The sequence below is a fragment of the Arvicanthis niloticus genome, chromosome 10 (assembly GCF_011762505.2).
Source record: "Arvicanthis niloticus isolate mArvNil1 chromosome 10, mArvNil1.pat.X, whole genome shotgun sequence".
Lineage (NCBI taxonomy): Eukaryota > Metazoa > Chordata > Mammalia > Rodentia > Muridae > Arvicanthis > Arvicanthis niloticus.
Genome location: NC_047667.1, coordinates 27,908,453 through 28,196,810, shown reverse-complemented (window position 1 = coordinate 28,196,810; position 288,358 = coordinate 27,908,453). Strand labels below are relative to the sequence as shown.

Genomic DNA, 288,358 nt, shown 5'->3' with positions numbered 1-288,358 from the left:
TGTTGATTTATTAGAAAAGCAGCTGCAGTCCCAGCTATAGTGAGCTCCTTCCCAGCCTTAAATTTACTGCCACCCCATGGCATAGATCTTATCTCATGCACAAAAGCTGTGGAGAACAGAAGATGAATGACCATGCTGGTTGTGGTGGGCTCCAACAGGAGCTCTTTGCTGAAGAACATGGTGTTTGTGCAATGCAGAAAAATTCAGCATTAATTGTTCCTCAGCCTCAGAGTTAATTAGCCTAACATTGACAACATATATGAACTTCTCAAAACGATTTTTTTTTCTTGAACGGAATGAACAAGATAAACAGCTGTGGCCATTACTTTTATCTCTCTAGACACAGCAGATTACCCTCAACAGTCTGTGGGAATGAGAAGACAAACTTCACTTGCTACAATGGGGGCAGCTGCTCCATGTTCCGGGAGGACTGGAAATGTATGTGCCAGCCAGGTTTCACTGGAGAGCGGTGAGTGACACTGGAACGTTATGGATAAAAGTTCTGAGCTAAAGAACAGAGGGATTGCCCAGAGTTCATTTTCTCCTCCAATTTTTCATCTCAGTTCCCACAGGAAAAAAAATCTATGTTGAAATATAGGTCCAGACAGAATCAAGCAATAAAAAAGAAGAAAAATTACAGTGTAGGTCAAAGTATAGAATATTTTACCAGCCAAGACTTCAAATAAGAAAATACAATTTTTAAAATATATAATGTCTTATTTATTCTTTCCTGTAAGTACTTCTGGATTCATGGAGTCCTCCCTTCACCACACTAACTCTAATATATGATTTTAATATGGTTGCTTTTGAAGTAAAATAAAACACACCTAAAAGTTACCTTACATGATTAACTTAAACCCAAAGTGTATGTACTCCTTACCCAGGGAATTATTTCTTTCACAGGGAATCCCTCTAACTATTCACCTAGTCAGAGCTGGTCACTGAGCTCAGACAATCTGTGACCAGCTATAGATACAGGTAAAGTTGTGTATGCATTTGACTGGCTGGGGTGTAGTCAAGGGGAAGAAAGAATATTAGTCCCTGCTTTGATCAGATCTCCCAAGAGATCTCCATTCCCAAACAGGTAAAAACCAGGACTCTATGAACACAGGCAGATAAAAAGTAACCATTTGTTTAGCACTAATCCATCCACATAACCTTACAATATTATCCCTACATCTCAGAGCTTTGTAAGAAGATTTTATTGTTTTTATTGTGTGTGTACGTGTCTGTGTGTGTGTGTGTGTGTGTGTGTGTGTGTATGAAGGTGAATGCAGGTTAAGCGACAGATTGATGCTCAGTTGAATGTATGCAACAACGAAGCTTGGGCCGCCATCAAAGCTGGTACCGCTCTACTGGGAAAGCTGCCATGAATTCGTGAGTAAGAGTTTGCTCAGCACAATTAAAACAAAACACAGAATGTGTTTCTCCGTGACCTAGAATAAGGTACAGGCAGTTGCGGTACATGTGTGCAGAAGGAATGAGAGGAGTCATGTCCATGTTCCAGTCTATTACCCTATGGCATGCCTCCGATTTCACATCTTCAAAAATACTACAAATAGATCTTTGTCCTAAACATAGATAACTCTTTACTATCTTTAAATACTGGTTGCCTCTTGGCTTAATATTATCTCCCATTAATAGCACAATAAACAGTATCCATCCAACACCTTCAATTATTTTTCTTTGCAGTAAATATCTCCATTTCCTTTCATATACATCAGTTTTGAAAGTCATACTTGCCATTTAAATTACTGAGTAAGATGAGGGTGGGATTACTAATTTTCTCTTCTTCCCAGAGAGGAAGATTTTCTCCAAATCGACTTCACTGATACAAAAGTATTTCCAACAGTGAATGTGTATTTAATATATTCTGGTTTTGCAAACACATTAGGCATCATTAATATTAATTCAGGAGAGCCTAATGGCTTCACTTTAACTTTCCATATATTAATTATCATCTTTTTTGTTTGTTTTTACCTTGGTTTTTTTTTTCCCCCCCTTTGGGGAAAAGATCCCATGTGTAGCCCTGGCTTGTCTAGAACTTGCTACTAACAGAGTAGACTGGCCTCGAACTTGCTGCCATTCTCCTGCCTGTCTTGTCTCACTGCTGGAATTTGGGGAATGAGGTACCACATTCAGTCCTATTATTTTCTAATAAGAGCTCTCCTGCTGTGTACCATGCATATGGAGTATTCACTGCTTTGCTCAAAATAGAGATTGGTATGGAAATAAAAGTAGCCAGGAGGAAGGGCTGGGAATGTGCAGTCTCCCAAGGCCTAGAGCATCGAGATTTCCACAGTGGAGGATTCTGAGAAGCTATTGCGCCTGCTTAAGCTTCCAGCTTCACGCTGTCAGTCCAGCAAGTTCAGGTGATGGATGGTGTGAATGCTGGCCACCCAGGACACAGAATGCTTGGCAAGCTCCTGAGAGTTGTCAAGTTTGGCTGGGATCTAATCAGAGAAGCCTCCTTTCCAGCCCAGAAGCCAGGGCCATACAAGGAAAACAGTGTCTCAGCTATGCTCGGTATCCCTTGGATAAAGAGCTGTTTTCCTTGGAATGAGTCTCCCTTTCCCATCGCAGCACAGATCTCACAGCTCGTCCACCTCAGCCCTTGCATGAGAGCCTGGTGAGAAATCTCTGCACACACAGAAGTTCTACTTTGGCGAAAGTAGAGATTAAAAACAGTTTATTTCATAAATGGTTCTGCAGAGAGTTTCCTAAAGTAGTACGAATGCCTTTACCACTGTTCTGTTCCTGAGGCCTTAGCAGAGTATCAGTCATATGGTATATAAAACTACTGAACTAATCCATAGAGGGCCAGAACAAGAAGCCACGACTATATATAATAATATTCCAAAAACCTAGAACTGATTTGAAAACATTGATAGAAGGATGTCCCATTTGAGTGATCCAACCTTAATTGAACATTACACCATTGTATACAAAAATAGCAACATCACACACATACACACTCACTCACATACTTTCTTTACACATGTTTGCCATTTTTGTGTTTATAAATTAATTTTTTTTTAAATAAAAAAAAATGTTGGTAGGAAAGGAGGCAGGCAATACTTAAAGTACCTTAGAGTAGATGTTGCTTTTTTCATAAAAGTCATATAGGAAAACATTTAGAATGTTTAAAGTTCCTTGTCACTACTAGATTACAGATTTATTAACTGCTTTCTTACTTACTCTCATTCATGTTTAAACAAATGAATTTCAAAGGAAAATAATTCAACATCTCCTAGAATTAACCAACATCTTCTAGAACCTTCACAGCCTGTGCTTTCTCTGCCCCGTAGACTCCAGGCTGGCAAAGTCACACCACCAGTGTCTAACAAAGAAAGCTGGCATTTATAAGGTGTCAAACTAACCCATGCTCCTCAGGGAGGATTAGGACTTCTAAATATTTGCAGTTATTTCCTTATTCGAATTAATTCAATGTGTGCATTTGTGTAGAGAGAAATTTCCACAAAACCCAAAATGTATTAAAGGGCTCTTAAGGACTCTCTGAAATTATCCATTAATTTATGGATAATTCTCTGAAATTATGTGTTCAGTTGGACAGACTTGGTGATAACTCTGTGCCATGTTAGGAAGAGAGACAAACCATCACTCCATCTAACAGAACACTTACTCACCCAGCCTGGGGCGTCTGCTTTTGTATTCATTTTCAAGGTGTGAAGAAGACATCAATGAGTGTGCCTCTGATCCCTGTTTCAATGGAGGCCTGTGCAGGGACTTGGTCAACAGATTCCTGTGCATCTGTGACGTGGCCTTCGCTGGCGAACGCTGTGAGCTGGACGTAAGCGGCCTTTCCTTTTACGTGTCCCTCTTACTGTGGCAAAACCTCTTTCAGCTCCTGTCCTACCTTGTTCTTCACATGAATGATGAGCCCGTTGTAGAGTGGGGTGCACAGGAAAATGATTAAGAAGCATGTGAGCATTCCCAAGTGTAAGACACTGACTTGCAAGAAATACCTTGTCTCAGTGTAGGTCTCCAAGAAAGACAAGGGAAAATTAAGGAATCCATCTAGAGAGGTGGTTCTTAACCTTCCTAATGCTGTAATCCTTTAGTACAGTTCTTCCTGTTGTAGGGACCCAAACCATAACATTATTTTTGTTGCTACTTCATAACTGTAATCTCTCTACTGTTACGAATTATAATGTAAATATTCGTATTTACTGATGGTATTAAGTGACACCTGTGAAAAGGTCATTGACCCAAAAGGGGTCATGACTCACAGGTTGAGAAATGCTAATCTGGAGGCTGAAAAATGCATTTAAGCATACCACATGTAGTTTGGGTCTACAGAAGATATTTTCTTATTCTACCTTTTTAGATGCATCAGAAGAGGGCATCAGATTCCATTAAATATGGTTGTGAGCTACCATATGGTTTCTGAGAATTGACCTCAGAACCTTTGGAAGAGCAGTCAGTGCTTTTTCCAGCCCCTAAGAATGTTCTTAATACAGCCAGAAAGATCTCGCTGCCCAGTATACTGAGCCCTAAGGCATTGTCATCCTTAAAGCTTCTACACTGAATGGTTCTCATTACATTTAGAAAACCTTTTCTCTCCACTCCATATTAATTTGGTGTGTGGTCCTTCTTCTCATCAGTTATCTGTAACATGAACATTTAAAAAAAATCTCTATGAACATTTTTATAGTTGTGTGTGTCTTTCTACATGAAGAAGAGACGAGTTTATCTCCAGTAACATGGGGAAAAGATGAGTTAGGGACAGTGCTCACAATATTCTTCACCAGCATCATTTCTGATTCCATGGACCATCCTTTCCACCAGCAAATAGCAGAGAGCCTTTTCTTTATTTGTTTCTCTCATGTTTCCCCCTTTTCCATTACAACTGAAAACTTTGTTAGGTACTAACACATTTGTAGGAGGGTTGACTTTTCCATCAAGTTTTCCCTGGTTCACTATTTATGCTAAGTATCTGTGTAGGTGGGTATATCAATCCCACAGAAGTGTCATTAGTGTTCACTGAGGAGGAAATACTTTGCATGAATTCACGACACCACTGAAGTAACAGTGAGATGCCCTTCTGCGAACATGTTTGTGTCTTCAGGAGCCACCCTGGTTTGAAGGCATATGGGTAACTTTTCCTTTGTGTGTTATCAATGCTCACTGAGTCATGATTGCTTTAAGACAGAGCTTTTGCTGTGGCAATGACCAAGGTGAATCCAGATATGACAATCAGACAAAGGACAAGATGATGTACTTTCAAAGTAAGACCCTGCATTGATTAATTCTTCAGTACTTATAGATTTTACATAGCAACGTCCACCCGGTGGCAACCCTTTCACACAAGTAACAATGCTGAGCTCTTTCCTTCCTTCTCAGCATCTTCCTCCCATGCAAAGCATTGTGTCTACACCACTATTTCAGACAACCGCTTCTAAAGTCAGACTGTTGTAGCCAGAAAGGTAGGGAAAATGTTTCCAAAAATATTTGCATTCCTAAGTATCTGCAGTAAGTAGATTATAGTCAGAGACAATATGTAAGGTTTCAGGTTCACTCTCTTCTACACATAGCTTCAACTGTGTGCTTACAGACTATTCTGAATGTGATATACTCCCTACAGGATATATTTAAGGAGTATTTAACCACAATATCGTCCTCTGTATAGTTCTAATGCTTCTATTGTCACTGAAATTGTCAGTTGTTTTTCTGTTTTCCAACTGTCTTATTATCATTTGATAGCTTCTTGATAAATGCCCTCTCTATATTCTCCGTGTTTCTCTATAGTTCAAGTGTGTCTGTGTGACTAAGGATTCTCCTCACTTTCACAGAAAAATAAAATCTTTTCTTCTTTATGTTCTGTTTGACATTCTCTGGTGACACACGCCTTTGCTTACTTGGACTGAGAGATGTACAGTAAGTGATCCACAAGCAGGCACACTCACACAGACAAAGACACAGACACACCACCAGCAGCAGCAGCACCACCACCAATACCACCAGAAATAAGTATGAGTATTCATCTCTTGATTACTCCTTCCCCATACATGTCATTGCAAGTAAACACCATGACACCAAGGGCCAGGTTCCATGGACTTCCTTTGTTAGGCAATTGATTCTGTAGCTGCCCATTGAGAACAGACTCCAACAACCTCACTTGTTTTTACTGTTGACTTACATCATCTCTGACAAAGCTGGTCTTAGTTTGACCTAGTTATTAGGAAAGACCATCACACCTAAGGGACAAAAATTCACAAACTTGGTTTTTCATAATTCACATACATTCTTATGTATCAAATCTCTGTAATAGACTACTACATTTACTTGAAAAAACTCATTTCCCTTTGCTGATGTTTCATCTTTAACATCTGTATCACACCGGATTGTGATCAGGGTTGACTGTTTTCCTCCTTTGTGAGTATACACACAAGAGTGGATTTAAGCACTTTCTCTGTCTGCTGAAGGAAAAAGAATTAGAGGAAACAGGGAAACTTGGAGAAATGCCATGCTTTGATTGTAAAGAGAAAAGTAAATTCAGTTAGTTCTGGTACAGAAATCTGGGTCAGGATTGTGAGAAACCATTTTCAGTACATCATTTTTTTTCAACTACACTTTTTCAATACTACATCAATAAAAGTCCCTCCCATCCCAACTTTTTTTTTTTTACTAAGTTTTTCTGGAAGATCACTAAAAGAGAAGTTACTTAGTTCAATACTTCCAAATTAAGCTCTTTCTAAAAGTAAGACCATATACTATTTGAGTTCAGTAAGTTAAGAGAAGAATCCTGTTTCAACTACTAATGTCCTTTTCAATATATATTGTTTACTGCTCAGCATGGCCTTTAACACATACTCAACAAATGATGTAATAAGTACTTATGATATCCTTGCTAATTCCTGGGCCAACAGCCATGAATTAAACATGATGCTTACCCATATAAAGCCAAAAGGAACAGCAGGTGAGGAAGGCAGATAAATCAAGACAGGCAATTCTTCAGTCACTATTGTGATAGAAGTAAGTGTCCACTCTGTGACCTGGGAAGCAAGGAGGTTTTGTCCAAAATTAAAACTAGTCATGGAGAGTCAAGAAGACAAGCTTCACAAAGACTCTGCTGAGATTTGAAGGTAAGTAGAACCCTGGTTGGAAAGGAGAGGTGGGGAAGACAACAATATTCCAGGCAGGAAGAGCTGTGAAGATTGGATGGTGTGGCTGGAAAACAGAGGGGGAGCACAGTGAGCCTACACTGTACAAGACTGGGAGAATGAGTAGAAGTCATGGAAAGACTGGCTTTCCATCCTAAGAACACTGGGAGCCTATAAATACTTCAACACAAAAGTGACAATTAACACTTAAATTCTCAAAGATCACTTGAACTTCTTCTATATAGAAACTGATTAAGCCTGCACTAATGAATTCTTAACTAAGAGACTACTACAGTAACACAGACAAAGGAAAGGAGATTTTTGGACTACCAAAGTGTAGCACTAAATTCAGAGAAGGATCTCCATGAGCAAAGTCTGAAGTTGTATGACCTAATGACCATTTGCGACATGGTGTCATTCTAGAGTGATGGTTAGTTCAATATGGTGAAAGCTATTTGAAAGATTGATCCACTGAATAAATGAATGACTATAAAGCCCTGGAAGACAACTGCAATGTGATTTATATGTGTCGCTATTTTAGACTTGATATCAAGAAATAAGTCTGGGCTTAATATATAAACTTGAGAGTCATACATTAAATTTTATGGTTTTGTGGATACCCTGTACGAGGCATGTGTAGTATTTGTCTGTTGTTCTACAATGGTGCTACCTTAAAGTAAAAGCAGTACACACTCGTCACCTGGATGCTGTGCTTAGGGTCTCATTCTCTGACCTTTGCTATATTCCATGGATTAGAAGCCTGAGAACTCTCATCTTCACACAGAGAATGTATGCAAGGGCTAGAGCACTGGGTGTATCTCAAAAGTTTATCTGCCATGCCCTCACTGGTCACCATATCTTCATTCTGAGCTACAGTCTGCATATTTTTTAATTAATTTTTTAAAAATTAATCATCCATTTGTTTATGTATCAAATGATATACCCCTTCCCATTTACCTCTCCACAACCTTCCCATCCCATCCCCCCTTTCCTCACTCCTCTTTGCCTCTATGAGGGTGCTCCCCCACCCACCCAGTCCATCCCAACACTCCAGCATCTCCCTATGCTGGGGCATAAGACTCTACAGGATGGAGGGCCTCCCCACCCAATGATGTCAGATAAGGCCATCCTCTGCTACATATGTATCTGGAGCTATGAATCCTCCCTGTACACTCCTTGATTGGTGGTCTAGTCCCAGGGAGCACTGGGTGGTCCAGCCAGCTGACATTGTTCTTCCTATGAAGTTGCAGTCCCCCTCTGCTCTTCCAGTCCTTCTGCCAGCTCCCCCACCAGGGTCTCTTGAGCTCAGTTTGATGGTTGACTGCGAGCGTTCACATCTGCATTGGTCAGATCTTTGTACACTGATAATCCATTTGTAATGAAACACTGGTGGTTTGCCATATTTTCGTTACCTTTGCAATTTCTATACATTTTACTTTCTTCCAAATCAACAGTTTCATCTGTCAATGTTTTAATGTTTTCACTGTATTACTACCTTTTTATTGGATATTTTGTTGATTTACATTTCAGATGTCACCCCTTTCCCCATTTCCCCTCCCTTTTATTTTACTTTAAAATGATTACGAATCTGCAGGTTCGTCCGTTACAGGCTGTTCTAACATTGTAAGTTCTTCAAGTGTTCATCCACTTGTTTTTGTTTTTGTTGAATTTTACACGTGACAGAATTTGTCTTCCAGTGGTTTGTAATTGTCATTGATGACCACAGCTCATGAAGGTTCCCTTCACTCCTCGCCGAGAGTGAGTCTTTGTATAGCAAGTCATATACAGGCCTTCTTAATCTGGACCTTTTGCTGAGAACTTGAGTTTCATATCTCTAATCTAGCTTACTTTCATATCTTCCATTTAGCTAGTCTTACAGCATCAGGGTTGTGAATATGGCTTCCACAACTGATTTTGGTGGGAACTCTTTATACATCATTACTCAGCTGCCTCTCGAGCCTCAGTTCTTTGCCACCATCTCATAACTACTTCATAGCTAGGCAGAGGTCTTCATCTTCAGCTTTCTAGCATTTGAATAGGTTTCTCTTTACACTCTTAGTTCCTTCTTTCTCTGACAAATTCCTAGACTTCCTGCAAACTGGGGTGTAATAAAACTTCTCTAGGACCCTGCCCTAGCAGAAGTTCTGGTATTCTTCACATCTTTGTTACTTCACTTTGGGCTTCTTTTTATTGACCATAATGTGATCCTCTAAACATATGCTCCCCCCAACACACACACACACCACTCAACAATAGACTTCTCTAGGTCAAGGACTATCTAACACATCTGCCACAATGATAAGAGAATTGTCACTTTACAGTAACCATGGATCTTGAGAAGTAAAACTACTTTCTTTTCTTGATAGTTTGACTTTTAATGTGGATAAATGCTTTTTCTGAAATGAACCTTGCCGTGATATCATAGCAAGTGAGAGCACGTGAAGCTTTGATAATGCAAATAAGGAGCTTTGCTTAAAGGTTTAACAATGTCACAAGGGCAGGAATTGTGTCAGTTTGTGCTTGCTTATCCTTTAGTTGTATATTATAATAGCTGCCCTAAAGCTTGGCTAATTCCTGTACCTGAGTCATATTGAACTTGGTCTCCCTCAGTTAAATGTCCTCCTCCACGTGGCAATAGTTTTTTTCTCTTTCTTTCTTTCTTTCTTTCTTTCTTTCTTTCTTTCTTTCGCAGTTTTTTTTTTGTCTTTGCCTTGTAATTTTGGGTTACATCTTGAGTATTCTAACCTTGCATATTCTAACTCATGGTATAAGAGACTAAGAATTGTTTTATACTCCTCCAAAACAAACGTTTTGATTTAGCAAGCAGTCAACTAGCTAAATTAAAACCTCAATACTGGAGTAGTGCTGTCTTTGGGATGCACAGTACACGTCTTTGCTCATCTCTCCCTGTAGCAGGAGAGTTTGTAGTCTGCATGCACACACACTTTTCATGGTCTATCTGGCAATGTGAGAGGAAGCAACTTTTTCCAGAATTACAATGTATCTCCATAGCTCTACTCTTTCTAGAATTTTCTGATTCAATTTTCAGTTTCTGTCATAAACCTTTTTAATCTTATTCTCTAAGCCTTTAAGACTGCAAAATTCACTTCAGTTTTAGTGAACCGAGGACTGTATTCAGAAAACAAGCTGAACAAAATGAAACTCACCAGTGTCCTCTGCCCTTTGAGCTCAGCTCCTCTATAGCCCATACATACTTCTGTTAACAGTGTTCTACAGGTTGCTCTTTGCCATCCTGTCCACATCTTAATAGTTAGTAACCAAAGACTGGTATCACAAAAATCACCTGAAGGGGAAACTAAGATTTTGAGTAGGTCATGTTGATTCCCCTCTTGTCTGTGCTGTCAGGTCATCTCTGAAGTCCAGGTTTTCCTTTGGGGCATCACATTCAAAGGGAAGCATCAGGGATGTCTAGGACTGTGCAAAGGGCATCTTAGAAATAATAGGAGGATAAAGGAATGGTTTCTCCAGAAAGCACAGGCTGAAAGGAAGCACAAACATCACTTTCAGCTTCTAGCCGTTACCATTAGAGTGTAAACAATAGGCTTGCTTTTATCAAAACCAAGAGAAGAAATAAGACACGGGGATATCATTTACATGAAGATTTGGAGTCGGCATGAACAAAAATGAATGAGCATTAGAATTCTTTAGCAACGTTCCGAATTGATTTGCAGCAATGTGAACTCCCAGCCTAGAAACCGTCAAATAGAAACTGAGTAACGAGGCCAGGGGTCTTGTCGAGAATACTTGCACACTGACTGGGAGAGCTGCATAGACTTGGCAGGTTTATAAGCACCAACCACAAACTAATTCAGCACAATTAGTGCGTTTGCATCTTAAAAATCTTGTTAAGGTTGCATTGTGTGTTATCTATGACAGCAGAATGGTGGAGTTGGATGAGAACAGAACTTTTCACTCAACTAAAACTTGAGGGAGAGTGTAGCTTGTCGGGCCAAACAGCTGACCCAAATCTCCTGACCCTTGGGGGAAAGGGAGGGTTGGGAAAGATACATCTGTGAATTTCAGATCATTGACAGGTTATAGTGAAGAAATGTTTGAGAATGAGGAATCTCCTTTAGAATGTATTTCTAGGCACACTGATGATTTATTATGCTGGTTTCTTTGAAATCGAAACCCACCCGCTTTGTCTATTTAATACCCCAAAGGCACCTTTATTCAGAAGAAAACCAGACTGAGCTATAATACTTCATATACACAGAGGAGGTTTTTCTGAGCAACACTTGGGGTCTGCACTGTTCCACAATCGATCACTTTCAGGCAGGATCTGCATAAGACCAGAGCCCAGGTCCAGGAAAGTATAGCACCATTGGGAATGTTTAGTTGAATGTTCTTTCTTTCTTAAATCAGTAGGTAAAATAATGGTATTGGAAAAATATTCTATTGTAAAGTGTAGGAGAGTTCCTGTTGGAAGATTAAGTTAATGTTCATTCAATCATTATTGAAATACATATCTCTAAAATATTGACATTATAAATATAGTACATGAGCATTTCATGTGGCGCAGTCCACTGCATGTGTTTCTGATATCTGCTAGGATGCTGTTTCTCCTGAATTCCGAGTTAATAATGAGGAAGATTGTATTAAAGGGTTTTAAAGGGTTTTAGCAACTGTCAAATCCAACTCATTTTAATATTAAAGAAAAAGAAGCTAAGTAAGGAGAGGGAGTGCCTGGATTAAGTTATAAAATATCAAATAGTAAGGTTGAGGAGTTGGCACAGTGGTTAGAAACAGTTTCTGCTCCTTCAGGGGACAAGAGCTCTGTCCCATGTCCTACATCTGATGGCTCATAACTAACTACAGCTCCAGGTCAGCAGGTGGTTCTTTCTGGTCTCTACCAGCACCCCAACACATGTGAGCATATGTACACATACATACACACACACACAAATCTTTATAATATCTGGTCTCCCAACCCACTATTCAATATTCTTTCCTTCTCTATGCTGACACAATAAATCATTTCTTTCAGGCAGGCTACAAATGGGGTTCTTTTTGGAGCCTAGAACACTGCACTGCCTCTACATACTGAACTAAACTTAAAAGAATAAAAATGCATAAAACCCAATCAACATTAAATCTATGTCCACAGGAATAATCTATGTCAGTCTAAAGATACCAAAAACACCCTGAAGGTTGATATAATGAAAATTGTCAATCATTATTATTTAATGATTTTATTACTTAATGAGGGTGATTTTAACATTTTATCTATGTACATAAAACTGAACAGTGTACATTTAACCCAGTTTACTGGGGAGTTATTTGGCCTCTGGCTTTTCCAACATGACAATGCGAGTCACGGATTTTGGCCCAGGACATTCACTCTCCAGTGGTGGCAGACCTCATCCTTTCTGTCATTGTAATTGGTCTTCTTAGCTTCCACATGCTTAACCAGAGCTCCTTTGTCTTCAGAGTTAACCTGTGTGAGTGGTACAAGTCTGTGGACTAGCAGCTGAGCCTGGCTTTCCCCTTGATGACTGGAATGTATTAGGAAAGATATATTACATGGCCCCCATCGTGTGACACAGGGTAGGCAGGAAGACCATCACCTCATCCTGAAGAAACAACACAAGCTGAACCTTCTTGTTCTTCAGCAAGGTGGAGTCTGTATTGACCTCTACTCCAGGGACAGGTCTCTCTTCGTGGGGATGACCTCTTTTGCCATCATCTTTCATCTCAGTATGGGCCAGAAGCCTTTGCTTCTTCTTCTTTGCCTCTGGCCTATACTTGTGGGCAAGCTTAAGCTGCTGGGTAGCTGTTTGCTTGTCCAGGGCCTGAGTGAACAAGTTAACAGCAGGAGGTACTTTGAACAACTCTTGGAGAATGCCCCTTTGCTGGCTGCAGACTGACTTAACGGGGTCATTTGCAAAATGAATGGGGTCTCTGGGGCTAGATGGTTCTGTCCAATACTGAAGTTGTTAGGCCCTTTCTCAAACAGGATTCACCAACTTTTTAGCCTCCTGTTTCTTCATGGCTGCAGGGTCTAGAGCCACCTTCTTCCCCAGGTCCTTACTTTCTTTGGTCATTTTGTTTAGCTGGATGAGAGAGCTTGTTTTTTGTTTGTTTGTTTTGTTTTGTTTTTTTTTTAAATCTTAAGATCCTAGAAAGTGAAAAAATAAAGCTTAATCTAGCCTGATGTTATAATAGAAGGTTAGGAAACACAAAAGGTGCAGGAAACCCTCATACTATTCCTTTAATAAATATTCACAACTTCATGAGACACATATTATAATATCCATCTTAAAGATGAGGAAAATGAAATTCAGAAGGGTGTAGCATCTGGTCTAAGGTTACACTGCAAACAGATATTAAAGCAAGGCTTAACATCTGGGAATATTTGATACCAAGCCACAAATCTCCCTACTGTGCACCATTACATACTTACAGTCTGTGGTATTGAGCCTAAGGTCCCACACAAGCTACGCAAGTACTCAACCTCTAAAATATATCCCACAGGCATTTTTAGTTTTTATTTCTTTTAAAAGAGGCTAAGTTTTCCAAATTGGCCTTTAATTCACTCTGTAGCTCAGACATATCTTGAACTTACGATCCTGCCAATCAATTTGTGATCTTCTTGCCTGTTAGTGTCTGAAACACCAAACCTAAACCACTAGGCTGGCTTTGCTGCACAATCCTATAGATTGATTTCTAGGTAATTTACTTCCATAAACTTGTTTGTTTACCATTAATTTGTATCAAATAACTGAAGCATAAAAGAAGAAAATGTAGTTTTTTTTTTATAATTTAAAACTTTATAATTTGGAATTTAGAATGTGTAAATAGGGCTTGTATAAAGAAAATTTTGAAATATTCCACTTTCTTCCACTAAAACATTCTTCAAAAATGTAGAAATGGGAGAGAGTCTGCTGCAATTTGAAATAATCAATATATGCATCTACACAAACTATTTTCAATTTAAGAAAGATTGAATTTGTAACTTACCAAATTTCTCTGTCTTACAATAATCCTGAGAGTGGTTTGTATCCTCATTTTACAGTGAACAAATGGAATATAAGGGGAATATTATGCCTGTGGGGTTAGCAAACTTTTCATTTCCAAATTTCATACTCAAGAAAGAACTGTGATCTGTGAGCCAAGACCCAGGAAACGGAGCATGGGGGGATGAATATAGATTTCCCTGACACTGTGAACCAGACAGTGTGGCAATGCTCAGCCCTTTTCAGTTCAGCCCCAAAACTTTGTCCCTTTGGTATCTGTTGCCATATTTCCAGAAGGCACAAGTAATATATATATATATATATATATATATATATATATATATATATATGGGAGAGGGGGTGCCAAGGAAAACAAATGGAAGAGACGTGAGAAGGGAACAGATGCATCTAGTGGTGAGGTCCGTCTTTATCCTAGCTGCACAAAGAACAAGACATACATAGAAATTAATGGACGTGTTAATCTGAGGAAACTTTGGAAGCCTCAGAATTTGAGGATGTGAGCATTCATGGAGGCCTAGGAAGCACAGCAAGTGGTAAGAAAATCTCCCTCACATAGTGAAAATAAGCTTATAGAAAACATTAACCCACTAGAATGAGGCCGAAAATAAAAATAAATGCAGCAAGGGCACGGAACCATTTATGAGTGACAGAATCATAAATCGTTTCTGAAAGGGTAGAGTTGTGTTTAATTGCTGAGGCTGATGTCAAGGGCAATGCTGACTGGCCCACATCCTCAGGCTCTTCCTGCAAACGGAGCCCTGGCCAGTGGCACTGCCATCTGAGGCTGTGTGGCGATGTCTTGCACTCTAAATTTGGCCTGCAGAAAGAAACACCCAGAATGACATTCTTTTCAAATTATAATTTAAAAGAAACACTGTCACTCATCCCAGAATCTTCACTAATTAGTGTTTTGTTTTGTTTTGTTTTGTTTTGTTTTTGAGACAGGGTTTCTCTATGTAGCCCTGGCTGTCCTGGAACTCACTCTGTAGAGTAGGCTGGCCTCAAACTCAGCAATCTGCCTATCTTTGCCTCCCAAGTGCTGGGATTAAAGGTGTGCGCCACCACTGCCCAGCTCACTAATTAGTATTTTGGGAGCAAGTAATATAGCACTATATATTTGTCCAAAGAGGATAAAGGACCAGCAGGTATATCACAAGATGTTTAGCATCACTAACCATACGAGGACTATAAATCAGTACCACAGTGGGACACCTTATACATGTTAAGATGGCTATTACTAACCAAAGAAAGGCTAGCATGTGCTATTTAGAATGAAAAGAAACCAGAACCTTTGAACCTGTACTTCTGAGAATGTAAAATGATACAGCTACCACAAAACATTAAAAACATAATTATCATTATTAACTAAATTATTAAAGGAACACTTCCTTATAATTCTGCCTTTATCTCCACCAACACTTTTCCCTCACAACTTCAGGCAATTGTGTTTCAGACCCAGTGAATTCATTGAGTGCAACCTGTCTGTGCATGGTCAAAAGACAACTGACCCAGGTATGGTTGGTCAGTCTCTCAAGGCCTGCATCTTTTAAGAAATCTAACTTTTCTTCCCCAAGCAGCCAGTAGCTCCTCAGGTGGGGACGGAACATCATATGCCCCTCTTCTGTTCAAACTGGTGGCTTGACTTTGTGCAGGTCTTGTGCATACAGTGTCAATCACGATGAGTTCATTACAGCAGCGTTGTCATATCTGGCGATGTCTACTACCTCTGGCCCTTGCAATCTTTCTGTCTGCTCTTCCTCAATCATCTCTGAGCCTTATGGAAAGATGGCATAACATAATGTCCCATTTAGAGCTAAATACTCCATAATCTTTTATTCTCTGTATATTGACAGATGTCAGTATCTGTATTAATCAACATCTACTGCAAAAATAAGCTTTGATGAAGATTAAGGGATGCACTAATATATGGGTATACATATAATAACTTAGGATAGAGTTTATTTCTATGCCCATTTAGGAGACTAAAATTATTATGCTCTCTCCCATTGTCTGTGACCTAGACAGGTGGAGGTTTGGTGCCCAGTTAACAATACCAGACATGAGTTTACATGTGAAGGTCAAAAGACTACTAGCAGGAGACTGTTCTTTCAATTCATCATGTGGATTCCAGGGATTGAACACAGGATGTCAGAATACGTAGCAAGTGTCTTTACCTGCTCACCGTCTTTCCAACTCTACTTCCCTTATTTTTGCTTTATGAGAAATGTTGGCATTGGTATTATCACTCAAACATAGAGTTGCGACCACTCAACCTGCGACCTTACTAGTATGCAACAGATTAATGCCATGGTCTTATACAGTGGAGTGCAGAATGGCCTTCGCTTATCTTAATTTTAAGTTTCAAAAAGGAGCATATAATTTTTTATCTTATTTTTTGATGGTTTTATACATGTATATAGTGAATTCTAGTCTTTTTTTCAGACTTCTTTCCCTCTCTTACACTGTTTTTCTCTCCTGATGAAACCCTTCTACTTCCCATTCTATGACGGTTATCTTTTCCACTCAACTGTTAGATACAGATTAGTATCATTTGAATTGCTTTAATCTATTTAAAATTAATTCAAGTTCTATTTATGCTTTATAATTGCAGCACTAGAGACCAATACAGAAGAATCACAAGCTTAAGACCATATTGACCTATAGGCTGTTCAGTGTCAGCTCAGGTTGTATAGCAAGACCATTCAGAGAGAAAGAAAAAAAGAGTAAAAAATAGTAAGAGAAAAAAGACCAAAGGAAAAATAAAAAAGCCATTAAAAGATGAAATTTATGCAAAGAAGCAATATACAGAAGTATAGCATCTAAAAACAGAGGAGACTTTTGTATTAAATTCTGTTCTTATTGTTTTTGTAAGAATGTATTGGGTTGTTCTTACAGAAATTGCATTCGACGTGTTGATTTGAGAAGTCTACTCATAACAGTTCCATTGTCTAGTTTCAGAATCATGAGTACAGCTACTTCCATGTACATCTAACATTTTCTTTATTGTTATATTTGACTAAATTACAAAGGAAAATAGAAAATATATATATATATATTATATATATATATATATATATATGTGTGTGTGTGTGTGTGTGTGTGTGTGTGTGTGTGTGTGTGTCTTTTTTCAATTTGACAAAGCTCATATTGGTGCCTAATGGGTGAATAAAATCAATTCTAGTTGATACCTAACATTTGAGGAAATGTATTTTGGAACTAGGGCTAGTGAGATGGCTCAGTGACTGAATTCCTTGGCATGCAAGCAGAGATCAGGGGTTTGGATCCCTAGTACTCTCATAAATACCTGACTGGCTTGGCCACCTGCCTGTAACTCTGGCCTCAGAAGGACAGGGGACCCATGGAACAAACTAGCAAGACTAGCCATATATATTTAACAAGCTCTGGGTTTGGCGGAGTGATGTTGCCTCAAAGAACAAGGCCATAAGGAAATGAGGAAGATTCCAGCACCAACTTTTGGCCTGAACACTCACACGCACATACATGTGCCCACATAACATACACAGGCACACACATATTCATGCTCACATCACACACATTCACTTGAGGCGAAGTAAAAGAACAAACAAACAAACAAAAAATCCCAATATGTCCCTTTGAAGTTTCAACAGCCAACCTCAGATTGGGAACATAGTAAATACTAACAAATAATTAGCTAATTGATAAAATGAGTGCTTTTATAGCTCAGACGTCAACTATAGGGATGTTTCTAGCCTTAACACCCCTGTCTTTGTGTTGAGATCCCTTACTGTTATTAAATTAAGGTGGAAATAATAATATATAAGTGCAGAACGGTGATCCACTTTTCTTTTCTAAAAAAGGGCAAGGCTTGATCAGGAGTGACCTCTGTACTATGACTGTGCCTTGGGAATCAATGAAGCAACACTGCCCACCAGAGTATCATTACCACCAAAGATTTAAGTTCTTGGAAATTACATTGTTCATGTGGAATTGAAATTTCTTATAGATTTTTTTCCAGAACCAATCCTAAAGAACGTTTAGATCATAAGACATAGCTTCTGACATAATTACAGATACCCAAGGTCCTTTCAGACATTTGACTCAATTTTCTCTACATTTATATGAGCATTTCATTATATCAGTGGATGAGGTTGCGTGAAATCTTGGGGATTTGAAAAGAGAAAGGTAATTTCTCATATACATACATACATATATATATATATGTATGTATACATATATACACATACATATGTGTATATATGTATATATATATATATACATATATACACACATACACCACACTACTTGTCTCTTACTGGTTTACAGCAGGTGGATTAAAGGATTACATATGTATATTAATGATCATATATATACATATACATATACATACACATACATATATGTGTATATATATATATATATATACATATATACATATATACATATATACATACATACATATATACACATACATATATGTGTATATATTATATATACATATATGATCATTAATATACACATGTAGCCCTTTAATCCACCTGCTGTAAACCAGTAAGAGCCAAGTAGCATGGTGCCCATTACTGTTCATAAAACCTTGTTTTATTCTTCTCTGCCTAGTGAAACATATTTTTCTTCAAAACCTTCCAATAAAGAATTCTTTGCTCAGTTCCCGCCATCCCAGTTTGTAGTGTCTGTTCCTTGAGCAACACTCCGCTGTTGTGCATTTTATGATCAGAGATGCCTCAAATTTGAGGAGTGTTTACTCTGAATCGTTATGTACATTTATTTTATTATCTTCAAAAGTCTTAGGAATTAGCCATCCCCTTCTACTAATGGGAACCCATAGACACGATGAAATGTTTTCCTTATCCTTGCAAACTCAGAGCAGTCAGTCATGCCTGCAAAACAGCGTATCAGTGTGTGTTGCAGGAATGAATAGAGGGATGAGGGGAATGTGATGTGGTATCTTGGAAGAAGAGCATGTAACCTTGCTAGGGTAGGAGGGCAGAAAACCCTCACACGGAGGATATTTAGTCCAGGACTTCAATAATGAAGAGGCATTTTCTTTACAGAATAAAAGCACATTTTCCCTTGATATGCACTTTTTGTCTTGTATGATTCTCTGTTTTTAAAGTGTGAATTTAAATTGTTTTTCACTGGAAAAATTAAGTTGAAAATAAAATCCTGCTTCTGTTTTTGGAGAGAACTCAGAATTGCCTACAGTATTGGAGCCTCATAATGTTTATAATGGGGCTTTGCCTTGATTGATGGTTTAGTTCTCTCCATAACTGTGTTTTATTTCCAAGTTTAGGGAAGGGAAAGCCTGGGAGACAACCATTAAAGCCATTGACTTCCTTAGGGATCGTGGAACAGGCTTTATACAGTGGAGCGAAGGACTGAACTTTACAGCTCTAGGCTGAACTCCCCTAGCAACAGGACAGAGCGACATGCCAAGGAAAGGCAAGTGGCTGTGAGACAAAACCAGAAAAAGCTGGTTGTGTTCATGGACAGAAAGAGCACCACAGTCACAAGATCTGGGGGCTGTAGCTGGGGACTTCTGCCTTGGCAGCAAATGTGCCTTAGTAAGTCCAATGCTGACTATGTTTCACAAATCTTATGGTCAGGAAAGACTCACATAACCTTTCCCAAGTGCTCTCTCCTTTCAGTTCAGCATATCTGCAAGGCACTGTGCCACTCTCTCCATCTCCTCCCTGCCAAGCCATCCTCATTCTTAGCTGCCTTTGTCCATATTTACTGTTCCCTGGGGCCTTGCTGACATTCTGGGCTGCAAGGCAGGAAGTCCAATGCCCTGTCCTTTCATATGGCCCGTGACAATGCTGGGAGCGGCTGGAGTCTGTGCCTTCTCTGTTTCCCCTACAACCTAGAGAATGAAGTATCTTCCCAAGGTAACCATTCCAGCATGTTTGTCTCTTCAGTCCCTCTGGTAATGGGAATCACATGGGGAGAGAGGAAAGAAGACAGAAAGAGTCAGTGAAATATAATACACATTTTTATTACAGTAGTTTCAGGGAAAGTATAATCTCTCTTTAGAGGAAAAAGTAACTACACAATATGACTCCAAACAATCCCTAATCTGTGTTTCTGAGCTGAAGTACAACATAAATTCGCAAAAGCTCAACCAATGAGAGTAGCTGTATGGGGAGACATTTTCATAGAGGATCTGGGAATTAAGTTAGAATATGAACTACAAAATGGAATTTTATAGGACAGAAAGTAGGATCACATTCAAGAGAGGGGAAAATATCCTCGATGAAGAAATCTCGGGGAAAGTGTGAGGAACAGGGGTGGACAGGCATGAGTGGAACAGCAATGTTGGGAAATAAGATGTAAACTTAAATAAATGAAGGGTCAGACCAGATCAAGGCTGTAACTGATCAAGCTTCTGTGACCATCAGATCCCCAAAGGAGGATCTTCTCATACCCTGCCATTTAGGCTGGGGCCATGTCTTCCTATAAATATTCCTTCAACTTGTATATATATATATATATATATATATATATATATATATATATATATACTGCTGGCTGCCAATCCGTTTTTTAATTAGAAGGGATTCCTCTGTGCTGGAGAGATAGCTCATCAGTTAAGAGCACAGGCTGTTCTTGCAGAATACCTACCTGGGTTGGATTCCCAGCACCCACAGGGCAATCTGACTCCTTCTAGCTTCCACTGGCACCAGAACATGCATGGTGAACAGATATATAGCAAGCAAAACACCCATGTGTACTAGATAGATAGATAGATAGATAGATAGATAGATAGATAGATAGATAGATACTTTATAAGGCATCTCTCTTGGTCTCTGCTATATTGTGGGTTACTACTATGAAGAGACATTACCTTAGAGTTCTCACAGTATAAAGTCCAAGGTCAGGGCATCGGAAACTTCAGTGTCTGATGAAGTCCTGCTTTCTTGTCATACCTGACAGTGTCATCCCTTGTGACATCACATCATGAAAGGAGCCTCCAGGCAGTCTGAACACCAAAGTGTAAGTGTCTTCCAAAGGGACGCCATCTAATACCATAACCTTAGGCTTTGTTCAGGTTTCAGCACATAAGCTTTAAGGAGAAGTGAACACATATCACAGCAGGACCTTCCCAGCCCAAATTTTAATTTTGCTGATGAAAAATTTTCTTGCTATAGTCTTTCTACTAAGTCTTGCTTTAAACCTTCTTTTAAAAGTTTCACTTGAACACTTGGTAAAGTTATTACTCGTTAAAGTTTTAGGACATGATGCTGTCTATTTTTCTCAAAGGACCCAAACCAGTTTTGGCTTGGGAAATTTTAAATATAATCAGATTAAGTCTTCAGGAAAAAAAAATGAAAGCCAATTTCCTGTATCCAACCACTAGAAAGAGTCTCAAGTGTAATGGACTAATACACTTTTTACCCATCACCCTAAAGGGCACCACAGTGAGAAACAATGTTTATTCGCTTGAGAAAATGGCCCTGTTGAGTACTGAGCAGAGGGTGGTTTGCACGTATCTATTTTCAGAGTCTGGAGAACCAGAGATTACGAAGCTGAACCCTGGCTGCCCTAGGAGAGTTAGCCCAGGCACAGGAGACCTTGCTGGCTCCAGAACCAGGGGCCTAGGGTTCTTCTGGGTGTCTTTTTCCTTCAAAGAGATGTACATGATTCTTTTTGGGTTCCAAGAGAAGTCCACCATTCGGTTTCTCCTTTAATACTAGCCATGGGGTGCCTGTGTGCTTTATATAATACTTGAACACAAGGCTCAAAACCTTGAGTAATTTTCTCCAATTCGTATAGCACGTCTAACCCTAAAGTTGCTTATATTTTCCCCAGTATGTAGTTCTGGGCTTCTAATTTATACAACAAAACATTTAGAAGTTGTTTCAAGTAAAGGGTTGTAGTAGAAAGTTATCGAAGACTTGACAACATTTCTTAAGTGCAAAGTGAGTTTTTAAGTATATGTTCATATATATACATATATGTATGTATATATATACATATATGGGTATATATATGGGTATATGTATACATACATATACACACACACACACACACACACACACACACACATATATATATATATACCAATGTATATTTCTTGAGGCCAACAATGTGTAGGGAAGTCTATGGGATCTTTTGAGAGCTCAAGAGGCAAATAAGCAATATAAATGTGAAAGAGATTTCGGAGTTTGCTCTATGCCCTAATGGGATCTGGTATCTATTTATTTTTACCATTAAGTCCTGTGTATGCAAAAGCTAATTACCACTGGCAGTATGTAAATTACCCTAATTTGCAGTTCCTTAGGGTTGAAGGTTGTGTTTGTTTGTCTGCTTTAACTGCTTTACCACTTAGTTACAAATATAAAAACTTTCAACTTGTAGAAACTAATATAGGCACCTCACTTTAAAATTTTATTTTCAGAATCCTTAGAAAGGACACTGCATCAGACTCACCTTGGGAGGTGAGCTGAAGAAATGTGTGTGATTTTTTAACTGGTAACCTGATTGGAAGCGGAAGTGGAACATTTCACAGGTTCCTACCATGGCTAGGGAGGACAGTCAGCCTCCTTCTGATGGAAAAACTATTTGAAGGAAGAGGCATTGTGACCTGGGAGTGTCACATGGTGCTGCTTACACGTATACATTCTGTGAGCGAACAATTGGCCCACATCTGGGTATCGGTATACACAGTACTGTTGGTAACCTAGTATAACAAAGACACTGTCATCCATCCTGCTCCATCTTCCAGATTTGCTCACCACAGGACTGCAGATTTTAGTCCTAGTCAGTCTTGGTTCAGAGGCAGTAATAGATCAGGTCCTATACAGAGATCAGACAAGCCCTCTCCTCTACGTGGCCAGCACAGAGAGCTTCTCCTCATGTATCAGGGACTGCTCTTTGTTTATGCTGGGAAGTTCCACCTGAGTTTACAAAGCCATCTCCTTTGTCAGTTCACTTCAAAGTAACTTGAATGACTGCAAAGCAGCACAAGAGGCACAAAGAGGCATGACTCCTGTGGGAGCTGAGGAGAAGGAGTTAAACAGGACAGTCAAGCACAGCGCATGTCTGCAGCCTCAGCATAGGGAGGGTCAAGAATTCAAGGCCAGCCTGAGTGTTATGACAAAAGTAAAGAATTAAGGAGTATGTTGTTTGCTATACGTTTCCAAATATAGCTGCATATGGATCTTGAAAACATATTGTCTCGAGTGTTCTGTGGTAGGAATGGTAGAAGCTCAAAGATAGAATTCAAAATTTTTGCTACAGAAATATAAGTGTTTTCTTCCATATTAAACATACCTTTACATATTTTATGCATCTGATACTGTCTTCCTTGATTCTGTAAAGGACAACATAGAATAACCTTATTTTATCTTTCCATGGCAACAACGTTACTAATGCAGTGAGGTCGTTTACGTGTATGGTAGGGAGCCCTGTGCCAGCATCTTTATCAAATGAATTCACCATTTTTACATACTTTATATACTCGATGGATAACAATGCTTCTAGACCTTATATACTTAATAACACTGGTACACTTTACATACTTCATAAATAATAAGACATTTTTTTACATGTAATGAAACGGGTTCATGTTTTCCCATAAATAATATTCCAGTCTCCTTTTTAACGCTCCAGTTATAAGAAACTGGGAGCGCCTATCTAATGGTTTTGAAACTCCACTGAGTGTCTCAAAGGGACTAGAACAGCATTGCCCTTCTCCCATGATCTTGGAAACCTTAAATCTTTTCCACATTGGGTCAAGTGTCAAAGGCATTCTTAGTTTGCCTTAAATGTGCTTCTTTGTCCTAAAACCATAGTAAAGCACTGTAGTCAGTCAGAGGCAAAGGAACCATGTGTTTTGAGGAATCAGATATAAATGCTGTGACATCCAAGAGGATTAATTGCCTTTCTCGGGAACATTAGGAAATGAATGTATAATTTTTAATTATGCATAAATTTCAAACTTTCCATCAAAGTCAAATTATGCTGATGTTAGTCAAACCTACTATCGGCATTGATTCAGGAACCTGCTGATGGAGTGAAAATACACAGAAACTTGTTAACAAGAGGTACAATTATCTGCAGCTCAGCAAATAGTGCCAGAGTGGCATGTAATATGCTGAGCTCAGACAGCCATGGCGAATGGAGATCTCTTTCTTTGCTTCCCTGTTAGTATTTACAGTTGGAAGCAATACATGGCTGCAATCTAAGTGCTGCACCCAAAAAGCAAGCTGATGACTTGATACTTTGTTTCCTGACACTGTGAACAGCTACCTTCTTAACCACCGCCTGCTATGCTGTGTTAAGACTGCAAGCAGCACAGAGCTGTTGCCTGTGAGCAGCAACCCTGGAAGATTTTCCCCATTGTTTACTTGTTTTGTTTCTTGATAGACATGCTGGGTGTTAAAAACAGAGGTCTGAAAGTTGTAAATTATGGGTCTCTTTCTTTGTTCTTCTGCTGAGTATTTCAGTGTACAACACACACACACACACACACACACACACACACACTAGACACCTTCCTTCCCAGTCACCAACTGTAGACTAGGCACCTTCCTACTTCCTAGAACTCATAAAGAAAACCTTCCCACCCACCAGCTTGTTCTATTGAAGCTTGTTCTCATATATAAAACCCTAAAAGAATTAAGGAAACATCGACAAGCCGGGAAACATGACTAACTATGAAAGTATGCCACATAAGAAGAAACCTGAACAACTGTGCCACCGTGTAAATATGCCACGTGCTGCTAACAACTGAAATTACGGGATAGATTGGGGCTTATATTTATTTGGTTTCCTACAGAGGATGCAGCTGTGTGTGATTGAACACACTCTGTAATTTGAATACCAAGTTTTCAGATTGCCAGCTGTGTGACTCTGGATAAACTGTTTAAATAACCTTTAAACAGAGTCTACATTATTAAATTGTGAAAATTTAGATGCGATGGCATGCAAAAATGCCAGAACATATTAAATCCTTAGTGTATCATTAATGTTCCCTTTTCCATATACCACCCTTTAGTTCTGAAGTACTTCATGGGTAACTCCAAAAACGAGCTGTATGGTGGAAAGACGAATCACCTGGACCGAATGCACTAGCAACCAAAGATGTAGATGTCCTTTTTGTAGTAGAAATAACACACGTATTCTAGGCTCCAGAAACTAGGGAAATGACCCTTGAAATAGTAACAATCAAATATTAGTAAAAGTAGGCAATGAAACTGAGTGACTGGGGACCAGCAAGTAAAATTCACCGGAGTATAAAAAACTTCTTTCTACATCATGGTGGTTTCATCATGTGGACCACACAAAGACGAGGACCTGAGCTGAGTTATGCTGTGGCTCACTTTCTCCTGTGGAGATTGCAGCTATCCCATCCCTTCGTTGTTCAATCACAGCAGATGGTTTCCTTTTACACCCAGTGCTGTCAGTGGAATGTAAATGTGTCTCCTCGCAACACTGAAAATACCGAGGCTGTGTGTTTAATCTGTGCTGTGCAGGCAGAGTGACCCTGAAAAGAACACGAGCTCCCAGCACATTTGGAGAGTTGCCCGGGATCCTAGTAAACAGAATTGGGGAGGATTTTTCAAGGTGGTGACTAATCACGGATTTCTTCCTGGGGTTTCCAGGCCATCCACATCCCTGAGATGAACAATCTAAATGGTGACTGAACTGAAGAATTACAGGACCCAGGGAAACTCGTTCTAAAGGGGTAATTGAGTGTGATCTAAGGTATGGAAATCATTCAGAGCATGAATTAATTCTAAGTCCCTTTGGGAGACTTAAGAAAACAAAAGCCTTCCCCCTTCCCCCCCCCCACCCCCCCGCCAGATTTCAGATCATTTAACATAGGAAAGGTAATATTCTTTTTTTAACAATCATTTCAAAATCCTGGGAGTGGGGGATAGAGGGAGAGTGTCAAACATTGGCATGCTGCAGATGGGAGAAAATGTGCAATAAAGTCTGGAAAGAAAATCCTGTTTTGAGAATATTACTAGCTAACTTAACAAGCAAAATATGATGACGTGCTTTAGGCATATTATTTAATTCCCTTAAATAGGTCTCAGCTGAGTAGAAAGTAACTGCTCTGATCTTCATTTTATTAAATCAGCCCTTGAAAATTGACCAGTGGTGAAGAGGTGTTTTTGGTAACTTGTCCTTGACACTTTGTCACAAAGGGACAGGGGTCTTATGCTCCCCACCTTCTATGACCAAGTGTCAGATATATTACTTCAAAAGATGATGATGATGATATTTTGAATACTCTAATCCTTGTATGTACCACATAGACTTAGAGACTCAGAAATGTCAAATGTAATTTCAGCTACATTATTGGATCTAATTTTTAGTAGGCTATTATATTTTGTTTTAAGTTTATAGATAAAGAAAGATCTATTGTAATTTGACAATATTTTTAAGTTCATAGGAAATGCTGTTAGATTTTGCATTTGCTCTCCTCCAAGAAGAAATGCCTAAGACTCCTCAGTACTGATATAAACAAATTATTTACCCAATTGGGCATTTGGACATTGAGGTAAACTGTTAGTAAAGTCAAAGATAATTTTTTTCCAATTTTGCTGATTTTAGATTTTTACCAATTTGAAACATCTACTTGGGGACGGACTCTTTAATTCTAAAACTAAGTGCAACTTAAAGAAGTCCTCCCAATGTGAAGATTTCTATCTTTGCTGGCTGGAAATGCCGGCCTGCCCTACCTTCTGCAGCACAGTGCCCTCTGTTCAAATGTACCAACTCTCAAACTTGGAAAAGCAATGTCTGTGTTGAGGAAAGCTCCCCATTATAGCATCATGCACATCCTTCATCTTCCACAAGGCAGAGCTTAAACCCAGAAGTCTGATAATTTGATGGAAGTCAACAGTGACAATAGAAATAGACACTCCCAAGATTATTTAAAGGAAGGTGCAATGTACAGACATCCATCAAGAAAACACTAGCAGAACGGGTTTTTGTTTCTATGTCTTCTCTTTAAAATAAGAATAGACTAAATGGCACAATAGATTATATAAACAAGGACTTCAATGACAGGTTGTCAAAGTTAAAGTTATACATTTTACATGGGTGACTTGACACCATACTTTATCACCTACACAAGGGGAAGCCAATTTGATTCTGGTCAATAAAATACAACCCCTAGAACTGAGTTGGGGCCAAGCTGACACAGAGTGGCAGATTCTGACTATCTGACATCCAGTTATTCCGGGAAGGGACACAACAGGAATTGGCACTTGCTACCATCTGGGGTGTGTCCCATAGTTAAGTCCAATTTGATTAATAAACACTTAGCTATGTCAAGGGGACAAGGCAGCTGCCTGTGCACCAATGCCATTCATGGTCTGGTAATTTAGTGCAGGTCTGAGTATAAGCGGGACTAGTGATTCAAAAGCTGAATTTACTGCAGTCTCACAACTGTTGAAAATTAAACTACATGTGCTGCAAGTTAGGGGTTACCAGGCTATCTCATTATAGGAGGCTTTCACCCCCCAACCCAAAGGTTGGAATCTTTGCTGAATTACTGAGCGACTTATTTGAATGTAGACTTGGACCAAATAATTTTCTGATAAGTTGGCCATAAATCCTCAGTAAAATAAGCTTGGTGTTCTCAGCATATCTATTGGCTTTTTGATCATTTTTATGGCTTTCTTTTTACTGGTTAAATTATCCTTATATGCTCCTACAACTCCTCTGACAGGGATTAAGTCAACACAAACCAATAGACCTTCATTACTTTTACAACTGGTTTTGATTTGGGGGCAATAAATACAATGACACAGACTAGATTACCTTTGCGGAAGGAATACGTGATAAGCCACAGGGATGCCAGAGATTGGTTCCACAGCAGCTTTCAGCCTGCTGAAGAAAGTTGGAAGAAAGAAAGAAAGAAAGATGTACGAGAAAGGAATAAGGTACAGGTTTTATTCTAAGAAGGGCAACTGACATGCAAGGTGACCCACACTTGACTGCCCGGAGGAGGATTGTCCATCAGTGGGAACAGCATTTGCTGTGGAATGAAAGCACAGACAGAGGGTGAGCAAGCAAGAACAAGGTCTAGAACAGTGAGGGGCAGGGCAATGGGAGAAACATGGACTCAAGTTGGAGATACGCTCTCCATTTTAAAATTAATTTTTAAAATATTACATTTCCAGTTTGAGGGTGTGTGTAGAATATGGAGCTTAAAGAAAATCAGAAAGAAATGGGGGAGCAGGGAGGGCAAAATAGCCTTCGCTGAGATCAACTAAGTTTATGGGATTCTGTTACCTGTATTTAGCTTTCTCTGCATCCATCCATTTTTTTATTTCAAACAGTGTAGCTTGTAGGCTTCACACTTTCCACCTGGAATTTCAGCAAGCATCTTCTATGATGGAGGGTTTCCTTCTTCAACTACAACACTGGTATTTCACCCAAGAAATTTAAGTTTTCATACACTCTTCATACTTTGATTTCTACAGTTGCCTAGTAATGAATTTTTTAAGTCTCCTCGCCTCCCCTCCCCACCCCCACCCCCACCCCCGCCCAATAATCCAGGGTAAACTTAACAGCACTTAGCTGTCAGTTGTCATGCACTTCAGTATTACTTAATTTCAAAGAGTCTCCTTGCCCTTTAAATTTATTTGCCACTGAATATGTCCTAACTCTTGAGCTTATGCATAAAATAAATTGGCATAATTATTGATCACTTCCTAAAATGTATATACTATGGGAGAAGTTTATAAAGAAGATAAATTTTAAGAGAAGACTTCTTGGCATACACAGACACACACACATACACACACACACACACACACACACACACACACACACACACAACCAACCAGAGTAATGAAGCCAGTGTTTCAAACAACTGGAATAGACAAGTTGTTCTATGCCTAGGATGGGTAAAATTGTCTTTCTCTCCATTCCGCTTTTGTGGCTCTGCAGAGGGACTTACCTAACAGTAGCATGTTTTCACCAACAAGAAAGAAATGTTCCGGTACTATAGCCATGTTTCTTGTTCTCCTTGAAGGAATAGGATCATGGTATTTCTTTCTACTTAAGGGGCTTTACCTCATTCTCTCAGCATCTGCCTCTGAGAAAGCAAAGCCATGCCTTGAGCTCAACCTTCCTCCTCAACATCCTTTATACCTACCTCCAGCCTAGCATTTGCTGTGCAGAACACTGCTTGCGGATTTGTCTCCTAGTCCACCCAATACACACACTACTATTGAACAGTGAGGACCTTTTTAAGACAATGGTTATCACAACTTCATTCTCTGCCTCCAATATCTTACATGATCTCTGCAGCTTATGAGACATTCGGTAAAAATGCAAAAGAGTGACTGCATGACCAGATGAGTAAGTGACCCCACCCTGAAACATTCTGAGCGCTGTGGAACTCTTCTTACACATAAAAACAATTTAATAATGCATCAGGCAGAGCGACGGGCATTACAGCTGTGAGTCAATATTGAGTAATCAACCGCTTTTGTGCAAAGCTCTGCGTTTTGTATTATTGGAAAGTTCTAGAGTAAATAGATACCCTTTCCTCATAGTCGTCTGGGGTAGAATTTTGCCTGTGAGCAGTAGAACAAATGAGTCATGTTCTACAAGTGGGAAAGGCTGGTTGAAATCATGTCATGCTGTGCTCTCTGGTAAACTGGAAATGGCACCAGCAGATGACTCCTGATTCTGAGGTGACAAATAGAGGATAGCTAGATAGGCTGTATCCAGAGACAGTAATCCCCCAAAACAAAACAAAACAAAAGACTCACACGAACTAGATTTAAAAATTAACAATTTAGATTTGCTATGCTACGGTGTGATGTGGGTTAATTCTCACAGGCACCTGAGTCTGGTAAGGTCTGATTTTGGTTTTATTTTCTGTGTTTTGTTTTCTTTCTTTCTTTCTTTCTTTCTTTCTTTCTTTCTTTCTTTCTTTCTTTCGGCTATCGGGATGGCAATTTGAGTGGAAGAGAAAGTGGGTGGAGGATAAATTACTCAGCTAGGTTAAAAATAGCATATACAAAGCCAGGTCTGTGATATGGGAATGAAGAAGAGAGACAAGTGGAGTGGCAGAGGAGTTGGCTATGGATGGATCTGACCACAGAGAACTGAAGAGAATCGGGGTGGAAACCTCTAAGTGTTAGCAGCTAATAGTGCTGCATCTTTCACATACTGGATCACTCATTAGCAGACACTGGTTTCTAAAAGGAAGCACAGAGGAGAAACAAGAGGAAGCTTTTTCCAAGATCAACATGGACCATTGTAATGGTTTCAGAGACTGCCTAATGGAGATGAAAAGAAATATCCAAATCTCAGAAACTGTTGCTGGTGGCAGCTTCCTTATTTTTTAATCTTCAGTAGCCATTCCTACTTGGGTCAGCTGGAATGGGAGGGGCAGGAACAAACAAAGGTAGATAGAAAGTTCATGCCTGCTTTCACAAAGACAACAGTCTTCATGTCCGTTCAATGACTTAGCCATTGTAATCATCTTCTTTTTTGCCACTCCTCTGCCACCAGCACCCCAGGAATTAATTACCTGAAATATTCCCCGAGACCCAAAGCAAACTGTCTCCTCCTTCTGTGGAGCTCATTCTGAGGTTTTGGTTAGATATAAATCTCAAGAGAAAGAGGCTCTGTGTTTGGGAAGTAACTCAAGATGTGCTGCTGGATAGGTACTTGGTTCCCTCCTGTCACGTGACTATCATCAAGAGTGTGGGGTAGACAGCATTCGAAGTACATAATGGACATAAGGGAACATGGAAGAGGAGGAGAGCGAAGTAAGAAAGCACCTCAGCAGAGTTCCTGAGGCAGCAGGAAATGTAGACAGTGGATAGATGTCACAGCACCATGCACTTAAAAGGTTAAAGCTAACTTCAAGTAAAGATGGGGGACCCCAGGAAAGGCCTCCCTGGAAGGGTGACAGAAAATAGTCACACCTCCATTATCCATTGGTATATTGGGAGAATTAAAGCAGTTTTTGTGTAGGAAACATCTGGCAAGCCCCCAACCCAAGGTCAAAAGAAATGATGAGCTATTTATTTCTGGCCAGTAAATTTGTAAAGCATATTGCAAGCTAAGTGAGTTTGGAGGGCTGGAACTTAGTTTTTGCATGAGAGAAGAAGAGATAATTTTTATTCATGAGGTCTTGTGTTCCAAGGCAAACAATGATACTGCTCATACCACCTGTTTCCAAAAAGTAAAATATGAAAGCCATGTTCTTCAGAGTTCTAGCTGCTTTTAGCTTTTGCCTAATTTCTGTGTCTAAAGTGGAAGAGAGGCAGGAGACAATACAAGAACTTCAGTCATTGTGATTAGCCCTGAAACTCCAGACGGTCTTGTGCATACAGGGAGCTCATGTATCATCTCAGTTTGCTGAATTCAGGAAGAGTTGTGTCCCTTTCTGGTCACTGTCACAGCACATCTCAAATCAACAAGTGTGAGCTTTTTTTCCCCCCGAAAGTCCACAAGACTAAACAGGCCACAGTTGGATTATAGAGCATGTAAGTTAACTTTGTGCTGGATCAGTTCATATTTTTCTCACTGATTCCCAATGTTTCCATACAGCCTCCAGTATAGACCCATTGGTTAATGCCTGGCATGGACACCCATGAAAAAGTCCCTACCGTCCAGCTTATATCTCTCTACACTGTTCTATCTCAGCCTTGTATTTCCCACACGCCTGTCCCCAGAGTAATCTTGATTCCAAACAACAGAGCTGTAAAGACTTGCAACTGTGTGGTGAGAGTTTATAAGTCAGACTTTATATTCTGGTGAGGGACTTTGAAGGCAGCCAGTTTCATTCTTACAGTTCTGTGGGGAAAGGAGGGGAATGTCACTGTTTAGATGTTCTCAACAATCCTAGGGATAGCTCTGTTTTGGGAAGCAGCAGAGCCAGCTGATGAAGAGGTGGGTACAGTTTAAGTGTCATCCCTCCTCAGCTGCCTACTGTCTTACCATGGCCGCTCCTAGGGAGAGGTGTATGAACTCTCTGGGGCTACTGGTTTTTCTCTTTTCTAAGTCTTACATTCTATAGAAGGAACATCTGGCTAAACCCCCTCCTTGCTGTTTAAGGACAGTTTCCAAGTCTCTTCCTTTAAATTTTCAGTACCTTATTCCCCCCCACCCCCAAACTGTAAAGTGAACAGTATATTTAGGGTTGAAAATTGGCAGCTGTCACAATAATAATTTTAAAATACAAAGCTCTGGCACAGTCAGCATTGCTATGGAAACGCCTGCTTATAGCAACTCACTGATAAGCTATAGTTCAAGGATTCAGGCCTGCGTGGGAGTGTTTTACCATCTATAAAGTGAGGATCTAATTGTTACAGTAGGGATTCCCAGGAGATGCTCTCTCAAGTCTTAAAGCTGGATTCTTATCATGTCCTTTAATTTGGCAGGAGAGTTGGAAGTGATGCCTTTATATTGCTTTTGATATGCAGATAGGAATAAATATTCTAAGTGGTGTTGGAAAACACTTGTTGAAAGCAATTTTTCCATTAATCACCGATTCACATAGTAAGTTTTTATGGTTATTTATGTAACATTTAAACATTTAAACACACACCAAAACTCACAGGAAGAAGCTGTATCCTAGACTGCCATCAAGTGACACAGTTACTGTTTTAACACACAAAACCCACACCTCATTCACCTGTCTCTGCATGTTCCTACTTACCTGACATGTATCTGAGTTTCAAGAACAATTTGAGTGAATTAAATGTGTTATAGCCGTTTCCAGAAGCCAAATAGCATCACTATTTTTAACCACAAATGCTTATTTTTAAAAAATAACATCATCATCACTCAGTGGCAGTACATGACATTGGGGACAAATTCACAAGCAGTCCCTGTTCCATGTGGCAGATGTCAGGTTAGAGGTGACTGTAAAGGAGGCCGGGAAGAAGGTGGAACTCGTGATTTCTTTTTTAAGTTCCACATTTGGAACTTAAAATGACCTACATGGCAACAGAATTCATTTGTGACTCTCTTCACTGTAAATAAATGCAAGTTTTTACTTCCAGCGCCTTGAAAGTGTGAGTCTTCACATAAATCCTTATGGCTTCATAGTTTTTTAAGGCTGCTTCAAATATATTTATTGTTTCACGTTCTCCCAAATGCTTTGCCTACAACTAAGCCAAAACATTCAGAATCAAAGCAAAACATTTCTTCACTTTGTTCTGAAGGTGGAGAGTTAAAGATAATCACACTTTAGTTATAAATAACATACACACATACATCTTAAAGATTCCAACATGAGAATGGACTATAGATTGATGAAAATCTTTTAGAAAAGTAATCTTCATTATATAGTCTTTTAGAAAAAGATTATTAACTTGAACATATCATTTCAAGGAACTATTGACAAGCCCAGTGTTAGAATATGCCCTGTCCCAGCCATTCCAGTTCTATCCTTTGATGACTCTATCATGAGTCCCTGTGTCATCACAGTTCGAGTTATCATAAGATCCATCTGGGTTCTATATTTGTAAAAAATTGTTGAAGAATAACGGAGCAAAACGTAGTCCTTCAGTCATGGAAACTAAAAAGTAAAAAGTCTTCAAAGCAATTTGAAAATGCCATTTACTTTAGCCCCATGCTTAATGCCATGATTTGAGAGAATCAGGGGGATTTTTCATCAAAAATTTACAGGAGGCCTAGAGTGGCAGCTCAGGTTCATAAACAGTCTTCATAGTCAAGTGGCAAGGTGCTCCTTTACAGATCAATAGAACTGGAGATCATAGCCAATAATATGTTCTGTCTACTGATGACTATTGAGAATGCAGCCATGCTTTGTATAGTTTAGGCTTGTTGTATGATGTTTAATCTCATCCTTTTAAGTCATTAGCAATACCCACCTTGAGAGGTGAATAAGTGACTCTCCAACTGTGAAATAAGTTGCTGATATTCACATAAATAAGAGACAAAGCCAGGAATCCAAGGCTAGTCTCTTTCTCTTAACCATGTCAGTGGTCAACCTAGAGTGAAAGAAGTGTAACCAGAGTTCAGCAGTTGACATCACTACCTCTTTCCTCAGGCTGGTGAGATAGTGACAAACAAGGTCCCGATTTCTCACAGGTCACAAAATAAGGGAAGCAGGTCTGTTCTCTGTTCTCACTGTGAAGTGTGGGCACCATCAGGGTCTCAGCCCATGTTCCTTGCTGCCCTCTCCAGCTATACTGTGCAAGGGTGTAGGGTTCCACTTCTCCAGTATAATCAGCCTCAGTAGTGACACACAAAAAAAGTCTAGAAACATTCAAAAACCAGAAGAAAACAAGATGATTTGTCTCCTGCCTGTGAGTGTCCTATCTCAGTCATCCAGGACAATAGCTATTTCCTCCCAAAAGGACATAACTGAGTGGAGACAGTAACAGCAACACCTTTGAAGAAGAATGCTTTGTCTTAATGTCCCAGGGAATACTGCAATGGTATGCCTCCCTTGGTCTTCAGGTGCTTCTGATTTTGTCTAGCCTCCTCCACCCTCTACCTCCCACCCCCATCCCTCTCTCTCAACCATCTTTATACCTTATTTTTTCCCTAAGTTTAGATCAAGGTCATTATGAATGCAATCTTTTTTCTTATGTTGTCTCTTCCCTAACTTTACTTTTTTTTTTCTCTCCAATCTCCCCTCCCCCATCACGGGAGTGAAACTAATAAGACACAGATCCAGACTGAAGTTTGTTAATCGGTGGCTCATTCAAACACTGACTTTGGGTAGCATTTGGGTTGCTTGAGACAATTTATCTCCTTGTAGTTTTATCATCTCTCCTGTTCAACATATACCTGCATGCGCAACCTTTGCTCTCCCTGGAGTCCCCTCAATTCCAATTTTTTTACTTAGAATAGTTGAATATTCCCTTGTCCTTCAAAGAACAGTCATAGCTTCATTTCAAGTTTAAAAAAAAAACCCAGGTAGGCTACGCTTAGTATTCATGACACTCTTAATACACATTTGTAATGTACTATAATTATATGTACATATGAGTGAGTGTGGTTCTTAATTCCTATCCTCAAACATGAAGATCTAGATTCAGCTTTAATATATTTGTATTTTTATATTCTAGCTTATAGATGCCTACATAAACTGATATATACTGATGAGTGGATGAAAAGCTAGTAAACCACATGTCAGCAAGGTTTATAGTAACTAGATCAAAAATAACATTATGGAGACTTTACTGTATGGTATTACTTGTATGATTATTTGAACCAAACTCTGAAGAAACGATAAAAATGGTTAAAGATAGTGAGAATATTAAATTTCCCAGAATGTTAAAACAATGTTTGCATATGTAACATTCTGTTGACTTGGAAATGAACCGAGGATCATACAGATAACTAAGTGAGAAGTGAAAAGGCAAAACAGCTTATTCCTGCTTTTGTACTGCCAGAAATAGTACTCTGAACACATCAGACATTAGGCTAGAACAAAGAAGTAATTTCAGGCAGGAATCTGACATTAGGCTAGAACAAAGAAGTAATTTCAGGCAGGAATCTTGTAGGGCCATAAAAGGGGTCTTGGTTTTTGGTAGAAGCTCTGGTTTGAAGTAGCCCGGAGACCCTCCAAGGGTCTGGCATCTATTCCACCATGCTCCCAGAATCCAGGCTCCTAACACATGGTGTGGAACTCCATTAACCTGTGCCGTTCAGTCACATAGGAACCAGCCCCTCCCAAAGAGCACAGGTAGAGGGCGTGACTACAGGCTTCAGCCTCAAGAGATTTCCATATTAATGCTTTACCCAAAGGCCAGAGGGCGTAGCCAATTACGTATTCCTTTTCCCAGACCCTCCTTTCTTCCCTCCCTATTTAAGTCAGGCCCACCCTGGCTTAAGTGGGGGAAGCACATCCAGACCATCTACCATCCACCATGTCAATAAAGCCGTTTTGGAACCCTGGACTTCCTCGTGTCATTGGAGCCTGCCATTGTACTGCTGTCCTGGAGGACTTCCCTGTGTTCCAGCCACAGTACCCAAAGAATCTGACATTAGGCTAGAACAAAGAAGTAGGCTTCAGGCATGAAAATGACTTTGGCCTAGGACAGGGAAGTAGGATCAGATAATTTGGTCATTCTGATAAGCCCTTAAAAATAGTGATCACAGGAGTGATCACGGGACTCTGTTTGTTGCCTTGCTTGTTCTTTGACTATTTGCATCTATTGTATTGCTAGTTCCTCAATCTAGAACCAAGCTTAATACTTGCATGAAATTAAAATAGTATAAAAGCAAAAGAGGAGGAGGAGAGATGGGATAGGGGTTTATGGGGGGGGGGGGATGGGGAAAGAGTATCTGAAACGTAAATAAGTAAAATATCCAAAAACAAACAAACAAGCAAAAACCATAGATCTTGAAAAAAAAAAAAAGAATCCACACAGCACTGCCTTTGTCTTTAATATTTCTATGCACCTCAATCACATCTAACCTATTGCTAAACCAAAAGGTTGCTGCCTTGCTACAGAGACAAACACACTGCAATGGACATCATAGGAGCCTCTGTGTACTAGGAAAGCCCCATTGCTTTCCCAGAGCGCTCTTCCTGGTGTTTGCTGCTGCTTAGCTTCTGGGCTCAGCATGAAACACAGTTGCTTTTCCAAACATCAGTTGTTCCATCACATCCAAATCAAAATGATGGCCCCAAAACTGACTTTGAAAGTAGCCCATCAGTCTTCCTTCTCTAGGGATGTGTTTTTCAAGACACAGCTAATTTAGTCTTTCTCCCTGAGGCTTTAAGGCAATCATATTGTTGGTTCAAAATCATAAATTTGAAGGAAGAAAACAAATCATGAATGTCACAGTCCAATAAATTGAGGATAATTTTGCAGATATGTGGGCCCATCTTTTTCTGTTTAAATGGAGGATCTTAGACAACAGCGTTGAGTCGATAATGTAAATATTTCACACACATTGTCTCACAGCAGACCTTAGAGGCTAGGTAGGGCACCGTGAACACGTGACTTGCGAATCAGAAAAGTCTGGAACTCCTTGGTCTTTTACACTGCTGAAAGGTACCAGCTCCATCTCTTCGGTATCCATCCCAAAGTACCACCATCCTAGCATGTACCTTTGCTCTAGAACTCACATAAAAATCCCTTCAATCCTTGCAGTTGGCTGATGACAGGCTCACGGGTGTTTTCACTGCTGTTGGCTCCGGAACTTTGGCCGTGCTCTTCATCCTCTTGCTTGCTGCAGTTGCTTCTCTTATCGCCTCCAACAAAAGGGCGACTCAAGGAACCTACAGCCCCAGCGGTCAGGAGAAGGCTGGCCCTCGAGTGGAAATGTGGAGCAGGATGCCACCCCCGGCACTGGAAAGGCTCATCTAGGAGCCCGATGCTCCTCTCAGGACAGAGCTGAACATGATGAACACCATGGTCATGCCCGAGTGAAGATGGTTTTACGTCACTAGAGATACTTGCAGCTGGGACTGTGGAAAGGATTTCCATAGATAGACACCTCGTAGACCTTCATGAGGTTTCACCTTACATCTGTTTAGTTATGTCATCCTTTCACAGAAGGGTGTCCCTGTGTCATACCTGTCAGCCCCAGAATTAGCAAAACATCTTCCAGACAGAGAATGCAGTATTTTAGAAAAACTCCAGAGGCTTCCCCTTAAACTCTTTACTGAGTCATCCACATAAAATGCTTAGTAGCCAAGTGCCATTAATTATTCAGAACCAAGAAGAAAGATTAGAATACAACTTTAAATTCTTGTTTTGTAGGGAAGGTTTTATGTTTTGTTGTTGTTTTGTTATTGTTTGTTTCTTGACAGTGACTCATTATATAGACCGAGCTGGCCTCAAAAATCACATGGACCTTCCTCCTTCAGCCTCCTGAACTCTGGGATTACATATGTCCAACCATGGTCAGCTTTTCAATCTTGTATCATAAGTAAAAGAAGATTCCAGTGGGGCCTGCTGAGATGACTAACCAGGTAAAGCAAGAGCTGTGTACCTGTCAGAACTGGAGTTGTATCCTCATTACCCACAAAAGTGTCAGCTGAGTGTGGCCCCTGCCTGTCATCCTAGGCCTTAGGAAATAGAGATATCAGGGCTCACTGGAGTAAGCTGGTTAAACTGTTAGGGCAGTTGTGTTAGGGTGAGTTCTAACTTCAAGTGAGAGACCCTGACTCAATATGAAAGACAATTAGTGAGTCAAGATGACTCTGTATGTCAAACTCTTGTCTATACAAACATATACACACGTTTACATGTGTGCCCAAACATAAAAACATGCACACACCCACACACACATACACACACATGTCTAATCATGTTTAGCGATGAGAGGACACTTTCCTTCTTCAATCTCAGGTTTAGAGAAAGCCATGAGAAGTATATATGGTTTAAAATATGACCCAACCGTAACAAATAAAATTGAAATAGAGTTTTTCTCCTGTCCAAGTCTGCCTTTATTATTCTTCGTTCAGTAAGTTGGTTGGTGGATGGCTTATGTTTGTCTGTCTGTCTGTCTGTCTGTTTGTTTGTTTGTCTTCTTTTTTTTGCCTTGGATATTACATGTAAGAAAAGTAACTTGTAAGAACAATTGAAGAATCTGTTATGAATTACAACTTTTGCCTAAGTCATTTAGAGTCATTATTCTTTATGTAGATTTTCTTCCAGTCAGGACATTTTCTAGACAGAATTTAAGACAGTAAGAAACTTATTTGTCAAGCCTGAAAAAGGCTCTTTCCTTCCAGGGACTTTTGATAAAGCCCAACAGAGATGGCATCTAAATGCAAGGATCCCACAGTGAGATGTGCATTTGTGCATCCTCAAGGAGAGAATATTGTACCTGCTATTTGTACATTGTCTATTCTGTGATGGCTGTATCTTAAAAATGTTTGAAATGCATGTAACACAATTATCATGTAAAATAAATAAAATGAAAATATATGTATATATATTTTGGACATAAGCTAAAAAATGAAATGACATAAACTTTAAATCTAAAAGAAGAAATCTATCCTCTCCAACTACTCTCAGTGCAGACAATCACCGAGGTTGGTTTGGTTTGGTTTGGTTTTTTTGTATTAGTTTTTCCACAGTACAGGAAATTCTATAGCTTCAAATGTGGTCATAGAATTAATCATCAGATTCTCTCCCAAGAGCCATTGCTTCCTTTTAAAGCCTCCTGTTTCTCAGCTTCTTCTGTCAGCTGAGTTTCTACAGAAGATTTTCTGTTTCCTGTCTCTTACTTTCTTACTCCTCACACACAAACTCTTGCTTCTTCTTCCCACTGCCAGACACTTCATGCCACCAACACAGCAACAGGTTGACCTCTGGCTTCTGAGTTTTCAGATTAGAATTGGAAGCAACCACCTTGGACCACTCAGCATCTTGGCCTTCCTCTCACCTCTCTTCTCAGTATCTTTTCTGCTTTGTTTCAGTCAGCTCCAGCTCTGCTCTGTTTGTTTCCCCACAACATCTTTTCTCTGTTTCCTCTCATTAGAATGTAGTTGATTGGGGAAATACTTTTTGGTTTATGGGGTCTGTTGTCACAGCAAGATGCATCACCTTGAAGAGATTTAACGTGGTGAAAATGTGACCAGTGTTTTCTGAATATACGGACAGGTGACCATATCAATGCCATTAAGTTTGTAGTGTCATGAGCAAAGTCTCAGTGAACTCAAGATGTGTGCCTTCTAGCTCTATAGCTGATCTAGGGTCCTAATCTCTGAGTTCCCCTCAATATTCAAAATTGTGTTAAGCAAAGATTCCAGAAGACAGATGTCTGTGGATGTCTACATGAGAAGTATGAAAACAGACATATTTATTTTTGCATCTCACTAGGGCTATAACCTCTTAATTGAGGGATCATGGGGAAAAGACAAAAGGAGCTCTTACTTTTAAAAAAAAAATATCAAGTTTCTGAGTTTTTAAAAATACACGATATAAATTGGTCTGATTGGTATTAGGTCCAGTAGGGGAAAATAGAAGTAACTGCAAAGGTAATGAAATACATTTGGAAAAGATGTTAAATAACCCAGTTTTTAACTTTCCTTTAGAATAGCTTAATGTCAGCAGTGCCATGCCTACATACATACATACACACAAACACATGCAAATGACCATAAATTATGAATGGTTCAATATTGAAAATGTCCCAATACATAACACAGTAATTTATCACCCAAGCTGCCCTAGCTCAACAAATATTTGTATCTAACACAAGCAAAAAAAAAAAAAAAAAAAAAAAAAAAAATGGTTAAAATACTCAATGCTGGCTATTTGCCCCAAATGATCTTTAGAAGGCAGACCTCACCTTAAACCCAGAACTAACACTGACATCACAAATGGTGAAATGGTAGCCCTTCAGCTCACATTGCCTCTTTTACAATTCGTATTAGGACGATGGGTTCCCTTCACTCATCTGCTGCTCACCCTGAGGGGTGGAGCCTGCTGTCCTGAATTTACACTGGGTCTGTGATTTGGTCTACTGCTCTAGCCAACAGAATGCCTTGGAAATGATGCTGTGGTGCTGAACCACCTTCAGGTCAGGCACCAAAGCCTTGTGGCTCATAGATGTCCCAGAGACTGTCATGTGGCAAAGAAGTCTGGAGAGAGAGGGAAAGAAAAAGAGGGGGCGGTGGGGGTGGGGGACTGTGACATGCTGACTGAGCTTGCTGCCTTCTGTGTTCAGTCAGATAAAGAACCAGTCATTTCAGATTCCTAAGAAGCACCCACTGTTTAAAGCAACAATTTAAGGATTCCAGGGGTTTGTTATGCAGTAATAGATAGCTGAGACCCACCCACTCCTATCAATAAAGTAACCAAGACAAAGGTAAGTACTTCTGTGATTTATTTGTTTTGAGTAGTCTGTATTTATTTGCATAGTGACAACAGTTAGTATATTATTAAAGTACCACATAATTATACTCAACTTCCCTCTGAGTGATGAGTTTTCACTCAGGTCCAGGTGATGATAAGGGTCACAGAGGCTCCAGTACAGCTATGTGCAGGCATTGGTCTCTGGTATAAAGTGAACACCAGCCTACTTCCTGTCCAGAGGAACTGTGGCCCTGGGACAGCCCATGTGAAAGACACATCTGGTATGTGTTTACAAGGAATGACAGAAAAAAAAAAAAAAAAATCCTGCCAGTGGCCTGTCATGTGGCTTCTATAATCACCATGAGGACAAAGGGCATCCGGAAATGACAAGTGACTGTCACTTAAATCAGCTGTCAACCTTGCTCCTACTAAACTCCTTACATGACTACTGTTCGGCCAGTCCTCTTTCCGATTAAACAGACAGGGAAATGGTCCCAGAGGCCAACTCTGTTCAGTCATTGTTATCATTATTAGAATTAGTATCAGATGCAATAATTGAAGAGCAGCAGTCATGGTGCACAGAGGCAAAACTGGAAGGCATCAACATTGCGATGACGATTTTGAGGACAGGAAGAGGTCCTGGCTGGACTCGCTGTGATGCTAGTGACATTGAAAAAAAAAAAAAAAAAAAAAAAAAGCATTATGTTTCATCTAAGCAGGAACCAACATTGAAAAGAAGACTTTGACCTTTGTTTTGGACAGTTTAGGGGCTTTAAGAAACAGATTTCAATTGATGATTGGTCCGACCCGGGGGAATTGAACTAATCTGTACAATGAGAACACATCTCCATTGCACAGGCACATTGCAATGATTATAACTGAAATGTGCCTAACGACAGTAAGCACAGGCAGATCGAGTACCTGCTGAGTACCTGCTGTTCCCTGTGGCTAAGGATATTGAACACTCCTAAATACATTTCTCCGCCATTTCTCTTTCTTCTTTAGTGAACCTTCAGGTCAGTTCATTACTGTATTTGTTGGCTGTGGATTTTGGGGTTTAATTTTCATAGCCCTTTATACATTCTGGATATTAATGCATGTCTGGAATGTATTTGCTATATCTTTCCTATTCTGTAGGCTTTGAATGTACTATGCTGACAGTTTCCTTTACTGTACAGAAGCTTTTTAATTTTGTGTAAATCTCATTTGTCCACTGCTGGAGTTATTTCTTAAACCGTAAGAGTCCTTTTCAGAAAAGTCTTGTCTATCCTATGCTTTGAACTGGTTCCCTGAGAACATTAGGTGTGGTTGTTTTATAGCTGCGGTGCTGCTGTTGCTGGCAGTGACTATTGGGACTTTTGGGATTTCTATGAGCATCGACAACAAAAAAATATAACACTGATTCCTCTATCCTGCTTTCTTGATCTTCCTCGTGTTTATTCCATTTCTGGCTGGATTTATGCTCTGTAGTGTTTGATTCAAGCAACGACGCTCTCAATTCTGAAGTGAATATGACTTCTAATTTCAACTTACTTCCAGTAAACGTGAAATTTTCAATGCTTTGAACTGTATGGAGCAGTGACGACAAAGAATGCATGTTTTAAATTTGAGCCCATTCTTCTGTGATTTGATACCCAGGCTGGAACATTTTATGTGGCTCCAGAAGCCCGGGAACAACACCTGTCAAATGTACTTGGCAGGGCTCGCCGGAGTCGAGCTGCTTTGGGAACCAGACATGGGGACTCTCCTTATGTCGGGCAATGGCCTCCCTTCAAAAACTGCCTCTCAGTCTACAACTTCTGGTCCTAAATGAAAACGTCTTGGAGTTGTTCATGGTTTGTAGCTTGAAGCTCCTTGCTCGAAATAATTGAAATAAGGCAGACCCTAAGTAGAAACATTCATGTGGGGCTAGGAGTCTCCAAAAACATTTTCCAGAACTCTGTTTCAACACAGCCCTTTGGGTCACACATTTACATACAACATGGCTTCATTCACTCAGCTGCCTGCTCTCTGGCCACTGGAGAATGTCCAGGTTGGCTCTTTTTACAGCAGAGCTAGTAGATAATCCCAGCATTTGGATTATTGATGGATATTTAGTCTTTTAAGAAGAAGCCACAAGTTATATTAACCCCAGAATTCAGAACATTTTTGTTTGAATCATACACCTAAGAACATAAAACCATGTGAATGTGCTAATTATTTATTTCTATTTTTACTACTTTGTTTATTTTACCAGGTTACCTAAGGCCGTCTTTTTGCAAATGTATAACACTCTTTAAGCTTGTTCCCCGATGCCCTTGTACCTCCACTTGCCTTTCTGTCTTTTCTGTAAGTCCTCTTGGTCTCCCCGGACAGGCTCACTTCTAACTTCATACCCTCTGTATATGAAATCTAGGACCCGTAAATGACATAAAATATATGACGTTTATCTTTTTGAGACTGACATCATTCACTTCATGGGGTTCTCTCCAATTGTGTTCATTTTCTTGTAAATATCAAAACACTCCTCCTCTTTATAACTGAAAAAATGCATCTTATGCACAAGCCACATTTATTTTGTTAATTCCTCTGCAGATGGGTTAGTTTCATAACTTAGCTAGTGTGAGTAGTTCTCTAATATATATTGATATTTAATAAGTATCTCTGTGAAATGTTGACTGGAGTCTTTGGGGTAAACATTTAATAATGGTTCATGGTGCCATATATGGTAGGGCTCTTTTGTAAGCAACCTCCATGGTGGTTTGCATATGGATGACTAGTTTGAATTCCACTATCAGAATAAAGGCTCTCTTTTGCCTTCATCATTACCAGCATTTGTTGCTATTTTTCTTGATGATCACCATTCTGACTGGTGTGAGATGGTATTTCAATATAGCACAGATTTTCTTTTCTCTGATGGTTAATAACACTTAACATTTATTTTCACATGTCTGATGCCCATTTGTAGTTCATGTTTTGAGAACTATTTTTATCACTTCATTGACTGGTTGGGTAGTTTAATTTCTTGTTATTTGCCCTTCTGCCTGAATTTTTTAAATGGAAACGTCTCTACATTCAAATGTTGAGGATACATTTAAAACAACCAGGAGTAGGTTGGTTTAAAATTTTTTTATAAAGCTCCAGTTAAGTCTAACTTAACTTTAATTAAGGGATAAAACCTTAATGAATGATTTTTTAGGTAAAAAATATATCTATATCTATATCTATCTATCTATCTAGATAGATAGATATAGATATAAATGTCCCCATGTGGAGCCAGGCTCAATTTTTTCTAAAAGTATTTGACTTTTTTTTTTCAAATTCATTGATATTTACTTATGTGAAAGAGACAAATGGAAATCTGTATTGCTTGGTGTTTAGAACAATATATAAATTTTAATTCAGTGTCCTTACACTGACAAATACTAATTGAATAAGTTTTAAGTAATAGGATTTAAGTGTCTCAAATAGAACAGAGATAAGGATAACTACTTTACTATTTATGGATATTTAATCTCAAGAACGAAGCGGCCAGGCTCACTGATAGAAACTACAATTATGGTGTCTTACTTTAACACATATTCTTAGAATTAGAGAGGAGAAAGTCACCCAAACTAATAATATATGAAAAAGCCATAGGAAGTCTGATGATTCATAAACTAGCATTTTAAAAGGAAGTTTAAAAAGAGTTATCCTGTGAGGATGGATAAAGATGCTCCTAGAAGCTATAGGTTATTAAAAAAAATAAAAAATCCTAGTGCCAGGGATAGGATAGCTCCCTGTGGGTTTGTTGGCTAAGGAGGCCCTTTTGGTCACAGAAAATAATGCAGACATTGATGCAGCCATGGTTGCCAAATAAGATTAGTTGGTAAGACTTTATTAATGAAGGCATTACATAGTTCAGTTCCAGAACACAGAGAAATCAAACTAAAGCTGAGATGAGGACTCTCAACTACTGTTAGTCAACAAAAGGATGGACTGGGTATCAGGACTATCTTGTACCTCACTGGTACAAATTGGCATAATTATGCTCTAATTATATTTTGAGAGAAAAGTTTCATTTTAACAGGAAGGGTGATGTGTAGGAGGAGCTAAGGTAGGAGGAGTACTGAGAGGAAGAAAAGGAGTAAGAAGAGGAGAAGAAGAAAGAGAGGAGAAGCTACTGGTTCAATCTCCTGAATGCCAGAAGGTGTTCTGTAGGCTGCTGGAAGAGAGTTATCTCATTAGTCTTATTTAGCTGTGGACACAATACTGACTGGTCAGGTAAGATGAGCCCACTGATATAATAACCCGTTTTAATAAAAAAAAAAAAGGAGAATTTGGATTTGATGCCTCTTACACAGGAAGAAAATTGTAATCTGGAACTGTAAACTGGTCAAAAAACCATGACTTGGCAGGTCATAGATTCTGGTGGGGAAGCTGCTATTAGTATTTTAATAAATAAACATGATGAGATGGTCACATTCTAAATAATGATAGTGCTGTTGTAAGCTTTGGTAAGAGACCTTTTGTTGGTGGTGGTGGTGGTCTGTTTTTGTTTGTTTGTTTGTTTGTTTTGTTTTTTTAAACAGTGGTCAATGGTGACTGCTGAGATGCGTTAGTAGTCCAGGACAGAAAATAAATGAGCATTGAATGATCAGGCATAAGTGGGATAACTATAACACTTAACATTTAATAACAAAAACATTTTAAAATGAATCAGAGACCTTCTTATAGAAGGGAAACATGAAGAAAATTCTATTAACCAATTAGTAAATCATGGTGTGTCTGATTGATAGAGGCTAATTTAAATCACTTGACAAGAAATATAAATGATTTTACCATCTCTCCTTTGAAGAAATAAGAGAAAACACAGCAATGTATTAAAAAGATCACACTTATTTAGATTTACTGGAATGTCATTTGCTCTTTTTAAAGACTTGATATATTTAACACCTACATCAAGACATATGTCTTGAACCATTAAAAAAGAATCAGAGCTGTCATAATAAATAAACTTACTTTAAAGAGATGATTGTGTCTCTTCTTGTATCAATTATTTTATATTATTATTTGTTTTGTGGTTATAGTTAAGAAATGAAAAGCAGAAATAAAGCCCAGAAAAAAATAATTTCAAGATTGCAGACTGATGTGTAGTTTAAAGTTCAAGGTGGATTCCTTAATGTTATCAAAACAAATTTGGTCAAAATTAGTCACCTATCACAAAATTCTTTGCTTAGAAGAGACTAGATGGGATAGTTTGCATTAGTATGCCAACTGTTCCCATGAACAAGTGATATATAAAAAACTCAATTCTCACTATGGTTTGATGTGATTTGACTGTCTACCAAGGGTCACTGTTGAAGTTCTGCAGGGTGACAGTTTGGGAAGGTAGCAGACATCTGTGGAATAGAGAGGGCCTAGTGAGAGATTCTCCCCCTCCTCTTTTCTTCCTTCTGTAGCTCTTCTTTTTTTCTTGTTTTCTTTTTTATTATTAATTGGTTATTTTATTTATTTACATTTCAAATGTCCCCTTTCCCAGTCTTCTCTCTGAAAACCCCCCATTCCATCCCCCCTGCCCTTTGCCTCTAAGAGGGTACTCCCCCACCCACCCACAATGGATCACTCCCTAGAGAGGAAGGAAGCCCTGTCTCACTCACACACGTCTCGTTTGGTGATGGAAGTTCTTTCCCTACACAGTAAAACGTGCTGCTGTACACCTCTCTTGAGAGTCGGCTAAGCCCCAAGACTGTGAGCAAATTAAACAAAATTTTCAATTTTTATATAAAGTTAGCTGCTCAGGTATTTTATTACAGTAATGAAAAAGCTAATGCAGGTAACTAAGCTTCTTTACCCCAAACTCAAATATTTGTGATAATGAACTAATTAAAGCAATAATTGATGAGAGTATATAAGCATTAGTGTGAACTTTCTAAAAAAAAACTATATTTGATATTTGTGAAATGTAATCCAACTAGGTGTTATAATTTATGTGGTAAGAGAGATCCACCTGTCTCTGCCTTTCAAGTGTTGGCATTAAAGTAGTGTGATACCATGCCCAGCTAACTTGGTGAGCCAGGACAAGCAAGACCTTATAAAAGGCTTGTCTGAGCCTTGGATCCCTCAAGGGTTCATATCTGCTGACCTGATAGCTTCTGCTTGTGTTCCTACCATTTAAATACCATCAGCCATGAGTCTTCACCAAAGCCAAGATACTTGTGCCATACTCTTCACAAATTAAATAAACCTCTTTCCTAGATATATTGCCAATCTCTATGTATTTTCTGAGAGCAATAGAAAACGGGCTGACAAACTGGTATCAATGAATGAGACAGTTGCAACTATAATGAAAATGTGGAATCCGCGTTGGAGCAGGGTAAAGAGGCATCCCACAACTACAACAGAAAGTATTACAAAGTGCTGTTTGCTAAACCCCTTCATCACACTCACCTGACCTCAAATCCTCTTTGGTCCACAAGCCTTCCCCACTGACAGGCAAAGATGGGAAAGATTCCAGAAGAGTTCTCTACATGTTGCTAATGGGCACAATTCCAGACACACCCTGAGCTTGTTGCCCCAGGAGTCCCTGGGTAGGTAAGCACACATCACTGTAACTGGTGGCTTCCACAGTAAGTGAATAATGAATTGTGAGCAAAAACTGTGTCCTTTATATGCACACCTAGATGCATTTCAAGCTGTGTTTCCTGGATTGGGGTTAAGTGTCCCAGCTGATTGTCTCTAATTTTAACATGGTCACCATTTGTCATATAAAAAGAAGCATGTCCTAAATTTTTCTTATTATTTACTCTCCAGAGTGTTCTGTTTAAACTTTTTAGGGAGAGCAATAATACCAAGCAACCAGAGCTCTCAGGGACTAAACCGCCAGCCTGGGAGCACATAGGGAGGGGCCCATGGCTTCAGCTGTTTATATGTAGGGGAGGATGGCCTTGTCGTGCATAGGTGGGAGACAAGGTCCTGGGTCTTGTGAAGGCTGGATGCCCCAGTGTGGAGGAATTAGAGGGCGGAGAGGGGGGATTGAGCGGGGAGTAGGGGCACAACCTCATAGAAGCAGGAGGAGGGGATATGGGATAGGGGGCTTCTGGGTGGGGGAAAGGGGAAAGGGGAAAGGAGAAAGGGGAAAGGGGAAAGGGGATAACATCTGAAATGTAAATAAAATATCCAATAAAGAAGAAAAAATATTTTTACATATAATATAATCTGATCAGTCCCTTTCCCTAAGTTCTTCCAATCTTCCTACCTGTGGGTAGGGTGGCTGACAGCCCCTCTCACACCTACCCATACACCTCCCCTAATTTCTGTAACTGCCATGTTCTATGCATCAGATTACTGAAGCTACATTAACTGTGGGTCTTTGGTGATCTAGGAAAAAGTCCCCAAGTCACTCATTTAACAACATACAACTTCTACGATGCCCAGACCCTAAAGACTTAAAATACATACCTGTTCTAGACAGGGTTCAAAATGTACATTTAAAAGACACTCAGTCATTTTGGGAATATAAAAATACAGTTGTAAAAGAAACAAAGAACAGTAATGTTGCCCCACATTTATTTGCAATAGAACTGTTTATTTTACTCACTTACATGTATTTGCTAATCTCAAACACATTAGAATGAAAACCAATCACAACACGTCTTTCATTTTATCCTAAGCACAATACAATTGATTAAAATCAAATTTGGTAACATAATCTTGCCTTAGAGGAAAAGATTGCATAAGACATAGATGTTTCTGAATGAAGTTCAATAGTCAATTATCCAGAGAGGTTTTTCTCTTGTTTCTTACTGTCCAGAACAAAAGAAATGCTCTCGTGTTAAGGGAGGGTGTAATAAATTAAAAGAAAGTGAAGGGAAAAGCCAATTATATAAACACTAGCCTGTTGACATTTAAAGTGTGACAAGCAGAAAAACATTTTTAAAAAGTTCAATCTGGAAGATAGGGCACTCAAGACAAACAAGAAAATAAGATGCAAGTAATGAGGTTGAAATTTCAGCAACGCTGACGATACCACTTAGAATATCTACCTTATGAAGGCAATATTACAACCTGCATTACAATGTGCTTAGGGTCAAACTTGTAGAGAATTCTATCAAATAATTTAAATGTAAATAAGTTAAATGACCTCAAAACTCTTTCCTGCTGTTACCATTTTCAAAATCATTAAATAAATGTGTGAACAATCACTAGAACAAACCAAATGTCAGTTGCTCTCTACATATCATTCCAGTTAAAACCCAAAGTACATAATGATGTTCAGTGTTAGCACAACACTGCTTTGGCGGATGAACCTTGTATAAAAAGAGAGACTGATGAAACAAGCTCCTGAACCCTCCAAAGATGAATGGGAACTGGAAAAGACTGTGGACCCTCTTAAGCTGCGTCTGCATCATAGGCGCTGCTCTGAGTAAGAACACCAATCCCCATGCCCCTCATCAGCTTACCTGGCAAATTGTGGACCCAACTACTGGCACCGTTATAAACAACACACAACAGGTTGCCCCTCTGGGGAAAAAAAAAAGAGAGAGAGAGAGAGAGAGAGAGAGACTGAGACTGTACTTGGATAAAATGGTCTACATGTAGATGATTCAGACCATGGAAAAGGAGGGACCAAATACTGGTCCAATGCATAGGTTTTAGATCTTCTAAAACTACATGTAATAGAACCTTTCTGTTCTCTGAGAATTTTGCCCATGGTTATGTGCAGAAACGATTACAGGATTACCTTGCTCTGGAGTTTGCTTAAACATTAATTCCTGGCTTCCCACTTGAGCTTTCTCCTTCTGTTTCCACTGTAACTTCTGAGTTGAGATTTACTGATCTTTAGTAGCACAATCCCTTTTCTTTTATTTTTATTCTGCATCTCTAATGTAACATAAACATAATGTAACGTTGGCCTGTTCCAACAAAAGGGAAAGTTGGTTGATTGTACATATGGAGAGGTGACATAGAGGTCTAACAGCCTCCCAAAGTTTCGCCATCTTGAACTAATGATAATCTATTTAATTCCACTTAAGACCAAGCTATTACACATCTACCATAAGCCTGATCTATTAAAAGCTGGAAATTCGAAGATGAGTGAAACAAGATTTGTGTTTTCAAGGGAGTAAGGTGGACTGAGTATCAGTGCAGAAATAAAACTCATGTCTGTGAAAATTAGTCATTAACTCCCCTTCCCCCCTGATTGCTAACAGAAGCAATATGTAGTGTTTGACCCCCAGGGTCTAAAAAAGGAGTAAATAGAATAATCACAAACAATGGTAATTATGATAAATCTCTGGGGCTTTCTCATTAGTTAAAAGTAAATTCATTAGTTAAAGTGAAGTTACAATTACCTGAACCATAACCAGAAGGTATTTGTCAATGTTGTCTTCATGAGTTCTGTCTTGTCTAAACAGTATATTTTTTTTCAGTCTTTATATTTAATATTTAGTCAACAATCTCAAATTGCTTTGTTCCCTCCCCTAACCACACTAGTTCTTAAAGAGTAAACTTTCTTCAAATATTTTAATTCTTCTAAATAATTTCCTCTTGGATATTTTCAGTGCTAATCACATATCCTTGAAAAGTAAGCATAGAATGACTTTAGTTCTGAGGTTCCTCAAATCTCCACGTGTGAATCATGTTTTGTAATATTTATAAGTCTGGAGGTTTGTGCTATGTACAGACTATCCAAATCTACAGACGATAAGAAGCTCAGTTGATTACTTCCCAGCTCAGAGTAGATTTTTTTCTAGTCCCAGTGATTTTTGGGTTTTGTTGTTGTTTGTTTGTTTGTTTGTGGTTTTTTTTGTTTTCATTTTTTGAGCGTCTTGATACAAGGGCTTAGAGTTTTCACACAAAACTCTCGTTGACCAGTGCTGTACCTATGAGCTCAGGAATATTCCTGGTAAGATGTGATTCACATGAAGTCTGCCAATATGTTTTACCTGCACTCTACTAGCAGTGTCTCGATGAACTGCTTTAAGTCTATTTGTTTTCCTGTCTCAAACCTCAATGATTTATGTTGGAAGCATTAAAGAGATACTTAGGATTTTGTTTGTTGTTTTTAGACGGTGTTTTACACTGTAGTCCCAGCTGGCCTCAGACTTGTTATGTAGACCAAAGTGACCTTGAACTCACAAAGATCTACCTGCTGCTTTTTGTGTGTGTGTGTTAGGATTAAAATGTTTCATTTAATGTTCTTGGTTTTAGAAGTCAAGACTTATCCAGAAATAAGTAACTAAATGAGCAAATGATAAAATAAAAAGTAAATAAAATAATGATATATTGGTACCCTAAAGACTATAACTTTTAGGTTGTTTGAATGTACTAGAAGAAGAAATGTTGGTCCACAAGCACAAGCAGAAACATTGATGTCAGTGCGAGCCTTCATAGAAAACTGCCCACCAGCAGAATGCTGAGTATGAGCCTACATATAAACAGATACAAAAGACACTTTTTCTACAAAATCTAAAGCAAAATCACTTTTTAAAATATGGACATAAGATGTCTGTAGTGGTCTGAATTAAAATGGCCCCATAGACTCATAGGAAGTGGTATTATTGAAGGTGTAGCCTTGGAGTAGGTGTGGCTATTGTCAGAAGAAGTGTGTCACAGAGGGTGGGCTTTGAAGTTTCAGAAGCTCAAGCCCAGTATTACTGTCTCTTCCTGCTGCCTGCTGATCCAGATGTAGTGCTTTCAGCTACTTTTCCAGTACCATGTCTGCCTACATGCCACCATGCTTTCTTCCATGACAATAATGTAGTATACCTCTAAACATAAAGTTAAATTTTTTTATTATAAATACAGTTGGCATACTCATGGCATCTAGTCATAGCAATAAAACCCTAAGACATTATCTCAAAAAAAAGACTTATTACCTTTTTTACTATTATTATCATCAAGAAACTCAAACATAATACATAAAATATCAGTTTCAATTGTGAGATAGATAATGCAGCAAAAGACCCCAATCCACAACAGAAGAGAGCCACAACATGGTAGGCCACTGCCTGGAGCACACAGCAGCAACAAAACAGTCTAATCAACAAGTGGCATTTTCACTGAATTAATGAGAGATGGATAGGACTCGAAGAAGCCAAAGAATGAATCTATAATTGCAGAACAGAGCTATGGAGAGAAGAGAACTACAGAAAACTCTACTGAAGTTTTTGCTGCAGAACTGCATGTCTGTAAACTATATATTCAAATATTATGAACTACAAAAGAAAATTAAACAGAACAATTCCCACATAAAAGACCTTAGTGAGGAAGGCTTCAACCCAGAGACATGGGAGGATTATTCTATAGGAACTGACTCCAAAGAAAGCCTACATCATAGACACAATTATCACTGGACCCATAATAACACAGATGAACAGCAAATTTTAAAAGATCAAAATCTTTTGCAAGGACCTTAGCTGCATCCCAGAATAAAATCCAAAACTACTTGATAGAATATAATGAAACCTATGATTGAAGAATATTTGATATCTAATGTAGGACTGTGAAAGGACAGCATGGTTTCTGGTTGAGCATTGGCTAGAGATGACTGGAGACCCAGCAGATTGGAGGTTTCCCTGCAAGGGACGGCATGCATTTCGCCATGGTTGCAGACTCCAGGCTCCTGACATGAGGCGGAAGACCTCCATTGATCAATGTCTTTCAGGCACGTAGGATACCCTTTACAGCCCCTCCTAAAGAGAGTTTTGTGGCCATTGGTCACATAGCACAGATAGAGAGTGTGACTACAGGCCATAGAGCCTCAAGATATCTCCATATTCATGAGATACCCAAGGGCCAGAGGGTGTAGCCAATTAAGCACTCCTTCCCAAACCCTTCTCCTCCCCATAAAAGGTATTTAACTTCAGGCCTGCCCTGAGAACATGGGGTACAGCTTCATCCACTTTCTACCATGAATAAACATTTTTAAACCATGGACTACCTCTTGTCATTGGGGCCCACCATGGGGAACCATGGAGAAGGCCTTCAACTACCTAATCTCCCACCGAGGACCTCTCTGTGTTCCAGCCATGAAAACCACCCACTCAAGTGAGCTAGCTGAGCCAGCCATGACCCAGCCAAGAAAGTTGCTGTGACCAAGAGTCTCATTTCCCCAAGGGGCACTACTGGAGCCCATCTTCTCTCCCTCCCCCCCTTCAGCTAAGGGTTGATCCAGCTTTTACACCCTTCCTTGGCTTCTCAGTGGTGCCTGGGAGCCCAAGGGCTGAGATCAGTCTCCTGCTGCCTCCTGGCCCAGGGATCCCCAACCCAAGAGCTCCACCCCTGCAGGGTCTCAGACTGTTCTCTCCACCCCAGAGCAGAGTCACAGCTTCCCACAGCCTAGCATCCACCTGAAGTGGCTGGAGTAAACTCGGTCAACTTACTGTGCTTCTGACCCCTGAGCCACAGCTCTAGACGCCTGGGGTGGCAGACATGGGGGACCCACAATTCAGCCCAACAGGACCCATGCCCATGAGTGTGTGCTACAGCCCCACAATCTAACAAAACAGTACCAACTTTGTGGAAACAAGGAAAATTTACTCTATCATCAGACATAGTAATCAATAGAAAGAAGCCCTGAAAAGACAGAACTGATACAGTTTGTGGACAAAAACTTGACTACTCTAAATATTGAAAAACATAATGTAATGAAACAAATGGAAAATATAAAATACACAAATTGAACTTATGAACAAAAGTAGAATATCTGAAACTAAAAAAATATACTAGATACACTTACTCAAAAATCATGAGATAGCCTGGAATACACTCAGTGATAAAAGACTACAAAGTGTGAGAGGAGTACATGCCTTTTCTAAATTTATGTAGGGTTTAAGTTTATGAAATAACAAGATAAATACTAGAAAAAAGGTAACTGGTAATCTGTCATAAAAAGAGCCTTCAAAATGCATACAAAGGTAAGCGAGAGAACAATAAAGAAAAGGTGAATTTTTATAATAGAAGGTGAAATAATGTATTGTCATCAAACCTGAAGTCTAAAGAATAATGGACGTTTGTGAGGTTGAACTGTGTACGGTTGCAAATGGCCCGTAGAAAGGGTCTCAGAGTGCCAGAGATGGTGACAATGCATGCAATACAAAAACACTCTTTTGCTTTATTAATAAATTCATGGGCAACTGTTTGAAGCAAAAATAACAACGTTTTTAAAGTTTATGAAAGAATTAGATGAGTATCAAGGAACTGGATGACTATTACACTTACAATTTAAATAAGTTGTATATTTTTGAAGACAGACTGTGATACACTCATGATGAATATTTTAAACCATAGAGCTCCTACTTAATTTTTTAAAGGGACAGGAGTTATGCTGGAATAGCAAAGTGGTAGTAGCACATTCTTTCTAATGTTCATGACCTCACTATCCCCAAAAGGTTGGTTAGGTTTCTAGTAAGCCATGGTTTGCTCCTGTTGAGTGGGCATTAAATCCAATTAGACAGCTATTGGTTACCACTGGTATGAGGCCCTCTTACTCCACATAAATAGTCCTTGGCTTTCCTTACTACATTCTAAATCCTATACCCAGAGATAAGTGTTCCTTCTACCCATCATCAAAGAGGCCTCTTTTAAAGCAAAAGGAGACAATCACAGAAAACCACAACTGGGCACAATGCATAAAATCAATGGATCATGGGAAGCCCAGCGCCAGCAGATATATCTATACCACAGTTCCTGCATGAATGGCTCAGGAAACATTTTGGAAGAGGAAGCAGAAATATTTTAAGAGACAGAAAGTATTCTGTGAAACATCTCTCATAGAAATGGCTGCATAAACAAGGCCAGAACAGTGGACATGTTATGGTGGAAGGAGAAAAATTTCACAGAGTCCCACTTCTAGACAAAGACCTACAGGCAAGTAACGACTGTTGGGAAAAGGAAAGATTGTCTTTTCCAGGATGAGTCTTCTTATTGGTTTTTAAATGAAGAGTGGTAATCCTTGTGACGACACACATAAAAGAAACATCAGGTTACATTTATATATTTGTGCATATGCATATAAACGCATATATATATGTAACAATAATAAAAGAAAAAGAGACTATCAACTTGGGAATGAGGGGGACATGGGAGAGTGGAGGAAAAGTACCTAGGAGGGGCTGGAAGGAAGAAAAGAGAGAAGTGGTGTCATTCTATTTCAATTAAAATATTTTAAAGGAAGAAAAAAATGATCAAGCCATCAGTTATGGTAAAATGTAATCATGAAACAATCCAAATTTAGGTAAAATTTAAAAAAATAAATAATGGAGCCACTCTCGTACCCATTCACACAAGTAATTAAATTTTGACCACTAAATGGAAAGGCAAAGCCCACTTAGTTGGATCAGAATAGGTTAATAGATCAGTGAAATTTAGTAGTAATAAGAAATGAAAAAAATAGGGTCTGCCTTAGTCAGTGTTCTAGTGCTGTGAGGAGACACCATGACCACAGCAACTCTTATAAAAGAAAGCATCTGATTGGGACGTGCTTGCTGCTTCAGAGCTTTAACTCCATTGTCATCATGGTGGGGAGCATGGTGGCACACAGGCAGACATGGTGCCGAAGATGTAGCTGGGAGTTCTACATCTAGAGCTGCAGGCAGCGGGAAGAGAGCCACTGGGCCTGGCCTGGGCTTCTGACCCTCAAAGCCAACTCCTAGTGATACAAGACCACGCCTCCTAATCTTTTCAAATAGTGCCACTCCATGGTGACTAAGCATTCACATATATGAGCCTATGGGAGCCATTCTCATTTAAACCACCACGTGGTCAGGGGGCACTTGGCTGGGGAGAGAGGGAAGGTAATACTGAGGAAAAGGACAGGAGGGGGGATAAAAAAACACTAAAAATGTTTTTAGAAGACATAGGGAATTATTTTATTTTACTCTTACTTTAAATTATATATAAGCACACACACACACACACACACACACACACACACACACACACACACACACACCTGAAAAACAACATAGGCTATTGCCATTGCCTTTTGCTGCCTCCCAAAGTTAAAGGTAACACCATACTGCTGACGACTCTACCCAGTTGAACCCAGGAATGGAGCGACTGAGCTAGAACTAACCTGAAAGCCTCTCTAGATCTCATATATGGGAAGGAACTATGCAAACTAACAAGGAAGGAAAGCAATCCATAGTTCTACCAAGCTGGAAAGCCTACAAATACCAACAGCGCTCAGAACACCAAGCTGTCCCAAAAGGCGCAATTGTGGCATTTATATCCTGGGGGTAACCAACCACCAATGGGTATTTAATTGGACTTAGGGGTCAGAGGTGATTCATGTCTAACACTGTGAACCAGGCATACTACACATAGTGGGTGAGACCATGGATTCTAGAGAGCCTACTACTGCTACTTCCCTAAATTAGAACAATTCCTCACTTTATCCTCAATACTTGATTCCGTATGCACCTATGAATGGAGTTCTCAATCCTCATCAAAGAGGCTTCAGTAGATGGAGACTGCTATAGAAAGGTATAACTGGTTAACATACAGAGAACAACAGACTGTGGGTACCTACCCCAGTGGACATATCTGAAACAGAACCCTCACCCTCTTGAGCCTAAGAGAACACGGTGGAAGAGGTGGAAGAAACGCTGTAACAGGCAGAAGACCAGGCCTTCTGCTGTACAACACTGCCTTTTTGCCTATCACGGGAAAACTTTTACCCATGAAATCTCAGCAATACGACTGCCTTAAACATGTACCAAAAAAATGACATGCCAACAGGGATGAGGGAAATCTCACAAGGCACCACCCTCAAATGAAGGACTATAGGCAATTAATGGATGGTAGGGGAGGGAAAGAGGAATTTCTCCAGAGACAGGGCCCCTTGGTCAGTTATCCAGTCCCATTTTGTCAGCCTTAAACACATATACATATGAGCAAAACTAAACATACTTAACAGGTTATGTTTATTAACTTTTATCTGTATATAAATGTGTTATGTATGGATTTGTGTATATGGATGTATGCATATATGTATGGATAATATTAAAGAATAAGAGGCCATGAGTTTGAAAAGGAAGGGATGGGGGCACACCGGGGTAGTTGGAAATGGGAGAAATGATATAAACACAGCACCCATACATGATATTCTTAGTAAATAAATAAATTTATAAAAATTTTAAGATTTTAAATAGAAAGACATAAATAATTTGAACACAAAAGCTCAGATTATACACTGTTTCAACAAGACGCAAACTAAGGGTGAATGCTGTGTATGAATATATTGTATAAATATATTTTCAGAAGAAGGAATATTAACCCACATATTCAGAGAAATTTCATGGTGGTGTAAAATAGGGCAATTTGTCAAGAAGACATAAAACCTCAAGCATAAGGGAATTATTAACAGTTTTGTGATTCATGAGGTAAAAATTGAAAGAGCTCAAAGGAAAGATTAAACAGTCTATAAGATTCACTCGGACATTGCTTTCAATGACTAACAGACCAAATAAGACACAAAATGAAAAGAATATAATAGATTTGAAGCTGGGTGTGTTGTTGTGTGTCGGTAGCCCCAGCTGTTCAGAAAGCTGAGAGGAAGTGTGTGTAGGCTCAGGAGCTCCAGAAGAGCCTGGCCAACACAGCACGATCAATAAACAAACCAACTTCAACACCATTGTCAACCAAATCGACTTCACAAGACTTGTAGAACACAAAAGATACACATTTTCAACAGCATACAAAACATCCACTATGAAACAAGTCAAGATACATAAAAGTGCCTAAATTATGTAGAATATTTTGTTTTATAGAAAACAAGTCAATAACAAAGATGTTTGGAATAACCTTCAAATAATAAGAAAGTCACACATTTGAAAACCAGCTGTAAGTTTTTTTAAAAAAACCATTTAAAAGTAGTGTATTATTAACTAAAAAACAAGGCAGTGCCAAACATCTTTGGCCAAATTCTAGTTTAAGAAAAAAAAAATATTAAGCTGAAAATAGGCAAAGGTAAAGATATCAGGATTATAGGTCTCTGGGAAAGGGAGTGAGTGACAGTGCCTAAGGCTTCCTATGGGATAATAAACATATTCTGAAAAACACAACGATTACTTGAGGCCATAGCACCCCGAAGGTATGTAGCTCTGTCTGATCTCAGAAGCTAAGCAGGGTTGGGTCTGGCTGACTGAACCAATGAGGCTGAGTTGGACATTTAAAATGGTTACATTCATGTGTTATGTGAACCTTGCCTTAAACAAAATAAGAATAAATAAGTGACATAGAAGCAGATTTAAATATTGAAAAAATAAAATCCATAGTTAGTTCCTTAAAACAATTAAAGCAAAAAAAAATAAATAAATAAAAATAAAAATAAAAATAAAAACCCTAGCCAGAGTGACGAAGATCAGAGGAAAAGACTCAAATCACTAGTATCAAAGATGAGAGGAGTCCTGGGTGAGCAAACTGGCTTGGAAGATAAAGACACCTGTTCCTAAGCGTTCCGTGGTGGATGCTTTCTGCAAGCTGTCCTGACTTCCAAATGTGTGCTACGTCACACACCCACTCATACACACAGGCACACTCACACACACAAACAAAGAAATGTACAGAACAAGACTGAAAAATAAGACTATTATCATAGATTCTATAGGCATTAAAAGAATAGTGAGCATATATTTTTAGTAGTCTGATGTAAATCTGTTTAAAAGGAGGCATGTTGCTTGAGAGGCACAAGTTATCAACGCCCACGGAAAACCACACAATCTGAAGAGCTGGGTGTCTAAGGAAACTGAATTCAGTTTTAATCATTTCTTTACAACTCCACACTTAGATGACTTTGCTCCTATGCCTGCTGAGCCAAACCAAACATTTACTAAAGAAATGCAACTCATTCCATTCAACACATTTCAGAACCTAGGAATGGAGAAAAACAAAACAAAACAGCAACAACAAGAAAACATCTCCAACTCACTCTAGGATTCCTAGGCTAAGGCTGACACTGGAACTATGCAGATGCCGATAACAGATAACAAAGATGTTTCTTACAGATATCAGCAGCTAAAATCTTAAACAGATACACTAGTACACTGAATCCAGCGAAGTGTGTTCGAAGACAATGGGTTAAGCTCAGTTTAATTAAGGGATTCAAGGTTACATTAACTTTGAAAAAAAGAAGCATGTGCTTAATCATATTAATGGGCTAAAAGAGAACAGGATTCTCTCAACCAATATGAATAAAAACAGTTGCCGGACAGTGGTGGCACACGCCTTTAATCCCAGCACTTGGGAGGCAGAGGCAGGTGGATTTCTGAGTTTGAGGCCAGCCTGGTCTACAGAGTGAGTTCCAGGACAGCCAGGGCTACACAGAGGAACCCTGTTTCCAATAAACCAAACCAAACCAAACCAAACCAAACCAAGCCAAGCCAAGCCAAGCCAAGCCAAGCCAAGCCAAGCCAAGCCAAGCCAAGCCAAGCCAAACCAAACCAACCTTGCTGCCAACCTTGTAGAGGGTACTTTCTGCACACTACTGGAAAGGCAAAGTAATCAGCTGTCACTCTCACCCAGGTACAAATGCTGTGACTAAAACAGTGATCTGCCTGTAAGAGACACTGCAGCAATAGAGAGAGGTGAGAGTCACAAGTTAAAGTGAGAAACCACTATGCACCTAATAGGGTTGCTAAAACCACAATAAGCATGGGGTGGTGGTCCATACTTGTAAGCCCAGCATTCAAGAGACTGAGGCAGAAGGATCACAAGCTTGAGAATCTGTCCCAAAAAAACCAAAAAGGAAAGAAAAAGCTATCATTTTGCCATCAAATGACATCCTTAAAGAGCAAAAGGAGAGTGGAAACAAATGAGTAGTCTTGGGCTAACTTAGGTCCCAGAGAATCTTCTAATCAAAATACCCAGGGAGTCCTGGCTCACGTTATATGCCCAAATGCTCACTTTTGATATCAGAAAACCATCCCCGAGAACAGCACTCTGATTTTTGTGAAGAGTGAGTTTTTGTAGTGTGTGTATGACTATCAACCTTAAGTTAATTTTTCACAATAGCTTCTGAACATTTTTTAGTAAGATTTTTAAAAACACACCAATTCCAAGTGTCAGTTGTCATTTACTAGGAAATGCAAATGATTTTCTAACAGTTTGTTAACAAGCACATCTCATCTGCAGGAAGTTTGCAAGATAAAGAACAGCATTTCTCTAACATCTGTTTCTAATGTTGGGAATTGCCTAATGGTTGCAATTTGGATACTTACCAAGTCTCAGAAAGCTTAACTTGTCCTTTATTTAAGTATATGTTAAGTATTAGGTTTGGGGGGAAATGCTGAAATATGAAATAAATATTATTACTTTATTTAAATATTTCAAATGTTAAGACTTTAAGTATTTCAAAACTAATTAAATTATAAGCTAGTTATTAAGAATAACTGCAAATCACAATGTTTACATGGTGATACTTCAACATCACCAGAAATATGAAACACTCTTTGTAGTCAAAGGGGCACGATCACAAAATAACAAAAGAGAAGAGTAGGGCTTGTTTTGAGAGCTTGTCCTTGAATTTATAAAAATTCCACGTGATAGGTAACATCTGTGGGTATTCTGGAAGGATGGCTCAGACGTTCTCAACAGCTGTAAGTGTCAGTAACTAGCTCTGCTTTACAAAACTCACAAGGTGTACCTGTGCTGTTCATCAAAATGATGCCAGGAAACCTGCTCCAGCAGGTATCCTGTCCATTCTAGGTAGGGCTTCTCTCTTTCACTCTTCAAATAAAATCAAGCTTTTAGGGGAACAGAGAAAGATAGGAGAGCATGCCGAATTAAGGTAAAATTAGGCACCCAGCCAGGGAGTGTGAGAAAAAGGAAAAAAGAATAAAAGCCAAACAATACAGTTTCAAAAAAAGAAAAAGAAAAAAGAAAAAAAAAAACCCTATCAGAAGATTCAATACTGATTTGTTAAAATGTGCCGGGTTTCTGTCATGAAGGGTTGTCCAACACTTAAGGGGGAATGAATGTTGAGACAGGAAAAGAAGTTTTTCAGCAAAGTCCCTGAGACAGTGTGTTCTGTCCAACACTGTGATATAATAGTCTTGTTTCCGGTGCCTGTGATAAAATATACTGACAAAAGTAACTTAAGGGAGAAAAGGTTGTTTTAAGCTCACAGTTACAGGTTATTGTCCACTATGGCAGTGACGTCAGAGCAGCAGGAGCTGACAGGATCTGGTCATGTTATGTCAGAGTCAGGAGGAAAGAACAATGAATGCATGCACACCAAGGCTCAGCTGGCTTTCTTGACTCATACACAGTTCAAGACCCTCTGACCTGGGAAGGATGCCCCACCCCATAGAAGGTGGGTCTTCCCTGCTGTAATCATGATGACATCCCTACATGCTCAAAGGCCTTCTCCCAAGAGAGTCTAGGTTTTGAAAGTTGACAGCTCTGACCGACCATCAGAGGACTGAAACCACAGTGGGGTCCCATTCTAGCTTGGTCACTTAGTGCTGTGGTACTTCAAGGATGATGTTGATGTATGTGTCGTGGTTACCTCATCTCTATAGTGCACCACCTATGGTGTCTACTCCATAGATTGTAGATCCATCTGTACTTTGCTTTAAAGTCTGAATTTGATAAAATCTATGATTTTATAATTATATTTTATACTTGAATACTCCAAACGACCAGAAATTTAGACTTAAGTGGATATGTAGGAATATGTTTAATCTCCTAAACCATACACATTAGTAACTATATACATGGAGGTTTCCAAGAAATATTCAATAATTCTAAAAACAGCTACTTCTGTGCTAAATAAAAGGTTTACTGTATGTAGCTCATGATTGCAGGGATATTAGCCTGTAGACCTGTGTGACAAGGCAGAGTCATGATGGTAGGATCTTAGCCTGGAGGCTGCTCACCCAGGGCAAAGAGATGAATAGGCCCAAATAAAAGGCTACACCAAGAGGTTTCTATTTGCCTTGGGTGGCGTCACTTTCCGTGCGTGTACTTTTGATGGCCTGTAAATCATGGTATTACTGGGCTCTGAGATGCTCAGGCCCATTATTTAGTACTTTAAGAGATTCTTTTATTTATACACAATGACAAGTTAGAGCTTTTAGTTTCTGAATCTATCGATTATATGACCGTCTTCCATATAAAGGCATCATTAAATACTGAGACTCATCTTGCCAAGGTAACCAAAGTCACCAAAAGGTGGATGAACTCCAGGCTTGCCAGGTATGTATTTCCCCTCTCAGAACTTCCACATCGAAATAAAAGTTCTACATATTGTTCCTATAAACTCAGAGCCCAAAGGGAAACATGCTTATTTTGACACAAATCTCACCTCTGCTCACTTCACACAGCTCGCAGATGAGAAATTCACCTTTCCTGTCCTGGAGCTCAGCCCACAGTGGCCTGAGAACCTTTAACCTGTAAAAGTCTCCATGATGGCTAACGTAGTGGGAAATGCCCAGGCCTGCACGGTATATAAAAGTGAGTCTGTGAGAGTGTTTCCACAAATGATTTCATCATAATGGCTCTAGCCTAGTGGGTAGTATAATCCTTTGAATTCAAACTTCGAATAGATTATTGGGAGAACAGAGAACCTCATGCCAACTGCCATGTAGGGAGGAAGTGGGTGGCAGGGGCTGCATTTTGGGGGTATATTCAGGTTTTTTCTCTTCCTGCATTTACTACGCTGTGCTCTTTGCCCTGGGTGAGCAGCCCCCAGCCTATGATCCCACCGCCATGACTCTGCCTTATCACCTAGGACTTCCGACTAATATCCCTGCAACCATGAGCTACAGTAAACCTTTTGTCTCCTCCTTTCAAGTTACTGTGTCAGCCATTTTGCCACAGCAACAAGAAGACGTTCCAAACTGAACAGGTACCGCCCACACAGGGCAACCAGAAAAAAATGAGGCTGAAGTTTACACTGCATCGTCATTCTCCGGTAGCGGGACAAGGGACAACTGGTTAGTTAGAAGAGCCATCACCACCACACAATGTTTGATTGTGACCAGTTTTATTTTCAACGACATTGTTGGGTACTTTATGGCAAAGCAAAGTTCATTCGACATTTTCTTTTGCATATTAAAAAACTCCCAAGCAGTACTTTTATACAGAACATCTTCCCAATAGTAACCAAGCTCAGAGATGATAAAGTGTAGCTGCAAGGCAAGAACAACGAAGCACAGCCCACTGTCTTGCTGCTCATGGTTTTTGTTTTGTTTTACTTAGTTTTCATTTTTGAACTACTGGTTATATGTTGAGGAAACAACTCTTCAGCTAAAGGAATGAACACAAACTGCAGAAACATTCAATCCTGAGTCCCTCATGTGGCCTTTATGTCTAAGAGATTTTAGGCACAGCTACTGATTTTAAAAATTTAGCTTCCGGTTTTTGGTATATGATTATTAAAGAGTTCTCAAAAGTATAAAAGCTACTCCATCTAAAACACAGTGACTTCACACAGCCACTGCATCTGATATGCACAATGTAGTTGTTCTGTCCTAGACATCACGTGGTCTGAGGAGGAAGGATGGATGGTCCTCAACAAGGCTCATCTAAGGACTGATACAGAAGTTAAAAAGGACACACACCTTTGACATATTGAAGAGGTAATCATTTAAGATTATACAGTCTAGATAAAAGATTGTATATCTTCAATTACTTCATTTCACTAAAATGTGGCTTGAAAAAACACGGACTCCTGGATTATATAGCATTCCGTTAGCGTGGCTGTTCAGTACCTTGTTTTATTTTTGGTATATCTGCATATTGCATCCGGAGTTACAAATTGCCCACAGTGCTTTCTGCCTCATTCAAGTATAATAAAAGTAGAAATTTATAGAAGCTCTAAGGCTAAACAAACTATACATCATACAAACAATTAATTTACAGTCAAAAAGTATTGGCAATGCCCTTTATAAGCCTCAACAAAGACTCATCACAAAGGATATCATAATCTACATACATGGTTATCACATAAATATACCGTTTAGATTCATGTGCTGCACAGTAGCTGTTAAACGAACACAGATAGAACCAGCACTCTGTACCGCAAACACTTCTGTGAAAGTAACAGTATTGTCAATACTAATCAAATGAACATGATTTTTCTTATTGCATATTTATTGTGGCTGAGGCAGTTAGTTATGATACAATAATGCAATCTCCACAATTATTTTAAATAAACAAGAACACTTCTGCTAACAACAGAGAGAGAGAGAGAGAGTAATTTTTTTCTCTGAAGTCACATAGAACATTGCTACATACAGTTTTAGGCAAATACTGAAAGACATGACCTTAAGGCATCTGCGAGAAAAGCAGATGTGCATATTTATATAAACTAAACAATGCAAGAAAAATATTGCACAGAATCCTATGTTTCAAAATAAAATATTTCTGTCTCAATATACATAATTCCCTATTTTATAAACAAATCATAACATCCACTGGCTACTGGAAAGCCTTTCCAGTCCTTGAAGCTTTTAAAACAGACACTAATAGAACTCTGGGCTCAAGGTGGGAAAAGGCTCGAGAGAACAGGCTTGCTTAAGAAATGACTACCTACATTAAGAGACGCTTGGGGAGGTCCTCCATTTAGGGCTTCCTTTTCCATTTTGAATTTTTATTCTGATGTTCAAGTATCTTCTCAGATTGAAGACCCATTGACACCCAAGAGTGGAGTTCTCAGAAGACAGTTTACTCATAAAAGTGATGAACTTGTTCTGGGAATCTGAGCAGAGAATGGATGGCTGTTGATCGCAAGAATGTCCAGTCGGTTGCTGTTGACCAGGAATCTTCCCTTTAACCAACAGCTACTTCCTGGGCATTTCTGGGTCACACCATTAGATATCAGCATAGGAGCTTAAGAACAGTCACACCTTTAGCTAAGAAGGATAAAGCTACCTAGAAAATGTTGTTACCAATTTTTTTTTTAATGTAAAATCTGGACTCCCATCAACACGACTAGGTTCTTCCTTTATATACCCTAAGTTACTCCTGAACTGGGGGAAGTGGCCATCAATACTACGGAGGGAAGATGTCATGTCGTGTGGATGGTCAAAGCAAGGACTCAGCCAAGCAGTGCCTCTAAATCTGTCCTTTAAGGTGGGATCTTAGCAGCCTTCTAGTGGCTCACATAATTACTAAAAGAGTTAATGATTCTGTAGTTAGAGCATACTTTAATACAGCAGCTGTTCTTAAAAAGCATCTCTTGGTGTTGACTCCTGAGTGAGTACCATCTAAGCAAATACATCCTTACTGTATTTAATTATTATTATCATTATTAATTATTATTTTAACACCTGCAGTTCCCTTTTCCCTTTTAATGGAGTCCTCAGAGCTGGGTAACTGTCTCTTCCCATACTCTTACATCCTTAATTATTATACCTTGCTCCTGACTGGTACAGAAAGTCAATAAATATTTCCTCAGTGAAGGAGTTACTAACTTTGAATTGGAAAAGTAAGCATGCCATAATCTGATATGTAAGATAGGCTAGACTAGGTAATCACCCCTGTATTTAACTTGGCAACATCTTCACTTTAACAAAACTGCAGCTCCGACATTTGTCCTTCTATCTTTAGCCCCTGACCCGCCAAGCCTGAGAGACTCAAGACAAGTCACAGCTCAGGGTTCAGTTTAGAGGCGTAGAAAGCACACGATGCGGGAGCCAGAGCTGTGAGTTATTCAAGTGCCTTGTAGGGCAGAAGCAGCTTCCCTGAAATATTTATTTTGGGAACTCCAGTTTGCTGGCGCTCAGTGTCTAAAATGACAGTGCAAGCAGAAACACTTATTTTCAATAGCAGGGGACTTTACATTGGGTTTGGTTTGGACAAAGCCAAAAATACTAACTCCCCCCCCCCTTTTTTTAAAATAAATTTCAGAACTCACCTATGGTCTCTTACTTTTTCTACTATTTCCATCATAATACTGGGAAGCCTCCTTTAAAAGCTGACTTCAAATACTCAAGGTTTTAATGGTGTGAAGCACCCACTGGCTTCCAGTTTTCTAGACATTTAAGAATAATGTGTATAATTTTGGTTTTTCTTTTTAACATGAAGTAGCTGTTTTGCTTGTTACAGTAAGGCACAGATCACTTAAGTGGCTTAAGACCTTATTTGTGAGTGGATAAATGTTTCCTAATAGCCTAGTGTTACAGTGGTGCATCTCACAAGCTGACTCAAAGCAAGAGAACCATGAACCTGTGGCCTGTGAGGAAGTGGACTGGAAGCCAGTGTTTTAAGCTGTAGTCAGGATGGTCTCATTTTTTTGGACAATGAATTCTGACGTGAAAACAGAAACCTCACTTGAAAAATGGCATTAAAAGCCTCTCCATTCTGTTAGGGAATCCTGTGGGCATGCTTGCTCAGCAGTGTGCCTACCACGCTAACTTCTCTGCCCACTGAAATCAGCTCTTCCAGTGTGTGGCTTTCCTGTTATTTCAGTAAATTGGGACTAATGAAGAACACATACAGGCAAAATCTCACAACCTTGCATATTATTATTATGTAAAAATAAGGATTAAATAAACCCTTCTAGAACGACCCCATTCTCATACAGACAAGCTCCATCGTCCACTGCAAACAAGGGAATCATTACCTCAGGTAAGACTACCTATTTATATTTTGGAATGCGGTTTTTAAAAATGACCTGTGTAAATATTTTAAGGACTATGTTAAACAAATCTCTTAAAATTCTAGGTAAAATTATATCCCTTAAGTAAATGCTTTAGAATATGGCCTTATTGGAGTTCTTTAATGGTTTTGCAACCTTTTTTTTTTTTTTTTTTTTTTTAAACAAAAAAAGACAGTTTTTGAAAAGCAATCATCACATCTGAGGATATATAGACTAGAAACATGGCATGTTCAGACAAACGACCTGCACACCTAGCATGACGTGCTTTCAGATGTGCTCCAAAGCTAAACAGTAATTGTGAGAGAGGCAGGTTCCATGAAGAATTACAAGGGACTAATCTGATACTTCTCTGCCCTAAATAATTCTCTGTGCCTACCCTCCCTCTCTTCTTTCCCTCCGTTCCTCCTGCTTGCCTGCACAGAAAAGGTGTGGGAACACATTCAGAGCAGAGAACCCCAGCTGGTGTTCAAAGTCAACATGACATGGCATATGCTTGCACCCCTTTAGACACTGTGAAAATGGCACTTTTCTTCTGTGATCTTCTCCCTCAAACCTATAACCTTGTGTAATAATGAGAAAAATATGACATACATTACAGGAGCTGGACATCTCATCAATATTCCTGAAAACTTCAAGGCCATCAAACTAAGAAAGTGAGGCGCCAGGGTGAGGAGGAACCCCAGCCGACAGGATCATAGAAGGTAATCTAGAACTCTGAGGGGACAAGGGGACAAAAAGGGGGCAGCAGGGAACAACCAGAGCTCTGAATACCATGCGGTGAGTCAACAATATGGCAAATGCAGCATACTAACACAGGATGCGAAACAACAGCAGAGACAGGGCCAGGGCAATCTTTGCATTTTCCTATAAATCTAGAACATTTACAATACAAAGTTAATTATTTAAAAAAGAAACACAAGGTAAGGCTATGAGCATCTTCACAGCACGTCAGTTACAAGAGGAACAGGACAAAGGCCTATCTGGACTCTGCAGGGCATTTGGCTTTCTGGAGGTGGACCAAAGTTAACATGTGCATGAGATCAAACATTGTCTGAGGGGCTTCCTTGTAAGCAGAAGCTTTTAACTTCACATTGTAATTCAGCACTTAATAGAGTTCACCGAAAGGTAAATATACACATTCACGTTGTTTGGAAAACATGGCTACATGTCTTTATAAAAAGCAAATTATTTCCGCTAGAGTGCATTTAAACCTGTAAAGAACAGCGAGCTTAATTCATGGTAGAAAAAGGCATTATTGCTCTGCAGGACACGATAACTCCTCTTTCAAGCTTTGTATGTGGCATCACACGTTATATGTATGCTTAACATAACTGGAAGATTAAGGCAATTAGTGGGTTAACAGGTTCATCAGTGTCAGGCTATTTCTGATCAGTTTTGACATCTTGATCAGTTCATGCTCAGCCAGATTAGTACAGTATCTACTGGCTATATGTAGGGTTTATATATATGCACACTTAGTTTAAATAAAATGAACAGCATTAAGCACCAAATACTGGGAAAGCTTAAGTTCAAAACACACTTTCAGCCTATTTACAAATTAGTACCTGATTTAACAGCACAGTAGAATTCATTTTATGTTGGGAAACCAATGGGTAATATAGATCCATGAGATGAACAGACAGGGAAACCAACTGAACAGCAGTTAAGGGTTGCCATTCCTACCAGTGACTCTCCTTACTGTTCCCATCAAAGGGAAGTAATTCCACAGGTCTCTGGAGAAGCCAAGAGGCAAGCAACTGACCCTCTACTGGTACCTTAAGTTTGGTTTTCACTTCTGCTTTCTTCTGAAATGCTTAAACCTTGTTGGAAGTCACATGACATGTGACACAATGACACTACTTCTTGGAGAAGTCCAACGTCTTTTAAAGGCTTCTTATCCTCTTTCCCAGCTTTCTCCCAGGGAACAAAAGTAGACTGGCGGCTCCCGGGGCCAAGTACCAGCAGATCCTCTGAAGGCTGACTTAGTGTTTGCTTCACTTCTGGTTTTCCTTTATTCGTTTGGGAAGCTTCAAGGTTAGCTGGCTGGAAACCCAATCCTGAAGTAGAAGCTGGCTTTTCCACCATAGTAGGGCCACTTATACTGTCAGCACATAGGGGCTTCTCATTGTTCTCCTCTTTCAGCATAAATAGAGAATCTGTCAACCCACTGGAGGAAACTCGTTTCCTGGGGGATGGAGGGAGGTGCTTGCCATGGAGGGCGCTGTCATCCTGCCCCAGATTCCACTCTCCCTGATCACCAGAAGCACACAGTAGGGCCAGGTTATTCTCACTGGGAGCGTTGGACTTGTTCTGGGAAGAGAAATAACAACTTCAGAATACTTACAGTAAAATTACAGTGATTCGTTAGTAACTTGGTATCTGCTTTAAAAGCAAGGTTCCAAGTTTCTTCAGGGACCTGAGTCCCACTCCAGGGGTAGGGGAACACTGACTGAATTTTGAAAGTTCCTGCCTGCCCCATGAAGAGGAATGAAGGGGTGTGGGGTGGGGACCACAAATTCTAGTTTCCATGCATTTAGACTTTCACCTGCCGCGGTCCAATCTACACCGAACTTTTGGTTCTCCTGTCAGAATGAGGTCCCACTTCACATAATTCTACCGCAAGGTTTTTTTTTAAGCACTTAATTTAGTTTATTTAAAACTAGTCACTTTTCAAACAAGAAAATACAAACAAAAAGATTTTAAGACATATTACAGTATTTCTTTAAAGCTCAGGAATTTCTATAAAAATAGGAATATTTCACATAAAAATGTTTTCACAAGGATGAATATTAAATTAAACAATGATATGCCTGGAAAGGAGCATTGCCTGGTAACACCAGGGCAGTGACTACTGCAGCAGTTTTGGTCACAAAAATAATCCATAAGAATTACACTTATTACCATAGTTTGAAGTTTTTGTACCTACCTAGAGGTAAAATGCATCTATAAACTAAGTTTATTTATCTGCTTGGGCAACCACAACAAGGGCAAGAGTGTCTCCATTAACTCTGTAAGTTAAGCTCAACTAACCGTAGGTTTGTAATCAATGTCATCCATGGATCTGAAGAAATCCAGGCTCTTTGCAGGTGCCAGCTTTCCTTGGTCAGAGCTGTGTGTGCTCAGCGTGTCCAGGATCTCACCCAGTAAGTCCATCTCACCCGAGTGAGGCGCCTTCACCTGGGCTTCAACAGAGTCATCACTTTCGTAGAAACAAACTGATGTTTCTTCACCATCTTCAGAAGATATCCTGAAAGGAGACACAAGGTAGAGAGAGCAGTCAGCACAGGCTGGGTCTCAACTCCCTCGATATATGTTAGCAAAGCAAAAAAGTCACAACTGAAGGGGAGGGTCATGCTCACTTTTAATCCCAGCAGCCTAGAGGCTGAGGCAGGAGGATTGCACATGTGAGGCTGGTCTGGGTTATAGAAAGAAAACAGGAAAAGGGGAGGGAAAGGGTTAAGAGGGGGAAAGGAAAGGGGATTAGAGGAAGAAAAGTGGGAAGGAGCGGAGAGGAAAACAGGAGACAGGGAGAAAAGGAAGAAATGCGAAAACAGAGAGGAGAGGGTTGAAGGACAGGCAGGGACAGAAGACAGAAATAAAAATTAGTCTATAGTCAAGTCTCTACAGTTATGTATACAGCTATTTTAAATACTGAAAAACTTAAGTACACACATTAAGAGCAAATAAACACAAAGTCATGGCTCAGTAATCTGAAGCCGGACTTTCCATCAGTCTCATGCTGTATGATTGGGGGATTTCCTAGAAAAATTATATTGAACACTTAGAAAGTTTTCAACATTCCAAGTACACTCTTCATATTTTATATGGTTGTCCTTTTCTTATTTTATTTGTTTTACAGAAGAATAAGTATTTTCCTATGCAGACAGGTTTATTTCATATGTAGAATGTCCATTTTATTACTATGTAACTTTAAATTGCTAAAAAAATGAAGTTTCTACAATTTTTCATACTTTGTATCAAGTAACAGTTGCAAATCTCCTTCCTGTGATGGTACCCTCACCTCAAGCCCTCCCTGGGCTCAGGCCGACTGACTGATACCACTGTCCCTATTCCACCTGTTCCTTTCAGTGTCGGGTGAGAACCTGACCTCGTGTTCATCTGTGCCATTGTGTTCACTCCGTGGACACCTGTGTAGGTAACTCTGCTTCCCAAGAACATGACACTTCAAGTCTATCATGACCCGCCCCTGTCCCAAGCCTCATTCCGCACAGTGGTGCAAGGAGTGCCATTTCTGTTTGTTGATGAAGACTGTGAGGGAGCAGACACCAAGCCACGAGATAGGGTCTCGCAGTGCTGGACTCACTTGCTTGCCCGGTCAGTGTCATCGTCATCATCATCCAGCGGACCATCAAGGCTCTTATGAGGCCTTTTCAAGTGTGCCTGGAAAGAAACATTGACAATAAGTTGAGTTACTGATTTGAAATACGTTTCTTTAATAATTTTAAAGGAACAATGTGATTTTTAAAGAAATACTTAGAAATATATTTTCAAAGCTTTGAATGTCATCCACTAACCTGACAACTTAAAAAAGAAAAACAGAACAAAGCAGCATTTAAAACAGAATCAACACTTTCTAGCTTCGCAAGTAATAACGAAATAGATTCACATGTGGACAGTCACACCACACAGCAACAATGCAACTATCACATTTTTAAAAGAACCATCAAGAGTTGCCAATTTCATTACCCTATCACATCTCCCACAAGTCCTAAGTGCTTTAGAGAGTGCTTTCAATTCTAAATGTGTGTGTGTGTGTGTGTGTGTGTGTGTGTGTGTGTGTGTGTGTGTAATACATATATAAAACTAGGTGGTTTATAACACTGCAGAAATGTAGACTCTGGTTCTCCAGTGGTTCTGGAGTTTGGGGGGCCAAATTCTTGCATTTGTAACATTTTTAGATGCTCTTGGTGCTGGATCTGAGGAACCCACTTTCAAGAACAAGATCTTAAAAGTAACGATGTATCATTTGTACCTGACAATACTATATTATGTATTCCATAGATGTTCTAAAATGTAAAATGTTCATGTTGACTGACTAACTTGTTTGTACGAGATTCCATTTCACAACATGCATTCCACAGATGACAACTTGTGTGAGTTGGTGCTGACCTTCTACTATGTAGGTTTTTGAAACTGAACTCAGATCATCAGGCTTGGCAGTAAGTACCTTTACCTGCTCAGCTGTCTTGCCAGTCCTAGTATGTATTTTTAACAAATACTTGGTGTTAAAGATTTATTTTATCTTACGTGTATGAGTGTTTATTTGTATGTATGTGTGTGTACCACTGCATACCTGGTACCTGCAGAGGCCAGAGGAGAGTGTCAGATCCCTGAAACTGGACTTACAAACTGTTGTGAGCCTCCACAAAGTTTCAGAGACACGTCCTCCATGACGGGCTTTTGGCTGCTGAAACCATCTTTGTAGCTCCAAGATGTCTTTTTATCACAATTTAAAAACAGTGAACATCTATAAATTACCAATTACCTTTAATCTTTTACACCATATAGACTATATCCATACATTTTATTTGTGGGTCAGAATTACACAGGTCAGTGCTGCCTGTGGTTGCCATGTCCCCAGTCTCCTGGGACACTCTCCATTGTCCCCTTTCCTTTGTGCCAGCCATGACTTAAAACATGGTATTCCACCCTCATTTCCTGAAAGCTGGCAGTTTATGTGGTGGCCCAGATTCCATTTCCAGCTGACTGACATTTGTTTCTTGGAAGTGTAAGTCATGGTGCTGATGTGAGTCTTTATTGTGCACACCGGCAGGCATGTGATATTCAGTTTTGCTAACACAGTTCTGGGTGTGGCTTGCCTAATCACTCACTTCAACTTACTTCAATTTTTCACCTGACGGTTCCATTCACCTGTCATACCACTGGCAGGTCCATTTTTCATTAGCATTATTATTTTATAGTGTGTTCCTTTTTTTATTTGTTAGCATTTTATTTTAAAACTTTACTATTTAGCACTATATTAAAATACAATACAGACAAAAAAGCATAGAAGTTGTTGATGTGCTCTTTTATTTCCAAGAGTAATGAGTCACTGCCCCAGTAGTCTCTAAACTGATGACAATGTGAGGTTAATTTTAATATTGTCATCGCTTGTATATATTTACTACATTTCAAACCATATTCATTCATTCAAAGATATTCTATCTTTGAATTTTGACTTAAAAAGTGCTTGTCTTCAAGATACACATCTTAAGAAAGTCATAGGTTAAAAGATACACTGTTAGGTTTTTCCTTGAAAATAATTCAGTACAGGTGACTGGCCTTGAGCTCATCACTGACATAGCTACAGCTATATACAGAACATCTGAACATTTCTAAAATGTTCCCTTTATTATTACACATGCTTCACTGTTTCAATATAAGGTTTACAATTTTTAAATCATCTGCCTTTTACCTACTGAAGCAGGCCCATGTCTTCTCTGACATAAACTCAGAAAAGAACTTTGGATTTTCCAATGGATAATGGCATTCAGAGGTGAAAACTTGGCGTCACAATGCTCAGTATTGAGTACCATACTTCTGGGTGGGAAACTTTAACCTTGAATTTGCCCTTGGCCACATCCCCCTAAAGGAGGAACTGCCTGTCTCCCCACCCACATAGTTTCAGTTAGTTGTACTACAGAATAAATGTCTCTGGGACCTCTAGAACTGTCCCACCTGCTCATTCTTTGGTACCAATGTTCTTAAGGTGAAGCATCAAGGGACACACACAGAATAAGCACTTGTGACCTGTGACTGAAATGTGTAACAAGTTCCTCATGAGTCTGATGATTAGGAAGTGCTGAGGGGCTAAGACCATGCCAGTTTGCCATATAAACCGAAGTGTCTTCAGTTGGACAAAAGTTCTCAGAATTATCTAGGAACAAAACTATCAACCACAACAATAGTTGTAGGAGGGAAAATTAATCCTACTCTCTTTTCCCAAAACAAGAACAAGAACAACAAAACCAAAAAAACAAATGAATTCGATGTTGTACTATTATTGCAATGAAGTCTACATGTGCTTAGTATGGTTGCCATGTGCAACTTTCTAATCAACAATTAAAATTTAAAACAAAATAAGTAAACTGTGAAGAAATGAAGATTTGGTTAGCTTGGTTGCTGTTTGTTAATACCATCACTGTTTAAGAAGTCAAGAATATTAAGCAAAGTTACAACCAGAGATGCTGGGTAATTTGTCCAAGTCACATACAGCAAGCAAAACAGGAACAGCAACAACAGAGGAAGTGCCATCATCACTGGTTGATGAAGATCCTGGTTGCTCCAAGATGCTTTCATCCTGTAGCTGTTTGCCTGATCACAGACGTCACAGATTTCACCCAAACTATTCTTTGCAAAATCTATATAATACTTACGTCATGAAAAGAACTTCATCAGAAAAATCTGAGTGTTATTTCACACTTCCTACCTGCACAGGCCTCTATCAACATTCATAGAGATGCTACTAAACAGTGTACTTTATAAGAGATATTCATAAAAGAATTTTAGAAACACATAAAACCAACTAATAGTCACTTTTCTTTTTGTAGATGTTAACCTACATCCAGTGAAGACACTGGAACTATTGCTGGCATCTGCACTGTGGGCTGCCTGTGCTTCTTGCTATTTGTGTGGTGTCCCCTGGACTGTTGGTTGTCTCATCTCATTGTTGCCTTCATTTCTTCATGAGACAGCAAACCTTGACTGTCAACTTGACACATGTGGGAAGAAGAAACAGAAAAATTGCCTTCTTCACATTAGCCTGTGGGCATGTCTAAGGGGGCAGTTTCTTAATTGTTAATTGATGCAGGAGGCTCTGTTCATGCCACCCATGGGCAGGTGGACTTGGGCAGTGTAAGAAAGGTAACTGAATGCATGCCTGGGAACTGAATGCATGGGAACCAGTCAGTAAGCAGCATCCTCCGTGATTCTGCTTCAGGCTCCTGACTGAACTCATGCCTTGGCTTCTGCTGTGATAGATTGTTACCTGTAAGTGGAAATAACCCATTTGCTCCCTTTGGTTTATCACAGCAACTGAAAGCAAAACAGAACACTTAATAATCCTTATAAAATATGTACATGATTTTACTCTTTAATATAGGCTTATCCTTTCTCCAATGCCTGCAATTGATATTTCCTGAACAAATAAATATTTGCATATATAGCAGGTAGGTTCTTGTCTTAGTCAGGGTTACTAAGCAAAGGTAACAAAGCAAGTCAGGGAGGAAAGGGTACTTCTGGCATCATTTCCATATCACTGAAGGAAGTCAGGACAGGAACTCAAACAGGGCAGGAAGCTGGAGGCAGGAGCCGATGCAGAGGCCATGAAGAAGTGCTGCTTTACTGGCTTGCTCCTCATGGCATGCTCAGTCTGCTTTTTAATAGAACCCAGGACTACCAGCCCAGGGATGGTACCACCCACAATGTGATGGGACCTCCACTATCAATCACTAAGTATGAAAATGCCCTACAGGCTTGACTATAGCCCAATCTTAGGGATGCATTTTCTTAGTTCCAGTTCCCCCCTCCCTGATGACTTTAGTTTGTGTCAAGCTGACGTAAAATCATCTAGTACAGTTTTGTTGAGTATGTAACTGGCTGACATCAGCCTCTTCAGTGTTCCTGAGGCACAGAGGGGCACATGTCCATTCATTAACTCAATGAAGACTGAAGAACCATCTTTTTGTGCCAGGCATTAGGCTATATGCTGAGGCAGAAGAATTAGCAAGAACAGGTATCGGTGTTCTTATGGATGTTAGTCTGGTAACTAAAAACTAAACAAACTCTGATAATCACACCAACAAGCACAAAAGGTGTGACTCAAATTGGCTTCTACTAAGCTATCACTGCTGTGAGAGCACTTAGTAAGAATCTTACCTAATAATCAGAGATCCCAAAGGAACTCTATTCCCTGGGCTCTGAAAGGTCCTAGATGTTAAGTAGATGATGAGAAGAAGTAAACACAGATACAGCGTCCCTCCATTGAGACAATCAGGGGAAACATAAGAAAGTTCATTATGGCTTGGTTTACTCAAGCTGCTTTCTGGAGACATTAAAATTTGCAGTTACTCTCTTGATCACTAGGTGGCACACATTTATTAAAAAGACAGCTGGATCTATGTAACCCTGTGTTACAGAGGCACCATAGATTTAGGAGTAGAATGAGGGGGGATGAGAATGTGGCCAAGGGTGGCAGGAAAGAACCACCATGCTGGATTCACAGTCCCAGATAACGTAGAGCAACAGAAGACTTGACTGTCTATTGGGAGCTAACTAAAAGTTGGATCTTCAAGTTACGGGTACCTCTGTTTTCTTTTAGTTCTTAGCACTTCTTCATTCTACAAACATGAAGTAAGCACCAACTATATGCATTTTGCTGCCTCCGTGGCACAAATACAATAATAAAAAATATTTCCTCTACATGAGGAATAAACCTACTTCAAACAGGAAATAAAAGCTAGTCACTTCAGAGTTACATACAGGTGGGCAGTCACCACCTCTTCTCGGATCCAGGCATTACACAGGAAAGAGACCCCTGGGGAATATAAAGTTAGGCTGGACGCTTTGTGGCTAAGAGCATGTCTTGTCTTTGCAGAGGACTTGAGTTAATTTCCCAGCACCCATATTGGGTGGCTCACAACTGCGGTTACTGATACTTCTGATCTCGTTTACATATCCTCACACAAACTGGTGCACACAGGCACATAATTACAAATTGAAAAAAATACTTAAAAAGAATATAAGACGGGCAAAGTTTCCATCACTTAGAAACAAGAAATTAAAAATGAGACATAGGACAACATCCCAAATCTCAATCTAAATTCTGAACATGTATAACTGTAAAATACAAGTCGGCTTCCATGAAAATGTAAAGTGCACATTTAGTGTGTGTGAAAATACATGAGGTCGAGGGTTACTTGCTAGGATTGTGGGAAAATGTTACAATATTGAAAAAGAACATCTATCAGTATGGAATGAAAACTATTAGTGGCTCTTTCTCTTCCTGGAGCTGACCATGTGTAGACCCTGAACGAAATAAAGAAGACTGATGCAGACAGGAACTGTTTAAAGGAAAGAAAACAGACACAATCTCACAGAGAAGGTCTAAGTCACAGAACTACACAACTCAATGTTTGAGGAGAACTCAGGAAGCAAATTCAGTCCAGCTGCCATAGCAAGATAAATGCTACCTTCCCTGCAATGCCTTCTGGGAAGCATATCAGACTATAAAATGGCCAAAGCCAAGGAGCCTGGTAAGCTTGCAGTTCTCATTGTGATCACTAGATGGCAAACAATGCTAACAAGGCAAAGAGCGCTTAACTCCAGGACAGGGCAAGGGGTAGGGTGGGAGGGGTAGGACACCATAAGCAGATGAAACTGAAAACAACTTGTTTGTCCTTTACAGAATAGAGATTCTGATAACATATGTAACATTTCTGAGACGGACTCACTATGAAGTTCAGACTAACCTTGGCTTCACAGTCCTGTCTCTGCCTCCACAGGGTTAAGATTACAGGTGTGTGTGTGTGTGTGTGTGTGTGTGTGTGTGTGTGTGTGTTTTACTACATATTTTAAAATAAAACATAACCTAATCTTTTTTTAAAGATTTATTTGTATGTATTTTGCCTGCATGTATGTATGTATGTATGTATGTGTATGAGTCATCTGTATGCCTGGAGCCTGAGGAGGTCAGATGAGGGCTTCGGATTTTCTCAAACTAGATTTTGAGTGTTGTTAACTGCTTTGTGTGCTGGGAACAGAACCCAGGCATCTGTTCTAAATCACTGAGCCATCTCTCCAGCCTCTAAAATTAAAAACTCATTTTGATACTGTCCCATATTGGAGTTGAGGCAACCAAAGTCCAGAAAGACATTTTGCTGATCTAAAGTCCATAGCAAACACCTAATCTATGAATAAAATCCATCTGTGGAATTATAACAGCAGTGCCTTGAACATGCACAGTAGTTTTGTTATTTGAAAAGAACTTTAAAATACCTTTTTTTATGTTTACAGGTAGTAACTTAAGCACAGTTAAAGACGTAGAGAAGGTTTGCTTCAGTTTTAGATGTTTCCTTGGCAAGCTTACTTTACCACAAACTGCTGAACACTTTCCCATGTTGTGTATGATGAGGACAAATGTTAGCAAGCAGTGACTTAGGTAAGAATTAGAAAGGGACAGAGCTAGGACTCTGTCCCAGGTGTGTACACTCCACTAACACACTATTTCTATTATTGCTATGCTTCGTGAGAGTGTCCTGAGGGGTCCAGGGAAACTGTGAGAGAGAAAGACTGCCTATAAAGTCAAGTCTCAACTTGACTTTAAAGCAGGGACTGTACTGGTAAGATGGAGATGCCAATGCTCCAGGAAAGTAGGACACAGTGAGGAGACTCTGAGGCCTGAGGATTGAACAGTCTCCTGATGGTGCACTTAGGGGACTGGAAGGACTAACAAGTCTCATGATCTGTGAGATCAAACGGGCTGAGCTGATGATTCCTGTTGTTACTGAGTAAAAAGCTGAGGACTTATGGTTATGGCCCTGGCCATACACGAGTCCCCCCAGCTGCTGCTTACAGAGATCTCACATTCCTTGCCAGCCTTTTGTGCCTTGTCTCCTTTTACCTACCACCTACACATGCTGCTTTTGTGGAGGACCTGGGTTTTGTTCCTAGCACACAGAAGCAGTCAACAACACTCAACCTCTATTTCCAGGATATCTTCTTCTGACCTCCTCAGGCTCCAGGCATACAGGTGATTCACATACATACATGCAGGCAAAACACAGCATACCTGTGCGCTTCCTTGTACCATCCCCTCCTAATCACATTCCAATCTTACAGCCTGAGACTGAGAACCTTACTACTTAAGTTCTAAGTAGTTCTTACTTCCATTTAGACACAGAAAACTTCTGGAGAGTGGCACTCCCATCTTAAAACAATGACTAAGTCTAGATAAAAGTACATCGTGATTACTTTTGAATCCCAATTCACAGTAACCAAGGAAACAGCCTCATCTATCAGAAGGCCTTGGCAACAAACAAGGAGATGAGCTTTCTGATAGTTTAAAGCAACATTAAATAAAGGACATGTATAGGTTATTGAGTCCATTAGAGTAGCTGGGAATCTCCAAGTTTGTAGGCTCTAGCTCTTTCCCCCACACACATTCCTGCAACTTTATTTGCTAAAGGAAGGGCAAGTGAGATAGACTGGAAAGACAAGTGCCTCTGGTAGTTCAGGAGAGCAGACTGCCGGATGGACTCTCATACACTTTTCTAGAGCCTTCCTAAGAGAAAGCAAAGAAGCAAATTCTCTACAGGTATGAAGGACAACAAGCCCTAGTGACACCAAGTCTACTCCACTGGGGAGGGGCTAGGAACCAACCCCTGTAGCAGGATACTTATTCTGCTACATTGTATTCACAGTGGAGCTCGGTGATTAGGCAGTAGAAGAGGAGGTGGAGCTGGGAGAGAAAGAGAGGAAGTGGAGAAGGAGGAGGCAGGCTACCAGCCATGGAGAATCACGGATGGGTAGCAACTTCTATCAAAAGATTAGATATTGGGTAACAACTCTAAATGTGTGGGCATCTTGTTGATTGAGCATTTCTAAATATATAAATCCTTTAGATAATTATATCATTAAGCTTTAGAGTCACATTTCTGCCAGGTACTTCGAAGATGACAGATATTGTCTGGGGTTCAGCTAAATTTTGTAGATGCAGCGTGGGGGATTGGCAGAGCCATCCCCGACGCTGGTATCCCGTGGGTGCCAGGGCCTACGCATCTAGCTAGCCAGAGCCGAGGAGCAGTCGGAACATGGTAGCTGCCCGGAAACAAGCTGGACCAGGCACTGAGTTCTAAATATCCCCTCTACAACCCCCTCCAAGAAAAGCAGTGATATAAAGATGCTTGTATTCCACAGTTTGAACAGGAATGTCCTCTATAGGCCCATCTGCTTTTGGAGAGAGGTGGAGGTGATGGGAATTTCAGTTGCCAGGGCTTGGTGGGAAGAAGGAAGTCACCAGGGAGTACTCCATGAAGACAAGCTTATCTTTGGTCTCTTCCTTTCTCTTATGCTCTGGGGCTGCCATGAGGGAAGCAACCTCTGCCAGACTCATTTGTTGTCATGATACTCTGCCTTGTATGATCATGAAGCAATGGGTGTGAGTGAATGGATCTCTGTGGCCACAAGCTAAAGTAAACCTTTCCTTTTAAATTGTTTCTTTGAGGTATTCATCACAAGGACAGAGATGAACTAACAGGGCTGCCACAAAACCTACAGTGGTGGTAAAAAGACATGGCTTGCCTAGGACTCGATTGATATACTAGAGCACAGAAAAGCCACAAGGCCTGGACCAAGCTCAGCCCCTGCCCCATGTGGGTCAGGAAGATAAGAATTTTGGAAAGCTTAGAATGAATCAGAAAAACTGAGAGAATCTAGAACTTTCTCCAGATCATAGCATCCCATTGATATGCTTATCAATAACAATCCCAGACACACATACCCACTTATAATAATTAATACCATTATAAAAGAAAAAGTATGCTCTTTTATAGATGTGAATATTAATACACTTTACATATAAAGTCCAGAATTCAAAAAAGAATTATGAGACATTAATGAACAGATAAACAATGCATGAGGAAATGAATGATAGCAAAAATAGAAATTTTAAAAAAAGAGCCAAGTGGAACTGATAGAAAACAAAACATCATGATATAATAGATGAAAAATAGTTCCAATGACCTTAGCAGCAGATTCAACAAAAAACACTGTATTTTGAAACAGGTCAAAAGAAATGACCATAATTGAATAAAACCCCAAAAGAAAAGAAAGCAACACAAGTGAAATGAAGAACATTCACAAGAAAATAGGGTGCAGAGCTCTGTACCAAGAATCTGAGCCCTGCCATCGACATGTCCAGTGCATTGTTTCCATAGCGTAGACATTCTCTGGCTTCCCCCCACCCACCCTTCTCTCTCCTTCCCTTCTTCCCTCCCCCTCCTCTCTCTCTCTCTCTCCCCTTCCTCCCACCTCTCTCCCTCCTTTCCTCCCCCTCTCTTTCCACCTACCTACCTACCTACCTACCTACCTCTGTCTCCCCCCCTCCTGTGTGTGTAGATTGTTACTGTAAATAAAATGGAAAATATTACCTTAATACGAAATTGACTGTAGTGAGATCTGGAAGCCATATGTGTAACAAATTCTAATTGTCAGAATAATCCATGGAGGTGGTCACTTTACCCTCATTTTACAGCTCATCAGGCTTAGGTTAGGAAAGATGTTTATGTTCACAAACCATCCATAGGGCAGAGCTTGTGTTCCTGTCTGGGTTTGTCATACTATAAAGACTCAGATATTTTTGTACTTGCCCATTAAGTGACAAGGCTGATGAGCAGAGAATGAATATAGAACTCTTCCTGTATTTTTAAATCATGGTCCTTAAGAACTTAAAAGGACGTAAGTGATCTTCAAAGCTAAATTGGCAGGACTAACAATACTAGAGGATCTGAGGAGACAAATGGCCTTGAAAGCCAGGAAGTAGCTTACCCGATGGTCAGATAGTTAAATGGGACTCTCATTGATGATACACTCACTCTGTCCAAATCACACCACCAGTGCATTAACAGAGGCTCATTTTAATTTAGTTAGATTCTATTCTAGCTTTGTTTTCTTTTTTATAACTTAAAAAAATCATTAAGTGTTAGGGTTGACAGAAAGAACCCAAGAAACAGAACTGACCCCTGGTTTGTCCCAGAAACAGAGTACTTTAGGACTCATTCTTCCTTGCTGTTCAGAAACTGAGGAGCCGGCAATGGTAATATTCCAGGAGGCTGACTCTAAAGCATGGAGACCAGCATAAGAAGGCTCAGACTCACAGGATACACTCTGACCCACATGGCACATGCAACAAACACGGCTTCAAGCTGGATACTAGGAAGCCAGCTCTTAAGGGCTGTTTATTTGCTGGGTGATAGCAACTGTGTTTTAAATCCCACTACCCTTTAGGTTTTTAACATTTGAAAATGCAAATTTGACCAGTGATTTTACAGCTAGCTTCTCAGTGTAAGAAATTACTAACTAGTTAACACAAAAGCAATATGATTAAGCATTAAATACCTCCATGAAGAATAAATTAGTGTTCCTTTGAGAATCTAGTGGCAATCTAGTTGAAGATCCTGAATGTATAGTGGGAATAGCTACTGAGAACTAATGGCTTTTCCTCCATCAACACAAGCCCTGATCTCTGACAAACTTCAAAGCAGAGCCATGGGGGGGTGGGGGGGGGGGGGGTGTGGGGGGGTGTGGAAGGAGAGCAGGGAACAAAACAAAACCAGACAGGAGAAGCATCATTTCCTTATCCTAAGATTCTTGAGATAAAATAGAACTTGTGTACAGAAATTGGGTATTTTTGGAATAAAGTTAATTTGATGAGAACTCTTAAAGATTGAATAGGAGGGGGGGAAACCACTTAAAAAATCAAAGAACAGAAAACAGAAAAAATATGTTTCCGTGTTTCTATATAAAGTCTAAAAATGCAATATTCATTAACTAGATTTACTAAATGGAAAAACTGAGTACATTTTGTCTTTGTTTCAAGATTTTATAATACTTATTTGTGGCAAATAAATTTGAAGAGTAAAATTCTAGCATTAAAATTTCAACTTTAAAGTTTTTAAAAATTATATATATTTACATAAATATGACCATTTTCCATTATGCTTTGTAATATACCAAGTATTGTTCTGCAAAGTTAAATTTAAGTTAAATCCCAGTTACTGAATGACAGCTTGAATGCTTCAGTTCTGGGCACTACAAATTACCTTCTAAGATATTGTACACAACTTCCACTAGAGGGCATGCTTGTAATCCAGAACCCATTTGTTTCTTTTTGAAACAATTTTAACTATAACCAAATATGAAATGTTTGAAAGAAATACTGTTCCATTGGAGAAAATAACTTCTTTCTAATTAACAACATTGTACCTGTATATTGGACCAGAAAATCGACTGTATTAAGTTACTGACATTAAAATAATTTGGTTAAGTCCAATATGAAGAGACCCTGGAATACACGTTGCTATAATGTATTTTTATTTAGACAATACTTCTTATGGTCATGTTGACAACATATTTCAAAAAGTTTTATCCTTTAAAGTGTCTTAAAACATTTCCCTATTACTTCAACTAGCAATTCACTAGCAATTAATAGTGTCGTCAATATTGAGCCAAATAAACATAAAATCAAAAATGGTTGCTTGTCATAGTTTGTTAGAGTTATTTGTCTTCATAAGTTCTGTTCAGAAAGTAAGAAACTATTTCTGGTACTGGACCTAGTACTAGTGAAGTCATGAATCTTGAAGGAGAGCCTACAATCACCTTACTAAACCAGCATAAACTCTAGCTTCATTCAAAATATATTTGTCTTTATACAAGTAAGGACAAATGTACAGTCCTCACCTCTCATCAAGGAAGCATCTCTTTACAATAGATGAAAAATATTACAGAAAACCGCTACAGACCAAAATGCAGCGTTGTGGAGCCCAGTTCCAATGCAGTACATCTACAAAACAGCTCCAGCACCTAAAGCACAGGGGACATTGTGGAAGAGGGAGCAGAACCAGAGGTTCAGGGAGTTTACTGTGAGATGTGTCCCCTAGTAATATCAGAAGCTACAACTACCTAACTGTGAGCTGAACAAGGACAACAGATATGTCTAATGTGAACAGGAGAAAGCCCCAGAGTTCTCAACTGCACACAAAAGAACAATAGGCAACCATAAATATGAGGGGGAGAAACAGGCTTCTCTAGAGAAAAGTACCAGCTGGGTATGGATACCAAGTGGTCAGCCCTGAAAACACATGTAACTAATAATGTACAGGCTGAGGAGGCTGTATTTAAAAGAATGTGTATTGCACATATATGTTCGTAACAATTAGTGAAAACAGAGACCATAAATCTGAGGGAAAATAGGTACGGGTATGTGGAAAGGCTTGAAGGGTATGATATAATTTCAAACTATAAAAGTAATAATTGTATGTCTTATGTAAAACTTATTTTACAAAACCAAGTATTCTTAATATTTAGTTGCCATATCCCTCCTCTAACCCATGCCAACACAATTATTTTTTCTTGATTTGTTATTTATAATTACTTTTTTCTTCCTTCAGAATCATGCTTTGTAACTTAGGCTGACTTTGAACTTGTGATATTCCTGGTGTGTGGCAACTATACAACTTTTTACACTTCCTATGTCTCAACAAGAATGCTATCATTTATTATATTATTATCATTTATTACATTTATTACAGTTATATTTTACTCCAGAGTCCACTAACTCTTATAAAGAAAACTTCAACATTAATATGTTACCATAAACTACACACTTCATATGAGTTTCTTGCTTTTTTTATGAGATACATAATTTAATAGCATCTAAGTTTTGTATTTTAAATTGAACTTAAATTACTTACATTTGTAAGTAGACATTATACACATTTGTAGTATGTAAAACAGTTTACTATCTATAAAACATAACTATCCAATTATCATATTCATTGAAGATTTTATTGATATCCTCATACACTCTACTGTGGCTATGAAATGATTTGTTTACAATTCTCTTTGGGCCATATATATATGTGTGTGTGTGTGTGTCTGTATAAGTATATACATATGTATGTATATACACATGTGTCTACCTTTAGGGTACATTTTTTAAAGATAAAAAGTATACTACTTATCTATTATAAATTTGTCATAGCTATTTAATTCTGTTAGAATGGTTTGTAAACAATTTAACATAAAGAAACACCAAAATTTCATTTTATATTGTATATTATATATTGAAAAAATTGTCAATCATATCTTATAATCAAAATTTCTTCATAACTTACTCAAGGAAGAACCGTTCTCATTTCAAAGTACTAGTTTGTATATAAGCATGGCCACTAGTATTGTAGCATGGGATAGTAACAAGGTTCTTAAACCTGTTCCATTCTTGAACACTGTACAAAGTCCTGACTCCATTCCTAGTAAATATTTATTATCAAGGACACTGTTGACAACAAAGGAAAGGCCAGCCTTTCCTGTAAAGATTTACATAAACTATCTAGATGGTAGAAAAGGAGAAGCTCTAGTGGACTGGCTTCTGTCTTAGGCATGAAACAGTTAAACGTGATGTGTGCGCCAGGGTTTTAATCAGGCACAGCAACAAAAAGCTTCCTCGGTCTTCTTCTACAAGATTTTGTCACAGTGAAATGCCTTGCTTAGGGCCATCCATCTGTTAATGTTGACTCATGGTAGGGCTGAGCTCGCACGCTTGTGCACTAGTATAGTTGTTAGCCGTATGTGTGTGTGTGTGTGTGTGTGTGTGAGAGAGAGAGAGAGAGAGAGAGGGAGAGAGAGAGAGAGAGAGAGAGAAAAGCATAGACAGAGAGAGTATAACAGAGACAGACAGACAGACACAGACAGATTGCTGGACTAAGCTAAAAAAATGTTTTTATTCTTTAAAGTATATCCTAGCTCAGGTTTATAGTCTAAAATTTATTGCTGAAAGGGATTTTTCTCTTATTCTTAAAATTTTCTATTACATTTTAGACAACTTCATATGACAGAATTAGAATTAATGGTCTAATATTGCTCACTAACTCTTCAGGATTCCATTAATATAAAATTGACAAAAGGTAAGTACATGGGATTAAAACTGCTCTGCACCATGACCGATAGCAGTATTCTCACTGGACTAAACAGGCCCTATTTTCAATAAAATCAGAGAAGGATCCTTTCCCTGGAGTCCTGTTAGGCTAGGGCGGCTGTTAGAACTGTCATCTCCACACAAAAGGGAAAGGGCTGGATTTTACAAATGTGAAGCCTAATTGGGAGCTCTTCATGGCTGTACCCTTGACATTTATTTAAGCCTCATCAACAAAACAGAAAATAGCCATACTAATTAGCAGACCAGCACACAAATTACTATTTGTTGGGGGTAGATTATAGATTCACAGTCTATTCCAAAGACAAGCAAAATAATGGGACAGACATATTTAAATTCTTCTCAATAGCATCTACACTATAGATTTTGCTTATGTTAAATAAAGATACATTCAAATGATCACAATTTCATTCGATTCTGAAATTGTGTTTTATTTAGTTCTGAAAACTAAATAAAAACAAAGTCTTTCATTGGCAAGTCTTGGTAGAAACTGGAAAAGCTTCTTTCCACTGTTGGGTCCATGCCTGATAATTAAATGGACTCAGAATGGGATGACACAAGTCCATTTAGAGTTACTTTTCAATGTAGCTGACAATAAAACAAATATCATCTTACAATGTTATAGACAGGAGATTTATTCATAATACAAGATGAATATTGCTCTTCAAGTCATATACTAAAGTCAGCAGTCAGGACCCCATTTAGAATGAAGATGAATACCTGCTACTTCTGTGGCCACAGTGTTGTCAAGTGACTAAGGACAGAAATTTCACAAGAAAAGAAAGTCTGATAGGGCCATTGTTACAAAGGGCTTGGCACTCCAGACATACATGTGTATATGAACTGCTACCAACTGTAGACTACCTATTACACTTATGGTTTAAGAAGATATTTTATTCACATTATCTATAATTCTTATAGCAACCTAGGAAAATAATGTATGATGTTAATAATATATCAATTAAAATTTCAGAAAGCAAGATACAGGGATATTTTATTTTACCAAATGTCAAAAGCAATTTCTTTTTTAAAACCAAGTCCAGTCTAGCTCTGTAATAATTTTTCTATCAGATGCACTTGGGAAGGATCACAGTTAATGATAATATATCTCATATTGGAAAAATGCTACACGTAGGTCTAATGTGCTCTTAGGAACCACAGAAAGTCACCTGTGAAGGTGATGGAGAATTTATTTATTGGTTAATTTCCTTAAATGTAATCATCTTGCCATTTTGTATATCTTAAGATATACAACTTAAAAATCCATTTCTAGAAATTAACATAAAATATGAAAAACAGACATTAGTAAATTATAATAAAAATGTTTTATCCTGTTATAAAGAAAAATTTAATAATTAGCATATGAAGATTCTCTTAATATAAACATTTAGAAAAAAGATTCCTGTGATGTAAATGTTTTTATTTTAAGGAATTCTATTGAAAATGCTTTTTTCTCATTAAAAAAAAATTGTTCTCCATGGTAAATACCATCATTTAAGTACTCTATTACAGAGCTGGTAAAAAAATTTCCAAGAGTGATTTAAAGCACTGAAGCTTGTGAGCAGTCAAGAACTGAGCATATCAGTGGTGTCAGAAAAGCAGATAGGAAAGCGCTGCCTGGTTTAATGTCAGTATGTGATGTACTGGCCACTTTCTATACACATAATGACTTCATTCAAAGACATGCTTTAGTAACACAGTCAGAATTTGATAATAACATCTGAACTTAATAATAGTCTATAAAAAATAAGCGTAATAAAAGGAAAAATAGAGAAATTACTTAATTTGCTACAAAAATTGTCTCATGAATTCAGAATATTTCCATGTTTTTCTTATTAACAGCTGGTACCCAGAAAAGGTCCTAGACACAGTGGCCACTGAATTACTAGATGAGTGGCCTTCTTCGTAAAGATCTACTGGCCTCCTTCATTCCTAAGACTGCTGAGGCTCCATTGTTCCTACCCAAATTCATGTAAAGCCACCATCCCCACCCACATGGTCTGCTCTGTCCTGCCCTTCTGCCACGAGATAAGGTGCTACATATTATCTTTATGTCTTTATGATACATGAGCCTTTACCCAGGGCTCTCCAGCCTCCAAACATTCCTTATGTATTGCTCAAGTGTTCTGTTACTGTGGTACAACACCAGCCAAACCAGACATGCAACAGCACTTTATTACCATAAACATCTCATAGTACTGTGATTATTAATCTTGACTGTTGATTTGATGAGTTTTTAAATAATCACAGCAGCTCTGTGAGGCTTGTTTCAGATTGACTGGGCTAGTAAGAAAGGAAGATTCCCCCTGTGTGTGGGCAGCACCATCCCACAGCTTGGGGCACAAACTGAGGAAAAGGAAGAAGGAAGCTCCAGGCACTCCTTCCACTCCTCCTGACTGCAGATGCTATGTGACCAGCTGCCTTAAAGTCCACAACATCCCCAACGTGGTTTGTGACCTCAAACCATGACAAAAATAACCCCCCATTCTTTCCTTCTCTTCCTTCCTTCCTTCCTTCCTTCCTTCCTTCCTTCCTTCCTTCCTTCCTTCCTTCCAAGTGGCTTTGTCCTGAAAACAAGAAAAGTAGCTAGTAAGAACACTGGAATGGCAGCAGTCCCACTGCTGTGATCAACACTACTATGTAATATATAGTCTTTGGAATAGTGGTATAGGAAGAACGTGGAAGAATTTGAAACTTTGTGGTAGAAAAGCCCATGAAGGTTATAAGTAGAGATGAGCAGGCCATTCTCACTGGAGCTGGAAGACAGGAGTGCAGACAGGAATGTGTGCACAGAGGACTGGCTCATGAAATTTCAAATCGCAAGGGCTCTACTGGGATCTAAGCTAGTCTATTCATGTGGTAACAACATCAAGAATCGGCTGCATTCTGCTTGTTTTCTGAAAACTCAAGTGAGGCTGAATATAGAGGAAATGAATGACTCATATGATGGAGCAAATGCCAAGGCAGGAGAGCACTCGGGCTGCGGCTGCTTTCTTCCGGTGACAGACAGCGAAAAGTGGCACCAAACATGGAAAAAGTACAGTGTGGTAAGAAAAAGAGCATGGGCAAACTTCACCTTACAGATGAAGTAGGTTTAAAAGTGTAAAGTAGGTTTATTCCTACAGAGATGAATGAAATTAGGATGAAACCTAGACTGAACACTGGGACAATAAGAAACGTGTTTTGAGGGTAAGATCTAACTTGTCATAGGCTCCACATTGTGAAAATCCAAGTTTATCTGAAAGTAGATGGCCTGTATTGAGAATTTTACTGAAAGAGTTCTGTGCTCTATAGGGACTACCTAGAGATGTGGTTTTTCTCAGGGTCAGCAGACAAATGCAGATGCCATTATGGTCCAAGAGAGCCAGGCACAAACACAAATGTCACCTGAACTTGACAGCTTGCATTGTTCATTAGGTACTGATTGTGCAGGCATAAAAGATAGAGAAAGAAGGGTGTCAGGAAAGAAAGCCAAAGTTCTAGAGAGCTGTTGAGGTGAGGCAATGTGTGGCGGGGTGCAGTCGCTATAAAGACATCTAATCAAACTAAGAAAGTCTAAATCACAGTGCAGACTCTTGAATTTTGAAGATACCGAGTGTTTGAAACATTAGCTGAAGAAAATTGAGTGTAAGTACTACAGCTGGTTCAAAATAGACACTATGTGCTCCAGGTTGCTAAGCTGGAGGAAAGGGGCTACCCAAGTCAGATGATTCTATCATGAGCCAGATACAGGACATGAAGCTGCAGGATTTAGTGCTTGCCTGCTGGCTGTCGGTCTTGTTTGGCCAGACCATTGCTATCCCATCTTTCTTCCTCTATGGAGTAGGATGTATATTCTTTGCCACTGTATATTGGTATTATGTTAGTTAAGAGACTGCCTTGAGTCTCAGATGTGAGGTGGAATCTGGACTTTTAAATAGCACGGCACTACTAAAGACTAGGGACTTCTGGGGGTGTGCTAAATGCATTTTGGATTATGGGATAGCTATGAGCCTATGAGAACAAAAGATGGATGGAAGGAAGGAAGGAAGGAAGGAAGGAAGGAAGGAAGGAAGGAAGGAAAGAAGGATAAGGTTTTAAAGTGATATGTTTAGGTATCAAGATGACAAAATCTGGAGTTGAAATGGTTCCTCTTGATTTCCCCATTGATGGCGTTTAGAATCCCATGGAAACGACTTCTAGAGGGATCTGTGAGGATTTTCTATATTGGTTAGGTTTTCTATACTGCTGGGTAGCACCATTCAATGGGCCGTGACAGTGTATGCCATGTGACCAGCTGCTTAAACACCTGCTGCCATGTAGACTTCCTGCTACAGTTTGTGTACCCCAACATTGTAAGCCAAATAAACCCTTCCTTTCTTAAGTTGTCCTTTTCTAGCCCTAATCTTGTATGAGCCACAGACATTGCTACCACTAGCCTGGCTGTTAGCCTTAACAAGCAGCTGTGCAGGCACTATATGGATTGGACTCTAAAGCTCATTTCTAAAGATGCCTAATAAACCATGATTTGTCATGAGAAGTTTAATTGGTTAAAACCTTTGGGAGCCTACTCTAAAGAGATTACATTGCTATTTTTCTAAACAGTTTGCCACTTGGGACAATATTTTTAGTGATATCAGCATTTGAACAGAAGTTTTAAATAATAATAGCAAATAAAATATCTAGGTATAGAAAAACCATGCATATAGTGCCCATGCCACTGGAGAGAAGCAATATACCTTAAGTAAAAATGATCTTTCAACTTTTGAGTTGTTTCCAGCTAGTGATAAATGATACAGACCATTTCTTGATCCTGGGCAGCACAAGGACTCAGCTTCCTGTCACACATGCTGTCACAAAGGGGAAGAGCCCTTAGTGTACCGTGCTGGTAGTTAAGATGTTATCCAGGAAGCATCTTCAAAGCATTGTCAGTCACAACGTGAACAGTTATGGTTGGCCCATCAAGAGGCACCCAGTACAGGATGAGGATCATTTACACACTGCTTCACCAATGGATTTCCAAATATTGTTTTAATATTGGATGTCTGGGTTATGCGTTTTATGTTTGCAGTAAAGGAAGTTTATTATTGTTGTTCTGTGTAACTCTGATACAGCACATAATCACAGATTTAAATGTCTCTCAGACTCAATGGGGTATAAACTCTTTGAAGACATGATGAAACACAAGTTAGGTAACCCGTACGCAAAAGGCTTGGGAATGGCACTGTTTCATATTTTATACTTTGTTTGTAAGGTGCTACAGTATCTGTAGATACATATGGAGATATCTTGTGAACATGAATTATCCTAATATCAAATTAATTATTCAGATAGCCTATACATAGAACCAATATTGTAATAAATATTATAGTAGGATTATGTTTGGAATGTGACCTGTTGCCCAGGTTCTGTGTGGAATGTTCCAGCTCTGCATCAAGCTGGAATTTTCAGAGTAGGGCTATCTGTTTCTCCATTTCCGTCCTGAGTGCACTACTCTCTCCATTGACCAGCTATCCTGATTTTCGAATAAGAGAAGTATCAGTGGCTCACATTACTTCTAAAGAATTTGTTGAAATTGTGTAATCTGAGACCAGGGGCACAAAGGGCAAGCATCCTTACCTGGGAAAGCTTATGCTTCTCTCTGTCTTCTCCCTTTTCATTGTGTAAAGTGTAAACTGGTGTATACTGTACCAAATCAGAACAGGTCCCATAATCTTCCTCATTGTCCTATACATGAAGAAAAGTAGAATTATTTTACAATACTCCACTTTTAAACTAAAGTTATTTCATTAATAAGGTTGCCTGAATAACATGAAAAGAAAAACACACTATAGGTATAATTTTAAAAAATATGCTGAGAAAATAATGATTTTCTATAGTATGATTTAATTAAATTAAAAAAATCATTCATACTTTGAATAGTTGAAATAAAATTTATATAAAGATAAATGTTCTAGAATGGAAGATTTTTAAGTATTTTATTTTCTTCAAAAGTAAAAATTCAGAACACCAATTATTAACAAAATTGCAAAGATATAATTTGTAAGTAAACCAAACACATAAATATATACATATTGCATCCACATGTAACCTGGAATACCCGTAGATTCAAAATCAAATTATCATATGTGATCTTTTATAAATTAGGAACATTCCTCACTGTAGTAACTATCACTGGGATGAACCTATAAAACCAAATGGTAGCATTTTTTGATTCATTTCAACCCAAAGATTTTTTTTTTAAATGATCAGCTTGAAGCAAGATCTTCAATTTTAGTACAATGGCAATCAACTTTATGAAAATATACATCCTGCTAAAAGTATTTTTGTAGATCTCCACATTCTGTGATAAAATATGCAAACAATACAAAGATTTTTCAATGGATGCATATAGAATAGCTGAGAGTTACTTGTCAGAGGACTTGTTACAAAAAATATATTCTTGAACAAAGGGAGAGCATATCTTAAAAGCCATTAAAACATAAATCTCACAGTTTGTAGAGCAGGGGCTACAAACTCATACAAAATCAGGGTGAAGTAAGAAGACCAAGAAGACAGACGCACCTTGTGTTTCAGCCTGCTCTTCACCTCCCTTAGTCCCAGTCTGGCGTGACTCTTTGCCTAGGAAATGAGAATAAGTGTATCTAGCTTCTTACGCTTCTATTATTATTTACTAAATAAACAGATATGTAAGATTATCTCTAATAAGGTTTGCTAACTATCCATATTACTAGAAAAGAAACAAATTATATCCTAATACTATTTCCAGGGAGGCCATCCAGTTATCACTTTACCAAGCCTAAACTGTTGTTTAAAAGGTTCAATCTGTATTGCATACAAACACACTAAGGTTAACATTCAGCCTAGAATCAATTGAGTACCTGATCCCCATATTAATTTAAAATTGTGACCAATGAGAGAGGACAAAAGACAAAGTAAATCACAGCATCAAGTTATGTAGACAAATGTATAAGCTTCAAGAAACTGAAGCAATTTTAGAGAGCATTGTTGAAGTGCTTTTGCAGACAGATGCACAGGCATCTTAGGGGAGTGGTATTTCACACAGATTTTCTAGCAAAAATTAAAAGTCGCTGAACAATTTCACGCTAACTTCATATTTCTCTAGGATTTGTCCTCATGACTCAGTGCCTCCAGTTTGGCTGTGAATTGTGGGGTCCAACTTAAGACAACTGGGAGCTTCATAATGGCGGGATCTTTGTTGCCCTGGAGACTTTTACTCAGAGTATTCCAGGTAAAAACAGATATAAGGAAGCCTCATTTATTTTGTGTTTTCTGAGTGTGTGCTGGGTGCTTAGATACACTGCACCTTTTGTCCCAACTCCAGGATTACACTGCTCCCAAGATACCATATAAAAGAGTACAGTGGTGCAGGAAGATTAAGTCTATATTGTCTAGATTCAAATCTGGGTTATATTTAGTTGTGAAATCTAACTTCTCCATTTTCAAGGAGTAAGGAACAAGCAATGTTTTCCAAACACACCCGTGTTTTAAGCCTCAACAAAAAGAGGACAGCATAAGTCTTATCTACAGACACACAGACTAGACATCAGTCCCAAAGCCCTTGCTACCACTGTAAGTACTCACAGGTTAGTACCTGTGCTGCTTCCTATTTTGTTTTTGAGGGAAGTCAAAATACGACTATCAAGCTCTCTGAAGGAAAGGTTCCTTCTGAATTAACAAGTGTAAGCTCAGAACACCATTTACATACCGTGAAGCACTCAAGCAGTGTTCTGAACAATTACTTTTGCATTATTTAAAAACAAAATTGAAAAATACTACAATAAAAGACAATCTCTAGATAGATAGATAGATAGATAGATAGATAGATAGATAACTAGAATATATCCTCTGGTTTGTTGTTGTTTGTTTTTGTATTTTGGAAAATCAATAAAGACATTTCATTCCTTACTTTAATTGTTAAGCAACTGAGTCAAAGAGTCCTATATCCACCCTTATATTGTGATAAAGTAAGCAATTATCAAAGAAAAAAATCTTTTGTTTTATGTCCTGGGCTGAGGCAGCTTTGCTTTCCTCACACTGTTTTCAATCACTCCTAGCCTGTCTATCACACAGTTTCCTTATTGCCATAGTATACAAAGTTGAGTCTCGTGTCAGCCGCTTCCACAGTGTTCAGATCTGTCCACTGGTTAGTTCTAACGTCTACCTTGCAGCTTAGGCACACCAAAGTTGCATGTTTCATTAATAAAATAACCAAAAGATTCTTAAATATCCATTTCCTTCATCTGGATGCGCTTCTTTTTCTTTTTTTTTTTTTTTTTTTTCCTGACTGGGTGTTTGTCTCTTAGTTTTGCTTATGGTTCCTATAAACATGAAAAGGCACAAACTCAGTAAGGTTAAACATATTTCAGCAGGCTGTAGTATAAAAAAAAAAAAAAAAACCTTATACATAAGACAGAAATCATATTCACTTAAATGAAAGCACAGATGTAGCAATGGGACTGTGACTGGCCACCACTGACAGCGTCTCTCCTACAATACCTTTCATGGTCTCTGCTCTGACTTAAGATGAGCACAAGGCCTAACTCACAGTGGATGAGTTGGGGTTTCTATTGCTGTGGTAAAACACCATAACCAAAAGCAACTTAGGGAGGAAAGGGCTTATATCATCTTATAGTTTGGAGTTTATCAAGTGGTGAAATCAGGTCAGGAACTCAGGCAAAGCAGGATGGTGAGAGCAGGGAGCAGTGTAAAGGCCACGAAGGAGTGCTGATGGCTTGCTAGCTCCTCCTGGCTTGGTTAATCTGCTTTCTTATAGCATCTATGACTACCTGCCCAAGGATACATCACCCACAATCACCATGCCCTCCCACAGAAATCATCAATTGAGAAAACATGCTCCAAGTTTGCACACAGGCCAGTCTGGTGGAGGTGTTTTCTCAATTGAGGCTCCTCTTACAATTGACTCTTGCTAATGGGCAATCAAATTGCTTGTTCAATAAATAACTGAAGTATAGACATGTCTTTAAGTTTTGAAAAAATTGTTATGTGAATCATACAAACATTTTACTGAGGATGCATCTAAAGATGGATTCTTATAAGATTACAACTGCCCTGGAAGCTTTCTGAAACATAGAATACATATAATAATATAACCAGTGAGAACTGTCTCATTATGTTGTCCCTTAAGGAGTTCATTGTCTTGAGATCAATATGTTCAGATGACGTAAGTGACAAAGCAAATCCTACAATCCTTATGGGAGCAAGGGAAGGGCTGTACTTTTTTGTAGGGGAGGGGCAGGAGTGACAACTAAATGAAGCATGTAAGTCTCAGAGACGAGGCAGTATCACCAGTTCAGTAAAGGAGAAATGGAAGTTCCTGGTAGAAGGAACAGCATGAGCAAGGACAGAGCGCGGCCAATTAGCTGAGTGGTTTTGAGGTCTGTTAAACTGAGGGATGGGGGGACCTCAGCAGAACAGGACGTAGGTGGGGCTGCTCTCCCTCCTTAGCTGCCGTAGTAAAGAGCGCCTTTCATTACTTATTTATTGCTGCTCTTGTCACCATATTCTCTAAGCCACAGTGAATCTCTGAAGAAACATGGAGAGTTAAAGCATCATGTAGTGAACAGATGAGAGATACCACACAGTGTTCTGCTCATTTTCTCCTCAAGCAAAGAAGGAACCTATAAAATATACTGTAGGAATTAAACTAACCTCCCAACTAGCATCTCATGTGGACCGCTTCAAAATCTACTAAATGATTCTGTTGATAACTTTTAAGTAAAACAAGGAAATATTTAGATTATATAAAAAAATAACTTTCCACACGGTGTTATTTTAATAACAGACTTTATTTTGTTCAATATGAACTCTAAATATTTTATAAAGCTTAGTTTAGAAATGGAAGACAGAGCTGTAGCAATAGCTCAGAAGGTAACAGTGCTTGCCATACCAGCATAAAGACCTGTATTTGATCACCAGATCCCAGTAAAAGGCTGGATGGATACGAAGCTGCACTTGTATTTACAGCTGGAAAGGCAAAGGTAGGCAGATTCACAAGGCTCCTGGACTTTGCCAGACCTGGCCTGATGGTAAGCACCACACTCTTGTGGGAGACCCTGTTTAACATTATAAAGCCATAACTGGTCAAAAACACTGAGAACAACCGCCTGTGGGTGCTCAGCCCACTGAAAAATCCATAGCTCAACCCCACAGCTGAGGCTCAAGGAGCATTGGAAACACTCTGAGAGCCAGAGGCCCAGGGCAGGATGTGCGCTCTGAGATAATATCTTCTACAGATGACAGGGAAGCTGCACCCAGGAGATCCCAACAGTACCGTTGCCTAAACAACTGATGTGGATGAAAAGATTCTAACAGGGCTTGATTCCTAGACAATGAGCTACTGGAAGTTAATAGCAGCTGAGAGAGAAGGGGATCTGTCTTCTCCAGAATGAGGGTAGCCAAGCCTAAGAGCTTATGCCTAACCACACGAGAAACACTAAATGAACTCAACAAGTTGTATTTATAACTTATATATACTTAAATACATACACATAATACACAAAGATGTAACAATTATATTTTAAGAATGAATTTAAGGAGTGGAAGTCATACCAGAGGAACTAGAAGGAGGAGGAGGAGGGAAAGGAGGAAGGAAAGGAGGAGGAAGTGGAAGAAGAGGAGGAAGAAAAGGAGGAGAAGGAGAGCGACATATACACAATACTCACATGAAATTCTCAATAAAAAGAATGTAGAAGGTAATTTTACACTGACCTTAAGTAAACAAAAGTGCTATTATAAAAGAAACAAAAGTAAATGTATGCATGCAAGCGTGCACACACACATCATAAATGTAATTTTATCAGCAGAAGTGTGAAATTCAGAGAGAAAACTTACAAATTTGTATGCGGTCCGCACAGCAGGAGTTGCTTTAGTCACTGCCGTGTTGAACAATGCACCTCCTTTCTGAAAGAAGAGAAACAGCTTTAAAGACTTGTGGGCAAACTGTCCGAGAAAAATGAAACACTGTCAGTAATACAGAAGAAAAACTCTTAAGTTAAAGACCCATAAAGTTATGTCAAGTATTTTTAATATTTTCTATTTTATAATGATTTGGAACAGAGTTTAAATATTCTACTTGGTTCTTTTCAGTTGGTGTAAAGCATCAATGAAGAGTCATTTCATCATGAGGCTGAAATAAACAAGTAATATGGACAATACTGAAGACAAACTTCACATTTCTCAACAGAGAGAAGATGATTATCAGCTGCTTTGATGCTGGGCAATAAAGAGCTCATCTATGGGAGATTTTCTTCATTAGAACAAATCATACTAAGAAAGCATTGCTATCCAGTAAAACCCCATCAAACCCTTCTACTGCACCCTAGTCCTTTGTTTGCTTTCTCTTGCTATGACACTGATGAAAATCACTTCAAAAGTAAAGGATTTATTAAATCACTCAAGTCAGAGTCCACCATCAAAGAAAGCTAGGGCAGGCACTCAAGCAGGAACCTGAAGGGAGGAGCATGGCTCACCGGCTCCCTTCCAAGCTCCTAGTCAGCTGCTTGTTTTACACCAGGACCACCTGTCCAGGGTGGCACTGCCCACTGTGGGCTGGTCCATCAATCATTAATCAAGACAATGCCACACAGCCATGCCCACAGACCAATATGATAGATGCATTTCCTCGACTGAAGTTCCCTCTTCCCAAAAGTATCACACCGTCAGAAACTATGCAGAACATGGGTGTTCTGACCTATAATACAATATGCAGGCAAATGTTGGCTTTGAATAAGACTTTTACTCCTGAACTAAACACTTTCATTTTAAATTTCCTTTACAATTATCAGCAAAATATAAATAAAAGATACTTAGTGTGATAAAATATACATATTTCAAATTAAACAGTGTTAGGTATAGCCAGAATATTTTTTCTCAACATTTCTCTCTACACTTTCTAGAGTGAAAAGGGAAGAAACAAAAGGCATATGCTTACCTTGACAGTATACACCCACTGTTGATACGACCGCGGGCTCCCTGGAACACATAAACATTAGATGGCAAGCATGGCTGCTAAAGGGTAAAACTAGAACCACAGCTCGTCCAGGGGCAGCGAGCTCAGCAGTCCAGCAGGCCCCTTTACTGGCCTGTTGTAAGAGCAGGACCAGGGTCCTGAGAGGGAGTGCACCGTACAATCAGGACTCACACCAACAAGCACTATTCTTCATTCACACATGAACCTAAGGCTTCACTATATTCTCTCATGAAGTATCAGTTCATATTCAGCTTTTTGTAGGTCATAAGATGTTTCTGCCTACTGTATATGGTCTGCATTTCCCGACTGTAAAGTATGCAAAGCAGCAGTGCCAATGAGAAAGTCAAAGTTTCTGGTTGAGCCTGAACCTCTAGAAGGCAGAAGGCCAACAGATAGGTGACTAGTTCTATTAATGGCCAACTAAATTAAGAATCAGGTATTTTAAATCTTGATTCATTGTTTCTTCAATCCCAAAATGCTACCTCCAGGACTGCTTGATAACAAAACGGAACAGATCAAGTTACACAGGGACTCCCTCCTCCTAGTTTCAAAAGCGATTACCTTCTCAAAAGGGGGAGGGGTGCTCAAAGTTGGGGCTCTGAAAAAAATACAAGTCAGGAAAACTGTGAGGGCTGGATGTTAAGGGAGGAAGAAGAGAGAAGGCAGGCAGTAAGAAGAGGGAGGGGGTTCTTCCCCACCTTCTCTTCTATTAGTTTCAGTGTATCTGGCTTTATGTGAAGGTCCTTTATCCACTTGGACTTGAGCTTTGTACAAGGGGATAAGAATGGATTGATTTGCATTCTTCTACATGCTGACCTCCAGTTGAACCAGCACCATTTGTTGAAAATTCTGTCCCTTTTCCACTGGACATTTTTAGCTCCTTTGTCAAAGATCAAGTGACCATAGGTATGTGGGTTCATTTCTGGATCTTCAATTCTATTCCACTTATCTTCCTGCCTGTCTCTGTACCAATACCATGCAGTTTTCATCACTATTGCTCTGTAGTACAGCTTGAGGTCAGGGATGGTGATTCCTCCAGAAGTTCTTTTATTGTTGAGAACAGTTTTTGCTGTCCTGGGTTTTTTGTTATTCCAAATGAATTTGAGAATTTCTCTTTCTAACTCTGTGATGCATTGAGTACTTGGGCACAGGGGGAAAGTTCCTGAATAGAACACCAATGGCTTATGCTCTAAGATCAACAATTGACAAATGGGACCTCATAAAATTGCAAAGCTTCTGTAAGGCAAGAGACACTGTCAACAGGACAAAACAACAGATTGGGAAAAGATCATTACCAATCCTACATCCAATAGAGGGCTGATATCCAATATATACAAAGAACTCAAGAAATTAGACTCCAGACAACCAAATAACCCTATTAAAAAATGGGGTACAGAGCTAAACAAAGAATTCTCAACTGAGGAAACTCAAATGGCTGAGAAACACCTAAAAAAATGTTCAACATCCTTAGTCATCAAGGAAATGCAAATCAAAACAACCCTGAGATTCCACCTCACACCAGTTAGAATGGCTAAGATCAGAAACTCAGGTGATAGTAGATGCTGACGAGGATGTGGAGAAAGAGGAACATTTCTTCATTGTTGGTGGGATTGCAAGCTGATACAACCACTCTGGAAATTAGTCTGGTGGTTCCTCAGAAAATTGGACATAGCATTACCCGAGGACCCAGCTATACCACTCCTGGGCATATACCCAGAAAATGCTCCAACATTTAACAAGGACACATGCTCCACTATGTTCATGGAAGCCTTTATAATAGCCAGAAGCTGGAAAGTACCCAGATGTCCTTCAACAGAGGAATGGATATAGTAAATGTGTTACATTTACACAGTGGAGTATTACTCAGCTATTAAAGACAGTGAATTCGAGAAATTCTTAGGTAGATGGATGAAACTAGAAAATATCATCCTGAGTGAGGTAACCCAATTACAAAAGAACACACATGGTATTCACTCACTGATAATTGGATATTAGCCCAGAAGCTCGCAATACCCAAGATTCAACTCACAAACCACATGAAGCTCATGGAGAAGAAAGACCAAGTGTGGGTGCTTTGGTCCTTCTTAGAAGGAGTAACAAAATACTCAAGGGAGCAAATATGGAGACAAAGTGTGGGACAAAAACTGAAGGAGGGGCCGTCTGGAGACCATTCCACCTGGGTATCCATCCCAGGTAGTCACCTAAGCTAGACACAGATGTGGATGTCAGGAAGTGCATGTTGACAAGAGCCTGATATAGCTGTCTCCTTAGAGGTCTGCCAGAGTCTGACATATTCAGAGGCAGATGCTCACAGCTAACCACTGATCTGATCAAGGGGTTCCCAATGGAGGAGTTAGAGAGAAGGAGCTGAAGGAGTTAAAAGGGTTTGTGGCCCCATGAGGAGAGCAACAATACCAACCAACCAGAGCTCCCCAGAGTCTAAACCACCAGCCTGGGAGCACATAGGGAGGAACCCAAGGCTCCAGCTGTATATGTAGAAGAAGATGGCCTTGTCAGACATATGTGGGAGAGGAGATCCTTGATCCCATGGAGGCTGGATGCCCCAGTGATGGGAAATTCGAGGGTGGGGAGGTGGGAGTGGATGGGTGGGTGGATGGGGGCACATTCTCATAGAAGCAGGAGGAGGGGGCATGGGATAGGGGGTTCCTGGGCAGGGCGTAGTACATGGGGTAAGGGAACACATCTGAAATGTAAATAAAATATCCAACACAAAAAGTAAAAAAAGAAAGAAAGAAAGAAAAAAAGAAAGAAAGAAAGAAAAGAAAGAAAGAAAAAAAGAGAGAGGAGAATCACGGAGCAGGCTGGGTTAAGTGGGCTGCACAGGGGAGCAAGGTAGAGCAGGGAGCAGGGAGGAATAACCAAGACTAAATACTTTTGAAAGGACCACAGGGAAACCGACTAACATACATAATTCCCAAAACATGCTTCCATGTAAACTGGTTAAGTGGAGTTGCCTTATAAAGGGGTGCCTTGTAAATTTCCTGAACAGCAGAAGCAAAATAGTACCAAATAAAAAGAAAAAAAAAAAAAAAACTCCTGTTTTCTTTCCATTTCAAATCTTCATGAATCACACATTTTTTTTTTTTTTTTGCTAAGAACAATCTATGTATTTCTAAGGCAATGTAAAATACAAGTAAAAATAGCACTTGATTGGCATAATTTTTAAAAATACTTTCTTATTCACTGAAATTGATAACTATGAAAATGGGCTTTCCTTTTGGTTAAGCATTTGCTCCCTCAGATTAGAACATGGGAGTCAGAAATTTTAATAAAAATAACTAACTGGAATCAGTACATAACTGGAATTAAGTAGAGCACTCTCTAAGTCAGATACTGACCAAGCCTCAGATCCTTCTATGATAGAATATAAATATCCATCATATTCACTGCAACACTATTATTTTTAGTGAATACATAATAAAAATAAAATGAATTAGCTATCCTTATATGCCTTCATCTCCCTTTCTCTCTGTAGTTTCTGGACTAGCAGTTATTACAGAATTTAAGTGTATAAAAGGATCACAGCTCTCCCCCATTACTGTCACAAGATGTCATCTTCAATTCTACAAAAGCTACCAGCCCCACAGGTCATAAAGATAATGAGACAGCAGTTATGTAAATACTGTGGGGACGCCTCAAGCAATGTGTCCATAAGCTGACAATATTTTGCTTGTCTGAGTTGAAAAGTAAAAAGGCATCATTTTAACACAAAAGTCCCATTGAAGCTGAGTTTCTGCACATGAGCGGGAATGTAGCTGAATGAACCACATGGAGCTCCCTTGCTGAGTCAGATAAACTAACCCCAAGCTCAGTGTATCTCGGTGCTGCACTTCTGCTAGGTGAAGTCCTATGGCTGCCAAGATCATCTGCTCTCCTTTGAGGAAATTCTCTTCACCCATTTACCTTTATGCTTTATGGCAGACAATGGGTATCATTTAAGAATAAAAAAAAAATTAAGGCATGAAACATGCAGATATGTACTTGTTTCTTTTTATCCTCTCAAGTTTGGTAACTATTCAAATGACTAAAAGCCTGCCTATCAAAGCAAACCAACAAAGAGGTCAAAACAAACACAGCAAGACAGTGAGGGCAGATACATTGTTCACATGGTTCTCATGACATACAGAGCAGTCACAGTGTGGACTCAGGAATCCTGCCTGGAAGAATCACTAAGACCCTGGCAGGACTACACCGTAGAACATCTGCTGACAGCATGTCAGCTCAGAACCCACTGCTTGCCTACATGATCTAACACTGGATATTCACATTTGGAAGACATTCTAGTTTTGGAATGGTACACGTAGAACTTTTCTAATCCTATTGCAGTCTGTGGACCAAGAGTTGTACAGATTCCCACTCCCCACTTACTGAAACAGGCAGCGTGCACACAGGCATGCTGGCGTTTTCGGCTGCACTACATTGCAGTACACTAATTCAACCAGAGTCTCAGCTCCAAACTCAGACTCAGAATCAGACAGCACTCACCATGTTCTAGCAGAAGCTACCATTAGGTGGGAAGTGGGTAAATGCTACAAATTACTTGATTTTCTGTTATTTATTTTTAATAATACTAAGAGATTAGAATAACTACTAATTTATGAAACAAACCTTCCTACTTTGGTAATTAATATCACAAAAATAAGACTATAGCATAGCTCATATAAGATAAAAATTGTACATAAAATAGTGTGTGTTTAGGAGAAAATAACTGTTTATATCAGAGACTGACACAAAAATCAGATATTGTCTAGGTAATTACTCTCCAGATTATCATTACCTCCACAGAAGCCACCCGAAGTGATCTCTTCTTCAAATATATCAGAGAAACCTCTTCCTGCATTAAGCTTCGCCAGTCGACCGTCAATAAACTGAAATTTAAAAGTTTCAAATGTTAATTTTTCATTTTTATAACATTAAAAATTACTCATAGAGGAAAAACGAGGGTAATGGGTAAAATGACAATAGCAATGTCTAAAACAACCATAGAAGTCATTTTATTCACAATTTCCTAAAGAAAACCATATACTACATGTAATTCTCTATATAGATATACATATATAGTTTTAATAAACTTTTTCTTCCAGACTGATAATGTTTAACCCAAGAGCCAAGCCACCTAACAAAAACCCTAGTACTAAAAGAAGCCTTCTCTTAAGTTGTTGGCCAGAGCTATTAAAGACTCCCAAAACACCAGCTTACTGCAACTGCCTTTCACTGTGCTCAGAGGTAGATGGTGAGTCCCTATTTGCTGAAGACACCATGTGCTTAAAGAACAGGGCTAACTCTATGTGCCTAGTTCAGAAGTGACTTGATGTGCTGGGGGGTGATATCTAGGGGTGGTCCCCCTTCTCAGAGGAGAAGAGGAGGGGGAGTGGTGGGAGGAGCTATGGGGGGTTACTGGGAGGAAAGGTGGAGCTGATACTGGGATGTAAAGTGAATAAGTAAATAAATCATAAAAAAGTAATTCATAATAGGATAGAAATCATTCCACAGGCTTTTAAGAATACAAAACAAAACAAACAAACAACAACAAATACAGAGCCAACAGATGCACCGGTTAGAACTAACGTGAATGCCTTCGCCCTGAGGACTAGTTCCTCTAGTACCAGAAGGCACCATGGAAACTTCCAGAGGAGAGAGGCAACCAGTCAATTGACCACATCAATAATGAGCATGTCACAATAATTCTAAGGGTACAGAAGTGGCACACATTCCATATAAACAACAGCTCTCAAATTGTTAAGACTTACTTAATAAAAGGGAAACTATGCCTAGTATTGGAAACCTAGGTAACTACCAGTGCTAGTAACATGGTAATTGGAAGAGAGTCTACAACCACTAATTTACTAAACCAGCATAATTCCTAACAACAGTCTATAAATGTTTGTCCTTATAACCACAGGTGAGCATAGACCTCACTTCTCATAAAGGAAACCCTCGTTTTCAACAGACGGAGATCAGGACAGAAAACTACAACCAAACAAAATACAGAGTTGTGGAGCCCTGTCCCCGTGGATAAATCTACAAAATATTCTCACACCTAAGGCTCAGGGAATGTTGCAGAAGAGAGGGCAGAAAGATTGTAAAAACCAGAAGGTCAGCGAGTTGCTGTGTGACTGTGTCTCCTAGTAATGTCAGAAGCTCCACCCATAAAGTCTCACCAACATGATGGGCCAAACATGAGGTGAACAAATATGATGACAATGGACATGCCAAAGTCAATGGGAAAGAGCCCAAGAAGCCCTAACTCTACAAATGGACGACAGGCAACAGAATGAAGCTGGGAGTGAGAGCAGTGGTCTTCCACTCATTAATTATTGCTGAGGTTTAGTGCTGGTTGGAACACATAGTCTTACTCTGCTTGGTCCCAGACACACAGTTTAAATGGAATGCAGCTGAAGGGATAAAGAATATTCAAAAGATGTTAAAGGCCATACATTTTTACTTGGCTTTAAAGGTAAATAATTACATTGATATACTGTATCAACATTTTATCTAGAGATCAAAGACAGTAATATGATGGTGGTGTCTTCACTGTATACAACAAGTGATTAATTTAAAAATAAAAGTTAGACATGTAAAATTTCACCTGCACATGTTTTAACACAGCAGTATAAATCAAATTAAAGTGATGTAATTCCACGGACCAAGAATCATTTTTAAAATACAGGGTGAAAGGAAAATAATAAATTTAAAGCAATATATTACTCTCAAAGGGAACAAACTAAGCCAGCCTTTTAAAGGACTTAATTTGTTCTAAAAGATTAAGAGTTCAAAACTTTAAAAAAGGTTTTCCTTTTTGTTTATGGAACAAAATCCATTCATTTCATTAAATGAGTGGAATAGTTTGAGTCAAAAAAAGAAATAAATCCCAAACCTATCTAGGGATTGAGCACTTCTGAGCATGAGTAACTAGTTTATGTAACTAAACTAGTGAGTCAGGCCAACAGAAATTCATCACTTGATAAAATGTCATGTGTTATCACTGACTTGGCAAACATCCTGTCAGTGAGAATCAGACACTTCAAAATGTACACAAAGTAAGTGATGTTTTCAAATGCACATATAGATTATAAATGCAGATATGCAAATATTGACACCAGGTATAGATATCTGGAAAAAGTTATGAATGGGGCGGAGAGCTGAGCAAGAAGTTCTCTGAACTCCTTTAGCAATGTATATTTCAATAACAGCTTTTGCTTTCCCCAAATCCATGTGGCTCTTGGTCATCTGACTCTGCTATCTCTATACCCACTCACAGTATGCAAGAGACTAAACAGTTTTACATACTGCTGCATACAATTTTGAAATAACACACACACACACACACACAAAACCCCAAACAAACAAAAACCAACTGATTTCTGTTGAAAAAATGCATTCATAATATACTGTTTGAGTTATACTGATTATTTCATTTAGCAAACATTTTATTTTCAGATAACTTAGTCTTAAATTCATTTTCTTTTTTACTGCTAGTAACAAGTAACGCTGTCAGCAGTAGTGACAGATAGAGCATTGGATAATCAATGAGTAGATTTGTAATATAATTTGAAAGTCTGTTTTGAAAGATGGCATTCTGAACTCTATAATTTTTAAAAAGTAAATTATAAAGTGATAAATTGACATGGGGCTGAGGAGACAGCTTGGTGAGAAAAATATTTTTAAAATTCACGTGCATGCACACATGTGCACATGCACACCCTATCACCACTGCTGTCACCACCACCACCAATAACTTCATCAAAAAAAGCTGGGTTTTGAGAAACAACATCTGAAGTTGTCTCTGGCCTCCACAAACATGCATATATTACACACAGTTCTCTAGAAAAGTGAGATTATATATAAGATACGGAATTATTTCTTTCTATTCTACAGCTTCAATAGTTGCAAGAACTAGATTTTGTTAATCATATGGCATAACATAAATAGCGAAGCAGTTTATGAGATAAACATTCCACAGCAGCAAAAAGTTTCTTGCTCTTCTTTTTGATCCTGGTATCACTAAAACCTGTCAAACATTTCTAATCTTCACACAGTTGTTTTATAGAAAACTAGTTTAATGTAAAGAAATATTTGCTTTAAAGTCACTTCAGCAAATAGTACTATTCACAAAACTCCAGCAAGAAAAAAAAAGAGGCTATAAATTTGCAAAAGAACAAGGTGGGTATCTGGGAAGGTTTGGAGGGAGAGAAAGGAAAGGAAAATTATGTAATTATGTTATAATAAAAAAAAGAATTCAGAAACCTATTGAGTTTTGAAATACAATTAAATATACAATTAATTGGAAAAATGTAACACATTTTAGAAAATAGACATCATAGCAGACTCCCCCAACCCAAATTTTTTTAAATTTATTATTCTGGTCAGATTTCCAGATTAAAGTTGAAACAAAGGGTCAGCTGACCAGCCCTAAGAGATAAATGTATCTCCTTTACTGAACTCCCCACTTTGGTGTATTTCCAAAATAAATCTAAATATCCAAAATAAGTCATTATCAATATTCCATTGCCCTTAGGTCTACACAGAACAGAAATATTTAATTGTAATCCACCTATCAAAATTAGGATGTCAACAATTCGATTTCATTATTTTGATACTTAAAGTATTTCATTTTAGGAGGAAAAAAATCTTAAAAATCATTGTGCTAGGGACAGCAGTCAACAGTGCAGTTATTTGGCAGGTGTGGTGGTTTGACTAAGAATGGCTTGAATACATAGTCTCCAGGGAATAAAACTCTTTGATAGGAGGTGTGGCCTTGTTACATCAAGTGTGGACTAGGGGTGGGCTTTGAGGTTTCAAAAGCCCATGCCAGACTGGCCTGTCTCTCTGTCTGTCCCTCTCCCACCCCCAACACCCCCCCCCCGTGTGTGTGTGTGTGTGTGTCTCTCTCTCTCTCTCTCTCTCTCTCTCTCTCTCTCTCTCTCTCTCTCTCTCTCTCTAGCATAAAGGTATCCAGATGGAAGGGAAGATGGGTAGTAGAGGGAGGAGAAGTCAGGTACATTATGCGAGAAAAGAATCTATTTTCAATAAAAAAAGAAAACTATATACTAAAAATGTGGAAAGATGGTTTAGTAATTATTCTTTTCTTTCTACTGTTATGTCCAGACATTTCCTGCTCCCTAGAGTATAGGCAGATGATTTTGCTTCCTAATTTCACCAACAGAAAAAAGACTGAGTAGAGAAAGAAAGTATACTCAGGAGAGGAGAGGAGTTGTTATTTTACCCCCTGATCTCAGCTCCCTAAGTCCACTTCTGAAGCTTCTTACAGAAGAAGGCAGAGCAGTGGGCCAGCTTGCCCTCTCCCATCAAGCCTTTAATCGCCATCTCCACCTCCACACCAGCAAGGCCTCTCTGTTATTTGATTAACACCATAAGCATTTGACAGTTTAGCCCCTTGAAATTCTTTACTTGCAAAGTTCTCCCTGATTTCTGCCCCATCGCACTGCTGGACCGCTCTCCCTCCCACAGCTCCTTAGCTGCTCTCCCTTGCTCTGACCTTGCTCATCTCACTTGGGGGTAAGCTGATGGCTATAAAAACACTGCTATCTGTGAGGAACCCTGGTTCTTTATCTCCAGTCCAATTTTCTCCTGTGCCTTGTTTATCTGTTTGCCTACTCAATATCTTACTTGAATATCTAATAAAAATGTTGAATTTAGCATTTCTGAAACACAATTCTTGTAAGAACATTTTTAGCCACGATCCAGCCAAATGACTTAAGTGACACCAGCACCTGTCCAGCTTCCCGACTCAGAAAGCATATGATTATCTTTTAAATATTAAGTCTTTTGAAATATTGTCTGATGTCGTCAAAACAGATGTATTGTTCCATTCCAGTGTCTGTTCCCATTGCTGTCAGCTCTCAGGGGCATTAAACAAACAGCCTGAATGTCTTTGGGGCTCTGCCTTTGGGTACCACACAGGAAGGCACTGCTTATGCTCAGACCACAGCACTTTAAGTGATGCAGATAGACAGGCACGTTATTGAATCTTACCTTTAAATTTACCAGTTCAATAACATGCCTGTTTTGCAGACTCTCTAGGACTCTGACGAAAGAGGACTGACAGCCATTTTGAGTGCTACTTGAACTCAAAGTGCATCTTTTGTCCTGCTATGCTACTTGCCCTGTAAATTCTTCTGCACACAAATGGTGTGTCCCTTTGCCTCATTTTCTGCTTTATTCCTTTTAACACTGTGGAATGTATGCCTGGTGCCACCTAATGCTGTAAGAGTCTGGAACCGTCAGGGCTAGTCATGTGCGTGTTGCTCTTAGCAGCAAAACACATACCGGGAATAGCTACCATGACAAAGGTCATTAAGAAAACATGGAGAATTATAACAATTTATTGTTTAGGTTAAAAGCTTTTTAAATATCTCCCCAAATCTCTAGTTACATAAAAGGAACATATTTGGCTTCTGACCCATTCCTTTTATCCAACAGCTTACCAAGTCAAGGAAAAGGGGTCCTGTCATAAAATATGGTAAGCTAGGAATCCTGCAGATTTCCCATTTCTACATAGAACAAGAAACTGCAGATATCCCATGCTTTATAATACTACAGCAGCACTAGTTTTGATGAGTTTTATTATATTCAACTTTAGATTTCTTAGATACTAAAATTGTTACAATATGTTTTCGGCCTATTCCATATAGTAGATACTTAATCCACTGTTTTTAATTTATTCATTAGTATTAAATAGATACTAAATAGGTGTTAGGATATAGAAGTACTTAAGATATAAACTATCATCCATATCATTAAAGAGTCTATAACTCAAAAAAGTCAAACAAAAGAAGAAATGTTACATGGCACACATCCAAATATCCTAAGAGGAAAAGGATTATGAAAAGCCCAAACAAGAAAGAGACACTGGCAAGTCTAAAGACTAAACTGAGGAATGTCAGCCAGAGAGAGGATACTTAGAGCAGGACGGACAATGATAAGCACGCAGGCATTATTTCATCAGGAGGTTATTCTTAGAATGAGAATAACGATCCATGGCCTTTTAGACCTACTGCATGTAACTCACAGCCTTGACAGTCCACAAGTTGCTTAACCACTGGAGTTGGCTTGATAACTTCAGAAGTGGAGCCAGATTACATATGGCTATCTTGAATATTAAGACAGATTAAAAGAGGCATTCAAAAAAACACCTACTATAATGTCAGTTTTAACAAAGCTCATTTTTATTTCCTTATAATATGTTGTAACTCATTCACTCAATATATTAGTCCTCTATTATAATTTAGATTCAGACGCATGAAGACAAAACATAATTGTCATAAAATACATGGCAAGTATCTCACTATGGCTGGAGCATAAATATTTGGCAAATGTAAGAGATGAAAAGAAAAAAATCAGTCTTTTTGTTCTATAGAGGAACTTGAAACATTAGGCTTGAACTACACGAGAGAAATAAATACTCCAAAGAGACAAATACTATGAATACTATACTATAAATGGATTTCTTCCAATAATAACAATTTGATAGAATTGCTGTATTATTAATCATAAAATGACTATTTGGGGTGGAGGGGTTGGTGGTCACATTATTTTTCCCCTAAAGCAATCATTTACATATTTATTTAGTGCACATTATCTGTGATTTTGTTTTCCCTTAGATGGTACTAAAGTTTTTTTATTTAATAAAGATGGTACTTTATTAAAATAGTAATCTTCCTTACTAACCAAAGAACCACCATTTATCCTTAGTGGTGGTAAAAACAGTAGTTTATGAATGTTTTAGATCTGAACTCACTATATATGTAAAAAATTGTTACAAGTAATTTTCCTCTGACTTACTTAGCACTGACCACAAGCAGCATTCTGTGCAAGAAACTCCAGGCAAACATTGGAATCAGATGTGCTTTCAATCTTAGGAAGCTCATAATATATTAAGAAAAATAAATCCACTAAGATGACATTTCAATTTTTAACATCTATGTCCGAAGCACAAGAGCACACACACTTCTGTAAAAGAAACAATACTACAGCTTAAATCATATATTGACATTTGCACATTGATAGTGGGAAATGTCAATATACCATGTATTCACCAACAGACAAATCATCCAGACAAGACATAAGAAATAAGCCAAATGGACTAAGCAGGTATTTAGAGAATGTTTCACCCAAACACAAAAGAATATACCTTCTTCTCTGCACATCATAGAACTTCCTTCCTCCATAATTGACCACATACTTGAACACAAAGCAAGTTTTAACAAATACAAGAAAACTGAAATAATTCTCTGCATTTTATCAGACTATCACAGATTGAAGCTGATTATCAAGAACAGAAACAACTGAAAGCTTACAACCTCATAGAAACGAAACAATTCTCTACTGATGAAAAGTGGGTCAAGACAGAAATAAAGAAAAACAGAAAGACTTTCTAGAATGCAATGAAGATGAATACACAGCATATCTATACCCATGAGTCACAATCAAAATGGTAGTAAGAGTAGAGTTCATAGTCCTAAGTGCCTACACTAAAAAATTAGAGATATTGCAATCAAGCAACTTAACAGCAAATCTGTAAGCTCTAGAACAAAAGAAATAAGTATACCCAAGAGAAGTAGATGAAAATAAATAATCAAACTGAGGGATGAAAGAAAATAGAAACAAAGAGAACAATGAAGAAAATCACTGAAACAAAGAATTGATTTTTTTTTAAGGAAACCAACAAGATAGACAAACCCCTATCCAAACTAAGAGACAAAAAGAGAATATCCAAATTAACAAAATCAGAAACAAAAGGGGGCATAGCAACAGACACCAAGGAAATCCAAAGAATCATCACATATTCCATGAAATTGAAAAGCCTGAAAGACATCAATAATTTTCACCATAGTACCACTTAACCAAAGTTAAATCACAACCAGATACATACTTTGAATAGACCCATAACCACTAAGGTGATAGAATCAGCCATTAAAAGTCTGCATAAGGCCAAATGGTTTTAGTACAGAATTTTACCAGACTTTCGAAGAAGAGTTAACACCAGTACCCCTCAAATTATGTCCCAAAACAGAAACAGAAGAAATATTGTCCAATTCATTTTATGAGGCCTCAGTTACCCTGATACCCAAATCAAAGAATCACCAAAGAAAAGAGTTAGAGAACAATTTCCCATATGACAAAGATGCAAAAATACTCAATAAAATGGTAAAGAGAGCCAAAACTACAACAAAAACTCATCCACCATGAACAAGTTATTTTCATCACAGAGATGTAGTGATGGTTCAATATATGAAAAATCAGTAGATGTAATCCACCATATAAACAAACTGAAAGACAAAAACCACATGCTATCTCATTAGATGCAGAAAAGGCCTTTGATAAAATCTAATACCCTTTCATGATAAAAGTTTTGGAAATATTAGGAATACAAAGATATACCTAAACATAATAAAGGCTATTTATAGCAAGCCTATAGCCAACTTAAAATTAAATGAAGAGATACTCAAAACAAAAATCCATTAAAATCAGGAACAAGACAAGTTTTTTCACTCTCTCCACATCTATTCAATATAGTACTGGAAGTACTAGCTGGAGCAATAGACAACTTAAGAAGATCATGGGAATACAAACTGGAAAGAAAGAAGTCAAAGTATAATTTTATATATTATACTACATTATATGTCACAGATAATATGATACATGAATGACCCTCAAACTTCTACTACGGAACTCCTACAGCTGATAAACACTTTGAATGAAGTGGATGGATACAAGACATAGATACATAGATAGATAGATAGATAGATAGATAGATAGATAGATAGATATCAGTAGCCCTCCTCTATACAAAAGACAGACTGAGAAAAAAAATTAAGAAACAACCTTTCACAATAGCCCCAAATAATATAAAATATCTTGGTGGTAACTCTTAACAAACAAGTGAAAAATTTGTATGACAAAAAAAAAAAACCTTTAAGTATTTTAAGAAAGAAACTTAAGACGATATCAGAAGAAGGAAAGATCTCCTATGCTCATGGATTGGTAGGATTCACATAACAAATGGCCATCCTACCCAAGGTTTATTACAGATTCAATACAATCCCCATCGAAATTCCAACATAATTCTTTATAGACCTTGAAAGAACAATTCTTAACTTCATATAAAAAACAAAAAACACAGGACAGTTGAAACTATCCTGACTGCTGCAATCCAAACAAGAACTGCTAACGTTATTAGCATCCCTGATTTCAGTTGTACTACAGGGTTACAGTAATAAAAACTGCAGCGGACTGACATTAAAATAGATGTGTCAATCAATGGAATCAAATTGCAGACCCAAACATAAATCTGCACACCTATGGACACCTGATTTCAGATAAAAAAAAAAAAAAAAAAAAAGCCAGAAATACACACTGTGGAAAAAAAGACATCATCTTCAATGAATGGCACTGGTACAGGGAATCTACATGTAGAATGCAAATAGATTCACATTTATCATCCTGCACCAAACTCACATCCAAGTGGATAAAAGACCCAAAGATAAAACTAGACACCGTAAACCTGATAGAAGAGACAGTGGGAAAACAGGCTTGAACACACTGGCCCAGGAGATAACTTTCTGAAAGAATAAGAACACTGAGAGCAGAGCATAAGCACTAAACTCAATAACAAGTGGGATCTCATGAGACTGCACTGCCTCTGTAAGGTAAATGACACTGTCAGTAGGACAAATCAGCAGCAGGAATGGAAAAGAGAAGTCTAATATCCAAAATATATGAAGAAATCAAGAAACTACATATAAAAAAAGTCCCAAATAATCCAATTTAAAAATGGGGTACCAATCTGAACAGAGAATTCTCAAAAGAGAAGTTTCAAGCAGCTTAAGAACATGTAAAGAAATTTTCAGCACCCTTAACCATCAGAGAAATACAAATCAACACTTCTTTGAGATTTCTTCTTACGTCTGTTAGAATGGGTAAGATCAATAACACAAATGACAGCTCATGCTGGTGAGGACATGGAATAATGGGAACACTCCTTCATTGCTGTGGGGCTGGGGAGGGGGCTGAGGGTGGGAAGTGCAACCGTGTACAGCCACTATGGAAATCAAAATGGCAGCTTCTCAGAAAACTGGAAATCAGTCTGCCTCAAGACCCAGCTATACCACTCTTGAGCATATAACCAAAGGATACTCCTTTCTACCACAAGAACACTTACTCAGCCATGCTTACTGTGGCTTTATTCATAATACCAAGAAATGAAAACAACCTATATGTCCTACAACAGAAGAATGATACATGAAACCTGGAACATTTACACCATGGACTATTATTCAGCTATTAAAAAAAAATGATAACATAAAATTTGCAGGCAAATGGATAGAGCTAGAAGAAAAAATATCATCCTGAGTGAGGTAACCAGACCCAGAAAATCAAGTAAGGTATGTATTCACTTATAGGTGGATATGAGCCATTAAGTAAATAATAACCAAGCTTTAATCCCTAGCCGCAGCAAGGTCAGGTAGAGAAGGGCTCTAGGAAGGATGCAAGGATCTCCCTTAGGAAGGGAAAACAATAGATCTGCAGGTGAAGTTGGGGAGAGTGTGGCATGGATTGGGAGGGATCAGGATGAAGGAGAGATGGGATGTAGGGAGACAGTGGGGAGGGGGCTATTTGGGTGAGCAGTGTAAAAAGGCTCTGCAGTGGAAACTTCCTGTAATCCATGAGGGAAATGGTGGTGACTCCTAGTTAGTAAAGCAGGATACTAGGTCTGAACTAGCCATCTCTTATAGCCAGGCCAGTCTCCTAGTGGCAGGACTGGGTTGCATAAGGTTGAGTTGTTGGATGAGGGGGTCCAGTGGAGATCTCCCAACAACCCAAGCCGATGCTAGGACTGGGGGTTGCTCTCAGTAAATTGACAGAGGAACCCCATTGCCTAGGACAACATCCATACACATCACTGAACGCAGAGAGGTCGAGCTGGTGCCTGTATGGAGCCTTCTCTGATTTCCATTTATTAAGTATTTTTCATATCTTCTGTTTGCTAGCCATTCCACCACTAAAATTCTTATGAAAGTAGCTGAAATTCAAGTGTGCAAAGTGACTCTTCCTGACATAAAACCAATGACCAATATAGTCTTAACAAAATGAGAAAACATAGGCATAGAAAAAATCCTGCAGATTCAATGACATCGGGAGCGAATGAACACAGGGAATTAGAGAATGCTTCACAAAGGTGAAGGCAGGGATACAGAGGAGACAAGTTACAGCAACCCAGAATAAGTGCTCTTACTAATATGAAGACAAACAGACATACACAGAGTTTCATCTTTAACCTCTGTCCTCAAGAGAACCATGACTGAAACTGAAGGTACTAGTTGTGGGACAGGCATGTTACTAGACATGGGATGGGTTGTGGGTTTATGTACATTCAAGGACAAACAGAGTCTAGTTAACTGAATTTATATCATTCCTTACAAATTACAGTCAGAGGATGGTGATTTTAGTAGCAATTTGTTTTAGATGTTTTGCTTTAAAATACACAATGCTGTACTTTACAGAGGTGTTTTTGAAAAAAAAAATAGTAGACATCATAATACACAGACACCTCCCTATACTCTGAAAAAGTACTGTGGTCTCCCACACTGGGCCCACACACTACTGGAAAGCTCCTGTGGCCCTGTTTACTACTGACTTACTCACAATTGATGGATTCATATGTGAAACTATGTAAGAACAAACAGAATTGATAAAAAAAAAAATGTACTCTCCTTGTACATTTGTACATGAACAGGTACTTGTTATATAAAACCATTGAGGGAATACAGATTTACATTATGTTACGAAAGATAAGAAACATTTTAGATAATTAATAGAAGACAAACTTTTAACTGAAATCTTCCCTACACTTTTCTTCCTCAAGTGAGTTAGCAATTGCATAAGCTGAATTGTTTTGTTTTGTTTTGTTTTGTTTTTTTCTTTTTCAGGGGTGTGGTGGAGTGGAGGGTGGACTGTCTATGTAAATTAGAGGCCCTTGTTATTAATCAGATTTCCTAACAGTAATCTACACTGCCAGTTAAGAGGGCCTAAGGTCACAGAGAGGTCTTATAGTCACAGAATAGACGTAGATTTTAAGATTAACATGCTAAACTCAGCCGTGATTCTAACTTTGGAAAGTACATAAACAAAGGAACTTTTTTGACCAGTAGATTTAGAAGTAAATAAAACACAAAGAAAACTTCCCTTATTAGATTAGTATAGTATTAAATAAAGGCAAGAGACTTAAAGTGCGGCTTAAGTCTTCATAAAGCTGCAATGGAGAGAAGCATGGTGACGTCAAGATCATGGATTTGAGGAATGTTTTCTGGCATTCCATCCAAATTTATTATCTAAACAGGAATTAATCCAAATGGAACCCACCGTCGTCTCTCTAAGCTTTGTGTTTATTTCATGGTATCATGTAATGTAAGAGGTAAAGGCATCTGAGGCTTAGTATTCAAGTTCAACTCCCTTCATAGATGTGGAAGCAGAGACTCAGAGGGATTTTCAATCATCAATAAAAATGCAATCCATTAGAGCCTAATCTGGAGACATGACCAAAAAATGCCTTCATAAAATACCAAAATTAATACTGAATCTAAATACTCAGCAGTCAGTGTTGATGATAAAGTGAAGTAGCAACTGATGCTCTGTTAATGAAACCACTTAGCTGCAGGCTCGGCTAGGAGAGCAGGGGCATGCTAAGAATCAAACAAATTTCTGACAACTACTTTACAACATGGTTACCACAGTTTATGATAATTCAGTATATATTCCCAATTTGCCGAGTAAATTTTGTGTGTGCTCACTACCAAAACTATGTCGATTAGCGTTAGCTAACAGAATGTGGTAGCCCCATGCTGTGCGTGTGGACATATATGTGTCTGTGTGAATATGCAGCAAGCCACGACCCCTACACAGTTAGTTTTGTCAATTAAAGTTTTCAAAGTATATATAAAATACTACAATGAAATAATAAGTCAAAAGGACTTAAATGTCCCTCTCTGTGCCTCTGTTTTAGTTAAGAGATTCCTTTCCTGGGGTTAAACACGACAGGCAGAAGCAACTTGGGGAAGAAACGCTTTATTTCATCTTACAGTTTGTAGTCCATTATCTCGGAAGTAGTGCAGGAATTCTAGGAAGACACCTGGGGCAGGAGCTGATACAAAGGCCATGGAAAAGTACTGCTTATTGGCTTGCTCATCATGGCTTGCTCAGCTTGCTTTCTGAAAGCACCCAGGACCACCAACCCAGAGGTGGCTTTATCCATAATGTGCTAGGCCCACTCACATCAATCACTAATTAAGAAAGTACCCCACAGGCTTGTCAACAGTCAATCTTACAGAGGCATTTTCTCGATTGATGGTCTCTCTTCTCAGACAACTCCAGCATGTGTGAAGTTGACAAAATAACATAAGCAGCACAACCTCTCTCTGCAGAAAAGATCACAATCACTTCAGCTTGGCTTTTGCTTTATGTTTTTTTAATTATATTTTATCATATAGCATAATTATATATCACACATATAATTATTTGCTCATTTGGATACCTTATAAAAGTACTCAACACATACATATACAACATGGTAATATTTCATTCAGATCATTCATTTTCACTTTTTTACAATTAATTCATTTCCCTGATGTAGTGTTCTACTACATTATAATTTATTCATTAAAAAAATTTCCCAGGCTAGAGAGATGGTTCAGCAGTTAAGTGCACCCACTGCTCTTCCAACGGGGTCCAAGTTCACTTTCCAACATCCACTCTGGAGAAGCTCACAATCTCCTGTAATTCCAGCTCAGGGGATCTGGTATCCTCTCCCACAATCTGTGGGCAATGCATTATGTGCACCTAAAATATATTTAAAAAAAAAAAAAAAAAAAAAAAAACCTCCCCTTCTCTTTCTCTACTGTTTTATGGCTGATGTTATTCAATTTGGATATACTGAACTTTGCAAAGCAATTACATGCAGTATTTCATTAGTTCAAGTATGATTCTTGCAACTCCTGTCTCTGTTTTGGTCTCTGTGGTACTTACTGGGATTACATGGGGTGTGGATATCTTCCTTATATACTCTATCTCCTGACTTTCTACCCATCTATCTACGGTTTGTCTCTATGCAGTGTATCCTGGGTCATTTCTATTTCACACAGTTCTTCAGCTCAAGGAATCTCTCTACACTTATATCTAACCAAGATAAATGTTTCCTTTGACTTCAGAGATTCTTCTTTAATGCGATATTGTCACACTATTATAATAGGAACAGAACTCAAGCTGTCAGATGTGGTGGCAAGTCCACAGAGTCATCTCAATAGCCCATAACACATTTTTAAATAATGGTATGTGGTATAGCTTCTTAATAGATTAAACAGACACACACACACACACAAACACACACAAACACACAGAGAGAGAGAGACACACACAAGGCAGGGAGTAACACTTAACTCAAACACACATTAGATGGCCCTGGGGCTGCATCATTATACTCTGGAATCTAACTTACTATCAACATGGAGACAACAAGAGACAGGGATCTTAAAGGAACAACTTCATCTTAGGAAATACACATCTCTGTTTTAAATTCATATAAGCCTCTCTTTGAGGTAAAACTTTACTATTTAAAAGACAGTTATATTACCACAAAGTATATTTAGCCACAAATTATCTTTAATTCATCAAACTATGAATGGCATTAACTCATCATCAATTTGATACCTAATTCATAACTAATTTGAAGGTAATTTTTATCGGATGTCGTTTTCTGCACTAACAGTTTTGTTAGTCTGGTGGTTCTCCAAGGCATTGATGTTTGGCTCCTAGCTTCGTGCTGCTTACAACACAGTGTTAGTGTAAGTAAGGCTGCATGCAGAGATAGTTTTATATTTAAAATGTCGATGTGGAATAAGACAATCAAGTAGTTATAAGTAAATAAAGATTGTGTAAACAGGAACTAAGACAACCTGATCTAAGAGATTTGTGATCACATAGTACAAACAAGCAAAATACATTGCCTAAGGCTGCAGACAGCTCAGCAGTTAGAAGCACTTTCTGCTGTGGCCGAGGATCAGGGTTCAGTTTCTAGCATCCACAGTAGATCTGACCTCCCCTGGCCTCCAAAGGTCTCTGATAATATTTGATATATATAAACTCACATAGCATAAGCAAATAAACATAAAAAAGCAACATAAGAGGCACATGCCTTTAATCCCAGCATTTGGGAGGCACAGGAAGGCAGATGTCTGTGAGTTCAAGGACAACCTAGTTTGCATATGATGTTCTAGGCCAGCCAAAGGTACATAGTGAAACTCTGTCTCAAAAAACAAAAGACCCAGTGTCTCTGAAAACTAAAATATCTGAATTATGATGTCAATCTTGGCTACTCTGAAATAATATTTAGATATCCTAAACAAAACTCAGGACATACTCTATAACTGTGATTTACATTTATATTATCAACTGGATTATACTATGATGATCTCAGTGTGCTCAGCACCCAAGTCCATTTCTGTGGACGTATAGCCTTCTGTAGTACATCCCTGAGCTTACCTACTTTTCCTGAGGCATTTACAATATTTTTCTTTCATTTTTGGGATTATGATATAATTATATCATTTCTCCCTTCCCTCATTCCAAACCCTCCCATATGCCCCTTTTTGCTCTCTTTCAAACTCATGGCCTCTTTTTTCATTAATTATTATTGTAAGCATGTAAGTGCACACACACATACACCTCCAAATATAGCCTGCTCAGTCCATACACTGTTACTCAGATATATGATTTCAGGACCAAGCATTGGTGTGCTCTTCCCTGGAAAAAGGGAGTACTCCTCCTCCTCACCCTCCCTAGCATTTCTACAGCATACAAGGTTTCAGGAGTGCTCCACCACGGGAGCACTACAAGGCATTCTTCTGTCTACCATACAAAGACAACGTCCTGATTCAGAGAAGACACTCCTCAGGTCAGGTTGTTGATGTTTTATAAGCCTGGATGTAGTTTTAGGGCAGCAGATAAGCACTGAACAGCAGTGTTCCCTGTACAGAGCAAATGTGTGTAGGTTCAGTCTTACCTGCTTAAACAGCTGAAGGTTCACTGCAGTCTCCAGGAACTGTTTCATCACACTTGAGCGGTGCTTTACAAAGCTCTCCTCACAGAAGGTGATGGGCTCGCCCTAGATAGAAGTAAAGATGTTCAGGACATCAATAAAAGGTCAGTCAGAGAGAACTAGTCTCTTGAGGAAACACATTGAGTGTCACAGAGGATATGAAATACAAAATCAACAAACGCATCCTGCATAGTAGTGCCAGCTTGTAGGAATATCTACTGACATGCCTGTCCAACAGGCCTTCCCTCAGGAAACCCTGATGCTCTTAAAACTGTTCAATCTCACCCACTCAGAGAAGAGTATGTCAGTGAAATGCAAATGTTTAACACTGGTAGCTTGATTTTTAAGTATAAAAATATCAAGTATACTTCAACAACTTAAGCATCTACAATTACTTTTCTTGCTGATTAGACATTTTTTTTCACATCAGATTTATTCATTGTGGTATATGATGTGTGAGTTTTGGCCTGCATGTATGTATGCTGGATGCCTTTGGAAGTCAGAGGACAACATGAGATAACCTGTATCTGGAATTACAGGTGGTTGGCAATCATCATGTGGGTGCTGGGAATCAAAAATAGGTCCTCTGTAAGAACAGTCCGTGCCCTTAACTGCACAGCATTCTCTCCAGCCCCAACACCACTCTTGCTGTAAAGAATGTTGCATGTAAAGCCTGCTTCCTGGTTTTGCCACTTATATTACTTATGATCACCGGTTGGTTTTCAAATATTGGAAATTTTTATAACTATCTTCTCTTAATGATTGCAAGTATAATCCCGACTCACTGTACTGGGTTGGGCTCCACTTGGCAACTGCCTTCATGCTAACCAGTGACATCTTTGAGTTGTCTGAGGGTTACTCCACCAGATGCTCTGTCTCTCACCCACAAGGACTCATACTTCACACCCAGTTACACCTGCAGAGTCATCTCTTGCTGCCTGATTCCGCCCAGTGCCCATCCCGACACTTCCCACAGTCCACTTGGCATACCTGACATACATACAGATAAGTGACTGTATTTCATGTTCAAAATGAGAGTGGAGACTAATGACAATTCACTTACTAGAATGAATTTTGTAGCAATCCTTATGTTGCAGTAAACCATTAAGGATCCTATAAGAACTCTGAAAATTATCAATTCTAATTTAACTGTTAAACAGACTCAGTGTTCTGATTATAAGAGTCTGTAAGTAAAATGCTAGAAACTGGCTCTGGCGTGGGTAAAAATAATGACTAATAACATAATTCTTTGGCAGAATTCAACATAAATAGCCTATATCACAATTCCTACTAAAGTACCCTTTTCCCTTCAAAATATCAAAAGTGTGGCCTTATGAGCTTCTTATTGATATAAAAGTGAGATGAATATTGATACTCTCATAGGCACTGTACCTGTACAACACATTTAGGAATACAAAGCTTAGACCCAGTCATTCTTTAACTTTTTAAACAGATTTGAGATGGTCAGCCTGTGAGTTAAGGGACTATAGCAAATTCATGGCTTTGAGTTTATTGTTACGGTATTTTCCATATTTTCTTTAGAAATAGCTGAGAGGAGTTAACAGACAACAGTCCAGGTTACCTTACATGGATAGTTGGTTTTCAAAACGTCAGAAGTCCATAGAATTGACGTTACAAATATTTCTATATTAATGTTCATTTTGATTAGAGACCTGTCTGCTTCTGACAGCTTCCTGTCATGGATTCTAAGAAGAAATTGAGCATCCTTGGAGTTACTCCAGTTGTGCGGTGACAGCCTCTAGGCAAGAATTGCCTCTTTCCATCAACAGACAAATTACTGTCCAGAAAAGGACGCACTTGCAGAATAGTCGACTGATTATATCTGCCTAGACAGAGTAATCAGCCCTTAATAATTCTGCAGCACTAAGGTCTGTCAGATGATCCTGGGCCAGAAGGCTGAAGATCAGATGTGCCAACGTTTTGTAGTACAGGGACTGTCCAGGTGTTCAGTGGTCTCTATAAATTGGCTAAGTTTTAGAAGCTATGCTTTGTGCTTCCCATAACTTCAGTTAACTCAGTCATTCTGGATTTCTGATGGGGTTGAAGACCTATAGTCTCATAGCCAATCCTGGCTATTTACCTTGAGAGAAAAGATTTGAGTGGACGGTTTTCAGCTGACATTCATTCTAAAGCCAAGGAAAAAGCCAGGTTCAGAACTAAGTGTTTTAGTTAGGAGAGATGACAGAGGTTCTGGTTAGTCAACAAAATGATGGACTGGGTATTAGGACTATCTTGTACCTCACTGGTACAAATTGGCATAATTATGCTCTAATTGTATTTTGAGAGAAAATTTTATTTTAACAGGAAAGGTGCTAAGTAGGAGGAGCTAAGGGGGAAGGAGTACAGAGAGGAAGAGAAGGAGTAAGGAGAGAAGGAGAAGAAGGAGAGGAGAAGCTAGGTGATGAGAGAGAGAAACAGAGAGGGGGGGATATCGAAGCAGATGTTCACGGGTCTCCACCAGTCAAAGATAGTTGATATATCTAGGTTGGGTATTGGGTTACACTTCTGATTGAGCATTACCAAACTTATAAAGCCTCTGATTAACATTTTTTTTTAAAGTGTATAAAAGCAAAAAGGAAAAGGGGGCATGGGATAGGGGTTTTCTAGGGGTTGGGGAAAAATGGGGAAAGGGAATGGCATCTGAAATATAAATAAAATATCCAATAAAAAAAAAAAAAGAAAAGTGTGGCCTTCACCACATGCATTTCTGTTAGTATTCTGGACTCCTAAACTCCCACTAGAATGAGCATTAAACTGTCTATAGTACCGGAGGACTTCTCTGATTCACAGCTCCAAATCTGTTATCATTCTGACCAAAAACTCCTTCTAAGGGTCAGAATGGATATGGTACAGTGACCATACTATATGGTCCTACTGCCAGTGCTCCTGTGGGTACAGGTCTACTTATTATAGTACCTTAGGTAATCTCTGGGCCCCAACCCTACTGCCTCTGTCTCTAACCCATTTAGTCTACTTAGTGTATGCAGACTTACTTAGTCTACTGTCAGTGTATGCAGAGTTGCAGGTCTACCTATTGCATCATGCGTAGTCTTTGCCCTCCTTCCTTCCCTCTTCCCCCACACCAACCCACTGAGTATACACAATGCTTCCAGCATACACATGGATGGATGCAAGTACAACTATTATAGAATATATAATCTCTCAGAGGTCCCATCCCTGAAGAAAACGTATTTTCCCTCTTCTGGAAGCCACCAAGTATCAACAGCTTCTCAGCTCTGAATGGGACTTAATGAAATTCTACTAGATTTGTGCTGGCATTCTGGCTGGCTTAATCATGTACAGGTCTTATGCATGCAGTCATAATCACTGAGAATTCATATGTGCACATGTGTAAGACTGAATACTCTCATCACAGCAGGTTAGCAAGTAGAAAAACCAAAGGCTACTGCTCAGCTGGCTTTCTCCTTTTTCCTTCTGACTGGATTCCAGTCCTCCAGACAGTGCTAGGCACTTTCAAGATGGTTCTTCCCCCTCAGTTAATCCCTTCAGGAAATGGTCCCACAAAAACACACAAAAAAGTAAGGCTCACTAGCTGCTTCTTAATCTGATCATGTTGACAAATTAACTAGCCAATAAATAAACATCCCTTAAATCTTTTTGAGACAGTGTCTTGCTATGTAGCTATGGATGTTACTCTGGGTCTCTGAGTAAACCAGGCCAGCCTCAAACCAGTAGTGATGCTCCTGCCTCAGCCTCCCTAAGGCTGGGATTACAGGAGAATACCACCCTACCTGGCTTCAGTCAAAAAGATTTAAAGCAAGGTCTAATCAAAGAATCCATACTCAAAGCTTGTTAGAGGGTTCTCTCTTCACAGCTGTTCTACCGGACTGAGGACATCAAAATATATTTATAAGAGATAAGATCATGAAATAATTTTAACTTCTATACTTGGTCCTTCTTTATTTTATACCTAACAAAATATATTAAAAATACAGGTCAAATATATAAATGATCAAAAAGTTCTGAAATACAAGCAAACACTTTTAATGAATTATGTACTGGGTAATATATGAAGATAATACCTGTAGTGGTTTGAATGTGAATTGTTCCAGAGGCTCATATATTTGATACTTGGTTCCCTGGTTGGTGAAATTGTTTGGGAAGGATTGAGATATATGGCTTTGTTGGAGTAGGTATATAAGTGGGGGCAGCCTTTTAAGTTTCAGAAGAAAAAAATCATGTAATTCCCAGTTTGTTCTCTCTCTCTCTAATCTCTCTCTAATCTCTCTCTCTCTCTCTCTCTCTCTCTCTCTCTCTCTCTCTCTCTCTCTCTCTCTCTCTCTCTCTGTGTGTGTGTGTGTGTGTGTGTCTGTCTCTCTCTCTCTGTGCCTCTCTGTCTCCCTCCCCCCTCCCATTGTAAATGTGAACCCTCAGCTATTCCTTCCTTCCAACATCATGGACTCTAACCCTCTGAAAGTGTAAGCATGGTGTTTTTGTCACAGCAATAGAAAACTAGGACAGAGGCTGGTCCCAGGAAGGAAGCTATTGCTTTGATAGGCCTAACCATGCTGGAATGTGGTAGACTATGAGACTTGCACTAGGGAAGTGGTTAAATATTGTAACAGGTCATCCTAGTGGGAGCCAGGAAGACAGTAACAGTGAGAGCAACGTGGACTATGGAGGCTCAACTCAAGGAACAATATTATTATTGGAGAGGAACAATATTAGCAACTGGGCTAGAGACTGTTCTTGTGATATTTTGACAAGGAATGTCACTGCTTTCTTCCCTTGACCTAATAATTTACCTGTGACTAAACCGAAAAGTAGTAAACTCATTTCCTTGGTAGAGGAAGATAGACTACTATTGACTCATCTTCATTCACAAGACAAGGCGGAGGGGTGGGGTTGGCAGCACATAGAGAATTGTATGAGTCTTTTGAAATCTCAAAGCCTACCTTAGTGACAGTTATTGCTAATTGCACTTATGCTGGTCGACAATGAAAAAAAAAAAAAAAAACAAGTGGAGAAAAAGAAATAGAGAACAAACATCTTAAGAGAAAAAGAGCAACAGGAAATGTAATGTTGGAGCCAAGGCTTGTGCAGAAAACTAAAAGGCTAAAGAATGGCCTTGTCTGAAAGGGAATGAAGGAAGTAGTAAACTCAGGGCAAGACCCCACCCACCCAACTAAGTTTTTAACTTGTGAAAAGGCATGCTTCTGAAAATAAACAACAACAACAAAATTAAAGCTATTGATGTGACTGAAGGGGTACCAGGGTTCACCCCAAGTTGGTAGTCAAACTTGGCAGTGTCCACAACATAGTTCTGGGCTTTAGAACTGTGAAAGACGCATGAGGAAAGGGGTGCTAGAATCTTCCTCCATGGTTAACAAGAGCCACTGAGGCCAGGCATGTTGCACAGGAGTCTCTGAATAAAAGCCTTGAAAGGTCATTTCATGAAGCTATGAGATTCTTGATTTGTGTTGGAAACCCCAAGATATTATGGGTGCCAGATCCATGGGATATCAGTCAAGGAGAGCTGCATGGTAGAAGTGGAACCAGTGGAGCAGAGAAAAGCATGTTGCAGAAAGTAAAGCTAGAAGAGTGGAGCCCTTTGACATCAGCATAGAGCTACAGGCCTTAGAGTTTGTGGGTTTCAGTCTTGCATTGGTCCAGTATTTCCTCACTATGTCCGAATGCCTTCCTTTTAGAATGGTAAGGTATATTTTGTGCCACTGTATGTTAGAATTATGTAACATGATTTCTTATTTTATGGTGGGTTCAAGTGAAGAGAGTCCCTTGAGTCTCAGAAGAGACTTAGGACTTTAAAACTGTGTTGAGACTGTGAAAAACTATGGGGAATTTTGAAGTTGACCTAAATGCATTTGGTATTGTGATATGGCCACAAGCCTATTAAGGGCCAGGAAGTAGAATGCGGTAGTTTGAATGAGAATGGCCCCAAATGCCCATATATTTGAATATTTGGTTCATAGTTAGGAGAAGTGTTTTGGAAGGATTGGAAGTGTGGCCCTTTTGGAAGAGATGTGTCACTGAGGGAAGGGCTTTGAGATTGCAAAGGACTCATCTAATCCCCACTGCTCTCTTGGCCTCATGGAAGTAGACCAAAACATGGGCTCAAAGCTCCTTCTTTGCTCTACCATCATGGACTCTAACCCTCTGAAATCATAAGCCAAATTAAGTGATTTCTTTTATAAGTTGCCTCTGACTCAGTGTTTTCTTATAGTAACAGAAAGGTAACTAAGACAATATCTAATGAAGCATTTTGTTTTTAATAAAAAAGTTGTTTTCCTTAATAAACATAATTCCTTAAAATAGTAAAAGTTACTCCTCATAAAGAGAAAACAAAGGAAATTTATCTAAATACTGATGATTATTTAAAAGTTATGTTTTCATTCTAGATTGTCAGAGAATCATAAAAGCATGCAAAATAAAAATGCTGTTTCCCATGTCCCAAAATATGTTAAAGTAGAAAAACCAAAGAAAGTTTTAAATATCTATATGTAAATGAAATAAATAAATCCACAGTTAAGATATGACGTGCTAACAGGAAAAATACTCTATGATAAATTATTTCCAACAGGCACCGGAAATACGGCTTTTGAGATGCTTGGACCTGAGTCTCAGAAATGTTTATGCACAGAAGTCATTTATGAGTCCATTGAAACTCTGAAATGGATAAATATTGAACTGTACAAGCAAAGGCAATTCATGTTAGAGCTGGAGGGCATTATCTTATCTAGCACCCTACACACTGGCAACCTGAATCATTTTAAAAATATCTTTTGTTTCAACTTTTTACATTTTTCATTTCACATTTGAAGTCTTCCATAAATATTAAGAGAAAAATTTAGTTCATAAAAACAAATATTTAAATGTAACAACAACAAAAAGAGCAAAGTGGTATCTTCAAGCTTTCTTCCTTACTATTTTAAAAACTGATTTTGATAAATCTCTAACTAAAAATGATTTTGTTTTTTAAGCTCACCTTTTTTTGACTTAAGTAATCTGAATAATAGCATACTCAACTGCATTTATATGACTGTTTCCACTCTTTCAAAGAATGAGATTCTTACCATTTTTTAAGACTTTCCAAATAATATATGTATATGAGGTACATTATTTAAAATTCTTTAATACCCTTCAAATGTACATATTTTAGAAAGACTATTATGTGTTGTGATTGAGATAAGTCTTCCCTCAATGGCCTATATACTAAAGTAATGGATATTAGTCCATGAAAAAAAATGGAAGACTGTGAGAAGACATGGAAACCTACTAAAAGGTTTTCTGTTCATTTGAGACATGCCCTTGATTGAGCCCTTCCTTCTTTCTCTTCATCATTATGTGTACAGTGTTACTCCCCAACATGATCCCTGTCATATGGTACTGCCATACCTGATTCTCAAGAGCAACAGGACCACCGTAGACTTAAACCTCCTGAATTATAATACAAAATAGGCCCTTTCTTTTCATAATTGATTTTGGCAGGTATTTTGTTAAAGTGATAAATACAGAAATAAGATTAGATAGATAGATAGATAGATAGATAGATAGATAGATAGATACAAACACAGATACAGAGAGAGAGACAGAGAGAGAGAGAGAGAGAGAGAGAGAGAGAGAGAGAGAGAGAGAGAGAAGATATATTCACCCACTTAAAAACTCTTCTAATAGCTCAAAACCCCTTTAAATGCATAAGAGCTACATGATGAGAACCACTAAGAAGACAGGTTATGATCAACAGGTTTGCACATCAATTGTGGAAGACAGATCAGGAAGGCATAAAAGTTCTCACTTGTCAAACATGCTACAGACCAAGGGTTAAAAGTAATCTAGCAATGGCAGGCCTTTGTGTGACTTTTTATAAATCCAACGTGTTTAATCTTAAAAATGTACAAATTTGGGCCACAGAAAAGGTGCATGCCCCCAAACCCCAGAACCTGAGGCCAAATCTGCAGGACTCATATAAGTGGAAGGAAAGAAATGACACCTTGAAGGTGTCCTCTGACATCCACATGCATGCTGTGTCACATGCATGCCTATATGCACACAAAATACAAATGGAAAAACATTAGCAGATGATGCATCTGGTCCTGGAATGGTCTTTTAGGAGTCTTTTATTAAAATCAGCCTAGCAGCCTTTACAGAGAAACAAATGTGCTTGACTTGTACCATTGTAGACCAGCTGGATTCTGGGATATAATTTTAGTAATTTTAGGGAATTAAAATAAAACGCAAGATGTAAGATATGCTAAATAGGCAAGGCCATTTCAGAAAATGTTATGAACCAGGAAGACAACAAACATTCAACTATCAGCACGACTGAAAGTGCTAATTTTCTTAGCTCCTGCTTTGCTTCTGCCCTAACCAAGCGATTAATTAGACCTACTATGTGTTGAGCTTCAGGGTGACTTTAAGATCAAGGAAGTGATTTTAAGTACTTGAACATAATTTATGAATTCACTCACAAGTAAATATTCCACTTGTAGAAATCTAAGTTGGTGACAGGCCAAAGGTCCTGGGGAATATTAGCTAGTGACAGTGAGAAGAGCTAAAAAGCACAAGCTGATGAATTGCAGCAAAAATAATCTTTAAAGCACAATTTTTTGAGTTTTAAAGAGAGCCACGACGATTCCTTCAGTTGTGATATTAAGATGTTTTCTTTTTCTTCCCTCATTCTAGGGGCTGTGGAAAAGCAGTTACATCAGTGATGAAGAGATGGCTTACAGGCTTGTATCTCAGAGCATCTCTGTAGGAGCCAAACAAAGCTGCCTGCGCCCTCAGAAAGGCTCGAGCCACTCCGTCTCCCGTAGCTGTGGACTGCTTCTTCAGCTTGTTTTTCAAGGCCGAGACCTGCATGGCAGAGAGGAACAGTTAAATTAACACCTCAGAAATTGGTACAGCGAGGTACGAACCCAATCAGCAGGCAAAGCGCAATGTCTGCAGGTCAGCCAAAATCCATCCTCCTCCCAGATAGCTTATCTTTTTAGCTGCACAGAGCACCTGCTGCTCTGTTAATTGAAACAGGAGCGGGAGAGGATAGCAATGTGCTAATGCAAATTGGTTTATGCTCTCTTTTTTCTCCCAAGGCCTCTTGACATAACTAAGCTTTAATTATTTACAGTAAACTGCTTGTGAGGCACTTTCCTGCAGATTTTTAGCAATTATAACGTGTGTCTACTTGTTTGGAGATAAAGCTGGTTCAGGAGCATTCATTTCTGTTGTGCACTGTTATTTGTTATGAGTCCTTCAAGATCATTTACAATTTTATTTTCAGTTTGGAGGCGTCATTTGCATAAGTAATTTTCGCTTTTTATCATTAACAGAAGACAAGAGAGAAGAGATAAAGTTATAGAGACCATATCATGAGCGGAAAATTATGTAATGCAAGTGTTATACATTATCTCATTTAAATTTCATCACATTTTCCTAAGAAAAACATTCATGCTCTCATTTAGAAATGAAATAAAGTTGGGGCAAATGATAGAAACTACTTTGTTTTCACCATGTGGCTACTCTGGGGTAGAGCTGTGCTGCAAACCCAGTGTCCGCGGTTTCTCATTACCACGGGCTGGACTGGAGTTCTATATCCCTGCCGTATTAATCGGCAATCAGAACAAAAATACTAATGTTTTGAAAACAGAGATATTTTATCTGGGAATCTGCAAACCTTGAAAAATGGTTGAATTATTACAATATTTTCTGCCAGTTCTATCTCCTAATTTCGGGTGCTCTGCACTTTAGAAATGCAACTACATTCATGGACTGGTTTTCAGTGGCTCACACTCAGGATGTTAACTCTTTCTATTCATTTCACTAACTACTGTCAATCAACATAGAAAACTATAGTCTCTACTCTCAAAAGCACCAAATTCCATCCACATTCCTTATCAATGTTTTAAATAGAAATATGTGGGGGTCACCGTCTCAGAAGCCAGGAGGAAGAGGAATGAAGGGAAGAACTCTATGAGGGGACCGGGAGGGGGCAGCATTTGGGATGTAAATAAATGAAATAATTAATAAAAAATAAAGAATATGTAAAGTTGCATCACAAGTCTATTTACTTACACAAATCAAAATAAATTTAGTTAAATTTTAACTGTACTGCTCTCTCAACACAGCGTATTATCTGTATAGGCTCCCGGGTAATACAATAATATCATTTATCCTCTACATTCATGCAAAGGGAATGTTTTTATTTCTTTGTTCAAGTCGTCCTGGCTACTCTTGTAGATGCTGATTGTAATCGAAGTGTGAACCTAATTAACAGCTAAACTTTGAATAATGCTAATGAGAAATGAGCGGCATCAGAGGGAAGACCAGCTCTACAGGTGATAAACCTTCACAGTAGTGACATTTCCCAGTGTAAAGTCACAGTTACTGTGATCTCATCAAAGAAACAGACCCCCATTGGGTCCAATTATAACTTTAGTTTTGAAAAATTATCGAGTTATGGTATTCATAATCTATGCAGAAAGGCCTTTGTGGTATAGGTCTTCTCCCCATAGCTGTGATCTTTTCAATTTATATCCAAGCGCCACAGATTCAGATGAAAGTTTAGAGCCTAATTCATTTAGTCACAAAGTGCTGAACCTGATTCATTTCAGAGAAAGGTTTTATTTTAAAATCTAACCTCAGTTTAGGTAATCCACATATTCAAACAATAATGCAGTTCCAACACATTTCAGACTTAATGTCCTCTATTCTGCTTTGAAAGGTTATTTTTCGATAGTTAAAGAAAAAATAGAGATAATTATCAAAATATAGATCCAATAATTGTTCTTCCCATACAGATTATAGTACAAGGAAGGTATTTCCAGTGGTTAAGAACATTATGAAAGCTAAATGAATAGCTGGTTTTTAACATCTTTGCTACAAAAGAATGAAAAAAAAAAAAAAAACCACCTATTTACAAAAGCTATCCCTTGTATCTTTGCAAAACAAAGTTCCTTGATTTATAATTTTCAGTAAAACTGACATTTCAGTTCTTCATAAAAAAAGGAAAGAGTATTGATAGGAAGTCAGCACTCACTCATGGACAGCATCGTCCACTGCAGCCTTTCCTTCACCATGCCCTGGACTGTGCAACTGCTACCCAAACTATCCGTGAGAATTTGTCACAGCACTAAGCCCTTCCTGACAAAAGGAGGACACTGCCTTCACTTCTACAGTCAGTCACCTGGTGAATGCTTAGGAGTATTTTGCAGATATCCAGTATACAGGAAAGAAAGAAGAAAAAGGAAGTCCCTATTCTATAACTATGCTTCCCAAAATGGCAGCCATCAGCCACATGAGCAAATAAATGTCCTTATCCAAGTCCATACCTTCTCCAAATATAAGCAGACCTCATGTCTAGAATATTCTGCACACAAGGTAACCTCACAACACATTTTATGTTCACTATATTTTTGAAACACTATTTTGGGCATGGAGTTAAATAAAAAACATCATTAAATCAATTTCACCTCTTCTTTGAATTTATAAATCAGATTTCTAGAGAGCTTGTGATGTGCTGCGTGGCATTCATCATGTTTCTCTTGGTTAGTGCTATGGTAAATGACCATCCTATCTAATCTCATATAAATATGTAAGGGTTAAAATTTCCCAGCAAGAAAAATGCTATTTTTTCTTTGTTTATTTCTGTATTATTTCAAGTACATTACAAAGATTTTTTTCTTTCTTTCTTGTTCTAGATTGCCACAACTGTCACTGGATCTGAGCAGTTCCATGGGGCAGAGGGACAGGTGAATTCAAGATTTCTGTGTGTGGATATAGATGCTCAATAAATTGTCTATCAAAATGAAATTGTTTTTAAAAGTCCATCTTAGAAATAAGTGAATTAATCTAATATAAACTGACTGTATTGAGCCTTGCTGTGTTCACTGGCCTTTAGATCACTGCAGTAAATCAACACTGGTTACCATTGCCCTTTGGTGCTAATTAGCTTTTAGCAGTTTATAATCTATAATCTGATGGTGTCTCTTCTAAACCCTTTGTGATAACTGCTCTGGGAAATAGCATTTTCTACTTTAGTTCCAAGCTTCTACCTTTAGGTATGAAATAAACATACATCTTCCTATGTAATTGGAAAACTTAATTAACATATAACTCTAAATTCAGAAAAATATATAGAACTTTGGTCATGAGGCTACCACAAATACTGTTATAGTCAAAAAGAATGGAGGTTTTTTTTCCCCCTTAGGAAAGTAAACCCTCACTTGCTAAAGATTACATCACAACTCTTACTATTCTTTATTTTAGACATTTTTCTCCCTATAATTATATTCTTGGTCTAGTTAGATATTTACAGGTCCAAAAAAAAAATGAGTGAAAAAAAAATCTTTAGGAATAACTATTTTATTTCTCATCTTAAATGTTTAGATTCCCTTTACATAAGGAGAATTTGGGTGTCAAAGCAACCATTCCTAGCATTAGAAGCAGGATTTTAGCAGTGGGAGTTTACAGCATAATCAATAATATTGACATCAACTGTCTACGTTGTCCCTCTTAGCAATGAAGTGACTATGAAGAAAAAGAAAAAACGTCCACATGTAAACAGGGCAAATGGAACAAATAGAGTGTGGGACCATGTATTCATCATAGCCGGGCAAGGAAGTCACTAAGTCTGTAGGACAGGCATGTCTGCAGGGTGTTTGTCATAGAAACAGTGGGGATTTCTTTTCACTTCTGTAACACCATTTGGATTTTAAAAAAATGACTGCTTTACCTAGATATTCTAATTTTATTTTCAGCATCATGGTAAAGAGCAAGGATGAAAATGTTCAGCAACAACAACGATCAGCATGGCATAACCCCAAGGAACCGTAAGTGGCACGCATACCTTGGCTAATTATCTAGAGATAGTTAAGTCATGGATATAAAACCAGCACTTCATTAAAACAGCTAAATACCTAACTATATTCTAAGTTTTGTTAATAAATGTTATTTTCACCCCTCCATGAGGAAACTTCTCTTTGCAACAAATGGAGACCATTACAGAAAAACACAACTGATCAAACTGCAGCGTTGTGGGGTCCAGTCCCAACTGACACATCTATAGGACACACCTGCATCTAAGGCTCAGAAATCATTGCCTAAGAAGGAGCAGAGGATCAGGGGGTTTGCTGTGAGGTTGACTTCTACAAATGTTAGAAGGTATAGCCATAAAGTCTTGCCAAGATGAATGCCTAAAATGAGCAGAATAAGGATAACACCAATAGACATGATAACACAGACAGAGGAAATCCGAAGGTCTCGACCCTAGATAAAGAACACCAGGTAATTAAGAAATTCTAAGAGTGGAAAGAGCATAATTAATTGTTCAATACCAAGTGATCATCTCTAGAAATGTACACATACAAATAACACTGTATGGACAGAATAGGTTGTATTTATATATTCTGAAATATGCACACACCTGTAACAATAATTTTTAAAAGAGTGATACTTTGATCATTATGTAGGCCACTGATACAGAAAAACACTACGAGCTTAGCTGTCTATGAAAGGCTTATGTAAGTTTTTGTGCTGATAAAAATGGTACCTAAGCTTCACCAAGATTCTTTTCACTTCAGCTTCCTGGTTGTAGAGCTGATAGCTCCCAGGTCACAGCCACACATTCTCCCTACTTGTAATGGCTGTCCTTCCTAAATCTGAGTAAAGCATGCATAACCTAGTCATTTTCTTTGTGACAGTGTAAGACCAGGCAAATGGAATATGAACTGGGGTGGGTGTACCTTACCTGGTTTTCTCATTTCATCTGAAGCAAAGTAGAAAACAGAGCAGCTACCTTAACCCTGGAGGGGATGCTGTGTCTTATAGATGGAAGTTGCTTCACAGCTCAGAACAATATTCCTTTTAATTATTATACAATAAATAATTTTTAACATTTTGTAAGTGATTGTCTTTTTATTTTGGATGTTCAATATAATTATAATAGTATGCCCTTTCCTTTCCCCTTCAAACCCTCCCACATACTCTTCCTTGCTCTCCTTTTTCATTAATAGTTGTTACATGCATATATGTATACACCTTCATATTCCTAAACATAGCCTTCTCAGTCTGTATAACATTACATGTATATGTGTTTTCAGGTCTGACAATTTGGTATTGGATAAAAGAAATACTTTGATCAAGACTGATGAATTCTCTCTGCTATGATATCTTAACCTGTACCCTAGTTGATTTATCACTTAAAGTAGAAACAGTATTATACAACTGAATGTTCCTCATAAGAGATACGAGCACACACCAAACTCTGTAGTTTCTCATACTGGCAAACCTAAAATTCAGCATTCAATGAACTGACACATCATCAGTTGCCAGCCAGGCCATGAGGACGGAGGCCATATTAAGCCAGAGAAGAACACTGAGCTCTCAAAATCCTATACATTATTATGAAAGGCAATTCCTTCAGGGACCATAAAGGCTAACACTTACTTTATTTTCCCTGCATCTAAACCTAGAACAAGTCTATTCTCTATGTCTCAATGAACTAGAACTGCCATGTCAATCTCTTCAATTGCACCTGTTCCTTTTCTTTATAACATGTCTCCATCTACAAAGCTAGATGAGTCACTGTTAATGTAAAGTGCCTTTAAATGAAATATGTATTTTCTTATTTACCACTGTATTATCAGCTCTCAGCAGGACATGAGTACACAGTAGGTGCTTGATAAATACATGTTGACCCAATGAATGTTTCAAAGTGAAATAAACAAAACTGATTGTTCCAGAGATGATGTTACTTTAACTCTAGTTTTCTCTAGCAGAGCATCTATGATGAGCAGGATCATAATTCATTTCAAAGTTCACCAAGTCATTATGATAGAAGCAAAGTTTAGAACAGTTCCAAGGAAGTAGGTTCAGTGCTACATACCACAACACTGTCTTCAGTATGAAGATTCAAGGCTTTATAGGACTAGAATAAAAGGGAGAAGGCTTTGAAAGATAAAAACCGAAGTCTGCCATTCCATCGCCACTCCTAACTAGCAGGAAGAAAGCAGAGAAGCATGCCACTAACACAGCATAAGTAGAGAGCAATGGGGACTGGAGGGATAGGGAATGACATCTTTAAAATGAAAGGCTTGAGGAAGTCCATAGAATACATGAGCACTTACAGACACTAAAGACAGCAAACACTAAATCAACTTCATAAATGACAAAAAAGAGAGGTATAAAGAAGAGATTCACTCAAGTTTGGGCTAGCTCTTACTCAAGTGAGAGAAAACAAAGATTCCTGAAATATTCATAAGCACATCGAAGGCTGAGGGTTTGTTTCTATTTTTCCCTGCCCTCTTCTTATATTTGGGCCCCATATATTTAAACTATACAAGAAAAGAGCAGAGAAATAATAATATCTGAAATATTTTACCTACTAGAAAACAAAAAGCTCTTCTTTTAAAATGATCACATGTAAGAAAATAATCATTTTAAAAGATGGTAAGTTTTCACAATTAGAAAGAAAGCCTTCATAGTGTGGGCTTTTCCAGTTAAGCAAGAAATAAAATGTGTTATATGTTGTATTATAGGAAAAAATACATTCTGAATTTCTTTCTTCTTTTCATTATGAAAGTCAAACAAAATTATTCTTATATAATATTCTAGATAATAACTACACTGAGATTTTAAAAAGCAGACTTCTGTGTCAAGAAATTTAAACAGTGTAGCATTTCTCCTCAGTAATCACTCATCTCATGCTTACTGACGTACAAAGCGCAACATAGAGGCTGGTATGGCAGAGGTGTGTAACTGACATCTGACTCCTGGGAGCTGAGGCTGAGGATGCATAGACTTCTTCAGGAACAAACTAAAACCAGGGTCACTTCCTCAAGTCTATTCTATCCACTAAACGTTCTCCACGTTATGCTATAATTTGAAGAAAGTCCTAGTATCTTTCCTAGTATCTTGCCACAAGCAAGCATTTGTTAAAGACTTTACTGACCATTCAGTGCAATCAAGATTATAGCAGAGCTGTGACAAACCTGGAACTAATATCATATTCTTGAGAGCCTTATCTTCTTTATAACATATACTGTGACATTTAACTTGTTAAAGCCTTCATGTTAAATTAGAGGATCCAGCCAAGGAATTAAACATTTATTGATATTCATGACCACAAGAGATTAATTTATATACTTTATAATTTTAAGTTATTTTTAAATCCTCTGAAATAGCCAATTCTTTTCTAAACTGATTTAAAACAAATAAACTCCCTTAAATATAGCTACTCAAAAATTTAATACAACGTTTGTGTTTTGGAGGTTTTCTCTAGTTCTTCGGGTTCCTCATGAGTTTTGTTGATGATTGAAAAATCATGAATTTTTTCATATCACAATAGAATCATTAGCATATTCCTTCAAAAAATATTCGAATATATGTGTAACAAGAGTAAGAGTTTATATAAGACCATTTATAAGAAGTACTTCCTAATATTTTAGTAACTTAAAAGGTTTCATACCGAACATAGCTGTCTAGTATAACAGCCCCTAAACTAGTAATGTCGCAGTGGATGTCTGATATTTGTGATTTTAATTATACTGATTATTATACATAACATTTAAAGGTAGTGGATACTTTTATAAATTCCTATCATAGAAAAATATTTTCCAGTTATACAATTTGCAAGGTGAAAATACCATTAAAAAACAGTGCTGAAAAAATATAAGTCAAATCTATCAAGTTCTGACTCCGTTCCCAAGGCAGGAATGGCAAGCTGCTGTTGAACGAACTGCAAACAAGCTCCTCATAACTCACAAACGTGCCCGACATTTGCTGGGAGGAACTGTGCTCTACGACGTGGGACACAGATACAAGGACCAAGCTTAGCACTAAAGCCCCAGCATTTACAGTATACTTCCTGGGCTTACCTAAAGTAAGAGCACGCTCTTTAATGAACTAAACATCTTCCAAAGATGGTTATGCATATTACAGCTTTGTCAGCTGTCACTTCTCAGCCGCTTTCATCTTTAAAACTTGGTTTATAACTGCTGATCTTAGCATTCCTATGAAAGCATATTTCCTAAACCATACCATAATTCTAATTATCAGCCTGGTTTTCCAACAAGTAAATATGTTATGTTTTTACTTTATGAATAGTAACATTTTCCAAATTATAAAATATAAATAATGATAAAAATTAAAATGACCAGTAAAACTAAGAAACATAAAATTTTAAACTGCTACATAATTAAACTAAATTTGTCTATAAATATGTGAAATGAGAGGTTTCAATAGTTCATTTTCTGAAATTAAATGAACTCATTTGAAATTTCCCCTGTTATATATAATTGAGCCTTTTTCCCACTCTCATAAACACACTACAATAACACTAACTCTGATTGATGGTTATTTCACCCTAAAGTTTACTTTTTTATTTCAAAATACTCCAACTACATGTCTGAAAATGTCTACCTGCAATATTATTGAAATAAAGTTACAATACATTCATACACAAGCTACAACAGCATGTTTCAATGTGTCAGTCTTCAAAAGCTTTTCTGTAAAATAATATCCTTAATAACATTTACAATAAAACACTTGAGTTCACTTTGTCTTTCTCTTTCTTTTCTTTTCTTTTCTTTTCTTTTCTTTTTTTATGATCCAAATCTATAGTGAAATGATGGAATCAAAAAACAAGTGTTCTTGTCAGAAAACAGGAAGAAAGGTTTTTTTTCCCCCTCCCAAAAGGAAAACAAAGGATTCCTGAAGCTTGCCCTGATTTATTTTTCCAATTTTAAATACCTTAAGAGCAGCGGAAGTGCTACTGGCGTGGTAGTATTTCTAACAGTCAATAAATCTAAAATATTATGTGTGAATATTGGAATGAAGCCATTAAGAAGATTACAGCATGCAACGCACCAGAGGGTCCACAGGAGAAAAGGGCTAGTAATTCAGGACAACTGTGACCACTGACCTTTGAGCAGCCATGGCCACTGGTCAATGTGACACAGTAATAGAGTGCACATGCACACACAGTCACCCAGCCTGTAAGCATAATTTAAATGCTTTACTGGATGATTTTTAAACAGCCTCATTTTAAATTTCAGTTAATTTATTAACTAATCAAACAATGCCAATAGTAATACCTTTCAAGCTTTAAAACTATTTATTAATGTAAATCACACATTAAAAACTGAGTTATCATTCAGGATTTTATCAGATCTTACTTAAATATTTGCCATTTTAAACTGTGTTGTGTTTCCTCCAGAGCTCTAAAAGGTCAGCCCTGAAAAAAACTGATAAAAATGAGAACCTTCTTAGAGATGCTTTTAACAACAGCCTAAAGTATTTTAGAAATTCAGCATAACATTAATACACCTATTTTCAACAAATGGCTCTCATTCTACCAGAGCTTTTATTTGCCAAGTCTTCAGCTATCCGCAAGTCTGAGGCCATCAGACCGCAGCATCTCTGCAAGCCGCGTGGGCTAGCTGGCAAGGCTCCTTTTACCTGCAGGCTCACAATGGCAGTTAGCCTAATGTGCTAAGTAAGCTGCATACTGACTCTTTTGTAACCTCATATTTGTATCTGTGCATCTCTGTATGCTGGTTAGCAGCCCTATACATTTAAATCAATATCTTAATTACAAAATATTATATAAGAGAAGTACTTCTCAGTTCAAAGGAATTCCCATTATGCTGAGACTTCAAAGGCTTGTCTCAAGGATCGAGCTCAGTGCACTATACAGATTTTAATATCATGTAGAGAAAGGCTGAGTTCCTCTCTCTCTTCTTTTCAGTAAACAACCCTTCCTCCTAAAGCATAACAGTAGAAAATTTGCATAGCATAAGGAAAATGTTTAGAAAAGCTAGAATGCTATTTTCATAACTTCACTATCTAGTGAAAAATATTTGGATGGATTTCTAAACGCACAGAACCCCTCTCTGCAGAACTCCATAAAGAAGCGTCTTGTTGCATAAGGTTAACAAGACAGCATCAGTGTCCACTGGTGTGAGCTTGGGTTGCTCACAAAGAACAATTTTACTACAATGAGAGCACAGTTCAGTTTAATGAGTTTAAAGGTCAGAGAATGGTTTGGTTATTGATAAGCATAAAGTAATCTTGCTTTGTTATTAAATTTCCATTTTCCTATCATTGGCTTAAGAACAAACTAGGTTAGAATTGGTTTATTTTTTTTAATTGGATATTTTTAATTACTTTTTCAAACTCCTTAATAATAAAGAAAAAATATTGCAAAGTTTATGTTCAATTCTCAAATTTTAATAACCTTGAAAAGAATGGGGATTTGAGGGCTTTTTTAAAAAGAAGAGTTATTTTAATCTTAGAATGATGCTATTAAGATATTTAAATAGCCATTAATTCTATAGAGAAATAGCACTAGTTTGCAATTTTGCTTTATATTAAAGAGCATAAAAGCCAAAACTACAATTTTATACTGATTATTTAATATAAAATACAGAATATATCCTACTGAAAACTGCAAACGTCTCACACACACACACACACACACACACACACACACTGCAAGATCAAAGTCCCAAAGAGAACTGGCACTTAATTTATCAGCTTTACATACAAAAGACAGTTTTCGTCATTTCAAAAGGATCAGATGTCTTTTATGACAAACTGGGTTTGCAGTTTAATTTACAAATAGAATTCTAAGTAAGCATTCTCTCCTCTGCCAAAGCAGATGACAAACTGTAGTTTTTCATTCTTGTGGCCCTCAGCAGGACAGGAAAGATTAAAATAAAACTGAAATAATTTAGAGAAAACAAATAAATGTTTCAGAAAGTTGAGAGAGATCAAAGCCAGAATTTTCTGACCCCAACTGTACAAGCATTTCTTATTATATTGACCAGTGCCATCAGATCATTAATTAAAAGGAAAAGCGCTGGCAGGTGGCAGGGAAGCAAAAGCCGATAATTGGCCCCTTCTTCTTCTTGCCTTCAAAAACTCTCTCATTCTTTCGCAAGACATGCCACTAGGCAGACAGAATGCCTACTTTGTAATATAATGATTAAGATGAGATGAAGAGACTTGATGTTTAAAGAAACTCCACCTAATGAATGCATCTAGCTTTTTAATTATGATTCCATTTTACAATAAAGAATATAATATTCCAGTTAACATCTCAACTGCCAAAAGGAAAAAATATTAAAAATAGAACATACATTGATTTTTCTTACAGCCCTCATATACACTGACTTTAAAGGTTCAGATACAAAGTGAAAAACCATAACTTTAGGGTCCAGCAACAAACATTCCTGTTCACCACGGATACCCCTTGGACTTACCACATCACTGGGCAGGCTGCTCAAGTCATTAAATGGTGATTCTAACGTGTTTGTGTCAACATTTAACACAACCACATCTTCCAATGATTTATTTTTCACTCTCTGTTTAAAAAACACAATTATGAAAAAAAACTTATTATATTTTTCTAACAAAATTAAGATGAGTTTGGAAACAAAACAATTATCTTGGTACGTTCAGCTTGGGAAAATTCAAAAGGGAAATTCAACATTATAAAATAATGTAAACAATTTTGTTTTCTGAGAAAGAAAATTTGACTACAGTTCAAAGAGATTTGATTAAAATGCTTACACTCGAAAGTTTCTTCATTTACTATTAACATAAATGCCAAAAAAATTTCGCCCAACAAAAACTTGTAAAACAGGCAGAGGTGCATCAAATATAAAAACTGTAGCCTTTACCAGAGTGTCAATCTTATGATATGGTAATGTGTTTCCAGCTTCCAATCTATTTTAGCATAAATATACTGGAGAGATTATATTTATTATATATATATATATGAATATATTGTATTTATGAATAACTACAACTATAGTAGTGACCTACATTTCAAGTGAATAAATGTTTCTATACTGCTCTACCAATATGTATCAGTGAGTAGGTCTGAAAGTGAACTAGGAAGGCAATGGGGAGACTACTAGTTTGTAATTTTCCAATCATTTACTCTTTTGAATTTTTGTGTAAAGAGTAAAATTTAATAGTCCATCAGATTGGCCTAGCTTTTCATGTTGTTTGAAAATCTAGTAAGAGTATCTTCTCAGTAAGTTTACAAATAATGGTGAGCTATAAAAAACTTATCTAATTATACCTAAAGGAGAAATACTAAGGTTTATTCTGTTTCACATATCTACTTAATTTCTGAATCTACTACTATCACAACACTCCTCAGAGGTAGGCGATTCACTCACAAGATGAAGTGAAGTCACAGATCCAGAATCCACATTCATGTAGGCTTACAGGTGAAAGGCAGTAAACACTGTAAATTCAGCCATTTTACGTGTCCTTCTACACAAGGCACTTTGTACTTTTAGTTAAGCCCATCATTATTTTTTGCTGAGAGAGAGAGAAGAAAAGAGGAGGTTCCTCTAGGTAGTCCTGGCTGTCCTGGAATACTGTGTAGACCCGACCAATCTTGAACTCACAGAGATCCTCTTGCCTCTGTATTCCAAATGCAATGATTAAATGCATGCTCCACTAGCTAAGTGTTTCAAATTTAAAGTAGTTTAACCAGTTGTTGTGTTACACACTGATTCTGATTAAAGTGTCTCTGATCCATTTTGGGTTTCAAATCTCTTGAGTATTTAGCCAAATGTTAAATTTCCTACAGAAATGAGACTTGGGGGTGAGGAATTTCTATGTGGTTATAGAAATCTACAGTGTAGACTGTGTGTTCTCAAGGGGCACTGGCTCTAAAACTTGTCTTGTAAAAGACATTATAATTACTACAAATTCAGAGTTAAGAGATGACTACCTCTAAGTTACTGTAAAAAAATCATTTTTCTGGTGATATAATTGAAATTCTATACAGATGTCTATAAATACATTTATTTCCTTTTCCTTTCATGTGTTTAAATATTTAAAAGGTTTAAATGCATAACTATATTATTGTATATATTAACTATAATTTATTAACAATTTATAAGCAAAATATATAATGCTATTTTTAGAACATACTAAGTATGTAATAATATGATGTGGTCATCTCATACCACAGAAAATGACATAATACAAAACACTAAATCTATTTTTTCCATTCAGAAACAAATATGTCCAAACTCTGATATTATGTTATCAAGACTTTTTTGATGACTTTAGCACAAAAGTCTGAATAATGGTATATAGACTTTTTTTCTATTGCTTTTAGTTTTTAAGGCAGACAAGAATATTAAATTTCATTCAAGGGACTACTGAATAAACATAGAAAAAAATCTGCTCATTACTAATAATTAAACTAAAACTTTAATATTACAATAATCCATTTAGGCTAAAAAAAAAAAAAGTAGGTGGCAATTCAACTACTTGAAAAAAACTGATACTAGCACTCTCTTGTTTCTCTCCAAAGTAAGTGCTATCTCTTCTTTGACAAGGCATGTAAGTTAGAAATGGCACATCTTCCTCTCTCTTTTGTGGGGTGCAATTTAAAAGAACACATGGAAATGATTTTTTTCAGGAAAGTAAGAATACAGTGCTGGACCCAGAGTGAGAAGCTGGTAAGGAATGTGAGGTCTTAAGTGTCTCTCATGTCCTGTAGATTCAACCCTTGCACACACTGTAGCTATGCACATTATGCACACTGGTGTGTTGTAATGGCACAGGGCAGCAATCACAGAACCTTTCCAAGAAAACAAGCAAGACTGCCCTTATTTCTGTAGCTTCCAAATGACTCAGCTAAGGACTCAGTCAGCACTTAACTTCACTTTGAAAGCTGGGGTTCGGGGAGAATAAAATATATTTCCCTTATTTCAGAAATAAATGTATACTTTGAAACAGTACTTTTTAAACATTCTTTACTGACAATTATATTTTTTAAAAAGTGAAAGGAAGTCTCAAAGAACATAAGCTTATATGTTATAAAGTCATGTTTTAGAGCCTGGAGGGCCTATGCAATTAATAATAATAGTTGAGACTGTTAGGATCAAAAAAAGTACTTTTTAGATTTTCTTTAAAAATAGTTGAAATTGCAAAAAAAAAAAAAAAAAAAAAGGCAAAAACTTAACTCATTGTTGTCTTATATATTACCTACCCAACTACCTATATTCAGTTTAAAATGTTAAAAACTAAAAAAAAAACTAATTTAAATCTGCTTGATAGTGACATAATGAAGCATGAACTATATCATCTTACTATGGTTTAAGAAAAATGCCCAGAGATTGTATTTTATGTTCATTGGTGTTTTGCCTGCGTGTATGTGTGTGTGTGTGGGTGTGGGTGTCAGGAGCTCTAGAACTGACTTTACAGACATGTGTGAGCTCCCGTGTGCTGAGAATTAAGCCCGAGTCCTCCAGCAGAGCAGCCAGTGCTCTTAACCCCTGAGCCACTTCACCACTCTCTAGACCCTTATGCACCTGGTTTAAAGGGAGTTCAAATGCATCTGCTCCTCCCCTGTCAACAAGCAAAACAGAGGCTGATAAACAAGATAAACACAGCACAGAAAGATGTGGCAACTTCACACGGTCCAATTATGGCTCTAAATGTCTCATTTCATAAAAGGAACCAACTGAAAGCTAGAATGGACTTTTTCTTCAAAACAGTACTTTATGAATATTAAAAAAAAATCAAAATTTTTTTTAATATTTTTCTCAATTTCAGAAGATTGAGAGGAAAATAATTTAATTATATCTTGATTTTTCAAAAAATTATTTTAAATTTAAATTTTCTTTTTAAGTGGCCCATAAGTGTATGCTAAATTAAATAAAATGCCTAATGTGCTTTCTTATCCATCATAATTTGGAAGACTAATTATTTGCTTTAAAGGTGAGTATAGACGTATTCCACACATAAAAATTAACATAAGATAACCAAGCACTCTCTCCAACTTTAAATAATTTTCATGTCTAAGTAGTACACTATAAAATTATGTGTGCTATTAACACTTTTAATATAGAAATGATGAAAATCAAACTTTATTACTAATAAGAAAAATCTGAGTAATTAATTAAATCAAAGTCAAAGTAGTGAAATTTAGGTTCTATACTACCTGATCTAACCACAGATAACACCTATCTGTTCATGCCTCATTTCATAGACGTTATTCTTAGCTGTAATAGTTTCTTAAAATTAATAAAATATAAGGAGTCACAAATTTATCCCACTCTGACTTTAATTCTAAGAAATGTTAAACCTACTAAAATCTATTAAAATCTAAACTTTAGTAACGATGAAATAGAATTATTGCATTAAGATTTTGAAAAAAAATTCCAAACTTGAGAATAGCTAGAATTCTATAATCAAAGATTTTCTCAAGAATTAGGCTCTATTTTAGTACAGAATCTTCTCAGATCAAAGCAAAGCCTAGTATTTGAAACTGAAGGGAAAACCACACCTAACTAGTCAGTGTGCTCACTAACAACTGGGTTGCATTATTAATGTTATTCTGTACAATCAGCAATGGAGAAATTTGTTTGAATGAAACTGACATTGGCTACCGTAATGATGCCACTCAGCTGACTCAAACCTTGTTTTAGCCTTTACGAAATTAATATGCCAATCTTATAAGAAGTCCTGTCTAGAAATCTCACAGACTATAACCCGGGTGTTTAAAGTTTAAGGTGTTTCAGTTTAGGGACAATGTAAGAAACAAAAATAATTTTTTGAAATGATGTGATGACAGGGGAAATAAAGCACTACTAACTCCATCTTCTACAGTAGGACTGAAACTCTGAACATGGAAAGGATATTCTTTGTCTTCTCTTACTTCTGCCTGTCACTACAGGCAGGCAGGCCTAGCATTGGGGGAACCCTTGTTCAGCCCCTTAAAGACTTGACTCACAAGAATGAGCCACCATGTCTGATTAATACGCTTATCATTAGTATGCTAAACTAACATTTTGCGTCTGATAAACTGGAAATAATGAAGTATAAAAGAAAAGAAAACTGATTTCATGAATCATAAACATAGAAAATTTAATTTCAAGATATTGTACCAAATATAAGATACAGAAAATGTCAAGTTCTAAGATATTACTGGTTCATCAGGAAACAATGACTTTCTTATTTAAAACTGACCACATGACTTCAAGCACAACCATTCCCATAGGTTTCACGGTGTCACAGGGCAAACCAGTACACTTCATCAACTGAATTGATTTGAGGAACACTTTCTGAAAATATTCCCTTGAGTATTTCCATAATGTCAATCTCATACATCTGAGAATTGGTCAAATATGCTTTTTAAAAAACCTCTATAATCTATTATTTCTAATTAATTACTTTTATAACTATCTTACTGTAAAAGATACTCACCTCTATGAGACTGGAGTGTATTCCAATCAGGTATGGCATTGGGGCACTAAATTAAAAATATATATGTGTGTATAGATTCATATAGTTCATTAAAACTGAAACAACATTAACGTCATTCAAATGCTCAAAAACTAATTTCAAGTGATCAGTCCACCATAAGACATTACAGATTTTCAAAGTTACATAATGTATAAAAGTTAAATTTCATCTTCTAGGCCATTAATATATTTAAGGCTAGTTTATATAAAAATCTCTAAATCCCTAATTTTTAAGTCAAAAGTTCTATACTTAAATAGCATTTTATTTAAGATGACTATCAGGGTATAGGTCAAATATTCTTGATAGTAAATACATTTTAAATAACTATCAAAAGTATCTACATTTCTTTTACACATTATCTCTTGGTCAGTTTGATTATTCTGCTAGTGTAATGGTTTGCTGTTATTTCGTGCCTAAGATATCACGGACACTCAGGCATCCAGTCCTTATCTTGTGTGTTCTCCCTGCTCTAGGGCAGTGAGGCACCGTCAGTCCCCTCTGTGTGCTTTCCCTCATGCACCTTCACATTCATTCTACTTTCATTGTCATTGATAGAATAATTTTAATCAAAAATTTGAAGTCTAATACTAATTTTAAATGAACTACTTCAGGTCATGACTTTGGGACCATAAAAGATTCAGGTACTAGGAAAGAAACTTGGATGCAGTGAGAAATAACGTAGGCGGGATACACTTCCTCCTTGTACTGGCTGGTTTTGTGTGTCAACTTGACACAAGCTGGAGTTATCACAGAGAAAGGAGGCTCCCTTGAGGAAATGCCCCCATGAGATCCAAATGTAAGGCATTTTCTTAATTAGTGATCAAGGGTGGGAGGGCCCGTTGTGGGTGGTGCCATCCCTGGGCTGGTTGTCTTGGGTTCTATAAGAAAGCAAGCTGAGCAAGCCAGGGGAAGCAAGCCAGTAAGGAACATCCTTCCATGGCCTCTGCATCAGCCCCTGCTTCCTGACCTGCTTGAGTTCCAGTCCTGACTTCCTTTGATGATGAACAGCAGTGTGGAAGTGTAAGCTGAATAAACCCTTTCCTCCCCAACTTGCTTCTTGGTCATGATGTTTTTGCATGAATAGAAACCCTGACTAAGACACTCCTGGATCTTATGCTCCAGCAGAAAATACAGATACTAAATCATTTTAATATGCTAACAAATAAATTAGGTAAATGTTAAAAAATAATTGTTAGGATAAAGAAGATGCAATGTATTCATCTTGAAATTTCAAATTAATCAAAAAAGGAAAACATGAGGGCACACAGATGGCCATATAAAATGATAATATGAAAAAAATAACTACTTTTTTAAAACACATTTTTGGGAATCATTTTATAGATATCTCTGACCTTTAGCCTTTTGTTCTAATGCAAATCCTGTTTCTCAAAGGCTTATATAATGTTCTAAGTATCACTGTTATTACACAGGACTGCCCAGGCTCCTACATTTGCACTTTGCTGCAGAGAAGAGGTAACAGGTGATGTTAATAGACATCCTGACTGTTGCAGACCTCTCAATTCATCACAGAAAGTTCAAAGGTTAATTAAGAATGACTAAACAGTAATCTATATACCCAAAATCTCAGAAACCATAACTATTTAGTTTCTCATTACTATGTACATGCACTATTTCATTACTACTCTAGTAATTCACATTACAAGTTGCCTTTGCTTATTGTAACTCCTAAGACAAATGGGGTCACTGAGCATTGCTGTACAGTTGATTTTTTTTTCTCACTAGTTTTTAGCAAAATCCAAACGTACAGACGCTTGAACTAAAAACACTGGAGTATAGTTTTCTAAGATCCTAACTGACAACGCAGTTTTATGGAGTCAAATGGACAGGTGCTTCTTTCCCACTAGATGGCATATATCCTACCGTGGCACAAGCCAAATCTCCTGGACAGTCACTTTGCAGTTCTAGCTGGCCATCCTACTTTTATTAGGGTTTTAGTACATCAGGAAGGGCCCAGTGTTGACCCAGATGCTCTATTATCTACATGTAAGACTGTCTCAGGGCCTAGTGTCCGGGAACTGTTTAGAAAAGACAGTATAGACGGCTTTGTTGTAGAACTTTACTCAAAATCACTTTTTTTTTTCCTTCCTAAGCTTACTTATAAAAAAGTTGCCCAGACACATACTATACAGCAATCAGGCAGTCTGAAGAAACTTAATTTTTTAAATTTTTTTCTTCTCGTTGAAGCTAAATTTGAATATTTCAAAGAAATAACCAGAGAAGCCAATTAAATGGCCAACCTAAGCACTACTTGAGCAGATAAAAAAAAATCTATTATAATTGTGGTGGCTTAAAGCCACACTTCTTCCTGTATACTTCATAGTTTTTAAGTATCTGATAATAGATGCGCCATACTGGAGTACTGTTATTTTGCTTTAGAAAAAAGCACAAATGACATTACTTCCTCCCAAGAGGTTTTCTCAAGGTAGCAAGAGTGCTGCCTACTACTGCTCCAGATGTGCTCTACCTGTGTCTCTTCTGTGTGACTCTTCTAGAGCATCTGGAATGTTATAGGAGTATTCTATACTTAGATGTGTAGAGAGAGCTGCACACATAGCCATGTACATACATTTTCTACTTCCAGTGAATAAACAAGTAAAGAAGTTTATTCATTGCATTACATATTCACAGCTTGCCATATAGATGGTCTTTAAATGTTGGATAGCTGAGTGGGTGGGTGTATGGGTGGGTAGATGGATGGATGGACCAACAATGTAGTAAAACTGTCAAAGTCCCAAGATGTGATATGCATCTATGGTCACAAGAGGGCATTATGGCCCTCCAGCACCAGGTGCAAACATAGATATGTTTTATGGATCCACAACTATTTCAAGATTTGCAATATCTCAATCATTCTGAAAAGTTAACCAAGATACAGGTACTCCTCAGAAAATGTGGCCCCATTTGGAACTTGGTGTGAGTTATTTGCTCAAGTTACATATATATATTTATATATACCCATTTATATTTTTTCTTCCTTAAGCATGTATCAATATGATCCTAATATCAAGGATATAAATAGAAATCATTTTCCTAGGAAATTACAAAATTTTGTATTTTCTGATAATGTAAGAAAATGACATAGATGGAGAGAGCAAAGCTGAGACTATCCTATGACTTTAGGGCTCCGAAAGTTTCAAGAACTTGCTTGTTTGGATACTACTCTCTACTCCTAACTAGGAGTACCTGGCATGGAGGCTGCCTGGACTTGACCTCAGGACAATTTCTAGCATTAGAAGCAAACAAGCAAGTAACAAGAGAGAAAAAAGAGGAGCTGCTTTACTTATAGTAGAAGCAGCAGGGTCAGAATCAAGAAAATAGTTCTGGAATGGATTTATGCATTGTTGAACACTTTTCACTAAGTTTTAGAACACTGTAAGTATCTAACATCACAGTGAACTGACCTTGAAGGTGTGCTGTCACATGCAGCCAGGAGAACATTTTGCCAAAAAAACATTATGATGCAACTAATATTGTAAAAATGAAATTCTATCATTAGTTCTAAAAATGACTTTAATTGTATAAAACTTTTAGGAAAGAGACATTTAAAAGTTTAGTTCTATAGTGTAATAGTGTAATATATAAAAATCTATTGTCTATGTCAAAATGAACAAACTACATTCTCTGCCTTTAAGGAGAAAAGAGATTTTAAGTGTGTTGGTCAAAGGAAAACTCTTAAAGTGAATAACAGAAAAGCTTACTCATTGATCTGGCTTTCTACTTAAGCTATGTGTGTGTTGCACTTTACAATATAATTAAATTACATCCTGTAGTCTCCAAAACTATTTTTCCTTTCAAGTTCCCCAAGGAAAGAACAGGAGTAGTGAGTCACTGCCTACCTAGTTCACAGCGTGAGCAATACTATTACTGCACTATGGAAATACACAGTACAGCAGTGCAATCAATCCAGACAAGTGCATGCATTGTTCTGAAGGCGGCTAGTCACAGAAACTTAATAGAACACCTACCACTCTTTTGTATAAAGACGGTATATTTAAATAATCACAATCTTTAAATAACTTTAAATAATATCTCTCATGAAAATTTTAAATAAATAGATTAATTCCAAAGAACTTTGATTTTCACTACTCCTGGCTTCTAGATATAAGGAAACCATCAATGCTAAATGCTTTCTCTCCATCTCCTCCAGTTTTTTCTCTCCCCTGCTGTGTGTGTGTGTGTGTGTGTGTGTGTGTGTGTGTGAGAAACATGCATATTACAAATGCATGATTTGGAGAAAGAAATCTCAACAAATTTATTTAAAATTAAGCTATGCCTGCAGGTGATTATAAGATGAAAACAATTCTTTACCCTCCAATGCCAAACTTATTGCACTGGAGTCTAGTTCTTCTGTTGCTTCACCAAATACAATCAAAGGAGCTTCTGCTCCGCAGTCTACTCCACAGTCTACCCTTACGATAGATAAGCCTTGCTGTATTCCAGTCTGAGAGAACAAGGAGGCCATTGGCCATTGTTCTAGTTTCTATTGGCCCAACAGATTACTGAGCTCACTGGAGCTGTTTCTAAAGCCAGCCGGTTCTCACAGTTACTTTCACACTTTCCACACTGTTTTCATGGTTGCTTTAGGCTGAAACTTTGCCTTATCCAAGACTCTGAAAAATTCCTTTCTTAGAAGCAACCACTTTGACAATACTCTGTTTTTAGGGTGCTACAAAAAAAAAAAAAAAAAAGATGTGAAGGAAAGGTTGTCACTGGTAAAGGTAGGAAAGCTTACCCGGATAGAGCAAATGGGATTATGGGTAGATTTACAACCCTTGTATAATACTTGAGCCACAAAATAAAATTACATTTCTTACCTACACATCATTTTTTTTTTCTAAATAACTATTGAAGAAATTTGCAAAATTTAAAGAACTATGCTTGTCAAATCTGAATTCTTACCTTTGGGGAAAAATGCTCTGATACATACTAAAGTATTCTTTAATACTTACAATTAATCTGAAAGTCAAGTTTCCATGGTTTCTTTAATCTAGACTGACCATAATATAAAGGTCTTTTTCCAGTGGTGAAATCTGGCAAAGGCCAGCTTACCAGCAGTAGTCCAGCAGGTGTGGAGGAAGCACAGGGATATATATGTGTTGCCAGTACATCGGGTAAAGCAGAGCAGCTGATCCATGGAGACAGGCAGTTAACTAAAATTCACAGAAGGGTAACAGTAATGAGACGCTGCTGACCCTCTAAACAAAAAGGCATGTTCAAGGTATCAAAGCTGAGTGATCATCATAGGACAGTTTACACAGTGACATAGCTCACACTGTTTCTACCAACCAACTCTAATGTAAAAGTCTGTGTCTCAAAAGTCCCTCTGAAAAACACACAAACAGCAAAAGAAGTTTCTTGGGAATCATATGCAGATTGCTATATTCAACTTGAAAACACAGTTAGGGTCAAATTTTGGACCATAAATAAAATTTGAACTGAAAAAAATCAGTGAGTCTCTTAGAAAATATTGTCGGAAATGACAATTTGTGCAGCGCAGTTTGCGCATCACTCAGATTAATACAACACGATTAAATATGGGAAGAAGAGAGGCTGAAAGCTCCTGAGGGATATCATTAGGGCAAATTGCCAAAGAATGAAACATGAGCCAGTCAGGAGAGTCTGGAAGCTGCACTAATACCAGGGGACTTGAGTGTTCGACAGTTGGAGCTTCAGTAATGTGTGAACTGTGGGTTATGGTATCAAGAGACTCTGTTCACTGACACACAGAATGTCACTATTGACCAGCAAGCTGCCCAAGCTTGACAGCTGTACTACAGGAAGCCAAGTATATCATAATTTCATATTTAAACTGCTCATTCCAGATTAACATTTTGTTTCCTAGCTTTATCTCACAGCAGCTGCAATTACACTGTTGCTACTTTAGAGGTAATTGCCATTTTAATTGTTGTGTTTTGGCAAGCAGTTAATTAAAAGAATTTTAATGCTTAACAAAGGGATACCATTTTTTTCTCCCTAACTAATCCTCACTCACATTTCTGTGTGGCTTTTAATTTTAAAATGATTAAAGTTATAAAGTATATTCTTGGTGATTAAAGAAGCAATTAAACCAATGCTCTTTGTCATTGTGTTAGTGTTCACTACAGTGTCCATTTCAAGGCTGCCAAAGACGTCTTTTTAGTTAACTTAAAAGTAAGAATTGTTTAAAACTATATGAAAGTGAACCATATACTTTCCATAAGAAAATAGCTCCATCTCTTTAACAGAAGTCGCAATATACACAATAACATTTAAAACAGTACATGTACACAAAGCAATCAAAATCTCATTAACAGCACCACCATTCTACATGTAAATATAAAATAGCTTTATTCTATAAAAATCAATCATGACATTGTGATCTAAAATAAAAATGTTACAATTTTCAATCACCTTTTCATGTATATTATGTATTTTCCAGTAGGACTTTTAATCAATGTTACGTGACAAATAATGCAGTCTGACTCAGACTCTGATACCAAACCAGAAGCACTCACGTGCCTTGCACACATGCTTTGTTAGTTTCTCACAGCATTCTTTCAATAAATAATATTTTTGATTCCTCAATTACAGCACACACTAAGCCACTAGGAGGCATTCAAATACTTCCACTTACCAAGGATGGACCAAGGGTCTGAGTGGACTAGAAACCAGATTAAAGACTGAAAAGGAGGCTCAACTACACTTTGTCAAATTCTCTAAGAGCTTTCAGATGCTGGCTGTAAACTGTCTAAGTTAAGAGACTTTACGTTCCTTTGAAAAGCATAGTTATGTACTTTGTTCATGTGGAAACAAATTACTTTGCAACATCTCATTTAAATTTTAAAATGAAAGTTTCCCTTTCTTATTAAGAAAAGAAACATGAAGCAAGAGGAAATGCTTATGTAAAGAGGAGGTGCAGCCATGATGGCAAGACTTTACTGAGTGCATATGGTCGAACCACCACCCAACACCTTGCAGCTACCCTACCCATAAACTGGTGCTCCCTAAACATGTTATGCAGTGTTCATCAACAAGCAATGGTATTATGTGGTAGGAGGGCCTGGTTTCCTAAAGATGGCTTCTAAAATCAGAAGTGCTGCATCACAAATCCTTGCACTGTCCAGCACTTGGCAAATGATACCCTTGCTAATCGAGCCAACCTGAGGAGAACTGTCATACAGCCTTTGGAAACTTTCCAGACAAAGGAACAGGAAAGAGGAAAAGGTAAGAGTATAGGACAATCTCTTTTTAGCTCGTGTCTGCCTTAAGAAAACTCACTGCATCACCTGAATAAATATACATACTATGGGGCTTATTTATCCACTATACATAAGCTTCAGACTTATGTAGGTCAATAAGGAATTATACTTTCCCAATGATAGCAATATCAATTAAAAATTGTTCTCAAGCACATACTTATATAAACAGGAGACCAAAGAAGATCCAATATGCACTATTCAACCAACAGTACACAAGAGCTGTAAAATTTTAAAAAGTGAGCAATTATTATAGCATGAAGTTGAAGAAAAGACAGCAAAATTACAAGTAAATAAAATCACAATTATAAGAAAATAAACGACACTAAGAAACTAAACACACACATGTAGGTTGAATGAGATCTAGCACTCAGTTTCCCAAACATAGAGCTTGGAGACTCACAAGCTGCACGGCCTGTGATACCTGCTCACATCAGCGGCCCCAAGTGCCTGATCGCTAACATAAAAAGTTTACAGGAGATGGGGAATAAGCACTGTCTGTCACAGGGCAAAAACTCTTAGATGACATGAATTATAGTATTTCATATTCTTAGTGAAAGACTCTTATCTGAAACAGATGGCACATCGTATATATAGTCTACCAACAACATATATCCAAAAATTAAGTCTAAATGTTTTAAAGCCTGCCAGTAGTTATGAAATCAGAAAAATCATAACTTTTCTTTGCTTACACCGACAAAAAGAAATATTACCTTCTATATGTTATTTCACAAGACCATGATACAACACTAAACACACAGAGACCTGCTCCTCATGAAGCAGACATGCCAGTCTTCATGAAGCTTGCATGTCCTGGGGAAGGCTCATCGTAAAACGATCAGACTCTCAAGTCAAGTATCCTCATCTACAATTTCCAAAACTCAAAAGACTCCAAATTCTTTTATTTTTTTTTAAATGTCAACATGACACTAAGTGGAAAACTGTACACCTGACCTCATGTAGCAGATTCCAGTCAAAATGCATGTGTACTAAAAATACTGTTTAAAAGTACCTTCAGGTTTCATGTCCAAAAGACATATGAAAGTTGAATAAGTTCTGTTGGGATTCAGACAGCATACTCAAATATTTCATTATGTATCTTCAAATATTTCAAATGTTAAAACATTCTGGTATCGCGTATTTCAGACAAAGGATCATCAACCTGTCAGTCAGAAATGCTATGAAGAAGTCTAAGGCAGATTAAGTGAAGAATAACAGAGAAGCTTATGTAGAAAGAGGATTGTGAGATAACTCTGATATGATTGAATGGGCCCAAATGAAGAAAGAAAACAGAGTCTTGTAGACCTGGAGAAAACATTCTCTGCAAATACGCATGGCAGTCAAAATCCTTGCCATGGAACATACGTAGTCTCTCCACAGAGCAATAGGGACTAGATAGAGCATGCAGGAAGTCGGGAGGACATGAGAGCTGGCGGAAAGTGGGTCAGCTGCAGGGTAGAGCAAAGACTCTACATTTCACTCTTCCACAGTTTAAAAGAGTGGGAATCATGTAAATACAACACTAAAATGTTTTTTAAAAAGACAAAGGAGTGCTAAGAAAACTATATATGCAGGACATTTGTGTGAGAGTGAAATGAGATCAGTGTAACAAGCCAAGGAAGAAGCATCATCTGTGTGCTTTACAATTAATAAATCTCTATATTTAAAGAAAAAAAAAAACAGCTCAATGGTCTTTCTGTAAATTAATATTACACAAAATTATTTGTCTGCCTACTGACAGAGATAAGAGTCTATACTGCTTTCCTACTAGTTAGTAGTTTCTTTAAGCCATCAGTTATTTATTTTTTTGAATCAAGTGAATATTAAAAAGAAGTGTTTAGGGAAATAGTTATTTTACATATGACAAGGCAGGTTCCCAGTGAAATGCACAAACCATACAGTCTTCCCATATCTTCACATATGTATAACCTTTGCCATTATCAATATTTCCCAACAGAATGGCACCATTTACACTTAGAGAGTCTACATGAACACAGGACTTATGCTATAGTCTTCTCCTGGTGTTCTACACTCTAAGAATATGAATAGGTTTCCAATGATTCGTACCCACATTATACTACCATAAGATATTTATTAAATAATTAAGTGTGAACCTATAAAGTATACAAAAAACTATAGGGGGAAAGCTGCAAATCAATTATGAAAGAAAAAGAATAACTAAATTAATTGGAGAGTTAGCCCATGCCCATGAATAGAAAGATAGTATCTTCAAGATATGAGCTTTCCCAAAACTGATCTAGAGTCAATGCAATCAAAGCCCCAGAGCATTGTTCTCTGTACATCTATAAGTTGACTAATACTTATATAAAAGGCAAAACCCAGAATAGCAAGTACATTCTTAAAAGATAAAAACAAGGTTGGAGGCCACATACTATCTGGTTTTCAAATGCAAGTGTAATGCCTCAGAGATGAAAACAGGTTAATACTAGTGAAAGCCCAGACAGATCTACTGAACAGAAGAAGTGGTTCAGAATAGACGCCCATAAATCTTTGACAATGAACTGAAGATACTCGAATTGAGTAATGGCAGTATTTTCAACAGATAGTATTGGAGCAACTAGACATAAAAATTGAGCCAAGCATTACGCCTTTCACAAAATTTGACTCAAATAGATCACAGGCCTCACGGCAAAATGCAAAGTTATAAATATCAAAAAGGTAGCATAGAAGAAAAATCTATATGCCCTGGAGCTTGACTTTTAGACAAGACACCAAAAGCATGATACATGTCAGAGAGACCTAAGAAGCTAAAATTAAAAGCAAATGTATGTTCTAGGGGTTGAGGATTTTACTCACATGTGCAAGGCCTTTGAATCAATTCTTACCACCATAAAAAAATACAAACAAAAACCCTACAGATTTACTTTGTAAATAAAAAAAAAAATGTAACAGAAGGAAAGAGGGAAGAGAGGGGAGGGAAGGAGGGAGAGAGGAAAAAAGGGAGGGAGGGAGGGAGGGAGGGAGGGAGGGAGGGAGGGAGGGAGGGAGGGAGGGAGAAGGGACTGATCAGTAGTAAACAGCAGTGGCTGACACACCTGAAAGGGGACTTTTGTCGTGTATATATAAAGAGCGCTCTAGACCTCAGCAATAAGGAAACATAATAAACGTAGTCTTGAGACCTTAACACACTTTGTCAAATAGTACACACAAATGCGATATGAGTATGCTGTCACACACCACAAGGGAAAGAAGCAAACAGGCAGACTCACTCAAAACACTGCTATCTCCACTGATGGCCAAAGCCCACAGCACTGACAACACTGGAAAAAGTGTTCTGTGGAAGCAGGTTTCAGTCATTTCTGGCATGAATGCAGATGGAATGGCCACTCCAGAGGACAGTTTGATAGCTTTGTTTCCTTTTCTAAAATCTTCATTCAATTAAAATACTATTTTACATTTCATTCTCTTCTCTACTCCCCTAGGATGGCATCGTACTCCATCAGGACTACTCTAAGAAAATATTTTAGAATAGACAATTTATAAACATAAGCCATTATCAGAGGTCTGGAGACAGACCTCAAGATTCAGGAGCTGGTAGAATCGTTCCAGATCCAGGAGCTGGTAGAATGTCGTGGGAGCCATGTTCCCGCTCCACATGTGGCACCTTTGCTGTAACCGTACATAAGGGAAGAGTGCAGGCATGAGAGGACTCACCTCTTAGAGGAGCACTAATTCTATTCATGAGTATTCTTGTCTTAGTTAGGCTTTCTATTGCTGAAGAGATACCATGGCCATGGCAACTCTTTTTCTTTATTTTTTTTTCATTTCAATTAACTTTAAAAACAACAATTATATATTTACATCCCAAATGCTGCTCCCATCCTGGTCCACTCTTCCAGGGTTCCTCCCCCCATTTCCTCTCCCCTTCACCTCTAAGAGGGTGCCCCCCGGGCATTCCCCGACTCTGGTGCACCAAGTCTCTGCAAGATTAGGTGCATCCTCTTCTACATAGACAAGCCCTCTGCTGCATATGTCCATGTAACTCTCACAAAGGAAACACTTAACTGGGGTTGGCTTATAGTTTCAGAGGTTTAGTCCATTATCACCATGGTAGCACATGGTGCCATGAGGGCAGATATTGTGCTGGAGAAGTAGCTGAGAGTTCTACATCTTGATCCAGAGGCAGCAGGAAGATACTATTCCACACTGGGTGGAGCTTGAGCTTAGGAGACCTCCAAGCCCAACAGAGACATACTTCCTCCAACAAGGCCACACCTACTCCAAGAAGGCCCCACCTCTTACCAGTACCATTCCCAATGGGCCATTCAAACAGATGAGTGTATGAGGGCCAAACCTATTCAAACCACCACAGTTCTCATCTCATAATTTTACCAGTTTCTAAAAGTAATACTGTCCCACTGACAAGGTCTATGTATAAAACTGAGGGGATCACATTCAGACTACACGGGGCAAACTGTGATGCCTGATTCCTAAAAATACTTTCTACCTCTTTACATCACACCTAAATATTTGGAAAGTTCTAATCGTATCATTGTGGTCACTGCAGTAGCTTCTCATACATAGTCAAATGACTAAATTTTTCTCATTTTCAACCTTTAGATGTTTTTCTGTCTATCAGGAAGCTGACATAACACTTGTCATCTATAACACAACCCAGAAAACATGAACATTACTGAAGTGGAACTGGAGCTACAGCAATGACTGCAACGTGAGTCTCAGCCTTCAAGGCAGATCAGAAAGTGATGCAGAGACCATGGAAGAACACCACTTACTGGCTTGCTCAGCTAGCTTTCTTATACAGCCCAGGACCCCCACATAGGGACGGTATTGTCCATGGGAGACTGAGCTGTCCTACATTAACATGCCAACAAACCTATCTGATAAAGGCAATTCCCAATTGAGACTCCATCAGTTAAAAATTGGCGGCTGAAGCTAACTAAGAGAATAGGGAACTGTTTCTGTGTTGGCAGATAAGATTACTCTCAGCCTTATAAAAACCCAAATGCCATGAAATCTACTTGCTAAAGAAGTACTGGCCACCAGCTGCAGTAACTGGCTTCAACAGACAAAAATAAAACGGGAGCAAAGAGGACTAGAGTCGGGGGTGTCTCTGTGGTAATTCTTGGTATTTGTCTCATCATGCAAATAAATGGAAATTTTCAATAACAAGACAACAACAATCCCCATGACTAACATGGAGATCCTTAAAGAGCAAAAGATTGTGTCATTCTACTAAGAAAAATCTCAGCCTTGTGAGGTTCTGGAGGAGTATGAAAATGAAGATGGGATGGACAATATGAAGCCATATGTATCAATCACAGCCTCAGGACCAGTTACAGGAACCAACACAGCAATTTCATTTATGGAGCAGATGAAAACAAATAGTAAATACAAAACTGTTTTTATTGAGAGCCCTACATTTACCTCATATTATTAGAAGGCCAAAACAATCCTAAGCCACGTCAGCTCATATACTGAACAAGAATCAATATTGGAATATAAATTAACAGAACTAAAAAGAGTTCAAGATGTATTGACACTTATTCCTGTAGTCATTAATATTTAGATCAGCTTCTTTAAAAATTAAAGTCCTGTAACAGAAAACACATACACAAAGCCCATTGTTCAAAAAAAAACAAAGTTTAGGGGCTAGAGAGATGGCTCAGCGGTTAACAGCACTGACTGCTCTTCCAGAGGTCCTGAGTTCAATTCCCAGCAACTCAAGGTGGCTCACAACCATCTGTAATGGGATCTGACGCCCTCTTCTGGTGTGTCTGAAGACAGCGACAATGTAGTTGCACACATAAAATAGTTGCACACATAAAATAAATAAATAAATCTTTAAAAAAAAAAGTCTACATGAGCCACTCATGTATAAAACATAATTTTAAGTTAAGAAACTGTAACTTAATTAAAAAGCTCAAGGATCTCACTAATATTTTAACATCAGCCTCATAGTGAATGTAGGACATGTTCAGAAGTGAGAAGGATAGGAATAGGCAAGCAGAACATTTTAAAGTCTTCAGAATCTTGCAGACGGAATACTGAGAACATACCTGGGCAAGGTATAATTACATGCATTCACTGAAATGTCCTTTTGTCAAAGCCTGCTGTGCATGATTACTGTCAGAAGAGACAGTCTCATGAGAGTGACAACATCTAACAAAAGGTCCACTGCACTGTTCCTCAGGAAGCTGGGAATACATTTGGCCCAAGATTCAGCTATTCCACTCTTGGGAATATACCCAAAGGACACTATGTCCTACTTCAGAGACAACCATATATATTGCTGCTCTATTCACAGTAGCTAGAAAAACTGTAAACAGCCTAAATGTTCATCAAGAGATGAATGGAAAGAAAATGTACATTTACACTATGGAATATTGCTCAGATGCTTAAAAAATGAAACTCTGAAGTTCATTAGTGGGAATGATAATATACTAGGAAAAAGCATAAAGATATATTTGGTTTTATAAGACAGTCATGATAAAAGGGCAAAACTGCATGCAGGGTGAGAATGCACTCTTTGAGAGTCAGACAGGTTAGTTTAACCACACACTAGTTTTATGAGGATGGAAAGCTTGCCTGAGTTTCACAAGTTCACTTTTTTAACTACCCACTTTAGGCACCAACAGCATTAATCACATAGTAAGTGATAATTAAATCATTTTAAATTATTGCACATAAAAATGACTAACTCACACTACTCACTGTTACAGAAACGATATTGATAACATCTTCTGAAAATTAAGATGTTAGCAATCAATATATGTTATGAAAAGGAGTGTTTAAAAAAAAAAAAAGAAAAGGAGTGTCTGTGAGAAGTGATAGTTTCCTTAACTAAAACAGTGGATAGCTAGAATAGAGACAGGGATGAGAGAAAAACAAGTACAGAAGCAGAATATAGAGCTCTGTTGGGGAAGATGTATGAGTGGATGAGGCCATTTACCAAATCAGCCCTAAATAATAAGACGTGATTATGAAAACAGATGAGTTCTCTTTGAAAATGTTGAGTGCAGCATCTATAGTCAATTGCTTGACCATTTATAACCAGAATGGTACCTCAAAAGAGAAATGCTGCCAAACACCAACATAAAAATGAAAAAAGAAGAAGAAACCATACAAATACAGAGACTAAGTTATCTTTGGCAGTACTTTGACCAAAGAATGGCACAGACAGACAGACAGACAGACGATGAGAAATAGATAGATAGATAGATAGATAGATAGATTATAATCATCAATAGCACAAAGTTAAGTCATCATTATATATGAAAGCTGACAGAGCTAACAGAAATCCTCCAAGATCAATGCTGTGGTGAACAGCATTTTAGAAGCAAAGCTGATAGAATCTGTATGGTAACTGAATGTAACAGGACTCCATGGCTGTCACACAAAACCTCCTGCTGTATGAAGTGAAGGCCAACTATATACTTTCAAAAGACAAAGGCTGCTAAACTAAGGCAGGAAAAGGTGCACACTTCCCAGGGAAACAAGGAAACTCTGAGAGAGGGGAAACAGAGGTACTGGTATGGTAGTTCTTTAAAAGGCCTCCTCCTCCTCTTCCTCCTCATCTTCCTCATCCTCTTCCTCCTCCTCCTCTTCCTCCTCCTCCTTGTCCTCCTCTTCCTCTTCCTCTTCCTCCTCGTCTCCTCCTCCTCTCCTCCTCCTCCTCCTCCTCCTCCTCAAACACCACCACCACCACCACCAGCAGCAGCAGCAGCAGCAGCAGCAGCACCACCCTGCACACATGCCTTCCTGCAAAGCGTTTCACAAGAACCTCATCACAGCCATTTCCACACTTAGTCATATTCACAAAGTTCTGATGGAAATACACTGTTCAGAAAGGCAGCATACATATGTCAAATAACATACTGGTAAGCAGAGCCATTATCCACAGTTTCGGGAACTTATTCAGATTATGGGTATTTTAGGATAATGCAAAATTTAAAAATGTTCCTGTTAAGACCTCTAAGAAAATTCCAGATATAAAGTTTTCACTATACTTTTCTGATGCAGTCTGAAAAACACAGGGCAAAAGCACTTCAATAATTCAATCAGAAAGCAAAGCTAGGTACGTTCTGTTCTCTCAACAACTGTTCAGTCTTAATCTCCAGAAAAGGATACTGTGCTTGAAGTTTCAGTTAAATGAAGATACATATGTCTCTACCAAGAGAAGAAAAATGAATATATCAAATGCAGATAATGATGTTAAAATGTTCTGGACTTTCTTAGTCAAAGTCTACAAAAACTACTATTTAATAGCTGATTTTCTGATCACAAGATGTCTTTCTACATATGCCCTTGATAGAATTAATGAGAAGGTGAGAGAAAAGCATATGTTTGCATGCCTGGGGGAAGCAATAACAAAGAAGAACATACAATTTATTAACACAATTCCAGCACTCATAGCATACCACTCACTCTAAATATTCCAGAAATAATATGCATGTATAATCAAATATCTATAAATGGTATGGATACATCATTAAGAGGATGATACTTACCAATTATATGTTGGTCAAAATAGTGCTAACATTTAGACATCTGCTTTAAAGAGATACACTGCTTTTACCTGCTTCTACAAACCATAAATGTACACCCTAGTTAACATATTACTGACAGGATGATGAGAAAGAGCTCCTGTCAGATGCTGGCCAGCTGGGTGTTTGAGACAAAATGCACAGCCCCAGCTGACTAGTTAGAGGAAGTCTGTGAGGTACAATTACAGAGGCATATGACAAGGCTTCACGCCTGACTGATTTGAGAACCCATGACATGGCTTTAAACAGCAGTCCTCCCGATCTACAGTCACAAAACAGCAATAAGTCAACTGGTACAACGGTGTAGGATCATGATTTAGTCCTCTGCTTTGAATGAGACCATAAGATGATGTTGTGCTAGTCTTCTAGGATTCACTCTGCCTTAAAACATTAGGTCTGCCTACCTACAGCATGCATAAAATCAACAAGCTTGTTTGGGTCTTACAGAAGACAGTCTGTGTCCTTAGCAATATATACAAGCAAAACGGATGTTGTCCTAACTCATTACATTTAAGCACATGAAAATACTATAATACTAACACTATACCACAGTTCTATGAGTGGGAAAGGGCTCACTAAAAGTTCTGAAACATAAAGGAATTGATAACTGGTTTATATAACTTAAAACTAATTATAACGCTTATACCTTTATGAAAAACTATAAATTATCTTACTACAAACATAATATGAATAAAGTCATCTTCAAGTTAGCTGATTCACTACCACCAGACGCCAGCAAGTGAAAATCCCCAGCAAGTTCCAAGGCTGGTACCTACTTTAATTGTGAAAATTATGATTGAGAAAGAGTAATGGCCAAAGGAAAACAATCTTACAAAGTAACAATAAAATTACGAATGTTAAGGCAGTTTAGTGCATATTCATTCTTACTAGTAACTCAAATGCTGACTACAGATGTGCAAAGCCCCCAGGAGCTGTAAAGCACAGTTTCCTACATTAATGTTGAGCATGACAAAGTATCTAAGGTATATAAAAATACAAAAGTGTAAAAAGCTTAGAACCAAGGCAATTATTATTCTTTGTGTGTTTTAGTGATTTCATTAAACTATCCTTTTAAATAAATAGTTTTCCTCTAATTTATGTTATAAGACCTTGACCTTATTCAGACTGCATATACAAGAAAATTGTTCAAGGTAGTATAAAGCCCATTCCCACACACAAGAAGGGTGGAGAGATTATAAAAGCACATTTGAATTGTTTATTTTATCAACCCTACAGTCCCAGAATTAAACCAAAAGAGAACTATAACTTAAAGATGGTATTACTCCATCCTACAGTCCCAGAATTAAACCAAAAAAGAACTGTAACTTAGAGATGGCATCACTCATTTACATGGATTGCCATAAATAACTGATACCAGGCCCACCTTGAACACTAGAAATAATTCTGTTTAATAACAAGCTTTATTAACATCTGCTTTTTAAAATAATAAATCAGGAATACTAACAATGTTGCATTAATAAACACTGAGCATGTACACCATGCAGACATAATTCTAATCATTTCCTATTGGTGTGTCTCCTTACTCTCAACAGCCAATCAAGCAGATCAAGATGGCTGTTCCTCTCACTTCACGTGTGAAGAAGCAAAGTCAAAGAAAGGTTACCCCATCATTAAGAGAGGGTTATATATTAAAAACCAAGAAAGATACTGGAATTTTTCAAAACCCTGGATGTGTTTTCCTAAACAGCCATTGTATTTCACCCAAAGAGCTCACTCCCTGCTTTGTCCCAATCTGTTTGAATTCTACCTCATTAAGGATATATTCCATCCATACACACACTTCGTACAAAACACAAACCTACCATTCACCTCCAGCTTGTACATACTCATAGTTTATAATTTGGTACATATTCCACATGACACAATAGATGGTTTTTTGTTCAGCTGTTTATATATTTCATGCCAGTATAATATGAACACAAACTGGCCTTGGTTGTCTTGCTGCTGAATTTAAAGTGGCTAGGACAGTGCCAGGCACAAAAATACTGTATGCACGAATTACTTCCTAAAACTATAAGACAGCTCTTATAACAATCTTTGTCAACATGAGAATAATTCCCATCAGAAATATCTTTAACACCTTGAATTTATTCTGTGTGGAGAATGAGGAGGAGCAGGAAGGGGATAAAGAGCAGTCCCACATGAGTGGGCAACCCCGAACGGCAGAGTGAGAGTCTGGATCCCTCAGCAGCTCTTGGAGGAATCGGGAACTGGGGCCACTCACTGGTTCTGATGCTATCTCCTCATATCAGCATAGAATCTCCTTTACACAGAATTATTTTCAATATGAACATACTTCAAACTTAAAAGATGACGATTGTAACAGAATCACTTCCTCGGTATCTCAGGTCTGCGTGTGTCTGACTCTAGGGTGGCAGGGGTGGCTCCACACAAAGAATGGTGACGTGTTTTCTTTCATACTTTGGATCCCCAATAGCTTTTAAGGTTTGGGGGTGGTGATTTAACTTCTTTGAAAATGCCCTGGGTTTCTAGGTTTTTGTTTTGCTTTTTTTTTTTTTTTTTTTTTTTTAAGTTTTAAGGTATATAAATTTGCCTGCATATCTGTGTGTACCATATGTATGCCTTGGGCCCATAAAGGCCACAAGAGGGCACCAAATACCCTGAAACTGATGTTACAAACTACTATGAGCCACCATGTGGTGCTGGGACCAAATCCTAGCTCTGCAAGAAAGCTACTCTTAACCTCAACCACTGAGCCAGCTCTCCAGCCCAAGGAAACATCCTCCCTTGTAATTAAACATTAACTTCATAACCTGGAAGAATCTTAAAACTCTATGTAGTATAAAATGCTATAATTTTCTAAAAGGAGAATTTTATTTCTTTTTTTGTTATATATATTATTTTTTATTTTATGTATTTATATTTCAAATGTTATCCCCCCTTTTCATTTTTCCCCTCCAATAACCCCAAATCCTGTCTTCCCTCTCCCCTGCTTCTATGAGAAAGCTCCCCGACCTACCCACCCATTCCCAACTCACCACCCTGGCATTCCTCTACACTGGGGCATCCAGTCACCACAAGATCAAAGGCCTCTCCTCCCATTGATGCCAGATAAGGCAATCCTCTGCTACATGTACCCCTGGAGCAATGGGTCCCTCCATGTGTACTCTTTGGTTAGTAATTTAGTCCCTGGGAGCTCTGGAAAATCTGGTTGGTTGATATTGTTGTTTTTTCTATGGGGTTGCAAACCCATATATCCAAAAGATGCTCCAACATATAATAAGGACATATGCTCCACTATGTTCATAACAGCCTAATTTGTAATAGCCAAAAGCTGGAAATAACTCAGATGTCCCTCAACAAAGGAATGGATACAGAAAATGTGGTATATTTACACAATGGAGTACTACTCAGCTATTGAAAACAATGAAACTTCGCAGGCAAATGGATAGAATTAGAAAATATCATCCTGAATGAGGTAACTCAGTCCCAAAAGAAGACACATGGTATGTACTCACTGATAAGTGGATATTAGGCAAAGAGCTCGGAATAACCAAGATACAATTCACAGACCATATGAAGCTCAAGAAAAAGGAAGACCAAAGTGTGCATGCTTCAGTCCTCCTTAGAAGGGGGAACAAAATCATAGAAGGTTGGAGGGAAGGACTTGGGAGGGAGAGAGGAGGGGGAGAGAAAAAGAGGGCAGGATCAGGTGTGGGAGGAGATGAGGAGAAGTACAGAGGGTCAGGAGATTGAATGGAGGTGTGTACCAGTGGGAGATGGGGAACTGAAGGTAGCTACTAGAAAGTCCCAGATGCCAGGAAAGTAAGAGGCTCCCAGGACCCAACTGGGATGACATGAGCTGAATTTTATTTCTATTATAGAATAAAATACTGAAAGTAGTGTTATTTTATATAAAATAAATGTATGAAGAAAGAAAATATTTAATAATGGTTTTTCATGTATCACAGTTTATTCAAATAACTTAATTTATTTTACACATTTTGAATTTGAAAATACCTAAATTTTATATTTAGTGAAGAAAAATATAAACTGAAAATATGAACTCTAGCAAATTGCTTTTGAATCCTCTTCTATAGCCTAAGAAAAGCCCTTGTATTCGTGCCTGTCTCACAGTAATGAAGAGCTTCCAGTAGGACATCAGACTGAGTGCCATAAAACCTGTGATTGATAAAAATGCCACTTTGACTCTTAAGTTATTATCAGCCTGAAGAGCTCCTCCACACCAGAACTATTATAGGATCCCCTCCTAGGCCCCGCAAGGCGACAAAGATGAATCTGCTATTACCTGGTTAGGATAGCAGCTATTATCATGGCCGCAGTGTCTTTCAAGTAGCTCCAATGGAAAAAGCTACAAGTGAATAATAAAGATCTCATAATAGGTCTTAAGAGTTCTCTACGTGATCAAGGCACTAAAATGAACTCCAGAGAGTTTAAAAAGAGGGGAAAAAACACTCTTCTCCTGATAAGGAAAAATAATTAACCTGACTTAATGCATCTGAGAAGCCTCCTATAAATCAGACCTTTATACTTCAAGAGCCAGATTAAAACCATATATTAAAAATACGTAGATATTGACTTTTAAGTACACAGGACACAATTCTAAATGTGCAGACGTGTTTCGGTCTTTTGTGAAGCACTCAATATGTGTCAGTCAAAGGCGCAAGTGTGAAGGACTTACAGTGCTTAATTTGCTTGAGGTAATAATGATGCGCCTCTCGTGCAGCATGCTGGCGTACAATCGGAGCATGTTGTTCACATCCACAGCCACAAAGTACTCTGTCAGGTTTCTCTGCGCCAGGGAAAAGAACTGTGTGAGCTTCTGTACACATAAATACAGGGGAAAACATTTTATACATTTATCAGCCTTAACGTTCAAAACACAGTATTACTGGAAGTGGCATTCATTAGAAATAATTAAATCTAATACCAGCTGCTGACATAAGCACAGGACATTCTACTGTCATTTAAAACACTACCTATTCTATAAAGTACATCTCAAAGGATGATCACAGGATCCCACATACATCCCAGTTTTCCTCCCCACAGTGCAATCTCCCCAGCTCCAACTGAAACCCGATCTGAGCAGTATCCAGGATACCAGTTTAACCAACTACTCCTGGGGGTTCACAATGTACACCGATGTCTGTGAAACTGCTACACTGGAAGACTACACTGGAATTACTTCATTTCTACCATTCCCTCTTGGGTACCAAAGGTACCCAATGGAAAGGGTGGATTTATATGCAGTCCTTTGCTTCGTTATTAAAAAAAAAAAAATGTAGATTTTATACCCAATGAGGCTTCCTTTTTACTACAATACTCAAATATAACTTTGTGATGTTCTAAATTGATTCCTCAAGTTAATACACCTGTTAGACTTCCACTACAAAACAAAAAAACCAGGGATGTGCTACATCGTTAGGGCCTGTCCGAGGCAAATGTTATAATGCACAGAATATGTAGAGGATGGTGGGTAAAGACCCGAAAGACTGAAATGTGTTTGAGCAAGAACATTAGAGATCCATCTCTCAAACCTGTAAAAGGTAGAGATCTTAAGAGACAATTGTGGCATCTCAAATAAATAAAATCTGAAGGCTCAGTGAGTGGTGTTCAACTGGTGGGAAGAGGATTGCTTCCCGTTTTCTCTGAAGCTTCCTTCGCCTTCTGACTCAACTCCACACACAGCATTACCTTTGCAACCTACAACGAACTACATTTGTTATCATCACAAAGACTGGCCATCTGACTATGGATGATTATATTCTGTTTCCTTCAACAGGACAGTGGCAAAGTATGCCAGGGAGAGCATAAAACTTTATTTTTTTATATTCTCAGTAACCAGTTTTAAGAGAATGCGTGTTTCTTTAAATATTTGAAAACAATTGTATTGAAAGATAAAATTAGAGCTCTCATATACCTCAGCAGGTAAGGCACTTGCCTTCAAGCCTGCTGACCTGAGTTCAACTACTAGGACCCAGATGGTAGAAGGAAAGGGCTAAACTCAGAACTTGTCATCTGACCTACACAAATTCACTCATATTTCCCTTCCCCCTGCCTCTCTCTCACACATGCATACACACACACACACACACACACACACACACACATACACACACATACATACACACACACATACATACATACATACATATATCCTATAAAAGTAGCACTTGGGAGGTGGGGGCCGTTGGGTTTCAGAAGGACTAATGAGCACCAGTTACAGCCTTTCTCAAAAACCAAGGTAGGGGTAACAGAGAAGGACATCCAATGCTGACCTCTGGCCTACTTATGCACCCACATACACATGTATGTACACACATGGGCACCCAGACACACAAACCCATCTGCACATGCACACAAGGAAAGTTTGCCTTTGTATTCTCTGCCTTTGTTCACTACTCAAATGTATGAGAAAGCAAATGTTACAAAAGTTTGAAAACTATGAAAATAGCACCCACCTGAGGTAAATGCAAGTAACTTATGGAAAACAGTACCCATCTGAGTTAATACAAGTGTATCTGAACAACCCTTCCTGCTGCCTTTCCTTTCATTTGACGGTTTATAACAGATTTATTTTAAGGTTCTAGGAAAACCTAAAGGGAGTCTTTTCCTTTCCCACAGTTATCAAATGACTTAGAAGAACATCCATCACTTCTACTTATCTTTGAGAGCGCCTATAAAAAATCCTAACTTGGATAACTTTTAAGAAACACAAATTATTTCCAATATAGCTACAATTAGCAATGTATCAGGCATTATTTCTTACAATATCCTCAAGTCTAAAAAAATTTCTACTGCATTAAATTAAAAGCAAGAAATCAACAACTTGGACACTAATGATTTAAACAAAATTACAAAGAGGAAGCCTAAAATGTGATGGTCCATTTACTAAGATGACTGTAAAGTGCAAAATTTTCCTGTTAGCATTCTTCCAGACTGTTGGAAGCCACGCCTTGACACTTCCTCACATTCCAGACAACCATGCTCAGGAGCTAAGTGTGTTTGTCCCTAAATTGGCCACCTGGTCACAGACATTTGTAACAACAATTTTAGAAGTAGAGAGCAGGCACTTACACTCTCCGGTATCGTTGGGAGTCCAGTTATGTCGGGTGTGATGAAACAGGAGTGCTATCAGCAGAAATGAAGCACAGGAGGAAAAGATTACATTTCATTTTTCATACAATTTGCAATAAAAATAAGAAAAAACACTGACTGGTGAAGGCCAAACTAACATTTGGGACTTGGTAAATAGGAGAGAGTCTTGGATGACATGGCAGATCTAAATAGCTTTAATAATGACAGTCTAATTCAAGAAGTGATGGGTCCAAAATAGGAGCCTTTGAAACTGGCCAGAAGCAGAATAAGAATCTACACAAGTATTAAGGCAAATATATCAAAGGTTACTAAAAGGTTAAATACATATAAATATATCTAAAATATATATTTTCAAAATATATTTACACAGATTAAAAAATGAAAGCAGACGAGTCTATAAAATCTACTATCTCCTGGGTTTCTACGATAAACTATAATATATATACTTTGTAGCAAGTGTAATATTCAGAAAAGAACAATGAAAGATAATCTTTCAATAATTGAAATTTTAAAATGTATTTGCTATCCAAAACTATGACCTTATGGATATACCAATAAATAAATATTCACTTCCAGATTAAACAAAGCAATATCATCAGATGTTTACATGAAAAGGATACTGAGTCTCTATACTTCAGTGTCCCAAAGAACACATTATCTATCCAAATCAAAGCATAATCCCCCAACTGCTCTAGTTTGTGTTCATATTATGCTAAATGATTTTAAAGCCTTAGTTATATAGGAATATATTTAATATTGTCTTCTATCTAAAGACAATCTATAGGACAAGAAGTGCTCAACAGTGGTTTGAACAGAGCTGAACTAGTCAGAGGCTCCTTCACAAAGGCATAGTGCATAATTTTCCAGGGTGGAAGAACAGTATGAGATGAATCACAAGATCATCTTATGACAAGAAATAATTGTGACAGGAATCTCATGCCATGACTGTGCTTCCGCATACTACTGAGAAGAGCGAGTGCAAGATTAGTTCTAGTAAACATCTTTATTTGGCTGTGTTTTTCATAATATTGTGCCTCAGAAAACAGAGAAAAGAATATAAACAGAAAACAAATTCTAATTGATTATTGTTAATAGTCCATTTCCATTTTCCAAAGAACCACAGTGAATCATAAAGGTATAATGATCTCAGAAGCGTGATTGCAGAAGTCAGCGTCCTTTTCACTCACCGGCATTAGTGAGGGGTCATCTTTCAGAACTTGCTCACTGGCAATAAATAGTTCTTGGTTCTTATGAGAGAAAAATGAGTATTTTACTCCAAAGGGGAAGCTTACATGAAAACATTCCAGTGTACTGAGGAAAACCTATGTTGCTACATCATCCACTGAGAGCATTGAGTGACATTCATTATATAGGACATTCTAAATTCTGACCTGCTAATCTATTCTAGAAATGTCCTGTGCAAAGTTTTGCACTGTGTGTAGAAAGGTAATGGATATTTAATCAGTTCAAAGTACTTTTAAAAAATCACTTATATATTAACTTTTCACAAAACCTTCAATATTTCAGTGGTCAATAATCACTTCTAAGAGTTCCAGTAAAGATGCTGAAGAACATCAGTTTAAACTGCGAGATAAAATTAAGTCTCCAGGGCTGGTTTCACAAGTACTCTACTTCCCACACTGCCAATCATTAACAGACAATACTGGGTGCGTAGCAATCTGCTATTGAAAGCAAAATGTTACTGAACTTCAGATGTATTTTACTAATAAATTACATAACTCTATATTGGAAACAAGTACACAAGATTTAAAAACTGTTACAGACTATTAATCCAAAAGTCTAACTTGTCATTAGGTATATAGAAAGGTGTTTAACATCACCAAGCACTAGAGAAATGCAAACTAAAACTGTAATATTCCACTTCATTTCAGTTTGGCAAATATTCTAAAGCAATCAAGAAGTAAGGGCTGAGAAAACTGTAAAGAAAACACTGATACACAGTTGGTGGAAATGGAAATACACAAAAACCACTATGGGAAACAACAATGGAGGTTTCTCCAAAGGATAAAAACAAAATTGTTCCACTGATCCAGCAATCCCACTCTTGAGTATACACTCAAAAAAAAAAAAAAAAGGATATCAGTAAACCTGCAGCCCATGTTCAATGCAGTGCTACTGCATGCCCTTGTTCGTGGAAGCACTAGTCACAATAGCCAAGAAATAAATCAACCTTAGCATCTACCAATAAATATTCATTTTAAAGCTAATTTTATTTATAGACATGCACAAACATGACAGACTACTGTCTAGCTATTAAAAGTAAAAATGTTGTCAATTGTGGTAATATGGGGAAATTGGAGAATGTTTCATTAAATGAAACAAGACAAATAACCTTGATTTCATTCACATATCCAATCTAAAAATACTTAATAGACTCAGCGAGATATCACAACATAGCACATCAACAGGTACAGTTATTTTACTAAAAAGAAAATAAGGGTTTGGAACACAGTTCAGTGGTAGATGACATGGCCCTGGGTATCACACCAAAACCAAATACAGTAACAGACTGGAACATAGTCCACTTTGTAAAGATGAATTTAAATTTATATGATATGTGTTTGTATTTATGTACACATGGATGAGGGTATCTAGAAGGCCAAAGGTGGGCATCAGATCTCCTGGAACCAGAGTTAGGTGCAGCAGTGAGCCACTGACGGTCCTGGGCATGAAGCGGTCCTCTAGAAGAGCAGCAAAGAGTCTAACTGCTGAGCCGTCTCCGCAGCTCCAGAGTCCGTTTTCATTACTATCCATCCTCTACAAGTGCTGCTTCCATTATTTAATTGAGCACATATATGCTCCATCACTCTTTGACTGTGTATTTGGATTACATATAAACAAAATAGTTTAAGGAGACTGGTGTCTCCAGGGCCCCTTTGTTGCCCTCACTTCTCCCATTCCTCTACTTCATTCCAACTAACCATGGTCTCCACGTTATTTGCATTTCAATGACTTAGGAATCTTGAGCTTCTCCTTAGGTGATCTTTTCTCTAGTTCTCACATAGTTTCCATTCTTTTTCACGATAGTCTGTCTGGGTGAGTAGAGCAGAGCTTTTCCTGTATACTTCCAACAACCTATTTAGATAGCAACATTTATGCCTGAAGACTCAGATTTGAGTTAAAAATCCCAAGTCTCCTGGACTTTCCATTCCATAGTCCCCAGTGGAAATTAATTCTATCCACTTGGGCAGTTTGCAGCAAATGAACACACACAAAAGTCAGCAAAGGAGAGTACAAACGTGGTCAAGCACACGGTGAGGACTGCATAAGAGCAGGAACAGGGCAGATTCTAGAGCCGGACCACAAAGGGCTTTGCAGTGGATGGAGAGAAGATGGTGTTCACTTTAGATGCTGACTAGAATGGTAAGACAGGTGTGAGATAAAATAGTGAGACAGAAAAAAAAAAAAAAAAAAAAAAACTGTTGTAAAACTAAGTGCTAAGTAGATGACCCTGAAAGTCTAAATCAAAAATTTAAAAATTTTCTCTATAAAATGGGAAGTTGCAGGCAGATATGCTGGCTATTTGGGAAGCTAAGACAGAAGGATTAGACATTGGACTCCCTCAAGACCAACATAGCCACCATGCACTCACTACTCTGCCCTCAAAATTTAAAAAAAAAAAAAAAAATTTAAGTTTCTTAGTCACTTAGTAGTGTCATAAGGGGTCCATCTCATGGGGTGGTTTTGCTTAAGACAAACTGAATACCATTATTCTATTGAAGGACTTAGCAATAAAATGACTCCTAATGACATACTGCTATACTCAGCCATCAGCGCCTCACTCAGCCATCATCAGGCAAGGTTTTTCTTACAATAGATGGGAACTAACACAGAGACCCAAATCTGGACACTGTGCAGAAAATGAGAGACCCTGGAGTGCTCAGTTCTAACTAGAATGTATTTATCAAGACTCTGATCTATGCAGAAGAGGAAGCAGAAAGAGTTTAACAGCAAGAGATGATGACTCCAAGCAAACAGTGTCTTCCAGACCCCAAATGACTGATGCACATAGAAACCACAGAGACCGTATCAGCATGCACAAGGCCTGCACTGAGCCTGAAAAAAAAACAAGTACTGAGAGAAGGCAATGGATACAAGGTCCCACTCCTAACCAAGAATCTATTTGCAACTGATACCTACTGGGAAAGAGAAAACTAGTTTTCTCCCATGGAGTGTCATTGGCTATACCAACCACACTTTAGGGCAGTCCCCATAATTAGGTTTAACTAGCCGATATAAAACAGATTCCATGGCTTTTTATTGTGTGTTTGGTTTGTTAAAGTATTTTTTGTTATACTTGTGGGGTTTTGTTGGTTGTTTTGTTTCTGGTTCCATTTCTGTTGTTGTTATTATTATTTCTGAGAGATAGTGGTATGGGGGATAGAGGAAAGAGAGAGGGGGAGAGAGAGAGAGAGAGATTGAAATAGAATGGGTAGGAAGGTCGGAGATGCTATACTGTATGAAAACTATGTCATATAATTTTAATTTAACATGTGTATCTGAGGGAAAGTGGTTGCCAAGAATACCAAATACATACGGGTCCACTGAAAATGTTTACATTTCAAACAAAGTGAGGAATTACAATTATTTTAACATAGAACTTTATAGTTTAAAAATGTTTACTCTAATAGTCTTTGCAAAATGAACTTAAAGGGAACTGTGTAGAACCAATTTCAATCAAACTGCTGACTGTGGGGACTTCAGAAATGGCTTAGACAGTACTGCTATTTGCTGACAGTGGAAGCAATACAGGCATGAGGACAGTTATTTATGAGCATAAGAATTTCATTATCACTCAAATCTGCAAAATGTCTTACATGAATAGAGATTTCAAGTTGAATTTCCTAAAATAAAATTTTTTTGGCCTATTAATTTTTTTCTTTGTTCTTAGAAAGAAAAACACCCAACATATTCACAAGAAATAATGACAGTATCAATAAATTTTAGCTTATTTTATTTGAAAAATTAACAAAGATATGAATGAAACCTCCATACTTTGTTATCAACGATGTTTGATATCAACAAGCCCCAACAAATCCTGGACATATCAACCTAAGCAGATGTAACTGGTGAAACTCACTAAGAGTGTTCCAGCAAACAGGCACAAGAAGCTTGTTGTTCACACAAATGCTGATCACAGTTCCAGGGATCATAACTACTCTGGAAGGTGTGTTCACGTGTAATGAAAGACAAGGGCATTTTAGCCAGAATTCTGCACATTACTATGCAACTTTATCTTGTGCTTGTGATGCCCACCTTATTTTAGAAAAGTGTGTATGTGTGTGTGTGTGTGTGTGTGTGTGTGTATATAAGCACATGCATGCACCAACATTTGTGCATGCATGTGTGCATACATGTATGTGTGCATTTGTATAATTTTTATTATTTATGGATAATAAAATACTTCTTGATATTGGCACCAAGCAAGGTTAATACCCTCATTGACATTTTCATAGAAATGGGTGATTTGGTAAATGACTGGTGGATCAGGTGTGCATCTTATATGAAAATAAATTATCTCTGAAAACAAATTATGAAGTACTCACCACACTCAAGTTGACAGGAGTGTTTGCCTTTGGTACTGGGTGGTTATAGAGTGATTTAAGAGTTTCATTCAAATCATCTTCCTGAAACAAAGAAAGGACCATTTAATAATTAAAACATTTAAGAACCAAATATAATTTAATATATCTTTGGATATTACAAATGGGAATGTAAAATGGTATAGCCATAGCAGAAAATATGTATAGTAGTTCCTCAGATAATGAAATACAAAAATTAGCCCAATACCAGTAATTACACCTCCAGGTATATGGAGAGAAAAAAAAAAACAAACCCAAATGTAACTACAAAAATATGTTGTTTCGTTTTGTTTGAACTGAAGAATTTATGTATGCCTGGAAAGCTCTCTGCCACTCTGAGTGGTTCTGATGAGAAAGGCAGCTGAACAATCATCCAGGTTAATGTCTTATTCACAAGAGACATGAGGTTGATTGCATGTCTACTAAGAGATGAGTGAGGAAACACTTCTAGTGTACTCATGCAATCATCCAGCTGCATAACGACAGCACAAGACTGGAGCCTTAAATGTACTAAGTGACATCAGCAAGGACAGACGTGGGTCCACCTGTGTGATGGTCAAGGACAGACGTGGGTCCACCTGTGTGGGGGTCAAGGACAGACATGGGTCCACCTGTGTGATGGTCAAGGACAGACATGGGTCCACCTGTGTGATGGTCAAGGACAGACATGGGTCCACCTGTGTGATGGTCAAGGACAGACGTGGGTCCACCTGTGTGATGGTCAAGGACAGACATGGGTCCACCTGTGTGATGGTCAAGGACAGACATAGGGCCACCTGTGTGATGGTCAAGGACAGACATGGGTCCACCTGTGTGGGGGTCAAGGACAGATGTGGGTCCACCTGTGTGATGGTCAAGGACAGACGTGGGTCCACCTGTGTGATGGTCAAGGACAGACATGGGTCCACCTGTGTGATGGTCAAGGACAGACATAGGGCCACCTGTGTGGGGGTCAAGGACAGACATGGGTCCACCTGTGTGATGGTCAAGGACAGACATAGGGCCACCTGTGTGGGGGTCAAGGACAGACATGGGTCCACCTGTGTGATGGTCAAGGACAGACATGGGTCCACCTGTGTGATGGTCAAGGACAGACGTGGGTCCACCTGTGTGATGGTCAAGGACAGACATAGGGCCACCTGTGTGGGGGTCAAGGACAGACGTGGGTCCACCTGTGTGGGGGTCAAGGACAGACATGGGTCCACCTGTGTGATGGTCAAGGACAGACGTGGGTCCACCTGTGTGGGGGTCAAGGACAGACATGGGTCCACCTGTGTGGGGGTCAAGGACAGACATGGGTCCACCTGTGTGATGGTCAAGGACAGACATGGGTCCACCTGTGTGATGGTCAAGGACAGACATAGGGCCACCTGTGTGGGGGTCAAGGACAGACATGGGTCCACCTGTGTGATGGTCAAGGACAGACATGGGTCCACCTGTGTGGGGGTCAAGGACAGACATGGGTCCACCTGTGTGGGGGTCAAGGACAGACATGGGTCCACCTGTGTGATGGTCAAGGACAGACATGGGTCCACCTGTGTGGGGGTCAAGGACAGACATAGGGCCACCTGTGTAGGGGTCAAGGACAGACATGGGTCCACCTGTGTGATGGTCAAGGACAGACATGGGGCCACCTGTGTGATGGTCAAGGACAGACATGGGTCCACCTGTGTGGGGGTCAAGGACAGACATGGGTCCACCTGTGTGATGGTCAAGGACAGACATGGGTCCACCTGTGTGGGGGTCAAGGACAGACATAGGGCCACCTGTGTGGGGGTCAAGGACAGATGTGGGTCCACCTGTGTGATGGTCAAGGACAGACATGGGTCCACCTGTGTGATGGTCAAGGACAGACATAGGGCCACCTGTGTGGGGGTCAAGGACAGACGTGGGTCCACCTGTGTGAGGACCTCCAGTTAAGAAGCCATATAGATGTCATGGTGGTTAAGAGAGGAGAGAAGAAAATGAAGTAATAAATTATAATTCATTGGATACAGAATTTGGGTTTGTTTGGGTATGCTGTACTAGTGGTTAAAAACAATATAACTGTGATAAATACCATAAAATTATAATCTAAAATGGCAAAAAGTGCTCATTCTATACTATGCACATTTTACACAATAAAACAATAGAGAAAAAAAATCAGCTTACCAGTTCCTTGGCCAAGTAATCTGCCAGAGTATTTAGAAGTTTATAATATACTTCAAACCATGGCAAGTAACTGTAAGAAGAATTTAAATGTATATAAAACACCTGGAATTTAGAAGCAGTAAATAAACAGATAAATGAAAGGTGAGTAGCTACTCTTTACAACCAGTTGATCCTGATAACAAAAGAACTGCACCCAGGTTTTCTTTCTCTTTACCCATTCCCTACTATTAGCCACACCCACTTCCATTTTACATTAACAGCCTCTGCAAAATGACTTATTCCTATTTCAAAGCATACTGGAGAGTATGGAAAGGTATTTATTGTAGTATTTATTGTGGTAGAAGGAATAAGTCCACATACCAATGGACACTTCCAGAAACACACACTGGAAGAGACAGCATCTTCAAAAACTGGTGCTAGTTAAACTAGATGAACGAAAACAGATCCATACTTAACGCCCTGCACAAAACTTAACTCCAAATGGATAAAAAACCTCAATATAAAACCAGATACACTAAACCTGATCGGAGAGACAGTGGGGAATAGCCTTGAACTTATTAGCATAGGAAAAATCTTTTTGAACAGAACACCATTAACACAAGCACTGAATAATCAACATTTAATAAATGGGACCTCAAGAAACTGAAAAGTTTCTTCACAGCAAAAGACACTGTCCTTTGAACTAGGTGACTACAGATTGGGAAAAGATTTTTACCAACTATACATCCAACAAAGGGCTAATATCCAAAATGTATAAAGAACTCAAAAGCCTGGATATCAAGAAAACAATTTAGTTTAAAAAATAGAGTATAGATCTAAACAAAAGAAACTCAAATGACTCAGAAACAAAGAAATGTTCAACATCCTTAGTCATCAGGAAAATGCAAGTCAAAAGTACTTTGAGATTCCATCTTACATCTGTCAGAATGGATAAGATCAATAAACCACATGACAGCTCATGCTAGCAAAGATGTGGAAAAAGGAGAACCCTCAACCATTGCTGGTGGGAATATACACTTACAGCCACTATGGTAATCAGTGTCTCAGAAAAATGGGAATAAATCTATCTCAAGGTCCACCTACACCACTCGTGAGCATATCCCCAAAGGACTCTACAGCTCACTATTGAGACACTTTCTTAACCACATTCATTGCTCCTCTACTCATGATAGCTAGAAACTGAAAACAGGCAAAAGATGTCTCTCAGTAGATAGTGCATAAAGAAAATAGGATACATTTATTCAGTAGTATTACTAAGCTGCTTTTTAAATGATATCATAAAATCCCAGGCAAATGGCTGGAACTAAAAAAAAAAAAAAAAAAAAAAAAAAACAGACCCCAAAAGACAAATATATGCATTTGCTTATATATGTGTATTAGCTGATAACTTAATGATAAGCAAGCTACAACCCATAGAACCACAAAGGTTACAAATGGAGTGAGGGACTAGGAAGTATAGCTTGATCTCCCTAGGAAAGAAATGCAGAATAGATAGTCATGGATGGGCAGAGAGCAGGGGAGAGAATGATACTGGAATGAGAGAATTATGCAGGGAGAGGCAAAAGAAGAGGGAGGTAAGGGGCAGAATATGGGGAGAGACAGCTGAAATCAAGAGCCATTTGAAGAGTTGCATGGAAACCTGCCACAGTAGAAGCTTCCTAAAATACATACATATGTAACAGTGAACTACAGGAAATCGCCAAATAACAGGGAGACAGAACCCCAATTGGACATCTCTTGTCACCAAATGAAACTTCCAGTACCAGGAATGAGTTACATCTAATTGAGTTGTACACCATAGGAGAAGACAAATGCATCCATCCCGAACCCAGACACTATCTCCAAGTGATAAATACCTGCAAATGAAAATTTAAGTTTTCTCCACGACAGTTTTATTGGGGAAACAAGGTACTCTTTAAGGGTAGACTGCATGTCCAGTACTAGATGACCCACAGAAGATGAACTCAGTGGGATCTTTGGAAGTTCCTTGTCTCATCATACTCTGTGCCGCTGCTGCCGCTGCCACTGGTGCTGCTGCTGCTGCTGCTCTTCCTCCTCCTTCTCCTCTTCCTTCTCCTCCTATTCTCCTGCTGCTGCTAATATTGCTGCTGCTTCCTTTTTCGCTTCTTTTTCCTTTTTTCTTTTTTTCTTCTTCCTCCTTCTCTTCCTCTTCCTTCTCCTCCTATTCTCCTGCTGCTGCTTCCTTTTTCTCTTCTTTTTCCTTTTTTCTTTTTTTTCTTCCTCTTCCTCCTTCTCCTCCTCTTCCTCTTTTTCTTCTTCTTCCTCCTCCTCCTCTTCCTCTTCTGTTTTTTTTTTTTTTTTTGGTTGGTTGGTTGGTTTCTGTTTTTCCATCTCCCTCTTCTTTCTTGCTCTACATGGATTTTGTATATATATTATGGCTTTTGCTCTTGTGTTTTTATGGGATTCTCTAATGCACAAATGAGTGGGTCTCTGCATCTATATCTGTTTCTTGGGTCTTTCCCCTTTGTTTTGTCCTATTCTGATGTTTGTTTTTGTTTTATACTATCATATTTTATTTTAGTATTATCCCTTAGATGCCTGTTTGTTTTCTACTGAGACAGACAGGAGATGGGCCCTGGTAGAGTGGGATATGGAGAAGTGGGAGGAACAGAGGGAGGGAGCACCATAATTAGGATATATTACATGAAAAAAAGTATTCTCAGTAAAAATAATTTGTTCTAATGAGACACATAACGGCATAAGAATGAAATTCTTCAATTTGTTTTTATCTCATATTCACAATTTTATCAATGTGGTGAAACTACTAGTTCAGGAAATTGCAATATGTCCCATCCTTCAAATATATGTGTCCAGGTAAGAAAATTCTGACCTAACCTGCTCTCAAATACCTTAAGAAGAAAAGAAGAATTGTTTGGTTTCAGGTTCCCAGGCTACTATAAAAATACTATAATTTCCTAGTCATAAGCGGTTATAAAGTTAGCTAACCTTCTTCTCTTATGGACAAAAGGCCTGTGCAATCCCCTCAACCATCTTGCTCTCCTTCTCCACTGTTTTCAGTGGGTAGCTACCACTCTCAATTTATTTTCAAGTTGTGAAGAGAAAACAGAACCTAATTTTCATTAAGCACCTAATAGAACTATTGACTTATTTTTGGAAGTGATATATCATATTACTAAATATATCTATCTTTATATTCTTTATATTCATTAATCTTGCACCTTTTAAACCACAGTTTGTCCAGAAGGTGAAAATTTCTCAGATCCATTTAATTATTTTGTCTAACAATTTGGTAATCCTTGACAACTCTAGGTCCGATTGCTTTATGTTCTTTATATCACTAAAAATTTGAAAAGGACATAGCCTGCAGCATGGTAAATATAGCAGAAATTCAGATGTGTTAATGCACAAGCTTAATCACAGTACTCATAATGACATCATCAAGCCAAGAGTTTTCTCTGAACATAATATACTTTTGAAATATTAAGACACACTCAGATTTCTGAAAGACCACTCACTCCCTGACACATCAACATGGACTATAACCACATAGAACCAAGTGCGAGTATATGCTCGTTCTCCTGAGCTGCTCACTGCAATAAATCAGTCACAATTTTTAATAAAAATAGCACTTGTAATCAAGTGGAATTAATCTGTAAACACCCGGGTGTGTTCCTGGGAACATGAGAAAGCAAAGGCTTTTTTTCTGCAATCCTGCACTCATCCAGAGCAGCAGCTGAAGACTGGCCATGTGCAGCAGCAGACAGCCAGCCCAGGGCTCCGTTTTCTATACCCGCAGTTCTATGGCTTTGTTTAATGTAATAAACTGTCAGTTTCTAAATCTCAGATAATACCTTGGGAAAATCTCATTTTCTCTTTCCACTAAAAATCATAATACTTGGAATCAGGCCACACAATATTCCTCTAACAAAAGCCTGGAGCTGAGATGTGCTCCTTCGTGTAAGCCGTGTGCTGTTCAGGGCATGTACTTTCCTCAATTTCCTCTAATGAGGCACCTAACCTATTTCTCATTCGGGTCTTTTACCTGACTGATCCTGAAGAAAACCTAATTCACAACTCAGAAAGGAAGCAAGTGCTCAACAGAAAATACTGCTTCTAACTACACTTTCTGATGTTTCACAAAGAGTAAAATAATCCCAATGTTTTAACAAGATTCTACTTCACAGTTTTGTGGCAAAATAAATAACATCCCTTTTTTAAAAAAAAAAAAAAAAAAAAAAAAAAAGCATTTTGTCAAAAAAATTTGTATTTTAATAAAAAAAAAAAAATAAATATTAAAAATAATATATGTCTTCCAGGGTAAGAAATGTCATGGGTGTGAAATTTTGGGTTGTTTGGCTTTTGTCGTTTCTTGTGTAATTTCTAAGCAATATATGTTCAAAGTAATTTTCAGTAACATATAAATTCTTAAACTGATTACTACTAACTTAAATTTTTCCTCTATTTTCCCCTACTTACAAACATATTTTAGCACCAAACCACAAGAAGGCCAGAAAGTTAAAACATCCAACAAAAATGTAGAAAACAAATCTGCTTTTTCATTTAAATATTTTAAAAGTTAACATGTAACCTCATCAACAAACTGCATGACTGTTACAGATTTGCAAATATATAAAATGTACACTTCTAAAAGCAGGAGTCCAAAGGATAACTCTAAGATTGTCTTAAATTCCCCGCTGAAGACAAGAGGCAAAAGGCAGACGCATACACAATCAGGAGTCCATCTGGTGGCGTCAGAAGACTCCCAACACTTGGATTTCCACTGTAGCACTAGTACAATTTTTATATCCTAAAGTCAAAGGTTAAATAAAGGAAAGGAAGTGCTCTTTGTCAAACCGTCCAGCAGATCAGCGGGAACCTAATGTAGAGTAATCAAATAAAACTAAGGCAACTGCCTTTCCGTAGGGGACAGGAAAGCTTCTCATTGCTACAAGCTGTTTGTCCACTAGAAAATTGACACAAAATGTGTAAAACTGAAACATTCTGCTTCTAGGGGATTTGTCCAAAGGAAGAGTGGGAAGTCTTCAAGTTTGGTATGAGTTACAGGTACCAAAGGGGGCTACAAAAAGCCTTAAGCATAAATCTGCCTAGCTCATTAGAGTATTTCATTTTGAACTCTTGCTGACGTTTTTATAGTTGTAAATTTCGGTTAATGAAATTAGAGGTGGAAGAGCACTTCTCGAATCTTTGCTAGCATATGAAAGCAATTCTAAACACAAGCAATAAGACCTAAGTTAGTGATCTCTGAGGACAGCTTTGAAATCTTGTTAAACCAGGAAAGACACTTCAGAAAAAGAACTCAAGACACACAGGCCTCAAACTAAATGTCATTTTAATATTAAATTGAACTGAACTTTAATTTTCCTTCTAAAAATTAAACAATATAAATAGAAATTTAAAAAGCATTAACTGGCAAGTATCATACAATCATTCTAGGAGAAAAGCAATATGTGGTTTTAGTGGCGTGGGAGCAGTTCCGACTTACCATCAGGCAAGAATAAAACTGACTGACTGTTACAGGAGAGGATACAGTTACAGGAGCTCTTATGAACCACATTAAAAAAATCCATGCATTTTGAAAATTATAAATACTGAGAGTTAATTTACACTTTAACTTAATAAACTGCACAAAAATATATACATATACCTTTGGACACATGGGAAGAAGTCTGCAACATAAATGACACTGCAAGCATTATGCATCACAAATATAAATAGGGTTGTTTTTTTGTCAGCATGTGTGTACGCTCTGTGACTTACTGAAAAAAGCAAATTCTTCAGTAAGTTTCAGCTGTATTAAGTACAAAAATTCCAAGTCAAAGGCTTTGCCAGCCTCACTGCAAACATTGCATAACGCTTCCTTGGCATGTAGTCATAATCAGAAGAGCTGTTCTCTCACCAACTGTAAGCCTGCTACAAACGGAAAAGTCTGGGAAACAAAGTAGCTCTGTAGTTACTCTCATATTCCTTCCCTGGCTCTTTCGACAAAAGTTCTATTGACTCTGAGCTTTAAATGTTATATGTGTGTTCTATGTGTGTATAACATTTGTGTTATCCCAAACTTTTTTCTAGTATATTTCCAGTGTATAGTACAAATCTACCAAACTTTACTTCAAGGAAATAAAGTTTTAGAAATATGTAACACATTCTCAACCAAGAAAACACTTTTCCATTTTACATGGAAATCAGAGAATAGCACTAACTGCTGGGTTCTTAACTGTCACAGTCACCCCATCAGTCCAATTCTTTTCTGTCCCAGGTCATGATTTAATATCCTCATCTTAAATTTCAATGGCACAGAACACAACTGCCCCATCTCTGTCCTTAATTCTGCGGCACGACCATGACCAGTGTATGCCTGTTGTGTCTGCTGCAACACTAGCTAGATAACATGCATCCTGCAAACACACCATATATATCTACCTGATCAAAGCTGATCTGGATACATTCCCACTAATTTCTAAAGTTCTTATTATACTGATCATCTATATAATGATGGCATCTTAGAATTTTATATCAGTAAAATGCTACATGAAAAAATTTTTATAACTTTACAGTATTTCTTTTATTTTTTGGAGCTATACTATAATTACTCCATTTCCTCTGCCCTCTTCCCTTTCCTCCCTCCAAACTCTGCCATGTACACCTCTTTGATCTTCATAAAAATCCATGGCCCCCATTTTTCATTAAATGTTGTTACACAGATACATTTATATGCCTGAACAACTGATCAGTCTATATATTGTTACTTGCATATTTGTGTTTTCAGGCTGACCATGTAGTACTGGATAACCAATTTGTATGCTTGCTCTATTACACTATTTTAATAATAGCTCATTAATTCTTTGAGAATTTCACCATTTTGTTTGGATCACATTTACCCCTCTCCCATCTCCAACTCTTCCCAGATCCACCGTCACACCCATACTCACCCAAGTTTGTGCTCACTTTTCTTTCTTTCCTTCTCCCTTTCTTTCTTTCTATTTATCTATTCACTCTAGTATGAATTATCTAAATATTCTGCCTTGGAGAGAATTGTAAGTCTACCTACCAGGAGTCATACTCTTAAAGAAAACCAAATTTCCCTCTCCAAAAGCTATAAAGGATCAATAGTTCCCTAGCCACAGGTTGCACTTCTTATCCATCTCCTACTTCACGCTGAGATTTTTATCTGGCTTGGGTGTGCACTCATGTGCACAATGTCAAAATCACTATGAACTCTTCTTATATGCATCTTCCTTGTTGTGCCTGGAAAACATTGTTTCCTTGTAACCGTCCACCACATCTGGCTCTACAATTTTTTAGCCCCTCTTCTATGATGATCATTGAGCCTTGGGGAGGCAGGAAATGTGATATACACATGTCCTGCCACCTCTTATTCTCTGTGTGTTGACCACTTATGAATCCCCATTTTAATTTTCACCTACTGAATGAAAAAGCTTCTCTCAGAAAGGCTAGGAGATGCACTAATCTGTGGGTATAGTAGTCAATAATAAAGAGTCATGGTAATGCTATGTTCATTTAGCAGATTAAGTACAGTACATTCTCTCTTAGGGTATTATGACTGACCTAGCCACTGATTCTTAGGCATGATAACGGTGCTAGGTATGGGTTTCATCTAGTGGAGAAAGCCTTAAATCCAATCACAAAGTAAGAGGTCACTCTCATGACATTCATGCCAAGACAGTCATTTAGTAGCTCGCAGGGTTTGCAACTGAATGAGACAGATGACTATTTTCTCCTCTGGTAGTATGTAGCATTTCCCAGTACATGAAGTTCACAGATAAATGGATGGAACTGGGAACAAGCATTCTGACTTAATTAACCAAGATCTAGAAAGATAAAAGTCTCATGTTTTCCCTCATATGTGAATAGAAGCATTAAAACTTTAGATATGCATATTTCACTTAGCATAGCCATAGCAATCAGGAGAACAGTGTGGGAGACAGAGTAGAGATGTAGTGATACACAGAGGAAAACAGGATTCATTAATGGAGTAGGAAGCAGGACAGCAGAGAAAAAAAAATGAGACTGAGGAGGGATGGACCAACACTGAAAGGCCTTTTGAAAAAAGCCATATAGAAACCAATTACTGTAGAAGTTTCCTGAAATATACAAATGATTATAAATGTAGTTACTCTATAACAGGACAAAACCCCAACTAGACAGCAAATATAAAAATAGCAAAATAAATAAATAAATAAATAAATAAATAAATAAGCAAAACAAAAAACCAAGGCCAGTAAGGGGGTTATCCTTTTGCTTATATGTGTGAGATATTGGCCAATCAGGTCCCAGAGACACCCCCCACAAACATCACAGGACATTGTCATTGCTCTTGGTTACTTTCCAGAAATTGTTGATATGACCCTGCTGCTGAAGACATCACATTCCTATATTAATCAAGCAGAATAACTGACCAAAAACTGGGGATTTTTGCTGCAATGTAGAAATGAAAAACTGAACTAATGATAAAGTTCAAAAATTGAGGACAAAATATTTTATTTTGGGACAAAGAACATGAAATCCTATTGTGGTTTTATGAGCCAGTATCTGGAAGTATGTTGATGCATTTTAAGACATTTTTATAAGTATGTACAATTATATAATAATATAATTATTTCTATGAATCACTCCATATAATAAATAAACATGTATATGGAAACACATAACCTGTTAAATAATAACTTACAGTGATATAACTATTGATTTTAATTTTTTATAATTTTACAACCTATTATAAACTATTCTCTTAAGCTAGAATATATTTGCTTATGCATTTTTCTACATATGTAACTCTTCCTTTCTCAATTGTTTCATTTACTTATTCTTCAAACACCCCTTTAGACTATTAAGACTCCCTGGAGGCCAGATGCTAAGTAGATGCTGGGGATACCAGAACTACCTGTAACTATAGAGATAACTTTCTGCTGTAAAGAGCTGTTAGATGAGGTAGGCTGGGGAAACTAAGTATCAAAAAATAATCATGAATATTGACACAAAAAATCTAAATCTTTTTATTATTTTTAAATTGATATATAAAATTATGTATAATATTTGAGTACAACATGCCCTTTTGTGATATGATTAAGTGACACTAATATATTCTCTGCGTCTTTAAAGCTCGTTAGCATCAACACTGCTGATACATTTCTACAGACTCTGGAAGAATTCAAGAGCTAAAACTACAAGAAACAAAAGAGCTCAAAAATTGCTTATTATCAAGTTTCCTTTCACAAGACTATGACACTTGATAATCTTACAAAGAGTAGATAATACAAAAAGTAGATAACACAACATGTCTCCTAGTGATGACTAAAAACACTTAATCTCTGCTTTGGGGAGTTGTACTGCAACACGGGCTCTCATCATGTAACCTATGCTGGACTCAACCTGTCAATGCCCTGCTTCCAGTTCCCCATTGTGAGAATCCTCGGAATACCCTACCATGATGATAATAGATTCTTATTTCTCTGAAACCACAAGTCCAAAATATAACCCTTCCTTCTGTAAGTTGTTTGTTATGGTGTTATATCACAACAATACAAAAGTAACTTATAAACAAGGTCTTCCTCATAAGATATTAAACTATAAATTGAGTGTTATTGTCTACTGAGTCGAGAATTACCAGTATCTATATTATAATAATAAAGAATTATACTTTTTATAGGCTACATCTGGATTCTTTGTTTACCATGACATCTTACAGGAACTAAGTTTAAATGCTTTTTATTTCAACTGCCAACAATTCAAATCACAGTATTATGCAGGAGGGACCATGAAATCTAGCAAGATCATCACATACGTAAAACCCCATTTATTTCCAGCTTATTGTCTCCACTGGGATAAGTAAGATTTATAATTAGCAGATATCCCTCCCTATTTGTCTAAAGAAATTAGGAATATAAATCTTAAACAAAACTTCCTAAAATGAATAAGGTTAACAACATCTTTTAAACATTTTAAAACACCCAGTGGCCTAACAATATTTTCTAACTTCTTCCCAACTACAAGTTTGCAGTCTTTGCCTTAAAACAGCAATTGGTTCAATAAGGTCACATGTGTATCAATGAGAGAAAAGAGCATGTTAACTTTACTAAGTGTTATCCTATTTATACATATCACATGTTAATATTTGATTTTCAGTAATAAATCACAATAACTAGTCCTTAAAATATTAGTTCTTCTAAGAAAGATTCTAATGTTACTGGTAAACAATTTATTCTATATGTGAAACAGAAGGGAGACTATTTCTCATCTTACTTAGACTGGAGAAGTAAAGAAAATTTTAAAAACATTATGAAAAGTTGCTTTGCTTTTATTTTTTTGAGATCTCAAGCATGATAAAGCAGAACAGAGGCACAATCTATTTTGTAGCCATATTTTGATTATAACTACTCACCTAAGAATACACAAACAAATTCTGCCTCCAGATGTGAGCCTGCAGAACCCAAATCGCTGCTTACTTTCCATGTCTGTCAGGACAAAGGTAAAGTGCTGTCCAACCTGATTCTGAGACACCCTAAGACATAACAATATTATTGTATTAAATCTGTGCTGATTTTCTAGAAGACAAAAAGACAAGACATATTTGGCATTGGTATCACCTTTCCAGTACTGGGGTCTAGAAGCCGCAATGATGTTCTATAACTAGAAGGGTCACCAACTCATGAGTCAAGCATAACAAAAGTTCTAACAGCTCACAGGGAGAGCACATCAAAACAAATGCCCCACGTGGAACTCAAAGCTCATCCTAATTTTCAGAAGAGTAAGTTACCCATAAAATATATCATGAGGTTGCAGCCATGGTTACTCACCCTGGGGAAACATCAACAGATTCAGTCTCTACATTAACTTCTAGCCCTTCTTCTGTCTAAATTATCCTACTTTTCCCAATTTTTGATTGCCTAGATAGCAAATCATGTTGCTTCACCCTCTAAAGGTGGCCACCATCATACTGAACTGCTTCTTCTGCTGACATTCTCACCCGATGTACATCACAGACCACCATCATACTGAACTGCTTCTTCTGCTGACATTCTCACCCGATGTACATCACAGATCACCATCATACTGAACTGCTTCTTCTGCTGACATTCTCACCCAATGTACATCACACCAGGCACTGCTCTTATTTACCTTACCATTATTTTTAGAACTATCAATAGGCTGCATAATCAAATTCCAACAAAAAGAATACAATTCCTACTAAAGAAGCCTACTAGTGGTCTATAATGAGTTTTATCTGATTTTAAAATGTATAGAATAGAACCAAATTACATGCTGCACTTCCACATAAGGGATGATATAAAACTAAACAAAGTATTTACCTCTGCTTAAAATGCATCAACATACTTCCAGATACTGGCTCATAAAACCACAACAGGATTTCACGTTCTTTGTCCCAAAATAAAATATTGATGACATGAATGTAGGTTTTAAAAAGGTAATACAGATTTTGAAATTAAATAAATTACTACCAGTATTCTAAAACTATAATTTATTCTGTCACAAAACAACAGTTATTGAACAAGTACACATATAAATGGCCAGGACAAGTACATACCTAGTTTTATAGATGTCAAATAAATCCTCCAGTGACTAATATGTCCTCTAGTATTCAAGATTTATAATAAACTCTTGCAGTTTTTCTTCCTCTGTTTTATTCTCACCATTGATTTAATACTATAATTTTGAAATTAGACAGGAGAGCAGCTAATTCTCCAGAAATAAGGTAAGTAAATAATTTTTCATCAACAATATTTGTTAGTATCAACTATCCCGCTATCAGATCTCTTCCCAATCTATATACTAAACATTTAGTCTTACTAACATTTGGTAAAACATCTTCATAAAATGATTTTTAAAAACTTTTTACAGTACATTCTTAAAATAAAACTTGTAATACTGATCAGTCACATGACAAACAATAAATGCCATTATTTCTAAAGAGATATCTATTGTGCTAACTTCCAACTGTATAGAAGTTCAGTTAGCATTGGCAGTAAAATATAACCACAATTAAACTGTCAAAGCTACTGGGGAAGTTTCCCACAGCCGCCCTCTTAGAAACAACTAACAAGATTACAACACTGCGCTGATGCTCTTCCAGTAGGATGAATCTGGAGCGAGCAGTAAAACTCTAGCTTTAAAAGAACTTCTGAAGGTCCCAATCAGAGACCAATGACATATTTTTCTCTGCTGGTGCTTACAACCTATACTTGACATATAAAAAGAAGAAACATAACCTGTGGCCAATGTCGCTTTAAGAACGCCTATCTGGCCACGGTGGAGAAAGCAAAAGACAGAATAATTTGAAAGGCTATTTCATTGTAATTCTGAACTTATCTAATTCTGAACTTCAAACCTGCCATATTTGCATAGAATAAAAACAAGGATATATGCCAGTTTCTTAAAAACATTTAATCATTTTGAAATGTGTGCTAACAAGAAAAAAACATTATCTTAACTTATACTATACCTTTCCACATCGAAGGGAAAACAGAACTTGGGCACGCTCTGCAGAACTTCCTAAAAATGCAAATTCAAAATAAAGAGGATGCTTTAGAATGTTTTTAAACATGCAGTTAAAACTTTTTAGAGACATTTTCAAGGGGCAGATGAAGTATTTTTAAGACAAAGGCACAGGTTCTCAGACTGAAATAATTGATTATTAAAAAGGAATTAAGTGTGTGCTTTGGCAGATTGCACTGACAATGCCCGGAAGCCCCAGGAGGGAAAGGCCTGGCCTGAAGGGTATTAACACCCTTCGCATCCCCGCTGGGATCCCCTTCAACAAGGCCATATGGATCTCACAAGGAGCACTGCACCATATGGGCAAGCTGCGTCTGCTGCAAGTAGTACCACAGGCTAGCCACGGGGACTTTTCACAGATTCTGGCTCAGAAATATAAATGTTGTTTCAATTAAAAATGTAGGCAGAGAAAGGGGAATGGAGTTGGCAGCAGAGTGAATGACTACGAGGCCTGACAACTCTGTACATCCAATAACACAAGTGTTAAAAAAAATTCAAGGACTGTATAGATTCTAAAATACACATTTATATTTTACAATACTTGTTACTAAATTTATTTCAAATAGCCACCTTAAATGTGTAAATAAAACCAAGTATCTATTATAATATAGCTAATATTAAGTATATAAATATAAAAACCAGTGTTTTATTAAAACATAATCTCATTAAATTTAGAGATAATATTTATTAAAAATTACAACAAAGTGCAAACAGTCAGATAGTTGGAAAATAAGGGAAGATGTATTTTGATGTATCTAAGCAACACATTAAAATTTAACTATGAATCTAAAGTTCCACCTATAATTACAGACATCATACAAATTAAAGTTAGGGGATCTTATAAAGGAGAAAAAACTGAAGAAAATTCCGATTAAGAAGCAAAGGAGCAAATATCTTAGCAAAGCTGTCACTTCCACAACTGTCTTTTACCAATAAAACTAATACCCAGTAAAATGAGACAGATACAAACACATAAACCTATGGAATCACAGTCCTGAGTATTTCCAAGTAGAATTTCTTAACTTAAAGATATATATATATATATATAGATAGATAGATAGATAGATAGATAGATATAGATATATATAAAAGTTACAAGGGGGGTTGAAGTGAAGAAAGCAAAATGGATATAGATATATATATATTGCAATTATCAGTTAAATGTAAAATACTATAGAAATCCAATAGCAATACCTAGGAAAGCTTCAAGAGAACTCACTCACAGACCAGTAAGAAGAAAAAAAAAAAGCCATCAAGCCTTAGGGCAAGTATGCAGGCTTGCTTATGAATGTGTACCATTAAAAGTTTGAGCACAGGCCCATGTTTAGAGAAAGTTATTTTACTCTTGATAATATTTTGCTAAATGTAATTTTAAAAGTCACTAGACATGAAATAAATTACTAAAAAACAGCTTATTACAAATTAGGACAGTTGTTTTCATTTGACTGTTGCTTAATTGTTGTTGTGTCTCATAATGTAAAGTCATTTACCATATTTACTACACCTATAAATAATGGTCAGATAAACTCCTGCAAAATTAAGCACATAATTCAGAAACAATAAAAACATCCAAAGTCAATGTCTACCAATAAATATATATATATATATATATATATATATATATATATATATATATATATATTAGCTGTATATTTCACATCAATCTTAATGCTCAAATTAAAGAGGAGGCTTCTCACTCAGTTGCTTAATCTTTCACAGACGCCCCCTCTTTTCCATAAGCAACATGCATGCAACACACTTCTGCAAAACAGCTCGCTTCCCAACTGGCAGGAGCATCCCTCAGGGGACAAGTCTTTAAACCTCTTCACTCTTTAAAATTCAACCAGCCAGCAGGTCTATAGAGGAGTGTATAAACAGTATAGGAAAAAAAAAAAAAAAATCCTCCTCTCAGCTTGTCAGTGACAGAGCAGCTATGCTGTTGACAGTATAAGCAGGGGACACATAGATCAATAGCTGAATTCCTACTGCTCCTAAGACTGGATTTCTTCCTTAATTACAGGTGCAATGTAAACGAGAGTTATGGGGGGGGGGTTGAATTGAAGAGAGGAAAATGGATTCAGATTCAGTTTTTGTTCCTTGAATCAGTTTAATAATAGTAATAATTGAAAATTATACTTCTACATATATTAGAAATAAATGAGGTTTTATCTTCTCAATCCCTCTCTATTTATTACACACACACTCACACACACATACACACACACACACACACACACACACACACACACACATACACGTTACTTCTAGATATGTATTCACAGGTTAGTTAAGTTTGCCATACTACTACTCACCATAAACATGAGTTAAGTTTCCTGTGTGACTGAAAAAATTTATTTTTACAGAAATTTCCTTAACCAAGAAAAATTTAGTTTCAGAATATTTTAATAAAAATATATTATTCTCACATAAAGATAATTGCTAACACATGTCAAAGATAAAAACAGAAATAACACAAAGAATGAACTAGAATATGAAATTATCCAGAGGAAAGTCCCAATGGGCAATAATGGATATTATAAGGCAGCTAAACTATCATATTAATGATTGGAAATAATTCATGGAAACTTCTTTATTGGGTGTATGTATGCAGCTCACTTATAGCCTTGTAAAGAAGCCACTACTGTGAAAGAGAAAACACCCCTGTTCGATGGACAGTCCGCTCACCAGGGAAGCTTCCCTGCAGTCTAAGCTGAAAAAAAGCAGTTAAGAAACAACCTTTTCTTAAATACTCTAAAGTCCACGACAAAGCCCTAGATCTGCTTTGGACAGGCTGTAAGATAAAACGCATCATTTCTGTAACCTGCTTCCACTTCCCCACCACTTCCTCAGGAACGAATGGTCATGCTCTCTGAGCTCCATAATCCCTTTCCTGCTCTGCATAGGAAATGTGATCTACACCAGTGATGTCAACTTTATATGTACTCCAACTTCGTACAGCTTAGGAATTTTTATGAAGTCCATAATTATCCATATATACTTCCCCACATCGCTTTCTGAATAGTCCAGCATCTCACATTTACACTGTTTAGAATTGAAGTTTCTGAGTTACAGCCCTTGAAAATATACAGTGACAGAATCATCTCTAAACATACCCAAACCAAAAATATGACATCACTTAGACCCCTCCTCTCTCCCATACATAACCAATCATTCACCAAGAACATCAACTCAATGTCATAACTAGCCTGCTCTCCATAGCTGCATTTGACAGAATCCCTCTTTCAGTTAACCTCCAAACCTCCACTCCTGAGACTTTCTTCAGCTAAGACAGAAATACCCACAACTGGGGAAGTTGCAAGATGGAGTAACTGGCTCCTTTACTCTGAGGGTCAAAAGGCCCAATCCTCAAGGTTTCCTGTGGATGATCACTGCTTCTCCAATTAACACTATGAGTGATCCTAGAACATTGTTCAAAAACAGGGTGCATAATAACGAACACTTGAACACACACAATCAGAGAGACAAGGCAGATTATTTAGGCACTATTTAACTCAACATCTCCCTCTGGGAACCAGGAATCTTCTCTCCTGGTCTACTCTACTAAGCATGCTGGCTTTGGTCCTTTCCATGTGCTTGCAGAGTGAGCCATGAGCTTTCAGTACATCACATAAGGATGCAGCAGCAATGACCAGCATCCAGTAAAGAAAGCATCTCTAACTTCACTTTTCTAGAGCTTACTATGTATCATCTAATTAAACCAAGAACCCCTTCCTGAACTAACCATGGAAGGAGGTGGTTACCTATAAGCCTTGCCACAGACATGCTTGGAAGCACCAGAATTCAGTCTCATTAGCTTTCAAATGATCTTGACGCAAGTAATTTCAGTAAACTAATGTTTGTAAGGCTCTGCACAGTAACAGTATAAAATAATAAATTTACATTAAAGTTCTTAATATAAATGAGGATAGTTCTCAATATCCATAATTGCAATTTATGAAAAAAATTTCAGAATCACTTTTACAACCAAAAAAAATTCTATCTGGCAATTTTAATTTCAAGTTTTCCAAAAGTACATGGTCTTCTAAAGATAATATCTGAATATAATCTCAAGTAAATATGCAATAATAACATGTAATCATTCTATCTGTACTTTATAAAAGGAGCTATAAACTCTACAACAATAAAATAACTTACAACTCAGCCACAGCACTTTGAGTAATAGACTGAGCTAGAACCCCACAATGCACACGGAGCTCTGACAAGCGCAGCTGGGTGAAGTGCCAGAGAAAGTTTAGGACACATTCCACATTCCATCTTCTAAGGGAAGATAGGCACACAACATATGGTGACTGAATCAGGGATACACCTTATTACCAGAGAGGGTATAGGAAATGACAATGAGCCTGTTTAAGTGGCATATCCTTTAAGAAATGTTTTAAACTCACAGAGTCTATTTAAAACTTGAGAGAATGGGGAAGAAAACAGACTAAGCCCAATAAGATATTTTTCCTCTTGGTGTTCACATTTTTCTGTTTTGTTTTGTGTTTTTAATTAGAAATAAAACTCATCTTTACCCTTCTTCAAGTCACAGAAAACACACAAATCTGTATTTTTAATATTAATATTGTTTATATTATTATTCTAATTGACTTCACTATCAAAAATTCACAATAAATTATCATTATTAGACTTCAGCCCATCCATGAGGCAGAGGCAGTCAGTGGGGAAGTGTGGAATGTATAGAGAAGAGACAGTGCTGGTAAGATTGTGTCAACTTTACATTAACTCAGGCCATCTTGAAAAGGGAACCAGAACTGAGAAAATGCCTCTATAAGCTAGGCCTGTAGACAAGTCTATGGGGGTGTTGTCTCCATTAACGACTGATATGGGAAGAATGAGTCCACTGTAGGTAGTGCCACCCACTGGCAGTTAGGTGGATGTGGGCTATATAAAGGGGAGTGAGCCAGTGAACAGCACTCCTGAGTGGTTCCTGCTTCTGTGTACACCTCCAGGCTGCTGCTTCTGCCCTGGTATACCTTTATGGAGGGCTATATGCTGTAAGATAAAATAAAGCCTTTCCTCCCCAAATTGCAATTGAAAGCAAACCAGAGCAGATGGTGTGTGTGTGTGTGTGTGTGTGTGTGTGTGTGTGTGTGTGTGTGTATGTTAGTTGTATACAGTGACATCTCTGCAGTCTCCTGCCACTTCAGATTGATCTAATTCACAACTCAAAAACACGCTTATGCACAAAAGGAGATGGGTACTATACCTGAAAACAGAGGCATAATTCTTTATCTCCCATGCATTTAATAAGAGAAGCTTTTTAAAAGTATAAAAATGTATATAAAACAAATAGGAGCTAGAGATTTTAGTCAAAAATTCCATACCTTTGGTGTTTAGGGTTTTATAATTTTTAAATTTTTCTTACAAGTGATACTGTTTATCTTAAACTTACACCCTATTCTATCTACCCTTGTTTTCATCCCCTCCCCCTCCTGTTATCCCCTTTGTTCTTCAGCAGTTTCATTTTTATCATATATATATATATATATATATATATATATATATATATATATTACATATGTCTATATATAACCTAGGAACCACAAATGAGAAAAAACATGCAAATATCTTTCTAAGATTGGCTTTATTCACACAATTTACCTCGAGTCTAATGTATGAGCCTGAATTAGACATACCTATATTCCTCTGAATGGCTGACAAAGAAGTCCATTGTGTATCTATACAATGTTTGCTTTATCCAGTCGTCTGTTAATACATACCTAGGCTGGTTCTCTAACTTAGCTTTTGTGAATATTGTTGCAGTAAATATTGACACACATTGTCCCTGTGGTATGTGACCTTGGAGTCCTCTGGATAAATACTTACATAATGGATTTATTTTCACACTTTTAAAATGCTTCCATACTGACTTCCATAGTGACTACCAACACTACATTCCCACAAATACAGTATAAAGGCTTGCCTTTTGTCCACCCACCCCCCACTCTCAACAACATACATTGTCATTTGCTTTCTTATTGAATGCCATACTGACTGGGGTGAAATGGAATTTCAAAGGAGTTTTGATTTGCACTGAATCTGGTTCCAGTGAAACTGAACATTTTCCCTAGCCCTTTGCATCTTTTTGTGAACTCTGTATTTCATTAGCTATGTTACTGAGTTGTCTTCTTGCTGATTAGGTGTTTCCTATGTATTCTGATGTTAATGTTCTCAGATGTACAGCTTATAAATATATTTTCCCATTCTATAAACTGTCTCTCCACTAGATTAACAAGCTATTTGCTGAAGAGGCTTTCAACCATTGTTGTTTCTGGCATCTTTGTAAAATTCAGGCAACTCCAGATGTGTGGATTTACATTTGAACATTCCATTGAATTCAACTGATCTGTGTGTTTTCTGACAGGACCACTGTTTTTGTTGCATGGCTCTGTGGTATGACTTGAAGTCCCCTAATCACCATCGTTTTGCTATGATGGTTTGGGTTACTGGGGGCTGTAGGTCTTCTGTGCTTCCACATAATTTTGAGATTCGTTTTCTATGTAAAATGAGGTTTGCATTGAATCTTTACATTACTTCTGTTGAGATATATATGTTCATCACATTGTTCTTTTCCAATCCAGGAGTATGGAAGGTCTTTGCATTTTTAGTATGTTCTTCAACTTTTCATTTTAAAGCGTTTGTTGCTGTTGTTGTTGTTGTTGCTGCTGCTGCTGCTGCTGTTTTGGTTTAGGTTTTGGTTTAAGATAAGGTCTTACTATGTAGACATCTAACATTGAACTCTACCTGCCACTGTCTCCAGAGTGCTTGGGTTAATGACATGTGCCACCAAGTCTAGCTTGGTGAAGATGAAATTGAAAAAGTCAATAACCCAGCTAAAACCTAAGGGAAAAGTCTTAAAGTATAGTGTATCAAATAGAAGAAACAACATCAAGACTTGGAAATAAAGTAGAGGAATTTGACCAATAAGCAAAAAAATGTGAAAAATTTAAACATGGAAAAGGAACATGTAGAAATTGTGAGACATCATAAAAGTCCAAGCCTTCAAATTACGGAGAAGGCAAAATGAAGGAGAAGAATCTCAGGTTATTACAGAAATCCACAACTACTCAAAATGCAGAAAACAACCAACTGTGGGTGTCAACCCCACGTGATACATCTACAACACACTCCATACACCTGAGGGATGCTCAGGGAACATCACAGAACAGGAGGCAGAATAACTGTAAGATTATGTTTCCTGTATATGACAGGAAAGCAGAACCTACAAAATCTCAACAAAGTGGTTGCCCAAACCAGTCCTGAACAATAACACCAGTGGACATGCCAATGTGGATCAAGAATTCCCACAAGGCCCTACTATGCCTAGATGAAGAGCTAGAGGCAGGAAATAAATTCTAAGAGGAGAAGAAGCCCTCTTCCCTTCAGATGAGCCTTCTAATTTGTTATTCAATATCAAGTGGTCAGCCCCCCAAAATATAACATGTGATCCACACTAAAAGGAATCAGCAGCCGGTCGGTTTGTGGCGCATGCCTTTAATCCCAGCACTTGGGAGGCAGAGGCAGGCAGATTTCTAAGTTCAAGGCCAGCCTGGTCTACAGAGTGAGTGCCAGGACAGCCAGGGCTACACAGAGAAACCCTGTCTCGAAAAACCATAAAAAAAAAAAAAAAAAAAAATCAGCAGATTATATTTTATATTTACAGATTTATATTAATAATAAGAAAAAATAATTTGTGAGGTAGCTGGAGGAAGGGTTAGAAAAAGAAGAATGAGGAAAATGATTTAAAGGCAGTACTCAAAAATGAAGTTCTCAAAAAATATACTTTTAAAAAGAAAATTCTAAAGTTTCCTGATGAAATATCACTCTAAGAAAGCATGAAGTAGCTGTCTTCATGCCTCCTGAATGGTCGAGTTTGAAGTGTATCCATCAAGGAGCAGAACACTTACCTATTTGCTTGCTAGCCGCACTGACTGGACTGGAATAACCTTTTCCACCTTTTCGTCCTAAGGCAGCCTCAGCCTTTGATGGTGAGCCAGACTTCTCAGAGCAACAGAAAGATGGATCCTGTGTTCTCAACCAACCTGCTAGTTTGGTTGCTGAGACTGTTGATATTCAGAACTATTAAAAGGTATATATTAGTGCCCCATCATACTGTTGGCTTTATTAAACTTTGTGCATTGCCTTTCCTCATTAGCTTAACTACTTATTCTAGCATGCTTCAGAATTCCTCCAGCTTCTGAGTATGCTTATCTTTTCAGTTTAAAGGAGTACTTCACGTATTTTAGATATTTGAAGACAGCTTAGAAGTTATGAATTCATAGTCTGTTATTATCAGGAAGAAATAGTTCTTTATGGATAACAGATGGGGTTTTTTTTGGAGGGCGAGGTAGTATTGGTCATGTGCTTTAAGGATTTGGAATATATCAGTACAAGACTTTATGGATTTAAGAGTTTCTGCTGCCAAATCAGCTGTTACTGTTGGGCCTGTCATTTCATGTGATGGCTTTATCTGAAACTCTCCCTACACTTTCTTCATTCTGTATATTTACAGTTTTAACTACAATACAATGTGGAGAGGTTGTTTAATGGCCTTGTCTGCCTATTGTTTTTTAAAGCCCCCCATAATTATATTTGGAAAATATTCTGCAATGATTGTACTCAAATGTTTTGTCTCTCTTTAGCATTAAATATTTCTTTTCTATGTCCACAACTCCTAAATTTATTCTTTCCATAAGAAACACATATCAAGTGGGGCCAATTCATTCTTTATTAATTATCTTTGTTGTTATCTGTATGCTACAATTCCTCTACTTTGTCTTCAAGTTTTAATGTTCTGTGCTCACTGTGATCCATTCTATTGTTGGGGTTTCCCATGACTTAATGGAGTTTTCGTTTCCAGTTTTTCAGTTTGGTTTTTCTTCATGTTTCTGTTGCTTTGCTGAGTCCTATTTTCAGATCCTGTACTGACTTCCTTGTTACATAAACTGCTCTGCTGTCATATAGAATTTGTTTGGTTGTATCCTCTTTGATGTCTGTGTGTGTGTGCGCATGCACATGTGTGTGTGTCTGTCTCTGTGTGTCTGTATGTATGTGTTAGCCCATTTATATATACTCTTTGATTTCTTCTGAATTATTTGCCTAAGATTTTATCTTGACTTTTCCACCAGAAGCCATTACTGTGGAATTAGTAACTTTAAGAGGAGCAGTATTGCCGTGAGTGTTCATATCTTGTATGATTTGCACTGAGACTTGGTTCCTTGGGGTTATGACACTGGCTAAATTGTTTTTAATCACGCGCATATAGTAAAATGTTTGCAATGTTCAAGAGAATAGAGATTGTAGAGGCGTTGAGGTATCACTTTTTTCCTGCTACAATATTTGAAATGCCAATATTATTGTGAGAGAACACTGTCTTAAAAACAATTACTATCAATGGATAGACCATTATGAAAACACAGTAGTAGTCAAAATAAACACCACTTAAAGGCTAATTATTTATGAAGTAAAGGAATGCTGATAAGACTGAAGCATATAGTAGTACATTAGTTACTATGAATGAGTGGGGAAGCAAAAAGGAAAAGAAAAACAGTGTAAGATGAGAAATTATCACTGTGTCAATAAGAAAGTGCATTAGTCTACAAATATATTACCCTGACCTCTCTCAACTGATCTCAGAAACCACATATGTTCAGACCTCAACAGTGTGTGGAGGAGAAAAACATACAGGAGAAAAAGAGAAGAGGGGAGGTATTGACGAGGTGTGATGGACAGGAGGCAGTTTACACTAAAGGGAGAGTAAAAGGACAAGTTAAAAAAAATGCAATCCAAAAATAATTAGAGGGATAGTAAAATACATGTGAAATAAAGGACGGATGTTAAAGGGTTAAATGGGGATGGAGATGGGATGGACAAGAGGAAGAGATATTAGGCGTGACAACCAAAACTAAGGACATATTAAAGAAAGCCTATGCAGAATAAGGTAGTTTTAAATACAACTTTTTACAAAGGGGGTTCACAAGGTTCACCTTGCATGGGTGGACAATAATGCTCTAAGAGACATGGGTTATTAAATAAAAGCCACAGGGCCAGAAATGGAATATTTCCTACTAGTTATTGGCCAGGGAATCCCCACAAGCCTCCAAAACAACACTGTTTATGGCTACTGTCCTTGGTTACCCAACATAACCATACAAAAAGGCTACACTCTTAAAGACACCATACACATTGGCTGTAGGACATAGAGAAGTCAGGCTCAAACAGACTAGTAAACACGACCCTGTTGGCTAGCTGTCATGATGCTGGAATGTGCTATGCAGCCAGCCTTCTGGGCAAAAAAAAAATATATCTTATCAGGTCTTATCAAGTACTGGATATGCGTGGTGCGACGCTGACCTTCCAGGTATGAGGGGCTCACTAATCTAATACTGGCACTACTGTTATAGAACAGCTAACTGCTTTTTGGTTGGATATGAGGCCTACTCTACAGGAGGGAATTTCATGGCTGATACTATAATCCTGATTAAAAACCAGCTTATGGCTATAAAGGTCATAGGCCCAAAGGTAGAGCCTCCTGTTTCTATTCTGCTAGATAGTCACGCTGTCAAACTGTCTTCTAAATATTTATGTTCACAGACTAGGACTGTTCTTAACCTTGTTTACAGGTCCTTTTGCAGTGGACTGAAGTTAATGATCAAAGTATTAAGCATAAGAAACTGAGTGCTCAACCCTAATGGGACAGCTGTGTATACACACACACACACACATACACACATACACACATACAAGCACTAAACCTCAGGAAACACTGTAGAAAAAAAGGCAGAGAGAGCATAAGAGCCAAAGGATTGGAAGAAATGCTGTGAAATACTGCCTTCTGGACATGATGTATCTATCACACTCATGAATTCACAGCAGCTGTGGTTACCGCAGGCCCTGCCCCTTACTGAGATGCTATTGGCATCAGATAGTTGCTGGGGAATGGAGAATCACTCTTTTTTGAGGATGTGACCACTGACTAGTAGGTTTCCCATGCTCCTGTGGACTGCCTCACGCACATGCACAAATGGCAACTCAACTTAGCTGTCCAAAGCAAAAAAAAAAAAAAAATTAAGTTAGAGGTGGGCACTCTAGAGACAGGAAAGTGGATTTACATATGGTCTTTCATTGGATGCATATTTGAAACTCTCAAAAAAAATTTAAATTCAGTAAGTTAATATAACCATAAGACTTCCCTGAATCTCAACATCCTACAGACTACATAAATCCTGTCTTCCTGGGTTCTCTGAGATGGCCAAAGGAAAATGATAAAGAACAAAAGAGAAAACGGGAAAAAACAAGAATAAAGGAGGTAGTCAACAGACTAGAACAGAGCAGGGTAGAGCTAGCCTTGGCAAATTGAAATAGGGTATTTAAATAAAGGATAAAAGTGAAGAGGGGGCTAGGTAAGGGTATAGAGTTCCAATACAACCCAGCTTCCATACAAATTCCCACCTCAAGTCTTTCTGGGGCTCACTGATGTCTGTTACATACCTGGGCATTCCTTTTTGAGGTCAGGTCACAGGTAATGGTAATATCCTTAGGTGATCCTTGGTGAATGCTGGCCCTGACTCAGAAAAGTCCCCTGTGGGCTGCCACACAAAGCTGGTCCTCTCTTCATAGGTCGGGTTGTGAATGTCAGCCATAGGTCTTTCCCTGTGTCTATCTATATTGCCCCTTAGTCTCTAGTACTAAGCAAGTTGTCACCTCATTTAATACTACGTGGTTCTTACTCTAAATTTTTCCTATCACAAAAGATCATAGATTGACCCTGAGGACAATCATGCTAAGCGAAATAAACATCTTTCAGAAAATTCAAAGAAGCCTCTAGAATAGCAAGGTTCACAGAAGCACAGAGTAGATGGTGCTCACCAGAGATAGTGTAACATTCAATTGTGCAAGCTGAGTAAGTTCCAGACGTCTACTAAATATTTTGCTCAGGGATCACAGTATCTTGAATTGCATACAGTGGGCAGATCCCATGTACTTATTCCTATGAAACAAAGACTCCAGAGAAAAAAGCAGACACACCCTTCCTGTTGTCTATGAGTCTTCCTTAGTGCAGTTTGAACAACTACAATGGCAGTCAAAGAAGTCGCCATGTCTGAATGATGTTCCTGGCCTTAAGTTACTTCCTAGGGCATAAATGAAGCATGTGGAAACACTTTACCCAAATGCCCTTTATCCTTAGATATTTCTTTTACACTAAGAGCAGAAAGCATAAGCACAAAGTTCGTCATCAAGCAGACCAGTTACTTTTGTATTCTTAACACCAAGTTCACATATTTCATGCTAACTCTCTGGCAGTTGTTTAAACCAGATCTTGTGCCTTAAATTCTTGTGAGTTCTTCTATTCCCTAAATCTTAAAACTTGGAGCTATATATAACATGATTCTTTTCCCTCCTTATTCCCTACCTGATCAATAATCTAGTCAAAGTTTTCCTCTTGAGTTAATTCGATCAATAATGCAAAAGAAGCTTTTTAAATTCTTCAGTTTGCAATGCAAACCATTAAATGGTCCAAGATGGTCATCAGGAGTAATAAAACATAAAAGTAAGTATATTACCCATCTCTTACAGAATAAAAATAGCTATAAAAAGCCATTACAGGTAAGGTTATCAAACTAGCCCTTTTCACTATGGAGGGCTCCGTAGAAGTAAGTATCTCTGAGAGCCTTGTCCTTAAACCTTATTCCCAGGTTTATTTGCACTAGTGAATTCTATAATCCCACCCTTGCCTGAGAAGTTACATCCTCCTCCAACCTGCAGTAGAATATCTAGGATAGTTAAACTGGAAACATTTGACCTTAAAGCTGTGGTCTTCCTACACTTCTAGATGCCTCTGTCCTACACTTACATGTTAATTCTCCACTAGTTTTGAATTACAAAATTCACAAGCTTGATTTTCTTTGGGTACAAGTTTATCAAAAACTAAGTAAAGCTACATGAATCCCTGTGTCTGTTTTGTAAAACATGACTGTTAGAACTTAGTGTTACTTAATCTAGGCAAGCAGGCTTAGGATAAATGTATGTTTTACTATTCAGTACAAATCAAAATAAGATATAATCATGGATAAAACATACTGAGATAAACATCAAATTGTAAAATATTTGGATAATTAGGTTTAAAAGAAAAAATCACATTTTAAATAAAATATTCACTAGTACAAGCAGTTAAAGAAGTCAACATATTATATATGAACCTAGAAGCTGATGTTTGCAAATAGGTCTATATAAAAAGGGCCAAAATTAGTTCTCCTTGAAATACTCATATTAAACATCCTAACATTATACTTTTCACAATTTAAAATGTCTGGCATATGTAAAATCTATTAAAATGCACATAATTTATCTGAATCAACATGAAAATATACCTAATAAATAGTGCCATTCATCTGGCTCTCTTAGTTCTCCCTTAATATACAAATGTGTTTCTTTTCTCCAAAATGCAGCAGCTGGGAATGAAAGGAAGATTTCAAGTGATCATTTTTACATCATATTCCATCATCTTTTCACCCGTTTCTCTGAGCTTTTCTTTGAGTGAGCCCCTTTCTTTAAGAGGAGGTTTCTTTTGAGATCAATCCATATTTCCATAATCCACACTGCAGTTTCCTCCTCTTCTCCCCAGGGAGGACTAACCCCCACATCCCCAACTATGGCTTACAACTGTCATTAAGCCCTGTAACAATAACAAGATAACAAAAGAGCTGGTAGGCATGAGGCTAGCTAGTACCATATGTTGACCAAGTTCAGTATTTTTAGCTGATAGAGACTGTTTTTAAATCTAAATTTTTTAATATAAAGTGTCTTCCCATCACTTGCTCTCCGAACTGCATTTCAAGCAGGAACTTTAAATACCAATGAGCAACCTTATTCTTCTCAAAGCATATCTACCAAGGATGCACTGAGAAAGGAGCAAACAATCATCAAACACAGAAGGGTGAAATCAGTTAGTGGGGATGTAACTCTTCCCCAGTTCAACTTAAACCTACAGAATTTTCTTAAGACTCATTTTTAAAGCAGCATGCAGATATAAGAAGGCTTGATTACAAAGTAACATAGTCCTGTGAACCAAGGAGTGGATGTCAATCTGGAGTCATTATTTCCATCAAGTACCATCTAGGTATCTGTTTCCATCTTTTCATAGTCAACCATCATCACCTTCTTTTATTTTAAATGAAAACTTAGATGTAGGGTTCCGAACAAACTGACCAACCCTCCACATAGGACTGCACACTGCTCAATCTGTTTGGGAGGATTATGTCACTCTGGAAAAGTCATTTGCCCACTCTGCATCTCTCACACGCAGAACTAAAGCCCAACTTTACTTTTGCTGACAAAAATGTTTCTGTAAGAAACTTGTATGTATTTCCACCTGCATCACACATGACTTTATTCCCATAGGCGGCAGTGCACACTGAGGCCTTCCTATCTGGACTAAATAATTTGCAGAGTTAGAATTTAATAATTTCACTGATGTAAGAATAAAACATGAAGATCCTACCTCTAGATGCTCACTAAAGTGAAACTTTTCACTCTTCGGCAGAGCAGTTATGTCATTTTTACAAGGCTTCAAATGTTTCTTAAATACATTTTCATTGCAAATTTGTGAAAGCACAATTTGTGCCAGCAAATACCTAATCCATAAAACCAAATATAGAAAACAGCATTGCCTTTCAGAATTAGCTGCCTACAGTTGTCAATGAAATTTTTAATTTCAACAATTCAGAATAAAGCAAATATACAGTAAAATAAGAGCGTGGTCATGTTTTATACTAAATTCTCTAACATTTTACTGGCAGAGAAAATAGATCTCCTTATAAAAGTTGACAATCTGGTTCTCTTCTTGAGACACAGCAACATAGCAACAACATAACACTGTATATTCCTACCAAAAGCATACTAACAAGACAGAATTGGCATTTTAAGGTTACTAAAATAGTTTCAAAATATTTGGAATATGAAACAAAGTAAAATTTTAAATACAATTAAAATTTGTTATACTTATCCATTCTCATGACAAATCCTATTATCCTTAAAAATTAACCAATTTGCCATATGTATACACAGAAATATATGCATGTGTGTGCATATACATTCTCATAAGAGTAGAGAAATAAACTTTCCTTTCATATCAAAAACTGGTTTATTTTAAAATATTTAAAAATACCCAGTTTTAAAAATTAATTTAATAGTCCATAACTGTTTCTGATTGTTTTCTAATACTAGAATCAATAAATTATTTCTGAATAATTTAGATCTTCATAAATAAAAATCTTCACAGAACTAAATAAAATTACAAAATGCTCAGATACCAATGCTGCTCAGTTTTAATCATGAAAAGCTTTGCATTATCCAAATCCCTTTTAAAGCAAACAGGGAGAATAATGAATAAGTACAACTGTAAATGGTCAGTCACATGTTTAAGAAGCATTCCTTCTAAACCACACAGTAAGACAGCTACACTTAGTTGAACATAAGATTGTGAAGTACCAGAGTTTGACTGTCAGGGCAGCTCGCTAGCAGCCTCCACATTAGAAAGCCTCAAAAAGATACAGCAGAAATGCATACATGAAAGTATTTCTTTTCCTATGATAAACTTAACGTAATTTAAACTTTCCAGAGACTTCCTACAGGGCTTGCTAATGAACGGCATGTTACTAACTTATTGACATGATGACAGTGACTGTGGTGTGTGCCCTTTTCCAACAGTATTTCTAAGAGCAACGTTATTCTATGGAAATCAAAGGAGGAAGCTGGTCAGGAACCTGTCATGAGTCGGTGACGAGCACCCTAGCCTTCAAGCTGCCAACTCCTCATCAAGCTATATTGTTTACTTGGACTTTAATGAAATTCCACCATATTTACCATAGCCCATGACCCTTTCTAAACTGAAGCTTACAAAGAGCTCCTGGACAAGCCTTCCTAGAACATGAGTTACCTGTTTTCCCACTGTGGTCAGCATAACTTACCATGAGTTTACTCAACTTCCTTTAATTTGGTACTCACTCAGCAACCCAAACATTTATTCACACTTTATTATGTGACAGACACCATGACATGTGAAAACCAGGGAAAAAATGAGAGACAGTGAAGTGGGAAACAGGAAAGTCTTGAGGTATCTAATAGGGGCTACAAGATCATACACAGGTTGCCGTAGAAGCTCAAGCAAGCCTTAGAAGAACTAACTTCCAAGCTGGGGCTTAAGATTAAGGAGAAATCTTAGCAATATGGTAGTCCAAACAAGACCTGGTCCAGGAAAATGTGGTCTAGGAAAATGAGGTCAGCATGCCAATGTGGATGATCGAACTCTCCTAAAGCCCCACCACTACATTTAGAGCTACAGGCAATTAATGACCTCTAAGAGAGAGATCCAACCTTCCACAGGGATGATTCACTTGATCTGTCATCCAATCCCAATTGGTCAGCCCTAAAAACACACATTTGAGCAACACTAACTTGACTCAGTAGGTATAAATTTACATATTTATATGTATGTTTATATTAACAGTGCTAATCAAAGACAACAGAAATCACATACGAGAGTAGAAGGAGTCACTGGAGGTAAAGCATGGGAACAGAGGCTGAGGGAGCAGGCTATGACAACAGGTACTGAAGATGATCAAAGTGTATTTACATATGTTTGAAATGTCATAATGAAACCTAGTGTTCTACACAATGAATAAATGATAATAAAAAATTTTAAAGACCCTGAGGACACTCTGTGTGGTGGTGCACGACTTTAGTCCCAGCACTCTGGAGACAGACAAAGCGGGATCTGTGTGAATTCAAGGCCAGCCTGGTCTACAAAGTTAATACCCATTTGGTCAATTCTAAAAACTCTTCTGTATGTTCTCCACACTTTTTCTTTCTCAAAGTTGGTCAAGAAAAAATAATTGCAGCTATTCATATACAGTATCAGTAGTTCACAGTAATAATGTGATATTTCAACTTAAAATGTTTTTAAATTATGTTTCCAACCTGGTCTCCAAAGTCTTCTGGGAATTTCCACAATACCACAGGATCTGCAAACAATTGACATACATTAAGAAAAATTGGAAGATGTTTGAGGCAACAATTTTGCTAATATTCTGATAATGATCAATTCTTATTTTTTTAACACAATTGTAATTCATTTCTTTATTTATATAAAATTAAATATTTTGACATTGGATTTAAATAATCTTAGAGAGTCAAATAAAATTTATAACTTAATCAAATTATTAAAAACCATTCCTTTTAGTAAGCTATTTACTTACATGACTCAGATTTTAAGATTCTGAATAATTCATTTTCAATATAACTACTTATAAAAACACTAGACTGGATTGAAAATAAAATATAAACATAGTAAAATAATAATAACAATAATAATAAACACAGCCTCAGAGACTTAACCAAAGCAAATTGCCCTAAAATTCCATTTTACATCCCAATTAAGAATGTCTGATCAGCTCTATATCAGTTTGAAACTCTCATATTTAAACTCCAAAGTAATATTTAAGTAATACATAAGCTACTGGGCAGATTTAAGACAGCTTTTTAAAAATAAACTTCATTTTGCAAATATATTTTAAGAAATAAAATATAATTTATATGTACATTAATGTCTAGATACAGTATAACAAATCAACAGCTTTATAATATTCATACAAGTTGTTTATTTTCAAATTTCTAAAGTTCCCTTTTTAAAGGTTGCAAAGGATAGTATTGTTAGCCTTAATTGGCACTAATAAATATTTTGACCATGTTCTTAATTCTACCCAAAAAAATAAAGCTGAACGTTTCAAATGAGATTTTAAAGGGTCACTGACATGGATTAGTCACATTTCTGGAAAAGGCTGCTGATAAAACTACCATGCCAAGTGCTGCCAGTCTGACAAAATCTAAACTCCACTCCAAGTAAAGGGCTCAGTGGCCCAAAGACTGTCTTTACTCTGTGTATCCAGTCGGTGGACACCTAAGGTCTACTTCACAACTGCCACCACTTTACAGTACGTTATTAAAAATAAAAATCAGGGTGCAGAATTAACCATTAATTCTAAAATCCATTAAACAGCTAGCAACACTTTAAGCCTTTACTGTCTAATATAATGCTTGCACTTGTAAGGTCAATGAGGTTGTTTTTCTAAGATTTTAACTTTCAAACAAACAAACCATGCTGTCCATAAAAATTTTAAATTAATAATAACTAAGGAATTAAATTTTTCCACATAAAGCAATGTAAATAAGCCATGTAAAACATCTTGTATAAAATAATACAGTAGAAATTTATGAAAAATTTGCAAAGGCAAACATCAATCATTCGTCATCATCCACATTAAACAAATGTTTACATTTCTGAAATTCATGTGAAAAACATCCAAGACCAACTGAAAACCCTCAGGCAGAATGACCTTGCAGATCCCATAGATAATTACATTCCCAAATTATATAAGTTTATGTAGCACGTTTACCAAAACTAAGGGCTGTTAAGATTTGAATGTCATAAAACAAAAGTATGCAGGAGAATTTTCATGAATAAAGTTAGGCAGTCAATCGATGGTAATAAAAACAGATCATCACACAAAAGCAGGCTAGTGACAAAGCACAGAGCCGGCTTCAGTGCAGACACAACATCCCTCTCCAGCCACTTCCCAGGCGGCGCCCTTGACCGCGCCTGCACTCCCACTCCGCTGAGTTTGCTTTAGCTGCCTCGCTTTCACACACCCCTTGCTCATCCGTTTTTTTTCTATATACTATACTTTCACAGAAGTGAAACAAATGACTGTATGGAAAGGTTTATTGGATTAAACATCTAGTGGAAAATATCCTATTTATTTTCATTAAAATAATCTCATCCTTCAGCAGCATGCAAAACAGTATTAGAATCCTGTGCATTCATATTAGAAATGGATTAATTTAGTTACTGCTTATGTGGTTATATTCCAACTACATATTTATAGCAACCTTTCAGAGTACTGCAAAGGAACAAAAGACCTGAGAAAAATAATCCAATTTGCTACTTCAAACAAAGCATGAGTTTTCTCTTCCCTGAGGATTACCTTCAGATCCTCAACCTGATCTGCCAGGGCCGATTTTATGCTGATCTTATGGGTGAAGGGATGAGAACTGTGGGTGGAGCTGTGGAGTGGTGATGGGGGACACTGTGTTGTTCTTCCCACAGCCACTGAGTCCAGGGAGACTCCACGTCCTACCTAGAAGCACTGCTGCTGACCAGAAGAACATGGAACTTCATTCCCACAGAATCACAACATAAGTACACAAAGTTTGTCTAAATCAGTAATCTTGTAGATAGCAATAAACTACTGTTTGTGTGTAAGCACAATGTTTTTAAATTATAATTTTTTGAAACAGAAAATAAGACAAACTCTGTGATTCAACATTTCATATTTTCTAGCCCTTAATGAAAAAATAAAAATAGCTGATGATAATAGTGTGGATTACACTAAACTACGAAAAAAGGATAAAAAAAATTCCTAATTTCCATAAATGAATAAAATCTCTCTGATTCTGAGTAATTCAAAGATGAATTAAATATATAGTTTCTTCATAAATAAAGATTTAGAAAACCACAACTCAGACACTATATACTTCTGGAAAAAATAGAATATCTTTGTATTTTGGTTGAGGAGTAATTTGTTTTTATTTTTACTTTATATAAATGTTTTGCCTGCATGTACATATGTGTACTACATACGTGCCTGGTGCCCAAGGAGGTCAGAAGAAAGCAAAGAATTTCCTGGAATTACAGACAGTCAGGAACCACCCAGTAAGTGCTGGGAACCAATGGGGATCCTCTACAAGCACAGCCAGGGCTCTTAACTGCTGAGCCGTTTCTTGAGCTCTTTTTATTATAGCTTTTTCCATGCTTGATTCATTTATATTGTAGATGAAGTTTATGTACAAGGAGAGTGGAGTCAAACTTGAGACCTTCTTAGTGTCATTATGCAGCTAGCTAATTAAAACTGGAGCGAACCTCAAATTCTTCCCAATAATAGATATCTTTATGGCCCATCTAACTAAGTTCTACCTACTCCATTCAAAACTAAACCTTTGCCTTCTGATTCTCCAGAGCATTCATGGACAAAATTGTCAAAGGCTGTCTAGGTTTTGTGCAAAGCATTCTTTCATAAGCAAGATTATTATAGAACAACTCAAATCAATTTGAAGATTCCTTCATTTGATAAATTCAAAAAATGTTGCTAACAAACAAATGTCTTTTGAAAATAAATGAATAAAAATTATTAAATAAAAATGAGTAACTTTTTTGAAAATGTGTTTTTTACTTTTTTACCTATGAGATACCATAGTGAAGTTAAAATGGATCCCTACCATTTACAGAGAAGAGAAACATTAACTCATACATAACTCATACAGAGTGAGTTCCAGGACAGCCAGGACTACACAGAAAAACCCTGTCTCAAAAAAAAAAAAAAAAAAAGCCTCATAAGATCAGGCTGTAGACAAGCCTATAAACATTTTCATAATTAGTGATTGGTGGAAAAGGGCCCAGCCCATTGTGGGTGGTACCATCCCTGGATTAGTAGTCCTGGGTTCTATTTTTAAAAAGCAGACTGAGTAACCCAAGGGAAGCAAATCAGTAGGCAGCACCCTTCTTGGCCGCTGCAACAACTCCTACCTCCAAGTTCCTGCCCTGTTTGAGCTCCTGCCCCAATTTCCTTTGATGATGAACCACAATGTGGAAATGTAAGCCAAATAATCCTTTTCCTCCCCAACTTGTTTTTAGTTTTGGTCATGGAATTTCATGGTGTTTCCTAACTAAGACAGAGGTCCTGCCAACTGATACTATATTAGCTCCAATGAATGTAATTATCACCAATGGATAATTTGGGCAGCAGAAATATTGTAGACTGGAAAACAGTATGTATGATGACTCGAAGAATAAAAGAAAACCAAGTATCATTTGTAAAAGTAAGCAAAATTTACCATATCAAGAATATAATGAACATAGTGGAACATGTGTCCTTGTTAAAAACAAGGACATCCTGAGTTTTGCAGAAAAGTTGGATGGAACTAGAAAATATCATCCTGAGTGAGGTAACCCAAACCCAAAAAAACATGGTATATACTCACTGATAAGTGGATATTAGCCAAAAAAGTTCAGAAAACCCATGATATAACTCACAGACTGTAGGAAGCTTAACAAGAAGGAAGGCCCAAGTGTATATAAGTCAAACCCACTTAGAAGTGGAAATAAAATTATCAGGGGAGGAAGTGGGAGGGAAGAACCAGGGTGGGAGAGGGGAAGAGGAAGGAAGAGGAGGAAGAGGATCAGGTATTGTGGAGTGGGAGACAGGAGAAAAGCCCAGAGGGACAAGAGAATGAATTGAAATATGTAGCAGTGTGGGTTGGAGGGTAGGGGGAACCTCTAGAAAATCTCAGAGACCAGGGATGGAAGAGGCTCTCAGGACTCAAGGGTAATGACATCAACCAAAATGCCAAATAGTGGGGAGATGGAACCTGAAAAGACCACCTCCAATAGATACACATGGCCACCAGCTTGTTATGTGGGTGCTGAAATACAAACTCCAACACTCCTGTTTGTGAAGTACGTGCTCGTAGTCTCAGAGCTATCTCTCCAACCCCTAGTGTACTTTTATTATGTACATCTACCTGCGTGTCTTCACAGAACTAGGAAAGCCACCATCAATCACAGCAACTACATTAGATGATTCCATATTTTAAAAAAAAAACACACTACTGAATATTTTGAAAATAATAAATCATGATGATAAATGCTAATATCATAATTCTATTTCTAGGTCCCAGTGAAAGAGTCATATCTAAATTGAAATGTTACATGGCATATGCAGCTGTACCATTTCAGCTGCAACCATGGAGGACCACAGTCTTACATGTATACACATATACACTTACGTTAACATTCCCTGTCCCTAATGTATGTGTAAATGTACAGGCATTCCACTATCTAGATTATCAAGAGGGATCTTTCTGTATGGCACACTCTTAGCTATGTGAGGAAATACTTTTTGCTATATTTCTTAGGATGATTTATTTCATATTGTTTAAATGGCTAGCTCCATCTGAATAACAAGAGAATAGATGAACAGAGAACATCTGTGACATGACGCCAAGGACTCTCTTTTCATCATTAACTCATTATTTTCAAGAGAAAGTTCACACTAAGATAAGACAGAATCTTAGGATTTTCTGGCTGAAGGAGAGCCCTCGCCAGCCTTTTCTGCATGCAGACCTAGAGCTGTGTGTCCTTTGTCTCCATGCTGGACACTAATGCAGCAGGGAGGGGCACAGGTGTCTGCTTCTACTGTTGCTCTGCTGCACTCCACAAAACACAGCTAATTGCTCACTCACGGGGCCATGGCTTAAAAGACATCCACAAGCGGGATTATTTTATTACTGTTTAAGAGAAGATATTTTTAGCAAACCAAATACTAAATTGTTCATTCAAAGAAAAAGCCTAAATTCTACAGACTTCATATCAACAGTACCTGAGTGTAAGGAGACCTAGAAAAGGCTATTAGTCACTAATAGTACTCAAACACCATTTCAGTATGTCAGTACTAAAGCCATCATTTAAAACCATAAGTTTAAATCATATATACAATTGCAGAGTAGTGAAAACCTTATTTTAATGTTTTTATAACCAGTTGCAAAAACAGATCACATGTATATTTATCACTTTACAGAGAGAATATATATTTAAAGCAATTTTTAAAATGTGCTCATTTTTTTACTATCTTAAAAATGCACATAAGCAATTATCACATAGAGTCCAATTCAATGTCCCCCTGTTGATGGCCTCATTCTAAAGTCATCTGGATAACCAAACTACTCCTGTATACATTGCAACCATACAAACAAAAGTTTAATTCTAGCCTTTCTAAATGTTTCTTATAGAATGATATAAATTTGTTTCGTAACTCAAAATAAGAATGCTCTTTTTGCTTATATATTAGCAAATTCCAACTGGACAATAGAAATAGAACTTCAAAGAACTTCATGAAATATAACCCAGCACATCAGGTACCTCACTGTGCTTCCTCCACTCCTTTTATACAAGACCTATTATGATAAAATGAAACCCTCATCAATCACCTGATAGAGTAATTCCAAACTTAACCAAACAGGGCTAATGGGTGAGAATTGAATTGAAAACACCTTGACAAAGAAAGCAATTTCTTTTCTTCGCACTCCTCTGAAGCTGTGGGTGATCATGGTAATCGAACCATCAACAGTGAGGGGCCATCTGTCCCAAGGGCCCTTCAGGAGAGATTTTTTTTTTTAAATCAACAAACAAAAAGGGAAAGAATTGCTGTTACACAGATGTTCAATCTTGATTAATCTATGACAAGGAGCCTACAACTGAGAATCAATGTTTTGACATTTTTCAGATACCAATCATTAAAAGCCAACACAAAAGTTTTTACAAGAACACAGAAGAAAAAGTGAGGAGCTGGCTTGTGGAAAGATGCTCTGTGATACAAACCTGACAGACCCAGCTAATAGTACAGCATGCCGTCATCACCTACCTTCATGTTTTCCTCAAAGGTAAGAAGCAATGCTTTAAGTCAGTGTTAGTTGTTTAGGATTCTTTGTACAAGGTATGACTTTAAAAGATATATTTTTATTCACAATATTCAGTATATTTAACTCTTTGAACTAGTTACAAGAAATAGCTTTATCATTCTGAAATGTAAATTTAACCTATCCCAAAGTTCATTTTATTCATAATTAATTTAAATGATGTTCATATTACACCAAATATTATGAGTTGAAGCACAACTTTGGTCAAAGGCTTTTATTTTTAACACAAAGGCAATGGAGTACAACATACTCATACATAAAAGAGTTTTTAGTCATTTTAAAATAAGGAAGAGATCAGAATCAGAATCATACTAATTATAAAAAATGAACCTGCAGGAAGGCGGGTAGACTAACTAGACCATATATAATAGATGTGAGAAATAGTGCGCTGAGACAGACATAATGATAGCAAGGTTAAGGAAACACAGAAGATGGAAGCTGAGGAGAGAGAGAGCCCACAGATGAGAGGGAAAAGAAGAAGGGAAAGGAGCGAGAAAGAGACAAAGAAAAAAGGAAGGGAGAGAAAAAAAAACATAAAGACAAGAAGATGGGGAGAGAAAAAGAGAAGAACAAGGAGGGGGAAGGGGAGTTTTAGAAAAAGAAAGCACAGACTGTTAACTTTCTAAGCCAGTTTCTCTGTTGCTATGATAAAATACTAAACAAAAGCCACTTGGAGATGAGACAGTTTATGAAATTATACAGGTTCTGGTCCAACATCAATAAAGTCCAGAGCAGGAGCTAGAGCCAGAAGCACACAGACAGAAACAAAAGCAAAGACCCTAGAAGTACCGGTGATGATTACTGGCCTGTGTCCTCTGGCTTGCTCCGCCGCACCACCTGAGAGTAGCACTGCCCACAATGAATTGCACCCCAACTCTCCCTCATCAATCAGTAATCTAGAAGACATCCCACTACACACAAACACGACAGCTTGACAAAGGCAATTCCTCCACTGACGTTCCCTCTTCCAAGGTGGCTCTAGTTTGTGTAAAGTTGACAAACATTAACCAGCACAGTAACATAAATCTACTTAGAATTCTAAGATTAGACCAAAAGAGAGGAGTGTGTGTAATAGGAAAGAAGAAAATAATATGAGAAGAATTAAAAACTTCCCCAAAGCTGATGAGGCAGAAATCTGCAGAGTAAGAAACCACAACAAAGCTAAGAAGGAATTCGAGAGAGATGCTAGACACACATCACAGTGACACTACAAAATATAAGATATGGCTATTTCTAAAAACTTCCAAGAAAGAAAAATATTGTATTTATAGGTCTGACAGCAGACTTCTCCAGAGAAGTGATGAAAGACAAAAAACAGTGGAATAAACACTCAAAACCTCTAAGAGTGTGTTACACAAAAACTGTATGAACAGGAATGTTTATATACTTTCAGAACTGAAAGAAATAACCATTGGTAAAAGACATAAACAAAAGTTAACAACATGGCAGAATACAGAACCAACTTGCACAAATGAATAGCTTTTCTATATACCAACAACATACAGAGGAAAGGGACACATTCCTATTCACAAAAGCCTCAGAGAATATCTAAAAGCCTCAGAGAATGTCTAGGAATAAACCTGACCAAGAATGTAAAGGACCTCCACAATGAAAACTTTAAGCCTCTATCTCAAGAAATATTTAAAAAGAAAATGAAAAGTGATTTAAAAAAAAAAATAGATAGGCAGATCTCTGAGTTCAAGGCCAATCTGGTGTACAGAGTGAGTTGCAGGACAGTGAAGGCTACACAGAGAAACCCTGGAAGGGAGAAAGGGAGGGAGGGAGGGAGGGAGGAAGGAAGGAAGGAAGGAAGGAAGGAAGGAAGGAAGGAAGGAAGGAAGGAAGGAAGGAAATAAGGTGGGTTATAGAGCAATAGAAATAAAAACATTTGGCACGGGCACAAATGCAGACATAGACCAACGGAACAAAATCAAAGACCCAAACTGAGTATACATAACTATAGCGATTTCGTATGACAAAGATGCCAAAAATACTTGTTGGAGAAAAAATATCTCCAATAAATGGTCCTGGGAAAACTGTATATCTATATGCAGAAAAAGTAAAATGGACCCTTATTTATTACCTTGCACAAAAAAAATAACTTCAGTCTCCATCTATTGCAAAGAGAAGTTTCCCACAGACAAAGATTGCAAGAGCCAGAGGTAGTGGCTGACTCCAAGGAGTGTCTTCTAGGCACGACAGTACAGATTGACATAAGAACTACTACATTCTACACATGTACAAATTCACAACAGACAAAACCTCATTGTGGAGAAGAAAAAGTAGGCACAAGTTCCCATCCTTAACCAAGAAGCTGTTTACACTGATACCTCACAGAAATGGGAAATCAGTTTTCTCTAATGGAGTGACATTGGATAGATCAACCACACTCTAGGGCAGGACCTAGGCTCAGCAACGATCAGCCAGCACAAAAGGAACTGATTTTTAAAATGAGGAAAAGATAAAATAAAATAACCTTAGGAAAAAAATCTTCCTAGAAAGTATTCAGAACTGTCCTGAACTGAAAATAGGCATATATCTTTAACCCTTGAAGTCAGCATTATGACTAAAAAATATAAAGCCAGTACTTAAAAAAGGATTAATTTCCTAGAAGGGGAAAAACCTAATAGTCTGAACATAAGTACTAATAATTAATTCCTAGAACCCATTTTCCTTATTACATAATATTACTTATTGGGGTTATAATTTAAAAGAATCAATTGTACATTCAAATGGAAAACAGGGATTGCCCTGGGAGGCAAGCTTGGACTGACTACTTCTGAGACACTCCAGGAGGACACCAAGTTTAGGAGGACAGCTGACCATGTAAGATGAACAGATAAGCACTGGACAAGGAGGGCCTGCCCATGTGTATCAGGCTCCATTATGTCCCACTAAAGCAGACAGAGCTATGTATCTTCCCTCTATACAGAGAAATGGCTCCATGTCTTCCAGCCTCCCTCCTAACTGACAATCAGCATGACAGTTCAACTAAATCTCTCTTAAAATAATTTAATCCTTTGCTTCTCTGCATGAAATGGCAAAGAGGAGAATGAGTAGTTCCCATAAGTAATTCAAAACAAACCTCGCATTCTGTAGCTATTTCCTTTCCCTCAGACATCACTTCCTATATGGAATGTAGTGTTCTCAACTCTTGTCAACAGAAGGACCTAAGTAACAGCACTTGGGCCCAGTGCAGACATTATTGAGCACGTGGAGGGTTGTTAATCGTGTTGGCTGGCTGGCTGGCTGGCTGGTTGGTTGGTTGGCTGGCTGGTTGGTTGGTTGGTTGGTTGGTTGGCTGGTTGGCTGGTTGGTTGGTTTGGTTTGGTGTGGTGTGGTGTGGTTTACTTCCCCAAATAAGATTTTCTTTACTTCCAAAATGATCCCTTGACTCCAGTGCATACATTATTAGGCATATGTAAATTCTTTTTTTACTTCCCCCAAATGAGCAGTTTGCACTTAGAATCACTGCTGTAACTTTCTTGTAAAGAAAATAATCTCAAGGCCAGAGAGTGAGTTCCCTGGTTGAGAACACTTGTTGCTCTTCTAGAGAACCCAACATACCAACTCACAACTATCTGTAAGTCTACTTCCAGGTGATACAACTCCCTTTTCTGACCTCTGCTGGCACCAGGCACACACATGTTCTAATTACATGCAGACTAGAAAACATTCATCCACATAAAAGAAAATCTAAAATAATAAAAAATACTAATAAATAAAAATACTAATCTAAATAAGTAAATAAATCTTTAAAAAAAAGTTTTAAAGCACGAAAAGATTTTTATGCTCTTCAGATTTCAATCACTCATAGACACTACGATTAAAACCCAGAGTGGCATGCAGACAGTGTCATATTCAATAGGCTTCAGATTGGACAGCACTTGGGCTTTCAAATTTTCTGTTTAGCAATGTTAAATAGTCTATACAGATATGCAAAAATATGAAAATCTGCCAAATCACTTCTAGTTCTAAGTCCTTCAAACCTGCCATGTCACAGAGGAAGCAGAAATCTTTGCAGAGGCACTAAAGACAAACAGACGTCTTCATGGACAGCCAGGTGTTTTTATGCCTGAGCCTCTTAGCCCGAGCGAGCGCCTCACTGTAGGAATGAGTGAGGCAGCAAAGCCTACAGCCCTAGAATCAGCTTTGTTACGCCTCCTTGCCTTCTTTACTCTTCTTTCTCCTTTAATCAGCTCCTAGTCACGCTGTGGCCCCTATCCATGTCTCCTCTTCTCTCTTCTTCCCACACTAGATTCATATTACCTGACAAGCTGCTTGGGGCAGTGCGGGCTCTAAAAGTTTAGGCCCCAAGGCTTTTGGCAGTGCGGGTTCCAACATTTTGGCCCCCAAACATGGGCCAGAGCGGTTCTCAACAAGAGCCCATGCCATTTCTAGGGGCAGCAGGTACTATCTATTCTACTCATATGAAATGTGGGTACACCATTGAAAAATTAAATTAGAAAGAAAACATTATTATTAGAGTATTTTTATTATCTTTAAGTTGTGTGTGTACTTGTGTGTGCACACATGTGCGTGTCTGTGTATGTCTGTATGTGTCTGTGTGTATGTATTGAGGGCATGTGCACATGAGTACAGGGTGCCCTCAAAGTTTAGAAGAGGGTGCCAGCCAGCCTCTGGAGCTGGAGTGACAAGCGCTTGTGAGCAATATGGTTGCTGAGAACTCAGAGCTGCAGGAGCATGAGGACTCAACAGTTGAGTCATCTTTCTGACCATGAATCTTCTTTAGGACTAAAGAGCTGGAAAGGCTGCCCAGCAGTTAAGAGCTTTGGCTGCTCTTTCAGAAGACCTGAAGTTAGTTCCCAGTACCCATATGGCTACTTACAATCATCAATAGTTCTAGCTCCAGGGATCTGACAACCTCTCTTGGCCTCCTCAAGTACCAGTAATGCACAAAGTATACATACACACATGTAAACAAGATACGCAAACACACAAAATCAAAATAAATAAATCTTTTCTTTTAAAAAATTAATCAAAAAGGGATAATCTGTTCTAATGGCTTTTAGAATCAAGACAGTGTGTCCTCTAAGTTCATTTGAATGTTTATTACTAATATGGAGAACATGTATAATTCTTGCTGATTCCAAGGTTATACTTTAAAATGAAATGAACAGGCATGAATCATATGCCTGTAATTCCAGCAATTTGTGGAGACTGATGCAGGAGGATTGCTGCAAGTCCCAGGTCTAAACCAGCTACACAGAGTATTCAGGGTCAACATGGAATACACCATGAAACTTTCTCTCAAAAACTTAAAAAATAAGTATACAGCAGATGGTCACAAACCAGTTTACTTAAACTTCACATTTTTAGAGTCAGAAACCAGTTGTTTAATTATAGTTGCTACATACATGTTATAGGAACAATGTTGAGATGCCTTAATTTTATATTTATGTAAATAAAGTATCTCCAAATTGAATAGAATAGTATTTACTCCCTTTAAAGGAATGTACTAGCTTTCACAAATGCTAGTGATATTGTACAGTAACCTGTGTGGTAATTTGAATAAGAATGGTCCCTATAGGGGACCATATTTGAATGCTTGGTCATTAGAGGGTGGCACTACTTGACAGGGATTAGAAGATATGGCCTTGGAGTAGGTATGGCCTTGTTAAAGGAAATGTGTTACTAGGGTGGGCTTTCTGGTTTCAAATGCTTGAGCCAGGCCCAGTGTCACTCTTCCTGCTTAAGTAGAACTCTCAAGCTACTTCTCCCACCATGACGACAATGGATTAAACCTCTAAAACTACGAGCAGTCCCAATTAAATGTTTTTCTTTATAAGAATTGCCATAGTTATAACATCCTTTTATAGCAAAAGAATACTGACTAAGACACCCAACAAATCAATGGAATGAGCAATTAACATCCCACAGGACACTGGCACTGAGGAGTCTGAGAAGACCAAATTCTGCTTCATTCCACTGACTTCCTCAGAGTAGCCACAGCCAAAGGGATTCATAAAAGAATCAGAACAAGGAAAACCCATTATATGAAGAAGCAAAAGTAACTATGCAAAAGTATATATAAAATATATATAATACAAAATGTAAAGAATACAAAGGTATATAAAAACATCAACTAAAAATCATGGAAGAAAATAAAACAAAAGAAACTTCATGAGATACAATAAAAAAAATCCTTCACTCAGTTGTTCGTTTGCCTGTCTTTTCTTTACAGAATGAGCAATAAGCTTCTATTTGAGCAAGATGTTTTAAAAAAATAAAATTATAAAATAAAAATCATTTGAAATGTAACATTTTAGGTCATGTTTAATTATACCTTCAGTTAATTCCTTAATAATTCAGTTTGGTGGGCAGAAGGCAAAGTTCTGAAGTCTGACTCAATATGGATACAGCACACTCTACCTCAGTAGTAGCATGTGGACTTTCTCAAGTTACTTAATATTCTGCCTTGATTTCCACCTCATAAAGTGATGGTGATAATAGCAACTTTTGATGATGACAAGCATGTTGTAAGACACTTGCTCACACTGTGAACCCGGAGACTGTATAGTGGGGGAAGAAAAAAGCCTTTTCCTAGTTGCACTGTGGCTTAGCCCTTAGCAGACATCTTCAATCCCTATAACTGGAAAAAATAGACACGCCCTCAGTACACAGCTTTACTATCAAACTATGAAGGCAAAATTTTGTAGAAGGAAGCACTCGTGTTTGTGAGTGGCAGAAAGATTTGATAAAATAGGATTTGCCTAACTCCCACAAGAAGAGACCGGAAAAGGATGCTACATCCAAGAGCAGTGCAGACAGAAAAAGAAAGAGAAGGCAGTTTTGTTGGGATAATTGTACAGAGACAGGAGAGAGAGAGAGAGAGAGAGAGAGAGAGAGAGAGAGAGAGAGAGAGAGGGAGGGAGGGAGGGAGGGAGGGAGGGAGGGAGGGAGGGAGGGAGGGAGACAGGCAGGCAGGCAGGCAGGCAGGCAGGCAGGCAGGCAGGCAGGCAGAGAATGAGAAGCCAGACAATCAGAACAGATTGCTAGAGTTAGTTTGAGGTCAAGCAGAGCAATTCAGGAGAAACTGAGAAAAAGCCAATTGAATCAGTCAGTCCGGAAAGGAATTTGAACCAAAACAGCTGAGTTGAAGCAGCTAGTGAGAGTTCAGAAATAACTAGAAGAGGTGAGTTCACTCAACAGCGGGTGTCAGAAAACTGAAAACATTCTATGCCTGAACAAGACTGTATGGCGACTAGAAGCTTCCAGGACTAGGCCTAGGTTAGCAGAGAGACATTAAGCCTCTGAGACAACAATTACGACAGGAGAATTAAAAAGTGACTTTTGTACAGGCATGCACATGTGTTCTGAACACAGACTGCTCAGAACAGTCTCTAACACCTAGGAGGCCTTGTAACTGTGTTTGCCATCATGAGAAGGCAATAAACAACGCAAGGCAAGAAGAATGACAGAAGCTGTAGTGTGGGGATGGCTAGTGTACTACCACTTCCATCTCTGCATACATACACACACTCTCCCTCACCAAGAACCGACCAACGTGCAGCCACTTGTTTCATATAGCACCATGCTTTTCTACTTGTTTTACGTAGTAATCCCCTAACAGGCTGAGAGAGGGGACACATTATATAGCCCAGGCTAGCCTTGAATTTGTGCTCTTTCTGCCTCAACCTAAGTACTAGAACTGCAAGTATGTGCCAGCAGATCCAGATTGCTAATGAATCTTTACACTTACAGCTTTGGACTAGAATCCAAACTCAGAGCATTACACTACAGCTTCACTAGGAGAAATTCTTACCCAACTTGTCCACTTGGTATTTCCCCCTCTCTCTTCCTTCCTTCCCTTTCTCCCATTATTCCTCCTTATCATTGCTTGTTATAGCCAGTACCATTTCTCCCTTCCTGTCCTCTCCTATACATCCTTTATCTCCTTTAATCACGTTCTTTAGAATGTAATCAAATCTGCTTAACCTGTAATCTATACATGGCTACTCTCAGGATAACTTATACACTTTCTTATTGCTAAATAGGGAACCCAAATCTAAGTTTTAATTATTGCCAAAACTCCTATCTGAGAAGAACTGGTGTTGGCAAGAAAAGGTGAAACAATTAGTCCATATCAGTCATGCTGACAGGAATTAACATTTGAGTTCTATCAAATCTAACTTACATGTAACTACATTACTAGTATTTATAATATTAATACAGGTTCAAAGAGAAGGCTCCAGATTCTTTCCACGCTAAAGTTACAACTAGCTCTTCCCTTTAACTGTTTAACGATGGTGACCTCTAGGAGGTCTCTGTATTAACAGAATAAATGCCAAAGGGACAAGGACCAAATCGGGGCCCCTTAATATGACCAGATACTATTTATGCAAATATATACCAACATATTAAGCAAAGCAGAGTAAACATTGAAGAAAATGGGTTACAAGGCTTTTGTCCACAAAGGCGAACAGTAAGTAATCAGAACATGACAAAGGTCTGCAATAAGCCTTCTCTGGACAAAGAAGACAAAATGGTTACTCTTCCATTCTGTGCATCTGTACTGGGCTCTGCTGTACAGGATCTTCCAAGTAAGAAGTTAAACAACTGCCTGAGCATAGGGACTCAAAAACCACACCTAGAAATCTGCATTTCTTATAAGGATCGAGTGCCCAATCTGTGACAGTCACCCACTTGACCTGCTTTTAGGAGCTCAGCACACAGACCTTCATGAATGTCTCTCTTCCCTCTCTGCTGTACTAACACATTTTCTGCTTTCTGCATGATTTTATGGTCAGAGGTTAAACTGCTAAGCCTTCACCTTCCAAGAGATGCTTTCCCCTCCCATAATGGGCTTTCACAGTATGCTGCAGTCGGATTAGCTCCTCTTTCAAGAACAAAAGCTATGTCTTTGTCCCTGTTGTTTGGGCGTGGAGCCCCACATCAGAGGAGGCTGCCCCTACTCAACATGCACGATTATGAAATTGAGAAGCCCTGCAAGCCTCTCTAGGTCTAGACTCTCATCCAACCAGCCAGCCAGAGAGAAAATCCTGTCAGGCACTCAGCTGAAAATTAACTAAGGCATCCTGTTGAGAACCTGATGAAGATGTTATTTCACCATACGGTAAAACTTTCCCTTGTTTAACACAGCGATAAGGGAAAAACTTTGAGCTCACTGCCTTAACAGTCTCAGTCACTAATTCCCACATGGGTGAGTCAACATATTTTCTAACATATAGCCCTTGTCTGTATACACTCCTAAGATAGGCTTGATCATGTCCTTCTTCTGCATTTAAAATTTTGTCTGCCTAACCAAAGGTGCATTCAAAAATTACAATTAATTATCTTTTATTTGCAGTTTTTAGAACAGATATTTCTTATCCAATTTTTTATTGCAATATTTATCAGCGAAGGGACTGATCAAAATACAGGTCAAAAGACAACTTCATTATCTTTTGACATAAATATTAATTTATAAAGTTGAACAATAATTAAAAAAAACCAAACACAGGTAATTAATTAAAACTTACAATTGGAAAAGAAATAGTGAGTAATCTATAAATAAAAAATGATTTATAAATTATTTTTAATTTTAAGATACTGAATGCATTGAACAAATCAGGTCATATGAGGCAGTAAAAAAAATTATCCATGTCAAATCACAGATGAATTCAGGAATACTTGCTATAGAATGAGAAGCACTGAACTTATTCAAATACAATCATATAAATTATATCCCATATAAATTACATCTACAGCAACAAACGACATTTAAAATTATAACATGACTACAATCATAAAGGTGATGTTCAAAAGTAGATGCTTTTAATATGGTTAAATAATATTTTACCTGCTTTCAAAATTGTCTAAGACAGTAGGTTAATTTTAAAATATATATATATAAGAAAACTTATGGAATACTAAGAACAGTTTAAGATAATGTACTTGAATGCAAGTATTAAGACTCAAATCACTGTACATATAATTATATAAACTGATCTCCACCTTTTAGAAAAATAGAAACTTTTATCAGTAATTATTTCAGGATGTAATGAACATCATAGTTAACAAGAGATGTGTTCTTAGGAAATCACCAATGCGGAAACACATGCATGTCTGCCCTAAAGAAGCACGCCTTTACTTCAGTACCACATGGAAATCTAAACCTAGGAAAGAAGCTTCCAAGGTGAAGAGTACAAAACCAAACACACACACAATGATGGGCATAAATGTGAAATATTTCATTTCTACCACAACAGGGAAAAATCTATGAAATCTGAATATATTTCAAAAGAAAACATTAAATAAAACCAAATCTATGATACATGAATAATATAAATAATAAATATAAAAACGAATCAGAGACTGGAGAAATGGCTCAGCAGTTAAGAGCACTGGCTGCTCTTGCAGAGGAGCCCAGGAGGTTCCCAGCACCTTACAGGGTGGCTCACAACCATCTGTAACTCTAACCTCAAGAACTCTGACAATCGTTTCTTGCCTTTGCAGCCATTGCATGCATGTGGCACACAAACAATACATGTAAGCAATCAACCATACACATTAAAAATAAGTAAATATTTTTTAAGTTACCATTATGCTATAACTGTTACAAACCACAAAATTGAATGGGACTGTCATCATAGCATTAAGTATCTTCTCCTTCCGTAAACTATCTTACCAATAGAAAGGCTTGTCTTCTCCATCAGCACCACAACAGACTTGGTGCTGTCATCTCAGCTACCTCAGAAACAAACAGGATGAGCACTTGAGTCTAGCAGTTTAGAAAACAACACAGCCAAGATCCCATGTCTTACAAAAAATAAAATAAAATAAAATAAAAAAATCTACTTATGCACTAAAAACACAATGTTGGTAAAGATACTGAGTAAAAAGAATTCTTAAACACTGCTCGTGGGAGATTAAATTAGTACAGCCAAAATGAAGAATAGTGTGGAAGTTTCTCAAGAAAAGAGTACAAATTGGGTTGAGACTAAATCTCAGCATGAGACCCCAACGTCAATCCCTTGTAACCCTCCTCCCACACCAACAATGTCTAAAAATCTCCTACATGATTTAGAGAGAAGAATATCACCGTATCTAGGATACATTCTACACTATCCCTGATAGATAATATGTCATCAGCTTAGATGCCTATCAGTAGACAAGTAGATAAACCAAATAGAAAAAACAAAACATGCTTCATTCGCAGAAGAGAACAATAGTGTTTCATCTGTGTAAACACAAGTGGAACTGCAGGGTGTTCTGTTAAATGAAAGAAGGCAGGCAGAACGACAAATACAGTATGTTGTCCCTCATGAATGGAAGCTGGAAACGTTGATTTAAGCGTAAATTGGTGATTACTAGAGGCTCAGGAAGGAAGGGCTGAGCTACATGGATGGAGGGCAGATAAGGTATAACCAGCACTGGCAGAATGATACCTTCTGGGGCTCTGCAGCACAGTACGGGGACTACTGACAAGAACTAGAACAAGCTAGAACAAGCTCCAAACACAAAATAATCAATGAGATAGAAGTGGTTTGGGCCTTAATTTGATTAATATATATTATAAGCATGCACTAAACTCCCGATTTTAAATTTTAAGCTTGCCGTTAGACATAAGTCATTCTAAGATTTAAAAAAAAAAAAAATGAATATAGAAAGGGAGGTAATGAAAGGAGAAAGTCTACAAGATAGACTGTAATAGCATGCTGGTGGCCAGCAGTGCACACCACTGTGACATCAGAGAAGGCAGCAGCATGACAGAGGCTGGCAGTGCACTTCACAGTGGACATTAGCTCAATGGTGCCCAGCAGTGTACTTCACAGTGGACACCAGAGAATAAAACAGAACTTACCCTAGTAAACATGTCATGCATTAGTTAGTATGACAGTGATCAACAGGACACATCGCCAAGAACATCTGACATTTTTATAAAGCTTCATCATAGTTTTACAGTTTATCTACTGTAAGTGAAACTAAACATTTTTGACAAGCTCAGCTAGAATCTGAAGTTAGCTACTTCCCATCACTCTTTCCCTGGTAATAGTTTATGACTTATTTTCTATGTACATGTGGGAATCCCTGCAGCCGTGCCTGTGCAGTACAGTTCCTGTGAAGGCCAGAGGAGGTGTTAGGTCCCCTGGGACAGGAGTTACAGATGTTGTGAGCCATGTGGGTGTAAGCAATCAAACCCATGTCTTCTATAAGACCACCCAGTCCTCTGAACCACTGAGCCATTTCTCTATCCTCCTCCCTTGTAATTTTTTAAACCCCTGAAAAATGCAGCAACTTGCACTTTGAAATTAGGAAAGAAGAAAAGAAGGGAAAATTTTAGGCAAAGAACTGATGACACAGCCTGTGGTGCCTCTATATATAGGTGCTCAGACGCCTTGAGCTGGAGTGAGCTCCTGAAGGCACACAAGGCAGCAGTTCAAGACTGCCATGAATGGCTAAGTACATGTTGACTTAAGGAAAGTACTCTTCCCGTCTTCCTCAGCACTTGCCCAATGAGAAAAAGCTACAATTTCCAATCTCCTTTTACATGAGGCTAAGCACTGTCAATGACCAAGTCCTTTACAAGGAAAGTAATGTATGAAAGATGCCCCTGCCTGGCCTCCAAAGAAATTTCCTTCCTGAAGTACTCCTCTTGCCTGTCATATGACTTGAACTTAGACAGAGTTAGTAGTATCTTGGCTTTGACTCCACAGCCAATAATAAAATCCTAGATAATAAGAGAAAATCAAGGGGAAAGAAACACGAGCCCTAGATAACTTCACAGAGTAGCACCCTCCAGATGGACCATCTGCTTCTCAACCTCCACATTCTCTCAGGCTTCTACTTGGAGGATTTCCATTCCCAGCAGATTGGCTATTATTCTTTAGAACACAGATTAAAACTGAATGGACAGTTTTGAAAGCTGATTTAGAAAAACAGCTTTAGGGATTATCCTCGAACACACAGGAGGTGGAGAAAGGACCAGAAAAAAATTTGATCTTCAAAGCTGGCTCTGGAAACCAGCATAACTTGGACTCTAATATCACTGTGTGCCCCTAGTACTTTTAGAACAAAGGCTGCAAGTTCATATAGATGGATGGATGGATGGATGGATGGATGGATGGATGGATGGATGGACTTTCCTCTCCAGAAAGCAACATGACAAAATGCACAAGATACACAGATAGTTCTAAAACCATGACAGTGTTTCAAAATGAAAATATTACTTCATCATATCAAAACTGAAAGATAAAATTCAGCTTCCTTATATGTGTGCATGCACATGTATGCACATGCATGTAGAAAATATAAGCTGAAGCAAAACGTCATACACAATCATTCTCTATTTGTCCAATACTGTGGTAACAGGGTATAGTGGTTTAAATAGGTTTGACCCCAATGACTTATGTGTTTGAATGCTTGATCTACAGAGAATGACATCATTAGGAGGTGTGGCCTTGGTGAAGTGGGTGTGGCCTTGAAGTAGGGTGGCCTTGGTGAAGTGGGTGTGGCCTTGGTGGAGTGGGTGTGGCCTTGTTGGAGGGGGGGTGTCACTGTGGGGGAGAAATTTGAGATCTCTTGGGCTTAAGTTCCACCCAGTGTGGAGTTCCAGTATCCTCCAGGCAGCCTGCATAAGATAGTCCCCTGATGGCTGCCTTCAGATCAACATGTAGAACTCTCAGCTCCTTCTCCAGCACCATGTCCGCCTGCACACTGCCATGCTTCCTGCCATGATAATAATGGACTGAACCTCTGAACCTATAAGGAAGCCCCAATTAAATGTTTGCATTTATAAGAGTTGCCTTGGTCATGGTGTTTCTTCACAGCAATAAAACCCTAACTAGGATACAAGCACACACCACTTGTTTTTATATGGGTTCTGGAAATTGAAGTGAGGTTCCCAGGCGTGCACCACAAGCACATTGCCAGCAGTCATTTCCCCAGCCCAAATTCAGTTTCTTATCTCTGCCTACACAAGGTTCAAACTTCAAAATATAGAACCTTAGCCCGGTGGGTGGCATATGCCTTTGATGCTAGAATTCAGGAGGCAGAGACAGGCAGATCTCTGTGAGTTCCAGGCAAAACTGGTCTACATAGCAAGTTCCAGATCAGCCAAGGCTAAATATAAGACCTTGTCTCAAACAAACGATCAAAAATAAATAAATAAATAAATAAATGCACCAAGTTTAGGTCAGATTTGATTCTCATTCAGTATAGCAACTATATGTCTCCAAGTGCTAAGGGCAGAGTGGGCCTGCCCTGCTACATGTCCTGCAAATAGACCTGCTTCACTGTTTCTCTAGTTAGTGGAGAACTCTGTCTAGCTCCATAGTGAGCATTTAAAAAGATAACCTGGCTTTTAGTAAGAAAGTAAAAGTGTAAAGTTAGAAGTCCAAGCTGAGATTTGTCTCAGTCTTCACTATCAAAACTACTTTAAAAACAAATGATTAAGTTAGTTTTCATAGACTCAGGCATACTTCCTGTCAGAAGCAGGGACTGGAAGTACTGTCCAGCAGTTCACATTCACTTTAGCATGAACTAATGTCACATTCACTTTACAACAGATATTAGAGTTTTTGTTTGGTTGGTTGGTTGGTTGTTTTTTTTTTAATTGTATATTATATTTACATTTCAGATTTTATCCTCTAACCCCATTCCCCACCACCACCACCCAGGAACCCCCTATCACACCCCCCTCCTCTTGCTTCCATGAGGATGTGCCCTCACCTACCCCCCTACTCCCACCTCCCCACCCTCGAATTCCCCCCAACTCAGTGTTCAGCCTTCATGGGACCAAGGATCTCCTCTTCCACCTATGCCCGACAAGGCCATCCTCCCCTACATATACTGATAGTGTCATGGGTCCTTCCCTATGTGCTCCCAGGCTGGTGGTTTAGACCCTGGGAAGCTCTGTTGGTTGGTATTGTTGCTCTCCTCTTGGGGCCACAAACCCTTTCAGCTCCTTCAGTCTTCTCTCTAACTCCTCCATTGAGAACAACCCCTTGATCAGATCAATGGATAGCTGTGAGCATCTGCCTCTGAATGTGTCAGACTCTGGCAGACCTCTAAGGAGACAGCTACAAATATTAGAGTTTTGCTAATAAAATATATATTAGAAAATGAAAATCAGGTTATCTACCAAAATCTAGAGTTCATAAACTACAGATTACAATATTTACTGAACTTAGTCAATTTTTACATCAAATATCTAATCCAATCTATTCATTTGAGACTCAAAGACACAAAATGGTTTGTATAACCACTATTTTATTATGAAATGATAAAATGCTATAAATATCATTAAAATTACCCTTAAGAAACTAACAATTTATTGCTGTGATCTTTATAGATGTGACTACTGAATTATATCCAAGGCCCTGCTGGTTTTGTACCCTTCCTTTTGTGACTGCCATATTTATTTTTGCTGTGTTACTCATTCTGAAAACAGCTTCCTCATGCAGAGCACACACCCAGTCCTCCATTCTTTGTCTCTTTGAAACTACTGCATAAATAAAATTTCTTAATATAGCAATTCCTCATTGTGTGGCATTAGTTCCAGTTTACCCCACAGATAGCCATGGATGCTCGAGTTTCCCCTATTAAATGGCATAGACTAGCAGTGTGCTAAGGTACTGCTGACAATGCCATTTATCTTTGTGAGAGACGTGGTGTGCCGTCAGGTCTAATCTTATGTCAATACAACCGTCACTGCCCTCTATTTGTGCCTGGTTCTCAACCTAATCAAGAGTCCCTAAGAAGGGAATGTGAAACCTCTATCAACTTGGTCAAATTAGTTCTCGCTGAAAACGAGAACATGTTTGGAGACAGAACGTAAAGGAACAGGCCGTACAAACGGGATGATGACCAAAGGCAGGAGGTGCTGGCTGCCATGCTCCAGGCAGAACGAGTAAACTGGTGTGGCTGCAACTGAGGGAACAAGGAGGAAGATGCAAAAGATGAGGTTAAAATGTGAAGCAAGGGATTCAGGCCATTATAATAGAGGGCCAAATAGGTCTTTGAAAAGTCCTTACTGTTTATTTGCCAATTTTAAAAGATATATGGATGGGAAAGGGGAAACTATAGGCAGAACAAGGAGAAGCTTTGAGAGGTGAAGTTGTAAACAAATTCTGATTATTATATCCAATGTGCTAGACAATGTATTCTAAGAATTACTAAAAGATGAAATCCTAGCTGTGATCATTTCAGATGTAGTTGAAAGCACAATATACTTAAAAGTGCTTACACTAAAGGAACATTAAACAGGCAGTAATTTCTGTTTTACACAGGAACCTTGGCAGAAAAAGTACTATCTGCAAAGTCATGTATGTAACCAGTTCTCACGCCCAGGGAGAACTCGGAATGAGCTCTTCCACAGGCACAGTCCACAGCAGCAACGGATGAAGGGCAGACTGTAGACAAATGCTGGAAAGCACTTCTCCAAAACTGATGAGCGCTGGTCATTGTCACTTGCCTTTATAATGTCCAAAAACCCTTCCCTGAAATTCTGAAGGAAAGCCAAGCTCATGGCTAGGTTAATACACAATAAACCCGACGGACAGAAAGATAAAGAGCCTCTGTGTTCTGACAACAAAAGAAGCCAAAGCTTTACACATAAAGACTATTTTCTCTCTAACAAAAAGTCTCTGTTTTCTGAGATTTCTCAAAGTTACAAAGGAAAAAGGATAAGGGGCGTAAATCATTATCCTATGTGTGGATAGAGCTAGCTTCATTCAATCAAGATCAAACGCCACACTGGCTGATACAAAATAACATTTCCTGCCAAGTCCTCTCACTGAAGCACTAGTATCTGCCAGGCCCTGAGCTAGAACAGCCAGCAGGATTCAGGCTCAAACTTCATACAGCCGGCACTTCAACCCAGCCACGGAGATGTGAGCCAGATGAGAACACAAAGTGATTATGATACCACCTTCTATATACTTGTCAGTGGGATAAACAATCATTAAAGCAGACTCAAAGGAAATAATTTCAAGTAGATTCTAAAGTTAAAATATTAAAGCAGCATGAAAAGAAATCCCATATAAAGATGTATTAATGAATAATCTTCAACAAGGTGGTTTTGTATATGTATGGGTGTTTTGTCTGCATGTAACTAACATGTGCACCACAAGCATACCTAGGACCAGCGGAGATAAGAAAGGGGTACCTGAACTGGAATTATTACAGAAGTTAAAACTGGGGTGCTAGGAAGCAAACTCAGGTCCTCTGGAAGAGCAATGTGTGTTCTGAAGCCCAAGCCATCTCTATGGCCCTTTAATAAGTGAGGGGAATTTTGTTTGCTTGCTTGCTTGCTTACTTGTTTTTGGATTTTTGAGACAAGGTCTCTTCAATATAGCTCTGACTATCCTGGAATTCACTAAACACACTAGACTGGCCTCTAAAACACAAGTGCTGGGATAAAAGGCATCCACCACCACACAGTACTTTAAACCTAACTATCCAACTGACAATTAAAAATACAAATTATAGACCAGATATTTTTAATCTCTTAACTAAAATGTATCTGGCAATCTATACCTACAACACGGAGAGAGGACACTGTTTTAGTCCTGGCTCTTCCATTTATTCCATAATTCTGAAACCTCAGCATGAAAAAACCTCAAGGAGCTATACTTACCCAACAGTAAAGGTCACAGCTGGGAAACATGACATAGAGTTGTGGAAAAGTTCAAAGTTAACTTAAGATTATCTATGGAAAACCCCATTTTGCTCTGCAAGTTACATTTAAATTACACAGGTAAATATAATGTAGTACTGTTTCATGTGGGTGAAGACAATGAAATACAGCTGTCTTCTACAAGTTGATATTAAGTTGTATTCTTTCAAAATAGTCCATATAAAGCTATCATATCTACAGCTGGGGATATGTACACTCAGTGGCAGAACATCGGCTTAGCATGTGCAAGGCCTTGGTTCAACCCAACAAACAAAAACATTTCAGTGACCAACATGCTTCATGGAAGTAAGTACCTATAACTAATGCTTCATACAACCTCCTTATTCTGAGTCACCATAAAAGTAATATGAGTTTTTATACTCTAGTGATATAATTTATATTTCAATCTCAGATCTCTGCTATCCTCTGGAATATGACACATTTACAGACTATCTATTTGTATAATATTCTGAAAAATTAAAAACTCATTTCTAATTTTAGGACTGTTAGAATCTAGATAGCACAATACTGTGTATACACTCTTGGCCATCCAGCACTGATAGATACAAAGTAGTCAACTCACTATACACAATATAAAATTAAGCTAAATATTATAATACAATAGTGAAAATATCTTTACTGGATTAAAAGAAAAGATCAGAAGAATGACTGAACAGATAAAGAGCCAGTGGGATAAGACAAACTAAACTAAAGAACCATATAGAATACGTAGAACTTAAAAACAACAACATGGAAATAAACAAGTCACTGTATGGGTTTGACAGCAGACTGGCAGCTACAGTGTAGATCAGAGAACCTGAACACTGAGTGGGAGAGACTACACACACTAACGCAGCAGAGCAAAAGAACACTGAGTAAACAAAGAGCCTCCAAGACCTGAGGAATTACATCACATAGTCTAATAAGCAAGAGCTGTATATGTGTGTTCCTAATACACATAGATGTATGGAAATCACTGGAAAACAATGGTCTATAAATTTACAAATCCAAGAGCCCCGCCCAGGGAGATAAAGTAAACTTACACAAGCACAGAAAAATTACTTTTCTGAAAATTCCCCATACAGAGGAAACATTGAACGCAGTAGTGACTGCACATTATCACGCAAGGCAGTACTGGCAGGCATTTATACTGAGGTACCATTGAAACCTATGGCTGGAGTGTAGCACCCTGTTAATCAGCACTTGAGAAGCAGAGGCAGGAGAGCATGAGTTTCTAAGGAGTCCAGGATGGGCTCCACAGTAAACTCCTTGTTCCTATCCTCACCAAAAAAACAACTGGTACAAGTTTTTAAAACTAGTAACAAATGACAAAATGGCAGATTTCATCCTAACCATATCAATAAATGCATGAAAATGTAAATGTACTAAACACTAATTATAGTCAGTAACTGTCAGACTAGGTATAAGAGCAAAACTCAAATATGTTAACTGACAGATATAAAAGTTTATATAATTTTATAATAGAAATAGGAAAAGAATTTCATGCAAACACTAATCACAAGAAAGGAATTCTATTTATATGAAACTAAATTAAGACAGAATGTATTATTACTAAAGACAAAGAAAAATAGCATATATTAAAAGAGCTAGCCTATAAAATAAACTGCTGGGGCTGGGGCTGGGGCTGGGGCTGGGGCTGGGGCTGGGGCTGGGGCTGGGGCTGGGGCTGGGGCTGGGGCTGGGGCTGGGGCTGGGGCTGGGGCTGGGGCTGGGGCTGGGGCTGGGGCTGGGGCTGGGGCTGGGGCTGGGGCTGGGGCTGGGGCTGGGGCTGGAACATAAGTCTGTGATATCTGCTACTCAGGAGGCAGAAACAAAAAGATCAAATATTCGAACATGACTTGGCTTCAGAGTAAGTTCAGGCCAACTTAGAGACCCTGAAACAAAAGGCAACAAGGCACTGGGGCTGCAGCTCAGTGACAGATCACTTGGCCAGCATGCATAAGGAGATAACCATCATAACTGTGCATCTCACAAAATAACTTCAAAGTACACACAACAAAAACTAAGAATCTGAAAGGTGAAAATCAAATACACAATCACATATGAAATTCTTACATTCCTCTCTTGGTAAATGAAAGACACAAAAATGTCAGAAAAGACATAAAAAATTTGAAGAATACTATCAATCAACTTTACCTACCTGACATTTATACACCAGGGAATCTCCACAACTACAGGATATAAATACTAGTTATGGCATAGTGAATCTTCACCAAGATATGCCACATTAAAAAGCCATAAAGTAGAACATATACTTTTGAGGACTAATAATATATAGAGTATATGCTCTAACTCAAAAAAAAAAACCTAAAAGAAAAATTATAATCAATAAAAACAATATACCAGAAAAATGGAAATTAAATGCTACGTTTCTAAATAATGCATTTATTAAAAACATGACACAGTAGAAATTAAAAAATATTTATAAGTATATAACTATGAAAGCAAATATCCAAACATATGGGTTGTAGTTGAAGTACTGCCTAAAGATAAAATTACATATTTATGACTGTATTAGACCAGTGGTTCTCAACCTGTGGGTTGCAACCCCTTTGGGGGTATTGAATGACCCTTTCACAAGAGTTCTCCAAGAACATCAGAAAACATATATATTTACATTACAATTAGTAATGTAGCAAATTTACAATTACAATTAGTAATGTAGCAAAATTATAGTTATGAGATAGTAATAAAAGTATTTTATGGGTGGGGTCACCATAACATGAGGAACTGTATTAAAGGGTCACAGCATTAGGAAGGTTGAGAATCACTGTATTAGATAACATTTAAGGTCAATGCTCTCAGTTTCCAAATCAAGAATCCCTAAAGAAACTAAACTCAAAATAAATATAAAAAGAAAATAATAATGAGCAGAAAACAATGAAACAGATTAATACAACTGTTTTACCTACAGACAGGAGCCTAGCATGGCAACACTCTGAGCGGCCCAACAAGCAGATGACTGATACAGATGCAGATACTTACACCCAACCAATGGACAGAAGTCAGAGATCTCTGTGGTAGAATCAGAGAAAGAATGGAAGAAGCTAAGGAGGAAGGTGACCCCATAGAAAGACCAGCAGTCTCAACTAACCTGGACAACCACCACCCGCCCCTGCCCTGGGATCTCTCAGACACTGAGCCACCAACCAGGAAGCAAACACTAGCTGATATGAGGCCCCTGACACATATACAGCAGAGGACTGCCTGGTCTGGCCTCAGTGAGAGAAGTGCCTAACCTTGGAGAGACCTGAGGCCTCAGGGAGGGGGTAGGCCTGGTGGAGTAAGGTGGGGAACATCCTCTTGGAGGAAGGAGGTGGGGGCAAGGAATGTTTTGAAGAAATGTCGGAGGGTGGACTGTTTAAAAAGATTAAATAATAATAATAATGTAAACATTTAAAAAAACCAACTGTTTTAATAAACCAGATCCTTAATTGGTTCACTGAAATATCAGTGAAGCTGGTTAACACCTAGAACACACTATTAAGAGACAGGAATCATCAATTTTGGAAGAAAACTGGATCTTTCTAGTTCAAGTTCTGCAAAAATTGAAAATAAGGGAACTAGAGAGATGGCTCAGTGATTAAGAGCTCTGACTGTTCTTCCAGAGATCCTGAGTTCAATTCCTAGCAACCACATGGTGGCTCACAACCATCTGTAATGGGATCTGATTCATTCTTCTGGTATGACTGAAGAGAGCGACTTTCTGTGGTGTACTCACATACATAAAATAAATAAATATTTTAAAAAATTAAAAATAAATTATATTAACAGCTTTGTCCCAACTAATTTTAGAATTAAGTGAAGAAACTTCTTAATAAATGCAAATTATCCAAAATGACACAAGAAAAATACAAAAGATTTGAATTTTTTTATTTATCTGTTTAAAAAATGGAATTCAAAATTAAGATTGTTCAGCAAATACACCTTTAGTCTCAAATGGTTATATTAAATGTTTTATTTATCTGTTTAAAAAATGGAATTCAAAATTAAGATTGTTCAGCAAATAGACTTTTAGTCTCAAATGGTTATATTCATTTAATTCAACTAACTTGAATTTCTTTACATAGATAAGGTGTCATTGTAATGAGAATTTTATCAGAACACACAAAACATCTTCTGATTTCTTCCTAGTGTTCACTAGCTCTTTAGTGAAAAGCAACAAAAATAAAAATCTTAAAGCTTGATTTGGGGCTGGAGGCTAGATGGGGGAAGGGCGTGCTATGCAGCATAAGGGCCTGAGTTCAATTCTCAGAGCCCACATTTGTAAATACAGGTTGGGTGTGGTGTTGCACACTTGTGAGCCAAGGCTGAAGAGGAGACAAGTGGACCCCAGGGGCTTGCTATCAGCCAATGTACACTACATGGGTTCCAGGACAGTGAAAATTCTAGTCAAGAAAAAATAAAAAAGCAACCCTTGAGTAACAACACTAGAGGTTGTCACCTGCCCTTCATACATCCACACACTGGTGCACTCATACACATGAACACACACACATATAAACTCACATAGTTCAACATGGGTGTACAAAATAAACTTAAAAACAAAAAATTATTAGTTAATAGATATATAATAAAAACATGTAATTATCAGAGGACAAAAATAGAAAATGCATCAAAATGTCAACAGAAAAATGGTCAACTTTTATAATTAGCACAATATTCAAAAATGATATAAAATTTTTCAGAGGATAAATATCTTTGAAAAATTGTACAAACAGTAAAAAGTATTCAAAATTGGGGGGGGGGAGCTAAACGGCAGGAACAGATCAGACTGTCAAACTGAGAAACTGTTGTGTGTGTGATGCCGTAATAGAGAGCACATAGCATTATAAAGTTGCCCAGACTGGATGCTAAAGCATCTGGGCCCTGCAAGTGACAGCGGTGTGTCAATGAGAACGTCATGTTATGGCCCTGAACAGAGAGCAGTATAAATCCATTAAACATCCTGAAGGATGAGCAATAAAGTCTGTGCTGGGTGAGAAGATGCTGTGTCAATGGAGAGTCATTGCTTCTAGTAAGTCACACGCCACTCTGTGTAATTCTATGCATCTGTGGGGCAAGAAATGTATGGAAACTTTGACTTCCCAAATGTTTCAATCTCAGCCTATGAGACAGTCATTATTTCCTGATGAATTTTAAACTTCTCTAAAAAGTAAAATATTTTTGAGCCAATGAATTGGCTTGGTAGATAGAGCTGCTTGCTATCAAAGCCTGATGTTCGATCCCCAGAACCTCCAGGATAGAAAGAGAAAACAAACTCCACTGGTTACCTTAAGAACTCCATACATGCCATGCCATGCATGCATCCATGCATATAACACATACCCATAAATGTAAATTTTTTTTTTTTTTTTTTTTTTTTTTTTGGTTTTTTGAGACAGAGTTTCTCTGTGTAGCCCTGGCTGTCCTGGAACTCACTCTGTAGACGAGGCTGGCCTTGAACTCAGAAATCCGCCTGCCTCTGCCTTCCAAGTGCTGGGATTAAAGGCGTGCGCCACCACTGCCCGGCTGTAATTTATTTTTAAAGTAATATTTATACTTAAATTTTTATGATATATGTTACTCAACTAGACTTTAATAAATGAATGTACATTTAGGAAATAATGTAACAATATTAAAGCTCTTCAGAACAAATCCACATTCTTTTCTTATTCATAAATATAACCTGTTCAGTTCATACAATTAAAAGAACTATTTTTAAAAACAATTTCAAAGATTATCAGTATCAAATAATCTAAGCTGCTTGAGTAATGCTTTAATACTGATGGAATACTGAAGTATTTCTTAAATACTAAAGTAAACTGTTTTATTCATTTCTTAAAACAAGGGGTGCAACCTCATGCAGTTGAGAGCACTAATGAATTCACAGAGCCCTTAGGAACTGTTGAAAAGGGTACACCCCTGCTAAATGGACACAATAGTAAAGCAACTCCTAGTAACGTACTGTCATAGCCAAGATCAGTGCACCCACCACTCAACCTTCATTGAGAAGCACTCTTTACAGTAAACGGTGACTAACCCAGTGAGCTACAATTGGCCAAGGTGCAGAGACTGCAGAATGCTCAGCCCTAAAGGGAACTTATATAATCTAGCCACCCTTCCAAGGGCTCCCTGGGAAAGAAAGAAGGGGCTGAAAGAGTGTTGATGCCTGAAGCAGTGGATGATGCATATACAAAACCTGATCGAGCCCAAGCCAGACCAAATTCCAGAATGGAATAAATAGAGGACTTGGACACACAATTCTACATAGCCATGCAGCTGTGGCAGCAACTGCTAGCTGCTAAGACAGGGGAGACAGTTTTCTCTAAAAAGTGCAGTCCCTGGTAAATTGACCACTTCTCAGTGGAAGACCACACATCCAAGATTGGGCAACATAAACAGAATGGGTCAAAAAACAAGACAGAAAGCTGAGTAAAAGAAAGGACTCGGATCTGAAAAACCTTGGGGGAGGGGGATGAATATGATCAAAACACATTCTATGAAACTCTCAAAGAACTCACAAAAAATAAAGGGACATACCTTTTGTGAGAAGATAAGCAGCCAACATATATTACAAGTTTACTGACATTCCTAAGTATTTATTTAAAGCAAATAATAATACGCATGCAATGAGATATGTGACTAGCAGGCTCAAACAATGGGACTCTAAGAGCAATTCAATCTCAGATAGATCTCTGTTTCCAGAACCAGAGGGAGCCTAGGCATGGTGCACACTTTTAACCCCAGCACTTAGGAAGCACAGTCAGGCAGATCTCTGAATTTGAAAGCTGTCTACACAGAGTTCCAAGCCAGACAGAGCCACATAGTGAGACCCTGTATCAAAACACACAAATCAGAACTGCAAAGACGTCTGCATTAAGCTGTCAGTTAGTGATGAGCCCATTTATGACAATGTGTAAAACTGATGAACACATATTCACACAGAAATTTATATAAAGGTGTAACAAGATATTAGCCATGAGACTCTCATATGATGGCACTTAAAGTGGTTTCTAGTTCCTTCCTATTATCTTCTTATTTCATTTGCATTGTATATGATGGGCCTACATTAGAAGCATTTACACTCACAGATCAACATAGACACACACCAGGAATATAAGGTACTCCTAACCAACCTATCCTAGTAAGAGTGAGTTAATTCTACTTAAAGTCACTGAAGTGACTCATTTAAGTCACTCATAATTTATTCGTTTTTAATATATAAATCTATGTATGTTAAAATTAGAATAAATCTTAGAACTTAAGTTTCCCAGTTATCTATGTGAGTCTGGTCACTTCATCTTTATACAACTGCCGTTTCTTCAAGATTTTAATATCTATTACATGATTAACATAAAAATCACATGAATGATTATGAAAGACATTTTCTAAATTATAGTAGTAGTAATATGCATTCATGAGCATACTAAAAATTAGGGGAGATATTATACTGGAAACTATCTGACTTTCAGAGTTGGAGGACAATTCAGTAAAAGATCAACATCATCATCCTCTAGCACACACTCATTCAAATGCCTTCAAAAATCTCAGAGCATCACACCAGGTGTATGGAATTCAGTTACACTGACGCTACTTACTGCATTTGAAAATTTGACTTAAGGAATTTATTAGAACAACACACAAATATATGAAATACAGAACTGGGATTTACATGGAACCAAGCAGCCAGACAACACATAACCCAGGATAAAGAGAGAATGTGAGCCTTACAGTTAGTTGTCACAGGTCATCTATGGGTCTGGGTTACTGGAATACCCTAGGGCTGGCCACTCACCTGCATGCTCCCAGAGTGCACTGATGACTATGAGCAGAAATATGCATGTGTGGGGAAGCTCCTGACCACCTCCAGAGTCAGTAGCTGGACAGGAAATTCAAGCTTGCTCTGGATTTCCCTAACCATCCTACTTCACTGATGAGAATTAGGAGTAATTACTGAAGTAATGCACTCTTGAGCTACCTCACTGGTAAGCACAACACATGTGGTGATACTGAAGAAGAAACAACAGGAGTGAACATCATAAAAAAGCGAATCGTGGATTTCCATTCACAACTTGTATGGCTCTGCTACAGCAGGAGCCTGAAAGTCTGAAGCCGCAGTGCGAGGAATAGCTACCTATACAACTTAAACAAGCATCATTACTCCTCAAGAAATTCTCACAGTTTACAAGGGGAAACCTCACCTTTGTGGATTTTCTCACTTATGATATCTTAAGCCTGAACCATATGTTTGAGCCCAAACGCCTGGATTAGTTCCCATTCTGAAGGTTTTCATGTGCCTCTTTGGGGCTTTAGTGAAAAGAACTATGTGCCTGCTGCCTGACCATTTCTTCACGATGCCCATCAACAACAAGATGGCCAACTACGGCAGCAAGTGCAAACACCAAGCAAGGGATGCTTGCACTGTAAGCAAGTGCATACACCAAGCAGGAGATGCTTGCACTGTAAGCAAGTGCATACACCAAGCAGGAGATGTTTGTTTTGCTCCATCCTATCCCTAGGGACCTACACTCTGTCTTTTCTGTTCTTTTTAATAAACATTAATAAAATAAAAATAAATAAATGATGTAATGAGTCACCATAACTGTATCAGAGCTGCAATAAAAGCAACGTGAAGTTCCAGCAGATTGACTGTGGGAATGAAGCTGGCTGAGTGCCTCCTACTGTCAGTTACAACCAGAAGGAGAACTGGTCTTCTGTAGCTACTAGATGCAATGTTGCTAGCATACATATATTAGACATAAAATAGTCCTTCAGTGTAACACTTAGTCAGTGTTGAGTGTTTATTAAAATAGTGCCAAAAGTGAAAGAAGGAAGTCATCAGGAATTAAATGTTCTAACACCTCCTCCTCTAGTATCCAGCATTTAAAAAAAAAAAAAAAAAAGATTGAAGGGATTTTTTTTTAAATCTGAAGACCCCAAAAAACATGTAATAAAAAACAAAGACAAAAGGCTAGTTGTGATCCCGTGTTGGTGTTGTTACTGGCTATTTCAGAGCATCTGTTCCCCATCACCTTCTTAGTAATCTTCAAACAAGAAGTGGCAGTGTTCAGCAAACACATTAATAGCAGGGGAATTTCAATCACCCAAAAACAAAGTATACTAGTTCATTTAGTTGTAATCACTTGGTTCTCAAGAATTCTGTCTTTATGAGTGAAGCAGTCCCATGTGGTGCTTTAAAAAACAATCTAATTTAGTAAGCACTAAATTTATTCCTATCTCACTAAATTGCACACATCTTTGGTATCTGGGCATAGGATTATCTACACATTCCTTATAGCGCCACATGACATTTTAAAGTATGATTTGACAGTAAGAGAGAAAATATTAGAAGAGGGAAGGGGACTCCAGAGAGGCAAAGAGAAGATGATCAAAAGCAAAAGGGCAGTGTGGTCAGGAGCAGAACATCATCTAAGCACTGTGGAGGCATCACAGTGAAGCCAATATATTTGTATAATTAAAATAAGTTATCAAAAACAGAGGCATTTTTATATGTTCAGCAGATGAACAAACAACCAATGGAACACATGTGCCACTGAGACTTAGAGTTCAACATAATGCTTTGAATGTCTGGAAACAGAGCTGGTCACTGCTGACAAGACGAATTCCTGTAGTGGCAGAATGACAGTTGATACGGAAGTTAACTAAAGGTGGGAGAACAGGTATCAGTGCAATGTGTCCTCCCAGCAAACTGGCAGAAGATGACATACATCCATCAACAAGGTGGAAGAGAAGATGGAGTCAACAGAGGAAATGGACACAAGGAGAAGAAAGGGAAACCGAAAGCAAAGTCAGCAGGAATGAGAAGCCTGGACACCAGCAGCAGTGCAGATCTTCTGGAGGGCAGATGCTGTGCTTCGCTGAATTACACTTAAGAAAAATAATAACAGTTCTTCCAAGAAAAAGAACATGCTGTTCTTTCACACATGTAGACAAAAAGTGGTGTTCCCAAAAAGATAAACACAGCATATAGTCCAACCATCTTGCCAAATGACCTCACGGTGACACTCAAGAACCACTGCACTGTACCACGAGAGAAAGTGAGGTCTCAACAAAAACACTTTCAGGTGCTGGCTGGGATAAAGTTGTAGCAGACACTTAAGTGTCCTGCGCCACATTTTCACCATGGCCAGCTCCACTTTAAGCTGTTAGGTTTCACAACACCTCTACAGATATTTAGAAAAACCCAAAACTCACCGATGGCATCAGATGAGATATTTTATTAAATATGAATATTATTTATATGAATATAAATGAAGGATTCATATAAATGAATATAAATCCTTTATTTATATGAATATAAATGGATTATCCTGAAGAGAGCAGCTACATGACTGAGAAAACAGAATGTTTTGCCAATCATGATTATCAAATTTAATATAATCTCCTACTTTGTAGATTTTAATGTCAAGGCCAAAGCACCCTTATAATTCTTAATTTTTTTTCCAAAGGGGAGGAGGTTTATTCAGGAGATAGGGCAAAGGTGGGGAGAAGAAGGTGGAAGGATAAGAGAGAAGAGAAGTAGAGGCTGGCCATGACCATGTGGAGAGAGAGGAAGGTGGGGGAGGGGACAGAGAGGCAAGAGAGTAAGAGAGAGGGTAAGAGAGTACGAGATTAAGAGTAAGAGTAAGAGCAGAATTCTTAATTTTATTGTCATTGTTAAATCCTATAATTCTCCTCTGTACAAGATTCAAAAACAAAAGCCCTCGCTCGTATATTGTATCATTAGTTCAATATACATTAAATATGTATCTATACATAAAGCGCAGTAAGGGACTATTAAAAGAAATGTTCCTGCTTAAATTATACTGAAAATTCTTGTTTAAAACGTGTGTGTGTGTATGTGTGTGTGTGTGTGCGCGCGCGCGCGCACGTGCATGCTATTTCTCTTACTATTTCTTGCTATTTCTCTTACTCCTCACAGTTTTATGATAAAAGGGGGCTTTAATTGCACTCAGTTTAAAGACTCTTTTTAAAAACTAAGGCTCACTGGGTGGCGGTAATGCGCACCTTTAATCCCAGCACTTGGGAAGAGGGAGGTGGAGAGCCAAGGCTACTACTCAAAGAAAGTCTGCCTCAAAACAACCAATAAATAAATACAAACATACATAATTACATACATACATACATACATACATACATACATACATACTAAGGCTTAAAAGCTTATTAAGCGATAATTCTAGCCCAAATTCTTTCTATTCCATTCTCACTGTAGAGTTCTGCCACTCTACAGTGGTATACTAGATGAAACCAATGGGGAAAAGTAGGTTCTCACCAAAAAGGCCATGAAGTCTAGGTTATATCAGTAATGGAGTAGAAGACTGAGACCATGAGGAGCCTGCAACCCTGGCCAGGCCAGCCCAGTGACTGGGCTATTCATTGCAGGACTATTTCCCAGATGTGCCACACAACTACTGGTATTTTCTATGGCAAACATAAATAAAATTAGGAAACACTACAGTCAAGACATAATGTACAATCTGAAGCAAATTAAGTTTCTTTGGCAAATACTAGCTCCATGAAATTTATTAAATTACCTATAAAGAAGATGTGTATATCAATAATTTAACAAAATCTTACTCCAAAGACAATTCCTCGACCCCAATTAAACTTCATAATCAAGAAAGTTATAAACAAATCCAGATAAGTAAAAGTGATATCATTAGTGGATAGGCTTGTATTTACTGTCTTTCTAATTATAAACTGCACTCCAGATACATTTCTAATCCAAAAATCTGAATAAATCCTCAAAACTCTGACACCATCAGCATCAGCATGACATGACAAATGGAAAGTTCCACATCTGACCTTCTCAAGCCTGTAATCCCAATACTTGGGTACTAACACAAAAAGATTGCCAAAAGTTTGATGCTAGCCTGATTTAAATAGTGAGTTCTATGCCAACTCACACTATAGACTGAGACATTGTCTCAAAAAACCAAAAGGTAATGCCTGAACACTGAGCAGATCCCAGGAGGCAGCTCTGCCCCCAATCTCACAGAACCCAGAGGAAACAGGCCTTCCAGGGGCTCTAACCTGGGCAGTACCTTAGATACGGAGATAGCAATACCCGTCCCAAACAGGGAATACCTGGGACCCACTAGGACCCAGGAATTCACTCCTGGCCAGGAACACTGGTTCCTTCCTGCCTGTGTTTGAGCACTGAGCAGATCTTGGACCCCAGCTCTAACCCCAGTAGTAACGCCCACCCCACACAGTTATGAAACAACCAAGATAATAGGAAAGACAGGTTCCAGTCAGAGACAGTGAGTGCAGGTAGCACTAAGGAGATCCAAATGGCAAAAGGCAAGCACAAGAACATAAGCATCAGCAACACAGGATACTTGGCATCATTAGAATCTAGTTCTCCCACACTAGAAAGTCATGAATTCCCCATATCACCAGGAAAGCAATATTCAGATTTAAAATCACTTCTAATGATGATGATAGAGGGCTTTAAGAAGGATATAAATAACACTCTCAAGAATTTGAGAACACAGCTAAACAGTTAAAAGCCCTTAAAGAGGAAACACAAAAATCCCTTAAAGAATTACAAGAGAACACAACCAAACAGGTGAAGGAATTGAATAAAACCACCCAGGACATAAAAATGGAAGTAAAAACAATAAAGAAACCTCAATGGGAGACCACTCTGGATATAGAAAACCTAGGAAAAAGATTAGGAGTCACAGATGCAAGCATCACCAACAGAATACAAGAGATAGAAGAGAGAATCTCAGGTGCAGAAGATGCCATAGAAAATATTGACACAACTGCCAAAGAAAATGCAGAATGCAAAAAGTTCTTACTTAATACAAAGCATCCAGGAAATCCAGGACACAATAAGAAGACCAAACCTAAGGATAATAGGTATAGATGAGAGTGAAGATTCCCAAATTAAAGGGCCAATAAATATCTTCAACAAAATTATAGAAGAAAACCTCCCTAACCTAAAGAACAAGATGCCTATGAGCATACAAGAAGCCTATAGAATGACAAATAGACTACACCAGAAAAGAAACACCTCCCGCCACATAATAATCAAAACACCAAATGCACAAAACAAAGAAATAATATTAAATGCAGTAAGGGAAAAAGGCCAAGTAACATATAAAGGCAGACCTATCAGAATTACACCATACTTCTCACCAGATACTATAAACGTGAGAAGATCCTGGACAGATGTCATACAAACCCTAAAAGAACACAAATGCCACCCCAGGCTACTATACCCAGCAAAACTCTCAATTGCCATAGATGGAGAAACCAAGATATTCCATGACAAAACCAAATTTACACAATATCTTTCCATAAACCCAGCATTACAAAGGATAATAGCGGAAAAGCTCCAATACAAGGAGAGAAATTATACCCTAGAAAGAGCAAGAAACTAATCCTCTTCCAACAAATCCAAAAGAAAATAGCCACACAAAGATAATTTCACCTATAATAACAAAAATAACAGGAAGCAACAATCACTTCCTTAATATCTCTTAACATCAATAGACTCAATTCCCCAATAAAAAGACATAGGCTAATGGACTGGACACGTAAACAGGACCCAGCATTTTGCTGCATACAGGAAACTCACCTCAGTGACAAAGACAGACTACCTTAGAGTAAAAGGCTGGAAAACAATTTTCCAAGCAAATGGTCCCAAGAAACAAGCTGGAGTAGCCATTCTAAAACCTCCAGCCCAAGAACACAAAGGAAGGGACTCTTGGCTCCACTTGTATAGGTAGTTGAGGGTGGCCTTGTCAGGCAACAGTGGAAGTGGAGGACCTTGGTGCCTGAAAGTTTGGATTCCCTAGTGTTTGGGAATTGCAAGAGCAGGGAGGCAGGAATGGGAGGATGGTGGGAGCACACCATCATTGAAACTCCCAGAATTATATGAATTAGACATGACAGAGGCAGGCCACCAGAAGACTAGATTCCAGAATTCAAACAAACAATTATCTTGATACTAAAATTTGTTTTGAGAGTTGTACATTGGAGAATACACAGCCTTGGTGTATCTACTCATCAAGCAAGCTGAGCAAACCTGCTTGAAACTCTGATATCCTGGAATTCCAGCTTGATGCAGTAAACACACAGTGTCAGAGGCTTATCAATTTACTCTTCCCCCAACCCCTCTTCTAATATCTCAACACCCATAATCAGCTTGAAGAAGTTAATGAAGAGTCGGCACCCCTATTCCCTGGGCTTGGGGACCTGAGGTGGTTAATATTGGGCTGTCTTTCTAGGGAAAAGTAGTGGTTTTAGTGGAACAGGGAGGATTAGCTAGGATTTATTGCATAGCCATAACCTATTGGTAGAAATCTGTGTAATTGTTATTAAGATGAAGTTATAATTTCTTAAATGGTACAAAATTTACTTTGATTTCAAATTTAAGGTTTTCATTGATACGAGCTTCTTATTGATATAAAAGTGAGATGAATATTGTTACTCTCATAGGCATTGTGCCTGTACAACACATTTAGGAATACAAGGCCCAGTTCTTCTTTAAGTTTTTTAACTGATGTGAGATAGTTAGCCTGGGAGTTAAGGGCCTATAGCAAATTCATGGTTCTGAGTTTATTGTTAGGGTGTTTTCTATATTTTATTTAGAAATAGTTGAGAGGAGTTAACAGACAACAGTCCAGATTCAGATTACCTTACATGGATAGTTGGTTTTCAAAATGTCAGAAGTCCACAGAAATGATGTTACAAACATTTCTGTATTAATGTTCATTTTGATTAGAGACCTGTCTGCTCCTGACAGCTTCCTGTATTGGATTCTAAGAGGAAATTGAGCATCTTTGGAGTTACTCCAGTTGTGGTGAGACAGCCACTAGGCAAGAATTGCCTCTTGCCATCTACAGACAAATTACTGTCCAGAAAAGGACACACTTGTAGAATAGTTGACTGATTATATCTGCCAAGACAGAGTAATCAGCCCTTAATAATTCTGCATCACTAGGTCTGTCAGATGATCCTGGGCCAGAAGGCTGAAGATCGGATGCTCCAATGTTTTGTAGTACAGGGACTGTCCAGATGTTCAGTGGTCTCTATAAATTGGCTAAGTTTTAGAAGCTATGCTTTGTGCTTCCCATAATTTCAGTTAACTGAGCCATTCTGGATTTCTGACGGGGTTGAAGACTTATAGTTGCATAGCCAATCCTGGCTATTTACTTTGAGAGAAAAGATTCGAGGGGATGGTTTTCACCTGACATTCATTCTAAACCAAGAAAAAAAGCCAGGTTCAGAACTAAATCTTTTAGTTAGGAGAGATGACAGAGGTTCTGATTAGTCAACAAAATGATGGACCGGGTACTAGGTCTATCTTGTACTTTACTGGTACAAATTGGCATAGTTATGTTCTAATTGTATTTTGAGAGAAAAGTTGTATTTTAACAAGAAGGGTGATATGTAGGAGGAGCTAATGTAGGAAGAGTAAGGAGAGGAGGAAGGGGAGGAGAGGAGGAGGAGAGGAGGAGGAGAGGAGGAGCTAGGAGGCGAGAGAGAGAGGGGAACATGGGATCGGATGTTTGCGTGTCTCCGCCACTCAAAAATAGTTGGTATATCTAGGTTGGATATTGGGTTACACTTCTGATTTTATGGGCATCTTGTTTTTGAGCATTACCAAACTTATAAAGCCTTTGATTAACATTTAATAAATAAATAAATAAAAATTTTAAAATAATAATAGTAGTTAAATATCAAATAAATTCTATTTCTTGTAAATGAAAATGGAAAATAAAATGCTGGAATGGAAAAGAAAATAAAAAATAAAAAACCTCAAAAGGTATAAACTAGTTAGTTTGTGTGTGTGTGTGTGTGTGTGTGTGTGTGTGTGTGTGGTGTACAGACATATATATGTATATATACCTTTAATCATTTATATTTATACATATATATAATTTATTATAAATTAACTTCAGCTATAAATAAATTGAATCTTATCTTAAATTTTGGTTCCATCCCAGATCCTGCACATGTACGTATGAATATACATATTACATGTATGTATGTATATGTATATATATATATACAAATATAATGTATATATTGAAAATCTAAAATGATACTCAATTATTTTATATATAAGTAAAGTTTATACAGACACAAAAAATATTCCAAATTTTGAAATGCAAAGCATCCTTCCAAAAATTTCACAACCTCTTGTTAGTATCGATTTTTATAGAACTTAGCTGATTACCTCAGATCCCTCAAGTGATACCCTCTGAGAACTCCTATACTTGTGTAATGTCTTCAATCTCAACAGCACTCATAACAACTTTTTAGCTTCTCAGTGTTAATTCTTAGAAGTTTGAAAACTTGCAAACATAAGGAACTCTCATCTTACTAGGATTTGCACCCATGAAAAATTTTTGAAGTGAAGAGGAACAAGAAATGTATATCCTGATGGAGGTTATAGCAGTGGCAAGACATGTCCCTAGCAAGCACAAGGCCAAGGACCACATCCCCAGTGCTAGAAAATGAGGATGAGGGGAAAGAGAGGAGAGGAAGGAACAGAAGGGGAGGAGAAGGGAAGAAGAACAGAGCCACATCTAATGTCTTCCTTGTCTCACCTGAAAGACAGGCAAGTTTAACTGGTACTAACATTATGATGATGCAGACTTCTTTGCCAAATTTCCCTTGTAGCATGAAACTTACTTCTGAGCTCAGAATATCTCAGAGCCTTCACCAGCCTGCTCCTAATGCTTCTACAACACTAAACAGGGAAGGTAGAAGAAGCCAGTCACTTCCATTAAGCTGACCCTTCTTCCAGGTTGACAGTTCTTATTCAAGTGATTAAAATCTTAACACAGTCACCACAGAGCTTAGAAACCAAATAAACATTTCTCTTTCCATAACATTTAAAAGCACAATTTACAAAACTTTTCTCCACAACTATGTCCTTGGGTCTCATAAAAACTGAATATGCCATGCAAACGTTTTACAAATACAAAAATGAAAGCAATACAAGTCAAAGGACTTGGCCAATGCCATGCTCCTAGTCAGTAGTGCAGTCATTATCAGTCATGGAAGCTGCAAAGGACAGCCACACCTGCCTCACAGACCAGACCCAGCAAAATGATACACCGTATGCAGAACTATGGATGTAACTATGTCTTTAACTATGAGTCTGAAATCAGACAAATACTTACATATTTAAATCCTGTGTCCAAACAAGTAATGAATGTTAACATTACTATTATTAGGATAAGCATTCCATGTCACTACAAATACTATAATTGCCATTAAACATTAGAATGGTATAATTTTTCCTACCAATTCTCAGCCTACATTTCTTCATCAACACATCTGGATTTGTTCACAGTAAACATATAATCTTGATAAAAGTGCTGCCCCTTACTGTCAAGATTGCACTGCAGGTCTTCATCATGAAGCCACACACGACAGCAAAACAATAAGGCCCCCTAAACTTAGTGTTTAAGTCCTCTGTGGTAATAAAATTTATATATGTGTATGTATATGTATATAACATAATAGATATATAGTAAAAGTGGTAATCGTCACTAATCCAAATAAATTAAGTCCATTAGTTGCTTTACAACTATTACAGAAATACTATTTGACTTATAGAAAATAATTAAGTTACTCAAGATCTTTAAAAACAATCCCAAAATAATTACACAATTCCCTGTTCCATAATTGGGACCTGAAATACTTGGACTCTAACAAGAACTGTTTCTAATTCCTTTCTAAAGCATTTTATGCATATTAATTATCTCAGGAGCAAGAATCCATAGACCCTAAAGATATGTGCTGTTCCTAAGCATTAAATCACACCTATGGGGCTGGGCAGACTGCTAAGTGGTTAAGCACTACTGCCTAGGACTAGAGTTCAGGTCCCAGTACTCCCATGAAGTGCACCCTCAGGCACCTGCATTCTTGCACACACCCATACACAAGCACACACACACACATAGTTAGAAATAATAAATCTTTATAAGCACACACACACACACACCTGAATTGGTGGAGTCTAAGTCTAACTAATGTTAGTGCCTAGGACACATATAAAACAATAGCAGTCAGCTATGTTTTAAAGCTGCTCAGAGAACAAAGTTTTAAGCCTGCCTGACTGTAATTACTTGTAAATGTGATGACCAAACACACCCCTATATGACTGTGTTTCTTCTACCAACCCCAGAAATATCTACTTCTGAAATGAGTCATTACTGGAAGCTTACACATTTAACAGATGACCATTGAATATACTACACCAATAGCTATCTGCTTTTTTTTTTTTTTTTTACATGTTCAAATGACAAATAAGAAGGAACTGAAAGAGGAAGGGCCTTGTCTGATCTTTATCATTTCTGCCTACCAAGTCACAGTCTGTGGTTTATCAACAGTTCTACTTTTAAAATGTCTTAAATGGAGCACCCATTTGATGTGATGATAAAAATCTGCAATCTTTCAGTTTTTTACATTGACATTTTCTAACATATTTCAAAATCCCCACTAGACTTGAGGAGTACAAGACAATTCTATTCTAATTTCACTTTAATAACACAAGATAATTTGCCAAGTAATTCTGAACACCATTCGTATACATACACACCTTCTCAAGGTTTCAACTGAGATAGGCACTTGATTTCAACTGCTGAAAATCTAGTGGACAACACTCAGGATGTCAGTGACCTATATTATTCATAAACTTGTTTGTATTGTTTTTAAATCCTGTAACTTCATTTCCCAAAACTATGTGTTTTTAAAGAAACCAAGTTTGATGAGCAACCAGCAGTAACTCCTCAATCCCAGCTGAGGATGTCCATGTCTTTAGGAGCCCAGAGGCTGGGGATGTGGCTCAGTGTAGGGCTCAACCCCAGCACTGCTACAAAACATACACTAAAATAATAACACTCCTGAGACAGCTCAACAGATGCCCTCCTAGTATTCAACTCATTGTACACACAGAGGAGCCTGTAAGAGCCGGTAGCACCATCAGGGCAGGTTGAACTACACTAGCAGGAAGGAGTACTTGGTGTTTCACTTTAGATCAGTGGTCTTCAACCTTCTTAATGCTGCGACCCTTTAATAGGGTTTCTCATTTTGTAGTGACCTTCAGCCATAAGATTACTTCGTTGCTACTTCCTAACTGTAATTTTGCTGCTGTTATGAATTGTAATATAAATATCTGATATACAGGATATCTGATATGTGACCCCTGTGAAAGGGTCACTCAATCTCCCAAAGGAGTTACACTCCACAGGCTGAGAACCACTACTTAGATGGGTTAACACCAGAAGCAGTCTATCTCCTCAGAATCACTCACAAGAGTCTAAATAGGAAAACTCAAAATCATTTGAGGAAAAGATAATCACCTGGCACCCAACTGATGGCTGGGAAATGTCTAGTGACCACGCCCTCCGTCTCAACACAGCTTCACTGTCCTTAGACTCACAAAACAGAGTATGGAGGGGGTGAGTGACTTCACATGTTACTGCTACATACCACAGCCTTTACTGCATTATGACAATTGGAAAGTGACACACCCCATTCAACAATGCCATCATTTTATCGGTGTCTGACTCTAACTGGCACATGGAAGACTCCCTGAAAGAAATGAGAAGACTAAACATTTGCTTGGCGCTTAGGCACATCTTCCCACAACCTTGCTTATAGGAATAGCATAATATCACCCTGGGACAGTGAGATGGCTCAGTGAGTGTATGTGCTTGCATACTGTCCTCTGACCTTCTTCACATCCATGCCACAGTGTAAGCATGCATGTCCATATGCACTCTAAATGATAAAGAAATGTCATTTTAAAATAAAATAATAATGTAATTGCAGCCAAACTTAAAATTAATTAAGGATTTTCCAAAATGTCTGGCTTTATATACATCACTGTAAAATATCTCACTAGTGTTGAAGATCTGATTTAAGAGAAACCTAAAGGTTACAAGTTTCAGCTCCATCTCACAGATTCAGGTTCGAATCCCAGTCCTACCTCTTGAAGCTGTGCATGCTGGGGAAATGATTTAACCTTTCTTAGCCTCCATGTATCTTCTTGAAAAGAATAGTCTTGATCTGCCAGGCAGTGGTGGCTCACACTTTTAATCCCAGCACTTGGGAGGAAGAGGCAGGCGGATTTCTGAGTTCAAGGCCAGCCTGGTCTATGGGCTACAGAGTGAGTTCCAAGACAGCCAGTGCTACACAGAGAAACCCTGTCTCAAAAAAAAAAAAAAAAAAAAAAAAAAAGTTTCTACCTCCTATAATTATAGTAAAAATAATGTATCTATAATAGACACTTGGTATATTTCCTGACATATTATGAATGCCAAATATTGATTTTATCAGTATTTCTAGAAAACATCTAGTTCGAAGTCTAATCATGCAAATAAAAACATAAGGGTCTTTATGATGCTTCAGCTTTATTTTATTATCTGGGAATGTTCTACATATAACAAAATTTAATGAACTTATACATACATATTCTAAATATACTTCTTACAGCCATTAATTCAAAAATTACTGAACATTAATAAAGCTGGGAGAAAGACAGTAAGACTCAACTGGAATGTTCCTTTATGACAAACCACACACCTATTTTTCATTTTATTTTATGTCATTGTTTGGCTGTGCTGGAGATTAACCCACCTATCGCACACACTAGTCAAGTACTTACCACTGAGCTACATCTCCAGTCCTAGACTGTATCTTTTTAATTAGTCTGAGTTTACAAGGCTTTTTGTAAATTTACAATGTTCCCTTGAGAGCTGTCTATCAGTTGTTCACACCTCACTGTAAATTTACTCATGTCAGTCCTTCAAACAACACCCACCCACCTGATGTGTCATTTGAAGAGTTGGGGGAGCAGCTGGGTAATTTTATAACAAAGTACTTGAGACTGCCGCAGCCCTGGGCAGCAGGTAACTGCCCCACAGCCCCACAAGAAGAGAGAGGCTTACAACTGTTAAAACAACAAAGCAAACTTCCCCTCTAGAAAACTGCAAGTTCCCTGATTCATTCTCCTGTCCTGAGCATTAATATCATCCAGGGCCTCGCCCGCCCGTGCTAGCCAAGAACTTACTGCTGAGCCTCCGAAACAAAAACCTCTCAAAACTCAACCCAGGGCCACTGGAGACAAGTTTTCCACTAAGCCAATGACTGGCTGGCGTATTATACAAATAAGAACTAATACACATTCTTCTATAGATAAAATGAATTGCTATCTGAAATAAATCAACTTATCCTGAATTTGTATACAAATAATGTCCCACTTTACCTGAAACATCAATTCAATCTTACAACACAAGAATCTTAAGTATTTAAGTGTTAAAATGTATACCACAGTAGATAGTCTCTCAGACTCACAAATCAAACACACATATTTACAGGAAAGACAGGAAACAGCATGAAAACATAAGAAAAATCTCCCAGGTACAGACTATTGTCACAAGTATTCTAAGACCTTATCACCTTGAAAACCTAGTAAAAGCATTTCAAGGAAAAGCCTACAATGGTTGCTCGGCACCAGCTGGGCAAGGACCTCAACCCTAGAGCACAGGACAGTGAACACTAGTAGGGGGTCTGGGGCCTCACATCCTAGTGGGGACTTTCAAAATTTAAAGACAAGGAGTCATCTCAGATTACAGTAGCAACAAAACAACTAAAGCAGCTACTAAGAGCAGATCATGGAGTGTGAAATGCAACTGAACCCTCCCCAAGTCACAAGGAGCACATCCAAAATTGGATGCTTATCCTGCACGTCTCACGGGCAGCAAGTCCAGGAAGAAACCATAACATCCCACACAAACATAAAAGAATACTCTTCACTGTTTGCTACTGGGGAAAAAATGGCATACACCATGACTATGGTTCTAAAGAATCACAGTAAATTTTCTTCCCAGTTAGTATCTACAGGGAAATGAAGGAGTTTCATTTTCTTGAGCAATGTAGTAGTAGTATATATTTCCAGTACAGATTGCCCTCATCTGTCCCACTACATCTAGATGGAAAGACACTTGCACAGAACATGTTAATGAACATAAACCAGGTATGCTAAGACAGGTATTCTAAGTACATCCGACTTGCAGAATTTCCAATGATGGTCAGTAACGTCAAATCTCCTAAAGCACTTGAGTGGGCATTCCCCATTAGCACTCTACTTCCTGGGCTGACTGGATTCTTGTGATGTGAGAAGAGGAAGGGAAACATAAGTACTTGATATGAGAAACTTAAGCACAGGGTACATCAAAGTATGTTCATAGAGTGTGTGTGTGTGTGTGTGTGTGTGTGTGTGTGTGTGTGTGTGACTTTGAGATACGGTCTCACTATACAGTAGAATGTGAGAATGCAGGAGATACTGCAATGACCACTTTATAGACATACATATTTCTGTTAGGGTTCAAACCTGGAACATAGTGAAGGCTGGCCTCCAGACTGCCCCTGCATTCCTCAGTCTCTACCGTTACAGGGTCCTCCTGGCTGGTAGACCCTACCCAGACCCTGAACTTTTCAGTAGGTAGGAGGGACTGCTCTTCCCTATATAATGCAACCATCTGGGATACCTGCTCTCTTGGTATCTTCGGGCCTCCTGGCTGCTGGGCTAGTTCCCCTCTCCCCACGTGTCACAGCTCAGTCTGGTCATCACGCCCTGGACTCTCCTACTCTACACTCCAAATATGCTCTCACACATATCTACAACAAATTTACTCCCACCACACCTAGGAGCAGCCATGGGTCCTTTCCTTTTTTTAAGTTTTGTCGCGGCCCGAGCAAAATGTTGAGGCCCTCTCCACTCCGCGCTTGGCAGTCACTGTATCCCGGCCCAAGCTGCCTCTCCAGTTGCCGGGGTCGGGGTTCAGCAAGAGAGAGAGTGAGGGCAGACTCGAAGAATGGAGACCAGACAGAGTGTGATTCAGTCCCGTTTATTCTTCAGTCTCTCTTCCTAGTCCAAGTCCCAAGTCTAGCTGTACTCTCTAAAGAAAAGAGTCTCCCTAAAGAGTATATCTCTCTGCCGTCTGCCTCTGCCCTTTACATGTCTCACTTCTAAGCCATGCCTCTAAGTTACACCTTTAATCATGCCCTTAGGTCTTGTCTCTAAATCTGATTTCTAGGTCACACTCTTAAATCACACACCTTTAATCTCACACACCCAAGGAAAGTCCTGGGTATCCAAAGCAAGATGTTATCAGAGTGTGCTCAGCTGTTGTAGGCTATTGTAATACAAGTCTCATGTCAGGGTATATGGCTCAAGATGGCTGCAAAGCTGATAGCCGCTTTCTGCTAAAAGTCGGCCCCCAACAAAGTTTTTTTTTTTTTTGGTGCTGACACCCAAGAGCAATCATTTTTGTTTCCTTTCATTTCTTTCTTTCTTCCTTCATTCACTAGTGTTCCTGCTACTCTCATGCTAGTTTGCGTTTAAAATTGCTCTACCAGCACAATTGTGTTTAAAACAACTTCTGCAAGCAGCTCTCTGAATTAATGAATCAGCACCTGCTTGTCCAATGGCCAGCACTAACCTACATCCAACCAATACACTTTTTCATTCTGTGTTCACCAAGAATGAACAGATTCTGTGGTGAGCTTTCTCTTTAAAAAAATAACTAAGGTGGCTCATGAAGAATTTACTAGAAGGTAAACAGACACTTAATCAAGCTACCTCTATAGCTATACATGACTATATTAAACTCTTTACGAAAACAGTAAGTCTCAAAATGCTATATCCAGCAAACTATATCATCACACTGTCAAGGAAAAAAAATAGTGAAATGCAGGTTAATAAATGCCTTCTTATACAAGGTATGGGGGGAACTAAAAATTATTCAACTGAAGATTCTGATTTAAGAAAATGAATGCTGTTCAACTACTAACATGAGTTAGAGATTTAAAAAGTAGATACTCAATACCAAGTTGGATGATCTTATCAAAGTAAAATAAGATAAAAACCCTGTAGCTAAGGGACTTGATCCTCAGAGAAATAATCCAGATAATAATACAGGAATAAAATAAGCAAAGTTTGCTAAGGATGTTTGAAATTGCTAATAACTAGAAGTGTTAGATCGAAGGCATTTCATTTGAAGACATAAGCCTTATAAATGAAGAGAGGGGGCCTAATCTCCTTAGTCTATAAAAAGAATTATACAAGGAAAAGTTTAGTAATTGCTTTAAGAGGAATTATAATTAATTTACTAATTTCAGAAAACACACAGTACTGGAGTTTTAAATGATCTATAGTACACATCATTAATACTCTGTGCCCTCACGTTATAAAAACAGGCCACAGCAATGATTAAACTCAGAACATGGAGACACTTCTTTAGGCAAATTTCTTAATTTCCCTGGGCTTTTAATTTCTTCATAAAAATGGCACTTCCTGTCTCATAAGATTTTTGTAAGACTTAAGTGCTAAACATACCTAGTACTTTTTTTTTAATCTACAGACTTGTGCTTGGCGTCAAGTAAACAGTCCGTAAATAATAGCTGCTGCTGTTGCTGCTGCTCCTTACAGTCAGTCAGCATCGAGGGTGTAAGGACACAACACAGAGCGCAGACTCCTGAAGCCGAAAAAGAAGAAGGCATCTTTGACTGAGGAAGCGTTAGTTTTCATTTCTGTGAAATGTCCAGTCTCTTTGGAGAAAGCACTACAAGCAGAGCAGCAGAAGTTTTGTTCTTAGAACTCCAGCAAGGCTGTCTCTGCTCTCTCTACTCTCCTGCCTCTGTGGGAAAGTGGGCAAGCGGCAAAGGCAGTGAGCTTGGAGAGCCACCAAGAACAGCATTAAGATCTAAGCTGTGGCACCGCGCTCTGGAATACAAGCTACTGGACGACTGTCTTGCCAGGAAAGTCTCCATTTAAAAAAAAGAGTCCAAAGGCAGCATGAAGACGTTACCAGAAACAGCTCTGTTAACTGGAGACGGGACAGAGAGCCATCAGCGATCCCTCTCAGAGCAATCGTCAAATCTGTAGGGCCTCCAAATAAAACTAACTTATTTTGCAGTACTCTAAAATGTGTTGTGTTCAGAAATAATAATAAAATGCCTTGAAACAAGTACAAACAGCAATTGACTAGATGAAGAAACGATATGTCAAGCTATACTTCACCAACTAGTAAGTCCAAATGAACCAAAATAGGTAATAACTTATCTCTGGAAACTGGAGAAATGAGTCCCCAACTAAGAGCATTTGCCACTCTTCCAGGACTCAAGTCCTGTCAAGTACCTGGTCAAGTACCCAGGCCAGGTGGCTCACAATCACCTGTAACGCCAGCTCCAGGAGATACCCAACCTTCTTCTGACTTCTATAGGCACCAATATGTGCACACATACATTCACATGAAGAAAAATAAAACTTATTTTTAAATTTTATTTCTAACCATATATATGATGGAAAAAATGAATGTGAATGACATTTTCTATTTGATGAAATAAGCCACCAAAAGAACAAAGTGATGATCTCAACAACCCTTTACAAAGAATACTTCAGCTAGTCTCCTAATATCTACTCCTTGCAAATAATTAGCAGGCTAATCACAATGACCCTGACCACAGTCTGCCATCCCTACAGGGTCAGTGATGTCCTCCTAAGCAATGGTCACAGCCATGGCAACTCTGGCCACTGAGGTTCAACAAGACAGTTTCTGAGGGATTTTAGCAAAGAAAAATTCTGGCTCTAAAGAGTCATAAAAGCCAAAGTTCCCTCCCACTCCACCTGCAGTCATATTCAAAAGAGCAGGCTTCCAAGATCTGCTGATAGTCATCTAGAAACCACAAGATAGCTAAGCCCTCAAATGATAGGACCTGTAACTTCATAAGAGCTCATGACTCATCCAATGGCATTCCTCTTATACAGGCTGTCAAGTGCCTGTAGTCGCAGGGCCATGTGTAAAAGCATCCTAATTTAAATGGCTTAATCTCCAAGTCAATCATAATGATAGAACACACCTCCAAACAGGCCAAAATACAGCCCAAGGTCTTGTTAAAACAGACAAGTATTGACAGTTAAAAAAGAAATATTCTAATACTTTCCAAAGAATTTCCACATATTTCCCTTTATATGTTTACCAATAAAAAAGGTAATTAATAAGAGATTATAGACACAGCAGTCTCTCAATTTGGCAGAAAGTTATATGTCTAGAGTCCACTTAGTTATAAGCACCATGACTTTTTAGGACATAAAAGATTATAGCTTCATAGAACCTAAAATATTCATTATGTTTATATGATTTAAAGCATCAATGAAGAAGGAAAAGGCGATGTTTTGATGTGGTTGAATGTAGCTTTAAAGGAAGTCTTTAAGCCAGGTGTAGCGGCACACCCAATACCAGCACTCAAGAAGCTAAAGTACAAAGATTCCAAGTTTGAGGCCAGCCTGAGCTATAGTAGTGAGATAGTGAGAAACAGTATCAGAAAAAAAGAAAAAAAAAAAGGAAAAAACATTTTAAACCTTTAGAAACTGCGGTCGGTCGAGTAGAAAGCTGGAATGGACTGGGAGCAGAGGCTCCAACTCAGTGGTCCCGACTTTCACAGAATGAGCACACAGTACTAAGTTCAATCTCTAACAATGTCCAAGTTGAGGTAGTCCTGACTATTCTCTGAGCTAGGAAGATGGATCGCTGGGTAAAAACCTTGCCTCCCATATGTTAAGCCCTAAGTTTGGATACCCATAACTCTAGTGAGGTAGTACGCATATGTAATCCCAGCTCCAGGAGGACACAGGAGGTAGAGACAGACAACCTCCCCAAGCCCACCCGGGAACTCAAGGGCAGCTAGCCTGGTGGTATACACAATAGCTGTAAACAACAGAGACCGCATCACAAACAAGGTAGACGGTAAGGGCCAAGACTTGAAATTGTCTTCTGATCTCTACACATGCACTATGGCAAGTGTGTGCTAGCACTCACACACAGGAACAGACACAATCACACACATCACAGACACAAAGAATGGACTGATCAGCTTGAGGAGAAGCTAAAATTGTTTATCTTGTCCATTTATGATATGTTCAACTTCACCAGACCATATAAACTGCTAAAATACAAATGAAGATGTCTCTGGAAAGCACTGACTTTACAGCAGCCACGAGGCGAGATGGCAATAAAAGAAGTTAGTAACAGCTGTACACTGGAATAACCAGTCATAAAAAGCAGGAGGAGCGAAGGGAGGAAGCAGGAACAAAACCACGGAGCCCTTACACGGAGGTCGAGGATTCCTTAACACATGAGCAAACCAGTTGTTATATGAAGCAGTTTCATACTTTCATAAGACCGCTTTGTGACCTGGAGAACACACACTTACAATGAGAAAGCGCCCATCATTCCCAAAAGAACCATTCCTGTTGGATAACAGGTGAGCACTGCTCCATACTCCTGAGGTTAATAGCATGGTAGTTCTTTTAAGGCTAACTCAAACCATAAATACACTATAAATTTAAGTAGGGTTTGAAACACTAATACACACGTGTACAGAGGATATAGCTGTGCTTGGGGAGAACACATGTGAACAAACTCTCCCACGCAGAGGACAACGAAGATATTTCTCTAATTGGAAGAGGCTCCTTAGAACCTTAGGCGTCCTTGCTAGCTGGCAAACCTGATCAGAGCTGCAGTTCCAGCAGACCAGAAATGAAGCACACGGACATTCTGGAGCCAAGAATGTGTGTGATTTCCTACCTAAAATTAGCCAAGCCTATTTCACCACAGCTGGGTTGGGCTGGGCTCCTCTATTTTAAGGTATGCAGAGCCAAATTACTTAAGAGTATGTAATTGCTGACTAGTCTCACGACTAAAGAGTTTCAGAAACTTTCCTCCCAGGTTTCAGGATGGCTAACTGATTTCCACAAAACTCCACACTTAATGGCCTTGCCATTCAGAGCTAAGTATCTTGCTAATGAACCATGTGCTATAAACAGCCATGAAGACATACCATGCACAAAATAAGCGAAAGGAGATGCCTTCGACTTTGATATGCCAGTCCCAAACACAGAGACACTATAGCAAGTGATGAAAACTAGACAAAAGTCACAATACTTTTAAAAGTAACTATTGGCTTTTCCATAAAATTGTATAGGTCTGACCATGAAAACCTCCCAAGTTATGCCACCCATGTTTACCTCCCCAAGTGCTGTGCAACTGGAATAAACCCGACCAAAGGGGATACTCAGTCTACATACTGCACTCCAGAAACAGCAGAAGGGACTGGTGAAGGTCCCTTTGGTACTAGCAGGAGAATTTGCGTTATCTTCTGTTTAATGGTGCTGACGTTTCAAATACAGATGAAAGGGAATGAAAAGGCATGCCTTCTCACCATGAACAAGGGCAGTTTTGTCAACAGGGAATAAAACTGAGCTGTAAGTTGAAATCCAAGTTGCACAGATAACATCCGTGATTTCTACAACCCCAAAGCAAAGACCTAGCATCTATTTTATTACTAGCAATTTGAGATACTGGACTAGACATCTGGCACTATCAGGTTCCTGATACTATCGTGCTCTAGCAGAACGAAGTATTAACACTTGTTTTGACACACCCGATTACATTAGGAGTAAAGGAACACACATACCTTCATTCTCAGAGGCATGGCACTTCACTTTCAATACCAAGTCAAAAGTTCTTTCTGGATTTTCCCTAAAATAAAAAGAATCTTATTATATTTACTTTGCACAGAAAATAGCCATTATCTATAAAGCTTCTATACAAGGATGTTTCCATATGTGTAGGGGTTTTTGTAGTGCTAAAGATTGAACCCAGAGCCTGTTTGTGCTAAAAACTCCACCCCTATAATTTACTGACTTTGTTTGTTTGTTTGTTATTCAGGACAGGGTTTCTCTGTGTAGCCTTTGTTGTCCTGAAACTCACTCTGTAGACCAGGCTGGCCTCAAACTCAGAGATCTGCCTGCCTCTGCCTCCCGGGTGTACCACCACCTTGAAATCTAATCCTGTTCCTGCCTCAGCATACTCTGTGATACTCCCTGACTAGGTAGCGGAAATATAAACAAGAATGTTTTATCAGTTTGATAAGAGTTAATAGCTCAGACTTTGGAGTTCTGAATCAGGGGGCAAAGTGTGTCAGATGTAAGAATGCTTTCTCACCTATAAGGCACCCTGCCCACCTCACAGAGTAACAGCAAATCAATATGGGAAAGAAGGTTGTAGAGGAGTATGTTCACCCGATTGAATCATAACTAAAAACACCAGTATACCCTTAAGCATCTTCTCACGATGTCACAGATCTAACACAGGCTGTCCTGCTTTCTCCAAAGAACTTGCCATAACACAGAGGATGAAAACTTGACTCCTGCTGCATTCCAGACTCACAGAAAAGTGCTCCATAGTTAGCATAGTTTGCGAAGGCCTTCCTAAGACGTTCTTTATTGCACTCAAGCATGTTCAAAGTAGAGAATTGGTCACACACTCCAAAGTAACAAAACCTAACAAAAATTATTTTCTTTATACCAATTATTTTTAAGGAATTTGGCTATTTGGCCTACTCATTAAATCCCCCACAGAGAACAGAAAGTTTGTTTCACTTCCTTTAGAAGTACTGGTTTTGGGTTATTTTTTTTTTTCCTAATTTCTTATACTACATGCTTAATTTATTTATTTGCTACATTTCAAAAGGCAGACTGAAATATACTGAGATGCTTAAAGCAAACAAAAATTTGGTACTGTAATGTTTCTTTCCATCAGAAGGTATAAGATTAAGTCTGGGGATGTAGCTCACCAGTACACAGGTATCTGCCCTAGAGTGCTTGAAGCTTTGGGTTTGACCATAATGGGAGGGAGAGGCAGAGGGAACTGTTAAAGGAAAAGACATCACAATGCAAAAAGTGATGATGTATATTTCAATTACTTCTGTTAAGACTAGTGCCTTTGCATACTGGCTTTTTTAATACATACTTTCTTTAAGAGATTAATGCTACCTCTCACTACTAAACAAACATTGATTTTAAATATTTGCGTATATATGTTACATGTAATATAATATAGTATATTACATGACATTTTTTAGAACTGGGAAGAAAGACAAGCCATACAAATTAATTTATAAATATCCACTTCTCCGCTTCCTCACCCCACCCGCTATTAACTTATTTCATGAGCATAAAATGGGCTCCAACAATCTTTTTTTTCTTAGTTCCCTCATAGCAATTAATTGTCCAAAGAGTAAGTTTTTTTTTAAGTCATCCTGCCCTCTATGGTGTCAAACATTAAAGGAAATATTCAAAAATGTGTGACATTTCTATTTTCGTAAGATAGTTAAGATGTGTCTGAGGTAGATAAAATATATAGGGGTTCGATTTATACTTCTCTGCAATCTACAGGGCCTTTCACCGTGGCTCTAATACACTGAGAGGTAGAACAGAAAGGGAGGGGGCGGTCAAAGAAGACGAGATTTCTTCCCAAAGTAAAGTTTCTAGAGGAAAAAAAGCAGCAAATGCCCATCTCTAAGACACCTCCAAGCAGAGCCGCCACCGTTATTCAAAGTGCTTTTTACCTACTCCCTATAAGTAAAATGGCCAATGGTGAAAAGCCACCTTAGGGCTCATACCACTCTGCTAGCCGCACACACACAGCGGCTGCATAAACAAACACCGCTTTCATTTTAAACGAAGGGAAAAGAGTCAGAAAGCAACTCGGACCACCCTGGAAAATCACCCTAAAGGGAGCAACGGCGATCCTAACGCCGCCGGGAGAGCGGTTCCCTAACCACCGCTCACAGAGCCGCCCTCCCGCCTGCCCGTCCGCCCGCCCGCCGCGGCGCACTGCCGACCGGGCCCGGGGAAGCCGGGTCACCGGGCGGGCAGGCTTTGCGGCCTAGCGCCGACCGCCGCGCAGCGGGCCGTACCGGGCAGGCCGCACCCGGGGCCGCGGAGGCCTGGCCCCGCCGCCGCTCACCTGGTCCTGCGGTCCATGGTCACATGTCGCTGCGGGGCCGCCGTCGCCCCGCGCCCGCACGCCCGCACGCCGTCCGGGACGCGCTGCTCAGAGCCGCGGCCGGCCCACGGCGCCCTCCGCGGCCTCGCGGGGACAGCACCGCGGCGACGCCGCCCCAGCCCCAGCTCCAGCCCCCGCCCCCGCCTCTCGGTTCCCGCGACCCGGCCGGCGGCGGCTCCGCCACCTTCCGCGAACCAGGAAGTCGCCGGGAGGGGGAGGGGGCGCACGGGGACGCGCCCTGCGGCTGCACCTGGCCGCGCGGACCTCGGGCAGGACCTGCCCTCCTGCTGTCCTGGGCACCGGCTCCTGCTGTCCCCGTCCTGGGAAAGCACTTCTGCCCCGGGGTTCCCACATCACGACTCCCATTCATTGCAAATTGGGAGCTCAAGAAGTGGATGCTCCGGCCTCCGCCCCACTCCTGCCCCTGGCTTGGGTAGTGCTCTCTGAAACCCAGAGCCGCCCCCTCCTGATTCAGGAATGTTCAGACTTATGCACCTGCTAAACGGCTCTGCCAAACAGCTCAAGGATAGGCTCCAGTTGTCTGCACATATGGAAAACACATTCCTGCCGCAGACACTGACGCACAGCCAGGGACTTAACTTTTAAACACACAGTGGCAGCCCCCCTAGAATGTCGTTCAAACGGGCAGCTGAGAGGGCACCAAGAAGGATGGAGGCGGTGGAACCTGATTTCCAGAACTCCGGAGCATGCCAGCATACATTTCTGTAAGCAGTGATAAACACTGGCTCGGTATTTTCAACACCTGAGCTACGGGTACCTTAATCCAGAGCAAGAGTCTGGATCTGAGATAAGGAAGCCGTGGGCAGTGGCCAAGTTGGAATCTAATCAAGCTCGGCTGTTCCTGATTCTTACTGTGGCTTCTGATGGCCTTGTCTGCTGCTGTCTCAAATTCGAGATCTATTAAGAAGACATTTAGAAAGATTTATGGTAGACATTCAAAACATTGTCCAGGACTGTAGAGTCACACAGACTCCCTAGGGACTGGGGAAGGCTTTCTCCCAGCTAGCATTCAGCCTTGACAAGTTGACAAGGCCAGAGTGACTGTCATGTGTAGTAAGGGGTACTTCAGACTGTATCCACACAGAAAGGATGAGAATGAGGAAACCAAAGTGGTATGAATGTGGTATGAGTCACGACACATAAAAGTCAGACAAGGAGCCTTGGAAAATAAAGACTAGATCTGATCGTAAACTTTCCTGTCCAAAATGGTGTTGCCCCATCAACATAGCAAGACATAATCTACAGTCACAAACCTCTTATTTAAAAAATGAGCTCCCAATGTAATTTAAAAACAAAGCAAAAAGGGGCAATATCAGTGTATACTGTGTTGTCTCAGCTTGACTTGGTGTGGGATGTTTAACTTCAGTTTTTCGCTACCTACATTTGTAAAATGGGAATTATGACTTGCCTATCACATGAGGACTGTGTTGTTCAAGTTTAAAAGTGCTACGCCTCTTGTGAGACATTTGGAGCAATCAATGAATTTCAGTTTCACAATTAGGCTGACTATACTATGTTTACATGGTTTCCCCATATAAAGTTTTTTGCTGCCTAACTAACAAGTTAGCTTACTCCAAAGACTTGAAATAAATTCTGTAACTAAAAAACACTTCTGCCCCAAGTGTCACTGAAATGTGTGAGCTTCTCCTTTCATTATAATTAATTCTTCTCCAAAGAAAATGATCCTGTCAGCCGGGCGGTGGTGGCGCACGCCTTTAATCCCAGCACTTGGGAGGCAGAGGCAGGTGGATTTCTGAGTTCGAGGCCAGCCTGGTCTACAAAGTGAGTTCCAGGACAGCCAGGACTACACAGAGAAACCCTGTCTCGAAAAACCAAAAAAAAAAAAAAAAAAAGAAAGAAAGAAAGAAAGAAAATGATCCTGTCTAGGGTGACTGTGCCATGAATTCTTAGTCTGGGGTGAGAAAACAGTAACAAATGTTTTCACCATCCATTGTTGGGGTTATGTAAAGTGACAGTTACTTTGTGACGTTAACACTGTTACTTATTCAAGCCATACTAAGTATGAAAACAAAATGCCACATATTTTTACTATATTTTTACTCCATATCATTCACATTTGAGGCCAACTACAGTAGTTTGATATTATTGAGCTTAATAAATAAACACGGACAGATATGGTTTAAATACATAGTTTATCAAAAATTACTGGAGAAAGAAGTTAGAATAAACCTGTCATGGTGGTATGTTTATTGAAACCAATGATATAAGTTTGGCAATGTTTGCTTCATATAAAATAACATTACTAATAGAGAAGTTTATTGAAGGCAAATTTTCAAATTGGTTAATATGTTCTCCCAAGATCATATTTTAGCAATAATATTTTCTACTTGGCAATAACACTTTTAGAACCATAGTGACTCAAGAACAAGGTATTATAATAGTATTGGCAAGAGCTCATAATGGGACCAGACTATATATCAGTGGTAGAGCAGTTACCTACCATCTACAAGGTTCTGGTTTGATCCCTAGCATAGGAAGAAGAGAAAAAAGAAAAACATATTCTTCAGTTCATGAGTGTGATAGTCTAAGAATATGATCTTGATGGTGAACATGGTGATGTCTATTACTAAGTTGGTTTCGGCCTTGACGCGATTCAATAATGGGAGAGATGAATTAAGATACCCTAACATGTCCATAGTACTATTTATTTCAACTTCCACTTCTGTCATTTTTTGCTTTATATAGTTTGTGATTATATTATAATAGATATTCCAATTTATGAGCACTGAGCCTACCTAGTAAATCAAACCACTTCTCATATGTTATGACTTTCTTCCCTTCAGTGCATGGTTTTGGCTGTTGTTTGGGGTTTTGTTTGTTTGTTTTTTGGTTGATTGGTTGGGCTTTGTTTTGTTCTGTTTGGTTAATAGTGTTTTCCTGGTATTAGCATAGCTCTTTTGATCTTTTTCATAGAAACTTTCTAAACCATTATATTTGAGCTTTTTCTTCAATACCTGATTGTGCCCATTTTCCTCAAGCTACACTCAAATGGCCTCTGGCTGACGCTATTACCTACTGATGATGTGGAAGAATCCACGTCTGGTTTGTCTTGTGAGCCAGCTCCTCTGTTTCTCCAAGTATGGATAACCACAGAGATAAGCACTTACTGTGCCTTCAAAGTGAAATGTTACTAGTTTTCAGGAGTACTCCTTCCCAGTACCTTCCCTCTGGGAAGAAGAAAGAAGCAAACAGGACTCTCAAAAGTATTTAGAAAATAATCCTATCACTAATGCTTTAGGTATAATACAGTTCAAGTATCTTGGCTCTTAGAATAAGTATCAATTATATCTGCTGATAAATTGTATTTATTCCTGCCATTTAATGTGCTTCCCACTAATTTTTTTTTTCTTTTCTATGTTCCTTGCCGGTTTTTTTTAATTAACATTTTTCATGTATTCATTTCTGGCCTCCTTCTGCTCTAACCTAAAGCTGGGAAGTAATGGACTCTCTATTTATTAGCTAGCCACATGCTGGTGGTAGGCCTCATCAGTTTATATCAAAGTTTAAGGTTTCAAATAATTAACTTAGAATCCAGTTTTTAGAGGCACCCTGCTCCTCAACTGTAGCCAGCACATTTCCAATTAGCCATTCCCTAGAATCTAACTCTACATGGCTTCCTCTTAAGATTAGGTGAAATTTATTAATAACATTCTAATCCTCATTCATTATGAAGAAAAATTCTCTCAACAAGATATCCAACAAGTCAAACTTCTTAAGAAAATATCCTTTAAAATATGATTTCTTCTTGACTGAATATGATGACCTGTGCCTTTAACCTTAGCACTAGGGAGGCAGAGATAGCTGGATCTCTATGAGTTTGAGATCAGACAGACAACCTGGTGAGACCCTGTATCATTTTTTAAAATGTTTTAACTTGAGTTTTAATGTTAACTGAGACAATGTTAACAAAGAAAACATTCTTCTAGTGTTCCCTATATAGTCTACAGCAGTATCAAACATTTGAATCTAAAGGTAAAGTCTCCTTCAACAGAACGTGTGTACTATTGAAATAGAAGCCAGAAGGTAGACTGAAGGAGCAGTACCTTTGCCAAAAACCTACTTTCTGTGTTGATTCAAAAGCCAAGTTCAAAGATACCTTCCAGTTTGTAAACAAAAATGCCACAGACAAATCTCGATACCTTTGTTACCAAAACTGAACATAAGCAAACAATCATCAGTTTCAAATGGTGAATTATATTTATTTTTGCTGTTAAGCTCTAAATACAAGTATTATCAAAAACCACATAATGAAACATCTTTCTTTCCCCTTCCCCAAGCAATTTATCCCAAGTTGCAAAATAACTTATCTTACCTCTGACCAGCTTCTGCTAGTTGGCCCTTATCTTCAGTCCTCAGCCTGCCAGACATTGGAAAACTTCAAATGGTCCTTGAAATTAAGAGCAGAGACTATTGGCAGGAGAGTAGGACTAGAAGACTGTAATCGGAGGACTTGAATTTTCTTCAGGGACTCTCTTGAACTTCAAGAAGCAGTACAATGTTTGTGTAACCCTGTGCACTGCATGAGAAGCGAGCTCTTGACCCCACCCACAAGATACTCCACATAAATAAAACATCATCATTTGTGTGACAGCCCTGCTCACACCCATTGAATGCTTCAGTAGGATGAGTAATCACATCTAAAGAGCAAGGTCATTAGAATTTACTGGAAGGACTCTAATATGATACTGGCCTGGCGACGTAACAAAATCAGTAACCTCTATAAACAACCCTAATCCTGATGTAAAAGAACATTCAAAAAAAGATCCTGCTTGCCAAGTTCTTTCTTCCTAAAATACAGTCACCAGACAAACATGGTATGCACAACCATACACAATGGGCTCATGGGTGTGGAGAGATGCAGCACGCCAGCCATTAGACCTCAGTCAAATAAATAAACACCAGGACAAAAACACAATTCTACAGCACAAGGTTCCTTGAAGACTAAAGAAAATGACAATCCCAACACATTTGATGGCTCCCTCCCTCTCTCATTTCTTTCTGCTATAAATCAGACATGATAAAAAAATTCAAATTAAGGGTTCTCTTGGGTGCCAAAAAGTATGGGCATCACCTCACCTCCTTACTATTGTCTGTTGCCTTTTATCTGGTGTCTAGTAGGGCGAGAAAACTGCTTGTAACCTTCTGTGGGAAGACAGAAGAAACTACCCAAGATCTCAATTCCATGTGAATACATTTCTTTTCTTTGTGAAAAGGCACTGACTCACACACCTTTCTCCAAGCTCTGCTCACCATGGAGTGGTTTTCTTGCTGTCTTCTTGAGATGACCAACAGGGACAGCTGGGAGTGGCTAGAATGGGAAGGAAGCTTTAGAAACCCTGACTCAGCCTGATTTGTCACCTGTCATCTTCAGGTGACAACAGAGTTCTTGCATCAGTGAGGACAAATGGCACTTTTAGCCTGCTACATGGATACTTCCTGAGTCTTCCCTTCATTTCCTTCATGGATAGAGTTATGTATCAAAAACAGTCAACCCAGTGTGTGCTGAACACAGTAATTACACTGTGTCCTCCGTGTGGTCATTCAAGAACTCTACCCAATAAACACTGCTAATTTCTATTCTGTGGTGGCATAACTAAAGCCATTGATTGCTATGTGACTCATTCATTACCTCTGATTTCCAATACAAATATGTTGTACTTCTTCTTTGAATAAGCAGGTATTAATCCTTAAGTAATGCATGCCTGGATGTCTGTGGCAAGCCCTAATAGCAGGATTGGAAGTTAAAGCTTTAAATCTAGTGGTCTTCTCAAGCAAGCCAACTGGTAAAACCACTTCTAATCTGTGAAAGCAAAAAGGCACATGTTTTGTCTTGATATTTGAATCACCATATCATGTCATGGACCAGAAGCACAGGCTTTACCACATTTGCCTTTATCATTGCCAAGTGCTTTGTGACCATTTTATTAGCTGAGTCCCTCCATAGTCCTGTGAGGTATAGATTGTGGGTAAAGCAGTCACCGTAAAGATAAAGCAGGAAGCCCAGGGACATTTTATACCACAGAACCATTTTTGAAATCCATTTTCTTCATAAAGAATGTGCCTTCTTTTTGACTGGAACATTAGCTCATTCAAAACAAAAGTAAGCTTCAAGTGAATCTCCATCATTTGGTAGTTGATAGCATCTGATAGTTTTTAAATGGAGACTATAAACAACACTCAATGCTTATGCAGTCAGCTTTTTTTTTTTTTTTTTTTTTTTTTTTTTTGAGTTCTCTGGCCAAGTTGTAGGATTTAAAAAGCATTACATAAGAAACTAAAAGAGGGCTGGGCAGTGGTGGTACAAATGAATTTACACTCCTTTAATCCTAGCATTTGGAAGGGCGGATCTTTGTGAGTTTGAGGCCAGCTCGGTCTACAGAGTAAGCTCCTGGATAGACAGTGAGGTCTACACAGAAAAACCCTTGTCTCAGGGGAAAAAATAGAAGAGGAGAGAGAGAGGGGGTGAGGGAGGGAGAGAGAGAGAGAGAGAGAGAGACAGACAGACAGACAGAGAGACAGAAAGACAAAAAGACAAAGACAGAGACAGACAGAGAAAGAGCGAGCCAGAGAGAGATATTAATCTGTTACTGTTTCTATTCCATCCTCATATTACAGAAATGAAAGCTAAAGCCAAAAGAAATTTCATTAATCTGTAGAAACACTTATTGTTAAGAAAAAACTACTTAGAAACTGAAAGATTTTATGGTTCTTAAAAATAAAAAAATAAAAAAATAAACTAAAAAACATTCATGAACACTCTTAAAACACTTCTGGAAGTGGAAAGTCCAAGAGAGTGATGCTGATATTACAGAACATGGGGTCACACAGCCTGTGCCCAAGAAGCCATGTAGCTACCTGTCCTCTATAAATCAACTGAGGGAACCAAATTAATAGTGGAAAGCAAGAAAGGTGAGATTTATTCAAGCTTTGGAAAGAGGGACAAAGAGATCAGCAATACACACACACACACACACACACACACACACACACACACACACGGTTACCTGCGGTTGTGACAGGAGGGTGGTGTTTACATGGAAAGCAAGAGTTACACATAACTATGCGATCTGGCCAAGGTGTGGTCCCCAGTCCACCCTTGTCTCATTTCCTAATCTCTCCTGCCTGGTGAGTCTCTCCTGCAATGTAATCAGACAAATTGTAAATCTTTTTCTTCAAGACAAGTTCTCCTGTCTGGAACAAATTCCTCTTCTGAATGCCCCAAGGCTTTGGGCCTTTCTTCTCCCAGCAGGAGAGTCTTATGAAGATTCTCCTTTCTAGAGGCTTATGCTTCCTATAGTCTGTCAAAGAGTAGACCACAAGTATCTGCTTAAGATATATGTTCATCCATGCCAGATAGGCTGTTACATTGTCATGTGATGCCAGCCTTGTTGATGCTCTATAAGATGGTGGTGGGAATCACCTAATGAGAAAGAGCAGGACTGTGCCTCTAAACTATTGCCATTTTTGTCCCTAGAGACCTACCTCAAGGGGGTTTATAATCCAGGAATCAGAGACCAACAAGAAACATGTAAACATAAACAAAATAAGTTGTCTTACAGTGACAAGTGCTAAAACCTAAACAGACCAGTGAACCAGGAAGATGGATAGCAGGGTACTTCAGCTGCAATCGATGGGGGAACATCTCTTAGGTGCTGATATTTGAACTGCCATTTGAAGGGTAGGATGACTGGTAACTACATGCAGAGACACAGGATGAGGCTTCCTGTCAAAGGGAAAAGGTATGCATGTTCGAGGCGGCTCAAGGAAAGCTGGCACATTGAAGTGAAGCCAAGGTGGCTAGGAGAAGTGGTATGACACAGTATCAGAGGTGAGACGAGTCCAGACTGTGAAGGGTTTTTACAAGTCATGATAGAGGCTGCATCTTCCTTCCCTTCCTGGGAGAAGCTGGTAAGCACTGAGCCAAGTGTAGTTTTAAGAAAGATACTTAGGAGATGGTGGCTGCTATACTCCAGGAAATGATAACTAATTCTGCCTCTTGAGTCAGTTTGCAGTGAAACTAAGATGTCTGTTACTAATCATAGAGGTATCGCCCAGATGAACTACCTAAGAAATTGATGTCCATAAGGGAGAGAAAACTAAAGAAGAGTTGTCGATGAACAAGAGCCACCACGAGCTTTGTGGCCATTTGCTAAGGGACAGAGGTGAGAATGGGTAGGGGATAAGGAAGGAGCCTAAAGTTCTACTTTAAACACTCGAAGACTTACATGCCGGAGACACCCCAGTGAAGATACAGCCTTGGCAACTGGTCAAGGAAACCAGTCTGCATTGCTGCCATGCTGTGAATGCTGGCTATTTCCATCACAATAACCACCCACACTGAAAGTAAATGTCTAAAATGCTTGACTGGCATGCTTTTATCTCAAGAATGTATTGGGAACACTGACAGAAAATTCCTAAGCTTAGGTGATGCTAATTTTACCATCTCTCCTTGAGTTTTTTTTTTTTTTAATTTTTTAATTCATTGCCACCAAAGACCCCATAGAAAAATGAAAAGTAAAATAATGTATACCCCAAAGCCTAAAACACAAAGCAAGAAAGCACAGAGAGATTCAGACGCAGAGAGCACCTTACTTGCACATACCATAAAGGTGTTGAGAGACTGTCTGAAGCCTGCTTTGCTTCTTGCTTGTAATACCAGCAAACGGAAGGCTGAGACAGGAGGATCCCTGCATAGCAAAACTGTCTAGAAAAGGAAGCTGGCTCTGATTGCCTTGCATTCTGTAACACTGATTTACTTGCATTTGTAACACTGCAGAAGGGAGCTTGGCATCCTAAGGCCAGGAAGATGTCTATAGGATTGCTAACATGCCCTAACAGAAAGCCCCGAAATTGAACATTATGTGTCTTGCGAGCATGAGTGGGAAGGCCCACCACATAATGAGCACTGCCTGCTGCAAGCAGTTCCTGTAAGAAAAAAAAAAAAAGTACAGAGATGATTGCAGCCCAGCCTTGGCTGGCTCACTTTGCTCCTGGCTGCCCAGTCAGACACTGGAAGGTGCTAATTAACGAGTGGGACAGAAGCTACTTGGAGTGGGAGCATCCATCGGTTTGTTTGGCAATCACAGGATCAAGTGCTAGGGTAAGCACACAAACACAGTGTTAGTGCCACCAAGTACTAAGGTAGGTGTAGATGACAAGTCACCTTGAAAGAGGGAAGTGGGAGTTTGTATTCCTTCCCCTTTTCATTGTTCTGTGGGCTTTGGGAGTAGGGCAGTTGCTAGTGGTGTTTGAGACAAGACCTCAGTATGTAGCCTAGGCTAGCCATTATATAGCCAAGCTACTCATTATAAATCTGAAGCTGGCCTCAAAATTGCAGCAGTTCTCTAAATCAAATAACAACAACAATAAATAGTTCTTTAAGTTTTAAGGTCTTGAATTCACTGGATCTGTCTGCCATCCCAGCTTAGCAACACAGATCATGGAACTGGTCAGTTTCAGGTTTGACTTTGTCTGGCTGAAGCTGCAGCTCGCTGATACTGCTAAGTGTAGGAAGAGAATATTGTACCACAAACGGCTAGCCAGGAAACTGTCAGTATTCAAATGTTGACACGTGGTTTCTACTGAAGCGTTGTCATCTCATACCACAGTAAAATCAAAAGCCACATATTAAACCACTGTAAGTCCAGGAATGATCTTTCTATCCCATCTTGGCCCATTTAAGACCCATTTCCTCATCCCCCTAGTCTGCCAGAATGTAGGGGGTTTGAAAAAGAAGAGGGTAAAGATGTCTGCAAGGTGTTAGAACTTGGGTCTCCAGGATGTCTCTCTTCACTTAAGCATTAGTGTGAACAACTACTCCTGTACATAAATGATCACAGCATCTAAGAAGAGAGACTATGGCATGTAGGGGAGGCACACACACACACACACACACACACACACACACAAAAGTCACTACAAGAATAAGCTGCCTTGTTGATCCAAGCCCCATGTTTGCTCCAGCACCAGTCAGGTTCCAGCCATGCAGGGTTCCAGGAAAGCCACAATAAGCCAGCCACAAGAACCCCAGACACAGAGCTCCAGAACCACCCCATAGACTAATGCTCCGTGTCCACCCAGGGTTTGGCCAGCTCCTTGGGCTTTGCCACCTAATACAGATGAAGGCCTGCCCCAGGTTCCAGGTCCACCCAAACCCAAGTCAGTCCATACAGCAATGGGTGTCAGCTCAATTCTAATGCCAGGTTTACCACACCTAGTGTCAAGCAACAGGCCAACACCTGTGAATACCGATTTCAGGCCTTCCCATTAACAAGTCAGTTCCTATGGGTCCATACATCAGTCCAGGCCAATGACTATATCCATGATGCTAGGCTCTAGTAAAGTCCCCAGAGACCCTCTCCTAACACCATGCAACACCCCCTCTCCAAGTTCCAATGGACATACGATCCACTAAGGGGATCCTAGGCTCTCAGCTGGTCTCTGGTGCAAGGCTCTAGGCTAGTTCCCATGGCTCTGGTGGATTCAGAGTCAAAGCCTACTCCTACTACATTCCAGGCCCAGTCTTTAAACTTGGCAAGCACTATTGTGGTCCCATGTTGAGAGCTGTCTTTCCTCTGGCAATTCACTGGGTCAGGGAGGGCAAAACACATCCTGGTATCAGGAGTCTACAGACATCATTTCCCTTCAGGTCAGAGTGTCACTGTGTGCCAGGCTGGAAGGGGAAATCGGGGTCTAGAATGAATGCTGCAATTCCAGGTCTCCTCACAAGGTGTCCAGGTGCCGCAGGTACACTAATCCTGAGAAGTCCAGACGGGAATTCCACCCGCAGACCCCATTTTTCCTTGGGGCGTCAGATACTGAAAGGGTTAAAAATTTTCAAAACTTCCTAGCAGACTGAACAGAACCAAGAGTGCAGGTCAGCTTGGTCGTGAGCTCTGTGTTTCAGGAACTTGGCTGACCACAAGATAGATGGTTGGTTACGAATAGGCTTTTAGAGAATAGCCCATACAAAATGTTCCCCATGACTCTTCCTTGTACCCTGTCACAAACTGAATAATGGGCTGGGACTTTCCACAGGTGCTCTCCAATAGCCCTCCTTTACTCTCCCTGGGTTGTGGTTCACCCCCTGAGTTGTGGTTTTGGGCTTTAAATTCTCTCTGTCTCCAAAGCCCCGGGGTCAGACCCCACTGCCCCTGCATGGGCTACAGGTCTTGACCTCAACATGTTGATTAAAATATACCTCTTGCTGATTGCATCAAGTTCGGTGTCTTGTGAGTTAATGGGTGGTCGAGAATTCCCGAGGCTTGGGTGAGGCCCTCCCTTCGTGGGAGCCTTACAATACCACTGCAGACCGGAAGGGGAAAGGTGAGGCCTGGCCCAGCAGGGTGCTAATCAGTAGAGAGCAAGTGCCCAATGCCAGAGGAATGGGAGAAGAGAGAAGGCCTTCTCTAGGAGTCTTAGTGTCACAGCTCTTTTGAGGCAAAGGCCTTACCTCTGGCAATCTCAAATGAGGCAGCTCTCTGAGATTATCTTTGCTTGTTCTTACTGTTTAATGGGGGGGGGGGTGGATTTAGATGCATTTGCTTTATTCAGGGTGAAACAGAGATTATATGATTTGGAGGGAAAGACGTGAGAATATCCAGGAAGGGAAGGTCATTAACTGAAGGCTAAGGCTATTAGGATGTTTCATTAGCATGAAGAGGCAGTCCAATCCAGGTGCTGTGTCATGCAACTGATTGCCTGTGGTCACCTTAGTTGAGGGTTGAGATTACATGCTCCAGTGCAGGCAAAGAGGGAAGGAGTAAGCAGCCGTACTCAGATTACTGCCATCTCAGATTACTGAGATTCTGCTGGTTTGAGCATGCTTCCATCTCACTGGTCTCATGCCCATCTGGTGGCACTGTCCACATGCTCTACACAATTCAACTAAAGTTCAAGGAAGAGCCCTGAAGACTTTGCTTCCAAGCTCCCTTAGGATCCAGAATCATATCTTACCCTATGGACTCACCATAGCACCAGATCAGCCCTCGGGCATTCAGGTTCCAAGACTGGTCTAGTAAACCCAGCATTCTGGCCTGCTGGCCAATCCTAGTGCCTACCTATCCCCTGTGGATTGAGGCATAAGGTTCTTCCAGTAGACCAAGCTTTCAGACTGGCTTTCACAAGTGTAGTCTGAGATTGACTCTAGTGGATTCAGTTACCAGGCCCACCTGTTGATCTTAGTACCGTAGAAGCCTGCTTAGGGAATCTGCCAGGAATTTTACCCACTGACCTTGCCGATTAGGCTTGGATGGACTGAATAATAAGAAACTTACTCAAACCAAACTAATGTGAAACAACCTACATCTGTCTTGTATAGCTCCTAACAGTATACCATGAACTGTTAACAATAAGAAAAATGTGATGTGCTTTCTTTTTTTAATGCTGAATGAATGAATGAATGAATTACCCACAACTGGTTCTTAAAACTGGAGATTTGTGAGCGTTGTGGGAGGTGCTTGTGTTTTTAACTCCGTTGACGCTTAAATAAGATTCTGTGTTTGAAACTAGACTGTGCTACATTGTAAGAATTCTCAAAAATAAAATAAAAGATAAGAAAGAAAAATACTTATAAATTCTCTATACCACGCTGTATATTAAATTGCCAGAAGTTATTCATTTTACAAGTGAAAATTTGAATTCTTCAATTAATATTTCCTACTGCAAACATCAGGGTTTTGGTTTTTTGGTTTTTTTTTTTTTGTTTGTTTGTTTTTTAATTTAAAGGTTAAATGACATCTCATTGTTTACTACACCAGAGGTGTTTTTTCCTCCTTTGTCATTGATACAGGATTAGATTGGCTCCTTACTGGTGCTGCAGAAAGCAGGAATGCCACAGGGTTTCAAACCCTTTGGATACAGCATATGAATAAATGGTTAGATTACACCGTTGTTCTAGCTGATTGTTGTTGTTCTTTTTATAGATCTCCAAAGTGCTTTCTAATGCCTACACCAATTTATGTCCCCAGAGGTGCACAAGGGCTCCCTTTCCTCTGCTTCCTCAACAATTGTTACTTTTGGGGGGGTTCTTCAACAGCCCTCCTGATAGGTGTCTTGCTGTCTGACAGTGTCAGCATATATTAATTTTACAAAATAATAGGTTTTATTGTGATATCGCCACGCATTCATAAATAATATTTTAATATGCTCATCCTTCTCCATGACTCTCCTCTCTCTCTCTCTTCTTACCTCTTAACAATCCCCTTCCTCTTCCCAAATAATCTCCTTTCTACTTGGATGCTTTGTTTTTTTTTTTTTTCAGATTTTGTTACAAAAGAAAGTGTGAAGCAAATTTTTTCTCAGTCTAGCTTATTTCAGTTAATAGGATCTGTAGTTCTATGTATCTCTCAGCAAGTAGCATGATTGTGTTCTTTGATATGGCTGAATAATACTCTATTGTAAGCATTTTTTTTTATCCTTTCATCTATTGGTGGGTAATGAGGATGATCTGATCTTTTAGCTAATTGAGAATGTTTCAGTAAACAAGAGTATGCAGGTTGCTACCTTTGATTCCTTTGTGGCAGTTCTGACTTCTATTTCCATGATGGTGAGTGATGGTGAGTAATTTGTCATGTATTTCTGGCAATTTATGAAAGTATAGTTTTTGTGTGTAGCCACTGTTCTCGTCAGCGTAGACTTTCATAACTATATGGTGCTTCATATAAGCCTCATGATAATCAGAAAGGAAAATCCTGCAATAAGGCATCATGCAAGCCTCCAAAGGAGAGATGCAACCAGTAATCCTACCCAGATATGATACCTATAAGCACAACAATGACCGACATGTCACCATAGCCCCCACAAGGGCAATAGTGGCACTATGAATATCTTGGCATGAACCAACAGCTCTGTAATTGGACTTAATACTCAATAAGAGAAAAACACGCCTAGAACTACAAATCTAGTCGGCTACCCAGCTCTAGTAAAGTTATGGATCTTGGAAGAGAACCTACAATCTCTACTCTTCTAAAGCAGAATAACCCCCAACTACATTCTAAACATTTGTCCTTCTACCCACAGGTAAGTACACTCCTCACTTCTCGGCAAGAAAATTTCTTTTTGCAACAGATGGAGACCAGTATAGAAAACTACAACCAATCAAAATACAGATACATGGAACGTAGTCTCAGTGGATATACTTACAACAAAATTCCAGCACTTGACGCTCGGGGAGCATTGTGGAAAAGAGAACAGAAAGATTTTAAGAGCCAGAGGAACAGACTGTTTGCTGTAAGACTGTGTCTCTTAGAAATGTGAGAAGCCAGCCAGGTCTACTCAGAGAAACACTGTCTTGAAAAACAAAACTATGTCAGGCAGTGGTGGCGCACGCCTTTAATCCCAGCACTTGGGAGGCAGAGGCAGGTGGATTTCTGAGTTTGAGGCCAGCCTGGTCTACAGAGTGAGTTCCTGGACAGCCAGGGCTACACAGAGAAAAAAAGAAAGAAAGAAAGAAAAATAAAACAAACAAAACCAAAAGAAAGAGAAGAAAATGAAAGAAAAATGTCAGAAGCCAGACCCACAAAGTCTCACCAACCGGACTGGCCACCCTAAGGTGATCTAAATCAGGACGAGACAAATAACTGTGCTAACATGGATGGCAAAAAACTCATGAGCATTCAATCCTAAACAAAGATCCATATGCAACTAAGAAATGCCGAAAGCAAAAGCAATATTCTTCCCTTGAGAAAAACACACCAGTTTGTTATCCGGTGCCAAATGGTCTGCTTTGAACACATACACATACGAGTAACATACAGACTGAGCAGGGTGTATTTGTGTATTTAGGAACGTAAATATGTACATATCTGTGTTTGTATCTATTTATGTATGTATGTAACAACAATAAATGAAGAAAGTGACCATGAATTGTACATATGCACTGGTACCTATACATATATGTTACCATACCCACATGAGCATGTATATACAACACATATATGCACACATAAAACACATATACACAACACACACACACACACACACACACACACGCACACGCACACGCACACGCACATGTGCAGGCCCACACGTACACACATAGGCTTAAGGTCAGAATGATGTTTGTGGTTGTTAGTTTAAATGTGCTACCATCCATCTCCCTAAGCCCCTGACCTGGATAGATTTTTGGTAATCTAGCACAAGCTAAAGTCATTTGAAAATAGGGAGCCTCAATTTTTAAAAAATGCGTCCATAAGATGGCATTGTAAACAAGACAGTAAGGCTTTTTTTTGGTTTGTTTGTTTGTTTTTCGAGACAGGGTTTCTCTGTGTAGCCCTGGCTGTCCTGGAACTCACTCTGTAGATCAGGCTGGCCTTGAACTCAGAAATCCGCCTGCCTCTGCCTTCGCCTCTCAAGTGCTGGGATTAAAGGTGTGCACCACCACCGTAAGGCATTTTCTTAAGCAGTGATCAATGAGGGAGAGCCCAGCCCATTGTGGGTGGTACCACTCCTGGGCTGGTGGTCTTGCACTCTATAAGAAAATAGGCTGAGCCCACCATGAGGAACAAGCCAGCAAGCAGTGATCCTTCATGACGGCCGCACCAGCTCCTGCCTCAAGATTCCAGCCCTGCATAAGTTCCTGTCCCTGAGTTTCTTCAGTGATGGACTAGGATGTGGGATTATGAAGCAAATAGACCCTTCCCTCCCCACCAGCTCTTAGATATCATGTTTCCTCGTAGCAATAGTAACTCTTCTCAGACAGCCCCCCCAATACTCCTTATTAAATAGCATTATAATTTAATTTATAAAAGATAATTCTATTGAAGAAAAAAAATAAGTAAACCAAATGAAAATGTTGACATGCTAAGCTCTATTTACTCCTTAAGCGATTTTTAACCTTTTGTATACTACCCCTTATCTCTATTTACACTCACTAATTGCCCCACCCTCCCACCTCCTCACCCCCCCAACCCCCCTCCACACACATGCTCTGAAATTCTTTTTGTCGAACCACCAAGGATCTGGCTTTATCTGAACAGGAGGACCCTAAGGGAAAAATTCCTCAGGCTACTGATGGCATTGTTGAGTCACACCTTCCTACCACCACCAACCAGTATTACATGTCAACAACTGATGTATTTTAAAGGCAGAAAATCAGTGAAGTGGTCATCACAGACTAGAAGAACCCAAGAAATAAATACAGACCCTTCCATCAAGAGCAAAAAATACATCATCCTCCAGGATCTACTGGTCATTCTCCAGGGAACATCACAAAGCAACTGTGACTAATTCAAGAAGTCTGAGGTGAAGTCCATTATCTTTTCCAACTGCAATAGCAAAAAAATGTTGATATCATCCCCAAAACATCACTGAATCAAAGCAGAAATGAAAAAAAAAAAAAAAAACCAATTTCAACAAGTAAAAATAAAAGCAAAACATAAAAATTTATAGACTACAACTAACAGAATTTTTGAAGACTGTTTTTAAATTTTTAAATACCTACATTATGAAAAAAGAAATATCAAACAAAATACCTAACTTTTATACCTCAAAAGACAAAAACAGTGTAGCAAACTCTACTCAAAATTAGCAGAAGGAAATAAATAGTAAAGACTAACATCTAAATGAATTAAATGGTAGAAACACAATAGAAAAAATGATGCAACTAATAGTTTTCTGAATGATAAAACAAAATGAAGTCTTTATCTAGATTAACTAAATAAAAGCCAAATAAATAATATAAAAGAGGAGATATTATAACTGATATCTCAGAAATATAAAGAATCCCATCTCTGAAGACTCTGATGACGGAGTCAGGTAGAAACAGACATCTGAATAGGCTGGAGTAAGGAGATGAGATCAATAATTGAACATCTACCATTAATGAAAAGCTAAGTTCCTGATGGCCTCACCCATGAAATTTATAAAATGCTTAACAGTTAACATAATTTTTCCTCAAACTTTCCCAACAAAATTGAAAAGGACTGAGTATTTTCAGATTCATTTTACAAGGCCAGCTTTTATATTGATACTGAAACCAGTCACAGATGCTGCAAAAAGAAGAACCAAGCCAAAGCACAGGGCCCACATGTGGCCCAAAATATCTATGATTACAAACACCACACTCCTGATTTTCTGTGTCTCTGGGGATGGAAAGCAGGTCTTCCTTGTTACCATTCAAACACTTGACTGATCTGACTGAGATTGAGACGACTGAGACATCTCCCTAGCGCCTTCCATCATTGCTTTGTTTGGTGTTGGTTTTTTGTTTTTTTTTTTTTTTTTTTTTTTTTACACAATCCCTTGGTGGAATCTACAATGTCTCAAAAGAAAACAAATCCTCCTCAAAAGAAAACTTACAAATGAACAGTTTCACTGTTCAAGACAGTAGACAGATGCTACATTCTGGTCAAACCAAAAGCTAAGGCATTCTGATCTGTAGAGAGCATGTACAAGCTTTCAAAGACCAGTTTGAAAAGGCACGGATGCAAAAAACACTGCAGGATTCTGAGCGAATCAGGACTGACTAGCAAAACTGGAAAGACATCTGTTTTCCCAGCCACAAAATGTTTTTAATTTGAACTCAGACAGATTCTACTATAAAAGCTGGGTATGTGGGAGTTTGTATGAAGAGTCCAGTGCATATAATATGCCTTGAAAAATGCAGGTATATTTATTTTTTTATATAATTTTTATATAATTTTTATAATTTTATATAATTTTTATATAATATTTTTTATTAATTATATTTTGAGAACTATAATATATTATTTCCCCTTTCTCTTTCCTCCCTCCAAACTCTCCGACATACCCTTCTGCTTTTTATTCAAAATCACAGCCTCATTTTTTAATTAATTGTTGTTACCTATGTATATGTATATTTTATGCTAATATTGTGGAAAGGAGGAAGCCCTCGAGGCCTCAACTTGACACAAAGAACACAAAGTTGCCTATAGTAACTAAGGAATGCTGAGAGCAGGAAAAACAGTCTTCCCTAGAGAAGAGCAGACAAATTGGTTTTTGGACATTGAAATGTCAAGCCTGTGAATACACACAAAGTAACAAAATATAAACTAACCAGTTTAGACTTAGGTATTTAAGAATATGTAGATATTTCTAAGTCAGTTTCTCTTGTCAAACTACATTAAGCAAAGGGAAGAGTTTAGAAAGCCTCTTGAGAGAAGATAAAAAAGTAGAGCTGCTGATGCAGTCAGTGATTTGGCGGTGGATGACAGCTCTGATGCTGTGCTCAGGGCTCAACTCGACGATGTTATTTGTGGTACTGATGATGGATATTGCTCCTGAAGACATCATATCTATAGTGCCATCAAAAGACACAACTAATAGACATGCCAACTTGGATATAGGAACATCTCACCCGGGACCCACCCCTAGACAAAGAACTAAAGGCAACTACTGACAGCACAAGCGGGGACTTAGCCTTTCCCAGGTGTGAGTCCAATACTAAGGGGTCAGCACTGAAGCCATGTGCCCATGTGCACACAAACAACAAAGTTTGACTAAGCCGGTTGTATCTATGCATTTATGCATACATACATATACAAATTCATGCACATATTACACACACACACACACACACACATTGTCTTAGTTAGGGTTTTTACTTCTGTGAACAGACACCATGACCAAGGCAAGTCCTATAAAGTACAACATTTAACTGGGGCTGGCTTACAGGTTCAGAGGTTCAGTCCATCCTCATCAAGTCGGGAACATGGCGGCATCCAGGCAGGCATGGTACAGGAGGAGCTGAGAGTTCTACATCTTCATCTGAAGGTTGGTAGTGGACGACTGGCTTCCAGGCAGCTAGGATGAGGGGTCTTAAAGCCCACTCCCACAGTGACACACCTATTCCAACAAGGCCACACCCACTTCAACAAGGCCACACCTCCAAATAGTGCCACTCCCTGGGTATATATAATGAAAATAATAATCAAAGAAAAGAAGCCTAATAATGTGAGAGTGGGGGGAAATGGAAGGAATTGGAGCAAGAGTCACAAGGGTCTAGAGTAAGAAAAGTGACCTGATCATATTCTAATTTATAAAAACCTATTAAAAGACAAATTAGGAAATTTGCAGGAAGCAACTAAAAAGAATGCTAAAGCAACTTCCGTTGTCTATTGTCAATATATCGATAGTGCTCTAGAGACCGTAGGAAAATAGGCTTACACAATTCAGAGATAATTCAAGGGTCACCCAAGCCTCTCACCGAATGAAGTACTGTTGCATAGCACATCAAGAAAATGTTGGGGTAAAAGTATTAAAAGTGGCTAATGCCATACAAATAGTCAAGGCCTTGAATTTTGGGCCTGTGAGATGGCCAAGTGGGTAGAGGGACCTGGCACTGAGCCTGATAACCCGAACTTATTGCCCAGAATCCACATGGTAGAAAGAGAAATTGTCTCCCAAATAAATTGTTCTATGACCTCCACACATGGACTGTGGCACACCACTCGCACACCTACAGGGACACATACACATAGATGCACACACACACACACACACACACACACACACACTAAATAAATAATGTAAAGTGTGTTAACTGTTTTAGAAGACTATGGCAGTCATGAGGGCAAAGGCATTGACCCACAATCAGTTCCCAGAATTCCTAAAAGTGTTGAGACTGATAATGGTGGTGTTGCTTACATTCTGGAAGGAAGACAGCTAAGTCAAGGCCAAATGCAGAGAAGATTTTATGATTCATGATGTGTTATCAGGATGCTTATGGTTTCAAAAACACACTTTGTGCCAGAACTTGACTATTAATCAAAGCAAATGATTTAATGCATCTCAACGTGTTGGCTACACCTGTGAACAGTATAAACTTTGGAGCCTCGATTTTCAAATTGATATAAAAAATTGAGGACAGACTTTTTTAATTCCTGGTGAAATTATATTTTGATATATTTGTGACTCTGCTTTCAGTCAATACCACTATTTTGCTTACAATTTTTAAATTGACATATAGCTCTGCAACCTGACATTAATTTACATGAATTTTTCTTATGTTCCTTTACTAAACTTGTCCTGTATTTGCAGACACAAATATCTCTCCATTCACTACCACACCCTATCCATATCTTCCTAGCAGCCCCTACATCATGAGCAAATACTGTAAAATGGAACACACACAGAGTAATTAGAACCAAAATACCTGAGTAGCACCTTGGATGTTCTTTGAGAAGTGCAGCTAAGCCAGATCCTGGTACATGTATCTCAAATACAATGTCAAATATCTCACTAAATTTTCTAGAGTTTTCTTTTCCTTTACCATAAAAATATCAAAAACAAAGCTTAGTTAAAAAGTACATGTTCTTTATTAGGGAGCTTAAATTTGGGACCTGCTTTCATACTTTTAAAGACTCTCTGAATGGGGTGCCACATAGTTAGGATTATTATATGAGCTGTTTTTTTCCTTATCTGTAGAGGTAGAAACCATAAAAAATATACACAAGGTTTTTTTTTAAAAAAAAAAAAAAAACTAGCTTTCATTAGTGTTTGTATATTTAGTATGTGTATTGTCTGACAATACTTTTCCTGGGGAGACACAACACACATGTCTACTCACCTCAAATAGTGAACCCACACAGACCAAAGTACAGACACCAAATCCCAACTCAATGAAACAGTGAATTTTAATGGGTTTACTGATAGGAATATAAATGAGGGTTACTTACAGGAGCAGAAGTGACTCTTAAGACAGCTCCATCACCAAAGACAAACCAAGCATGGGTGACAGTTCATAAAAGCTTAGCACTTGGAGCACACTGAACAGCCTACAGGCAGCTCCAACAGGTTGGAGAGTGTCTTTTCCAAGTGACTCAATTTATCCAAACTTCTTCCTGGTAGCTCTGCTGGTTTCTGCTTCTTGCAGGCAGCTAGTCTGGTCTCAGTATCTTCTTTGTATCTTGTTTTATCTGAGAGTGATTCTCCACAGCCTTTATTGCATATTCTTGGGAGGGAGATACTTAGTGAACTTGGTAGGTTTCAGAAACTTCCTGAAGCTATTTTGAATTGTTTACCTTCTGATTTAAGAACTGTCCTTCAGAGATAAGATGTTTCAACTCAGAATGTTTTAATCTGGGAGAAAACTGCTACACAATAGTATGACCTATGATAATTTGTCTTCATCCAGTGTGGCCCAAAGAGTTTCAAAAGTTTGGACCTCTTACAGTAGACCAATACCCTTGATAAACTTTGATACCTAAATTTCATATCATTTGAGGGAAGACCCACCCTAAATCTTTTGTTGTTGTTGGTTTTGTTTGTTTGTTTGTTTGTTTTTTCGAGACAGGGTTTCTCTGTGTAGTCCTTCCTGGCTGTCCTGGAACTCACTTTGTAGACCAGGCTAGCCTTGAACTCAGAAATCCGCCTGCCTCTGCCTCCCAAGTGCTGGGATTAAAGGCGTGCGCCACCACCACCCGGCCCACCCACCCTAAATCTTAACCATACTGTCTCATGGCATCCTAGATAAAGGCCAAGAAAGAAAGAAACATCTGCTTTTTGCCTGTCTATCCTCACTCTCTCTTCATTGGGATTAGAACCTAATTCTTTGGGATTCGGACACATAATGAGGACCAGATGAGACATTCAGCCTCTTCCACTTCACACTGAAAAACAGCCATTGCTCTTCTATCAATCTGTTCTGTCAGTTCTGTTCATCTAAAGAACCATGACTAGTGCACCCAATGAATGTTATTGGCATTTCTGTTGAGTATTCATTTATTTGTTAAATGTGTAAATTTATTACGAATGCTCTAGTCTGTCCATTTGGTCTATATATGTGGCTTCATAATTTGGATTCCTATTACATGGTGATAAATTTTAAAATCGTATAGTGTGCATCCATTGCTTGAGGAGTATAAATTTATACAGGCATTTTATAAAATATGGAGGTTTCTCTAAAAGCCAAACATAGTGGGTATAGCTTATTGGTAAAACACACACACTTGACATATATGATATATTCACTCTTAAAACCTTGACAACAACAAAGATCTACCATATGACCCAGAAATATTACTTGAAGGCATACCTCTAAAGAAAACAATATTAATAAGTGACAGAGATATTGTCATACCTATGTTCACCCCAGCATTACTAATAGCCAAGATATAAACTCAATCTAAGCAATCATTAGCAGATGACTAGAAATAAAGAAAATCTTATATACATTGTGGAAAAGTATTCAGTCTTCAAAGTGAAGTTTTGCAAGTTAGTATAGTATGGCAGAACCTGAAGCGCCTTATGAAACACAAAAAGGGAACTAGTGAATGAGTTCACTAGGGGAGTGGAGAAAATTGCTTCATGTTGGTCGGTTCTGCAGAATAGATGGTTTTTGCAGGTCAAATAGACAGCAAGGTAACCATAGTATAGTCACACTACTGTGTATCTGACACTGGCTAGGAGAGCATGTCTCAAATGTTCTTGTCAAAACATAGGCATGACATTTGGCTTCATTATGGCAAGTATATGTTTCCAAGTATATGTTTGCCAACATGTCACATAGGCCCCTTCAAATAAATTCAACTGTCGTATGTCAGTTATAGGGGCGAGGCTACGAGAGAGAAGAATGTGATTATTCTGAGAGGACAGGAGTGAGAGTTTACAGTTGTGATCATATTCATTGCCACTTTAAATATTACTGTGAGCCGTGATCCACTGAGATCTTGACTTCACAATAGAAGTAAACAAACAAACAAATACACCATCCAAGTCATAGAGCACCTCTTGTGACAAGAAGCTCTTAGTCAGTGGTTTATATATTTGTTAATTTGAGGGGTGGTTTTTCTTTTTCTTTTTATGAGAAACATAGTGACTTCCTTCTCAGTTTTCCACTGTGGTGTCTCAGTATACATCGTAGAAATATCCCCTCTCAGCATTACAGAGTGGGATGTGACACGTGATAACAAGTCATGTGATCCTCATGAGTATCACTGCCTATCATATGAGAAGAAAGAGAAAGCATGGAGGAGGGGGAGGGTATCCCAAGAGCCAATCATGTGCCACGTGACCTCATAATTCATCCTCCCAGTCAGAAGATGAGGTCATCTTTTCCTCTATTACAGATGAGTTTCCGAAAGGTAGCTTTTGTGAAGTCACACACATGGGCTGCATACCTAAACCTTCCGCATCCTAAACCAGCAGAGCACACTGCTTTACCATGTTCAGCAGAGACTACCTATGCAAATCAAACTGAAGCAAAAATGAAGACAAAGTTTTCTAAAACTCCAAAGAGCTATCCAGAACTCTTAATTTATCAGTATTTTCTGAGCTGCAGGCAGGTTTAAATTGTTCAGTTAATTCATCTTCAGCACAAAACATTGAGACTCAAAATCAGCCTCCAAACAATGGCCCCTGTCAGTTCTCACAGCAGCATCTCCATCTGAGAGTGGTCCTTACAGTCTCCTACATAGGGTGAGACCTGTACCTCTCTTTGGCTTCTACTGTGGGTTCTAAAAGCATCCACCTCATTTTCTCACTTCCCATGTCTCTGTTCTAGCAGACCTCCACCCGCCCCCATAAACCTTTTCCTCCCTTCCTCCCCAGCCAGTAAGTTCCTCCCTGTCCTGATTTTGGTGTGCAGTAATTCTCTGGTATTTTAATACAGTTTCCAGCTGCTTAATGCTTGACTGTCCTTTGCTTTATTTTGAACATATAACAATTTGAAAAATTAATACATCTGAAGTGTATTAATTATAAGAACTATAATTTCTGGTGTGTGTGTGAGTCCCTTTTGTAATAACCAAGGAAATTTTGGAGCCATTTGATATTCAATACTTACTGACTGAATAATACAATGGTGTGATGACTTGTAGACAGACAGACAAACAAACAAACAAACAAAAGTAGACAAAAACATTGTCTATTGCTGTTACTCTGGAATTCTTAAACCTGGATATGCAGGGTGAGGGTATAGCTCAGTGGCTCAGTTTGCTTAGTGCATGTAAGGCCCTGGGTTAAATTACTATCACATTCTATCCCAAGAAACAAAAAGAAAAAATTAGGTATTTTAAAATTTATTTTTATTTTTAAAGTATTGGTGTTTTGCCTGCATGTATGTCTGTGTGAGGGTGTCTGATCCCCTAGAACTGGAGTTATAGACACTTGTGAACTGTCATATGGGTGCTGAGAATCGAACCCAGGTCCTCTGCAAGAGCAACCAGTGCCCTTAATCACTGAGCCATCTCTCCGTGGACGATTTAGGTATTCTAATAACTTGAAAATCATATATGCTTCATGTCTTTAAGCAAGAAGTCTTTATTATCAGTAAGGTAATTTAGATATTTACCACTAAAGTGTCCTATTAACTAAGCTTATCCAGAACAAGGTTCTCTGCTCTCCAGACCCTTCACCAAAGTTACTCAGCCTGTCAATATCATTCATTGTCTGTTCAACACTGTTTCTGAGTATACACTTGCTAGTTTCTCTGGAGTTTTGTTTGTTTGTTTATTGGTTTTGTTTGGTGGTTTGTTTGTTTGCTTGTTTTTTTCCATGACAGGATTTCTCTGGCTATCCTGGACCTCGTTCTGTAGCCTAGGCTGGCCTTGAATTCAGACATACACCTGCCTCAGTCTCCTGAGTTTTGAGACTGTATAGGAGGAGCGCACCACCATGGCCAGAGCTTCTCTGTATTTAATGGCTGGGCTAACCGAACCCTGAGAGTTGGTGGCATATGTAAATCTTGTTTAGAAAACATGTTTTCTCTGTTTGCATAATGCTGTGTGTGGTACAGCTCCCACCACGGTAGACCATCTTTGCAGCTGGCCCGCGCGCCCACCTGCAGCTCTCTGGCTGACGCATTATTTTGCAGCCCATGTGGCAAGTGTACAGGTGGAGCTGCTAGGAGCACTTTCTGTGTTAAGTGGTGGGGATTCCTCCCACTGTTCTCTCTGAGCTCCTCCCAGGGTGTAGTTAATGAAATTTAGTCTCTTGTCACATGGTCTTCTGAACTTAACAGCAGCTACTCCCTCTTGGTTTTCGTGACTGATCATGAGTTCACACACACAGTCGCTGAGCTGTGATGTTGAAGATTTAGCAACTGACGTACCTAAATTGCGCTTTGACCAGCACGACCAACAGCAATCAGATTTGCCTTGACCTTTTGCTTATAGGAAGCCTATCTTTCAATTGCCAACTAATGTATCAAGCAGCTACTTCTCCTCAGCTTTTCACTATGCTGGACTTTCCCCTCAATTTATACTTGCATGTAAGCCTAAACTCCCCTTGCAGCCCCACATGAGGAGTCTCGTAATCACAATTTCTCAGCATGCGTTTACACTAGCAGGTCCGTCAATTAGCACGTATCCTGTACACCTGTTACCTACAGTGCTTCCTTCATATCTACCTTTAAAATCCATCCTGGATGTATTTTTACATTGGACAGACTATAAGTTGCCAGGGTTTTATATTCCATCAGCTGGGAAACTAACTATGCAAAAGTAAGTATATTAGACACTAGATATTGCTGCCTCGATATTTCCTAAACACAGAGACAGTCTGTCGGTGCTGAAACTCACTGTTTCTGATCTGAAAATCAGAAATTTCAATGCTAATTACACACACACACCCGAATGACTTGTTTGTTGTTAGAACTTAAAATACCAGATTACGTCTGTCAAAGAATTTTTATCAGTTTAACAATTCAAAAATAGTTAAGATGGGAAATATCAAATCACCTTAAGGATAACTTTAGAAATTGATTTAAATATTATGTAAGCCAATAAAACTTTTACCATTCTCACCCAAGCTAACGTGGGCCTTATTGCTTCATGGATTTTTTTATTTTTTTATAGTCTTACATCTCTATGAAGCCTTTGTCTAAGTACCAATTCACTGCTGTATCTGCCACATCATCATGATGTCTGAACCTTAGCTATACAATGTAATTTGTGCAAACCAATATGGACTCACTTCCCCTCTGAGCCCCTGTAATGGTTTGTATATGCTCAGCCTAGGGAGTGGCACGATTAGAAGGTGTGGCCTTGTTGGAGTAGGCATGGCACTGTGCGTGTAGGCTTTAAGACCCTCATCCTAGCTTCCTTGAAGCCAGTATTCTGCTAGCTTCCTCCAGATGAAGATGTAGAACTCTCAGCTCCTCCTGTACCATGCCTGCCTGGATGCTGCCATGTTCCTGCCTTGATGATAATGGGCTGAACCTCTGAGTCTGTAAGCCAGCCCCAATTATATGTTGTCCTTATAAGAGTTGCCTTGGTCATGGTATCTGTTCACAACAAGAAAACCCTAACTAGCCCCTAAGATGGTACTGTATTGGGATACAAGTGGAGGAACTTTGTCATTGTAATCCTACAGCTTCTCACAAGTAGATGTTTCTCCTCCTAGTCTCATCTCATCAATCAATCTAAATCAATGTAAAATAATGACTGCTCAGCCAGTGCCAACTAATTAGAAGACATACTTAGTTTACTTGTTAAACATGGGTGTGGGAGAAGAGTTATTAAAATATGTTCACTAGATGTCTGGATTGGGAACTTCTGTGGATTTCTTAGTCATATACCCAGAGGCAACGAAAAGATAACAAAGCAGAACGCATCAGCCTTGTACAACCTTGTGGTTTATAAATTCCAACCTAAGCAGTTCGAGTCGTTTACAGCTATTCAGGGTTTTCACATTTATGGATCCTGTTTCAAAGTTTCAGAGTCATCATAGTTAGCATGGAGCAAGAGAGGATCCCAGTTGCATGTTAAGACAAGAAGAGGGTAGCCGGAGGAAGGCTCGTGAAGAACTGGTCACCTTGAGAAGAGCAGCCTCCTTTGGTGATGAAGAGAAGCTGGAAAACCCTAAGGAGAGGATGAAGGGAAGAAATGCTTTACGATCTTTTTCTTCCCTTGGGGTTCTTGTTGCATGTAGAATAAATACAGAAACAAAACAGGTGGCACAAGAGCCTGCCCAACATAGATAAATCAGTCAAGCTGGTACTGACCTGGAAGTTCATCTTTGCTGTGTAGATTTCATCATGCTGGAGGGTGCAATGCACACTAGCACACTAGCAGGAACAAAAGTAGTTACTAGTCTTATCCAGCTGTAAACCCTGAGAGCTACCAAAATAACTGGCTGACAAAATATGCTCACAAGTGCAACAGTGGCATGCAATGTTAAAGGTGTGACCAACCATTTTTTGATTGGATTTAAAGCCCTCTCTACAAGATGGAATCTCTGCACAGTATCACTAACTGGGCCCAAAACCCATGTCTAGGTAGGTCATATGCCCTAAGGAGAACTTACTATCATTCTACTAAATGAACATATTAAACTACCCTCTAACTCCTTCTCTTTACACTCTTTGGATGAGTGCATCTTTTAACCCTCAGAAGAGAAGCTTCTTTTTATAATAGATGGTGATTAATATAAAGTACCATAAAGGGCCAACATACAGAGAATAAAACTATGAAGTGCTCATACCTAAATAATCTATATTACACTCCCTCTCATTCCAAGGCTTTGGAGTTCTCATGAAAGGGGAAACGAAAAGATTGTGCAAGGTGAAGGTAGGAAATATCTACATTGAAACACTGTTTTCCGGATCCAACAAGGTCATTGCACTCATGACCTCATGGTGACTGTTACCAAATGCCAAAGACCGTACTGGAGTAAGGTGGCCAAGGTCCCAGCATGAGTGAGGGAGAAGCAATTGATGTCTGCCAGCAAGAGACCCAATTTTCTTTTCTTTTCTCTTCTTTTCTTTTTTAGTGTGTGTGTGTGTGTGTCTTTTTTGTTGGTTACTTTATTTATTTACATTTCAATTATTCCCCTTCCCTGTTTACCCTCTGCAAACCCACTATCTCATCCCCCCTCCCCCTGCCCTGAGGGTGCTCCCCCACCCACCCACCCACCCACCCACTCCAGACTCACTGTCCTGGCATTCCCCTATGCTGGGGCATCAAGCCTTCACAGGACCAAGGGCCTCCTCTACAATTGATGCCAGATAAGTCCATCTTTTGCTACATATGGAGCTGGAGCCATGAGTTTCTCCATGTGTACTCTTTGGTTGGTGGTTTAGTTCCTGGGAGCTCTGAGGGGGTCTGGTTGGTTGATACTGTTGTTCTTTCTATGGGGTTACAAACCCTTTCAGCTCCTTCAGTCCCTCCCCTAACTCCTTTCTTGGGATTCCCATGCTCAGTCTAATGGTTGGCTGAAAGCATTCGCATCTGTATTGGTCATGCTCTGGCAGAGCCTCTCAGGAGACAGTTATATCAGCTCCTGTCAGCAAGCACTTCTTGGCATTAGCAATAAGATCCAGCACTTTGCTCCATACAGGAAACTCACCTCAGTAACAAAGACAGATACTACCTCAGAGTAAAAGGCTGGAGACCCAATTTTCTTAAGGCACAAAGGCCCTAACAGGCTATGAATGTTCCATAGATAGCCCTAGGCACAGTTACATACTAGCAGCACTAAGTAGACTCAGTGAGAAAACATGAAGTTAGGAGGGGAAGTAGGAGGGAATAGGAAAGAAATTGGAGGGGAGTGAATTGGGGTGGATTTGATCAAAACACATTAGATATAGGTATGCAATTCTCAAGCAATTAATAAAATAAACGGTCCAAGTCAGATATTCAGGACAAAATGCAGACTGGAACAGGATGGAGAAAGGACAGAGAAGGGGAAAGGACATGTTTGCCCACGGACCATGGGGAACTTCAAAGACTTTATCCCAAATCGTTTGGAAGAAAGTAAGTACTACATTCTAAATGCAAATCTCAAGCATATTAAAACAAGACAAAATGATAGTTGCTTGCTTTACTTCATCCTCTCTTGCAAAGAGCACTAGCATAGTGTTTAAAGGGAAAGAAGAGTTGCTCTACTGGCATGGTTACCCAGGGTGGATCTTTGGTTTCCAGAGCAGTAAAGTCCAAGGCCTACCCTTCCTATGTTTATGTCTTTATGACACCTATACCTCTTTGATATACATACAAACACATACACACACACATACACACACACATACACACCACACACACATGCACACCACACACACAGACACTATACACATACACACCACACACACACTGTACACATACACACCACACACACACACACACACACACACACACACACACACACACACACACACGCTATAGTCTTCCATCCATTTTGTTTACTGGGACTTACTGAGTATCAAATGACTAACCCTGAATTATGCTGCATCTGACTGGTCACTAGCTCTCAGGGTTGAAGCATCTAGACACTCTGGTCTCTATAAAGTCCTTGTGAGTGTAGCAGAAAAAATGAGTTTCTCACTCACATTGTTCCTCAAATTGACTTTTAAAATGGAAGAAAATTGAAGCTAAAGAAGACTTTTATTTAAACATAGAACAGAATATATATATATATTATTATATATATTCATATACATAGCCTCCCTTCGTTCCCAAATACTGCTAAAGCAATTGACCAGGAAACTAGGAGAATGTATGCCACCATTCAAATGAACAGTTGTAAGAAACAGAA

General features: G+C 38.5%; 2 protein-coding genes and 1 pseudogene across 4 annotated transcripts in view; 2 read left to right on the top strand and 1 right to left on the bottom strand.

Annotated features, from left to right (window-relative positions):
- Nucleotides 1-38,982, top strand: part of Crb1 (crumbs cell polarity complex component 1) — a 136,009-nt gene extending 97,027 nt beyond the window's left edge. The window contains exons 9-11 of the mRNA XM_076941738.1: nucleotides 341-469; nucleotides 3,685-3,811; nucleotides 37,192-38,982. Of these exons, the coding sequence (XP_076797853.1) occupies nucleotides 341-469; nucleotides 3,685-3,811; nucleotides 37,192-37,407 (472 nt within the window). The 3' untranslated portion in view covers nucleotides 37,408-38,982. The remainder of the gene's footprint in view (nucleotides 1-340; nucleotides 470-3,684; nucleotides 3,812-37,191) is intronic.
- A 28,278-nt stretch (nucleotides 38,983-67,260) lies between these two features.
- Dennd1b (DENN domain containing 1B) lies at nucleotides 67,261-259,016 on the bottom strand. Of its 3 annotated transcripts, XM_034513152.2 has the most exons (23): nucleotides 258,848-259,016; nucleotides 256,512-256,576; nucleotides 203,720-203,763; nucleotides 186,666-186,715; nucleotides 184,587-184,706; nucleotides 174,185-174,254; nucleotides 171,998-172,078; nucleotides 167,618-167,677; nucleotides 166,410-166,463; nucleotides 164,014-164,124; nucleotides 148,619-148,719; nucleotides 143,510-143,555; nucleotides 138,529-138,630; nucleotides 127,001-127,126; nucleotides 118,238-118,339; nucleotides 101,939-102,029; nucleotides 97,102-97,142; nucleotides 96,003-96,071; nucleotides 91,692-91,748; nucleotides 90,747-90,854; nucleotides 70,743-70,819; nucleotides 69,449-69,665; nucleotides 68,053-68,728 (listed from the first exon to the last, which is right to left on the bottom strand). In XM_034513152.2, the coding sequence occupies exons 1-23, from the start codon at nucleotides 258,862-258,864 to the stop codon at nucleotides 68,195-68,197; spliced, it is 2,343 nt and encodes a 780-aa protein (XP_034369043.1). In that variant the 5' UTR covers nucleotides 258,865-259,016; the 3' UTR covers nucleotides 68,053-68,194. The 3 variants fall into 3 exon arrangements, with proteins under 3 accessions (XP_034369044.1, XP_034369043.1, XP_076797398.1); XM_034513153.2 differs by lacking the exon at nucleotides 167,618-167,677 and having other exon boundaries at nucleotides 67,261-68,728; nucleotides 258,848-259,014; XM_076941283.1 differs by lacking the exons at nucleotides 184,587-184,706; nucleotides 186,666-186,715 and having other exon boundaries at nucleotides 258,848-258,988.
- Nucleotides 235,761-236,491, top strand: LOC143443769 (glutathione S-transferase Mu 5 pseudogene; annotated as a pseudogene).
- Nucleotides 259,017-288,358: the final 29,342 nt, after the last annotated feature.

Coding starts and splice junctions, on each gene's coding strand:
- Dennd1b (XM_034513152.2), bottom strand. Junction 167,678..171,997: donor CTCCTGTCAACTTGAGTGTG/GTGAGTACTTCA, acceptor TTCTCTCATAAG/AACCAAGAACTATTTATTGC. Junction 97,143..101,938: donor TTCGGGTGGCTTCTGTGGAG/GTAATGATAATC, acceptor TATGTGTTCCAG/GGAGCCCGCGGTCGTATCAA.